The sequence below is a fragment of the Nelumbo nucifera genome, chromosome 8, assembly GCF_055504915.1.
Source record: "Nelumbo nucifera cultivar China Antique chromosome 8, China Antique-T2T, whole genome shotgun sequence".
In the NCBI taxonomy this organism is placed as follows: Eukaryota; Viridiplantae; Streptophyta; class Magnoliopsida; order Proteales; family Nelumbonaceae; genus Nelumbo; species Nelumbo nucifera.
Window position 1 is genome coordinate 8,682,931 of NC_142656.1, and position 288,358 is coordinate 8,971,288.

At 38.6% G+C, this 288,358-nt stretch overlaps 11 protein-coding genes, 1 non-coding gene and 2 pseudogenes across 25 annotated transcripts; 10 read left to right on the top strand and 4 right to left on the bottom strand.

The window, feature by feature from the left end:
• The first annotated feature begins 2,277 nt into the window (after positions 1-2,277).
• On the top strand, positions 2,278-13,433 carry LOC104592085 (uncharacterized). 3 transcript variants are annotated; one of them, XM_088892606.1, is made up of 4 exons: positions 2,278-2,868; positions 3,075-3,137; positions 3,216-3,415; positions 10,372-13,433. In XM_088892606.1, exons 1-3 carry the CDS (start codon positions 2,584-2,586, stop codon positions 3,396-3,398), a joined length of 531 nt encoding a protein of 176 aa, XP_088748732.1. In that variant the 5' UTR covers positions 2,278-2,583; the 3' UTR covers positions 3,399-3,415; positions 10,372-13,433. The 3 variants fall into 3 exon arrangements, with proteins under 3 accessions (XP_088748732.1, XP_010249557.1, XP_088748733.1); XM_088892607.1 differs by lacking the exon at positions 10,372-13,433 and having other exon boundaries at positions 2,288-2,609; positions 2,712-2,868; positions 3,216-3,778; XM_010251255.3 differs by lacking the exon at positions 10,372-13,433 and having other exon boundaries at positions 2,283-2,868; positions 3,216-3,778.
• LOC104592084 (SWIM zinc finger family protein / mitogen-activated protein kinase kinase kinase (MAPKKK)-like protein) lies at positions 6,565-9,512 on the top strand. The gene has a single exon (XM_010251254.3). The coding sequence runs from the start codon at positions 8,716-8,718 to the stop codon at positions 9,430-9,432; it is 717 nt and encodes a 238-aa protein (XP_010249556.1). The 5' UTR covers positions 6,565-8,715; the 3' UTR covers positions 9,433-9,512.
• A 1,499-nt stretch (positions 13,434-14,932) lies between the features above and the next one.
• On the top strand, positions 14,933-24,195 carry LOC104592086 (nuclear pore complex protein NUP35-like). 2 transcript variants are annotated; one of them, XM_088894034.1, is made up of 4 exons: positions 14,933-15,073; positions 15,554-16,131; positions 21,801-21,912; positions 23,593-24,195. In XM_088894034.1, exons 1-4 carry the CDS (start codon positions 14,993-14,995, stop codon positions 23,896-23,898), a joined length of 1,077 nt encoding a protein of 358 aa, XP_088750160.1. In that variant the 5' UTR covers positions 14,933-14,992; the 3' UTR covers positions 23,899-24,195. The 2 variants fall into 2 exon arrangements, with proteins under 2 accessions (XP_088750160.1, XP_010249561.1); XM_010251259.3 differs by lacking the exon at positions 14,933-15,073 and adding an exon at positions 15,154-15,304.
• Positions 24,196-29,393: 5,198 nt separating this feature from the next.
• On the top strand, positions 29,394-34,502 carry LOC104592087 (protein phosphatase 1 regulatory inhibitor subunit PPP1R7 homolog). Of its 2 annotated transcripts, XM_088892942.1 has the most exons (8): positions 29,394-29,909; positions 30,155-30,385; positions 30,517-30,663; positions 30,767-30,909; positions 30,984-31,098; positions 33,332-33,383; positions 33,770-33,943; positions 34,061-34,502. In XM_088892942.1, exons 1-7 carry the CDS (start codon positions 29,613-29,615, stop codon positions 33,829-33,831), a joined length of 1,047 nt encoding a protein of 348 aa, XP_088749068.1. In that variant the 5' UTR covers positions 29,394-29,612; the 3' UTR covers positions 33,832-33,943; positions 34,061-34,502. The 2 variants fall into 2 exon arrangements, with proteins under 2 accessions (XP_088749068.1, XP_010249563.1); XM_010251261.2 differs by lacking the exon at positions 33,332-33,383.
• Positions 34,503-36,038: 1,536 nt separating this feature from the next.
• LOC104592088 (Regulator of chromosome condensation (RCC1) family protein) lies at positions 36,039-62,048 on the top strand. 9 transcript variants are annotated; one of them, XM_088892936.1, is made up of 7 exons: positions 36,039-36,574; positions 36,675-36,872; positions 42,181-42,216; positions 42,361-42,485; positions 42,602-43,885; positions 61,257-61,496; positions 61,716-62,048. In XM_088892936.1, the coding sequence occupies exons 1-7, from the start codon at positions 36,481-36,483 to the stop codon at positions 61,863-61,865; spliced, it is 2,127 nt and encodes a 708-aa protein (XP_088749062.1). In that variant the 5' UTR covers positions 36,039-36,480; the 3' UTR covers positions 61,866-62,048. The 9 variants fall into 9 exon arrangements, 8 of the variants coding, with proteins under 8 accessions (XP_088749062.1, XP_088749063.1, XP_088749064.1 ...); XM_088892937.1 differs by having other exon boundaries at positions 36,042-36,574; positions 61,257-61,576; positions 61,609-61,854; XM_088892938.1 differs by having other exon boundaries at positions 36,046-36,574; positions 61,257-61,485.
• Positions 62,049-69,681: 7,633 nt separating this feature from the next.
• Positions 69,682-116,508, top strand: LOC104592089 (dolichyl-diphosphooligosaccharide--protein glycosyltransferase subunit STT3A). The gene is made up of 23 exons (XM_010251270.3): positions 69,682-69,884; positions 70,047-70,109; positions 81,414-81,469; positions 81,554-81,625; positions 82,278-82,383; positions 82,473-82,523; positions 84,024-84,119; positions 84,326-84,385; positions 84,469-84,582; positions 90,223-90,309; positions 93,072-93,175; positions 93,691-93,786; positions 94,192-94,312; positions 94,423-94,503; positions 94,828-94,959; positions 95,067-95,315; positions 96,443-96,586; positions 97,544-97,730; positions 97,808-97,905; positions 114,381-114,460; positions 114,545-114,632; positions 115,944-116,033; positions 116,118-116,508. Exons 1-23 carry the CDS (start codon positions 69,768-69,770, stop codon positions 116,181-116,183), a joined length of 2,358 nt encoding a protein of 785 aa, XP_010249572.1. The 5' UTR covers positions 69,682-69,767; the 3' UTR covers positions 116,184-116,508.
• A 768-nt stretch (positions 116,509-117,276) lies between these two features.
• Positions 117,277-125,340, bottom strand: LOC104592090 (elongation factor Ts (DUF810)). The gene is made up of 5 exons (XM_010251271.3): positions 124,556-125,340; positions 122,943-123,812; positions 121,818-122,273; positions 119,049-119,238; positions 117,277-118,963 (listed from the first exon to the last, which is right to left on the bottom strand). The coding sequence occupies exons 1-5, from the start codon at positions 125,054-125,056 to the stop codon at positions 118,032-118,034; spliced, it is 2,949 nt and encodes a 982-aa protein (XP_010249573.1). The 5' UTR covers positions 125,057-125,340; the 3' UTR covers positions 117,277-118,031.
• A 6,266-nt stretch (positions 125,341-131,606) lies between these two features.
• On the bottom strand, positions 131,607-136,860 carry LOC104592091 (ruBisCO large subunit-binding protein subunit beta, chloroplastic). Its single transcript, XM_010251273.3, has 15 exons — positions 136,722-136,860; positions 135,335-135,591; positions 135,116-135,241; positions 134,886-135,023; positions 134,701-134,796; positions 134,226-134,468; positions 133,878-134,112; positions 133,580-133,749; positions 133,416-133,493; positions 133,252-133,323; positions 133,022-133,126; positions 132,845-132,937; positions 132,547-132,639; positions 132,003-132,126; positions 131,607-131,867 (listed from the first exon to the last, which is right to left on the bottom strand). The coding sequence occupies exons 2-15, from the start codon at positions 135,575-135,577 to the stop codon at positions 131,854-131,856; spliced, it is 1,830 nt and encodes a 609-aa protein (XP_010249575.1). The 5' UTR covers positions 135,578-135,591; positions 136,722-136,860; the 3' UTR covers positions 131,607-131,853.
• Positions 136,861-151,020: 14,160 nt separating this feature from the next.
• Positions 151,021-188,453, top strand: LOC104592093 (YebC-like protein). 2 transcript variants are annotated; one of them, XM_010251275.2, is made up of 7 exons: positions 151,021-151,354; positions 151,445-151,581; positions 153,009-153,070; positions 169,216-169,372; positions 169,560-169,837; positions 185,700-185,820; positions 187,919-188,453. In XM_010251275.2, the coding sequence occupies exons 1-7, from the start codon at positions 151,264-151,266 to the stop codon at positions 188,009-188,011; spliced, it is 939 nt and encodes a 312-aa protein (XP_010249577.1). In that variant the 5' UTR covers positions 151,021-151,263; the 3' UTR covers positions 188,012-188,453. The 2 variants fall into 2 exon arrangements, 1 of the variants encoding a protein (XP_010249577.1); XR_016079631.1 differs by having other exon boundaries at positions 151,052-151,354; positions 185,668-185,820.
• Positions 188,405-192,263, bottom strand: CCD8 (carotenoid cleavage dioxygenase 8). Its single transcript, XM_010251274.3, has 6 exons — positions 191,829-192,263; positions 190,694-191,437; positions 189,843-190,036; positions 189,161-189,350; positions 188,943-189,045; positions 188,405-188,846 (listed from the first exon to the last, which is right to left on the bottom strand). The coding sequence occupies exons 1-6, from the start codon at positions 192,159-192,161 to the stop codon at positions 188,677-188,679; spliced, it is 1,734 nt and encodes a 577-aa protein (XP_010249576.1). The 5' UTR covers positions 192,162-192,263; the 3' UTR covers positions 188,405-188,676.
• Positions 192,264-216,157: 23,894 nt separating this feature from the next.
• LOC148789603 (cytidine deaminase 1 pseudogene) lies at positions 216,158-217,140 on the top strand (annotated as a pseudogene).
• A 6,038-nt stretch (positions 217,141-223,178) lies between these two features.
• LOC104592590 (pectinesterase 1 pseudogene) lies at positions 223,179-224,492 on the top strand (annotated as a pseudogene).
• A 2,694-nt stretch (positions 224,493-227,186) lies between these two features.
• Positions 227,187-227,270, top strand: TRNAL-CAA (transfer RNA leucine (anticodon CAA)). The gene has a single exon. It is a non-coding gene; the product is annotated as a tRNA-Leu (tRNA).
• Positions 227,271-285,222: 57,952 nt separating this feature from the next.
• Positions 285,223-287,035, bottom strand: LOC104592095 (dehydration-responsive element-binding protein 3-like). The gene is made up of 2 exons (XM_088893871.1): positions 285,592-287,035; positions 285,223-285,450 (listed from the first exon to the last, which is right to left on the bottom strand). Exon 1 carries the CDS (start codon positions 286,311-286,313, stop codon positions 285,600-285,602), a length of 714 nt encoding a protein of 237 aa, XP_088749997.1. The 5' UTR covers positions 286,314-287,035; the 3' UTR covers positions 285,223-285,450; positions 285,592-285,599.
• Positions 287,036-288,358: the final 1,323 nt, after the last annotated feature.

The window sequence follows — 288,358 nt, forward strand, 5'->3', positions numbered from 1 at the left end:
CACACGAATTAATGATGCTGCCTCCATGGTTCCCCGGTTTGTCATGCAATCTTTCAAGATTCCTAATAATATCATCAATGAGTTAGAGAAATCCCAAAGGGATTTTATTTGATGGAATTCAAGGAGCTAAAACCCCCACCCACCTTGTTAACTGGAAGAGAGACTGTATGGCTGAAGCCTGGGATGGGTTTGGGGTAAGAAACCTGAAATGGATTAACAAGGCTCTATTAGCTAAACTGGGTTGGAAAGTCATTACTTGCAATTAACGTATAGGTGAAGGTGGTTAGTCGTAAATATTTAAGTAACCATAATTTTGGGATATTGATCCAAAGAGTGGAATTTCTTAGGTGTGGAGAGGTGTCCTGGCTTATAGGGACCTCATTAAGATGTGCTCTAATTGGAGAATTGGTGATGAAAAGATGCTTGAGCTGGAAACTCTTCAATTTTGGATGATGTGAATCCAGATTCTATATATAATATTGATATGAAGGTGTAATTGACCAAGACAGGAGAGTATGGAAGGAGGATTTCATTAAGGCTATTACTCCCTCACTAATTTTGATTGCATTTATGGATATGGAGGACGGAATTGCTTGGAAATTCACATTAGACGGTAGGTATTTTTTTGGTTAAAACTGCATATAGTGAGAAATGCATATCTAATGGGGTGATTTAATATCTAATGGTGTCGGGTGCCCCAAAAAATTTATGGAATTGTAAGGTCCCCCCAAAAATTAAAGTTTTTCTCTTTCTCATGTTTAATGATAAGCTGCCCACAAAAAATAAACTAATCGCAAGAGAACCTAACATAAACCCGGCTTGTGCTCTTTGTGGTGAGGATGAGAACGTTGATCACATATTCATTAAGTATGAATTTTATAACTAAATTTATAGACTTATGAATTTGAGTATCCTAGTGCCTTCCATCAATGATTCTTCTATTGGTGGTTCAGAATTACTAATCGTCGTTTCTCCTTGAATGATCATTTTTTTAGAGAGATACTTGCTTGTATCCTATGGTTCATTTGGAAGAACAGAAATGATAAATGTTTTAATGATAAATTGAGTAATCCTCAGTCCATTATTGAAAGAGCTAGTGGTTAATGGAAGGAGAGAAAGGATAATATTCTAAGTGAAAACCTTTCAAATAACAAGGTCTGGAATCTTATTGGGTGGTGCCCTAAGCCTAGTAGCATCAAAATAAAATTTGATGCTTCCTGTAGGAATGAATGCATCTATTCTATTGGTTGTATCAAACAAGCAGGAATCATAAGGGGGATGTCCTTGTGACCAAAGCTTATAACATTGGGTATACAACCATAAATCTTGCAGAAGCGTGGACGGTATGGGAAGCTATCAACATTGCTATTAACTCCAAGGACCAGCCAATCATCATCAAAGGATATTTGAAGCTTGTCATCGATTGTCTTAGAGGAAGAGTGAAACCCTCATGGAGATTGGATTGCATCATAAGAGGAATGCCTCAACCTCTCAGCCATGTTCAACTTGAAGATTTGCTTTAGACATGCGTTTCATGAGGCGAATCAAGCTGCTAATTGGTTGGCTTGTAATGTACTTATTGATTTAATGGTTATCTCTAGATGGTGTTTGGTACCGATGTAGCTTTTTGAAGAAACAGTGTCAGCTCAGTATTGTAGATGCATTTAACAAAAAAAACCTAAAAAGTTATTTGTGTCGTTTATCTATTGAAAGTTGTGTGAACCATTTATAAAAAACACTAATTTTGATGTTTTTCATTTTTAAAACCGATTTTTTTTTTTACTGTTTGGCTTATATGGCACCTAATGGCGCCGATGTGTTAAAAAAACTGTACAAAACGTTTAAAGCATATTTTGTCTTGTTTTTCAAGACAAAATCGTAAAAAAGCTTATTTTATAAAGGCCATCAATACCAAACAACTCCCCACTTATTCTCATTTTGATTTAGTTCTCATTTGTCTTGCTGATTCGTGGGGAAGAGCTACCCCCTCCCCGGTCTTGTGTAGCTCTTCAATGTTTCTATAAAAAAAAGCCCATTATCTATAATGATTTTGGGCTTCCTAAATTCTAGAATATTCTTGAATTTTGTCATTGTCTATTTTACCCTTTAATTGTTATTTTAGAAAGTTATAACACTTAAATTGATGCGAGTAGCTATATTTAAATGAACAGTTGGCTTAGATTGACCCGGGTTTATGCCTAATTAACTAAGTTAATGTATTTATATAAAAACAGCTCAATCAAAGCCGAAGCCCTCCCAGCTCTTTGGTTATTATATATTTAAAAGCAACTGTACCAGATGCTCAAAACAAGCTTTATCAGTTTTGTGTATGGTACGGTGGGGTTGCAACGACCGTAACGAGCAGGAGCAGTAAAGCAGTAAACTAAACGGTCTCAACAATTCGGCCAAAATCTAGGCAGTCGCCGGCTTAAAGAACAATTAATACAAGTTAAGCGGAGAATTGAGATCACCGGATTGAGAACGGCTTTGGGTTGTTGACGTGCCCGCACATACATCCACAAAAAAAATCGGGTAGAGAAAGCTCGTGGAGTGCACAATAGCAGCAATAAGCACGGGATCTCAATGAGTATCACTACTTCTTTCTCTCAGTTAAGTCAAGCTGTCAAACAGATAAGTGAAGCCGTGAATCAAAATAAGAAAGTTGAAAAGTTAAAAAGGTTTTATTCTCCTGACTATAAATTAGTTTACAGGAGAGGATATTACAATGTTATTATAGTTGGCGACGATCCATTCTGCAATATCTACATTGGTAGTCTCAAACATACTGGTTTATTCATGGCTCACCCTTCTTTCTTCATTGAAATGGAGCCCAGGACCTTGAGTGAAGGAGAACTGAAAGATGTCAGGGTAATATCTCTAACGCTTGCTCTCTTTTCTTTGAGATGTTTCTTGGATCAAGTTATCGACAGGCCTGAAGTTGGAACATATTTTACTAGCACAGACAGATTTTGGTAGCAGTGTTGGGAACAAGCAACCACCCTGTTAAGTTTCTGGGTTATTCTCCATTGTATTTAGATTAAGTTGTAACAACTCATTTACGTTTTCTTTTGAAGGTAGCAGCAGTGGATATAATTAAAAAATTGGAAGCTAAGAAAGCTACAGATGTATTCATTGAGGTCTGCTCTGTTCTAGATGCAATACTGTGATTTCTAAACGTCTCTACCATTTTCTAAGAGCTGCTTATGCTTGTGTAGGGACTGAGTCCAGTGGTTTCAATAAAAGATATGGAAAAGTTGGTCAAGAGGAGAGATGAACTTCATAAGCTTGAAAAGTGCGAGGAAGTTGCTCAGGTCACTGATTGCTCATGCACTTCTGTCAATGTAGATGAATCCCCTGATAAAGCTAAACTTAGGGAGCCCCTTTCAGCTCCTTTTTGAAGCTTTCTGATATAGAGGTAACTTGGTTACAAACATCTGACAACTTCCTCCACTCTCCCCCCCCCCCTTTGAAGTATGATGGATCCTCTCTACAGCACATTGCATCTTTAGGCTTCAGTGCCAAACTGCCAATTCCCTGTGTCATTTTCTGGTAGGTAGTAGCAGCAACCAATGTTTAGGATGTAAAACTATATTTACTTCATCTATTTGCCACATGTATTTAACTGTTAAAAATAAGTGCAAGCATTGCTAACATGTAAGTTTCATTCAATGTATCCAAATTGTACCTGTTGGAGCATGGTGGGAGAAAGAAAACAAAAACTCTGCCATGAGAAACACAAATAACTTATGACTTACCAAACTAGAGAATGTTATTGTTCCTCTTTGTTTTCTTATCCATTACTCATCTTTACATCCATAACCTGAATGTTATTTTTGTAATTTCTACTGATAACATTACCTGAATACTCGTATGCCGTATCACCATCCATTCTCACTCCATCCAATTCAATTTAATTGGATCAAAATAAGACAAAAAGGACAGTTTTTAAAGCAAAACTTTTCAGAAACAAGATAAAGGCTAGTTATTCAGACATTTACATTCTTAATATCAAGGCAAGGAGTAAAAACAGTATATCATGCCAGAGGGTTACATTGACAGATATTGTGAAAACAAATAGTAAGTAGCATACCTGGTCTAATAGCAAGAGCTGTCCTTGACCCAGTCAAAAACCCGCTGCTATAAAAAACATCTCTCAACTTGTCGAGTGCAAGTACTTTTTCCAAGAAAAGTGCACTATTAATTCATTCAGTTTCAGTATATTATTATCTTCATTAAAAAATGGGTAGTCCAATCACTTCGGATTAATCCATTTCAATACACAGGTGTCAATAATGCTAGAGAGCTTATTACATTACCTTGTTGAGACTACCAAGGTTATCAAATTTGGGAGTCATGGTCAAAGACTCAAGGTAGAACATGGTATATACTGGTTAGTTTAATTTCTGTAACAGTTGACTAAGAAGAGCTTTTAGCTTTTAGAAATTTAGGCTAATTTAGGACGTGTGGAACCCATTTTGAGTAGGATAGATTTGTTGATTTCCCAGCAAGTAGTTTCTTTTTTCTATTGTTAAATTTCAACTTTACTTTGGTAAGTCATTGTCAAAGTAGAGCATAGTATATAGTGGTTTAGTTTAATTTCTGTAACAGTTGACTAAAAAAGTAAGAAGAGGGTTTAGCTTTTAGAAATTTAGGCTAGTTTATTTCAAGCTAAAGAATGAGTAGATGTTTTGTAAGCATCTGATTTTAGAATGCATTTCATTCTAGCAAGTCATAATCACTAGAAGCAGTGACTACTTGGAATGTAGAACAAGTGCCAAGCATTGAGATGTCCCAAGTGTTTGGCACATCAACCTCCAAAAATCACAGCATTTAGATAAGGATTTAAACGATGTTGGCATAATAATTATAAGAATAAGATTTTGATGATATAAATTGGAAAATCGAAGTGTTGAAACCTTATTCAATGGTGCTGTTTCCAGCTTCTCATGAGGCCTCACCTAATAGTTCTAAGCTATATTGCATGGACAGTTCAAAATATCAGTGTTGTGCCTCTGTCAGGCATTCCAATATTTAGTGTAAATTCCCTTTTCAATACCTGTCCATGCTGTTTTTTCTGTAAATAACTTTTATTGTAAATTCAATGCGCCAGATATGGCTGCAAATAAGAACAAGAATTTAAAGATAGAAATTGAAAATTTGAAGTGTTGGAGCCTTATAGGATGGCATCACTTCAAAATTGGTGTTGCGCCTATGCAATATACTCCAACTTCTAGAATAAATCCATGTCAAATAGATGTCCATGATGTTAACATTTTATATCAATTGCAGCTTGGAGAATCATAAGAACACCGTAAATGTTGTGTTCATTCCAGATACAAAGTCTCAATGACAGTTAAGTACACTAATTTTCAGGTGGCTGTGGTAAATCTGATTAGAAGTATGTAATGGCCACTTTTCAATAGAATAAATTGGATTTCAAAGCTTCTGCATATTTTGAAAAATTGTGACATCTGTTATGGTGCTATGGCTCTTTAATATTGTCACTCTGGGTGTGGCGTCTCTTCTTAGCAGTGCAATTACTTCCTTTCTAGATATTGTCTCTGACTCCCACTTTCTCTGCACTTTCTGGTGCATGATATTTGGTGTGTATGCATGTTTGTATATAAGGGGGTAAGGCACACTAAGAGGTGTGCCAACCTACTAGGGAAAAAGATGCTGAGGGGATTCAATCCTAATCTCTCTGACTTTTTGAGTAATTTTCTGTTTTAGAGGTATTTTGGTAATTCTACTTAAGGTCAGTAGGGCATACCCTGATATTTAGGCTATTTGGGTCTTATCTAAGGTTTTTAAAAACTTCAAAATCATAGGATCAATAGAATATGAGGAATTATGTTTTTTGGGGTGAAGTTTCCAGTGGCATTTCTATAATTTGGGTGGACAATAGCCCCAACCCCATTCTTTTATTAGTGATAACAGATTAGTTTATTAATTATATGTAAAAAAAATGTGTATGTACATTATACCAAGGCACCCCAATTTATAAACTAGATTTCGCTACTTATTCCTTTGAGATCAAAGATCTTTTAATAACTGACCCAGTCCCAGGACATATTAACTCTTTCAGCCCTCTGTTTCACCATTACATCACCCATGAGAAAGTGATTATAATATCCTTATCCAGATGTCTTATTACCTGATCCCTATTAAATATGTCTTGAATGCTATATTTTAAATAATGGATAGAAAGTTTTTCTTTTGAATAATGTAATTCTTCCTCGTGTGTTTCTTCTCAATGTAAACCTCCATTTACTCTTTTTTCCTCTTTTTCCATATTCTCCATTCCTTCCTAGTTCTCTATTGCATGTTTGTTCAAGATCTTCTGATCAATAGATCTTACAGCTCTCTCTCAGGCTTCAAGTCATTCCTTAAGACCTTTTGAATATCCCAAATAAGCTCTCCCCCCCCCCCCCCCCCAATTATCTTTTCTCAATGTTCATATTTTAATCCATTCCTGATCCCTTTTCTTAAGAAAATTTTATATTTTTGTGCAACTCCAACTCATTAACAAAGGCAATAGTTAATTCCAATGATGTGGAGGTGGTAACGTCTTCATACTTGGTCTACTGTTTTTTTTTTTTATTTCTTTCATTTTGTTTTTCTGTTGTTTGTCCAAAACCATTGCCTTTTTTTCACTCCACATATATAACACCTTGATATCCTTAAAACCTTTTTGTGGCACACAAAAAAAAGCTAAAACCAAACCAATCCAACCCTAAACTCTGCACAAAAGAAAGGTGACCTCCTTACTATAAGATCTGGTTGAGCAACCCCATTAACAATCAGTGTTTCTAGCCTCTTCATAGCCACATTCTAAACCCTTATCCTGTTATCCATTTATAAAAATTTAGCCTGTTAGGTAGTAGATTAACAAACAAACTCCTGTTTTGAGCTGCCAATCCCTAGTAATAAACCCCAGCATTCTATAACCAAACCCTTCAACCATTCTATTTCTTTCCCAAAGTATGTGAGGTTTCACTGGTCCAACATCATTCATGCTCTGCAATGTTGTTTTGACTTCTTTTTCTCTTGCATTACCAAGTAAATGCCTTTTTAATCCAATCCATGAAGCACAACCAACTAGGCAACATTTGAGCTGCCTACATTTTTTTCCATACCAGTGAAATCCCATATAGTTCAGCTTTCAATTGATTACAATGACAGAGTATATCTCATGTTTTTTCTAATTTATTAACAATGTTCCCCCAATCCGGAATATATTGTCTACAAGGATATCAGTCTTCTGGTCTACAGGATGCATCAATTTTGGCGGCTCCTTTCTTGGATCTCAAGTGTTATATAAATCATCCTACTTATGAATGACGTTTATCATACTAGTTTTGAATTCAAAATCATTGAAGTTATGGTAATTTCATATATATAAACATTACATAAAAGGGCACCTGTGCTTCCAGCAGAAGTTGAAAGCCCAATGCTCTCTACTGCTTCCTTCAGCCTATTCCTTGAATGCACAAAAGACTGCCAACCATCAAACAAAAATAGTAGTGCCAAATGTAGAAGGAAAATCTTGCTTTACAACCATTTGCATTCAACACAGAGATGGGTATTTTCAATAAGATCATCTGTGTACATTGCTTCTTGATTTTTGCATGAAAGAACACTTTTTGGTTGGTCACAGTGCTCCCATTGTAACAAGAGGGACCACTGACTGCAAGACATACATTTTTAAGAAAAGCTAAAAGTATTAGATAGTATATGAAGTTTAACTGAAAGATGTACAACTTTATACAAAAAACAGAATGCCCTCCAAAAAAGAAAACAATACTCAGGCAAGAAACTATCACTGTGCAAAAGAGCTCACTGCACCCTTGAATTGGAAAGGCATTCAGAAGCTAAACTGAACTCTCTTGGGAACCATCTGATGTTAGAAGAAATAAGTAGTATAATATCTCTTATCCCATTAATGTATTGAGCCAGTCTCGAAGACCCTCTTTCAAGATTCTGATTCCAACTGACTGCAGTTATAGAATTGCCCTCAATGATCAAGGAGGTAAAACCAAGGCACCTCAGCTTTGTTAGCATCAGCATCCTTGATAGGTCCAATGTTGGGTTACAAAATTCACCATCCACTCCAAAGAAGATCTTACCGCTGCCAGCAGATCCCTTGAGTTTAAAGCTAGCTCCCCTGAGCGATACCATCTCGCTCACCTCCCTACTCATGGGAGCAAGCAAGAGGAAAGAGAAAGACCTGTGAAGGACTACCTCCATAAAGTTGTCTTTGGATTGCAGGATAGATGCGGAAAAGTGGCAAAGAACTTTTTTCATTCCATTTCAATGGAAATGGGGCACGGGACCCACCATCAAGTAAAGCTTACTCAAGAACTTTTGATGATCATCGACAAAACATAAATCAGACGGTTTAGGTCAACTAATTAGGTCTGAATCTGATTAAGATTAACTGTGGTTTACTTAAATATTAACTTACACCCGACCGGTGAAGATTGGAGACGTGCCGTCGTCCGGTCAACCGATTCTATTCAACACTTGGTTTTGAGGCAACGTTGGCAACGCAACCCAGTTCGCTAAGTATCCTCGGTTATGACTTATCCCTCGCTTGTCCCTGAAATCCACTCAACGAATCCCCCAAAAACATTCCCCTACAAAAAGCACCGATAAGTTATTCATGATTCCCAAATCCTCTCCCCAACTGCCGTAACGATCATTTGATTTGACACAATGGAATCAGTGGCCTCCAATTCACCTTCGGCTTCACCGCAGCAGCTGCGGTCGCAGTCGCACCCCCGATTCAAGCCAGCCCAACCAATTGCAGATCGGATAGCCCGAGCCTTCCGCCACCCTCTCCAGCTCCTCCACCGATCAGACGACAAGTTCTTCATCCTTGGTGCGACGTGCAATGTGTACACTGTTACATTGTCCACCACCCCATCTTGCACATGCCCCGACCGCACAATTCCCTGTAAGCACATTCTGTTCGTCTTCCTCCGCGTCCTTGGCATGTCTGTTGACGACTCATGCCTAAGAAGGAGAACGCTCAGGCCATGCCAACTGAGTCGCCTACTCGGGACGCCCACCTCCCCTGAATCCTTGGCTGGTGCCCATCTGCGAGAGAGATTCCATCAGCTCTTCTCACAAGCAAGACGGGATCCTCCACGGCGGGTGACAGGTTTGGAGGACGGAGCCACATGTCCAATCTGTCTGGAAGAGATGGGGATTGAAGATCGGTTGGTAGCTTGTGGAACCTGCCGGAATCCCTTGCATGAGGAGTGTTTTCATACATGGAAGAGGAGCAGGGGGAGGAGGGCAGCTAACTGCGTCATTTGTAGGGCAAGATGGAGGGAGAGAGCCGATCAGGAGAGGTATCTGAACCTCGGTGCGTATGTTACCGGGGATGAGAATGTTGGGGGTAGTAGTAGAACTCCATGTGGTGGTTAATGGTTAATGGATGTAAATACAGAGTACTGTAAGGTGACATGCAAGTGTTTTAGTCGGTGATTGTAGAATAACAATGTACATACAGTACTGTAATGTATTCAAGATTAGCTTAAACTTGAACTTTTTGTCAAATCAAACGGGTCAATGAGATTGCTTTCATATAATTTATCAATTGGGTGGTTGTTGGGTGGAGACCTGATATGCCCAGTCTCTCCCTCCTCCAAGGTGTTGTGCTTAATGCCTGCACAAGCCAACACCAAAAAGAGAAGAAAGAGATGAAGGTCAGGCCATGGAGTCGAAACTGAGTTACAGCCTCAGACTTCCATTTCTCAAGGAAACTGCAAATTTCTGTATAAACCATTGTTATCTATGATACTAGAGACATGGTTTACTGTTGCCATCATATCTCATAGGCCTTAAACACAGATAACAAGCCGCATATGTTCATTGGCAGAAGGGCAGGCCCATATCTGATATGTGGGGATTGTAGAGCCGAAAATTCCACCGCTGTGCGTGTCATATACTTGGAAAGGCTTGTAACCTTTAAGGATTTCATCAATTGCTGAAAGAGTCAGCATCTCATGCAATGAGACAGTAAAATAAACCCAATATCCAGTCCAATCCTCCCAAAACACTGATAAGTGATGGCTGGGACCAACATTGGGTAATGGCTTTTGTTTGATTGATGAAGCAAAAAGCATTGAGGCCTTTTATCACTGAAATGCTCCAGAGATTTCCTGAAGGCCCAGGGATCAAATAAAGAAAACATATCTCCGGAATCCAAATATCATGAAGCATTAAGTTGTAGCCTTAATCATAATCATTAACTTTGGCATGTAACAGCCAACAGCATTATCTTTCATCTGCAACAAATATTTGCATCTCATTCCAGCTGCACTCATGCTCCTTGTTAACGCCCAGGTCCTTCATCTGTTTTAGATGTACGAGTGTTGGATGAAATGGCAAATCTATATGAATCATGGGGAATCAACGACAGGCAATGCTGTGCATCTCTAGTGCCAAAATAGGAGCTTCTATGAACTGCACAAAAAGCAAGGACCTCTATATCCCAAATTCTGATGGAAATGGATACTTGAGGACAAAGGTTTCTGCTCATCAAGATATCCTGCGTGTCCAAGGAGTTCAACATGGTTGTTAATCATTTGATTGTGATAGTTTTCTCCTTCTTCAATGAAACCTGTATGGCTACAAGCAAATTGAACCATAACAAAGGTAGTGCATATTTGTATTTTACTAGAGCTCACCAAATCCTGAAATAGGAATGGCCTTTTCATTGAACCCATTTTATGCATCACTGTTGCGAAAAACCCAAGAAAACAGATTCGAATGGCACCCAACCTGAAAGTAAAAGTAGAGAGAAAGAGAAACAAGCGCAGAGAACACACATGGATTTATGTGATTCGGCTTATAGCCTACGTCCATGGGCGAAGGAGGAACAGAAAATCCACTATGAAGTTGGTAATGGAGAAGAAATACAGAGTTGTGCCCTCACAGCAAAAAACCCTAAGCCCCAAATACACCCAATGTCTCACTCGTCTCTCACAAGACTAAGACACTGTATACAAGAGAGAAAACCCCCAAAAATATATAACTCTTCGTATTCGGTTCGGACCTATGAAATGAATATGGATCAGGTCCATACCGCCACAGCCCAAGCCCTACGCATCCACCACAAACCATTATGAAAATTTGCCTTCGGGTTTTTTTCAAATTAATTCAGAGCGGATTCATGAAGCAGGTCGCCACAAAGAATTCAAGGCACAAACATAGCAATCACCCACGACCATTGAATTCCAAGATACTGCATTCTCCCCAGGCATCTTCCTGAATACCTTCAATAAATCTTCTACTATTCCAAATTTTGACTTTTGAATTCATGTCAATTGGCTCATGCAACCACGCTTATCTTTTTCACATTTCCTTGCAATTGTTTTCTCTATCCTAATGCAGCCAAGTTAGCTAATGCTTTAAGAACACTAAAGAAGGATAACTAATCATTTTTCCCCTTGAAAGAGTGTAAATTTTGTAGAAATACTCGAAGGAATTGTTCCCCTTTCTCTGTTTTGTTCAAAACAATAATTCCAGCCAAGGGTATGGTTTTGGCCTGTTGGGTGAGGTTAACTGGTTATGGGCTCAAAAAGCCTCCACTGCATTGTCCATAAGACTACACTTAGCATACAAGGTTAGCAGATCTGTTCCTAACAGAGATTTGATTCCAATGCAAATTTGATTGACTGAGCATGAACTTGAGCACCCTCAGCCAGCCAATTTGTCCAAATAAATGGCAGGAGGAAAAAAGATCTGCAAATGTAAACATGTCTGTTTCATGTTTTAAACGTGCAACTTGGCATAAAGTTCTTGTTGGCATCATCTGTCCCAACCAGACTGCAGCATGTTACAAGTGCATTCAAGGATATAGTGTTCCTTGTATCCCCCCCCCAAATCTCTCTCTGCCTCTTTTTGTTTTCTTTTTTGATATCTTCTGAAGGGCTACAAAACAGGGGGTAGTCCATCCCCCAACCCAGGTGCAGGTGGGGTTTAATCCCAAGTCTCCACTTCAACCATCAGGAGACCTTACCAACCAGCTGGTTGGCACCATGCCTCTCTGCCTCTTCAATGTCAAGTAATTTCTGAATATTTATCTACAAGTGCAGTCTCTGCAACTATATATTTTGGAATTCTAGACTTCAAGGTTTTAACTTGGAAGTGCCTATCTGCACTCTGTGGCATTTCATCTGAAGCTTTCAGAACACAATCAAACACAATACCGAAGAAGGCCTTCCAATTTAATTTGATAGAATAACTCAATAGCCTCCTTCCTATGATAATTTTGAACATACCCATTAATTATGTTGTTCCAACTTCCAAGTGACAACATCTCTTCTTTTCATCTGATCATCAAAATCGTGGCAAACTATTTCTAAACTACCACATTTGGAATACATAACAATTGTTGATCAACCAACTGAAACATCTGAATCACAACCTGGCTTAATAAGGATCTGTATGCATATATTTTCCAATCCTAATGTAATCAATAAGCCTTGAAACTACTAGCAAATTTGCAAGTGCAAAAGTGTTCGCCATTGATATCCAATATAACAAATTAATCGCTTCGGAGTGCAAAACATTCTGTTAGTTTGCTGCAATCATGGAGTTCATGAGACAGCACCTCTGTACCGGCCTAGGGCTGGCTTGTTGGTGTGTTAGTTGGTTCCAGCGTGGAATCAAATCCCACAACCAGCACTTTGGGGAAAAAGGGGTCATAGGGAAGTTATTAATGGTGCATAGCACTGAATACCAAAAAAAAAAGAGAGACAGCATCTCTGCTGAGCAAATGATCAAATACCTGACAAGCATTCCTCTGGACCACCTGGAATACATTGTGATCAAGCCAGATTTGCAGAAATTAAGATAGTGCTCCATCACTCAATTACTGTACAGTCATCGATATCATTGAGACCACTCTGGATCAGGTAGACAAAATGTTGTAAGCACGTTCAATGAGCACTTACAAAATTTTTTGACCCATGTCCCTTAAAATATCCTAGCCTACCCTTGAAAAAAGATTAAAAACCACTTTTGACGGTTGATAGAATATTTATCAAGTGCTCATTGAATGTACTTACTATGTTGTGCCTACTAGATCCGGTCCTATTGAGGTATGGGGAAACAAATTGTTCTCAAGAATTTTTCTAAATGTGTGATGGGGTTTGATAAAAACTGTTGCATTGGGTAGCGATGTAAATACATATTTGCACGGTGGAAATGATGACTCTGGTTCAGTTGAATGCAACATGGGATCGGGTGTAAAAATTGTTTCTCATTTTGTTTTGGCATGGAATGGCAGAAACACTGAAGCTTTGCACAGAAAAGCTAATGCTCTCTTTTACTGTTTTACATTGATTGATGAAATTTATTCACATCCCTACCAAACGTCTACAAAACAAGACCGAAGTGCAATGTAGCACCAATCTGAGATTTACATTGCTACCAAACAAGTACTGACTTATTTGCAGATGAACTCTTGAGATAAATTGTATTGGATAGGAGATCACATCTCCGCCCCACAGCACATCCCCACTGTGTATTGGGAACATCATCGGTTCTGGTATTATCATCGGGAGATATTCCCAATACACGGCAAGGATGTGAGTGTTGTAGGGCAGAGATGTGAGCTCATTGGATAGCGTAGTTGATTGGATTTTTTATTTTTTTTTTCAATTTAGGGGCATTCTACAACATGATTTATTTTTTCATTTGTTTTTGGAATCACCACACTAGCAAAAAATGTTATTTAACTATGATTTTCTTTTCAAAGGGGAAAACAAGTTCATTTTGTTTCAAAAAACAATACATGTTTTTGGAATTAACAAAATATTAGTTTTTAAAACAAAAAATAAATTTTCTAGTATAGAAATTATATGATTTATAAACATGTTTTTGAAACTAGGTTCAAGAACATGTTTATAGTTTCCGTTTCGAAAATAAGAAACACATATAGTCGTATACAACCAAGAATGTGTTTTTTGTGTTTTATTTAAAAGAACAACCTGTTTTCAAACAAGTTGATTTGTAAAATGCCCTTTATTCCCTTAATCGATTGGATGATTTAAGGATAATTGAAAATTGCTTGAGAAATGGAGCCGGTGTTTAAAACCAAAGCCATTTCCTTAAAAATGTGCCACATCAGCACCACACATGAAATTCTTTTTTTCATAAGTGTGGTATGAAAAAAAACTGTGTGACAGAACCAGCAAGGTATAAAAAAAAGGGAAAACGTTTTTTTATTTGAGAAAACGACATGTAAAAAACACCTCTCAAGAGAATTGGGATATGCTCCTCACATAGCCTCACACCCACCTCACAGGCACATACCACCGTGTATTGAGAGGGACGAGATCTACTCCTCACACGGGGGCGCCTCACTTGTACATCCACCGTGCATTGGAAACATTTCCCATGAATAATAACTTATAAATAGGGGTGGCAACGAGCCAAGCTTTTTACGAGCTGCTCAAGCTCGACTCGTGAAAGCTCGACTCGACTCGGTTTCAGCCGAGCTCAAGCTCAACTAAGTGGCTCGATTATTAAGCGAGTCGAGCTCGAATATATATAATAAAATTATAGAAAATAATATATATATATATATATATAATAAAAATGTTATAATTATTAATGATTATAATTCTTAATTTTTAAATATAAAATAAATTTTTTATATATAATTTTTATTTTTATAAAATATATAATAAATATTTTTATAAAATATAAAACGAGCTGAGCCAAGCTCAAGCTCAAGGTTTTGGCTCGAACCAAACTCGAGCCTTATAGAATAGTCTCCAGCCTGGTACTATTCGACTCAACTTGGCTTGAATCCACCCTTACTTATAAATAAGAGAGATGTTCTCAATGCTTAGTACGATGTGCATGTGAGGCGCGAGGAGCAGATCCGGTCATATTTCTCGAGTACGGAATATATGGTGAGATGATGTGCCTGTGAGGCGCACTGTGTAAGTAGCAGATCCGCTATCAAGAAATGGTTCCACTTCCAAGCTTGATAAGCGGGATCTTGGATATTCCCATTTCCCAACATGCTTCACGCTCTACGCTCCGTAAGGTCCGTAACGGTCCCTAATGAAATTTAAACAGAAGTAAGCTCCCGCTTAGCAGAAAGGGCATTTAAGTAAATTAATTTGAATAGCACGATTTCAAAAAGTGCTATACTGTTGGAATGTTGTTAGGGTTTTGATATCTGTAAAAGCCGTCCGCTTCGTTTCTCCACTTCAGGGAAAAAACATATAAAAGAACCATCTCTGAAACAGTCGTTTGTGGTTCAAGAAGAAGAGAGGTTTCGCTCTTCATCCTTATCTATATTTGGTTCTAATCAGGCCGACATTATCACACCCTTCAACATTCTTTATTTATTTTTTCCTTTAAGTTTTCAACCTCATAAACTATTACAAAGATATATTATTTTCTCAGTAGTTCTTTCTTTTAATTTTAAGTTGTTAACAAGCTTGGGTTCCACCGGCTTCTTCGTCCTGTTTTGAATAATTACAACTTTCTGGTTTTGCGTTTTATCTGCTTAATACATTAGAAAAAAATGAGCGCCACTGTCCAGAGAACGTCCAGATCGGGAACGCGATCGCTCCTTTTTCATGATTTAGCGTCTCCAATTTCTGCTCACGGAGGAAAATTCACGAGCCCGGGTCAGGCAGCTGCCGTCTCTGCTCTATGGCGGGAGAATTTTGGGGGCGCAGATCCTCCTCCACCTCCCATATTCACCTTGGAAGACCGTGCAGAGTTCTCTCCAGAAGCTGGGATGGCAGATTACTCGATATCTCCAGCAACCAAGTCAGAGATGAGAACTCCTGTCTGGGACTCTTGCCGTGACTCACTTTCTCCTTTGAAAAGCAAGCCCGAGGCGACCGCTTCTTATGCCCTCATGGGAGGGCAGCAAATACAACAAACTCCTACAAGTTCAAGCTGGTGGTCTCCAATAAAGAGCGGCAGTGAACACGATGAGAAGGGGAAAGGCTCACCTGTTGAGGGAGTGGTCCAGCCGGGTGCTTTAATTACGCTTCCTCCACCAAGGGAAGTCGCAAAGCCGGAGTTGCAGAATAATAGCTTAGCTGCGGGTAACCTCGACGAGGAGGAATGGGTGACTGTTTATGGGTATGAGTCATTCACTTTATTTTGTTTTGTTTTTACCGTTTCCTTGCACTCTCTACCCGGGACGATGATTCTAATTCTTCTATACGTTCTCTTCTACTTTGAGCATAGCTTCGATTGAGAATTTGACTGCATACAGATTATTTTGCGTATACTTTGGTATATATATTCCTTATTTCTGTTCAAACAATGCTTTGTTTGAAACTGTAAGATGAGTTATAGATATTTGGCATTCATTTATGATCACATAATCAATTTGATATGATTAGAATTAAGTAAAGGGAGAGAGAGAGCCGAGGGAGAGGAAGGAGAGGAGAAGAATTCTATGGTAGAAAAGCTGATGCCCTTTATTCACTCTCTTCAGGCTATATTTATAGCCTTATTGTGCTACAAACTAGGAAATAAAATAGGAACTAAAATAGGAACTGCTCACCCCTGGAGCTTATCGACTAAACTGCTCACCCCTGGAGCTTATCGACTAAAACAGACTAAGCTTATCTACTACTGGCTAAGGATAATGATGCTAAGAAACAACTTGACCGAGTCTCACACTGCCACTGCCACATAGTTCGTGCACGTATCATTCCCCCCCACTGAAGGATCCTTGTCCACAAGGAAGTCGAGATACGATTTGGTGAAGCGCCACTCATTTTCGCAGGTTGCGTCCTCAACTGGTGCTCCTACCCATTTCACCAAAATTTCAGATTTTGGACAGTATTTACCCATGTAGATAACACGACGATCTAAAATAGCTTCCGGTTGTGGAAGAATGGTCGAAGTATCCGAGATTGGGGGAAGTTGGGGTGATTGGTCCCAATTACTTCCGTAACAAACTGACATGGAACACATTATGGATTTGAGAGCCAAGAGGCAAGGCCAATCGGTAGACCACCAGACCCACTTTTTCAATGATTGGGTATGGCCCAAAGTAACGTGGGGCGAGCTTCATAGAGCGCCGAAAAGCCACAGAAGTTTGTCGGTAAGGCTGCAGTTTCACATACACATAATCACCCACGACGAATGAAGCCTCACGTCGGTGTTGGTTGGCTTGACATTTCATCCGATCCCGAGCTATCCAAAGGTTGTGTTGCAACTCACGTAGAATGATATCTCGATCACGCAGGTACTCATCTACTGCCCTGACGCGAGCAGTACCTGGTACATAAGCCAGTAGACTTGGGGGTGGGATACCGTAAACTGCTTCGAAGGGTGTCATCTTGGTGGAAGAGTGAGTGGATGTGTTGTAGCTATACTCCGCCCAAGGAATCCATTCGAGCCATTTCTGCGGCTGGTCATCGACAAAACATCGTAAACATTGTTCCAACGTTCGGTTAACGACTTCGGTCTGTCCGTCGGTTTGGGGGTGGTAACTTGAGCTCATACACAACTTCGTCCCATGCATTTGGAAAAGTGTTTGCCAAAATGAGCTGATAAACACCTTGTCGCAATCGCTAACAATTGACGTTGGAATTCCGTGTAGGCGGACAATGTTGGCGACAAATGCCTTAGCCGACAGTCCCGACGGTGAATGGGTGTTTTAAGGGTATGAAGTGGGCATATTTTGTCAACTGATCAACAATTACCATGATAACAGTATACCCATTGGAAGATGGTAACCCCTCGATAAAGTCCATCGAGACATCTGTCCACATTTGAGTGGGAGCTGGTAGCGGCTGAAGCAACCCCGCTGGCCTCATGCAATCTGTCTTGAAGCGCTGACATACATCACATTGTTGCAAGAATTCCTTCACCGCCCGACGCATGTTAGGCCAAAGGAAACTACGCTTGATACGAGAGAGGGTTTTATGGAATCCAAAGTGCCCACCTACGGGAGATGAATGGCAGTCGGCAATCACCTTTGAAATCAAGGTTGAGGCGGGGCTCAAATAAATTTTGTCCCCCTTGAACCACACTCCATCTCGTTGGAGCATTTTGTGGTTTGAACGGGAGGGCCATTTCTTCATCAATTCTTCATAAAATGCATCCTGTTTGACTTTTTTTTGCAGCATCGGCCACCAATCCGCATGTGGTATAGAGATTGACAGAATTTGGGATTCAACTATTTGAGACAAGGAATCCGCACCTTGATTTTCAACCCCTTTTTTATACTCAATCTCGTAGTCATAACCAAGTATCTTTGGCAGGCACCGTGTTTGTGCTGGTGTAGTTATCCGTTGCTCAAGTAGATACTTAAGGCTTTTTTGGTCGGTGCGGACTGTAAAGGATTTCCCAAGCAGATATGGGCGCCATTTCTTAATGGCCTTGACGATAGCTAACATCTCCTTCTCATAGGTGGATAGTGCCAAGGCCAAACCTTTCAGTGCTTCACTAAAATATGCCATCGGTCGATTTTGCTGGGTAAGGATTGCACCAATTCCAGTTCCACTCGCATCGCACTCAATCACGAATCGTTGAGAAAAATCCGAAAGACACAAAATTGGTGGTGAAGTTAGTGCTTTCTTCAACTGTTGAAAGGCCATCTTTGCTGTCTCGTTCCATTGAAACCCTCCCTTGGTCAAGAGTTGGGTCAAAGGAGCCGCCATGCTTCCAAAGTTACGGATAAACTTCCGGTAGTAACTTGCTAAACCGAGAAAACCACGGACCCCCTTTGTTGTGGTCGGTGTAGGCCACTCGATAATAGCTTGTATTTTGGTTGGATCGACTGACACACCTTGCTCTGAAATTATATGGCCCAAGTACTCGACCTGCGAAACACCAAATCGACATTTCGACATTTTTGCAAACAAATTGTTAGAGGACAATTTTTAGAACAATTCGCAAATGAGATATATGGTCTTCCCATGATTTCAAATACACCAGAATGTCATCGAAGAAGACCAAAATAAATTTCTGGAGGTATGGACGGAAGAGATCGTTCATGAGGCTTTGGAAGGTTGCAGGTGCATTCGTTAGGCTAAGTGGCATCACTATGAACTTTTAATGTCCTTCATGCGTCCGAAAGGCTGTTTTAGGAATGTCTTCTTCTCGCACTCGAATATGATGGTACCTAGACCGTAGATCCAGTTTGGAGTAAAATTTGGATCTGTGGAGCTCATCTAATAGTTCATCAATCACAGGATTTGGATACCTATCTTTGACTGTGATGTCGTTCAGTGCTTGATAGTCCACACAAAATCGCCAAGCACCATCAACCTTCTTCACTAACAGAACCGGTGACGAAAATGGGTTGTTGCTTGGTCTTATCAATCCTGATTGCAGAAGCTCCTTCACCATTTTCTCTATCTCCGTTTTCTGATAATATGGATATCGATACGGCCTCACACTAACTGGTCCCTTGTCGGGGAGGAGCGAAATTTGATGGTCATGTGGTCGTTTAGGAGGCAAGTTGGTGGGTGGCTCAAATACATGGGAAAACTCGGTTAGGAGGTGGTCCATCTCAGGTGGGTAGCAACTTGGTTGGTTGCTGCTATTGGAAGCGACTATTTGAAAAAAGAACCCAGTACCTTGTAATCCATTGCACTTCTTGTCAGTTAAGGCTTCGATGCTGGCTCGTCCCAATCCCTGGAGGGTGCAAGAGATTCCACCCTTCTTAAACGTCAAGGTCAGTTGTTTGTAATCCATCTCGATGGGTCCGAGAGTTTCTAGCCATTGCACTCCTAATACCAACTGGCATGCCATGACTGGAAGAACGTAGTAGTCGGCAGTAATGGAATGTCCTTGAATGACGAGGGTGAGAGCCCGACATTGCCCAACGCATTCTATCTTTTCTCGGTTGATGACCATGACTTGGAATTTCTTGTCTCGGCTCACTGGTAACCCAAACTTAGAGACTATGGCCTGATCAATGAAGTTGTGGGTGCTGCCGCCATCAATAGCACTGTCACACTCTTGTTTTTCAGCTTGCCTAGAACACGTATGGTTTGTGGGTATTTTGCTCCTGCAATTGCATGGAAGGAGATCTCAGGAATAGCTTCTTGGGTTTCTGCCTCTGGTTCGACATCCTCCATATCCACCTATACGGGATCCTCGATCATAAATACTTGTGGTCGTACACAACGGTGGCCTGGAGTGAACTTCTCATCACAATAATAACATAACCCCTTCTTGCGACGTTTCCGCGCCTCCTGGTTGGTGATTCGCCGGAATGTTACTGGTGGAGCACTGGGAACCTGGTTCGTGCGCTGGGTTGGTGGAGGCCCTAGCACACAAACTGTTGGATTAGGTGACACCCTCTATGTTATTATGGCTGGTTGGGAATGAACTTGCTGGTTTGATTTCCTTTGTAGTTGATTTCGTTCCTCAATTAGTCGAGCCACTCCGATCATATCTATCAAGGTTCTAGGCTGCTTAATCTTCACGTCTATGTGAATGTCATCACGAAGTCCTGCAATAAAATAGCCAATTAGAAAACTCTCGGGTAGGCCGTCAACTCGGTGGGAGAGTCTTTCAAAAGCTTCTTGATAAGCTGCCACAGTTGTGGTTTGCTTAAGGCGAGTTAAGGCTTCCGATGGGTCCTCGTAGTCGGTTGGACCAAATCGATGTAGCACAGCCTTGGAGAATTCTTCCCATGTGAGCGGTCCGCGATGTTTTGTCAACCACCTGTGCCATTGCAAGGCGATGCCTTCTAAATGGAAGGAAGCTAGTTGCACTCGTTGGTCCGATACAATATTTTGGAAATCAAAATATTGCTCTGCCTTGTAAATCCAGCTGCTTGGGTCATCCCCATTAAACTTTGGGAAAGACAATTTGATGTGTTGATGAGGGAGATCATGGGTGGAGCTGGAACGAGAAGGATGTTGGTGTGAAGACTCTTCATGTGTGAAGGGGTTGGTCTTGGGAGTGGTTCGTGTGGCTCGAAAGGCTTGGAGCTCGGTTAACACTGCTTGTAAGACAACGTTCACCTGATCGAAGCTTGACTCATGTCGTGCTAAGGTCTCGTTGACTTCATTGCGGAATTCTCGTTGGTTTTGCCGCGAGTGTCCATGGTCGGAACCGGCTCTGATACCAATGATATGATTAGAATTAAGTAAAGGGAGAGAGAGAGCCGAGGGAGAGGAAGGAGAGGAGAAGAATTATATGGTAGAAAAGCTTATGCCCTTTATTCACTCTCTTCGGGCTATATTTATAGCCTTATTGTGCTACAAACTAGGAAATAACATAGGAACTGCTCACCCCTGGAGCTTATCGACTAAAACAGACTAAGCTTATCTACTACTGGCTAACAGACTAAGCTTATCTACTACTGGCTAAGGATAAAGATGCTAAGAAACAACTTGACCGAGTCTCATGCTGCCACTGTCACATAGTTCATGCACGTATCACAATTATTCACCAAGATGCTACGGTACATTCATTTTTTTTCAACGCAAAATTTACTTATTTTCCTGTATTAAAACGAATGTTCTTTCATTTGGATTTGTCTTGTACCCTCTTCGGAGTTCTTTGCAACTCACAAGGTACAATTTTGTTCTTATTGGTGATTTTTCACTCATATCTATGGTTTGAGCATAAGTAGTAGTATTTTTTTTTTCGCCCAAATCCTCATGCGAGAAAATTCACAGCTTCATGAAAGTGAGAACAAGCCTTTGTTTTCAGTATGATATGATAATGTATAGCAGCATTTGAAACATCTGCATGTATGTGTTGCTTCTTCTACAGAAACATCTGCATTTTCTTCTAGTAATATCATATTTCGTACTGCCCTTTTCCAGATTCTCTCCTGGGGACACTAACTTGGTATTGCGTGAATTTGAGAAGTGTGGTGTAATATTGAAACATGTCCCTGGTCCAGGAGATGCTAATTGGATCCATATTCTATATCAGGTTCTTTTTCTCGTTCTTGATTTGATATTTTAATGTTCTTTTTTATGAGTATATTTTAATGCTATTCTTTAGTTCTTCGTATGTCTTACCCTTGATTTTATCTTATATTGTTGTCCATTTATAGTTATTGTAATTTTTTTCAATGACATTATGAAAACATGTAAATGAGATAAAAGGTCAAGAAAAATGATGGCTCTACCTATTGTCATGCACATAAAATTGTTTCAGTTGGAACCATGTTGGGTCATGAACTCATGATACGGGGTTTCTATGAGCACTACAGGCAGAATTCCAGGTATCTATGGGCGCCTCTAAATTATTATGGGCCCGAGTTAGTATACCTCCTAAGAGAGGTTTCAGCATAATCAGGTTATATGTTGCATGCTTTTAGGTAACAAAAGGCACTTTATCAAGCAAAAGAAGACAAAGGCAGTTAATTAAGCGAAGGAAGACAAAGGTACTTAAGTTTTGTTTGGTATCATTACTGTTTCTACCTGAAACATTTTGTGTTGATCAATACAAATTGGCATACCACTGTTATTTGAGGCTATTTATAGTTGAAACAGACATACCTTAAAAATGCATGTGTGGGAGGCTGTTTGTAGAAATGTCAAATTGACATTTCAGGTAGAAACAACAACTATTACTAATCATTCTGGCTGAAGTGACTCCCAAATATAATGTGACAATGGTACATTACACATCTCTCACTAATTTGTATTGATCGACCGAAAACGTTTTAGGTAGAAACAGCAATGGAACCAAACACAACTTTAATCAAGCAAAAGAATGACTCTTTGTTGGGTTTTAAAAATCTTTTTTTAGGCTATTTTTTATGAAATGGGGTTTATCCATGGACGGGGTGTATCATATATGATCATCAAATGATATTTATGTATCTATTTCTATTACTTTGCTTATTTTCTGTCCAAGTTGTGGCTTTTATATTAGTAAACCGTCTGCAAATTTTACAGTGTAAATGAGGTAAACTCTACACATTTACTTGGGCTCAGTTTGGAAAGAGTACAAATACAAATTTGTAGAGTGCAAAAACCTTATATTTTGCATTATTTTGTATGTTTTTGCATTGTACATTTTTGTATTTGTACTCTTACCAAATGGAGCCTTATGCTCAATTTCTTTGCAGTGCAAATGTTATTTGCACTAGTGTAAAGGCATGGTAGTGCAAATAGGTTGAGCGTATGCTGCTTTATTTTTGCTTCATATTTGACTTTATTTGTTTGTGAAAAGTAAAATAGGAAGTAAAATGTAGTCCTTGCCTTGTATGAAAGAGAGTGAAGGTAGGAGGAGGGTTATTTGTTTGAGTGAGACAATAAGCAAGATGATGTGGCTCCCATTTATATGAGAAAGGATCTAGGAAGAAAGTGGTGCAAATTTTTGCATCAGTTTGCAAAATTTACACTGCTAGTCATGCAAATGAGATAAAAAGTACACATTTTGTGTGAGGTAAGAGTCACAGTTACAAACAAACAAATGCAAAACCGAACCAGATGCAAATTTTGTGTCCAATTTAGAGTTGCACTTCAAACAAGCAGCCTTAATGGTTGTTAGTACTTGATTTATTCCTGGAGTTGCTGCTGTACTATGTGGATTACGACTACTTGGCGGATGATTTTGACATTATAAGACTTATTTTCTTGCCTTTGTGCTTTATTGTAGAACCGCTCTGATGCTCAGAAAGCCCTCAACAAAAATGGATTGCAGATAAATGGAGTGCTCATCATTGGAGTGAAACCTTTGGACCCAATCCAACGGCAAGCCCTGAATGAAAGGCTTAACAACCAAGGCTTCATGACTTTGCCCCCTCCATCTAGTAGGAGCTCCGAGCTGATCTTGTCTAGAGTCTCCTCTGGTCCCTATTATGTTCAGAACCATGATAGCAATACTCAGCGTTCAGTTAGTGCCATTGCTTCTCCTGCAAAATCTGTTGTCTCCAAAGTCATGGATTTGATGTTTGGCATTTGAATTGAGTTGTTTCACTGGCCGGATGTCCCAGTGTTGGATATGTATCATTGCCCATCTCTGAAATGACTCAAATTCAACTTCTGTTGATTATTTCTATTAGCGGCCAATTTGTTACTTCTCCATATGTTTTGGTCTCACATAGTAAAAGCACAGCAGCAGTAATGTGCTTGTATTTCTTGTCTCTGTGTGTATGTTTTCTGTGGGGACTGGGGTTATAGAAATTGGAAAGTAATGTTGCATAGTTGTTGGTGCTTACTGCTTAGGGTTTTTGGAATTGCAAAATAAATATATATCAAAGAGTGTTCAATGTGGTGTTACAATTTAATGCAAAACCAATTGATGAGTTGCCTCCTCTATTAGAACTTAGAAGTTGGCCCATTTTACTCTTAGGCCATGTTTGATTTGAAGGAAAAGGTAGGGAAAGGAAGGGAAAGACAGGGAAACCAATACAAGGTTTGTAAAGGTTTCCCTACCTTTCCTTTCCTTTCCCTACATTTTTCTTCAAACCAAACATAACATTAAGGCTATGTTCAGTTTGATAGAAAATAAAAGAAACAGAAAGTTGAGACTTGAGTTAAGGAATTTAAATATAAAACAATTCCTTTAAGTATAAAACAATTTACGATTACCCAATAAATAAAAGTATAAAACAATTCAAATAGGAATTTAAGAATTTTATTTCATTTAAATTTGAATGAATAATGATACAAGTTACAAAGCATACAAATATTGAAATTATGAAATATACAATGGTTGGATACTTCATACTTTATACTTGGATGAATGAAATAAATTAATAAAATATAAAAAATACAATATAGTTACAAACTGAAATACAAAATTACATTAATAGCAAATAAATTAAATAAAATTAAAACAAAATTTACAATAATTTGAAAAAAAAATAAAAATTTGTGGGTTATTTGTTAAAATTTACAATTTAAACAAAATTTACATATACATTATGATGAAAGCATTCACACACACTTTCATCATCTACTTCAGGTGAAAAATGAAATATCCGGTGTATGTAGTAGTATCATGCCCTCCTTTGTCTTGTAATTGTAGAGTTGTAATCTATATTTTGCATCATGATTCATGATTGCATCTAGCCAACCTTGGTACAATGGTACCTACAGATTTTGCACTAAAACAACTAAACAAGACTTCGATGGAATTATAGCCTGTAGACACCGGAGGGGTTAGTAAATCACGGATCACGTGCCATGGTGGGATTAGCGACGAGAAATGTTCTCCGAATTCTCCCAATATTTTTAAAATTTATTTTCAATTATTTCAAAAATTCATTTAAATTTTCTTCCTTCTCATGTGTGAGAAAATGTTTGGTCAAATGGCCAGTACCACCATTGCTACAATAGCTAAAGTCTTTTCTACATTTTTGGCAAATTGCTCTTTTCCCCTTCCCCTCAGCATCCTCTATTTTAAATATTCTCCAAATTGGGCTACTAAACTTAGGGTTTTGGGAAGAGTTAGCCATTTTTTTTTAAATTCTAAAAGAATAAAATTAATTTAGTTGGACTTACCCCGGATTGCCGGTTTAGAATCCCAACTTGATTTCAACGGTTAAAGCCTTTCAGCGTGACAACGTCTAAGGCTCCAAGCCTCCCAAATTGCAAACTCGGAGAATCAGACAATCAACCAATCAAATTATGAGACTATCAAAATTCACTAAGATTGTAGAGAATGTATGAGAGACAGAGACTCTGAGAGAGTGAGAGACTAAGAGAGGGAATGAAGACCGAAGAGTGAAGAGATTAAGAGAACAACTTAATAAGAGAATTGTTGAATGTTGATTGTTGAATTGGTGTGATGAGAAGAATGGTGGAGGAGAGGGCTATTTATAGGAATTGAAAATAATTCAATTGCCCAAAATACCCTAAAAACTAAATGTTTTTAGTTGTTGGGAGGGGTATTTTGGTCATTGTAAAGTTATTTATAACTTTATCCAAAAAGCCCCATAAACTAGTTGTTATATAATAGCTATTGGGGGGCATTTGTGTCATTTTCTCCCCTCCATAAGCAAAATACATAAATACCCCCTATATAACTGTAAGGGGGTATTTATGTAAAAAAACCCCCAAAAAGCTGAAACTAGCATTTGGGGGGTGGCCAACGGCTAGTTTTCGGATGAGCCTTGCGCAACCCGCTATGGGCCCTGCATGTCGGGCCATGTTGCGGGCCGTGTCGAGCAGCGGCCTGGCCCGATTTACACCTCTAGTTACATCAACCTAAATGGAGGTTACTCTGTTTTTTGGTTTGTTGCAATGGGAGATTTACTAGAAAGGTACAGAGAGAGAGAGAGAGAGAGAGAGAAGGAGATTGATCAAAGATTTCTTTTCTCTCAAAATTTGAGACAACTATCGTTGGCGACGGTTGCTCGTGTTCTCACCTTTTTTAGTTTTCTCCATTTAGAATTTGAGAGACGACCATTGATGACAATAGTTGTTTGTGTTCTTGCCGGTTTGGTTTTTTTTGATTAGAATCAGAGATTTCTTTTCAAACCCAATAGAGAGGGCATTGACCAGTGAACGCTTATGTTCTTGCCGATTTTAGTTTTTAGGTTATTGATTCTCTTGACTGTTTTTTCATGACGTCGGAACCCTTGCCCTATATTTGGAAGGATTTCTTCAAGGAGAAAAGTATGATAGGACAGAAGCCTAGAGAAAGAAGTTTCATCGATTTTAAAAGAGATGGAGTTTTATATCAATTTTATCAATGTGAACTTTTCACCAATTTTTGAGGAAAATACTTACAAGGATGGATTTTTACACCGATTTACTAGGTGTATTAACACCTCTACCAAACGCTTACAAAATTAGACCAGAGTGTGTAGTTTACCCTAGTTCTCATTTACACCTCAAACAAACGTGTCCTAAACGGTTTTATTTGTACTGATTAACATTGCTTAGGCTCCATTTGGAAACAATGCAAATACAAAATTGTTCAATGCAAATACAAACACGTATGGTTTATAAAAATGCAAGTTCAAAAGTTGGTTTAGTTTTTCACTGATAAATTTGTATTCTTGTCAAATGATTTTTAATTGTGACGGATACAAATACATTTTTGGAATATACAAATACATTTTTATCAAATGCTTACAAAACTGAACCAGTGTACATAAGCATTGAATTAGTGTTTGCATTTTTTTACATTGAGCTTTAGTGATTTTTGATTCTCAATGGTGCATGGTTTCCAAATGCTTTGTTAGTCTTTCACCGTGTCATGGATGGGCATTCTTCAGCCGAAAAGAAATTATTGTCACATCAGCAAGATTAAGGACAGGCAACAAATGCCTATTGATTGAACCTTTGGTTTTCTTTCAACTTTGAACTTTGATGTGGTAAAAAAGTGATTTAAAAACTTACAATTTGACAGTAATAGTGATAAAAATATGAGTTAAGAGTTATGGATTATTCGTTTGCTTTGACATATTTGAAAGTGCAATAATTACGTTAAAAGGTATATTGGTATTGATGAACTTTTCTTTCTTATTAACTCTGAATGTTGTTCTGAATTTTAAATTTTGGAAACTTTTATATATCCATTTTAGCTCCATATATGGGAATTTTTGTTTGTTTTTTGGAGTACCATTGGAAAATAAAAAGTAAACAAACATCCATTTTCCTCTTAAAATTTCAAGATTCCTCTTAAGAGATAAGAGTTAAGAGGAATTGAACATAAATTAAAGAAATAAGAGTTAGAGTTTTTCACTTTTTAAGTCAACAAGTGATAGTGATAAAAGTAACGGAAATTAAAGAAAAAAGATTAAAAAAATGCAATAACTACATATTATTAAACCAACAAAATCTCCAACATGGGAATGGCATAAAATGTATTAAAACATATTAGTCTAGTAATTAAACACTCTGCAAACATGTTAATCTAGTAATCAGTAAATACTAATTATGGGGTTTTAAGAATCATAATTAAGAAACTTTGTTCTTTACTCTTATAATCTCTTGAAAGAAAAAGAAAATCCACTAGAAAAGCATTTAAATAGTAAATGCAGCATTTGGCATGGGCTTTGGTGATCTATCTTCACTTCAAACGCACTATAAGAGCCAGAAGTCCATGGGCTTTTGAGGAGAAATCGTGAAGTGTACATAGATTGAACAGTTAGGTTGTGTTTAGAATGGTGTAAAAGTACATCGATGACGTAAAAGTGTAAACTTTTATATCAATTTTATTAAGCGTGACGAGGAAGTGACTGTTAACAATTCTCCACATCAATAAACATAAATTAATTTGGTACAAAGTTAATCATGAGTTAATTACCTCATAAGGAAATCCTTGTCCAGCTTACTACACATTCTTATGGACGAGAAGACAATGGAGGCAACGAGAGTGGAAATATGAACGCAAAGATGAGAATGCCCGTGCTTGACTGAGTAGACCTGTTCATGGGCCGGGTGGCCCGATGGGCCGGCCCGCCTCCCGAATGGGCTTGAACAGGTTTTTTGGCCCACGGGCTTAACCTCGAGCCAAAAAGCCTGACCCGCATAAAATTCGAGCCAGGTTCGGGCTTTGCCAAAATAGCCCAGCCTGACCTATAGTTAAACCTAAGTAAAAATCCTATGTGATGTTCATTTGAATAATTTTTTTGATTTAAGAAGGTTGTTGATTCACTTGTAGGCCCATTGTTCATTTAAATAGGGGAAAAAACGTCTAAATTAAAATAGATAATGTACATTTGAATAGGGAAACATTCGAATTTCTTTTATTAGGTCAGGCTTTGGGCTTTCTATCAAGGTCGGGCTCGGGCCCAAGTTGTAGGCCCATTGGTCGGGCCGGGCTCGGGCCTAACATTTTTCTGTTAATAAAAAGTAAAAGCCCGGCCCAGCCCAGCCCATGAACAAGTCTACTAATGAGAGAGAGAGAGAAACGGAGCAGACAGAAAATGGAGGAGAGAGACGTTAGGGTGAGAGGAGTTTTACTTTAATGATAGAAGCCTATGAATTCTACATCGATAATTTTGATGTATATTTTACATCGATTATCATTGTAAAGAGATTCAAAATAAAGTTTTATACTGATTTATGGTGTAAAATTACACTTTTTCCAAACAAAGAACCGGGGTATAAAGTTTACTTTGGTTTGATTTTTTAGCTCAAACAAATCAGCCATATATTTGACGAGGTTTTATATCAATTCACGATGTAAAACTCTACTCTATCCAAACAAACACCGATAAAATCAATCCGGCATAAAACTTTTCACCGTACTTAATTTACAAAGTTTCCAAACGCAGCCTTGATGCATGTAATGATGTAACAGTCTAAGGCACATTGGTTGGGTTGGGTTCGAATTAGGTCAAATCCATCCCGAAATAGCAGATTCGTTGAAAATGCATGTATTACGGGATGTTAAAAAATTGGATCGACGGCCCAGGCCCGAGTCATGTCCAGGCATCTACGTGTCTTGGGCCTCTTGGCTACTAATTGAACCGCCTATGAGGCTATGACAGTCACCGTCACGTTAGAACTTTCGACACGTTGAAACAGAATCATTTCGCTCGCGCTTTTTCCTCGTTCCAACTCCAGTCGTTGCTTCCGCGGTTCCACCCCTCCACGAGCGTGCGCTCCGAGCAAAATAGCCGACCACACTGTCCCTCCTTTTCAAGGCTTCAACTGTTAGGGATCCGTAGTTCCATAGTTTCTGAGATATTCTTTTTAGGGTTTAGTTCTGTTTCAATGGAAGATCAATCCTCACGAATTCCAGGAGAGAACAACGGAGCTTCCGAAGGAGGGAATGTCGAAGAAAATTCTCTTTCTTATCTCGATCTCACCAGCTACCAGCTCCACGACCTCGATGGAATCGAGCTTCCTCCGAGCTTAATCGAGTTGGATTTAACGACCAATCGTTTATCCACGCTGGATCCTCGAATTGCCCTCCTCGCGCAGCTAAAGAAGCTCTCTCTGCGGCAAAATCTATTTGACGATGCTGGAATCGAGCCCATTTCTCGGTGGGATTCCATATCGGGACTTCAAGTACTTACTCTCACCTTTGTCTCTCATTGTTTTCCTTTTCTTAATGACATTAACAGTTTTTCGAAGCTTAATCCTTTAATTTAACTCATTTATATGAAGGGAAAATAAATTGATTTTGCATTTTGAATGATTTGCTTCTTTTTAAACATGGAGTTTATAGAAGAGCCTCCTCCGCTCCCCTCCACTTTATGTTATTTGTAGCGTCGCATATAGTTATATTATTCCGAAACGGCCTGGTTTTGCAGGAATTGGTCCTCAGGGACAACAGACTTACGAAGATACCTGATGCCAGTATTTTCAAGAGCCTTTTGGTATTCGATATTTCTTTCAATGAGATACCTTCCTTAAATGGTTTGTCAAAGGTCTCGAACACACTCAAGGAACTCTATGTTTCTAAGAATGAAGTGACTAAGATAGAGGAGCTCGACCACTTCCATGAACTACAAATTCTTGAGCTGGGTTCTAACAGATTAAGGGTTAGCATTCTGCTCTCTCCAAAAATTACACTGTTACAAAACTGATAACTTTATTGATTCCCAAATTGATTTTAGTTGTGTAGAATTTGAGATGTTTAAGCCAAATGATTAAATATTCACTTTGGTCGCAGGTAATGGAGAATTTGCAGAACCTAACACATTTGCAAGAGCTGTGGCTGGGGCGCAATCGTATCCGAACAGTAAACCTATGTGGTCTAAGATGTATCAAGAAGCTTAGCTTGCAGAGCAACCGCTTGACATCTATGCTTGGATTTCAGGTATTAGGTTGTTCAACGTTGTGTTGTTTTTTTGGAAATGCTAAAGAAAGGCATAAGTTTGTGTTAACAACTATAAATGCATTCTTTTCTTCACCGTTTCCAGGATTGTGTTGCTTTAGAAGAGCTGTACTTGAGTCATAATGGTATTTCAAAGATGGAGGGGTTATCCACCTTGGCGAATCTGCATGTTCTGGATGTTTCATCAAATAAGTTAACGACCATAAATGACATTGAAAACCTAACAAGGTAGACATAGATATCTTCCTTAGATTTGGTTGGCCTCTCTTTATTTTTACTAATATCAGAGGTTTATTTTGCAGATTGGAGGATCTTTGGCTCAATGACAACCAAATAGCTTCACTGGAAGGCATTGACAGTGCTGTTGCAGGTTCAAGGGAAAAGCTTACGACCATTTATCTGGAGAACAACCCATGTGTATGGTTCTTGTGATCTCTAAGACTGTTATTGTCCCTTAATTTCAAAATGCTAATTGCTTCTACATGCTGACTAATTCCAATCTGCCATGCCACATTCTAGGTTGGAAGGTCATACTTATTTCTTTCAAAATCTACTTGAATGTACAAGTGTAACTCAGGCAATGTGGGTCAGGTTGTGGTCCAATAGGGGGTGAAACCTGGGAACTGGACCCAAGAATTAGCCTGAGTAGCTCAACCTGACTTCTTCCAGAATCTGACTCACTTGGTAGCTCAACCTAACCTAACCTGGGTTGGGTTGCACTAAATAAAGCACCGGGTATTGAGCTTTGTTTGCTCCAACTGCCTGACTGTAATTAGGTTGTAATCTATTTTAGATCCATATCCTGATCCATTCAATCCAATATCTTCAAGTCCAATTTCACTGTGTTGTCCAAGTCTTTTTTCTGATCTCCTAGCTATGTTACATGAATACTGGTACCAACATTTGGAATCTGACATGGGTATGGGGTTTCAGACTTGGTAAAAGGCCATTACTGATCTGACAACAAGAAGAGACCTCTCAAGTGTTGTGTCAATACCAATGTCAAAGAAATGTCTGACATGTATGCTACCAATTTTGATGTGCCCATGTACCATAACCTTCTAGCTATTTGGAATTTCAACCTACACTAGATCACTTCTTGTGCTAATATTTTCATTTACCATCATTGTATATGCCCAAACCATCAGAATCATCTATTTCTTATTTGATTACCTATGGTTGCTCCATCCCGTTAAGAATTTGTTTTCTAACGTTTAACTCATCCATTCATTCTGTGAGCATGTTCTTGATTGTCATCCATTCATACCATCGTTTGCCATCGTTCTCCTTAGGTATTGCATGATTACAGATTTACATAGCTTGCCTATAATATGGCTTACAGAAAGCCTATGATGTAGTACAATCCTTCAAAAATGAATCGCAACTAAGGTCAACTTCAACCCTGGGGACTTGTATTCTTGAATAGAAATTAAGTCAAAGAGTTTCGAGGAAATAGGATAAAAGAATGCAATAGAGTTCAGGGCCCTTTGGGATTGGAGGAGTCTTCAGGAATGAGGAAGGGATTGTTATTGCTTTATTCTCTGGCCCTATTGGAGAATGTGACACTCTTAGGGCTAAGATCTTTGCAGTGCTTGAAGGAATTCGAAGAGCAAAGGAATTCAATATCAGCCGTTTGATCCTGGAAGGTGATTTGAAGGTGGTGGTTAGTTGGTTGAAGACAGAGGACAGTGGTTTGTGGAACTTTAACAATGAAAAAAAACAGTTCTTATGGCTGGGTAGGGACATTGAGATTCAGTACAGCTGGGTGAAGAGGAGCGCCAACTCATTTGCGGATGGGTTGGCCAAGCAAGGAGTGAATAGGGAGTCTGTTTTTTGGGCTAGTTTTTAATCTTTTCTCTTTGCACTCCCTTTGTTTTCTGTTTTTGGGGAGCTAAGATATTTTATCTCCCCTCTTGTATCCATATTCCCTCTTTTCTTTTAATTTAATGAAGCTGGTGTTATTGATCAAAAAAAAAAAAAAAAGAATGCAATAGAGTTCTAATCTTCTATAGAGTAGCTTTTAGGTACTGCATATTATCTTAAGGAACTTGTAGCAAGCACTAAGAAAATGACAAGGAACAAAAGAAATTGCTATTAAGGTTGTACAGAGGGGGATCCACATCATTCCAGGATCCTATGTGCCAAAGGAAAAGCTAATGAGGTAAGGGATATATAGGTATAACCATGAAGTGATGTTTGTTGGAATGGTTGGTTTTACTGGTATCCTTATTCAAATTGGCCATTATCATGGTTATATTGGTATGACATCAATCCTTGTTATCTTTTTATAATCAAGTCTTGTTGATATAGTTCAGTTTTACTTGGTTTTAGTGTCTTATTAGGGAATTGTTAGATTTATGGATGTTGAAATTCTAAGTTGGTTATTTTTTCTTGTGACTTGATTTTAGGAGGTCAAAATTTGTTCAGTTTGTAGAACTGATGTGATTTGTCCAATTTGTAGAACCCAACAAGATCAAGATTTTGCAGACTGCAGAACTGATGTGATTTAGGAAAATTAGTGCTATCTTACTAATAGAGTCAGAAGTCATACGGTCTTGTTTCCCCTTTTAACTTTGCATTTCTTTTTTATTACTTTGTTCAAATAGCACAATCATATTTCAGTAAATTGCTTCTGCATTCGGTTACACAGAACAAAGGAAAACAAACTATTTGGAGAATAATGACTTGTGGAAAATTAGAAGGTACACCATTTTTCTTACAATTAGTACTCACTTTTTGGAATATGTTTGTTTTCCACAGCCATTTTTATGTGCAGTCAAGCACAATACAAAACAATTTTCAAGAAATCATTCATTTTGCTTCAATTTTTTTTTGGTAATTCATGTTCCTTCATTGAACGTGCAACCAAAAGAAACCTAAAACATGGGGCTGTCACTCTGAAAACAAGGGGCTGTAAGGTGTGAATTTGTGTATCAACATTTCAGAATTGACATTGTAGATCATGCACCGGCAGCAATGAGATGCAAGTGCCACGTGCCAATTTAATCATTGACCATCCATACATATCAAGGGTCTTTCAATGAATTCATTCTACACTCTTAACGGTATAGTTACCTCTGTTTTGCAGGCAACTACTTCAAATTACTCTGCTACCCTTCGGCACATCTTCCCAAATCTTCAGCAGATTGATTCAGACATATTCTCCTAGGAGTCTTAGTGGCTCCCTTATTAATATTCAGAGGAAAGGATGCCATATGCTTTAAAAACCTTGAAGAAAAATTGGTCAACATGATGCAAGATGGTAACAGCTCCTCTATCATTCCCTGTGCATTCCTTCAGTGATTTCTGCCCTTAAGGTTCTATTCATTTTATCCCATGTTTTTCTGTGTGACGTCGTGCTTTTTGATCTGCCTTGCAGTGCAAATGATGAAGTTAATTTATGTGATGGCTTTATAAAGGTCAGTTCAGTTGGTTCCTCGAAGATCTGTTCCTCAAAAGAGATCAGATCAGGGCCAACCATAGGACAATGACTATGATCGTATGCAAGTTTACCAATTACATCTGTCACAATAAATTAAAATACTAGACTTTTAAACTCTCACGTCCTTTCTTGCTCCCCCTTTTACCCTTCGATCCTGCTTTTCTTTCTTTGCATGAGTATTGGGTGTGGGGTTTTAATTGTTTTCTGCAACTGGATCAGGAGTGGGAATATTTGGCAAAGTCTGACAAATTGTGATTTGTTATATTTATCCCTTTTAAGCATTTTCTTTTGCACATGGTATATAAATAATTCTCGATCCATTTTACTCTACTCTATATTAGAAGAATTGTAATATTGTTGGTAACATCCCTTTTTCAACAAACCTGGACTCTTAATTAACAGTGGAAATTAGAAAGTATCTTTTGTAGAAAACTAACGGGTAGTTGATCTTTTATAGACAGGCTTTATCTTTGGTTTGTGATGGTCCTTCACCGGCCATGGGGATTCGTTATTTACCCGGAAGAGCCGTTGTGACGTTTTAGCCTTTTAGACCGATTTGTATTTTCTGTGTATTTTGAGGAGTGAGGACTGCGGGTCCTGGATGGCCTGGTTCTGTCTCTCTCTCTCTCTCTCTCTGCATGCCACTCAACTATCTCGCAGGAAAAATTGAGAAGCAAAATCTGAATCATTTTTTTTCTTTTTTAATCAATTTATATTGCGGGTTTGAGAGTCGAGAACATTAAAGGCCAAGCAGAGAATGGCCGTTGATCTTAATTCTCCAGTATGATATAGTTGCAATCATGAATTCAAGTCATCAATCAAAGGTGTTAGGGTTACTGTTTTGAAACATGGATTGTAACCAACCATGAATCTGTAAGTAAGCTACCAACTTAATGAGGTTGCATCTTCGTTGGGAGACTGGATTCAGTCTTTCACAAAATTTGACCTCACAACACTTAATTTATCTCTGCATTTATATTTTTTTTCATGGGTTCAACTATGGGAAAGATATCATATCTGAAAAACTTCTAACCAGTTAACTGGAATCATAAACTTAGCCAACCAGGTGTTATTTATCAAAATTCATTGGTGGGTTTTGATTGGTCAAAACTCTTTTCATATCATATCTTTTCTATATCATAGATTTTCTATTTTTTTATTCATGAGGAAAATGCTTTAAAATCCAAATGCACGGGTGTAAGTGTTGTGAGGACAAATTTTGTGAGGGCCGAATCCGGATTCCTTTCACTAGATAGCTCATCTTTGGGCTACCTTTTAAGTGGGAACTATGAGAGCTTTGTGGTCCCACGAAGTTGGTGGTGAGCCACCTAAGGAAAACCAATTGATTGGCCTGAATTGAGAGAATTCTTACAGGTGTTTACATTTTGGGACTACAGTGATTAGGGTGTCGTGTAGCTCCTTCAAAAGCTTTTCAAGAGTCGAAAACTCCTTAACCGTAAGAATCACACCAGGGACCATCTCTTGTCAATAATTTTGAAAGACGAAATTGGGCAATCCATATGTGTTGGCAGAAAGCTTGGTGATCTCATTTTCACTAACCTGAGTAACATTTTTCAAGTCTTGATGCTTGTGCTTGGGACAACTTGGGTTTGATGCTATCTACAAATTCATGACCATTTATAGGGATGCCACTGCTCAAAAGAGAAATATTGCTATCTGTGTTTATTCTTTATTTGGAGTAAGCAGCTGATTTCTCAGCTTGCTCCCTTTGGAATAGCCTCGAGCTAAAACCATGAATCAAAGTCTTGATGTATTGATGTGGCCTACCTTGAATTGGATAAAATGATATAAGATGGGGTCATAGAAGGCTGCTTATGAGCTTATAACACATAGAAGCTCAAAACTCTCCTTCTCCACTTGCCACGTGGCTGAAAAGGGCTTCTCACCAAACAAACGTCTAAAACATTTGGTCCCGCCAGATAGAAAACCTGATAAGCCAAACTCCTTTCATGATAGATCATAGATCCAAACACGAATGAAGGTAGCACAGCTGCACAGACACAGAATATTGTTTTTCCTCTCCAACCATTAGCGAGAGATGGCAAGAGAGGCTTTGACACGGATCTTGAGATTGATTAATGGGCCCAGCCCATTTAATTTCTGGTTCAACGGTCGGTGGTAGACATCGGCGCTGATGCTTCAACCTCGACTCGTTAAGTCGTTAGTACTTTAGTCGTTATAAAGACACTGCTGCGCGATGCTGTCTTATCCTCCCGGCTCCCGCCACTCCTACCATTCTCACGTCGATCCCTACCAATCCACCGTGGTAAGGTTGCTACTTGGTACTAGTTACTTACCGCCAATAGACAACGCATTTGTTCTTTTTCGCCGGAAAAATGGAGGCTGCTGCGACATCCACTGATTCCGGCAATCTATCCCAAAAGATCGTGGCGGTAGCCGCCGGAGAAGCTCATACTCTCGCTCTCACCGGTATTCTGTTTTCTATGAAATCGATTTTTTCTGTTATAAATTCCAAATTCCAAATTTTGTTTGATAACGATTTTGGGTGTCTGGGATTTTGGCATTACAGGAGATGGTAGTGTATATTCATGCGGAAGAGGAACTTTCGGTCGGCTAGGGACTGGGAAAGAAACCGACGAGCTACTCCCAGTTCGAGTCGACTTTGATTTGTCCAATAAAAAGAGAGCTTTTCACGAGAAACCTGAACAAGAAAAGCCCAAGTTTGTAGATATCGCAGCGGGTGCTTATCACAGTCTCGCATTAGAAGGTTTAGTGCTCTGCCTTCTTCCCCTCTCCAACTTTCGCTTGTATTTAGTATCCTTAGTAAACAATTGTTATTGTGCATTCATTGCTATGTTCTTAAAAATGACCCGGTGATTTGGTATACCGTTCAAATTGACCATCACGTTTGTATGGGAGATTGCGCAGGTTGTACCTGTTGATCAAGGATCAAATTGTATCATTCAAGCATGGATGTCATCTGATTATTGACACATATTTGACAAAATGCTAGCTATAGAATGCTTTGATCGAATTATTATGATTGTGGGATTGATCCAAGTTGATGGATGTGCGGAGCCAAGTAGTGGCCTGTTGACTAGATCCCATTAGACAAAGTCAATGATGGGCTTTACTCAGTGCTCATCTAGTCTTCTCTACCATCACATGTTCATTAATTCGATTGTGATCTTGAATCCTTTTTTTTTTTTGGTAGCATGTGCATTTTGTTTCTTTGAATCTCACTTATTAGATAAAATTATTTTGTTACAGTTTTCACTTTTTTTTCACTTGTAGTTGTTAGGTGGTATTTTTTTGTTGGGAATGATTTACAAATTGTGGTTCAGTTTCATATTCTTCTTCAATAGATTTCTTGTATCATTACTTAATTCCTGTATTAATGTACTCTGTTGATTTTATTATCCCCTTCTGTTGTGATTAAAGAGGCTCACCATAAATGTGAGTTCCTATTTTTTTGGTCCATGGGGTTACACAACTGGGAGTAGTACATCCACCCCAACCCTGGTGAACGTGGGATTCAATCCCAAATCTCTGCTACAACCAGCCAGAGACCTTACCAACTGAGCCAGTCAGCAGCACCATGATCTGTGAACTAAGGGATTCATGCTAATACAGTTGGAATGTAGATTGTCATTTGATTCAAATTAGAGAGTACTATAAGGGTTCTTTATGTGGATGGCTTCAGTTAATAACTCTCCTTTCTTTTTCATCACATATCCTTTTCATGGTCATTTTTATTTCAATGGTTCTACTTTTTTACTCTACTGTTTTTCTTTTTCTTGAGTAATAAGTTGATACCATGGCATAAAGTGGGATGGCTTGTTCCCTAGATCAGGCATGTTTCTTAATTCTTATGAATATAAATAAAAGGAAGTTATAAACATCTTAAGGATAAATAACATGGAGCGGAGATAAATCTATATCCTTATGTGCTTGATGGAAATCTCATCATGGAGCTTCCAAATTCTATTTCCTTTTAGACTTCAGTTGGGATGAAGTTCAAAAAATAAAGCAGAGCAAGTCAACTGCACTTTAAAGAGTTATATATATTTTCTTCACTTCTTTTTAATCAATTAATTAACCAATTAAGTTAAGACAAAAAAACACTATTAGAAGTAGAATGGAGAAAAATAGCATAGATGGAATGAATCCTACACCAATTATCACTTAAAAATATTTACTTTAATTTAATTCAGTTTTCTATTTAGTGAATTGGAAAACTGCTTGCAAGCCCAAAAAAGAAGGTGGGCTAGGCTTGGGGCACATCTCAGAAAGAAATCAAGCTCTTCTTGGGAAGTGGCTTTGGAGGTTCAAGATGGAATGAAACTCTCTATGGGCCTCAATCATCTGCCGAAAATATGGTAGAATCAATTGGGGATGGGGCAAATCTCTTCCTTTACTAGATCATTCCTTTCGAAATCCTTGGAAAGGTAAGGTATTCTATAATCCTTTGCTTCTTTTTCTCCCCTTCTTAGTCTGAAAGTTGGAAATGGGAATACCATTAAATTTTGGACAGATCTTTGGTGGGGAAATAAACCTCTCTGTGATCCCATCTCTTTTTAGGTTAGTGTGTAATAAACAAGCTTTCATTTCTGCAACCTTGATAAGAGGATCAGAGGGTCTCTCCTTCAATTTCAACTTCTGTAGAGAGTTGCGAGACTCAGAAATACCTGCAATTTTCCTTACTCTCAATGCTCTCAGAAGTCAGAAGTTTTCATCTCTCTCTCCACTCAGGACAAGCTCATCTGGTCATTAACCCCACATGGTTCCTTTACTACCTTTTCTTTCTTTCAACATCTAACTGCCAACCCAACCCCCTCTCCTTTTCTGGGCAAAAAGGTTTGGCTACCCACAGTCCCCCCTAGAATGTCCTTCCTGGTTTGGGAGGCTTCTTGTGCAAAGATGAATACCTGTAACAACCTCCAAATGAAGTTTCAAGGAAAACTCTACATCTCTCCATCTATTTGTCTGATGTGCTATGATGACGGGGAATCTATTGGTCATCTTTTTATCAATTGCAAATTTGCATTGTGGCAAGAAGTCTTTGGCAGTTTTTTCTTGACTCTTTAGCAAGGGTCAGTCTCAGCTGGACTCCCCCAAATTCTGTTATAGAGTTTATCAACTCTTGGCAAGGGCTAAAGATTAATTTGGGCAAGAGAGGAAGTTGCTTCTGGAAAGTAATTATCCATGCTGTCTTGTAGAACATCTGGGAGGAAAGAAATAGGAGATTATTCGATGAGAACTACTCCTCCTTGGAGACTCTTAGAGAATAGTAAAGTTTTTGAGGGTATCAATTGGAGTAAACTGCAAAGGAATTGGACAGTTCTGTTGTCAACCACTCCCTTTCACCCTCGGCCTTTATTTAAAATCACCCCGAGACAAGATTGTGAGTGTTAGTGTCGACTAAATAAGGGTAGAATGGTAATTTGAGTTTTATTAGTATGGTGAGGTGTCTTTAAGTTAGTGCTGATGTGTCCCAACTTAAATAGGGGCATAAAAGTCATTTGTTATTATTTTAGTAAACTATATGTATATATTCTGGCCGACCTAAGAGAGGATTTAATACTCTATTCTCTTGGGTTTGAAGATGTCTCTTCTTCTATTTCTGCTTTTCTTCGGGCCTGTTCGTTTCCTCTTAATTCTTAACTCTTATCTCTTAATAGGAATCTTTTAACTGTAAGAAAAAAATGGTTGTTCGTTTCCTCTTATCTCTTATCTCTTAAAGTGCAATCATACAATTTTTTGTTTTCCAATGATACCCCCAAAAAGACACAAAAACTCTCATATATGGGGTCAAAATGGATATTTGATAATTTTCAGAATTCACAGTTCAGAACAACATTCTTTGCATTCAAAGTTCAGAGGAAAGAAAAGTTCACCAATACCAATATACCTCTTACTGTAATTATTGCACTTTCAGATGTCATACTTCAGAGCAAACGAACAGGCCCTTCTTCTCTCCCTCTCTCTCTTACTTCTTCTCTTTTACATTCAGTTCATATCTGAAACTGACGAATATAAATTATTACATGGTATCAGAGCGAGGATAAGTCAGTTCAGGTCTGTTCGACTTTCAGCGCACCCCAGCTTGTAATCTCTCAGTTTTATTCTGTTTTTTTTTTGGAGTTTCGTAAAAGGGCTGAAAAGGAGTTGTCATATTTTTCTTCTGGAGGTTTTAATGTATTCGATTGTGTGTGAAGTTGTGGTTTCAGGTGATTGGTAGAGAACCCTCTAATCGATGGAACGAAGAAGGCTGCAGCAATAGGTTTCGTGGTAGGTCCAGATGTGTGGTTCAGATCAGTGGACCGAAGGCTTAGTATCAGTCGTATGGAATGCTGAAGTGGTACTCTGGTGTGTGATGTGTGATGTGTTTGTGAGGTGCCAAAAGTGATAATATTGGGGATTAACATTGCTGAAACCTGTGATAGTGTATGTTTCAGCAATGGTCAGTCGTATGGTGGTGAGTGATTAACTATAGGAGTGAAGTACAGTGTTGTTGGAGTGCAGTGTAGTGATTACTGGGTAAGGCAGGTTGAAACAGAAGGGAAAAGTTTTTTTTTTACAGCCATGGGAGACTATGAACATAAGTCGGTTATGATCCCTCGAGACTACTTGAATGTACAGAGGACCTCAATTAAATTGAATGGAGAAAATTACGTACCTTGAGCCAAATCTGTTGAAGTGTTTCTCAGAGCCAAGAAGAAAGTAAAGCATATACGAGAAGAAAAACCCCCAGTTGATTCCCAGGAGTATGGTGATTGGGAGCAAGAAGATGCATAGGTTATGACTTGGCTGTGGAACAGTATGAAACCTAAGATTAGTGTAAATTTCATGTCCTTAGACACAGCCAAGGAAATTTGGTATCATGCAAGGAAGCTTTATTCAGGACAGGATAACACCACTAGAGTATATCAGCTCTATCAAGAGTATTTTAGTCTGCAGCAGGGTAACCAGAGTCTTGAAGAGTATTATGCTAGTCTGAGAAATTTGAGGAATGAGTTGAGTGTAATCAGGTATGGAACCTAAGATTAGTGTAAATTTCTCTTCTTCTCTCCCTCTCTTTTACTTCTTCTCTTTTACATTCAGTTAAACTGACGAATATAAATTATAACAGTGAGTAAATTCTGAACTTTGATCGTAGCTTTAGGAGAGCTATGGAGGGAAGCTCAGACACAGGAATAGGTTTGGTTTGTAGATCAAATGGAGAATTGACATGGGCCTATTAGTGGTCCTTCCAAGTTTGCTGATGTATCAGAAGCAGAGAAGAGGACCCTCCTTGAAGGCCTCAGAATTGCCAAGTCGCAACAGCTTAGTTTCATTGCAGTGGAAGGAGATTCGAGAAATGTTTTTTGCTGACAAGGCCTTGTACATACCCTCATGTACACCCCTCCCATGTTTAATGAAATCGGATATCTTTTCTCAAGAAAAGTAAAATCTGTGTAAATTTCTAGATAAATGAGACACTAGCAAACAAAGGTATTCATCTATTACCTGCAACGTCTCCTTCAATGTCCTTAAGCAACTATAGAATGTTTTTGAAATAAAGTAAAACTCACTAATGAAATGATTGAAATGCTTTACTGATTTGACTTTTTGTAGAAGGGATGTGTTTAGAAGTGAAATATTGCATTTTTTTTCATATTTTATGATTAAGTTGTTTGAATGTGACATAGAGAATTTTCAGCTACTTTAGGTTTCAAGTTGCAATGAAGGCTGATATCTTCTTGTTTAATTGAAGTTTTATAATGTAGGAGCTGGTTATAAGAAGTGAAGTCTATGTGAATTTTAACATAATGAGGTTTAGCAAACTAAGGCATTTACTTGATACTTGCACCAACATGTGGATATAGAAATTTCAAGGGTTTGTAAACAATTTTTGTGAGGATATCTCTAGGATTACTTGAAAGCTCCAAATGGAATGAAAAACCATATTGTTTATATGTTGTCTGCTGTCAGAGAGCATTAACAATGGTCTTCAGCTCCATGGTAGTTCTTTTTGTATTTCATTTTATTTATAAGATTATCAGTTTTTAAAAATTAACCACTTGTCAATGCAGATGATGGATCAGTTTGGTGCTGGGGCTATAATGTCTGTATCCTAAATACTGCATATCTTTTTTTTTTCCTTTTTGGTAATTTGGTTTGTGCACTCACTACTATAACCATTCAGTTAAAAGCTATATTAGACATCTTCTTTATATTTGCTTCTCCTATATTGTACCTTGACTGTTGAATAGATGGTCAACTTGGTCTAACTGCAGAGAATTCTTTAGTTCCTTGTTTCTTAGACCAATTTCTTGAGTTGGGTTCTCCTGATTCATCGGTAGATGAATCAAAACCAAACAGTAAAACACCTTTGAAGGTAGAAATCAAATTTTATTGAATTTAAGGATGAGTGAAGGCAGGAAAGAACAACACTTTTCTTATTAATTTCTCACTGTTCTGACTTTTGATGGGCGATTCAAATGGTAATTTCAGGTTAAGTCTATTAAAGCAGGAGGAATGATGTCCATGGCAATTGATAGTCTTGGTGCCCTCTGGATGTGGGGGAACTGCCCTCAGCAATCCAAGACAACCGATGGAGAGTCCCCTCTTTTCAGAAGTCCCACTCCATCACCCGTTTGGGATTTCCATGGTAGAACTGTTGTTAAGGTGGCATGTGGAAATGAGCATGTTGTAGTCCTAGTAACTGTAGGGGAAACATTTACAGGAGACAATCTTTTATGTTACTCTTGGGGTAATAACAACCATGGCCAATTGGGCTTAGGAGACAAGGAGAGAAGATTCCATCCTGAAATTGTGGAGACTTTTAATCAAGGATGCCCTTGGGTAGTATATGACGTAGCATGTGGAGCTTTTCATACAGCCGTACTCACCTTTAAAAAGACAGAACATTACACAGTGAACTCTTCTTATCCCAATCTTGCGTGGCAAGGAAAACAAAGTATGTGCTGGACATTTGGCCTAGGAGATAGTGGCCAACTTGGCCATGGAACCAATAATAATGCATTAGTCCCAGAACTTGTGAAAGAATTGCCACAAGATGTATTCCTGATTTCCCTTGACTGTGGATTATTTCACACCTGTGTTGTTTCATCAGCTGGAGATGTATGGTCATGGGGAATGGAAAAAGGTCTTGGTCTTTGTCCAGATGCAAGTTTTACTGGTACTGATGCAGGGGATGCAGTCTCTCCACTTAGAGTTCCATTTGATGGACCATATGGACCTCAGTTTGAAGGGCCTGTGCAAGTTACTTGTGGGGCTGCACATACTGTTCTTGTTGCCCATAATGGATATAAGCTTTGGTCATGGGGTAGGGGATGGAGCGGAGTTCTTGGAAGAGGTAACACAATTGACAGCTTTTCCCCTAGTATTGTGATGTGGCCACCACTAAATGAGGATTTCAAGGAGGGCTTGGACAAGGTTGATGGGGAAGGAAAAGTTGAAGATGGAGAATTAGGAAGAACAAGGGAGATGGAGAAAAGGTTGTCCTTGGCAACGGAAGAGGCGCAGCGCCTTCAATCAAAACTGACTGTTATGGAACGATATGCTAACTTGTTACATGGTTCTATTTTTGGAAAGCCTTTGGAGGAGAGAGATGTTCCACCATCACTCCGGGACTCTGGTACATTTGATATTGCAAAGGAGTGGGATAATATGTTGGAATCTGCTGACAGTGGGAAGCTTGTGCGCTTGGAAATGTTCTATCGAAACATGCTATCTGGTGTAAAGGATAAACTATTGAGGAGAAAGATTCAGGAGGTATTCAAGGAGTGTCTTCATTCTTCAACAAATTAGAATTGGGTACCTATGCACAATGCCTTGCATTTCTGATAAGATTGTACACGTTGGTCATGCATGTTTACTTTCTCTTAGCATTATGAGATTGAAAAGATTTCTTCTACTGGTGCTTGCTAAATAAATATTTTTTTTTACTTAGTTAAGAGATTGTAAAGCATTTCCCCATAGTCAAGAGATTGTACATGTACGAATGAAATGCTTTACAATCCAATCTTAGTTAAGAGATTGTACACGTTGTACATGTATTTTGTACTTTGTATTTTTTTTTTATCGTTTGCAATACTATCCAATCTTAAAGGCATTGGAGGCTTTAACCCAGAGACGTGCCTCCAAGTGAGGCATATGAAAAAAACATGGTGTATGGTGGAGGCATGCACACGTGAGGCATACACTTCTAGTATAAAGACATGCACAAAATCAGATCAGTAAGTTCAATTTTGTATTATAGGTTTGATATAATTAGATTGGAGTTAGATAGTTTGTATCAAAGGTTCAAAGTATTGAAAATGCAGAGTATCAAAAAGGAAATTTTTAGAGACACATTGGGATACATTTTGGATATGCATGGATACAGTAGAAAAATTAGGAATTTAGGATATACACAGATAGATTTGGAAAAATCACATATATCCCAAGAATACATCAATAACACTAAATATAGGTCTTAGATGGCTATAAATAAGGTATGTAAACATAAAAAAAGGCTTACTCTTTAATAGTTTATGTTAGATATGAGTTACCAGGATACACAATTTGAAAAAAAAATGATAGAATATCTAAGATGTGCATGCATATCTTAATTCTTAGAAAATCAATATAAATCATTATCAATATATAATATATAAATTTTAATAATCAATTGTTTTTCCTAAAATTTGTAAATAATCATGAACTTAGAACATAAAATGTGAGTTAAAATACCAAACTCATATATTTATGAAGTATGGTCTGGTGGTAGATTTGTCCCCTCCGAACCTAGATACTAGGCTCTATTTGGAAGGAGTGCATATGGTTCAAGGTAAATATGTACTGTTATGGGCCCGAGAATAGGATCTCGTCACGGGTCGGTCCACGGGGAAAACCTTCTGTTTTCTCTTGTTCCTCCCTTTTCTTGAGGAACCTATTTTGGCGCCTTAATGGTGATTTGTTCAAGAGATCACCAACTCTCCTCACTCTTTTCTTGACTGAAGTTTTTGATGCCTTCATTGAATAATATCAGCTCCTTAAATAGGAAATTACAAGAGATAAGAGTCCTACTTTTAGGAAGACTCCTTGCTAATTAGGAAGAGTCCCTACTAATCTATCCTAATGAACTGATAAGATAAGATAAGACTCCCTTAATCTATCCTACTGAACTGATAAGATAAGATAAGATTGAACTGATAAGATAAGAACACTGAATAGATAAGACTCCTACTAATCCCTGCTACTGAAAGCAGATAAGGTAAGAATATTGAATAGATAAGATAGGATGAGAACACTAAATTGTTGCTGCTGAGAACACTAAATTACTGCTGCTGCTGCACTAAATTACTGTTGTTGCTGTTGGCGCCCACATCATTACTCCCCTCCTGAACTACGAGCTTGTCCTCAAGCTCGAATTCAGGATGGGTGTCTTGAAACATAGTCAAAGGAATCCCGGATAGGTGGAATGATTTTGCCCTCCTAGATCGGGTTCCAATGAAGAGGGTGTTATGGACGCATTCCTTGGGAAGACGTACCGTCGCCACCGGCAGCAGCAGGCACCTGACCCACCGCCAGCAGCAGCAGTGATTCAATGATTCTCATCCTACCCAGTTCGGCAACAGCAACCTTATCTAGATTAGATTAGATCATCTTGTTTGTTCTTATCTTATTCTATTGCTCTTATCTTATCTTGTTAGTAGCTTATCAGATTAGGATTAGCTTATCTTATCCTTAGCAAGATAGAACTGGAAGTTTCCCTATTCAGCAAGGAGACTCCCTTTGATTAGGACTCTTGTAATCTCCTATTTAAGGAGATCCCATTATTGGATGAGGATATCAAATTTCCAGTCAAGAAAGAGAGTAAAAGGAGAGTTCGGTGATCTCTTGGACAAATCACCCTCTAGGACGCCAAGATAGGTTCAGCTAGGAAGGGGAGGAACAAGGGAAAACAGGAGCTTTTCCCTGTGGACCGACCCGTGACGCGATCCTATTCCCGGGCCCATAACAGAGGGTTCATCCTCAGACAGCTGTAGTGAGATACCAAGATTTGACCATGCGTAGCTGCATTCTTTTCCGCGGCCAACTGCAGCCTTAAGGTACTTCTGAGATGTCTTGAGCTGTAGAGTACAAAGATTGTGAAGGCCAAGCTGGTGCCACTGAACCGCATCATCTGGATCCTCTTCTATTGCCTGCTTTAGTGTGTACAGAGCCCGCTCTTCCACTTCCGTCAAATCATTATGTCCAGTTCCAAACGTTGTTGCAATTTCATGCTAAGCCTTGTGAACCATGGCGAGTCCTGCCCATGCTATCTGAAGCTCAATTGTTGCAGAGTCCCCTTCTCTGAGTATTGAAGCCATTTCATTCGTAGACCTTTCTGCATCCTTGATACGATGAAGCGCAACATCATATCGAGTTGACATGCAATTAGGCTCCAGTTTCGCTGCCTTCTCCAAGCACTTTCCAGCACTTCTATGATCACCAGCCAAATAGTATGCATTAGCAAGATTCACCTAGATAGGTGCAGCCCTAGGATCTGATCTGACTGCAGCTAACAAACACTCTTTTGCAACATTTGCAGCCGCAACATGAGGCATACAAGTTCCTTCACTAGCACTTGCCCCAACACCTGCAACAACTTGAAGATATGCAATCCCAAGATTCTGCAACACCTCGACGACACCGGATTCCTGCTTAATCAGGACATTCTAGGTGTTGCTAACCTGCGCTAGGGCAACGACCTGCTGCTCGCCCGACGATTTTGCCACGTCTGGCCGGCGGCCAGATGTGGTTGCAGCCCCTTCCGGGTTCCCTTCCTTGCTGGAAAAGTACAACTCCATCAAGCGCCTTAATTCTCGGACGTCGTTCTTGATCTCGCGCACCTCCATGCTGTTTTCCACGATCTTGAGCTCCAGATCCTGAACCCTAGTCTTCAACTGCTCAAGGTCACCCATGACGCCTTGCTCTGATACCAAATTGTTATGGGCCCGAGAATAGGATCTCGTCACGGGTTGGTCCACGGGGAAAACCTCCTGTTTTCCCTTGTTCCTCCCTTTTCTTGAGGAACCTATTTTGGCGCCTTAATGGTGATTTGTTCAAGAGATCACCAACTCTCCTCACTCTTTTCTTGACTGAAATTTCCGATGCCTTTACTGAATAATATCAGCTCCTTAAATAGGAGATTACAAGAGATAAGAGTCCTACTTTTAGGAAGACTCCTTGCTAATTAGGAAGAGTCCCTACTAATCTATCCTACTGAACTGATAAGATAAGATAAGACTCCCTTAATCTATCCTACCTAACTGATAAGATAAGATAAGCCTGAACTAATAAGATAAGAACACTGAATAGATAAGACTCCTACTAATCCCTACTACTGAGAACACTAAATTACTGCTGCTGCTGCACTAAATTATTGTTGCTGCTGCTGGTACCCACATCATTAAGGCGCTTGATGGAGTTGTACTTTTCCAGCAAGGAAAGGAACCTGGAAGGGGCTGCAACCACAACCAGCCACCGGCCAGACATGGCAGAATCGCCCGGTGAGCAGCAGGTCGTTGCCCTAGCGCAGGTTAGCAACACCCAGAATGTTCCGATTAAGCAGGAATCCGGTGTTGTCGAGGATTCCATCGACGAGAGTTCAAAGAAGAATAAGAGCAACTACTCCAAGGTCGTCATCGCTGGTGAAGGAGCTTGTATGCCTCATGTTGCGGCTGCAAATGTTGCAAAAGTGTTTGTTAGCTGCAGTCAGATCAGATCCTAGGGCAGCACATATCTGGGTGAATCTTGCTAATGCATACTATTTGGCTGGTGATCATAGAAGTGCTAGAAAGTGTCTGGAGAAGGCAGCAAAGCTGGAGCCTAATTGCATGTCAACTCGATATGCTGTTGCGCTTCATCGTATCAAGGATGCAGAAAGGTCTCAAGATCCCACTGAACAACTTTCATGGGTTGCGAATGAAATGGTTTCAATACTCAGAGAAGGGGACTCTGCAACAATTGAGCTTCAAATAGCATGGGCAGGACTTGCCATGGTTCACAAGGCTCAGCATGAAATTGCAGCAACGTTTGAAACTGGACATAATGATTTGATGGAAGTGGAAGAGCAAGCTTTGTACACACTAAAACAGGCAATAGAAGAGGATCCAGATGATGCAGTTCAGTGGCACCAGCTTGGCATTTACAATCTTTGTACTCTACAGTTCAAGACATCTTAGAAGTACCTTAAGGCTGCAGTTGCCCGCGGCAAAGAATGCAGCTACGCATGGTCAAATCTTGGTATCTCACTGCAGCTGTCTGAGGATGAACCCTCTTCATTGGAACCCGATCCAGGAGGACAAAATCATTCCACCTATCCGGGATTCCTTTGACTATGTTTCAAGATACCCATCCTGAATTCAAGCTTGAGGACAAGCTCGTAGTCCAGGAGGGGAGTAATGATGTGGATGCCAGCAATAGCAACAGTAATTTAGTGTTCTCAGCAGCAGCAATTTAGTGTTCTCATCCTATCTTATCTATTCAGTAGTCTTGCCTTATCTGCTTTCAGTAGTAGGGATTAGTAGGAGTCTTATCTATTCAGTGTTCTTATCTTATCAGTTCAATAGTATGGATTAGTAGGGAGTCTTATCTTATCTTATCAGTTCAATAGGATAGATTAAGGGAGTCTTATCTTATCTTATCAGTTCAGTAGGATAGATTAAGGGAGTCTTATCTTATCTTATCAGTTCCTAATTAGAAAGGAGTCTTCCTAAAAGTATGACTCTTATCTCTTGTAATCTCCTATTTAAGGAGCTGAGAATATTGAATAAGATCATCGAAAATTTCAGTCAAGAAAGAGAGCAAAGGAGAGTTGGTGATCTTTTGAACAAATCACCTTTTAGGGTGGCAAGATAGGTTCTTCAAGGAAAGGGAGGAACAAGGGAAAACAGGAGGTTTTCCCCGTGGACCGACCCGTGACGAGAGCCTATTCGCGGGCCCATAACATGTGCTCTGGTCCAGTTTTGTTGTCGTTTGCTTTTCATGTAAATTTCCTACGGAAATCGATGAAAATATGTTAAGGTGTTAGAGTTTACCCTAGTAATGAGCGTAAATTTTACATCCAAAAAATCAATGCAGAACTTTATGCTTACCTTTTTCGAGGTAAACATGCTTTCGCTTTGTACTCTTTGAACTCGATTGGTCTCAGAGACTAAGACTAAGAAACTAGCAGATCTCACGATTTTAGACACGATCAAGGACATCGGTAGCTTCTTCCTTCATCGATAGAGCTCTGTTACAGCAACAGTAACAATCGAAGCTCAAATCTCTAGCTACTTGTGTTTCTAATCTTTTTTTTGTGTGTGGTTCTAGTTCTTTTAGTTGTTCTCAGGGCACCTATTTCCATCGAAAGCAAGATTCAAAGGGCCTAAGCTCGATTTACAACTTCGACAGTAAGAATACCTACCTCTGCAACTAACTCTTTCTATAAATCTCGATACATTGCGTCTTTGGTGACTTGTTTTGTGTATAGCCTTTGTTACAACTCTCAGATCTTCATTTTATTGTCTACTCTTCGATCTATTGGTTAATGGATCACTGTACGTGCTTGTCTTTACATACATAGTCTTTTTCTAAAATTTTCTGAAGAGATTTGTATGTGGTTTTTATCTGCCACTGTTGCAGTGAAGTACGCTTTCTCCATTGATCAGATTGAGGTAGCTGTAGGTACAATAAAGAAATGCTGGTTGCCCTTTGTGTACAGTTTCTTAAAACACATTGTTGTTGTTGTCACCATTGAGTTCTTGAAAGAAGGCCTTTGATGCTTCATTGGTGGACCAGCAGATTGCGGCAGCAGGAGCATGAAACAGCATCCTGGGCTTCCATCCCCTCATAAGACCAGCATATCTATCTTTTCTCACTATGGTTTGTATCACATCCACTGGAGAGGTGTAGAAAATCTGTCACATCCAGACACCCTGTGTAGTCAAACAACAAAGAAAAAATTGTAATTAGACAACTAAAAGTCAGATAAAGAAAATATTCAACAGGTGATATGGACGTGTTTATTGGGAAGTACAGCATGTTGTCACCCCGGTAGCCACGGACGTCCCCAAGTACAGCAGGCTGGAGTTCCCTTCTTACAACGGCACCGGAGATCCTTTGGGGTGGCTGTACCGATGTGAGCAGTTCTTTCGCAACCAGCAGACGGAGGACAGAGACAAGGTAAGCCTAGCCGCATTCCACCTGACAGAGGAGGCGCAACTCTGGTTTTATCGATTGGAACAGGAGGAACCCGGGCTCAGTTGGACCCAATTCAAGTCCTATTGCCTCCTCAGGTTTGGGCCCCCATTGACGAGCAACCCGTTAGGTGAACTGATCAACCTCAAACAGATGAGGACGGTGGCTGAATACCAGCGGCAATTCCAGACCCTCCTTGCCAGAGCAGCTTTGGTATGACTAGACCTGCAGGTAGACATGTTCACCGCAGGGTTAGCAGAACCCTTGAGGGTGGATGTGGAGATGCAACACCCCCCCAACCTGGTTACAGCCATGAATCTAGCTCGCACCTTCGAACGCAAGCTGCAGCTCAGTCAAACCTTCAGCATGGGGCGGTCGCAGACATCATGGGCACCCCCGAAAACAACCGGAATGGCCCCTTCTACTGCAACCAGCCGAGAACAGAAGACTCATACGAGTAACGCTCCCAGGTCGGCATCCAGTACGAGAAGCAGCATGGTAGCACCCCCCATTAAACGCTTGTCCAGAGCCGAGATGGCAGATCGCCGGGCAAGGGAGCAGTGCTTCAACTGCGATGATCTTTATTCGACAGGACACAGATGCAAGAGGCTTTTCTGCCTCCTGGTGGACGAACAAGAGGAGGACGAGGATGAACCCGCAGCGTTCAAACCCGAGATCTCCCTCCACGTAATCACCGGAATAAAGACCTCTCAGACTATGCAGTTGCGAGCACGGGTGGCAGGAAAACCAGTACGGATCCTCGTTGATTCAGGAAGCACACACAACTTTGTAAGTGGGCAAGCTGCCCTCCAGTTGGAATTACCAATGGAAATCAGACCAAGACTGCAGGTAGCCGTAGCAAACGGTGAAAAGGTTCACAGTCTCGGAATCTGTAAGGACATCCAAATACAGGTCAAATCTGAATCCTTCTCTACTGATTTATTTGTGCTATCCTTGGATGAATTTGATATAGTCCTTGGGGTAAAATGGTTGATCACCCTAGGCCCAATCCTATGGGATTTCAGCGCCCTAACGATGACATTCCGCTTGAATGGGAAACAAGTTACTTGGCAGGGAACCAGGGTAAAGGCAAAAAAACCCACAGGTTCATGTGTTTCAGGGCGAACCGACGCAAGCAGCGAATATGGAAAGACTCCTCACCGATTTTTCCGATGTGTTCCAAGAACCCAAGGCCCCTTCCCGAGCATGCGATCATCGGATCCCTCTGGTGACGGGTTCAGAACCAGTCGTCGTTCGGCCTTATCGCTACCCACATCTACAGAAAGATGAGATAGAGAAGCAGTGTGCTGAAATGATGAAAGAAGGGATCATCCGCCTTATCCGTTCTCCCTTCTCCTCGCCGGTTCTATTGGTGGCAAAGCGAGATGGGACTTGGAGGTTTTGTGTGGACTACAGGGAGCTCAATAACCGGATTGTCAAGGATAAATTCCCTATTCTCGTTGTGGACGAGCTGTTGGATGAGCTTCATGGTGCCCAGTACTTCTCCAAATTAGACCTCAGGTCGGGATACTTTTAGGTCCGAATGGCTTCCGAGGACGTAGAGAAAATTGCCTTCAGAACTCATCATGGCCACTTCGAATTTTTAGTTATGCCGTTCGGTCTCACCAACGCCCCATCCATATTCCAGTCTCTAATGAACGAGGTATTTTAGTCCCACTTTTGCAGATTTGTTTTAGTGTTCTTTGACGACATTTTAGTTTACAGCAAATCATGGATAGAACACGTGCATCATCTACGGACTGTTTTTGAACTCCTGCGCCAACACAAGCTCTTCCTTAAATGGTCCAAGTGCTCTTTTGGGGAACGCCAGGTTCTTTACTTAGGGCATGTCATCAATGGGCAAGGTGTCACGGTGGACAGTTCCAAAATCCAAGCAATCAAGGAATGGCCCAAACCCCAATCCGCCAAGGCTCTCCGCGGGTTCCTGGGTCTGACAGGATACTACCGCAAATTTGTACAAAATTATGGCCTGTTGGCTGCCCCATTAACCAATCTGCTAAAGAAGAATGCCTTTCATTGGGACGACGCAGCCGATGCAGCTTTTGCAAGTTTAAGGGATGCCCTCTCCTCCACCCCAGTTCTGCAATTGCCAAACTTTGACCCCGAGTTTACAGTCGAGTGTGATGCATCCGGAATAGGTATTGGAGCCGTATTACAGCAACAAGGGCACCCGATTGCCTTCTTTAGCCGCAAACTTGCTGACCGACATTTAAAATTACCCGCCTACGAACGCGAACTGATTGGGTTGGCTAGAGCAGTCCAACACTGGAGACCATATTTGTGGGGAAGGTCATTCGTCATCAAAACCGATCATTATAGCCTCAAGTACTTGTTGGAGCAGCGATTTACCACTTCACCTCAACAACATTGGGTTAGCAAGCTGCTTGGTTTTGATTTCCGGGTAGACTACAAGGCGGGATCCTTAAATCGCATTGCGGATGCTTTGTTTAGGCGTGACGAAGACACTATGCTCCTCTGTGGGATTTCCCAACCTCGAATCACCTTGTTAGACGACATCAAGAAGGAGCTGCCACAATCACCAGAGTGGGCGGCCCTTGTTCAGAAAATTCGGTCCAGAGCCGCCGACTCCACTTGGTCCCTTCAGGACGGGTTGGTGCTATACAAAGGACGGGTACATCTTCCAGCAGATTCCTCTTTAATTCCTTCCATTATCTCCAATATCCATAACTCCACCCATGAAGGCGTTCAGAAGACACTACATCGCGTCCAAGCGGATTTCCACTGGCAAGGTATGAGAACTTCCATTCGGGACTTTATCCATAATTGCTCCACGTGTCAACATCACAAATGGGAGAATCTACACCCGGCTGGCCTTCTTCAGCCCCTCGCGATTCCAACACAATTCTGGGTTGATATCTCCATGGATTTCATTGAGGGCCTACCCAAGGTTGGCGGAAAATCAGTTCTTTACGTGGTTGTGGATCGCTTCTCTAAGTATGCCCATTTCATCCCTCTGTCACATCCGTCATCCGTACAGTGCTACATCGGTCGCCCACGTTTTCTTTACGCATGTTTTCCGTTTACATGGACTGTCGGAATCTATTGTCAGCGACAGGGACCCAGTTTTTACTAGTGTCTTCTGGAAGGAATTGTTTCGGTTACATGGTACCGCCTTAGCTTTTTCCTCCACGTATCATCCTCAGACAGACGGCCAAACGGAGGTGGTGAACCGTACAATCGAAATGTACCTCCGTTGTTTTTTTGGAGATCAACCGAGACAGTGGATTGATTGGCTCCCTTGGGCCGAGTATTGTTATAACACTGCCTATCATTCTTCCCTTGGAATGACACCTTTCCGGGTCGTCTATGGCCGTGACCCTCCTCGTTTGTTATCCTATGAACCCGGTTCTACTCCTACTTGTTTGGAGGAGATTGATCGTTCCCTACAAGAGCGTGATGCCCTTCTCGCTGAAGTTTCTCTTCGCCTGCAATAAGCACAATTGCGCATGAAGCACGCCTATGACCAGCATCATCGGGAATTGTCATTTGAACCGGGACAATTTGTGTGGTTGAAGCTTCAGCCCTATCGGCAACGCTCCTTGAGATACAGGGCTGCTCCTAAATTCTATGGACCCTTCAAGGTCTTGCGGTGGATCGGTAAGGTTGCATACCATCTGGAACTGCCAGAGCACAGCAGAATCCATGATGTATTCCACATTTCCTTGCTCAAGCCGTTTATGGGTATTCCTCCTGACTGAGTTCCCCCCTTACCACCCTTGATGGACGGCCGACTCATCCCCCAACCTCGGGCTCTTGTTCGCTCTAGAATCAATTGGGGTGTTCTCGAAGTCTTGGTGGAATGGGACGGCTTGCCAGCAGTCGAGGCCACCTGGATCCCCTTGACGGAGTTCCAAGACATGTATCCGAGTTTCGAGCTTGAGGACAAGCTCTTAGTCCAGGAGGGGAGTAATGATATGGACGCGTTTATTAGGAAGACTATCGCCGCCGGCAGCAGTAGTGACTCATCGGATTCTAGCTAGTTACAGTCCATCTTATCTTATTCTTATCTTGTTTGTTCTTATCTTATTATCCTTATCTTATCTTATCTGTTTCAATAAGGATTAGTAGGAAGTCTGATCTATCTTAGGGAGTCTTATCTATCTTATCTGTAAGTAGTATAGATTAGCAGGAAGTCTTCCTACAATGAGGACTCTTATCTCTTGTAATCTCCTATTTAAGGAGCTGAGAATATTGAATAGGACCATCGAAAATTTCAGTCAAGAAAGAGAGCAAGGAGAGTTAGGTGATCTCTTGGACAAATCACCATTAAGGCGCCAAGATAGGTTCATCAAGAGCAGGGAGCAACAAGGGAAAATAGGAGGTTTTCCCCGTGGACCGACCCGTGACGAGATCCTATTCCCGGGCCCATAACAACAGGACAAGTGGACATTGGAAATTTGTGTTTTCAAGCCAACATTGTGCCAGTTATAAGTTTCAAAATCAGATAAATCAATTGAAAGCAAGGGTGCTTTCCATGGTTTCTCTGCATAAGCCAAGTATGTTGACTCCATTGGTTGCAAGATTTTTTTTTCAATTGGTGCAAGAACATCATGACTAAAAACTATAAATCAATGGAAAAGTTATATAGAAGAGATCACAATACCACAGACCCAGACGTGTACATGAACAAAAGGGGGAAAAGATGTGTCAACCCTCAAGCTATTAGGATTTGATCCAAGAATTCCATTGGCAAGACTCAGTAGGCCTTTGCCTCTCCTTTTTTTTACATACAAGCTTAATTTATTGGGTTGTATAGCATGTTGCCTCTGTTGTGAGGATCATTTAATTGTTATTTTATAGTTGCTGTTAGTGGGTTGTCAGCTTAAGATGTTGTCAGTCAGTTAGTTTCTTTCTTTCTTATTAATTTGTTTCTAGGGAGTGCCACCAGGGGCATACTTGTAATCTCCCATTCCTTTTATATTAAGTTAATATAAATAACTAAGCTGGCGGCAGCCAGAAGTAGATAATTTTTTTGTCTCTTAATCATATCTTCCTCTTCTTCTCTTTCTCTCTCTCGTCTCTCTCTCTCCATGAATGATTACATGGTATCGGAGCTAGGTTCTAGGCTATAAAAAAATCGGTTTCTCCCATTTGAACCTGCTTCGTCCTCTTTTCTTCTTTGATTTCTTGGACGTGGAAGACAGAGAAACCCTAGCAGACTACTTGCGGCTCTTCCTTTGGGTTCTTCCTTGGTCGTAATATCAAGGAGACCTTAGTAGAAGAAGGGCGATGCAGAAAAAGACTCCCTTTCTTATTTGTTCGATGCTGTGAAGTTAGTTTCTGGTTGGCACCTTCGTACAGGTGCTGGACAGGAAGTAAATTCCTTGAGGGTTGGTATTCTGATTGTGGTTGTTGTGTAGTTGTGAGGGATTTGGTCTGATTCAGCAGTACTCTATGGCAAACTATGATTCAACTTCATCGGGGGTTACACTGACCCGCAACACATTTGGTATGGGAAGTGAAAACATGATGTTTCCCATGCCCATTACCCCTTTAAATGGTCTAAACTACCTGGAGTGGGCTAAAAGTGCAAAACTTTATGTAACGGCAAGGGGAAAAGTTGGTTACATAAATGGAAGGGTGAAAGAACCCAAGAGTGAGACAGCTGAACATGATAGGTGGGACCAAGAAAACAGTATGGTTATGTCTTGGCTCCTTGCAGCCATGGAACCTGATGTGAAGAAGAACTTTATGTGGGCAAACACCGCTAGTGAGATTTGGGAACAGGCCAAAACTACCTATTCTGAGCGAAGGCATTATACCAAGGTTTACCAGTTGCAAGCTGAATCCTCAACCTGTAAACAGGGAAATCGTAGTTTGTCTTCCTATTATTCAGCCCTTACTTCCGTATGGAAAGAATTGGATCATTATCAGGCTATAGAGTGGAAACATGATGACGATGCTAAGGCCTACAGGAAGTTGGTTTCTCAATAGCGTGTGTTTGCCTTCTTGTTGGGACTGAACCCTTGAGAGTTCAGATCTTAGGAAGCAAAGAGTTGTCGTCGGTTCACGAGGTATATGCCCTTGTTCAATCGGAAAAATGTAGGTGGAGTGTGATGGTTACAACCGAGGGGGAGCAATAAGTTGCTTTGGCTGCAATGAGTAATAATAACATGGGGAAGAAAAGTGACACCAAAAAGGCTGATGATAAAGACAAGTTGTTTTGTACCCACTGTCGGCGCTCACAGCATACACGTGACACATGTTGGGACATTCACGGGAAACCCAAATGGGCATTGAAGAGCCAAAAACAGGGTAATGGGCAAGGTCAGAAGAAGATGAACACAACACATAATGCAGCACATGTGGCAACCCAAGATACTCAAGTTACCGGTACTACCCGGGGCCACCTTACTAATTTTGACCCCAAGGAAGATATAATGAATTCCTTCAGAGACCACTTGGAGTCATATGGTAGGGCTTTGCGACAAATGGATAGTTCAGTCACTGGTACTCCTTCTACTTCATTTGCATCTACATCAGGTAATGCGTTTTTTCCTGGTTCATGTGTTTTTCAAGATCTAACTTCTGGGAGGACGATTGATAGAGGGAGCCTAGTGGATGGTCTCTACATTTTATCGACAACAAAGTTGGTCTCTCGGTGTCATCCTCAGAGTCACATAGTCAATCAAATAAGAGTCAAATTTTTTTGTGGCATAGTCAGTTAGGTCATGTTTCTTTTGAAATAGTAAAGTCTTTGTTTCCAGTTTTATTTAAGTCATGTTCAATGTTAGAGTTCCAGTGTCAAACGTGTCAGTTGAGCAAACAATGTAGAACAACTTTCACTCAAATAATAAAAGATCAAGTGTTCCTTTTCATGTTGTGTATTCTGATGTATGGGGGCCTACTACTATAATCTCTGAGGGCGGGTATAAGTACTTTATCACATTGATCGATGACTACTCTCGCTATACATGGGTATTTCCTATGCGTAGTAGAGACGAAGTTCCAAAGATTGTGAAAGACTTCCAAAGGATGGTATTTACGCAATCCCATGTTGAAGTACAGATCTTCCAATCCGACAATGCAAAGAAATATTTCCATGGTGAGCTCAATGAGTTCTTTGCCTCCCACGGATCTATTCATAGGAGCTCATGCGCAAGAACACCACAACAAAATGGTGTTGCAGAAAGAAAAAACAGACACCTCCTTGAGGTAGCTCGCGGGATGATGTTACACATGAATGTTCCAAAAAGGTTTTGGATGGATGCTATACTTGCAGCTGCTTATGTCATCAATCGCATGCCCTCCAGAGTGCTGAACTACATGGCCCCTCATCAGTTGTTGTTCCCTTAGTCCCCTTTATTTTCCATTCTCATGAGAGTTTTTGGTTGTTGTGCCTTTGTCCATGATTTGTCTTTGTCTCGAGGTAAGTTAGACCCTCAGTCCATTCCTTGTATCTTTCTGGGGTATCCCTCCTCTCAAAAAGGGCATCGGTGCTTTGATCCCGTTAGTCATAAGTTTTTTGTGTCTATGGATGTGCCCTTCTTTGAGTCTGAACCATTCTTCCCTGCTTCTCCTCAAGGGGAGAGTAGTAGTGTGGAAGAGGAGAAGCAGGTTCAGGTCCGCCAAGTCTCTCTTCCTTATATTCCGGACCTTGCTCCCTTTCGTGTCTTCCAACGTACATGCCGTAGAGATCAGCAATGTGATAGAGATGTGGAGCAGCCAAACATTGAGCAACCGACACTGTTAGACTCCCAGGAGGTAAGTCCAATCCCTGTTGCACCTACTGATACCCCTACTCCTACTATGGATGACCTTGACATTCCTATTGCTCAAAGAAAGGGAGTCAGGTCATGCACTACCAAACACCCCATTACCCAGTATGTCTCCTATGATCACATTTCCCCCTCATACCGAGCATTTCTATCCACAGTTGATTGCATCCCTGTTCCTAGAAATGTTGCAGAAGCCTTAAAATGCCCCGAATGGACAGATGCCATGAAGGAGGAGATTAATGCTCTTCATAAAAATCAAACTTGTGAATTGGTGGATCTTCCAAGGGGGAAAGACCCCGTGGGGTGTAAGTGGGTGTTTACAGTTAAACACAAGGCAGACGGGACAGTTGAAAGGTACAAAGCAAGATTAGTAGCCAAAGGGTACACTCAAGCGTACAGGGTTGACTATGATGAGACTTTTGCTCCAATAGCTAAGATGAACTCAATTAGGGTTCTCCTATCATTAGCTTCTAACCTTAAGTGGGAATTGCATCAACTGGACATAAAGAATGCTTTTTTAAATGGTGACCTAGAGGAGGAAGTATACATGGTTCAACCCCCTGGATTCTATGCCAAGGGAAGTGAAAATAAGGTGTGCAAACTAAGAAAGTCTCTTTATGGTTTAAAACAATCTTCCAGAGCTTGGTTCAATAAGTTTCACATGGCAGTTCAGAAGGTAGGCTTCAAACAATGTTAGTCTGATCATACACTCTTTATGAAGAGATGTCAGGAACAGGTTGTTGTATTGATAGTGTATGTGGATGATATCATCATTACAGGAAATTGGAGTTCAGAAATACAAAAATTGAAACAATTCCTTGCATCTAAATTTGAAGTGAAAGATTTAGGTCCCCTGAAGTATTTCCTTAGAATTGTAGTCACCCGCTCAGAAAGGGGTATCTTCATTTCTCAAAGGAAATACACCCTTGATCTATTACAAGACACAGGCAAATTAGGTGCAAGGCCAGCAGATACTCCCATTGATGTTGATCACAAGTTGGGTGACTGTGATGGTGAACCTCTGAAAGATGTGAAACAGTTCCAAAGGTTAGTGGGAAAGCTGATTTATTTGTTCATGACCCGTCCAGACATTGCCTATTCAGTTGGGGTTCTAAGCCAATTCATGCACTCTCCTAAGAAAGCACACATGGAGGCAGCAGAGAGAGTTCTTAGATACTTAAAAAAGTATCCCGGAACAGATCTACTATTCAGTAAACATAATCACCTAAAGGTGGAAGTCTTTACAGATGCCGATTGGGCAGGTGTTGTGGATGATAGAAAGTCCACGAGTGGGTATTGCACATTTGTGAGAGGAAACCTAGTGACCTGAAAAAGCAAGAAACAAAGCGTGGTAGCAAGGTCAAGTGCTGAAGCTAAATATAGAGCTATGGCACATGGGGTGGCTGAAGTCCTTTGGCTAAAAAATCTTCTAGGGGAGCTTGGAGTTGTTGTTCATAATCCTATGTCTCTTTACTTTACTGTGACAACAAGGCAGCCATAAACATCGCCAACAACCCTGTCCTACGTGAGAGGACCAAGCACATTGAGGTGGACAAACACTTCATAAGGGAAAAATTGGAAAAAAGGGAAATTTGCATCCCTTATGTCAACTCCAAGGAACAACTTGCTAATGTCCTCACAAAAGGGCTTCCATACTCACGGCACAATGAGTTATGTGACAAGCTGGGCATGATAGACATATTCAGTCCAACTTGAGGGAGAGTGTTGTGAGGATTATTTAATTGTTATTTTATAGTTGCTGTTAGTGGGTTGTCAGCTTAAGATACTGTCAGTCAATTAGTTTCTTTCTTTCTTATTAGTTTGTTTCTAGGGAGTGCCACCAGGGGCATACTTGTAATCTCCCATTTCTTTTATATTAAGTTAATATAAATAACTAAACTGGCGGCAGCCAGAAGTAGATGGTTTTTTTGTCTCCCAATCATATCTTCCTCTTCCTCTCTTTGTCTCTCTCGTCTCTCTCTCTCCATGAATGATTACAGCCTCATTAACTTTTGAGTTAGACCTAACAAATCTTCTAAGATTGGGGTTGCAACAAATTGGAATTTACAAATAGATACAAAAATCAAGAAACCTCCTTGCAATTTTACTTGCATTAGAACCAACAAGGTCCCTTTACATTGCCGAAATCATCTGGACTGTGTTTTTCCTTGCTTCTTCTTTATAATTTCATCAATGTATATTAGGCCCTTTGTTTTGTAAACTTTAGGAGGCTGGCAGTATTCAATGTTAGGTTCATTGTTTTGTAAAATTTTGAATGGCAAAAGAAATTGCCTCATTTAGGATTAGAATTTTGAATCTATATTTATATATTGGATAGAAGATTGTAGATTGTTTGTCCAATAAACAATAAAACAAAAATGAAAATAAAAAATAAAATAAAACAATCATGATAAGAAAGAATTATTTCTCTCTAGGTCAAATTGTTGAGATTGCATGGATCTTATCAGCTTGATCAGCTAGGAAATCGTGAGGTTTGTAATATATCTGTAGAGACCTGCACTTTTTCCTTCAAATCTCTTTTAATATTTTATTTTACCCAAAAAAAGGTTTTTGGTCTGAAGAATATTGCATAATAGCAGAGAGGTTTTTTGGTGTAAACACATCATGAAACATACAATTAAGTATTAGTAGTAGTAGGTTTCCTGATCAGGTCTAGGGGGGAGCTTCCCTACACGATCCCACCTATTTCTGCTACATGGAAAGACCCTGTGGTCAATCCAGACTGTCCATGAGATGGAGGACCCAGTGGATTGACCATGTGTTACAGTCTCATAGCTCATATCAACTGCAAAGGGGATATCTATTGTGTTTTGTTCTCCACGTTTGGTTTGGTGTGACATTTACAATTCATCACCAGTTCTTTCGTTAAACCAGCCAGTCGGCCACTTTTCATCGGCTTTTAGGAATCCCAATTCTTAAGGTATGACCGAACCAGGCAGGGCCTGGATCACGGTTCAACCAGTCTGGTCCGGTTTCCTAAACACTGTTATTATTCCAACTTTCAAATTAATTTTATTTTTGATGCCATTTGACATCAATGGCCAACCCAGCTTCACCTGGCTAATCTTGCTGATGTAGTTGACCTGGTTATCTCTACTTGTTGGACCTAGGGGTTGGCTATTCATACATATTTTCTTCATGTACCTTTGCAGCTGAAGTTGCTTAATTGGCCAGAACATCCTCTCTTGAACATTTCACAGACAAACCTTTTATTGAGCAAACTACAAGAGCTGTCCATGGCAAAGCTACGCCCACACTTTATTGAAGCTGACTTGCCACCTCATTCCCCGAACTCTGAGACTAGCCCTGGCTACAAATCTTGGGCGTGCTATTCTGGAAGATTGATGAATTTGAAGCTTTGTAACATAAAGCTGCAAACAGGTCTGGTAGTGGTATGTAATGCAGATGCTTCTATTTTTTCCCCCATTTCTTTACCTATTACACTTAGAGCCTCACAAGTAGCTAACCATGGTTATTATTTTAGGGAAAAGGTTGGAGTCATGATATCACATCAGTGTTCTAACTTGCAAATAACTCTTATTGATCTCCAGTTCTCCATAGAAGGGGCTCACTTGACTAAACGGTGTTAGAAAGCGTGTTTTTTTGCTTAGGTATCATCAACCTGGAGTTTCATGCCGGTACTACTTTCTACTGACCAGATGACAAATGGTTTTGCTGGTGGTTGTTCACATATCTTTTCTAAATTTAGAGCTTGCTCCGGCAAGTTATTTCCGGAAGTTAGATCACGATCATGTAACTAATTAATATGATCTTAGACTAATTATTTAGGCGGGGGAGGGATTTCCTTGTTTAGTTTATCATGTATAATTGTTATGATGTGGGTTATCCCTGGTAATTTTTGTTGGAACGCTAGATTACAGGGAAGTGGGATTTAAGTACCGTATACCGTAGGTGTTTAACTATTCATGTGATACCACTGTAAATCTGTGGCTGTTCATTTGAGTGTTTTCATCAAGGTTTTTAAAACCGGTCAGGACAGGGAACTGTTCTAGGTCCGGTTCCCAGGTCAAACGGTTTGACCGTCCAATCTGAATGGATGGCTTGCTCTGATAAAATATTAAAAATTTGAAAACAAAAAATGGCCAAAAGCCGTTGTTTGAATTGATGGTTCAATAGTTTGACCACCTGGGTCAATGGTTTGCTGACCAAATTAACGGTTTTTTGTCAAAAGCAGTTTGGTGAAAAACAGAACCAATCAGATGACCGGTTTCTGATTTTTCTGGTCCAACCATCCAGTCTAACCCGGTTTTGAAAACACTGGTTTTCATGGCATTTGAATTGCAAAATTCATCTTCTAAAATGGATAAATGACAGCGAGTCTATGAGAAGTGAGAATTACCATTCCTGTTTTCAGCAAAATTCTCCTCTCCCCCCTTTCCAACTTTTCCATTCCAGTTTCCCCTTTAAAATACAGCGTTCGTTTGGGCGGTAACTTACCTAGATACCATGCAAGGCAGGAGTGTTATTTTTGACAGCTGGATAAATAAATTATCTATCCTCCAAGAGAGTATTGGTTAAGAAATTTTATTTTATTTTCCACAGACCCCATTTATAGCAGTGAACCAACATGGTTTTTTTCCCGTGGGTTCCATTTAGACGGTGTTTGGAACCATGGGCTTTATTGAATAAATGCTGTGCATAGAGACTTGCAAAAGCAAGTTTTGATTTATTTGTGTGCTTATCGTTGGGGGAAACTTGATTTTAATGCTTCTCCCAACGAGTAGGCATTTATTCACTATTTTGCTGATGTGATGCATAATAGCGCCTAAGTATCAATAAACGGATTCATTATTACTTTTCTATGTTTTGCAATCAAATCAAGTACCCTATGGGGGCCACAAATAAAAATAGAAAAAATGAGTTGAGAAATGCTAAATTGGATTTCATGGCCTCAACTCTCTATCCACATCCTACCTGCCTTGAATTGTAACCACATCCATGTGCGACTGCAATGTACTATGGATAGGGTGCCATAAAAATCTGGGTTCGATAAAAGCATCTAATTTTGAGTTGAAAGGGAAAAACTATAGGGTGGGCTTGACTTCAGGCTCTTATTAGATCCAAGCATTCCTCAAAATGGATCAAATATTAGGGGGGATGGACCTTGAACACTTTGGCTTAGTTTGGAATGAGTACAAATACAAATATATACAGTGCAAATACATACAAAATACAAGATTTTGCACTCTACATATTTTCATTTGTACTCTTCCAAACTGAGCCTATGAATCGTGTCTAATGTCCCTATGATACCAATATGACTTCTGACGGGCTTTAAAAAAAAAAAAAAAAACTGACTTCTGACCAAGGTTCTAAGTATCGGAAACATAAGGTGTATCAGAAAGATAATTTTAAGAGACGTTTTGGGATATGCTTTGGATACACATGGACATATACGAAAAATCAAGATATGCATGAATACATTAGGAAACTTATACGAATCTTAATAAAATACATTAATAACAATAAATACAAATTTTATATGATCTTAAATAAGCTATTTAAACAATTATAAAGAAAACAAGTTATTTAAACATACAAACCCATAACTCAACAGTTTATATAAAATATGAGATACAGAGACAAATTGGTAATCTTTGAAGATAATTGGAGTAAAATGTGTATTAATTTTCAAAAAATCAATATAATTTATATTAATATTTATTAATATATAAATTTTAATAATCAATTTTAACATTATTTAATGAACATCCATTAAGAAGAAAAATATTTGTTTAAGAATAATAATACATACAATTATAATCAACAATTGAATATGGTGTAGTGGTTTCTTTATGTTTATTATAATCAAATTACCAAGGTTCAATCCTCATTACCTTTCTCATTTGAAGTTTTAAATATGTTGGTTTAATGATATGTCAACTTCGAATTTATTGCTTTAATGGAGGGTCAAATTAAAATTTGAATTTGAATCTTGTCATAAATGTAGTAACTAATTATTAATTAAGAGAGAAAAAGAGTTATTAAGAGAGAGGTAATAATTATAGTGGATTAGGAGTTATTTAGGGCAAGTTTCCTTAAATGTAGGAGTTATTAAAGAGACAAAGAATTATTAAATAGGCTTATTTATGAGAGAGAGAGAGAGGGATAATCTAATATTACAATATGTGTCGGCCATACGTTCAAAATATCAGTATTGGTCCTGTATATGTCGATACGGACCTGAAACGACCCAATACGGAACGAAACTACTGGATTTGTAGCGTTCCATGTACAAGGATGATGCTGGAATGATACGTGTGGATACATTGCGGTTTTTTAATTGCATATGACAGTAAAAAGTCGACCTTTTCTTGGATGATCATGAACCTAAAAGAGACTTTGATAGATTGGGCCAGATATGATCATACAGTACTTTCATTGATCATTCTGACAATAAAATTTTGCCTAGATAAGACCCAACGTGTTATCACCGTCACCAACTAGCGATAAAACTTTAGCTGTGTAGGGTTGGCAATTTTAACCCCAACCCATATGATCCACCCACTCCAAAATCCATCCAACCCACCCATTCCAATGATCGCTCTCGCTGCCACCATTCTCACTATTTAGGGCTTGCTCAAGTTGTTGTTTCTTTCTCAATGTGTTATTTCTGATTTAAATCACTGGCACCATTCTCGCCTCCACCAGCAATGACGTCAATTTGTTGAATCATTGCACCATGATCTCAGATCAGTGGCAAAATAGAGGTTTCAAAACACCGTTCCAAACTTAATGTTGGCATTCCTTCTCCCCGAGCTTTGGATCAATAACATTGATATTTCCTTGTTCAAATATATTGATGTCGACGAAGGAACAGAAGAGAAGATTGACGCCGGTTATTCAACGAAGGAAGGAGCAACAGGGGGCGGGGCAAGATGATGCCAACTATTGAACGAAAGAAGGAGGAGAAACATTGGCGATTGAATGGAGGAAGGAGGAGAACATGGGTGAGCAAGATAATGCTGGCGAGTGCGACAGGACCGTCTAATCTATGAGGCACCGCTTCAACCTTTTTTTTGAGATTTTTTATCATTTTTGTATATTTTATGTATTTTTAGTTTTTTTATCAATCATTTTAGTTGAAATATATAATGAGGATCGAATGATTATTATTTTATCATTTTTTGTGATTATTTTCTGTATTTTTTCTTTTCATCATTTTTCTGTATTTTTCTATTTTTACCTTAAATGTATAACTTATGGAGATTTTTATTATCATTTTTTTGTGTTTTTGTTATTATTGTTTTTATTTGAAATATACCATATTTTGGATTTTATATTTAATCTATTATTCTGCAATTTCTGATTTTTTGGATGAAAATATATTTTTTGAAAAATTTTATTATTTGTAAGTTTTCAGTAGTTTCTATCAATTTTGTGCATTTCTATAATTTTTAGCATTTTCCTACAATTTTTTTTTCGTATTCTATTCAATTTTCTATGATTTTACAATTTATATTATATTATATTTTATTTTTTATTATTTTTCTATTTTTTCTGCAATATCTGATGTTTTACAAGGAATATATATTTTTGCCATTTATTGTATTTTATGCATTTTCATTTTTATTTTAAAATTTTGATATTTTATATTTTGTAGTTGAAATATATAATTATATGTATAGAAAAAAATGTATAATTTGAAAATTTGAATTATAGGGTCAATTTGAGAAAAGTGGGTTTTGACCCACTCTAACCCACATGGGTGGCAAATGGGTTAGTGGGTCAAGTACTCAACCCACACCCAACCCAATCCAACCCACCCATTTGCCACCCTACTCTTTGGCAGCATGGAAAGATATTCTGTTGGATCATATGACTTACTCTAAGGTCTTGTAGGACGAGCTTTCATCATCCAATGCACAAATAGAGGAGCAGTCTTTGCTGAAGGAGAATCGTGGTGGGCCATCAACAGCTATGATGCGGAACTCTGGGCTCTAATCCAAGGGCTCAAAATAGTTAGCCAACATCAGATATCCAAGATAATGATATACAGTGACTCATCCCAGCTGATAGATTTTTTGCAAGATAGAAGTCAACCAAAGAGATGGATAGACCGGTTACACTAAGCACAACTATCAAGACTTTTATATACTTTTGATCAACTACAGTTTGTACATATAAACTAGGGTTGTTCATAAGAAGGCCCAACCCGACCAACTCGGACCGACCCAACCCGAGTTGGCTGGGTTTTCATCAGTACGGGTCGGTTTCGGGTTGTGCAAATTCCTAAACCGATGATTCGGGCCGGTTTCGGTTTTCACGACCCGACTCGAACCGATTTAGTTCCTAGTTCAAACATGAAGTTCCAAAGCCCATTAGGCCACCTAGTTTTTGAATGGTTGCAAGAAACTTTGGATTAGTGAATAGTGATTAATGAACAACTTTTGTGATTAACTTTTCATTTAAATTTTATCATAGGAGATGGCTGAAATGATGTTCAATTTATGACTGTTTTTAAAATTAGCAAGATTTTATCACAGGGATGAACTTAGAATCGAAACCGACCCAACCCAACTCAAACCGACCAAATCGGTTTTGCTTAACACTAGGTCGGTTTCAGTTTCTTTGTTAGGTAACCTGACCAGGTTGGGTCGGTTGGAAAAACCGCAATAAACCGACCCAACCCAACCCGTGGACAACCCTAATATAAAAAAAAACTATAACAAGGCCGCTCATACATTAGCCTACCTAGCATGTAAAGGTCACATGAAAATATCTTATAACCCATGTTTCTATCTGTATAGTTCGGTTTACCTTAATGAAAGGCTGACTAGTTTTCTTTTGCAAAAAAAAAAAAAAATGTTGACAGCCCATGGAGGTTGCAGGCTGCCAAAATTAGATCAATGTTGTAAGGCTCGAATTTGACTGAAAATTGGAATGTTCTATGGATCTTGGTTTTTTTGGTTAACTGTGGTTAAGTGGGTAATTGGTTCTTTGTAGCTAGAAAGAAAAAAAGAAAGTGGATAATTGGTTCATTCAACTCAAAAACAAACCAGAACCCATAACCCAGAAGGATTACCTATTCTCGATTTTTATGGTCCAATTGTCTAATCCAATTCAAGTCTTACAACACTTATTTAGGTTGCCAAACGTTTACCAATGATGCATGCTCTTTTGAAGATAGTAGATCATTATAGGAATACACTATATCATAAATGTATCTCAGATCGGGAGACCAACATGGCCATTATAGTGGGTTTAGAGATGTCACTACGGTAAGAATAATGATGATGATGATGATCAGGAGACCAACCCAATCCACTAATATAGCTCAGCTTGTGAGGCTTGCAAGCCAAGCTCAAATAGCTACATATCATAATAATAATAATGATGATGATGATGATGATGATATAAAATTGTAGAAAATAGTATATATATATATATAATAATAATTAATTATTATAATTCTTAATTTTTTAAATATCTAATAAAAAACATTATATATATATATTTTTTATTTTTATAAAACATTTTTCTCAAGTTGAGTTTGAGGTTACGAATTTTTGACTAAAACCGAGCTCGAACTCAAAGTTCTAGCTCGAACCAAGCTCGAGCCTTGTACTACTTTGGTGAATTGAGCTCAAACCTTATACCATTCGGCTCGGCTCGAATCCTCTCCTACCTAAAGTTCATTTAGGTTCTATTTGATATCATTGCCATTTCAGACTATAGCTCTTAGAGAGGTAATGACATTTCTTGTCAAAAGATGTGCATCTTGACATAAAATTTAGGCAGTTTTAGAGCTCAGTAATTCTTATATTTGTTTTATTGATCTCTCAAGTGTATTTATGCACACCCCCTATACACACCATCCCTTGTGAATTGTAAATTTTTCCCACCGAACTGTACGAATACATTACGAATTTAGAGGAAACTGAAATCAAATTACCCCTAAAACTTATTTGATTTATATGTATATGCTAATGGTTCAAATTTTAAAAATCCATACTCTCAATACAGTATTGATCTAAATACTATATTTGCAGAAATGCAAATATATACAGTCATAAATACATAAAATAATACAAAATATAAGATTTTGCACTCTATATATTCCTTCCAAACTCAGCCTTTGTTTTCTTTTTTTTTTTGACCTGACATTTGACACGAGATAAGTTACATAAACTTTTAAATTGAAGAATATGAAATCAGGTACAACACATGCACATTATTTAGCATATTGGTGACCCTAAAACCGATACATATCGATCGACACGCATGCACATATTTTGATATCTTGGACCTTGCTTATGCTGTAAAGGCATTGAACAATTGTTTTGACTTTTGAGTAGTAGTGTATTTAATATTGTCATTAATTACCATATTGTATTAAATATGACACCATCCTATTATATTCATCCAATAGTCAAATTAAAAAAAAAAATGGTTTGGATTATTTGCTCATTATTACATCTAAATTAATATCGTCTAGAGAAAAAAAATACCACTGGTTGGACCGGTGTCATTTTTTCTCATAAAATGGGTGTTTAATACAGTTGATGCCACATAGGCATTTTTAAATGCTATATCAGCATATTCTTACTAACATATGATAATGAGAAAACGTTTATCGGAAAAAGTGCCCAACTTAACAATAACAATTATTTATTAAAAAGAAGCAGATTTCAGACGTATTAGGTATCAATGATGTTTTCTAATAAAACAATGCCACGTCAGAAATCAGTTTTACGGGAAAATGTTGGGTATTTGGCTAATCATTTTTTCGGAAAATATTTTCTCATATCACATCTTGAAAATCGGGAAAGGTGTAATCTGAGAAAACGTCATTTTTTTAGTATTTTTCTATTTTTTTACTCATATGCTAATATGGCGTTGAAAAATGTCTATGTAACAATAACAATAATGAACCAAATATAAAATCTGAGAAAACATTTTATAAGAAAGCAACATGTTTATGCAGTATTGTTTTTTAAGAAAACGCTTCTCATGAAACAATATTTGCTTGTAGGGGTGGATTTAAGCTGATTCAACTTGAATATCCAATTTATTCGAGCTTAGCTCGCCAATACACTATGTAGCTCGAACTCGTGCTCAATTTGAGTTAGAGACTTGAATTTGGATTCGGCTTGAGTCAAAAACTTGTAAGCTCAAATTCGATTTGACTCAAACTCGATTATAAGCTAAATATTTTATAAAGTAATATATATATATATATATATATATATATATATATATACACGTATGTAAAAATTTGATTAGACTCATGAAATTCACCAGCTAAACTTTATTAGACTCAAACTCAGCTCGCGACCATCTCCCTAGGCATTGGTGACAAATACTGCCCAAAGTTTTTTTTTTACTAAAAACGTTTTATCACCATCAAGTCATAACGGTATCAATCAAAGAGAAAATTAATGTGTAAATGCAAAATGCTTACGTGGCATTTATGTGGCAGCGTTAAAAGTAGAAATGGCCACGTACCAAACATAACCGAAGTTCATGGGCCATGCAGTCCGATATTTGATCTTACATTAAATGGGGGTATTTTCGTAAATTCACCTGTCAACATATAAAGTGCAAAGTCTTCTCTTAGTCTCCTCAAGGACGTAGAGAAACCCTGGCTCTCTCCTACAGGGTCGTTCCTCTTGGAACTCGATTCCCAAGTTTCACTATCAATGGCGGCCTTGGAGTATGGTGGAGCGACGACTCTCAGACACGCCTTTGGGAGCGTTCTCTGTTTCTTCATCCTCCTTTTAATCGGAGTTCTCGCCTTCTCGATCCGCCTTTTCTCTGTAAGACATGCTTATGATCATCCAATGTCCTATCAGATTCGTTGAACTAATCATGAAATTATCGTGAAGTTGGAATTCTGGATCTTTATCTTGTGAATAAGTGGTGATTTTTATGAGCTTTTTCGTACATTGAAGTCTTACAGTTGGTGGAATGATTTACAGGTTATAAAATATGAAAGTGTTATCCACGAATTTGATCCATATTTTAATTACAGAGTTACTCAGGTAAGGATTTCTATTAATTTTTAGAACAATAGAAGATTTATTTTCTTGCAAAATGGACATGCCATAAGTGAATCTCGGTTCGATAATTTTGCACTTCGGATTTGCTAATATGATGGTGGCTCATTGTAACATGTCAGATTAGTTAATTATTTAATGTCACATCCACTACTATGAAACTATGTGAGTTATCAGAAAGTAAATCTGACTGCTAGGAGTTTTGAAGAATTCTCCTTTGATAATTGTGGCCACCAATGGGGTGTTCAATTCTTCTTTTGATGTATAAACAGGTAGGAGTATACTTGTATATGCTGTACATGGTTCGTACTCATTAACCATGTAAAGATCTTTTATCTTTGGGTTGTCAAACTCATTTTCTTCCTTCCTTTTTAATATAATACAAGTATACAACATCATTGGTGAAAAACGAAAGAGTTGACAGCTAAGGAAGCCAATTATCAAAGCTACACATTCCTGCATATATGCATATACATAATACAGAGAAGCAAGGAACAAGGGGGCTTAGGGTTAGGGAACCTAGTAAATAAGAATGAAGCTCTTTTGGGCAAGTGATTATGGAGGTAGCCTCTAGAAAGAGAGAGATTGTGGCACGAGGTGGTGGCTAATATCCATGGCTGTTTTGAATCTGGTTGGGATGTCGGGGTATCTCAACGGGCCACACTCACTACACCTTGGAAGGCGATTTTTGGCATCTTCCCAAAATTTCTCAAGTTCGTAAGGTATGTTGTCTGCAATGGTAATTCTGTGCTTTTTTGGGAAGATGTTTGGGTGGGCAACCAACCATTAAAAGACCTCTATCCCTCCCTTTTTTCTATTTCCCTCTATAAAAAGGAGCCTGTTTCGAGGTTTCTTTCTCCCCCCCCATTCTCCCATTGTCTCTTAATTAGGATTTTGGGTTCCATAGAGGGTTGAGGGATGAGGAATCGGTTTCTGCCTCTGAGCTCTTACTTTTACTTGATTCTATTTGTTTGGACCCTCCTAAACCAGATAGAAGAATTTGGTCTTTGACCTCTAGTGGCTCCTTCTCTTGTTCTTCCTTCTTTAAGTCCCTATGCTCTACTCCTTCCCCTTTGTTGTTCCCAATTAAAGAAGTATGGTCAAGGCCAATTCCACCTAAAATTGCTGGTTTTTGTTGAATGTACAAAAAAAGAGACCTTATTCATGCTTGTCCCCCAATTGGTGCATTTTATGTAATGTGCAGAATGAGGACTGTTATCACCTATTGATTTCTTGCTCTTCTATAGTAAATATTTGGAATTGGGTTTTTATGCTGTTTGGGCACAGGTGGAACCTGCCTCCTGAAGTAAATATGCTTTTGATCCGTCTTTTTTTGGTTGACCAACAAAGAGAGTGAAAGTAATGTGGAAATGTATTAGGGCAGCCCTCTTATGGACCATTTGGGAGGAAAGAAATGCTAGAATTTTCCAGGAGAAGGAGAGAAGCATTGCTGAAATAAAGGATTGTATGCTGACAAGGGAAACCCTTTGGCTAAAAACTACTGATCTCTTTGCGGATTACTCTAGTGGTGACCTTCGAAGGAGTTGGGCAGTAGTGGCCTCCACCTCATCTAAGAAAAATAGAACACAAGCAAGTTGGTTACCCCCTCTAGAAGGAGTTGTAAAGTTGAACTTTGATGGGAGCAATCAAGGCAATCTAGGACCTTCGAGTATAGGAGGGATCTTGAGGAATAAGGATGGCAACATTCTGTCCTTATTCTTAGGTCCAGTGGGTTATGGAGACTCTACATGGGCTGAGATATTAGCTGTGGTACAAGGACTACAGATTTCCAACCAACTTGGAGTGACTAATTTGATAGTTGAAGGAGACTCTAAGGTGATAGTGGGATGGATGTCGGACCCAGAAACTGTTGTTTGGGGATATAGGGACATCATCAAAAAAGTCAAATGGCTTACGTGAACCATGTCAGTAAGCTTTCAGTGGGTTAGTAGATCGGTAAATGCTTTGGCAGATTCTTTAGCTAAACAAGGGGCTTCAAGGGATTCTTTGTTTTTGTCTATTTTGTAACTGTAATATGAAAAGAGTTGGGTTTGGAACCACCTTTAAGGGGAGATAACACCTCGTGCCTTCTCTTAGGGTGCTTCATGCTTGTACTATTTCTATCTCTATTTAATAAAATACCATTCATTCATCAAAAAAAAGGTGAGAAAACATGAAGTTGTGGAAGTGTAGTAGCTGTTCATTATGTCAAATAATGTAGAGGATAAGAAGTAAATGTTACATAAAAGTGTCCTCAAGAATTTGTGGTGTCAATGGGTGGGTAGATCAAAAAATGCTATGGCTGATTCATTTGCTAAACAAGGGGCTTCTTGGGAATATTTATATTGGGCAACCTTGTAATTTGTATTTTGTCTAGTTTGAGAAGCTGTGGTCGATCTTAAAGGGGAGGTCGCATCCCATGCCTCTCCTTGGGATGTTTGTAATTATTCAATCTTTTGATTAATGGAAAATTCCACTCATCTATCAAAAAAGAAAAAAAAAAAAGAATGTGGAGTGTCAGAATTTGGTACATGTCTGACATGAAACATCTTCCATTTTAGTCTACTTTCCCTCACTTTTTATTACCTATGGTAGCTACTCCTAGGTTTATTTGAATAAGTTCATTTCTGATCCTATCCTTTCTAGTTTTCCCATTCATCTATCTCAACCTTTTGTAGTATTAGTACAAGTCAACTAAATAATGTAATTTAATAATGCTTGTTTTAATCTTATAATCTCAAAAAGTTAAGAATATAAAAGAATGCAAGAGCACCCTATAAAAATATCTTAGCGATTAGGCAAGGCAAGCCTCCATGAGCGCCTTATTGCCTAGGCATTGGCTTGACAACTATGACTAGAGGTAGTTTCTTCTTTCATATGATAGCGGGTTTTTCTTGTATCATTACAACGGTAGGCATGCGTTCAATGGGTGGTTTGGTTTTTCATTGATTGGTAGCATGTTTGTGTTTGATTAGTGAGTCACAAGGAAGTGTTGTGACAATGTGAAATCATCCCTCTACATGTTAAGTTACCTTGGTATTACCTGATTGCCATAGCTACATAGTATATCCTTGAGGTAGTCTCTATTTTTTGGTGTAACCAAAGTTCAAAATATCGATCCCTAATGTGTCAAAAGGGGTGTATAGATACTTTGAACCTACACTTTATATCTTTTTTTTTTTTTTGAAAAGGTAAGGTAACTTTATTAACATTCGAAAGAAGATACATACAACAGAGGACTGTCCAGAGAGGGACAGTTCAGACTTCAGAATATTACACACACCAAATAGACTGGGCCCTGAGCAGCTGGGGAACATTCAAGTGCTTGAATTCTGGGTTGACAGACACCCAAGAGAACAGCTTACTGACTGCAAATTGCACTATCTCATCTGGACTTTTCATTTTGTTACAGAAGATTCTGTTATTTCTTTCAGACCAAATAGACCATAGGACAGCAGCAGGGATAGTTCTCCACACCAGCTTTCCTTTTTTCTTCAAGCCTCCGATCTTCCAACAACACAACAATTCTTTAACAGAGTTTGGCATGGCCCAGAAAATCCCCACAGCACTTAAAAAGTGATCCCACACCTGGGAAGCAACTGGGCAGTGAAGGCAAAGGTGATCTGTAGACTCAGGTTGGAGCCCACAGAGGCCACAAGAAACATCTGGCAACAGCAATCCTCTTCTTTTGAAATTGACTCTAGAGAGGCACTTATTTAGAGCCATCGTCCAGAGTAGGAAATTAGCTTTGGAGGGGCTGATTGGGTTCCAGAATTTCAGAGGGTGGCCTTTTATGTTATTTAATTATTAAAAAAAGATTTTCTTAAAATGCCTTAAAAAAGGTGTATTGGTCACCAGAAGATACAATACGGCATGCCTGATATGGGGTGTATCATATCCCATGGATGTAACAATAGCATACATGCCTTCACTAGGTTATTTGGTTTTTCATTTGCTTGATAGCAGCATATTTGTGTTTTATTGGATGGTTGCAAGAAGTTGTTGTGACTATGTGAACCCATCAATCAAAACAAAATCACCCAAGCATGCATTTATTGGGTGATTTGGTTATTTTTTGATTTATAGCATGCCCACTTTTTTTTTGGGTGGGGAGGCCGGAGGCCATAAGAAAGTGTTATGATTATGTGAACTAATCACTCCGCATTTTCTTTTATTGGAAAAGCTCATCACTCCACATGTTAGGCTACCTTCATATTTCTTGATATTCCTAGTATGGTAGTGGACCCTAAAAATAGGCTATTGTTTCACTTGGGGTAGCAACAATAGGCATGTACTCATTGAGTGATTTGGTATTTCATTTGATTTTTAGAATATCCATGCTTATTTAAGTGTCACATTTGGTTTTAAATTTGATTATTAGCATGGTTACGTCTTATTGGAGGGTCACAAGAAAGTGTTGTGACCATGTGAACTCATCGAAATCAAATCACCTAAGCTTGCATTCATTGGGTGATTTGGTTTTTCTTTTGATTAATGTGAACGCATCACAACACATGTTATGCTACCTTGAGGTTTCTTGATTGTCATAGTAAGGTGGTAGACCCTAGAGGGAGTCTCTTTTTTTCATATGTTAGTGGGTTATTTTTGTATCATTTAGGGTAGGAAAAAGGCATGCACTCATTGGGTTATTTGATCTTTCATTTGATTGTTAGCATGTTTGTGCTTTATTGTAGGGTTGCAAGGTGTTGTGACAATGTGAACTCATCAAAACTAAATCACCCAGGCATGCATTCATTTAGTGATTTGGTTTTTCATTTGATTAATAGCATGCTTGTGTTTCATTGGAGGGTCACATGAAAGTGTTGTGGTCGTTTGAATTCATCATTCAACATGTTAGTCTGCTCTGGTATTTCTAAATTACCAAAGTAGTAAACCCTAGAGGCAATTTCTATTTCTTCATATTTTAGAAGGTTGTTAATGTGTCATTTGGGGTTAGCAACAACAAGATGCACTCACCGGACAATTTGTTTTTTCATTTGATTAATGGCATGTTTATATTTTATAAGAAGAGGGTAGCAAGTAAGTTGTTGTGAGTTGTGACCATGTGAACACATCAAAACAAAATCACCCAAACAAGCACTCATTGGGTGATTTGGTTGGTAACATGTTGTGTTTTAATGGAGGGTTAAAAGAAAGTGTCGTGGCCATGCAAACTCATTGCTCTACATGTTAAGATATCTTTGTATTTCTTGATTGTCAAAATAAGGCAGTGAACCCCAAGGTTTAAAATATCGATACACCCCAATACACCGGAAGGGGTGTATTGGTACTTTGAACCTCACACTTCATATTTTTTTAGTTTTTTTTCAAATTTTCAGAGGGGGCCTTTTTATGTTATTTAATTATTAGAAAAAATTCTTAAAATGCCTTAAAAAAGGTGTATTGGTCACCGAAAGATAATTTTGAACCGTGGTGGACTGAGGCAAGACTAGGTGATTTTATTTTTTTTAGTGAAATCCATCTTTCACCATTAATTGTCGCCTAGTCACCTAGGTGGTGTTTTGTTTTGATAAATGAAGATGATTTTATTATTGAACGGATAAAGAGGTTAAAAAATTACAGGCTACCCATGGAGAGGCACAAGTTGTTACCTTTCCTAACAAAGTATTGCATCAAACTAAAACAAAAAATTACAAGGCTGCCCAAAATAATTGTTCCCTTGAGGCCCCTTTCTTAGCTAACCCATCCTTTAAAGTATTTGCTGTTATGCCCACCCAAAGTGAGTTAATAGTCATACTCCTTGAAAACCAATTAACTTTCCTCAAAAGGTCCCTGTATCACCATATAACTAAGCCTGGATTTGTCAACCATCCCATAACAACTTTGAAGTCTCCTTCAATGACCAGATTTTGAACTCCTAGTTGGTCTACAATCTGAATACCTTGTACAGATCATATCTCCTTAGTTGGAAAACTCAATTGTCCCAGGGAAGAGCAAAGGGTCTTAAAAAAGGAGGCACATGTGAAGTAACCTTTTGGATGAGGGGACCATAATCTCATATCCGATCTAAGAAGGTCCAAAAAAATACTGCCAAGAAGCAACAAAAGGTTTGAAACACAAATAATCTCTCCAACTTCTTAGCCTCCCTAACAAGAATCCTAAAAATAGAGAAGTAATAAACCGACAGGTTTGCTAGGGTCGCTCTTAGTAAGGTTACTCTACCCCTAATGAGATATAGTTCTTTTTCCAAGAAGCTAATCTTTTCTCAAACTTTTCCAAAACAGGGGCCCAAAAATTACTCTCCTTTGGGTTGGCGCCTAGAAGGAGACCTAGGTACTGCAAGGGCCACAAAGAAATGGGACAACCTAGACATTCCGCCACAAACTCAATAGCCCTCTCATCCATATTAACACACCCACCACACAACTCTTGTCCAAGTTTATTTTCAAATTGGAAACACTCTCAAAGTGCTTTAGCAGAGTTTTGAGATTCCTCACTTTTCACCTATCACCCCCTTCACAGAAAGTTATAATGTCATCAGCAAATTGCAGGTGGGTCACTTGGACATTGTTCCTTCCTACAACTAAGGTAAGAGGGGGTCACCTTGCCTAAGGCCTCTACATGCTGGGGAAAAAAATCCTTGACCACCCCATTAATCAAGACTGAGTAGTGGCAGGAACTAATACACCCTTTACCCAATTGCACCATCTATCTCCAAACCCATAACACCCAAGGACCTCTAGTAGAAAACTCTATAGGTCTTTTCTAAATCTAGCTTACAAGCAAAACCTTGATTGCCCGACTTTCTCATGTCCTCCACACACTTATTTGCTATTAGGATTTGATCTGTTATTTGCCTTCCTTGCATGAAGGTTCCTTGAGCTTGACTAATGATGGAGGGCAACACTACTCTAATCTTCAAAGATAACACTTCAGCCAGATTTTGTAGATGCTAGTCACCAAGCTAATCGGCCTGAAATCCTAGGTGATGGGTTATTTTGGCAGATGTATTAATTATTAAAACTTTTAGGTACATGCATGAGTTTAGATTGGTTCCCAAACTGTAAAGGAAGTGAGGTCTTCCAAAGTTTGGCAGGATTACATTGTTTCTACTTTCTACTTCATACCTTAACCTCCTAGCAAATGAATCTTATTGCTTTTGTAAACAAAAAAGATCACCATATCTAGGAATTCTATCATATGATTGTTTTAGATCAATGAGTACTATATGAAGATCTCTCGTCTTCTCCTTGAACTTTTCTATAAATCATCTCAATAAAATTGTATACCATATACAATTTTAAAATTTACAATATATTTTAATACTTTATTGATTCCAATGGCATTTAGGGCAAATAATCCAATGCCCTTATGCAAATCTAAATATTTTAAAATTACATCAATAGCTGCTTCAACTGGATACCTATATCAGTTAATGCCTTGATTTTTTTACCTAGAGGAGGGGTTAACAGATCTCAACTCTTATGTGGCACTTCAGGTCCAGGGTCAGAGTTTCAAAACTAGAAACCATGTAGTTTTGCTTTTTCTGCATTGTCAGTTGATGTTCTTTGTATTTTCTGCTCCCTGCTATATTTGGTAGGGATTTAATTGTTGTCTTAATCTTTTTTTTTTGGATCAATAACAACATTTCATTACTTAATCACAAAAGTAATTACAGAGAGGAAGATAAACTTTCTTATCTTCCAATTGGAGCTTAACACTCCCAAGAACAAAAAGGAAAAAATTACACTTGTGCCCAAAACATTGACTACCTCTTGACTCCTTGCATAGATAACCTATCCGCAAAAGAGTTAGCTAATCTTTTCACCCAGTTAATCTTAACTTCCATCTTTTGTACCACCACCTCTGAATCTCCTTCAATGATGAGTTTTCTTATATTCATTTCCTTGGCTCTTTGAACTCCTTCCATAACTGCAAAGATTTCAGCCCTGAGAAAGTCACCCACTCCAATTGGGCTGGAGAACATGGCTGAGACAAGCCCATTCTCATCCCTTAGCACACCTCCAATCCCCATTTGTCCAGGATTCCCTCAACTACTCCCATCAAAGTTTAGTTTTAAGAAGCCAGCTGGTGGGGGAGTCCAGGACACACACAAGATTGCTTTGGTCTGGGTGCAATTAGCAATCTCACCCCACTTCCTCAACAAATCAACCATTGTGAAATCTGTAAACAGTTCTGAAGATTTCAGCCACTGTACTACCCTTATATGGATCAATTCTCTCAGTTCTTCATTATTTTTTTCTACTTCAGAAAAGATTCTGGAATTCCTTTCCTCCCATAGGGCCCAACAAACTGCAGCCCTCAAACATCTCCACATGGTCCTTCCCCTTTTCCTTTGGCACCTGAAGAAAGAAGGGGAAAAAAGGCTTTGCAAATTTGATGGAGGATTCCAACTACACCCAAAAAGGGATAGTGCCCACCCCCAAATAGACTTAGCAAACTGGCAAGTCACCAATAGGTGAAAATCAGTCTCCCCCTCCGCTTTACAAAGAACACACCAATAAGGGGATAAACATGTCTTGGGTCTTTTCTTTTGGAGCAGATCACCAGTGTTGATTCTTTCTAGAAAAGCTTCCCAACAAAAACTACCAACTCTAGGGGGAATTGGTCTGCACCAAACCTCCTTAACCAGGAAGGGAGGGCCAACAGGACTAGGGGGCTGACTTAAGACTTTGAAAAAAGAGGCACAAGAAAATGAGCCAGTGGGGGTGGGGGTCCAAATTCTAGAATCCAACTTAGTAAGGTCCAAGAAAACATTATCAAGGATACCTAGGAGGTTCGAGATACAGTCAAAGTCTGTATCTCTCACAGCCCTTCTCAAACCCAAATTCCAGCCAAACCCAGAAGATGAAGGTGAAGGGGTAATAAAGGAAGAAACTGGCTCATTTTTTAATTCGGAGAGGGCATACACAGAAGGAAACAAATCCTTAAGAGGGGCATTCCCCACCCAAGTTTGTTCCCAGAATTTTATGGAATTACCTGAGTTCAGATCATACCTGATGAGAGGGGTGAAAGATGGAAGCAATTCGTGAATGGCTTTCCACGGTGACGTATGTGGTCCTAGCTCGGATCCCAACATCCCATCCATTTTGCTCCATCCCGTGTATGCTTACCACTATTCTAGCCCATAGTCTCTTCTTTTTTATTGGGAGCCTCCATAACCATTTCCCCAAAAGAGCCATATTCCTATTCCTGATGTTGCCAAGCCCCAAGCCACCAAGGTTTTTACTTCTGGTCACCACCTCCCAACTCACCCTATGGTCCCTTTATCCTCTCCTGGCTCCCATAGGAAATCTCTCATCATCTTCTCCAATCTGTTAGATACCTTTGCAGGAATTTTGAACACTGAGAGGAAGTAAATGGGCAAATTAGTTAGAGTAGCCTTAATTAGTGTAATCCTCTCGCCAAGGGAAAGATAATTCTTCTTCCAAGAGGCAAGTCTCTTTTCGAATCTTTCCACCATCGGATTCCAAAAACTCTCCTTCTTTGGGTTATCACCCAAAGGCATCCCTAGGCAATTCAATGGGCAGCCTGAGACTTCACAACCCAATATTTTTGTACTTTCCCTGATCTCACCCTCCTCCAAATTCACACCCACAACACAACTTTTCTCAAAATTCACCTTTAGGTTGGACATTTGTTCAAAAAGTTGTATTGCCAACTTCAAATTCCTAATATAACTCAAGTCCCCACCTTCACAAAATAGAATTGTATCATCTGCAAACTGTAAGTGGGTAAGGGGACTATCCTCCCTCCCTAGTCTCCATCCTCTAACAAGACCCCTAGAATCTGCTCTATGAATCAACCTCCCCAGAACATCAACAACCATAGTGAATAGGAAAGGAGAAAGGGGGTCACCCTGTCTTATTCCCCTAACAGCTGGAAAAAACCCACCACTATCCCATTCACTAGCACAGAATAATGACAGTTCCGAACACACCCCAAGATCCATTTACACCATCTAGTCCCAAAGCCAAAATTGGACATAACTTTCATTAAGAATGACCACTCCACCAAGTCATAAGCCTTTTCCAAATCCAGCTTACAGACCACTCCCTTCTTCCTGTTCTTCCTGAAGTTCTCCACGCTTTCATTGGCAATCAAGATTTGATCAGTAATCTGTCTCCCACTCACAAAAGCTTCTTGATTTGGAGATATTATTGTTGGCAATACTTCCTTCAACCTCAGAGACAAAACCTTTGCAATGATCTTATACAAGCTGTTTATCAGACTGATTGGCCTAAGGTCCTTAGGGTGGGAAGCATCTTTTTTCTTAGGGACCAATGCTAGAAAAGTGGAATTCATACCCGAGTTGACCACACATCAAACACTAGCAGAAGGTCACCTTTCACGATATCCCAACAATCTTCATAGAAGGCCATTGCAAAACCATCTGGGCCTAGAGCTTTTGTTCTGTCCATAGAAAACACAGCCTCCTTAATCTCCTCCAGCTCAAACCTTCTTTCCAACCTCTGCCTATTATCCTCCCCTACATTTGGCCAATCCAAATCTTCAAGCCACATACCCTTCTTGAGTGGCCTTCTTAATATGGACTTAAAGTGTTCAACAAATGCCCCTGCTATTTCATCCTTTTGTGTTAGGGCAACATTATCTGCTTCCAGTCTCGAGATTTTTGCCTCCAATTTATTTCCTCATGGGTGAAGTTGAGGAGTTGGTGTAGTGGTTTGGGGTGCTGGAAGCATCTTCTCTCGGGTGACTTCTGATTATCTTTCTTTTATCTTCTTTTTCTCTGTTAATAATTTATTTTTGAGAAAAAATGGTAATAAATTGTATTTTATTACCAAAAAAATGGTAGTGATTTATTCTTTCCCTTCAATAAAATCTCTTTCGTCATCTTGATGATAAGAAAACAGTAAAAGTCCTAAAACATACATGTTGATAGTGGCTGCTTATCCTAAATGGAACTTTCTTGTTTACTTTTCCACTTATTTTAAAGCTTCCTTATGATGATAACTAGGTCAACCATGTAACTTTTACTGCAAGGATGAAGTAATACAATGTGGTTTTTGAACTTAACAGCTTTAAGTAGTTTAAGGTGTTATAGGAGGATACCCTTCCCTCCAAGCTGTAAACTATGAAAAGCGAACTCATCCAACACCCCACCCCAACCATGTAACTTTTTTCTTTCTTGTCCTTTTGTCCCTGTTTTCTACATGTTTACTTAGTATGTGTTTACTGAGCTTATCAATGTTCATTTAGGAAATATAATGTGTGTCTTGATTGGTTCTGTCATTTTATTTATTTCTTGACTAGATAGCAACTGATTCTCATGCTTATTGATTTCAGTTTCTTACAAAAAATGGAATATATGACTTCTGGAACTGGTTTGATGATCGGACCTGGTAATTACTGTTTATGATGATGGAAGTTTTTACTTGTTCATTTTATCATTGTAGCTAAAATGTTGAAAATGACTTCATGTTAAGGTACCCTCTTGGTCGTGTGATTGGTGGAACTGTTTACCCTGGACTGACATTGACAGCAGGTTCCCTATGGTGGTAGGTATTCATGGTTTATTGCCATATTGTTTCTTTTCTTTTCTTTTTTGTTTTTAAGTGAAAGTGTATCCTTGTAGTGAAAGAGGGAGAGGAATCCTCAAAATAAGACTTTACAAAAAGATGGGCTACATTTCTTTTTCTTTTTAAGTGAAAGTGTATCCTTGTATTGAAAGAGGGAGAGGAACCCACAAAATAAGACTTTACAAAAAGATGGGCTACAAACACTGCCCATGGATTTTTTCTATTATGTACGTCATGCATTTTTGAAGGCTCAGAATCATTATCGGCCATAATTCTATGCTTTTGGCTATAAAAGTGAATCTAAAATTTCAGAAGTCCTCATGGGCCCTTGACCAGAATATTAATTGTCTCTCCATATGATGAATCATCATTTCCTTGGTAGGGCTTTTCCTTCTGATTGTTGTTTCTTCATTGCCATGGTTCCCAGCAAATGGCAGAAGGAAGCATCTTCCATAGAATTACCATATTGTTTCATAGGAAATAACCTTGTTTTGGCCTTTGGTACCAGATATATTGTGATCTTGTTCTCACATGGATTGCTAGATTATAAAATTGTTACAGTTAGTATTCATGAATACCAATATTCAGGATAGCTAATGTGGAGTTTTGGATGGTTACTTTCTGACAACAGGTTATTGAATTCATTGAACATTCCTCTATCAGTAGAAACAGTTTGTGTTTTTACTGCTCCTATTTTCTCAGCTAATGCTGCTTGGGCAACTTACCTTCTAACAAAGGTTTAGTTTTTGTTAAATTCTATTCTTTTCTTCTTCCTTGATTATGTAAGATATTAAACACCAATACTTTCTGTCTACATATTTAACAGGAAGTGAGAGGTACTGGTGCTGGATTGACAGCAGCAGCTCTTTTGGCTATGGTAATTTCTACTATCTCGTTTGAATTTATTATTATAATATTTTTGGGGAAGGATAAGATTCATTGATTTTTTTGGGGTGTAAAATGGTGAAATGAAAAACAAGCTGGCATTAGATGTATTATCCCATAGGCAACCAGAAATTTTTGGGCTGGACCTGGGCCTAGTACCTTAGGCCGGGTTCACAAACACATATTCAATATACATATGTACATATAATATTTGTACTACATAATATTTTAAATCTGATCATGAGTTAAGACATTTAAAGAAGTACAGTTTGAAAAATGTCTTTTCATCTTTAGAAAATGGTGATTGTTCAAATATTTGAATTTTTAAATCTAATATTTTAATTTGAGTTGAGACATTTAAAAAAAGTATAATAAAAAATCTAATTGTCTTTTCATATTTTTATTTTTACAATATATTTAAAATCATAGGCTCGAGACCAGGCTCAGCCCAACCCGGGCCTAGGGTCTCCATGATCACCCCTAGTCCGTGTCATATCTGTAACTCATCATAGGTTAAAATACACTAATTTATATATTTGAAAATTTTAATGTTATGATTCATACTCTAAGCTTTCATGCAGTGTCATATCCATTATCCAGTACATAATACATATCATATCTGACACTTGTACACAAGGCATGTACACATCCAGGCATCATGGATCACTGTCACCCTACATTCCTGAGAAAGTCCCTTTGGGTTCAAATCTTTTTGCAACCATGTGGATGCTGTTCAAAGCACTTCTCATTATAGAGTATAGTGGTCGAAAGATGAGAAGCATTTGTTCCAACCTGCCAATTTGTTGTTTATTCATCAGCTCAGTCACTCAGAGGCTTAGACTTAACCACCTGCACACTACAGGTGAGAAGTAACAGGAACCCTTTTCTTCACCCCAAGGCCTAATAGAAGGCCCATTTTCTCCACTAATGGATCATACAACCAAGAGCCTACACTGATAAATAAAGAGAAAAGCAGGAAAGGATCTTGGTATCTACTTACCAGAACCATCCAACTGGGGCAGTGCTTCTGCCTCAATTTGTGGTGCAAGTGCCTTAGAGCAGAACCACTACCCAACCATGCCCAGAAAACATGGTTTATAACTACATTTTACACTGTGAGAGAATAGGTGCTCCTGTGGGTACCTCTTGTTATTTTCTAGGATATTGTAGATGATAAAAAAAGGATATTAATGATAAATGTGAGAGATGCATGGCATACTTATTGTAAATATATATTCTATAATTCATTATCAATAGATTTTCCAAGCTCTCATGATATGATGATTTCATTATTAATTGAAGTTATTTTTACCAATGATAAAAGGATATTATAAGCTGTTTCCTTATGCATTGTGAGGTTTTGTTCTTCAAATAAAAGCATGCAGTTTAAGTTATAGTGGGTACAAAGATTGGCAGATAGCCTCCATGGCTGACCTCCTCTCATTAGATTTTAACCTAAATCTTGATCTTCATAATGCATTTTGTTTTGTAGGTGCCGTCCTATATATCTAGATCGGTGGCTGGCAGTTATGACAATGAAGCTGTGGCTATATTTGCTTTGATCTTCACATTCTATCTTTATGTCAAGGTAGGAATTGATACTTAATTGTAAGTCTTACATATGTTATTCTTCTTTATTAAAAACAAGTCATAGAAACATTGTTACCAAAATACTGGATAATATTTTTTTATCCTTTTCAATTCATTACTTGCAAGTTTGTGTGAGATAACTCAGACATGAAATGTGGTAACTTTATCCTCAACTGTTACAGTAATGATTGAAATTGTGTGCAGACATTGAACACAGGATCCCTCTTCTATGCAACTTTAAATGCCTTGGCATACTTTTACATGGTAAGATGCTTTCAGCTGAGATTGGCAATTTTCTTTTTTTTTCCTCCTTTTACCTTATTTATGTTTTTTGCTGAGTTATTCAGGTTTGCTCTTGGGGCGGCTATACCTTTATTATTAACCTTATTCCAATGCATGTGCTTCTGTGTATTGTGACTGGTCGCTATTCTTCAAGGCTGTACATTGCCTATGCTCCTCTAGTAAGTATTCACGGTATTCTAGTAGATTGTTTTAGCCTTTATTTTCTTGAAGTTTAAAGTTAAAGTTTAAACAATGCATTTTACACGGTTTGGCTTTGAAATATGTGGTAGTTTAATTGATAAAAAAAGGATGAAGTAGATTTATTTTCAATTAATTACATTGTGTTTGGGGTTAGTAGTTATTGAGCTGTTTTCCAAAAGTTGGGGTTTACTTGCTCATTCATGTTGGGCTTGTTTCCTACCTTTTTTCCTGAACCTTCCCTTGCACTATTTATCACTTGGGATTGTTTCTTGTTAGTGATTAAAAAATGTGTATTTTTAACTTAGCTTTTCTTACACTGCCAGTCCCAAGCCCGGATAAAGGAGGGGGGTTGCATCAGGTTGGCATCCGGGACTAAAACGTTTACCAAACTCTCATGATCGTGGATCCTGATTTGTCTTTTCATGTTAAACAGAACGGAAAAGTGAAACAAGATTCTTGTAGCTGACCCCATATAGTTGGTATAAGGCTTGGATGATGATAATGATGATGATGAAAGGAATTGTTGAAAGGTAATGAAGATAATAAGCTGGAATGTAAGGGGTTTGGGTAGTGCCAGAAAAAGGAGATTGATTAAGGAGTTACTTAGAAGAGAAAGACCTGATATTGTGATGTTGCAGGAGACAAAATTAGCTGAATTGGATAGAAGGTGGGTCAGGGAGATCTGGAAAATAAGAGGGGTAAGATGGTGCTCAGCTCCGTCATGGGGGGCATCTGGGGGAGTAGTAACTTTGTGGAGGGAGGACTTCGGAGAACTAGTAGAGGAGCTAATAGGAAACTTCACTGTATCCCTAAAATTCAGAATGGTGGAAGATGGATTTACTTGGGTGCTAACAAATGTGTATGGTCCAAATAATCACAGAGAGAGGAATGAGATTTGGGAGGAGCTTCATGGGATTCAAGGTTTGTGGGAAGGTCCTTGGTGTTTGGGGGGTGATTTTAATACAATAAGATTCACAAATGAGTCAAATAATCCTAGGCAGGCCATTACAACTAGTATGAGGAAGTTCAATGACTTCATAAATTCCTGTGAATTACGGGAGCTTCCTCTACTACAGGCTACCTACACTTGGTCCAACTTCCAAGAAAACCCAATCTGCTCAAAACTTGACAGGTTCCTATTTAATGAGGGTTGGGAGAGCCACTGGAGAGGTTTGGTGGCTAAGGCTCTACCTAGGATAACCTATGATCATTACCCTATAGAAGTAGGACAAGAACCTCTTGGCAATGGACCTAGACCTTTCAGGTTTGAAAATATGTGGCTGACACACCCGGACTTCTTACCTACGGTTAAGGAATGGTGGAGTGAAGAATTGAGAGAAGTGAAATGGGAAGGGGTTAGATTCCACAAAACACTAAAAAGGTTGAGAGGCAAATTAAAAGAATGGAATAAGGTTCATTTTGGAAGAGTGGAGGAGGTAAAAGCTAGATTATTGGTTCAGATTGAGGAGTTAGATGCAAAAGAATCCCAAGGGATGATGGATGAGCAAGACAGAGAAATGAGGAGGAAACTGAAAAAGGAGCTAGAGGAGACTTTGTTGAGGGAGGAGATTTCTTGGAGACAAAAATCCAGACATAAGTGGATCAAGGAAGGGGATGGGAATACCAAATTTTTTCATGATTTGGCTAATGGGAGAGGAAGGAAAAATTTGATACTAAAGCTTGAGGTTGAGGGTGTGGAGATAACCTCTCAAGAGGAGATTGCCAGTAGGATTGTGGATCTCACTTCCAATCCATCTATCAAAGACCATTAGAGAATCGGTTAATAGTAGGGGAGGAGAATTGGCCAACTTTGAACCAAACAGATAAGGGATGGTTGGAAAGAACGATCGAGGAAGAGGAAATTAAACAAGCTGTTTTTTCTATGGATAGGGCTAAATCACCGGGTCCTGATGGATTTACAATGGCATTTTATGGGGACTGTTGGGACATAGTCAAAGAAAACTTAATTGGAGTATTTAGAGAATTTGAGGATAAAAGTTTTGTGAGTCCTGGAATCAATGCCACCTTTATAGCCTTAACTCCCAAAAAGAATGATGCCAGACACCCCAAAGATTTTCGGCCAATTAGCCTGGTGACAAGCATTTACAAGATTCTGGCAAAAGTGCTCTCTAGGAGGATCAAAGTTGTCCTCCCCTCTCTCGTTAGCCAAGCACAAGGAGCCTTTATTCAGGAGTGACAAATTACATATCAGATCCTTATTGCAAACGAGAGTGTGGAAGAGATAAGGAGATCGGGCAGGAAAGGATTTGTTTGCAAACTGGACTTGGAGAAAGCCTATGACTTAGTGGATTGGAATTTTCTGCTGGAGATGTTGAGAAGACGTGGTTTTGGGGATAAATAGTGTAAGTGGTTAAGAGGATGCTTACACTCTTGTCATTATTCAGTGCTGGTGAATGGGATGGTTAAGGACTTTTTTCCAGCCAATAGAGGCTTAAGACAAGGGGATCCACTCTCCCCTTTCCTCTTTACACTTGTTGCTGATGTTTTTAGTAGGATGATTTCCAGAGCAGATGAGGAGGGCCAAATAAAGGGATGGAGAATAGGGAGCAGAGGCATTCCAGTAACTCACCTTCAGTTTGCTGATGATATTGTTATTTTCTGTGAAGGGAATGAGTTAAGCAAAGTGGAGAACCTTAAGATCTTAATAAGTACCTTTGAGAGGGTCTCCAACTTAAAGGTAAATCTTGATAAAAGTTGTGTGGCTGGAGTAAACTTGGAGAATAGGGAGATTGAATCCATTGCAGAATGCTTAGGTTGCAATATTTCTTCTTGGCCTTTGACATACTTAGGACTACCCTTAGGAGCCAACCCTAAAGAAAGTTGTTTCTGGGCCCCTATTGTGGAGAAATTTGATAAGTGCTTGGCGGCTTGGAAAAAGAATTACATTTCAATAGGGGGTAGGCCGACTTTAATTAAGGCTACACTTGCCAACCTTCCAACCTACTTCCTTTCTGTGTTCAGGATCCCTCTAAGGGAGGCTAAGAAACTGGAGAAGAGAATGAGGGACTTTCTATGGGAACCGGGAGAGGTGAAAAATGATCACTTGATCAGATGGGAGATAGTTAACAAACCAAAGGAAGAAGGAGGTTTAGGGATAGGGAACATAGTGTTGAAGAATGTAGCCCTTCTAGGGAAGTGGCTATGGAGATGGCCCCGAGAGAGAGAGAGAGATTATGGCATGAGGTGGTGGCAAGCATCCATGGTTGTGCAGGAAATGGTTGGGATTCCGGGATATCTCGTCGAGCTACCCTTACTACACCTTGGAAGGCTATACATGGTATTCTCCCTCGCTTCCTCAATTTCATTAGGTATGATGCTTGTTCTGGTAATGCTATTCTTTTCTAGGAGGATATTTGGGTGGGTACTCAACCCCTCAAAGATTGTTTCCCTTCGCTCTATTCCTTTTCCCTTTACAAACTTGAGCCAATTGCAACTTTTCTCCCAAGCCCGTTAAACCCCTTATCTTTAAACTGGGACTTTGGATTTCGTAGAGAGTTAAGGGATGGTGACTCGATTTGTGTTATTGAGCTAATTCATTTACTAGAATCCGTTTGCTTGGACCCCACTTCTTCTGATCAACGGATTTGGACTCCTCTTCCAAAAGGTATTTTTACTTGCTCTTCTTTCCTAAAATCCCTCAGTTCTAACCCCTCTTCCCAAGGATTCTCTGTCAAAGAAGTCTAGGCGCGACCTATTCCCCCCAAAATTGCTGTATTCTGCTGGAAAGTCTTCTATGGGAAGATCAATACTTTGGAAAACTTACAGAAAAAGAGACCCTCGCTTTGTCTTTCCCCAAATTGGTGTTCCTTGTGTAAGGCCGAGAATGAGGACTGTGTCCATTTGCTGATCTTCTGTTCCTTTGCTACAGCTATATGGAGGTAGAGCCTTTGTCTATTTGGAGGTAGGTGGTCTCTGCCTTCTGATTTAAGCTTGTTATTCAACCCATCTGTCTTTGTTTGGCACACTAGAAGAGGTAAGGTCATGTGGAGATGTGTCAGGGCAGCCACTCTGTGGACTCTTTGGGAGGAAAGGAATGCAAAAATTTTTTTAGAGAAGGAAAGAGGGTGAGATGAAATGAAGGATTGTATCCTAACAAGAGCAATCCTTTGGCTGAAAACTGTGGATATCTTTGATGGCTTCTCCTTTGATGATTTGTGGAGAAATTGGCTAGTAATAGCCAACACTTCAACAAAGAAGGAGAGAATTCTGTCAGAATGGGTTCCGCCTTTGGAAGGTGTCATTAAGCTGAACTTTGATGGAAGCAGCCAAGGCAATCCCGGGCCTTCAGGTATAGGGGGTATCCTGAGAAATAAGGGCAGCAACATAATTTCCCTATTCTCAGGACCGGTGGGAGTGGGGGATTCCACAAGGGCAGAAATACTTGCTGCAGTACAAGGAATTCAGATCGCCAACCAGCTTGGCGTGGAGCATCTCCTAGTTGAAGGGGACTCTCAGGTGGTAACCAGGTGGCTCCTAAACTTGGATACCACCATTTGGGGCTACAAAGATCTCATAAAAAAAGTAAAGTGATTAACCAACAATATGAGAGTTGAGGTAAAATGGGTTAGTAGGTCTGCTAATTCTTTGGCTGATGCTCTAGCCAAACAGGGGGTTTCTAGGGAAGATCTTTTTTGTGCTTCTATGCAAGTTGTTATTAATTCGGAAATCTGTACTTAACCAGCCCGGAGAGGTTGCAACTCATACCTTTCCAGGAGGACTTTGTAGTTTTTTCTTGCTGATTTATAAAATCATTTCAATTATAAAAAAAAGGATATTAGAAAGAATAATGAAATGAAATGAAGGAAACAAAAGAAAAAAATCCAGCGGTTAGCAAGAAAAGTGCTTTCTATGTAAAGCAAGTCCATTCAAGGAAATATTTCTGAAGAAATCATGAATCTGTCTCCATAGGTTTTATGTGATATTAATGTAAACCAAAAAGTTAATAAGATGATCACTGAAAGTAGATGATGGCAAATTTCTTTTCCCATATATCAAGATATTATTAAATATATAGGCAAATAAATATTTAATAATAAAAAGGGAGGAAGAATCCTAGCTATGTATTCTGGTCCAATAGGTGTGGGGGACTCGCTTAGAGCAGAAGTGATGGCCCTCCTCCAGGGGTTCAGATTGGCTAAAGCAATTGGGTATGCAACAGCTAGAAGTTGAGGGAGACTCAAAACTAGTAGTAGGGTGGTTGCAAACAAATAGTCTGGGATCGTGGCTCCTTAGACAAGCTGTAAGGGAATTATTTAGCTTCACAAGGGAGTTTGGTGTAGTTGTTAATTGGACTAGGAGGTCAGCAAATGCTTTAGCTGACTTTCTAGCAAAGCAAGGAGTGAACAGAGTCTTTGTTTTGGGCTGTATTGTAATTTGATTTTTGATCAGGGGTCATCTTATCCTTCTGTAGGTGACGGTTGTAATTCTGTTTTTCAAGTTAATGAAAGTTACCATTTCCTATAAAAAAGGGCATTTTCCTTTTAATTTTATGCAAGTATTCATAGAAATATGTGTTACATTTTGAATGCATTTTTTATGTTTCCTATGTTTTCCAGTTAGGATAACTTAATTTGCTTTGTAAACCTTCACTACTGCAGGTTGTCTTGGGCACATTGTTGGCCTCCCTGGTTCCTGTCGTTGGTTTTAATGCAGTGATGACATCAGAACATTTTGCATCATTTTTGGTAAGTTTTACATTGACAAGTTATTGTGATATTGAACTGATTCCGGCTTCTGTTCTAACAGATGTAGTTTTCTCTAAGTACTGTTTTGGAGAATTATTCTCAAAAATGCTTTTTATCAAAAAAATATTTTAGGGAACTGAACACTGTAGCAGATGGTTTAGCTAAATCTGGTGCTCATAGAGATTGCTTATTTAGTGATAGTTCTCTTCCTTTGTAATCCTTTCTTTTTTTCCCTCTGGAGTACATCTTCTCATGTACCTCCTTTTTCTTTAATATAATCTTAGTCACTTTTTGCTCAAAAAAAATCTAAAAAATGTTAACCTTGCTTGAACCCCAACTTATGGCTACAAAAATAGCCATTTGAGAACAAGAAGGAAACAGCAAGTATGGTTCAATATCTGTACTGTTTCATGTTCTGTAATCTGTTGTCATGGATACTGATAATGGATCTCTAGGGGCCTCTAATACCCAATAACCCAAAGTTGACAAGAGACACTGCACAGTAGAGTAGGGTTTTCGGAAGTTTTTTCACCAAATTTAGGGCTACTCACAATATGGTAATCTGTCTTATCCATGGTACTGTGTCTAACCTGTTGCCAAGAAATAATATGAAAGCTCAAGAGTGATGTTTTAGGCACAGAATTATTAGGGAAAAATAAATGTTTATACCCTGAATAAAGTTTGTTTGGATCCCTCTATCTCTGACAAGCTCAGTTGTAAATTGTAATCTGTATTTTTTTTGTATGTGGGGTGCACCTTGCACCTCCTCTTGGGCTGCTTGTACTGATTCATGATTATTGGTAACCTCCAAAGTCCCCCTAGGCCACCTTCCTCTTTTGTTCTACTTACCATTTCCCAATTAACCAGTTGCTCAATTTTATTTTGAATTGGCTTCTATAAGAAATCTCTGATTATTTTTTCTATTCTGTTCACCACCTTTTCTGGAGCTTTAAAGCTGATAGAAAGTATATTGTAAGGTCGGAAAGTGTTGACTTAATGAGTCTGGGTCTACCCCCTTCCTTCTTCCATGCCACTGTTTGATGTCTCCTGCTCTTCAAGACATATCCCCACATATTGGCATTTTGCCAAATTCACCATCAACCCCAACACTGTTTCCATCACTCCTAATGTCATTCTAAGCCATCTCACCTCCTGTTGTTGGCTTTTGAATTCTCCTATAATGATTGTTTGCAAATGGGTAATCACTATCCCCTCCCTACCTACCCTGAATCCTTTAAAGACATTTGTTCATCAGCACTCTTCATTAATTTACCCATCACTTCCACTACCACAATGAACAACAATGGTATAATGGGTTCTCTTGTATTTAACCTCTAATAAGATCTTTATGTGATGAGTAATAAAATTATTGTTGGGAAACACATAGACACAAACAACATCAAACAATGACATTAATATATAATTTATTATTTTGAATTGTAAAGTATAACAAGTAAGAATTCATGCCCAAATTTTATCCCAAGAACTTGAGGTTCTTTCATCAAATATTATGGATTCAACAAGGAGAAGAGGTCGTCCCTTCAAGTGTCATGTCATTGGTGTCCACATGTGTCCAGAATGAGCAGAACACCCATTTTGAAGTATCCATGTAACACTAGTTGAAAACCTGTTCTCATGATTTAATGGCTTAAAGTGAAATTGAAATTTTTATCAAAGCTATGAGCCTGCCTAGGAGTTGGTCAGCTTCAAAGCTTAGTTAGGCCTCTCTTACTGGGTACATGGGATTGTGGGCGCAGAGAAGACCATAAAACCCACAAACCAAGTCTTACCAAACATTTCTCCTTCTCCACATTTCTTGTTTCCATTTTTTGTGTTTGCATTAGATATTTAGGGTGACTTAGAAGATTACAGGTGAAATGGTATATAAGAACATATACTGCATGCACCTGGATGGTTTTAAAATCAATGGTTTACATGGTTCTTAGCATGTATGCATTGAGTTCACATACTAAGTAGCAGAAGATCCACTCTGACTTTTAGGAGTAACTCCAATTGGTGACAAGATGAGGGAAAGTCAATTGAGATGGCTTGTTCATGTGCATGAACAGCCATTGACTGTATCAATGAGGAGTTACTTGGTGCAAGTAGAAGGCTCTAAACGAACAATCACATACATAAGAAAATGTGAGCTGAAGTGGCAAGGAATGACCCATAAATTAGCAATTTTACAGAAAACATGATTCTTGATGGAGCATAATGGCAGGACAGGTTTTGTGTAGCCAGCCTCAGATAGCTGAGCTGAATCAAGTTGAGTTGAATTATTATTGTTGTTGTAATTCAAAAGCTGGACCAGACTTCAACCTTGTGTCGTTATAGAATATGTATGCGTATTAGGATTGAGGAACTGACCAGCATTAGTTGATCAACTATGAGAATTGTTTTGGGAGAAAACTCCATTTATGGGGAATGACATCTGCAAAGGTCAGTATGTCGCATTGAACTTCAGATCAGAAAACCTTTATAGTGGGATTCCTTTCTGTACCAATAAGAAACTTGAAATATTAAAATTTACATCTCCATTCACTTTATTTATTGGAATTACTGCCCATCAAAACAAAATTGACTTGTATTGGTGAATAGGCCACAATACAAGTTAATCTTATGGAACTATTGCTGTCCTGTGAGATAGGCCACAATAAGGAGTTATTGTGAACCAGAAGCTGAATGTTGTTTGGTTTGTACCATGTTCTTTGTTATCCTTGTATACAATATTTTCATTTTGCTAATACTCTGATATGCAGGTTTTCATTATAATCCATGTGGTGGCTCTTGTGTATTACATCAAAGGGATTCTCTCACCAAAAATGTTTAAAGTGGCTGTTACACTTGTTGTCTCCATTGGCCTGTAAGCTTTTCTGCCTTTCATTATTTTTTAATAATCTAGAAAGCTTAACAGATACTGATTAAGAGAGAGGAAAATAATGTGGATTATTTAGCAGCACATGGTTATTATTAATAGATAAAAACTATTAACAACAAAAAAGGACTCATCAAAAACTTTGGAAGTGTTTTTTAATATTTTGTGACTTTATTTTATTTAATTAATGCTTTGTGAAAAGGAGAAAGGGAAAGGGAACAAAAGAAACTAACAAAAAAAAAAAAGAAAAGAGAAGAAAAGAAAAATAACTGCTTAAAATACTTGATGCATTAGCATCTCATTTAGTTCTGTTTTTATTATTTAAAATAGTAGTTTTCAGTTGTTCAGGAGTTGTTTGGTGAGTTATGAAAGAACCAATTCATTGATGATAAAGTGAAGGATTGATTTCTCACATTTAAGTTGGTTTATCTGGATCTTTAAGATATAATTAATTCTTTTTTCTCATATGAAATGTTGATGTTCTGGATGTGCTTCATTTTCAGGATAGTCTGTCTTGCAGTGATAGCAGTTCTTGTGGCACTGGTAGCTTCTAGCCCTACAAAGGGATGGAGTGGGCGTAGTTTGAGTCTTCTTGATCCGTAAGCATCTATTTGACTGAATAAGATAGAACAGAACCTTAGCTAAACATGGGCTTGTTGTGGAAACCAGAGTATTTGCTCCAAGGAAGAAGCTGAAATATATATAGATTGTCGCTGAATTGTTTCCTATTTTTCTTCTGTAGAAAAGGATTAGACTTGTCATGTCTTAGCTCTTAGGAAACATAAGGTCAAATACAATAAGCATCCTAGATTGCAAATAATGACACTGTGCTTGTTTATGTATTTGGAAATTGTTTTTTCCTTGGCACATAGTTAGGTTTACCTTACTGCTTTCAGGCAATTGTTATAAGTATTAATTGTGATTTTTGGATTTGTTAACCATGTTATTGGTGCCTCTTCATCCTTGGTTAGTTTACTGATGCTCCTTTCATTGTACTGAAACAGAACTTATGCAAGCAAGTACATACCCATTATTGCAAGTGTTAGTGAACATCAACCACCAACTTGGCCATCGTACTTCATGGATATTAATGTTTTGGCATTTTTGGTTCCAGCTGGTATCATTGTAAGTATTAAATTCAGCTTGCGATGTTTCTGCTGGATGTTGATTTTGGTGAAGCATTTTTTTTTTCTTGTGTCCAACTTGTTGCTTAATTCATTTTGCTTTGTTTGCAGGCATGCTTTTTACCCCTTTCTGATGCCAGCTCCTTTGTGGTCCTTTATATTGTAACATCAGTATATTTTTCAGGAGTCATGGTACATAAATCCAAGACACCTAACTTCTATATGTGATATTTCTACAGCTTTCTAAACTCTTATCTGAGGTTTAAAGTATCAATACGATATGCCTAATATGGGGCGACCACCAACATGCAAAATATTGAGAGTTAGGGGATATTAACAGTCTGAGTTGTTAATGTCCATCCTAAAAAATCTATTTTCAAATAACAATTGAAATAAAAATAAAAAAAGGAGTATCAAGCAATTGGCACACACAATACTCAATTTTTTGGTGTTGTGTGTTTCAATATTTTGAACCTTGTTCATATCATCTCATTCTTTATCTGGTTGGTTCTTCAGGTGCGCCTCATGCTTGTACTAGCTCCAGCGGCATGTATTATGTCTGGAATTGCTCTTTCTGAGGCCTTTAATGTCTTTACACGATCAATCAAATTTCAATTGCCTGGAATTCCAGAGAATTCCCATTCTGGTGTAAGACTTTGCTTAGTTTTCTCCCTATTGCCTATTCACATTCTTCAAATATTTAAGTTTGAAATTGAATTTCAGACTAAAAGTCATTTTGTCTGTTGACCTTTAAGGCAGGAGATACCACTTCTGGAAGTGCCACAATAAAAAATGATGCTGTGAAGTCTGAAAAGCACTCAAGCACTGATAAAAAAGAAGACAGTTTAAAAGAAAGACCCTCAAAAAAGAACAGAAAGAAAGAAAAGGAACCTGTGGAAAAAGCAACTATTAAGTCACAAGTTGAGAAGAAGCTTCTAGCTTTGCCTTTGGAGATGTCTGTTGTTGCTATTTTCTTGCTTGTCCTATTGGGTGCCTTATATGTGGTATGCATATCTCTATACTTGCAAAATCTCAACAATATATATATATATATATATATATATATTTTTTTTATGAATACCTCAACAATATATTTTCTTGAATATGATACTTTCAGTTTCATATATTATGTCTTAATACCAATTATATCAATACTTTCTAAAGTTTATTCACATCCTAGGCATAAAATCAATCGTCACAAGTCTCATTTTTTAATGTTCTTGTTCTTGTACATTCAATCTATCTTTGTATTGAAATATTTCTGATATGATTAAGCCGGTGGTTTTTTAATGTGTTCCAAGTTTACCTTGAATTTAGATGCTACTTAGTATCTAAAAGATGCTTCTCATCTCTAGCATAATGCATGTAGAGCTGTTAATGGATTATTTTAGAGAAGAGAAGCATTTATATTCAAGGTAAAATTGGGACTCATTAAAAAACCACCTGCTTGGTCATATTGGAAATATTTCAATACAAAGATTGATTGAACTTACAAAAACAAAAATGAGACTTAGATACTAAGTTCTGAGCCAGACCCTATAGGGTCAATAATTGGGACTATAGGGTTTGACCCAATAATACCCGATTATAGTTGACAGCTATACTTTTACCTGTAATTTGACAATAAACCTACTTATTTGTTATATTGACACATTTGGACATCTCAAATATGATACTATTACAAGTGTATCATGAGAAAAATAGGTATTCTTTTATGATGAAAGAGAAAATTTGGTTTTAGACTTTTTATTTTAATAAAACTTTCTTTTTTATTTATCTTCCAAAAACTATGCCATTATACATACACACCCAATTATCAGGTCTTAATTTGTTATGGAACAAGCAAAACCAATGCTGTTCCAATTAAATAATGCAGGTCAGACCCTATATAATTGGATTTGTTCAGTTTGGGTCTATCAGGTCTGGCCACCCATTGACAGCCCTAAATGAATGCGATGTTTGTGGAATATGATAACTTAAAATAGTATTCTTTCTTCTTTTCTTTTCTTTTCTTTTCTTTTCTTTTCTTTTCTTTTCTTTTTGGGTAATGAATGGGATTCTCATTAGTTTGCATCTTTTATCATTGCATTCTTTGTCATTTCATTCTTTTATCATTGTGTTCTCCTTGTAGGTTCATTGTGTCTGGGCAGCAGCAGAGGCTTATTCAGCCCCTTCAATAGTTCTAACATCATATTCACATGATGGTCTGCATGTATTTGATGATTTTCGAGAAGCTTATGCATGGCTGCGCCACAACACTGAAGTAGATGATAAGGTGAGTCTCCCCCTGTCTTCTTGCATGTTTTATTACATGCATGAATTATGTAGCCTTTATCCCTTTTATTTAATTTAGTGCCAATTCTGACGCTGGTTTTGGAAATTGCTCGGGCTCTTATTATTATTGTTAAGGCCTAGGGGCCATTTGATAATAGCTTATGTGGTTGAATTGAATGACTTGTTGCTATGTCTTTTAGTGAATAAGTTATTCAGGGAATTGGTCTCTCCTTAATGGCTGAATCTGAAGTTGGGTTGATAGCTATACTCTCAACTATTTTATTGTTTAATTATTTTGTCCGCTAAAAGACAACACTATGTCATTCCGTTCTTCCATTTCAGCTGTTATCAAATAGCCTCCTAGACTGTATTTCAAAGGAAAGCAGATATTTTTTTTCTAATATTTACTGTAGTTCTAGGAATTCTTTTTGTGGTATTTGGATTTGTTGTGCCAGCCTATGCTATGACCCTTTTGGTTTATGTTCTTGTGGAGTTCAATTGCCTGGACTCTGGAGTAGATGTCATATGGCTTCTGATTGATTTCTGGTTGATTTAGAATAGTCAGAGGAACCAGGTTACCTTTGAAGGGCTTTTCAGCTCCTAACATGGTTTTAGTCTAGCATCCAATTAGTGAAGTTTTGCTAGTATAGCTAGCATTGTATCTTTTGCAAACCAGGAATAGATATAAAAGACTGGCCATTAATTTTAGTGTGACTTAACAAATCTATCCACATGTCGCCAATGCTTGCTTAATCATTTTAGGGGTTTTCATATGATCAAGATCTTTTGCATAAAATTGCTCGTAAATTATAACTTCTTATCCATCCCTACTAAAGCAGAATTGACCATTTAGGGTCTTTGTACTAGTTGAATCAGTTGACATTTTGGACTCTAGAAGTTCATGATTAACCAAAAGAACAAATAAATTGAATGAATCCTTACCAAAAACTTCTTGCAGGTTGCATCTTGGTGGGACTATGGTTATCAAACAACAGCAATGGCTAACCGCACTGTCATTGTTGACAACAATACTTGGAATAATACACATATTGCAACTGTTGGAACTGCCATGTCTTCTCCAGAGAAAGCAGCTTGGGAGATTTTCAACTCCTTGGATGTGAAATATGTTCTTGTAGTATTTGGAGGTTGGCTTCCTTAATGTTCTATAGCATTATCTTATAACAGAGAAGTTAATCTTCTTAAGAGTTGCTTTTGTGATCAGGTCTCGTTGGCTACCCTAGTGACGATATCAACAAATTCTTGTGGATGGTTCGCATTGGAGGAGGTGTTTTCCCTCATATCAGAGAACCTGATTATCTTGTAAGTTAGTTGGAGCAACAGTGGAATTGAATTACTAAGTTGTTTCTCTAGTTATGTATATTGATGGTGAAATTATGTCAGTGTAACTATTCTTTTTGTTGATTGTTTTAAATCTTGTATGGTCAATTTTGAAAAAACAGCATATATCTTTCATTACATTCCCTAATGGAGGTGGGTCAATGATGTATGTATTTGATTTTCCAAGCATTATGTGTGTGCGTGTTTACTAATAACGCATCATATACATCTCATGTACATTTACATTGGTATGTTTGTCTGCTAGTCAAGGTGGCTTGGTATTTTGGTTTCCACATGTAAGGCATGGCTATACAAGTTCATTCATACAATAACATAGAATTCAGTGCCCATGCCTCGCAAAGAGTTCACATCCACCAGCCCTAAAGTTTGATAAATAAATGAATAAATAATCATGAAAAAGAAAAACCATGCTCATCCACAAAACAAGAGCAAGGGAGAAGAGAGACCATTGAATAGTAGAAAGCCAAGGTTTGTAATGCTGTTTTCAGGTTTTGTTGCTAGAGCTTAATGAGGATGTTGAAGGAGTTTTTGATGCAGAAAATCCAAACATGGGTTTCTTTCTGTTGAGAATGCAGCAGTTTTGTTCATGAGGACAGAAAATGGGTTTTACTTGGAAGGAATAGTATCAACAATCCTGCATTACTGAGTCACGCATGCTTGCAAAGGAAGGATATAGAGAATAGGAAGGAGATGGGAAGTTTCATGCAGGCGGGGAAGTGGCGAGTGGAGCTGGTTATTGAATCAAAGAAATTCCTATTCGAGCAGGGACGGACAAAGGGCAAATCGCACTAGATCAGGGAAGGTAGTAGGGCAATGATTTTTCTACCAGAGGAAGCTTGCCTTTGGTTGAAAGGACTTGTCAATGGAATAGTCAATACCATCAGGAAAGAAGGTTGGAAAAACTCGTTGAAGTGTGGTGGAAGAAGATTCAATGCAGTGTTTAGGAAAAATGAGAGGGGCTGGTTCTTCACAGTAACAGAGCACTTTGGCCCTAACAAGAAGCAAATGATTTGTGTGCCGGAGGGGTAGAGGGAGCAAGGTTGGAGCTCCTTTGCTAGTAACATTTAGGCTTTCCTCGTGAAGGTTGATAGGAAGGTCGAAGAGCCTATTAGAAGCTGTAGAGAAGATGGGCCGAATGGCCCATAGGTTGTTTATCCTTTCTTACTGTTTATGTTCCTTTCTGTAATGGGCCTTATTCTGGGCCCATCCTTTCTATGTTGTGTTCTTTGTAATTTCTTGCCCAACTAAGGGCTTCCTTGTAATTATTCAAATTTAACTTAATAAAATAGTGTTAGGGTGTTAGAGAGAGAGTAAGGTTCGAAACTCTCATACTCTAAAACCTTATTGCCACCATCTCCTTCTTCACCTTCTACTCCATAGAAGAAGTATTTTCTGCTGTTTTTTTCGATTTCTTTTGATTTCCGCATCTATTCTAAACAGTCCCACACTCTCAAAGACTGTTTTTCTTCTTGGTATCAGAGCAGGCCTGAACTTGGCTTGGGCTCTCATGTGGGTGTAGTCCAGCCGACTACATGAGAGTGTTCTAGGGCTGGAAGCTTCAGCTTGTGTCGCCTGATTCTTGGAGGTCATTGGAGGGTGCCCAAGACTCAAATATCATGGAGAGTGGTTCGGTGACCAGGAAGAATCAGAGAAAAAGAACAGTTTGGTTTCTGATTTGGAGCTTAAGTCAGAGATTGTAAGTTGTGCTCAGTTATTTCTGGGTTATTTTTCTGTTTTTGGACTGTTGAAGTGTCCGAAGTTTCTTTGAAAACTGTACAGCTATTCGACTGTTTTTAATCTGGTTTAACCCAGAGATTTCTGGGTTGTTTTCATTCCTTTTCTGGACTGTCAAACTGGCGAAACATCTTTGGATTCAGTGCTGCGAGTTGTTGCTTCTATTTGGTTGTTTTTGGGCCCTGTACGGACTGTTCCTAAGGTGTTTCTCACCTTTGACAGTGGGTTCTTCTCTGCTGCCCACACTGTGTTTGTAAAAAGGTCTCTTCATCAATACGGACTGGTCTTTGCTCTTTTTAGGGTACTTTTTGGTGAGTACCTAGAATTTCTGATTAGAAAAGGAGCTTCGACTGGGTGCGCAGTGCTTGGAGGTTTTCTGATTACTTCTTGAAGGCCGAACCAAGCTGTTTAGTGTCTCGTGTAGACAACAAGGTGTTGCTTCAGACTTGGTTCTCACAGCTTCCGGGTGTGGTTTGGCTTTGTGTATTGCTGTTTTGAGGCTGGTTTAACACAGTCCTTGCTCCATCCTCATTCAATACACTTGTAGAAGTCGGTTGAAATCCTATTTGAAGTGTTTACATGATGGACTCCTTAGAGATTGAAAACAAGAATGTTGCTGAATTTGGACAAGTTCAGGGGACTCCAGTTGATTCTTTATTGACTATGACCACAGTCAAGCTGGATGGAACTAATTATCTGGCATGGTCACAATCGGTAAAGATTTATATATGTAGTAGAGGAAAGTGGGCATTTATCTCCGGGAGCAAGAAGGCTCCCCCAGAGGATGATCCATCCTATGAGAAGTGGATGCAAGAGAATTACGCTGTTATTGGGTGGCTTGTGAACTCAATGCAGCCACAGATTAGCCAGCACTATCTATGGATGAATTCAGCAAAGGAAATCTGGGACAGTGTTGCAAAAACCTATTCCCAAAAACTAAATGTGGCTAGAGCCTATAAATTGAGAAGTGATGTGAAGAATTTAAGGCAGGGGGAGAAACCTTTAGCTGTATACTTCTCAACCCTGAAGTCTCTGTGGCAAGAAATAGACCTAATAGAAGTTGTAACTTGGGACACCACCAATGATGCAAAGACCTATAGGAAACTGGTTGAAAGAAACAAGGTATTTGAGTTCTTAACCGGACTAAACCTAGAATATGATATCACAAAACATAATATTTTATCCAAGGAGAGTGTCTCATTGTCACAAGCATATGCGTTGGTGAGCAGTGAAGAGAGCAGAAAGATTGTCCAGGTTCAAGGGGCTGGTATTAGTGATCACTTTGCGAATATGGGGGTTAAACCCAAAGGAGTTGCAGGGACTTCTAGTGGCTCTGGGAAGAAAGAGGTTGTATGTGAGTACTGCAAGAAGCCAAAGCACACCAAAGACAAGTGCTGGAAATTACATCCTAATCTTGTTCCCATTCGGTTTCAGAAAAAGCATGATAGTAAAAGGACAGGGAGTGCAAATGCGGCTACTGGTCCAGATAGTGACAAGTACTATATTGAAGAGATGTCTGCTTGTGCACAGTTGGCAGCCATGAAAGCAGAATATGAAAAGTTTGGGAAGATGATCAGTCATCTAGAGGGTGTGACTTCTTCTTCCAACCCTTCAGGAAATTCAGCTTCTTCTGCATCATTCAGGTATAAGGGCTTCTGCCAATCATGCAACCACTTCAGGTAATCTTAAGATCCCTTGGATTATTGATTCAGGTGCTTTTGATCATATGACCAACCTTTCTACCTTGTTTGTTTCATATGATTTGCTTCCTGGACGTGATAAAATCACCTTAGCCGATGGTTCTCTTGCCCCCATTTCTGGCAAGGGAACCATCAAGGCTACAGATTCCTTGTTCCTACCTTCTGCCCTTCATGTACCTAGACTAAATACAAATTTGTTATCTGTAAGTAGTCTAACCAAGTCATTAAACTGTTGTGTAACCTTATTTCCTTCCTACTGTGTTTTTTAGGATCTGGAGTCTCAGAAGGTGATTGGGAGTGGCCATGAGGCGAACGGAATATACCTGCTTGATACTCCGGGACAATGCCCTGATCATCTTGGGAATGTTGCTTTTGGGTCTGTTTCTTCAGAGTTTATTAGTCGAATTATGTTGTGTCATCTTCGTTTGGGTCATCTTTCTTTTTCTGCTTTGAGTCATTTATTCCCTGAACTGTTCAAGGGAATTAGTTTGTCAAGTCTTCATTGTGAATCTTGTGAGTTGTCAAAGCATTGTAGAAACAATTATCCTTTGAGTAATAAAAGATCTTCTTTTCCTTTTAATATTGTGCACTCTTATGTGTGGGGGCCTTACCACTTACCCTCTATGGGTGGCTACAAATATTTTATCTTGTTTATTGATGACTTTTCTCGGTTCACATGGATATTCCTGATGAAATCCCGTGATGAAGTTCCAAGACTTGTAAGACAATTTCATGAATTTGTTCTAACCCAGTTTGATACCAGGATTAAAATTTTCAGATCTGACAATGCAAAAGAATATTTTGAGAAGAACGTATCCTGCTATCTCTCTGACATGGGGGTTATTCATCAAAGTTCCTGTGTTAGGACCCCAGAACAGAATGGAGTTGCTGAAAGAAAAAATAGGCATATTGTTGAAGTTGCAAAAAGTATTTTGTTTGCCTCACATGTTCCTTACAAGGTTTTGGGGTGATGTTGTTCTCACTGCTACCTACCTTATAAACCGTATGCCATCCAGGGTTTTAGGGTTTAAGTCTCCCTTCAATCTCCTTCATCCGGACAAGGAATTCCTCTTCGTGTCTTTGGCTGCACCTGTTATGTACATGTTCCAAGTGTCCAAAGGCATAAATTTGAACCAAAAGCCCACAAGTGTATCTTCCTTGGTTATTCCCCCACACAGAAGGGTTACTGTTGTTTTGATCCAAAGATTGGCACTCGGTATGTCTCAATGGATGTCACATTTGATGAGCTTTCTCCCTTTAATGGTTCCTCTATGGAAGGACATTGTCCACAGGGGGAGGATTTGTCACAGGTGTTTGCTCTTCCTCTTCCTGTCCCAGTTGAGTCTTTTGATGAGTCTGCTTCTCCTTCAAATGAATCAAGGAAGGATCAGTCGTTCCATTCTCCCTGTCCCAGTGTTCTTCCTCCTCGTCCTATCCTCAATCCCAAGGTGTATCAAAGGCAAAGATCCAGAAATGAGCAGGTTGTTTCCCTTACAACACATGAGCCTCATGCACTTCCAGTCACAAATGAGACAACATGTACTGTTTCAGCCCCCTTGGAGCCATCTTTCCCTGACCTTGATATTCCCATTGCTGTTAGGAAAGGAAAACGGAAGTGTACTGCACATTGCATTTCCAAACACCTTTCTTACAGTCTGCTTTCCCCTTCATACTTTGCCTATCTCTCTTCTGTTGCCTCTAACCCTATTCCCAGGTCTGTGTCAGAAGCTCTTAATATTCCAGAGTGGAGGGATGCTATGAGATCTGAAATTGATGCCCTACACAAGAATGACACTTGGGAAGTGGTTGATTTGCCTGAAAGGAAGGATCCAGTTGGTTGCAAGTGGGTCTTTACCATCAAATATCAGGTTGATGGCACCATTGAGAGGTACAAGGCCAGGCTGGTTGCAAAAGGCTATACACAGACATATGGGATTGATTATCTAGAGACCTTTGCACCTGTTGCCAAGATGACATCTGCGAGGGTTCTTCTATTTCTAGCTGCTCACTCTGACTGGCCCCTTTATCAATTGGATGTAAAGAATGCATTTCTGAATGGTGCATTACATGAGGAGGTTTATATGTCTCTTCCTCCAGAGATGTATGGAACAGATATGAAAGGAAAGGTATGTAGGCTTAAGAAATCTCTTTATGGACTAAAACAGTCCCCTAGAGCATGGTTTGAGAGATTTAGAACAACACTTGTTAACTTTGGCTATGTACAGACACAATCTGATCATACTCTTTTTGTGAAGAGGAGTGGACCTCTGGCAGTATACCTCATTGTGTATGTAGATGATATTGTTGTGACTGGTAATGATGTTTTAGGAATTCATGATCTCAAATCTTTCCTTCATACAGAGTTTGAGATTAAAGATTTGGGGGAATTGAGATACTTCCTCGGCATAGAAGTTGCTAGATCCAAGGATGGGATTCTTATCTCCCAAAGGAAGTATGTTCTTGACTTGCTCTCTAAAACTGGGAAGATGGGTGCTAGACCAGTTGCTACTCCTATTGATATGAGTCATAAACTCTCTGCTTCAAATGGAACATTGTTAGAAGACAAAGGAGTCTTCCAAAGACTTCTTGGGAAACTTTTGTACCTATGCATGACTCGGCCAGATATTGCATATGTTGTCAGTTGCATTAACCAATTCATGCATGCTCCCCGAGACACTCATAAGGCAGTAGCAGAGCGAATCCTATGTTATTTGAAGGGCTCCCCAGGAAAGGGAATTCTGTTTGCCAAGCATGGTCATATGAAACTTGAAGCCTATACTGATGCTGACTGGGCTGGAAACATTGATGACAAAAGATCTACTTCTGGGTATTGCAGCTTGGTGGCTGGTAATGTTGTTTCTAGGAGAAGCAAGAAACAATCGGTTGTTGCTCGATCTTCAGCAGAAGCAGAATACAGGGCCATGGCACATGGAGTTTCTGAACTATTGTGGCTAAAATCATTGATGGAGGAACTAGGGGTTGAGCATGACAAGCCAATGATGTTGTACTGTGATAATCAGGCCGCAATCAACATTGCTCACAACCCAGTGCAACATGATAGAACTAAGCATATTAAAGTCGATAGACACTTTATTCGAGAAAGGGTCTCTTCGGGTGAAGTATGTCTTCCTTTCATCACATTTGAAGGACAGTTAGCAGATCTTCGGGTGAAGTATCTCTTCGGATGAAGTATTTTCTACTGTTTTTTTCGATTTCTTTTGATTTCTGCATCTATTCTAAACAGTCCCACACTCTCAAAGACTTTTTCTTTTGAAGCCCACTGGTTTGTAACTCTACTTCCCACTATTTACCAGAGTCAAGTAAGGAGCAGACCCCGCTCTGTCAAGAGGTCATGGTAAATTGTGCAACTGTACTTCGGAAGATAACGCTCGAAGAAGAGAGAAGCAACTGGGAGCACAAAATGGTATTAAAGGCAGATAGGGTGGTAAGGGATTGGACAAAAGTTCTTGATGCAATGGCAAAGAGATTGGGTGTGGATGGTGACGCTGTTCTACTACCATTCTCTAAGAAGAAAGCAATCCTTGACATGGGCGATGAGAAGTTGCACTTCAACACGGTTAGAACTGATGGTGGGCTGATATAGATTCAAAACTGGGTCCCAATCTGCAATGAAGTTGATCCGGAAGAAGGCAGCTTTTCTATTAAACTATTAGGGCTTCCCTTTAACCTTTGGAATGAAACGATTCTGGGAAAAATCACAAAAGCATTAGGTGGAGTTTTGTTGGAGCAAAACCAGAGGAACCTGCGAGCTATGGAGATCAAGGTCGCAGGCATAAAGCCGGAGAATGTGCCTCGTTCAATTGAAATCCTCTCTGGTGGCGCCTGGTACAAGGTTTGGCTAGCTTCAGAAGTTGAAGTGTCGCTATGGGGAACACGAATGGAGGTAGGGGATGATGGTGAAGTGGCAGGTTGGAGGACACGTTGCCTACAAGGGATGGAGAAGGAGAAGTTCGGCAGAGTGAAAAAGAAGAGCAGTCATAAGGGGTTAACCAGTCCTGAAGTGCCCCATTTAAGGCAATAAATTCAAAATTTTTTGAATTAAAGTTTTTTAATAAAGGTGGCCCTTCCTTTGCTGATGTGGCTAGAAGGGGAATTGGTCTGGTCGGTCTCAATCGAGTGGCTCTATCTGAACCGGCTGGAAGTAGAGGCGAACCAGCCGTTAGACCATAGAAGGTTTTTAGTGAGCCACGTGACTTTTTAAGTTGTCACATGGGTCGAGTTAGGGAGAGGGAGACGGTAGATGATAATTCCCATCTATCATCTTTCAAGAGAGGCGCGGCTGAAACGAACCTGGTACAGGGGTGGCGAACAGAAACTGGAACTAGATCTCTAAGCTGGGTCTCTCGGCGAGATGTTGACAAACAAGTTTCTCATGCAGCAGATTGCCCTAATCTGTGATGCCTGAGGGACAGAACAGAAGAAAGGGAAGAGGAAGATAAGGGTTGGTTAAGTTGCAGTTCAGAAAGTGAAGCCGAGGAGGACAGTTCAGGAGAGATTTCAAGCATAGGGAGTTTGGAAGACGAAGAACTCCAAGATCAAAACAGGGAGACACTAAATCTGGAGGGTCTTTCTTGGAGATTGGGAGTGCGTACAAAAGGAGATTGCGGAGGTTCGGAAGAATAAGACAGTGATAACCAACAGAACAGTTCAAACAGATGGGGGGCAAATCCAATGCCCACAAGGGGATAAGCCTTCACCAAGTCTTAGTGCCAGGCAAGAAACTGAGATGGTGTTAGGTCATGTTAACCCAAAACTGGACAGGGATACACCACAAAGAGATAAACAGTCGAGTAAGAGAAGCGGTTTTTGTGTGAACCAAATGACGGGGAATATTTCCCTCCAAAACGAGGTGATAGAAAACTCCAAATTTTCCTTATGGGTTTGACAACCACCTATCCTCCTATGCACTTCGCTCTAAATTCTCAGTCGAGTTCAGGTAACCTGTCAACTCTGTAAATTTAGTTTTTTCTACTGATGAGGTTTCTTTGTCCTTTGTTCCAGATTCCCTTCCCAGATCAGAGTCAAAAGGCCACGAGGAGATTTCGGGGGGAGTTGGAAGGGAAGATGAGGGTGGGGGGAACTTGCAGGGATAAAAGAATTTGGAGAATCATTGATAGTATAATGGGTGCAGTTGAAATAAATGAACTAAAGACGAAGGCTACAACTGAGACAGAAATGGTTTATAGTGGGGAGGTTGAGGGCAGAGTCGAGGAGATGGCTAGGAGTGGAGAGCACAAAGATATTAAAAGAGGGGAGGCTAGTAAGGAGGACTCAATAGCAGAATTTGTTGGAAAGTTAGGGTGTAAACTTAAGATCCCAAATGATCTAAAAGCCTTTCTACAAAATAAAGGAGAGTAAGATTAAAAAAACAAAACTGAGTGAAGTTGAGAGGTTAGAGAGAGATATTGAAGGGGATAAGAAGTTTGGGGTGAGAGGGGAGAGAAGGAAAGGGATTAAGTAAATCTATGGTGGGGTTGGGGTTGACTCCTAAATTTGAAATGAGAATCCTAAGCTGGAATGTGAGGGGGCTGGGTAGTGCGAGGAAGAGAGCAACTATCAAAGAGGTGATTAAAAAGTTTGACCCGGATGTGGTGTTAATTCAGGAATCCAAGAGATCTGATTTCGACAGTAGATGGGCAAGAGCTGCTTGGAGGTCAAGGGGGATAAGATTGGCGATCGCTCCATCATGGGGAGCTTCAGGTGGGATTGTAACTTTGTGGAAAGAAGATGTGATTGTAGGGCTCGAGGAATTAATAGGAGATCACTCGGTCTCTATGAAGTTCAAGCAGGTGGAAGATGGATTTGACTGGGTCTTAACAAATGTATATGGTCCCAATGACTATAGGCAGAGGAAGAAATTGTGGGAAGAGTTGAGTGACATTAGGGGCCTTTGGGAAGGACCCTGGTGTGTGGGAGGGGACTTTAATGTAGTGAGGTTCAAAGAGGAAACCAACAACCCGAGTCAGAGAGGGTGACTACAAGTATGAGGAATTTCAATCAGTTTGTGGACACCTTTGAGCTTAAAGAAATCCCACTCCAAAGTCACAATTTCACTTGGTCCAGCCTACAGTCTAGGCCGATATGCTCTAAGCTAGATAGATTCTTATTCTCAATAGATTGGGAAGAGCATTGGGGCAATCTGACTTCTAGGGCACTCCCTAGACTCACCTCAGACCACTGGCCCATAATGTTGTGTAAGGAGGAAATAAGAGGACCTACCCCCTTTAGGTTTGAGAACATGTGGCTGGCCCATCCGGGCTTCATTGAGAAAATCAGAGAATGGCGGGAGCAATGTAATCCGTTAGTAAAGTGGGAGGGTATGAAATTCCACAAGAAGCTTCAATTTCTAAAATCCCAGATAAAGGAGTGGAACCGGTTGGAGTTTGGAAGATTGAAGGAGAGAAAGCAGACTTTGATGGAGTAGTTAGAGGATTTGGATTTGAAGGAAGTAAGGGGTTCCTTTGGAGAGGACAGGGAACTGAGATGGAGTGTGAGGAGGCAGATGGAAGACCTTTTGTTTCAGGAGGAAATAAGTTGGAGACAGAAATCTAGATGCATGTGGTTAAAGGAGGGAGAGAGAAACACGAGGTTTTTCCATTCTATGGCAAATAGTAGGAGAATGAAGAATTTCATTTCAAAATTGGAAGTTGAAGGTGCAGTCATTTCCCACCAAGCAGAAATAGCAGAGGCCTTTGTAAGTCATTTTAAAGCTATTTTTAGAAGGCCGGTAAATGTGAGGGTCTAGTTGGAGGGGCTGGATTGGCCTACTCTAAGCGGAGCGGACAGGGAGGGGTTAGAAAAGAATTTTGATATAGAGGAGATAAAGGAAGTAGTGTTTTTGATGGATAGGACAAAAGCTCCAGGCCCAGATGGCTTCACAATGGCTTTTTATCAGGATTGTTGGGATATTGTGAAGCAGGATATTGTGCAGGTCTGAGGAGTTTCACAGGAGGGGGATAATTAATTGGGGCCTAAACTCCACTTTTATTGCTTTGATCCCAAAGAAGAAAGAGGCTTCACAACTAGACCTGTTCATGGGCCGGGTAGCCCGACGGCCCGGCCCGGCCCGACTCAGTATTATATATTTTATAAAATATATAATATGTATTTTATATATTATATAAAATATATAAATAATATAATATTTATTAAAATATATATTTATAATTTAATATATATATATATATATATATTTTATTCTTTTCTTTATAATTTCAATCTATCTCTCTCTCTATTCAGCTACTTCAACATTAATAATAATAATAGTATAGGCTAAATTTCGGGCCCGGGCCTGAGCCTCGGGCTTTTTATGAGGGCCGAGCTCGGGCCCAAGTGTAGGCCCGATGGTCGGGCTGGGCTCTGGCTTGGGCCTTAAAAAAATTTGTTAATTCACAGTAAAAGCCCGGCCCGGCCCATGAACAGGTCTATTCACAACCAAAGGATTTTAGACCTATTAGTTTGGTGAATAGTCTGTATAAGATAATTGCAAAAAGTGTTGTCTCTAAGGATAAAGAAAGTTCTTCCCACCATTATTGCACCCAATCAATGAGCTTTTGTGAAGGGGAGGCAGATCATTGATCAAATCTTGATTGCAAATGAGAGTCTGGAAAGTTTCAGGAAATCCAAGAAGAAGGGTGTGGTTTGCAAACTAGATTTAGAGAAGGATTATGACCTAGTTGATTGGTCTTTCCTGGTGGAGGTGATGAGAAGCTTTGGTTTTGGAAACAGATGGTGTAAATGGATTTGGGGTTGTGTTAGGAGCTGCCACTATTCAATCTTGGTGAATGGAACTGTGAGGGATTTCTTTCCTGCCTTGAGGGGAACAAGACAAGGAGACCCACTTTCTCCCTTCCTATTCACTCTTATTGCAAATGTTTTGGGGAAACTGATTCATAGAGCTGATTTGAGGAACTTAGTAAAAGGGTGGAGAATAGGAAGGGAGCAGGTATCACTCACACACTTACAGTTCGCAGATAACACAATTCTGTTCTGTGTTAGACAATGTATGCCCTTAGCTCCAATCAGATTGATGTACATTATGACATTTATTGTAAATGAATAAAGTACATATTTGATTCATGTTATTGTGGTGTGTTTCTGTGTAATACCCTTAAACTGGACACATAATGAGACTCGTGTTAGTTTAGAATGTTCACAGCCGTTGGATAAGTCTGGGGAGATTTATCCTGCTAAGGCTGACACTGGTGTGCCGCCAAGTGTTGGGGTGGCTTGTCTCGGCTGCCAGGGTGAGACCCGAGGTACATGCAGTGTAGGTTTACTTGAAACTTTGAACTGGACCAGATTTCCAGTATTGCCCTGGACCTTGGTGATTAGTGGGCAAAACTAGAAAGTTACACCTGACCCCTAGACTCGATTATGGTATTGCACTAGGTGTCAGATTGGGTTGTCTTTGATATGCCAATCAATGAGATTCTTAGCGGGGGTCAAAACCTGGGTATGTTGGGACAGTCTGAGAATTCATCTGAGTGGGTGATCATAGTGACAGGATCAGCCCCTTTGTCGGACAAAGGTAATGATTGGGGATGCACTCTCTCTGATGGAAACCAAGACTGCCGGCAGCCGATTTCAATCGTTGAAATTTGTTTTGCAAAATATATTTTATATATGGATATAAATATATATTATGGTTTCAAATTGTTTGCAAAAGGTTTTAATTCCCGGGATCCATGTGAGCAGAGAGTGCAGCACTGTTCCTTGCAGCCGAGGGAGAGGTCCTCTTTTGTTGGGCAGTGTATGATCATTATGGGCTGAGAGGTTAAGTGTAAGACCATTGAGGGTAATACCTGATGGGCTAATCTTGTATCTGCCCACAGTCCCTGGGTTTTTATAAGGTGGCTTGGCCCAGGGACCACTTAGTGTAAGTGTTGGGCCCATTAGGAGTCCATGTGATGGGCTTCAGGGGGTTCACTGTCTTTTCAATGAATTCGGCCAGGCCTTGTAACAAAGGTTGGGCTGAACCCATGTGGCTGATGTGTAGGTCAATGTTTGGGTCCCACGCCATACAAAGAAGCCCAACTGGGCCAACAGGTTGGAAGCATTTTGAGCACTTAGACTTATTGGGCCTAAAGCCTATTTCAAACTGGCCTAGTTTGACTAGTTAAATAAGGGGTAGATCTGGGATTAAATCAGCAGATAGGATAGGGTCTTACCCTATCCACTCAGAGAGTCCAGATCTGAATTCAGATCTGGAAACCTTCTAATGAGATTAGGAGAGAGCTGATCTAATCTGCAGATAAGATAAGGGTTTATCCTTATCTCTTAAAGAGGACTCCTTATCCAAATACAGATTTGGATTAGGAAACTCCTAATGAGATTAAGAGCTCTCTTTAAGGCTATAAAAGGAGGAGGGGGCGAACCATTCAGATCATCCTCAGCATCCCAAGCATCCTATAAATCTCAAAGATCAGATCTCAAAGCACCCAGAGAGAAGACAACAACAGTGTGACTATGCCATCTTCTCCCTGCGATTTCCTCCAGTTGCCGCCACAACCAGTTCGATCTCCATCCTTTGTAGGGAGCGATCAAGAAGTGTCTTGATATCAGTCTTTGGAGAAAGACTGATCAAAAGTCGTGCTCACTGCCTCCATCGAATTCTTGCTGAAGAATTCGGTTCGTTGGACGGACCCTACTGATTCTGCTCCACCATTCATTGTGTCATCTTTAGTGGGAGCAGTCTTTCGAGTCTCTCTTTGGGCGTGAACACCTTCGTTGGGAGATATTGCATCTTCGTATCAGGTATATCCCTCTCCTACTGTTTTGGTTCAGATCTGGTTCGATTCTTGGTTCAATATTGACTTGAAAAATGCAATTTTTCTAAAACAGGGAATGCGATTCCCACATGGGGGAGAGAGAAATTTTTGAAATTTCGCACTACCTTCCTACAGGGTTCGGCCATCCATTTGATGGATCTCTCATCCCTTCAGGTGGGGACATAAATTGGATAGGGAATTTGAAATTGGCCATACAGTTATTTGAGCAGATGTCCAATCTCAAAGTGAACTTTGATAAGAGCTGTATGGTGGGAGTGAATTTGGAGGAGAGGGAAGTAAGTGAATATGCAGGGTTGTTAGGGTGTGCAATTTCAGATTGGCCTTTGACTTATTCGGGCCTCTCCTTAGGAGATAATCCCATGAATGACAGCTTTTGGAACCCAGTTATGGAAAGATTTGAGAAAATGCTTGCTTCATGGAGGAAAAGTTATCTCTCACTAAGGGGGAGAATCACTTTGATTAGGTCTACCCTAACTAACCTTCCTGTTTACTTTCTGTCGGTGTTTAAGATTCCCACAAAGGTCTCAATTAGAGTGGAAAAGTTAATGAGGGATTTCTTGTGGGAACCAGGAGAGGAGAAGAAAGATCATAGGGTGAGTTGGGAGGTGGTAACTAGAAGTAAGAAGTATGAGGGCTTGGGATTGGGAATATCAAGAAAAGAAATATGGCATTGTTGGGGAAATGGTTATGGACATTTCCAATGGAAAGAGACAAATTATGGACGAAGATTGTGGCTAGCATACATGGGCTGGAAGACTAACTAGGATCCAGGAATCTTGGCAAGGACTACAGCTGCTTCCCCTTGGAAAGCCATTCATGATTTGCTTCCGGTTTTCTCCACTTGGATAAGGTATGATTTGAACTCTGGTAATCTCATAAAATTCTAGGAGCAACCTTGGGTTGGGGACTCATCCCTGATGGACCAATTTCCCTCCCTATATGCCTTGTCAAATTTGAATAATGAACCCATTTCTTCTTTCTTAGTCCCTTCTGATTCTATTCTAAGGATGAGGAGAACAATAAGGGATACAGACTTGGGTTGCCTATCATCCTTACTAGCCATTCTTGAAAATGTTTTTTTGGACCCGAGTAAGGATGACTCCAGAATTTGGACCCCCTCCTCAAATGATTCCTTTTCTTGTGCGTCATTTTTCGAGACTTTGGTCCAACCTCCTACTCCCTTTGGGTTGTTCTTTCCTGTTAATGAGATTTGGAGCAAACCCATTCCTCCCCGGGTTGGTAATTTTTGTTGGGAGACTTTTCTGAAAAGAATAAACACAATTGACTTGCTTCAAAGAAAGAGACTTAATTCCTGCTTACTTCCCAATAGGTTTGTTCTTTGCAAAGCTGATGGGGAAACGGTTTACCACCTTATGGTTACTTGTCTGGTTACTAAAACTGTTTGGGAGTGAGCTTTTTCCCTTTTTGGATGTACTTGGAATCCCCCCGTAAGTATGTAAAGCTTGTTCTCTCCTTCATTCTCAAGATGGCCTAAGAAAAGAGGGAAGATCATGTGGAGAAGCATTAGGGCGGCAGTGTGTTGGTCCATATGGGAAGAGAGGAACTCGACTTTTTTCAGACAAGGAAAGAACTATGGAGAACTTAACTGAATTGATACACCTAAGGGTTGGTCACTGGCTGAAATCTTTGGAGCTATTTTCAGATTATTCCATGGCTGACATTTTGAGAAAGTGGAAAGAAATAGCTACCTTGGCCCAATGCAAGAGGACCTCTAGACTTTCTTGGTCCCCCCCCCTAAACTGAATTTTGATGGTAGTAGCTTAAGGAATCCTGGGCCTTCTGGGATTGGGGGAGTTTTCAGGAATGAGGCTGGGATTATTAATGCCATGTTCTCTGGCCCTATTGGAGAGGGTGACTCTCTTAGGGCTGAGATTTTAGCAGTTCTGGAAGGAATCAAAAGAGCAAGATAATTAAACATTCGGTGCTTGGTCATTGAAGGGGACTCGGAGGTGGTAATTAGGTGGCTGAAGGAAGACAGCAATGGCTTGTGGAGCTACAGAAATGAAAAAAAAAAAAAAAAAAAAAAAAATCAAATGGCTGAGTAGGGATATTGAGGTGAAGTACAGTTGGGTGATGAGAAGTGCTAACTCAATGGCTGATGGGTTAGCCAAGCAAGGGGCGCTTAAGGATTCTATGTTTTGGGCTAATTTTTATCTTTCTTTTTTGTTCTCTGTTGTGGGGGAGTTAAGATATTTTACCTCCCCTTTCTTGTACTTAAAGCTTCACAATTTTTATTATCTAATAAAGCATCTTGTTATTGATCAAAAAAATAAATAAATAATCATGAAAAAATTCGTTCATACAATTGTACTTTATATATAAAACTTGTAATGTAGAAAAAAACCAAGGTTGTGTTGTTTGGATAAGCTTCAGGATTTGTGCTTTTAGAGCTTAAAAGCACAAGGCCTGAATTTATGTTTTGTTCTTTTTTTTGGGGGGGGGATAACTTTGGGACTTAAAAAGTGTTTTGGTTTTAAATTATTATGTTTTTAAAAGCAACTTATGGTCTTACCTACTCGAAACACTTTTTGGCTCATTTTTGTTTCCCACATCCCAAAATGCTCAAAAGCAGAAGCTTATCCAAACAGAGCCCAAGTCAGTTGAATAATGAATGCATACTAATAATTTACTGACATTACATAAGAGGTTAAATGTAAAAACCATTATAGAGAAACCTAACACTCCGAACCTAAACTGTATTAGGCATTCAATCTTTAGCCTCTTTTATCTTCCACACATGCTTATAATGAACAACCTAATTAGTATGTGTTTTATAGTCCTCATCAGTATGTATAAAGCTAAATTTGTTTTGCTGTTAAGTTATTAAATTAATAACATGAGATATGGGCATAATAGTAGTCTGAAACTGCACATGTTTACTTACCAAAAAAATGGTGCTCTCTCTCTCTCGGGGGGGAGACCTGTAAGAATGTAGATGTATAACTGATATGTATGTTTTTACATCGTTCATACCAAAAATTGTATTTGTATGTTTATGTATGCTTTATTTGTTAGTATGTTTATTTATGCTTCATTTGGTTGCACAAAGAATCTTCTCTGGAATTCTTTCTTTGGATTATCTGTAAGGGGGGTAAACTGATAAAAGTAACTACTTTCTTTTTTTTTCTTTTTTTCTTTTTTTTTTTTTTTTTGCTTTTTGTTATAAAAGAGAGATGGTCAGTACCGGATTGATTCTCAGGCCACTTCAACCATGCTAAATTGTCTCATGTACAAGCTCTCGTATTACAGGTTAGCCTGACATCATGGCACAGTTTTCTCCTTGCAATGTATTTATTGAATTTACATATATTCTTGTTGTCTTTGTTTGTCTAGATTTGTGGAGACAGATGGTAAAGGCTTTGACAGAGTGAGAAGGACTGAAATTGGGAAGAAATATTTCAAGCTTACCCATTTTGAGGAGGTCAGAGCATCTAACATTTGACAAATATGTCACATTCTAGTTACTAGCTGATCCACAATTTATTGTAGTTGTTTTTTATAATTTCTGTACCATGTATTTTGTTTTTGCTCTCTCTTGATGACTTGTCTAGGTATTGGATTTTTCTTTCCACAAAAGACCCCAACTACTTAATTACCTTCTCTCAGTGATGTTGCTATTAGTTAGATTTCATCTTGAACATGGATGACTTTAAATGATCATGTGGCATAGACCTGTCAGTAATTCTAAAATGCATCGACAATTTTGGATGCCTGTTTGGTTTTTTTTTTTTCTGGGTCGAAGTTTGGTAAATTTAAGGATGGGTTGTTCCACCTTTTTTGTGTCATTAACAGATCCCTAGAACTTTTATTAAGGCTCCATTTGGAAGGCAAATACAAATATGTAGAGCACAAAACATTGTATTTTGTATGTATTTGTATTCCTTCCAAATTGAGCCTAAACAGAAAAGGGAAGGCAAATACAAATATGTAGAGCACAAAACAAATTTAGTCCCCCTGTTCCCATCTTACAAAATCCCCAACAAACCCTGCTTGGGCAGGCCCTGAATACAATTCAGCCCAATCTACACCCACTTGTGAGTGAGTTGGCAAGTACATTATTAATTTCCTGATCCAATTGAATGAGGTATTCGAGTTTGTATGCAAAAAGCATCCCTACAGTTAAATTTCACATGCATTTTGTTATCTCAACTGTTTGATTTCCCAAATGTCTTCAATCTGGCTACATCAAGATAACCGAGATTTTCCAGGTTTACTTCAGCATAAAGAAGGGAAAGGGAAATACATTGCTGAGTTACCTGATCCATGCCATTTGTCAGTACTTGGTACCTGTAGTTGTGCTAAAACTAATATGGAAACTAGATTGTAACACCTTTTTCATGCAGATGTCCATATTTATAGGGTGCAGTACTATCACCAAAGATTGAACTGAACAGCATAATAATAGCATCCCAACTATATGGAGTCAGCTACATGAATCCTGTTTTGCCATTCTGTTATATTTGATGCTATATCCATTGTTAAATTATGGGTGATTAAATCATTTCTTACTACCACCCTGCCCTTTTTGGTCTACCCCTAGCCCTTCTACCCCCTTCAACCTGCAACAAATCACTTCTTACAGGTGCATAGCATAATGATAGTAATAGTAAATATGGACCCATACTAATTACATGCATGATCTGAGCATGTTTCTAGAATTTACTTCTGCTGGGACTTGCTAGGATTTACATTTCTTTAGTGCTTGACTTACCTGCTGATATGATTGTTTCAGGTATTCACAACTCACCATTGGATGGTACGGATATACAAACTAAAACCTCCAAAGAATAGGATCCGAGGAAAGACCAAGAAATCAAAAGCGGTATTTCCTATAAATATTTATTTTGATGTGAAGTTGTATATTTCACCTGCGTTGATGCCTTCATTTTTTCCCCCTCTGTGGCAGGGTTCCAAAACAAGTTCTACAACTAGCTCAAAAAGAGCAGGAAGGAGAAAGAACCCCTGGCATTAAGAAACACTATTGCAGTGAATCCTCTCTCAGTTCTAGTCATTCCATATACATCTGTGTGCATGACCCTCTAGAGGGATTGAGCAAAGGATTTTTTGGCCTCTTTGTACCATGTCTTGTATCATTTGTTTTCTGCATTTTAATGCTTCACAACATTGTGCAAGGAAGACCAATTTTGTGACCCTTGAACCAATTGCAGCGAAGGAATCATGAGGCAGATTAACGACAATTTTGGCTTTCTGGGAGGTGTAACATGCAACTTGTAGAGCTAACCTGTTCACAGGATTTTTATAATCTAGCTATCGGATGATTGTTTATTTACAGAAAAGTTTGTAGTGTTTTTCAGAACCGTTATTCCATTTCACGTCTGTATTCCTATTTGAAGTTTTGAACAGTGAACTCATTAGTATGGTGGGACTGTGGGACCCCTACAATAAGAATGAGAAAGGAGCGTCTGAGGTTTAGTTCAATTATCCCTATGCCCCTTTAGTCCTTACACCAATAGAAGTACTAGTATCAATGTACTACTCGGATCAGATGGACTGGTCGAACCAGTGAAGCGATAATCCACTCGACTCGGATCATCTGAGGTTCAGTTCAATTATGAGTTCTTGGCTTTGATAATCCACTCGACTACGTCTTCAATGACATCAAGGCAATGCAGTTGTTTAGGATTCAATAACTCGCCACGGTTCACATATTTAACGGATTAAATCTAAGACTGATCCTGACGCACAAAATTGATTTGGCAAAATAGAAAATTGAAAGGACCAAAGATGGCTGTTGGGAGTCAAGAAAGGATACCAGTCTATGGCAAAGACCGTGATGCTAAAATACATCCGGCCACGATGGTTTTATCTGAAGCTATTCTTCTAGGCTGGATTAGACCAACTCTGACTAATCCTGATCCTCTAAATATGTCATAACAATTTAACAAAGTAGCAAGTTGGCTCTTTCTCCACCGCGACCAAACTCTAAAAATGCTATTGAACTATTCGTTTAATGATTGTTACCAACTTGCACATCACCTTCGACACGGATGGAGGGGATGAATAACTAATTACTTTAAAAATGCACCAAACATTTGCTAGTAGAGTGAGGCTTCTAAAGGTTCGATACAAAAATATATATTGCGGATTAAAACTTAATTAATGAAACACCTCTCCTCTATATTACACAACAACAAAGTCCAACCTTCAGGTGAGTATCCAACAACTGACATCCAAACACAATACTACTATTTAAATCAACAGAATAATAATAATAACAAACCTTTCCGGCTCTCTTTAGTTTTTCCTGGCAATCTAGCTTATCATTTTCCTTTTGAGGGACAGTAGCCTTCTGCGTTCAAGACAACGGGGAAGTGGAACAAAAACAAATACAATAAGAAAACTCACCAAGTTAAATTAATGCTTCTATGCTTCTAAGTTTCAGGCTAAGACAGCAGTAAACCTTGTAGATTCTAGCTTTAGATGATCCAAAAGAATGATAATGAATATCTACCCTCCTCGAGCCCCCAACCTCAAAAACTACCAAGCCTTCATCTTGGAACCTCTTATGTCATCTGACGAATCCACTAATCCCATTAACTCAATCACAAGCAGACTGTAGGCTAGAGTGGATAAAAAGTAGGGGCTCCAAACAATACAAGTCCACAATAAATATACTATACAAGAGTAGTATGTGCTTCCTGAATAGAGCAACCCCTCCCAGCTCCCAGACAAAGTAAAGTATAATGAACTTCTCCTCTTGTCTGAGTAACATAGTAAATACAGACAAAACCATAGAGACGTTCTGCCAAAGCAATTCACACAGAACTGCATAGCACAGCTGCACCACACCTCAAAGTCCTCAAAGTTTTTTGGGTAAGCTATAGGTCTTCTTAAGGAACTTTGTTGCTGCTTCATCATTTCGATAGCACAAGACACGCAAGAGAGTATTTGGCTCAGTTGGACTCCATTGACCTGAAGTTGGGGGTAGCGGGAGCCTGGATTTGGCAGAAGAGCCATATGTTTCCAGTGTCACACGTTTGAAGCGCTCAATGAGTCTCTCTGTTTCAGTACGGAAAAGTGGAAGGATACCTACTGCTGTTTTTGAAAATTTAGCTATCAAATCATCTGGTAGCCCATCCCCATTGGACCAGAACAAATCTTTAAGAGCTTTGAAATCATCATCAATTATTTGAAAATCTCTCAAGGCAAATGCACGAGAAGGGCCTCCTGCAAGAAGCACCAACAAGAAACCCTCAAATGAAGCTTTCATTATTTCAGTAATCACACGGGTGCGGACCCTGTTATGAACTGTTTCTGCTATGATCTCTAAGTTCTGTTCAAGTTCCTGAAGCAGAGTTCCAATCCTTGAGGATGCTGGTTCCCCAACATATAGACCATCCCACAGAACATGACTTAGATCATGGAAGACAATCTTACAAGCTGTTCCTTCACATAGTTGGTGAATCCCTTCCTGACAAGCGGCTTCTGAGAGCTCAAACTTTTTCCCTAACCCATTTGAGAAGTCATCTGCATGTGCAGATTCACAATTTCTCAGATAAGTAACTATCCTTTTCTCCAAGACCTCCAATTCTGTCCTGATGTGCTGCAGAGTATTCATACGGACACATAACTGTGGTACTCCAAAGCTGTCTCCGTTCATTGTGCCAACCTGAGACTTCCGCTTCTGAGTTCCTTGGGACTTCTCTTTCTTCTTCCACACACCTTGGAACTTTGATCCTGTAGTACATCTGGTTAATGCCGGCATGGTGGGAATGAAAGTGTTTCGCGTCCCTATACATCACAGAAAGGGATAAAGTTAGTAATAAGATTAAGAATCAGAAAGCCATTTATAAATTTCAGTTTTGCAAGAATTTACCACAGCCAGATTTTGTTTTGGATACATAATGCTGAAGACATCTATCAAGGCCAGCCATTAAATCAGGAAGCAATGCAGGATGCATTGGTATTGGTAGCTGAAAGAATGCATCTAAAATCTCATCTATAATCCGTAGGATTTCAATGGAAGATGGAGCAAATCTCTCTTTATTTGCCCTTGGGTTCCAGACCTACAATAACAAGATTGACAAGGATATATTGATGAGAGAAAGAAAATATGAGCAACTATTTAATAGGGTAAATGTAATGAATGATTAACAGATATATTATGGGAGTTTGTAGATGCATCCATGCAGAGATGCACATGCATGTATGGTGCATGAGCACTGATGGTGGAAATGCATTTGTTGCATTTGTAGTAATAAGGCAGCCATGAATTGATATTAGGCTCTTTTAAACTGGGAGATTGCTGGTACAGTAGATCTTAAGGATCAGGTTCAATAAAGAAAAATATACATAAATTAATAAATACACTTCTAAAAAGGAATCTCTGAAACCAAGTAGCAAATTTCAAATAAATCCGAAGACTCCATAGCAAGACCTATGGAAAAGGACCAAAACAGAAGAAAAAAATTTATTTTTGATAATTGAAATAATGTTGTTAATCAACAATAGACAATAGTACAAAGTCCCCAAGGAAAGGCACGATTTGCAACCTCTCCGGGCTAGTTAAATACAGATTTCCAAATTAATAACAACTTACAGAGAAGCACAAAAAAAGATCTTCCCTAGAAACCTCCCGTTTGGCTAAAGCATCAGCCAAAGAATTAGCAGACCTACTAACCCATTTTACCTCAACTCTCGTATTGTGGTTAACCACTTTACTTTTTTTATGAGATCTTTGTAGCCCCAAATGGTGGTATCCAAGTTTAGGAGCCACCTTGTTACCACCTAAGGGTCCCCTTCAACTAGGAGATGCTCCACCCCAAGCTAGTTGGCGATCTGAATTCCATGTACTACAGCAAGGATTTCTGCCCTTGTGGAGTCCCCCACTCCCACCGGTCCTGAGAATAGGGAAATTATGTTGCTGTCCTTATTTATCAGGATACCCCCTATACCTGAAGGCCTGGGGTTGCCTTGGCTGCTTCCATCAAAGTTCAGCTTGATGACACCTTCCAAAGGTGGAACCCATTCTGACAGAATTCTTTCCTTCTTTGTTGAAGTGTTAGCTATTACTAGCTAATTCCTCCACAAGTCATCAAAGGAGAAGTCATAAAGAATATCCACAGTTTTTAACCAATGGATTGCTCTTTTTAGGATACAATCCTTCATTTCATCTAACCCTCTTTCCTTCTCTAAGAAAATTCTTGCATTACTTTCCTCCCAAAGAGTCCACAGAGTAGCTGCCCTGACACATTTCCACATGACAATACCTCTTCTAGTGTGCCAAACAAAGACAGATGGGTTGAATAACGAGCTTAAATCAGAAGGCATAGACTACCTACCTCCAAATAAACAAAGGCTCCACCTCCATATGGCTGTAGCAAAGGAACAGGAGATCAACAAATGGAAACAGTCCTGATTCTCGGCCTTACACAAGGAACACCAATTTGGGTAAAGACAAAGAGGGGGTTTCTTTTTCTGTAAGTTTTCCAAAGTATTGATTTTCCCATAGAAGACTTCCCAACAGAATACAGCAATTTTAGGGGGAATAGGTCGCGCCCAGACTTCTTTGACAGGGAATCCTTGGGATATGGGATTAGAACTGAAGGATTTTAGAAAAGAAGAGCAAATAAAAATACCTTTTGGAAGAGGAGTCCAAACCCTTTGATCAGAAGAAGTGGGGTCCAAGCAAATGGATTCTAGTAAATGATTAGCTCAATAACACAACTCGATTCACCATCCCTTAACCCTCTACGAAACCCAAAGTCCCAGTTTAAAGATAAGGGGTTTAACGGGCTCGGGAGAAAAGTTGCAATTGGCTCATGTTTGTGAAGGGAAAGGGAATAGAGCGAGGGGAAACAATCTTTGAGGGGTTGAGTACCCACCCTAATATCCTCCCAGAACAGAATAGCATTACCAGAACAAGCATCATACATGATGAATCTAAGGAAGCAAGGGAGAATACCATGTATTTCTCATCCTTCTTAATACAAGATATTTTTCATCAAATAATATTTGTTTCCTAATTCTAAAATCATAAAACATCATTTTTATACAAGGGTAAAAAATTTGATTCCCTTTTTATTGATAAAAAAATCAATTCCTTTTTGCTAGTGTTTCCTCAATAAAACTCCTCAAAAGATATGCTGCAATTCCCCTAATGTTTCTTTTTCCTTATTCTAAAACAACTTACAAGAAAGATAGAAAAAGGGACTTTCTGAGAAGGATGTAATAACTTATTCCTGGTTATTTGCTGCCTAAGTTCTGTTCTTATTGTGCATAATTCACAATCTTTACTGTTGACCATACTTGATGGTACTTCCATCATTCTCAAAACTTATAACAATTGTCCGTTTCTATGAATTCACTGAAAATTTTACCAATAAATGCCCCAAAGTATCATTTAAGGTGAGAAAATCATTTATTATGGACCCAAGATATCAACCAAGTCTTATGATTTCAAATGACCACAACAGAAAGGAAAATATCAATCATGCCAATAGTAGGATGATTAAATAATTTGAAAAAATTGAACACAAGGTAAATTGTGGAATCATAATTTTGAATTAGAGACTAATCTCAACTATAAGATCCACCAGTATGAGGAAGTTGGATGAAGCAGAGAAAGAAGCCAGACTTCACGTACCTCTTGCTGTAAATTCCTGTCAACCCATTCCTTCAGGCTGTCTACTCTTGTCCTTATCCATACCTTCACCAGATTGGCAATTGCAGTTTCAGCCTCATAAGGAGGCATCTCACGGATTATTGCCTTGCCACCATCGTCACTGTCCACGGAATCTTCAACAGCAATCTGCACAAGATCTTTCTCCAATTTGTCTGCTGCTCTCAACACTTGAACAGCATCAGGTGTCAGCTCTGAAATACCTGAAATGAATTGCTTCAGCTCATTTCCATAGCAAGCATGTAGGGTGGCAACTGCAACGCCTGCTGCAAGAGGATGCCATCTCTTCAGGATCGGACTGAATACTGCCTTCTCATTAGATGCCAGCTCACCAATATCTTTTGCAAGGATAGACAGGAGAGGAAGTGCATTTGGCATGTTTTTTGATGACCGCCTACATGAGTCTGCCTTCTCCATTCTCTGTCTTAAGACAGACCAAACAGATCAACAAATCATAAAACAGACAAGTCCAATTTCAACATATCTAACAAAAGGATGATGTAGCCAATCTAGACTATCCATCAGATAGGAAACTTAAACCCTCTGTTGTTTCACTCAACCAGTCCATTCATCCCTATGCATCACCTCATATTGGAGCTTTCAAAAAGGTATATCACCTATCCAAATTTCAAAGTTTCCACTCATTTAATTTTAACATTTCTAACAAAAGAGTCTTACTCTGGAAATGTAGCAAGGCCTTTTGTGTGTGTGTGTGTATGCGTGTGTGAGGGGGAGAGAGAGAGAGACCTGACATCCCATTCATTAAACGGGACACCAAATTAGTAATGGTTGCCTTCTAGATGGAAATACCCAAATACAGGAGGCTCTCGCCTGATCATTAACATTATTTAATTTAGACAGTAGCATTTCAGTTAGCAATCAGATGGTTAAAATCATCTGTTTTCAGTTACTGACTAAATTGGTGAAATCCTCCAGTCAGCAAAGTCTTTGGACCTTTTCTTATACTAAATAAATAGCTTAATTAATAGATTGATGTGTCAGCGTTGCATATATAGTACAACCAATAGGAATGTTTTGGTTAGCCAATATTTGCTAAGTAAAAAGATGCACCAGAAAACATGAACTTGCCTGGGCAAAAGCAGTGCGCAGTGATGATCTTATGTAAGTATCAATTCTGTTGCGAGCCACATCAACTTCTTCTTTCCTTTTCCTTCGATACTCATGTGAGATATCTTCAACTAATATCTTGGCTGCTGATACACCCAGAGAAACAATGCTCTGCATGGAATCAATATTTGAATGATTAAATGTGTCATGGTAAGCAAGAAGTCTTTTTTCAGCCCAACCCAATATCGAACTCAAAATTGAACTCAAGATCTTGGAGTACACAGGATCCTTTGTTGCCTTTGCATCTTTTGCAACTTCTGCCAACTGATTATCAGCAGCGAACAGAAGGTCATTTTCTATTTGACCAGTTGAAACATAGCGGTGAAATAAGACCCATGAAAAGCAAAGATTATGGAGCATCTGGTTCATCCCCAGGATCACCCAAGTCTTCTTTATAAGTTCTATAACCTCATCAATCTCTTCAATAACAGCTGTCTCTTCATTTGTGTCAAAACAAGCCTCTAGAAGCATCTGGTAGAGTCGGAAATTCAATGGAGAACCGTCTGCCCAGTGGCATGTTTCAGAAACAGAACCATCAAATGATCTGCAAGCAAGAGACATTACAGCAGTCCGGAGGATTTGCATTGACTCATTGTTCTTCCCAGTTTCCATGGGTCTCTGTAAAGCCCCATGAATCATCTGCCGAAGTCGTTGTGCCGATGCATCTGACTTGTCTAGTGGCAGATGAGGATGCAACAGTAGTCCAGCCTCAAGAACTTTCAAGTTTCTGGTCTGCCAAGCTTCATACTCTTGTGGATCTGGAAAATCTGAAGACTTGAACTGCTGTAATAGCTCCAGTGGCAGAACCATCGACTCAATGCGCCTTCCAAGCTGTTACATGAGCATAAACAAAAACTAATGATTAAAAACAGTGAAGCTCTAACCCATGGTTGGCTACACACTCCCCCCTCCCCAAGAGATGATATTGGGAAATTCAAAGATTGGTGTGACACAAAGGGATGTTTACTGTACTACTATATTGAAGAATCAACCAGATTGGCAATGGATCAGCAACTACTCTACCATGAGCTAACAAAATGGTTTTTCATTTAACAATATTCATTGAAAGCCACCTATGCACAAGACAAATACCATGCTTAGACAATGTGGTTTTAAGAGAAATGAGGATCATCGATCTTAAAAAGATCAACCATATAAATAACACAGGAGTTTAAAAAGAACGACAGCCAGATTAATTCGTAAACCAATAATCATACAGTAACCCACAGCCTAATCCTACAAAACCCCTCAAAAGACCCCAAAGGAAACTTACACTTCGCGAACGGGAGCAAAAATGCAGCAAAGAAATCTTTTTACCTTCAAAGAAGCAACGGGAAAAAAGAAAACTGAAAAAATAAGGTCTGAAATTAATTAGGAAGATGAAAAACTAAGCAATATCTTTGCCTTGAAAATTAAAAAACATAATAAAAGAGATAATTAGCTTATTATCAACATACATCTGAAAACGGAGTATTAATAGAAGGAGAAAAAAAATTAAATCCCGAATCGGATAGCAAGTCCCATCTCTAGAAAAGAAAAAGGATAAAACCCAGAAACAGGAAAGTGGAGCTTACTTGCCCAGCAGCAATTCTCAACAAAGCCCTCCTAATTCTGGTGTCCATCTGCTCCGAAACCCTCATCTGGACCCTCATAAGCTCCCCAACAGTGACGGGTTTCTTCGACTTAGATGGACTCTCCTTCCCCGGACTCTTCTTCGAAGATCTCAACCCTAGAGCCTTCTTAACCTTACTAGCAGCAGTCGAAGTCAATGATCTCTGCAGAGAAGGCGAGGTCGAAGACGACGATAGACTAGAAGGAGAATGAGAAAGAGAGGAAACGGAAGACGGAGACCTCTCACTCCTCTCCGACTGAGGGATAAAAGTCAATGGCTTGCCACCGGAAGATCGACAAGCGCCGACGAAGATCTCGAAAGCAGTCTCTCGGAGCTCGGAATCAGTCAAACTGCAGCCCAATTCGCCAAAGGGGGAGGGCAGATCGGGGGCGGGAAGCTTGTTGTTGCTTCCCATCTCTCTCTTTGATTCTCCAAGAATTTTGTCTCTGAACAAATGCGCCATTGTGGGAGGTGAAGGTCTCCAATGGGAGGAAAAAAAACTAAACTAAATTAGAACAAAAAAAATAATAAAGGAAGCTTTTTCTTTAATCTCGCTTGTGTCTCTCCACTGTCTCTTTTGCTTTTTCCTGTTTCTCTAAACGAGAAGAGACTGTGATGATGGGTTTTGTTCTCCCTTGACTTTCAAGGGATTCATATTATGGTTTTTAGATTATAGGTGAGAAGAGTTGGGAAAAAAAAAAGAGCTGGAATTTGAAGGAGAAAGGTTGGATGAGAGAGAGAGAGAATAAATATCAATTAGGATTAAATATCGAGTTATACCAACAAATCTCAGTTTTACTTTTCCTTTCTGAGTTTTTTTCTTTTCTAACTGTGCTTGCGTGTTTGTGGAAACGGTTTTGTTTGAGAGATGGACCTGTGTACCCTTATCTTTTTCTTGTGAGTCTTGAGTGGACCTCTATTATACCCTTGAGGAGTTGGGCCGTGGATGGGCCTCTCTAACATCACTGGAATGAGAATTCAGATCTCTTTTACCATGGGTTGATGATCTAATCAGCAATAGATATCCTCCTGTGATGTCAAGGTCCAAATTCATCTTTACCTAGAGTAACTTGACTTTTTTGATGAACCCATGATAATAAATTCTAGGCTTAAAGGCAAATTAGTCTTCTAATTGTAAATTGAAGCAAAAGTAAAATGATACTGTTTGGATGAGATAGAATTGCAAAAGGTAGAAGTAGAATCCGTGTAAAGTGTCTAACAATCTAGATGAAGAAAGAGGAGGATAAGAAGAAAAAATAAGAGCAGAAGATGGAGTCTTACGCGTTAATACTAGAAGCAGCCTAGAAGTAAATGCATAAATAATAAATAATTAAATAAAATGTGGGTGGGGTTTCCTTCTCGGACTTGATTGGGATATTTGTCCAAAGCACATGTGGGTTTGCTAGTCCATATCATTCCATTATCAATTCAATTGTTTAAAACTACCGAGTCCTCTCTCTTTGAGCTGGCAGAAAGTTGTTCTTCTTCTGCTTGTTTTTAAGAATGAATACTTAATAATTGATTATTTCATGTATTACAAGCTACAGCAATGGCTTCAAGGTTAATGCACCCCTCCTCTGGAATCTGGATTGCAGGTTGAAGTTAGAATTTTTGTGTAGAGGAACTTGATCAATAGATGGATTTAGAAGGGTGCAGCTCCATCAGCCATTTTCAGATTTCTCTCCAAAGGAACTAGTCTGAGGAATGGGTATTGCCGCTTTTAAGTTTTAACTTCTAATAATGGTTTTGTAAAGCTCTGTGTAGTGTAGGAATGTGGTAAGCATACATGGCTTTGGTCATTAGAGTTGGACCTGTTGAATTGAATATTTGAATCCAGAAGACAGATGCAGACAGAGAAAGACAAGTCGTATAATTTGGATTTTGGACCGACACTAGACCTCCCCTCTTTATCTTTATTGATAGATTGGTGGTATATAATATGGCAATCTCTTTGCCAGAAAAAAATAAATAAACAACTCATTATAGGGAATCCTTTAGCCCATTTTATATAGAAGAATTACATGTAATAATACAACATGAAAAAATAATTTTTGTCATGTTCAACCAACCACACTTGCTAATCATAATAGCTTATTATTCTCTTGTTGAGAGAGAGATGAGAGAGATCTCTCTCTCATGGATGTAATTCAATGTTTCTTAAGATTAACAAAGGAAAAAAAAAAAAAAAAAAAAAAGAAATCAAAGAAAGACCTACAGCACATCAGATGAGTCCAAGTTATTTTTCCCTGGTTTTTGACATTGTTTGCAGGTCTAAATTGATCATCAAATGTTGAAACCAGAGGAGTAAGAAAGAACAGTAACAGAATATAAATTGGCATTAATTAAGGGTGTAAATCACAGGTTTGTTTTTATTTAATTATTTGATAATAATTGGGTTCCCCCTGTAACTCTGTAAGTGTAACCTCCTCTAGTAATTCGGCTCAAGTCAAGGTGGGCTCGCCACCTAACCTTGCCTTCAGATGATGATGATGCCCGCAAATCACGCTCGACGGACATGTTCGCAATATTGTTAAAAGGATAAATGTCATCACCACTAGACGAGTTGGTAATCAAATTAAAACAAGCTCCATCTCTCTTCTCTCTCTCTCTCTGACTCTTTTGTCAATCTCACTTGCAGCGAATGAGGAGTTTGCATTTGCTCATTTGTTGTTATTGGAATGACCAAAGCCCTAGATTCTCGACCCGTCTTTCCGCCTTATCGATCCAATCAAGACCCAGTTCTTACTTCTTAGTCGGTTTGCTATTTTTGGACTTGTATTTATCGACGTACCAGGGATCGATCTCCATCCTTCACTGATGTTGGTTCTTAACTGGGGTTTTCGATCGGAAAATTTGTAAGCAGCTGTTGACGCTGGAGGATCTGACTAGTTCGTCTCTATGAGTCTTGAAGCCCGAGCTTCTACGGGAGCATGCCATAATCATCTTCGGTTGCTTAACCTGAATCTTCAGCAGACGCAGAGGGTTCTTGATAAATTAGACGAAGTGGGTTTGGAATTGGACGAAATCGAGATTCGGGAACGATGCGAACTCTGAGGTTGGAAATTGGATATCGGAACTTAACCAAAGTTTGTAACCTTGTCTACGACGGAGGTGGAAAAAATGGAAATTGTTGGGATTATTCCATTCCAAAATGTAACACCTTTGGATTCCACGAGGTGTGATAAGGTGACGGATCAAAGCTTTTGGATCTGCGATTTAGTTGCAGGTTTTGGATTACCAATTGGCGCTTGGCTTCATTGGCCACATGGGCTTGATCGAGAACCTGAAAGAAATCATGGATTGTGGAGTGTCACTGTTGCAGCAAATGTACTTCCTAGAAGAATTCAACTTGGTTCCAGAGTCATTGATGCAGGATCAGGAAGCGTAGCCATTGCCGCTATCCGCACTTCCAGAGCGACTGGTTGTGACAGGTTATGAAAATGCAGACAATACAGCCTTTTGTGGTGTTTTAAGTCGGTCAGCTCTCAGATTTACATTTCTCAGCCAATTGATCCAAGACAATTTGCTTTGAGTTACTACTGACTTGTTCTTCAGTCACAATGTAGACATGAGAATTGAGAGATGCTTCAAATCCTGCGGGTGGCTCAGACTTCAGGAATCAGGACCCACTGGAATGCAAGAGCCAAGAAATTATTTTTGAGAAGGAAGCATTGGGTTTAATAGACTTATGAACTCCTATAATATGTTCTCTGTTGTTTGGCAGAGAAGGGGACAATGATAGAAGGACAACAGAAGAGATTCAGAGACTTATTTGAAATAAAATCTATAATGTGACAGACTGACAGCCAAATATGACCTAGTTGAGAAAACCCACTACAGCACTCAAGATCAAGGCCAAGGAGAGTGTGTATCACTGGCTCCTATGCCGGGCTGCTATTGCTTTTTGGCCAATTCTAGTCGAGCTGGCCCTCCTGTGAATAGAAAAGCCAAGAAGGAGAAGAGCAGAGTCCACTGCCAAAACAAGTTTGTTCTGTGAGGATCGATAAGCTTAAGCTGACTTTCTCAGTTTAACCAACAAATGTAGCTTCACATTCAGAGCCACCATATCTTATAAGGTACAATCAGAAGATGTCAAAACCATAGAGAGCTAGAGACCACAATCCATCCCATAGCCTGATAAGTTCCTATTGACTGGTGAGTGGTGAGCCCCAAGTGAAAATCAAACAAAGTTTGAGTTCATTTTGAGCCATCTGATGACCTGAATCTTGGAACATGCTTAAAAGTTTAAAGCAAAGGAGAGAAAGTAAACAACTAGACTTTTAACGTGTTTTACAATAGGAATTAGATCCTAACCTCGTAACAGATTGGATCATGTATCCCATGTATTCCCTCAAAAGGAAAACTGATCTGCCACAGCCAGGAAAAAACTAAAAAGCAATTGTACAGCTCAGATGTATTTCTTGTTACTTTCTCTCGCTTTCTTAGCACTGGTTTTACGTAGTATTATTGTAGCACCTTGTTTTTTAGAACCAATAAACGGAATATCTATCTTTTAAGTCTTGAGACTATAGACTCTACAGACACCATACATGCTGGAAAGTGGAAACCTTGGCAATTTACAGAAAGCTGGGTTTTCTCGACATAGAATTGATTCTTCATAAGATGGGTTAGGGGAAAAAAGTTGGGTTTGTCTGTTAATGGTTGATAGATTCTTGCTCCTGCATTTGGGTTGATCAGCAGCCTCATGGAGGGCCATCTTTTTTTTTTCGGTAAAAAAGAGGACAATCTATATATAGAATCATATGAACACTGAGATAACAATAACATACGCATCTGTGGCGACTGGGATTCCTGTATAAATAGATTTGACTATTGATTATTCTCACTCTGTAATGGGAAAAATGCTAACCCAGTTAGAATGACAGTCGATCATGAAAACGAGGCTTAAAGGTATGATAATATGGTACATGTGACAAGTGCTTGGGGTTATCTCTGGGAGGTTGTTGGAATAGGAAGGCTGATTATTAGTATACAGCGAAAGCTGAAAGTACTCAGGGTCCGTTTGGTTTATAGTTGGAATCGGAATCAAAATTCTCCAGAATCAGAATCGGAATGATCCATTCCCATAGTCTATTTGGTTCAGACAAGAATGGGAATGGGAATTAAAATCAGCATGAATGGAATTTCATTCTCAAGGGAGGGTCTGGGAATGGCCATTCCCTCAAATGGGAGAATGTCATTTCAGAAGGAATGGGAATAGATTTCCGATTCCGCCCAACCAAACAGTTGGAATTAAAATAAACCCATTCCGATTCCGATTCCAGACCCCTATTCCTGCAAACCAAACGAACCCTCAAATGTTAATAGAAAACAAATCAGGGGAATGGTCAATCAAACAACAACATTACTGTTTTAACTTTCACCCACTCTATAATTCATATAAAATGTGTTTTCTTGAGGTTTTGAGGATGCAAATCAGCTCAAATTTTCTTTCTTGCAACCATTGCCCTGATTGCAGGTAAGGGATAATGTCATTCCGGAGAAGGAAAGAGGTTAAGAGGGGCAAGGCAGAGGCCATGTCCATGTGTAGATGTACGATTAAGTGCATAAAACAAAATGTGCATATTTTGTAGGGTCGAGCATGTCATCACTGAGTACAGGGGAACATACACGGTCTGAAACATCCAACCATTGATCAACAAGTTGAAATCTGCAACCGAAATTGAAAGGCTAATGAGGCAAAGTTTAAGACCTTATTGTTAGTTCTTTCACAAATATCCACACCCCTTCTCACGCAAACAACAGGCGAACATGGCATTGTAACACATGTGACATGGCTCTTCAATGGCCATTTTGAGTGGGGCATAGAATGCATATCATTATCATCACCATTTATGCTTGCAATAAAAACTAGGGCACATAAAAACCCTGGTTGTTGGAGTCTGCAACGCGCCACAACATGCTTAAATCTCTGTGTATGCTGCACCAAATTCTGCAATTTAGCATAGACTCGTCAGACAGGCTGAGTTGAATGACCTATTGCTTTGCATTTTAGTGGGTGTTTGGCATAGAGAACAGTGCCACGTAGGCACTACATCAGATAAAGCAGTGCTTCAAGCAATGTTTTATATCATTTTTCTAAAAAAAAACAAAAAAAAAACATTGTTCCAAAATACACCTTGAAAATCGAAAAAATATGATCAAGAGAAACGCCAAAGCATTACTACCAACAGAATGTTGAATAATATAGACCATTGAAAATGTTGCCACCAGCAATGATACCAAACAAAACCAGCACTGTTTTCTCAGCCAAAATAGCAGCCCGATTCCAAACAAAAATATAGGCACCATTTTCTTATAACTCCATATGCCCAGCGATGTTCTCAGAACCGATGCTAAATATCTACTATCCAATAGATATTTGAAGAAGCTCAGCTCCTTAATAACCGAAGTTGAGTTACATCTTATTATTTAACCACTTTATTGATCCATTTTACCTAAAAAAGAAAGAAAACACCCACTTCAGCCTACATCAAACGAACCTGAATCCTTCATCATCATGATCCCACCTGGAAAGCCTTTGGCTATTTGGGGGAAAAAAGTCGGGGGCCCCCTGCAAGATTTATTATTCAGTCTTAACGGTATAAACGAGCATTCGAAAGATTTCAGCCCAAGAATGAAGACCCTCGAGTCCTTGCAAGGATCTCTGCAGCCAACAATGTAAATTATCTACTATCCGATAGCTGGTGAAGATAAGTCCGAACTTAGTTTTCTACCCTCGTCAGACTAGCACAAATCATGCAGCACTCTGGCTGGTATTAAGATTTAGGGCTTCTAAAGATTTAACTTCGAAAGGGTTCCTTAATATGCACTCTGGATGGTATTAGGATTTAGGGCTTCTAAAAATTTAACTTCGAAAGGGTTCCTTAATATGCCCACCAAAAACTAGAAAAATGTTTAAAACAGGTAACCAACAATTGATGGCTGCTTCTAAATAAGCCTAGCCGCCAAAACCCATCTAAGGGATGCAAATGAAATGTTAAACACAAAGGGAAGACAATGAACACAATTTCTCTCATAATACTCAAAAATAATAGTATCATTGCAGTTTACTGCAGTCGATACATGCCGAACTCCAGCAATCTAAACTGGCCGGAATTTCTCCTACTCTCTCCACAATGAATTTACAAACAGAACCAAGCCCATGCTTTCAGTGGTGGATTTGAAGAAGATATCCATCCTGCCACCCATTGAGATGGCGGATCTTATTCAACCTTCTGTAATTCATCATGCCCCAGCTCAGTAACCATATCCTGATACACACAACAGAAGTGGCATAATGTTAAGCGACCTAGGCCAGAAGAGAGAAAATCTAATGCACTTGAAATTCAAACTATGGAGAAACAAGAAGTCTAAGGACAGGTAAATTAGGTCGTCAAATCCAAAACCTGAATTGTCCATAGGGTTTCCAGCAGGCACCGGTTCAGGCTCCTTGATGTCAACAACCACAACATCGGACGTGAGGAAGGTCCTTGCCACAGAGGCTGCATGCTCCAAGCAACATCTCACCACCTGAATTGGGAAAAATAAAAGCTCATTACATGAGCTACCATCTCAGAACATATGAACACTCGATTTGATTATGCTGACTCTACAAACATTAACACTTAAACAGCATGGTCCCAACCCCCAACCTGCACAAAGATGCTGCAGATCTATGGGAAGTTACTACAACTTCACAAATCTGTTATGTCTTAAATTGTTTGGCTCAGGCAAGAACCACTATACAAACCTCCTGGCAAAATTTTACTTCCTGCCTAGCTCTCACCTTATTATTGTCACAGTACAAATAACATTGAGATCACATTACTTTGGGAGTGTAGGTAAGTGTCATGTCTACACTCGTATAAATTGTGTCCAAAACATGAAATGAGGATGAATAGCCCATCCACGTGTCCTGGAAATAGAGCTCAACACAGGAAAGCAACTTACCTTGGTGGGGTCAATTATTCCAGCTGCCATCAAGTCCTCGTATTTTCCAGTTGCAGCATTATAACCATATTTTGGATTGTCACTGGATAACACCTGAAGAAAATGGTGCATCATAGTTAGATGATTATGATTGCTACTAAAAAAGGGCAGCCCAGTGCACAAGGTTCCTGCCAATGTGGGGTCTGGGGAACCCAACCGTTGTGCCAAGACCCACACCCTCGTTATGATTGCTAATAAAACAAGAAAGTTAAAATGCATACACTATGCCAGCCCAAATGGGCTATGTATGAGCAAATACCTTCTCAACGACAACACTTCCATTAACACCAGCATTCTTGGCAATTAACTTCAGAGGGTAGCTCAAAGCCCTTTTAACAATGTCTGCACCTACCTGCCAACAATCCGTGGTAACCTAGTCAGAGTCTTTCCAAGACACCCATTAACATTAGTTCCTTAAAGAGTTAATATGAATCACCTTTTGCTCATCATTTTCGAGGCTGTCCTTTATGGCATCAACCTTTGCCGCAAGTCTCAACAGGGTGCACCCACCACCAACTACAATGCCCTCCTCAACAGCTGCCTAAGAAACATAACAAGTATTTCTAGACTTAGTTCCGGTAGCAGCAGGCAAAAGAAGAAAATGCCCTTTTGTAGAAAAAAATAAATAAAATCTGGTTTGCTCAAGAGTCACAGTCCAAAAGATACCTTTGTTGCATTAAGAGCATCTTCCACTCTCAATTTTTTCTCCTTAAGTTCTGTTTCTGTTTGTGCTCCAACCTATCCATGTTCATCACAAACATTAATAAACACAAATATCTAAAATTTTCACATGACCAACTGAAAGCCCCATGCATGTTTGAGAAATCTACCTGAATGACAGCAACACCACCAGAGAGTTTTGCGATTCTTTCATTGAGCTTCTCTTTCTCATAATCTTGTTCTGCAGCCTGCATTGACCATCACAATGTAAAAGATATTGGACAACTACAAGCAGCAAATACCAGAAAAGAAGATTGAAATTCTATAAATTCACCTCAATGAGGTTACGGATCTGAGCAACTCGCTTATTTACTGCTTCCTGTGTACTTCCATCACCAACAATTGTAGTGGCATCCTTGGTGAGAACCACCTTGGCAGCATGACCCAAGACTTCCTTCTCAGCTTTGTCGAGGGATAATCCAACCTCATCTCTAATTACAGTTGCTGAATCAAAGAAAAAATGTTAGAACCCAGAACAAATATATAAAGGGACAAATATATCTTCCATTCTCCTACAATGACTAAAAGTGCAAAAAAAAACAAATCTATAATTTCCAAATATAAGAACTAACCTCCAGTCAGAATGGCAATGTCATCAAGGTACTGGCTCTTTCGCTCTCCAAATCCAGGAGCTTTTAGTGCAGCAATCTTCAATGCCCCTCTGAGTTTGTTCACAACAAGAGTAGCAAGTGCTTCCTGTTCAATATCTTCAGCAATGATCAGAATTGGGTATCCCCCCCTTATGGCATCTTCCAGAACATTGATGAGATCCCTTGCATTTGTGATCTTCTTGTCAACAAGAAGCAACTGCATGAACAATGCACCACCATAAGTCAGGTGCCTATACACAAGTAGGTCTACAAAGTAAAAATCTCCACCAAAAGAGTAAACATTATGAGGACTGTGACACGACAACATACCTTGCAGTTTTCATATTCAACTGCCATTTTCTCACTGTCCGTGACAAAGTAGGGGGAGATGTAGCCTCGGTCAAATTGCATTCCTTCAACAACATAGAGGCTATTCTCAGCACTTTTTCCTTCTTCAAGAGTGACAACACCCTTTCTGCCCACTTTACTCATGGCTTCTGCTATCATATTTCCTACTTCATAGTTATTTCCTGCACTAACTGCAGCTACATCTGCTAGTTCACTATCTTCAACCTGCAAAACAATATCATATGCAATCAACCTTATATTTAAAAATCCAGGAAATTTTTCAAAAGCCTACTAAACAGCCTTCAGGAAACCCATTTAGAAAATAATGATCATAATCATAAATACTAATAAAATTTGAACATAATCTACTATTTTGTTCACTGAGACAACAAAAGAAAAAAGAGGTCTCTATGCACAATGCCAACTACATTGACTGAAAGTGACCATCTCAGTCTACCTCCTTTGACATTAACTTGAGCTCAGCAACAAGAGCTTTGGTAGTCTTCTCAATTCCTCGAGTGATTTGAACAGGGTTAGCACCAGCTGCCACAACCTGGTTGAAACAACCCATTGTTAATTATTTAGAAAGAAATACTTTCAAAGCTCCCAAAGCAAGCAAAGCAAAAGGAACGTCTGCCAAACCTTGACACCTTCAGCAATCAGACCTTGCGCAAGAACAACAGATGTAGTTGTACCATCCCCAGCCAGATCATTGGTCTTTGCAGCAGCTTGTCTCACCAACTTGGCTCCAATGTTCTCAACAGGATCCTCTAACTCAACCTATAAGACCAACATGAAGGAACAATGGCATTCAGCAAGCATTAAAAGAAGGATTCATTAGACATTAAAAAGAATGTGACAATAAATCAGACCTCCTTGGCCACGGTAACACCATCATTAACAATTTTGGGGGAGCCATACTTGCTCTCCAGAACAACATTCCTGCCCTTGGGGCCAAGAGTGACCCCAACCAGGTCTGCAAGCTTGTTAACACCAGTCTGCAACGAACAAAAAGAGGAACTTACAAATTTGTAAAGCACAACATAATTTTTTCTCTGAGAGCCAAACTGAACTCGCATTCAAAATCTCACTTGGAGTTTCTTAATGGCTGATCCATCCTTGTTGAAATACAACTCCTTAGCCATTGCCCTTATCTTGGGGAAACATCTTCTTGAAAGGATCACATTGTGTCTCCTGCCACTAAAGGAACTGGAAGAAATGGAAGCAAAAGAAGATAGATTCTCGGAAGAGCTAGAAAACTTCTTGTCCATTGCACGGCTGCCAGCAACCGCCAGGGAACCAACAGAAGACATGGTGGCAATAGTCGACGCCATTTACTTTAACAAACCTGAAAGTCAGCAACATTATTTATCTTAGAAAGCCCACCCAGAGGAATATTTACACAACATGCACGATGCTAGTGCTACAACAAATGAATACAGTAAGAATTATCAAAAAAAAAACAAATGAATACAGCAAGGCAGTAATCATGAAAATGAAAGAAACATTGATTCCAATCTAAAAATGGCAATATAACTTTTGATTTCGCTGGTTGCTTATACCCAAATCAAGTTTCTCATCAATTACCCACAGCACCGGTAAGTCATTCATTATTTGGGTTTTTCTCCTTTTTGGGGGGATGGTTAACTATGCTTTTAATTATCACTAGTGCACTCTACCAGTCTACCGCAATTAATAGTTCTCAAAAAAACAAGAGCAAGTTCCAATGCATGCTGGGCAATTCTTTCAAGTCTAGACTCTAGAAAGCAGAAGGCATTTTCTTCCCTCCACCCTGTGTGGTCTTCGCGTCTGCCCAAAAGGATTTTCTTCTCTCCACCCCCAGCCCCCACCATGCTATCGATTGAAGATTCCAGTAACATCAATGCAGGAAACTCACTTTTCCGAACTTACGTTGGCACTTCTTAGTTAATAGAGAACTCTTTAGAAACTCAAAGTTAATTAGTTTGCATAATTATCGATCCATAATAAAAGACGGTGTCAAATTGCAAAGTTATCCATTATAATGGACGTAACCGCTTTCAAAGTAAACATAGAGACAATGAAAGAAGACAGGTAGATGAAATATCTCCTATGGACCTCAACTGAAATACCCTCCTTTTCTCCTTTCTTTTTCTGAAGGCTCCTTTTCTCCATTTAAACTAAATTCTAATTCACACGAAACATCAGATTCGATAATGAGAAAGAAGAAAATTGAAACTTTAGCGCAAAGAATGCTATAACAATAACCGTTGAAACCAATCCTCAGCCGGAAATTAAACCAAGTAACCAACAATATTCCGTAACTTTGTCCTTGTATATGGTAAAAGCATTCAAGAACTCCCCAATCTAATTAGAACTTAGCTCTAGAGAACAAAACAATAATACTCAAGTAGAACAGGCTCGCGAAAACCCTAAGTCCGCTTGATAATTTGTACAGTTGACGAAAAACACACAGAAACAGAAAACCAGGAAGCTCACCTGATAATCGCTTTTGAGGAGCTAGGGTTTTGCAGCGGCGGGTGGATAAGTAGGGTAGGAGTTTAGCCTTGCGGAACTCCGGCAATTCAGAAATGTAAGGAGATAAGATGGATTTAATAAAATGGTAAGCAGCTCTGGACAGATGTGCTTACATGAGAACGATTTTTTAACCGTCGGATTGGAGTTCCTTTGTTCACCGTTTGTGAAACTTGTATACACGTCTGTTCCATGGATTCCAATCTGAAGGCCAAACACTCGTTCTTTTGTAAGCACGTGCTTTGTAAATCAGTTTGTTTTCTCTTGAAGCTTCGGAATAATCTGGGCCGTTGGACTGAAAAATAGATATCCTTCTGTTTGGCATGCATATATGGAACAATCTAGAACATTTATTTTCTCCTCTATAAGAGACGGATATTCTAGAGTTGCAAGAGGGACTATAGAACCGTACTTTGAGTCGGACCGCCTGTGGGCTGGCAGGGAACGTGTTATATACACAGCCCGCCGGTTACAGTGAATAAGGCCTTGTTTGGCATATCTTTTTGTGTGGATTATCGGCTTTTTAGAAGCATGGCAACTTGCATTTTGATATTTTTTTATTTGGTTGGGAAAAGATTCATTTCAAACATTAACTAAATGGTCTTTAAATTGTTAAGATCTTGATATAAAAGCTCACATCGTCTTTAAAATATTAGACCATAAGATCTTTCAAAAGATACTTAGTTACAACATAATCAAAATATACTCCTCACAGAGCGCACCCTACTGACCTCACAACCCCATCCCACCTTGTATTGGAAATATCTTCTTATGTGAGGTGCACTCTGTGAGGAGTATAGGCTATGTTGGGCCTATAGGTCCAGCGTGGCATATACAAGAAAATGGCTTGGGCGGACAAGTTTGGATTCGCTCATTGCTAAGTGTGATTCATGTGGACCTCACAATACATTTCAGCCGTGCATTGAAAACACCTCCCCATCAATAAAAATTTATAATTACAAAGATATTCCATATATGAATAATTGTGTACATTAAAATTCATATTAAATGAATTTTTAACATTTTTTTGAACTTATTGTCTATCTTGTTAAGTTTTTTTGTTGAAATTCTTGTATTTTTTTATTTAGAACATAAAAAAGCAAATAAGTGAATAAAAAAAGTTAAAAAATTACAGGTCCATGGGTATGACCAACCAATCATGACATGAGCCCACTTAGGACTCGGGCCTTGGTTGTGTCTCTTAAGTCTTAACAAATTCATGCCAAGCAAGCACAACCTTAAGTCGTGATCATTTTATATTACATAAAATGCAACACATTTTATGCATATATTATATGTTTTAATATATGTATATATATAGTTGGTGTCACATCACATGGCTTCTACTTTCTGTTATGGGCACACCATCCGGCAGCGCACTGCGGAGCAGTCATAGGCAGCAGCACGCACGGCAGCAGGTACCGCCTGGCAGCGCCGCACAGTAGCACGCACCGATAGCGTGCAACGCGCACCGCCAGGCAGCAGCGCGCACCCACCCGGCACAGCACGGCAACGGCACCATGGCGCGCAGCACGCACTGCCAGGCAGCAGCGTGCACCGTGCACACGCCCGGCACCGCACAGCGGCGGCACCGTGAGGCGCGTGCACGCACCGTGCGGCAGTGGCACCATGAGCCGTGCGCACGCACCCTGCTAGTAAGAGTGAGTTACCATTAGGAGTAGGTAATTAGGAGTTTGCGTTCAAGTTGGAGTTTGAGTTTAATTAGGAATTCCCTTCTGTAATCTCCTATTTAAGGACCTACGAATTGAAATAAAGGCATTCAGTTTTTCAACAAAGAAAAGAGTGAAGGGAGTTTGGGTGGTCTCTTGGACAAATCACCCATTCAGTTTCCGCAATAGGGTCTGCATGCAAGGGAAGGCAGGGCATTCGCACCGTGGATCGGCCCGTGACGGGATCCTACGTGCGGGACCATAACAAATTGGTATCAGAGCCAAACGTCACGGGCGATATGGAGCAGTTGTCTTCCAAAGTCCACGAACTGGAACACCAACTTGCAGAAACCAGCATGGAGGTTCGTGAAGTCAGGGAAGACATCCGGGAGATGCGATGCCTGCTAGAAGCATTCCTCTCCAACAAAGAAATGAGTTCGGAGGGAATCACCAACACCAACAAACGCCGTCCAGACTGGCAGAGGCATGCAGCGAACAACAGATCGCTGCCCCTACAGCCACAGTTATTTCCAAGGATCAACGCACGAAGGATGAAACTGTAAAGTCTCCTCCTTTGGCCGAGGACGATGTCACGAACATTATAGTAGAACCCGCAGAATGCGCTCATTTGACGGAGACAGGTGGGCTTGGCGATGTTGCTGGGGCTTTACCGAAGGCCTTGGCTCGGCGTGGACATAAAGCTATGGTTGCGGCACCACAGTATGGTAACTATACAGAAATCCAAGAAACAGGAGTGTGCAAGAGATGTAAGGTGGAGGGGCAGGATATAGAGGTAATTTTCTTCCAAGCTTATACTGATGGCATAGATTTTGTGTTCATGGACAGCCCTATGTTTCGTAATATTGAGGAAAATATATATGGGGAAGGCCGAGAGGATATTTTAAAACGCATGGTCCTCTTCAGTAAGGCCGCCCTTGAGGTCCTCGACTGTAAGCATACCCGGTGCATTCTTATGATCCACGACATAGCACACCGGGGTCGTGGTCCAGTACGTGATTTCTGTTATGTGGATCTTCCACAAAACTACTTCAAACTATATGACCCAGGAGGTAGGGAACACTTCAATGGCCTTGTGGCTGGCCTGAGTGCAGCAGAGCAGGTAGTCACTGTAAGCCATGGTTACGCCTAGGAGCTGGAAACTAAAGAAGGTGGCGGGGGTCTGCACCAAATAGTCCAGCGTTATGCACTGAGAGACGAGGCAGTCCCTGTTGTTCATACTGTTGGTGGACTAAGAAATAGCGTGCAGCCGTTTGATCCATTCGCAGAGTCCCAAGCCATGTATCCTGAACACGAGCTTGAAGACAAGCTCGTAGTCCGGGAGGGGTGTAATGTTATGGGCACACCATCCGGCAGCGCACTGCGGAGCAGTCATAGGCAGCAGCACGCACGGTAGGCCGCACAGCAGCAGGCACCACCAGGCAGCAGCGCGCACCGCACGCACCGCGCACCCACCCGGCACCGCATGGTAGCGACACCATGGCGTGCAGCACGCACCGCGCACACGCTCGGCACCACACGGCGGCGGCACCATGAGGCGTGCGCACGCACCGCGCGGCAGCAGCACTGCACACACGCACCACGCGACAGCGGCACCATGAGTCGCGCGCACGCACCCGGCAGCAACAGCAGAGCGGGACCCACACGACAGCTCATAGGGGTGGGCCCATCCTTATCAGGACACATCAAGCCAACTCGCCGCCAGCTTACCTTATCCTTATCTTTATCTAATCTTATCTTTATCTTAAGTAAGAGTGAATTACCATTAGGAGTAGGTAATTAGGAGTTTGAGTTCAAGTTGGAGTTTGAGTTTAATTAGGAATTCCCTTCTGTAATCTCCTATTTAAGGAGCTACGAATTGAAATAAAGGCATTCAGTTTTTCAGCCAAGAAAAGAGTGAGGAGAGTTCGGGTGGTTTCTTGGACAAATCACCCATTCAGTTTCCGCAATAGGGTCTACACGCAAGGGAAGACGCAAGGGAAGGCAGGGCATTCGCACCGTGGACCGGCCCATGACGGGATCCTACGCGCGGGACCATAACACTTTCTCCCTTACCCTAATTGAGAACTCTCAGCCCCTCTTTCATATAGCCTTTTTTGCTCTTTCGTGAAACCACCCCATCAATGTCTTCTCCCTCTCTAATTTCAACATCTTAGCATGCCCAGCCCAACCCAGCCTTCTTTCCTCTGTGTTTATCCCATCCTAAAACTATTTATGATGAAGGGTGATTTGGCCCGACCTAGAAAAAAGGGGACACGTGGATATGACCTAACCAAGAGATGATAGCTCAGCCTAACATGCCTAGTTCGCAACAGTTGAGATCGAGTATTTAGTCACCTCGGTGCAAGGCCACCTCGGTATAAAGTTCACTTCGGCATCAAGGCACCTCGGTATCCAATCCAATTCGGAACTAAAAGACCAAAGTACCAGCTCGGGACCAACAACTCGAATCGCCACGTAACTGATTCCCACATAACCGACTCCAGAGGGTTCTCCAGCGAATCCCGTCTCTCTCGAGATCACGATGAGCTAACAGATCCCAACTTTTTTGAGATCACGATGAGGACTTATCCCGACTTCCCCAGAATCGGAAGTGGAACGATAAGCCTTACTTGTATACTGCTCCTCCGGAAGCAAAACGAACTCTATCTCCACACCCGAATATTCCGGAGCTCTTTCTTGAGCTCCACGACTACGCCAGTATATAAAGGCACCAACCCCAAGGGTGCAAGGTACGCGTGAATTTCTACTTTCTAGCTCTCTAAGCTCTCCATTCAGCTCGCATCAGATTACTGACTTAAGCATCAGAGCGACCTCGCTGGGTTAGCCACCCTGGGTTCTCTAATCCTGTCTTGTAGATTTACTTAGCTCATCGTCCGACTGGAAGCCAGATCATCCTCCAGCAGGGAGTAGTCAGATCGCGCAACATCAATTGGCGCCGTCTGTGGAAAGACGATCAAAAAGCCTTCTTCACAATCAACAACTTTCCATTGAAATCAATGGCATCTTCCAGTCACGTCGGACAAAGCAGTGAGATGAATGTCTCTAGGGGGCAACCTCAGCTTCCTTCTGTGTGCATTGGCCAGTTCACTATACCGCTTCCTGCGGCTGGGTTCCCAACATTGACCATGCCACAAAACACCACGCAAGTGAACGCCCCATTTCCAATGGTAGGCACAACTTTTGCTGAGCCGTTTGTGGTTCCCCTAGGAGTTCGACAATCTCAGTTCAACGACCTGGTGCATTGTGTGCGAGCCATCCAGGTCCAGCAGTTCCAGCAGTACATGTTCTACCAACAGCAGTTCCCTTCACTGCCACCGAGCCAGCAGTCGGTTCCACCAAGGCACCCAGGGACCCAGCAGAACCAGAACCGACCTTGCGTGAATCAGGACATCACTCGATCTCCCCACCGAGGCAAGGAGACTTCCCAGGTCCTAGTTCCTCCCAGGAGTCAAGTCTCACCTCGCGGAAGGAAAGACAGTTAGATCACTCCACTTGCTTCACAGGGCAACCTCGGAAACAGGTCCGGGGACACTCAGCCCAACAGAGCCATTCTTCCTCAACGTTCGCATCAAGAAGGTGGATCGCTTGCAGGTAACCGGTTCGGGGTTCTGGGTGCGAACTCAAGGCAAGGCTCCTCCGTCCACGACAGTTAGCCCCAGAATCCCACAAGGAACCAGGAGCTACTTCGTGGCTAAACAGTACCAAAGCATACCGAGGTTAGCAACACCAATGCAGAGCCGATCAATAAGCAGCAATGGAGGCATCGCAAGGCACGCCGAACTTTAGTACATAACAGCCAGCTCACAAGACCAAACCAACAAGAACAGGTGAAAGGTAAAGAGGAGGCGAGCTCGGTAGGTACAAAGACTGCTCATCTACTCTCCAGGTCGTCCCCTTTGTCTTCCGAGCTCTTGGCAACCCCGATGCCCAAGGACTTCAAGATGCCTCCCCTGGATAAGTATGACAGATCTTTTGATCCTAATGATCACGTGGATTTCTTTTAGTCCCAGATGCACCTAGTTGGGGCTGACGAGTCCTGCATGTGCGTAGCTTTCTCCACCACCTTCAAGGGAGTAGCTCAGACTTGGTACCAGAACCTTGCTCTAGGATCAATCAAGAGTTGGGCGCAGTTCGTGGAATTATTTACCTCGCACTTCATCACCAGCAAGAAGTGCCCGAGGTCGCAGGAGAGTCTGCTTAACATAGTTCAGAGAGAGGGGAGTCCATCAGAAGCTACATCAAGCACTTCAACGACACCTTCCTACAGATCCCCGACCTAGAGTTCAAATGGCATGTGGTGGCCAACAAACCTAAAGACATCACAGAATTCCTCAAACTAGCCGACCAGTTCATCGGAACCGAGGAAGAGATGAATCAGAAGACATACAACCCCGTGGAAAAAAGAAAAAGAGACAGTGACAACATAGGTGATGATGGGCACAAAAGAAGAAAGAGTATGTCCCCGAGCAGGGGAGGAAACAAGTCTGGGAGCCGATCTCCTTCGCGATCTCGCAAGTCAGGTCGATGCTCCAGGACCCCACCTGTTGAAAGCATGAACTACACACCTCTCAACATTAAGCGAGGAGAAATATTGATGGCCATCAAGGACTCTTCATTCGTGAAGTGGCCTCCTAGGTTGAGGGGAGATCCCGCAACAAGAAATAGGAACGTCTACTGTCACTTTCACAGAGACCACAGGCACAGTACGGAGAACTGTAGAAACCTCCGCGACGAAATAAAGGAGTTCATTCGCCGCGGGTACCTAAAGAACTTTGTACATAGAGAAGAAAAAAACCAGGAAAATCAGCCAATAGATTGGCAGGGGGACCAGAGAAGGAATGATCTCGAGTCCAGTAACAAGCAGAACGAGCAGCCGCCACGGTAGTTGCCCGAAGAGAGACCGATCCGCGGGGTAATCAATATGATTAGTAGCGAGTTCATCATCGCGGGATGTACTACGGCAGCAGGGCGAACCTCAGCCCACGAACTAGAAAGCGAGGTACCGAGTAAGACAGGTATATGGGGAAGGTATGTACGAGCTCGAGATTCTAGAAGGGAAGCAAGTACCTCGAGCGTGGAACATCGGCAACCTAAGAAGATACTACTTGTGATCACCGAATTGGAGAGAGGACTACGAGTCACTCCCGGAAGGCTAAGGGCCAGGATGCCGAGCTGATATCAAACCTCGGCACTATGATAAGTCCTAGTCGCCTCTTCGGCACGGGCGGATAAGTTATAGGCAGACAAGTCCTAATCGCCTCTTCGGCATTGGCAAATTAGTTCTCATGCCTAAGGCATAGACAGTTCGGGTACAAACCCTACGACGTCTGGCCCATATCGGCACATAAATACAGGTTGATTCCATTTGAGGTCGGACCCAACGGTTCAACACTAAGGGATAACTGACACCTAGGCGAGTAGCCCGTGCAGACAGGTCGGGTATATACCCTACAATGTTTGCCCACCTCGGTGTACAATATGCGAAGTTACCCCTATTCGTAGTCCAGCTTGCTAGCTCGACAGCTCGGGGTTATCTACACTTGGAAAAATTTTACTTCAGTTATCCCTATTCGTAGTCCAGCTCGTTAGCTTGACAATTCGAGGTAACCTACACATTTTTACTCCTATTTGGTTTAGTTCGTGCAGTTCGGGAGTTGTTTACACTTGGGAAATTTTGCACAGAGATAGTCAAAATGCTTATATTTCATTGATGTAAAGTTTGAGTACAAAAAAAAGGAGGGAGAAACTTCCACTATGAACCGAGCTCAGAGGCTCGGGATATACAGTATAAAGGATCAAGAGGCTTCTAGTCATCTCGGGGCTCCTCGCCCTTGTCTGAGGCTTCGGTAGGAGGGTCCATCTTCATGCAGCTCTCACCAGCACCGGTCTCCTCGACGTCATCGAGCAGGTCGCTATTGCTTCCTGCTTCGGAGTCCGGATCTTCAGCAGCTTCGGCGGTCATTTCCTTTGTGATCCTCGAGGTAGTTATGGATCTAAGATCAAGCTAGGGGAACTCACGTCGGGTCAGCCACCTACTAAGCTTGAAGCCTTTGCGGTAGCTCGTTGTCCCCACCTCGACCATCTCCCTTCGGTACTCTGCCGAAGTCTTGTATTCCTCGATGGCCTTAACCTTGGCCTCCTCCACTGCTTGAAGGAGTATCTCAGTCTGCTCCTTTACATGAGCCTCGAGGTTCTCCACCTCCCTCTTCAATGCTGCCTCCCGCTCCGCGAGCTCCTTCTTCTCGGACATCAGCAGCGTGATCAACTATATCTTAGCCTGTGCATCCTTATTCAGTTGGTTGTTTTCGCTACTGGCTAAGTTAAGCTCGGTGTGAGCCTCGCGGGAAGACTCCTCGGCCACGAGGGCCCGTTTCAAATTCACCTCGAACTGATAAGTCAAGGCATGGATAGCGGAGTTCACCTACCAAGAGAAGAGAACAAGCATCAGTACATGAGAAGCTAAGTACAAGATAAAAGAAGATAAGTCATAAAACTTACCACCATGCAGTGGGTAGCCGCTCGGGCTCCGAGCTGAGCAATCGGCAGTTCGGCCCATCCAGCAACCTCCTCAGCATACACCATGCTTTTGCTCTTGAGGAGGCCGTATTTTAGAGTCAGAATGCTCCGAGCTGCGTCATCGCTGCTTGAAGAAGTGGCAGTTGTAGGGGCGGGCTCCGAAGACATTGCCTCCTCGGGTACGCGGGGCGGGGATAGCTTCCCAGATTCATCCTCGACCAAGTCAATCACAGGAGGTTGCTCGGCGGATGATGGCAACTCGGGCTCTAGAACGGCAGCCAGTGGAGACTCAACGCTTGCTCTTTTCGAAGCTCGCTTCTTCTTCCCCTTCTTCATACTCCCAAAGAGTTCAGTCGCGGAGATGTCCATGATAGCTGCAACAAAAATGAACTGTTAGAAACAGTACTGAAATAAAACAAAGGGCGACCTACCAGGACTCAAACCGGCCTGCACGAGCTTCTCCTCGGTCACATAATCCACGAACTTCAAGCCGAGCTCCGCCCAAGACCGGAGTGCCTCCCTTGTCTTCAGGTCCAACCTGACATCAGGGTCTTGGATGGCCGCCCTCCAATGGGTCGGGAAAGGCCACTCCTCAGTGTTATGGACCACAAAGTAACGCCTTTTCCAGTCCGGGACCTTGTTCGGGAGCTCGTGCAAGAGTTTGTAGCCCGGATGTGGTGACAGGTAGTAAGTTCGCCTGTGTTCGGGCAGAACACAGGATGAGTTCTTTTTAATATAAATAATGGAGGAGAAAATGTCGAGGTCGAGAGGAAGGTTGTAGTCGTAGAAAAGGGAGATTGTTCCTATTACATTACGGATGGAGTTCGGGTGCAACTGGTTTATGGTAATGTTAAAAAGCTTTATGACTTCGACTATCAAGGGGTGAAGTGGAAGACGAAGACTAGCTACGAGTTGTTCCTCAAAGATCACGATCTCGTCGTGACCGTGCTCCCAAGGGAAGTTGCCTAGGGGGATACTGTAGACTAAGTTGTTTGGAAGCTTATACCAGGCTAATAGGGACAGGAGCCTGTCCACCATCATCTTTGACGGGCCAAAGTTATCTGGCACCCGACCTCAATGCGAGGTGGAAGCCAGGTCACCAAAGGCCTCTCGCTCCCCCCGGGGTGAGTCCACCTCGGAAGGACCGCGGACCGCATCTTGACCCGAAGTAACATCCTCGGCAGGACGAAGACCGGCCTGAGCCGAGGTACCTACCTCGTCTCTAGCGGATTCACTTCTCCCATCTATAAGACTATTGAAACTAAAGCTAGACATGGAAAGACACGAAATCGAAAAGGAAAGCTAGGGAAGACTCACCAAAGAGAGACCAAACTGGAGAAAGGAAGATGACCTCGAGAAGACACCGAACTGAAGGGCTCGAGCGCGACCTCAGAATGCGAATTATCAGACTTGTGGCAAAGAAAATGAGTCCCTAACCCCCAATTTATAGCCGTTGTGTCCGAGAATCAACGGTTGAGATCGTAGTGATCCAACGACTCCTAGGAAAATCGGTTGCGTGACCCCCGAGGTTGAAATCGGTTTAGCGCATGTTTTGACGTCCGCGGAGTTTATAGATGGCGTGACGTCCGTGCATAGACTAGACGCGACCTGGGTTATTCCTGGTTGAGTCGGGCGGCCGAACAGGTCCGACCAACGATTCGCCCAACAAGCCGCCTGGACCTCGTGCCAAATCCACCTGGACTCGTCATGAACTCCCCGCACCGAGTCAAGACCCCTAGCTTGGGGAGTGGGGGGCAATTGATGAAGGGTGATTTGGCCCGACCTAACGAAAAGGGGACACGTGGACACGACCTGACCAAGAGATGACAGCTCAACCTAACATGCCTAGTTCGCAACATTTGAGATCAAGTATTCAGTCACCTCGGCATAAGGCTCACCTCGGTATAAGGTTCACTTCGACATCAAGGCACCTCGATATCCAATCCAGTTCAGAACTAAAAGACCGAAGTACCAGCTCGGGACCAACAACTCGAATCGCCATGTAATTGATTCCTCCGTAACCAACCCCAGAGGTCTTTCCAACGGATCCCGTCTCTCTCGAGATCACGATGAGCTAACATATCCCAACTTTTCCGAGATCACGATGAGGACTCATCCCGACTCCCCCGGAATCGGAAGTGGAACGATAAGCCTTACCTGTATACTGCTCCTTCGGAAGCGAAATGAATTCTATCTCCACACCCCGGATATTCTGGAGCTCTTTCGTGAGCTCCACGACTACGCCAGTATATAAAGGCACCAACCCCAAGGGTACAAGGTATGCGTGAATTTCTACTCTCTAGCTCTCTAAGCTCTCCATTCAGCTCGCATCAGATTACTGACTTAAGAATCGGAGTGACCTCGCCGGGTTAGCCACCCCGGGTTCTCTGATCCTGTATTGTAGATTCACTTAGCTCGCCGTCCGACTGGAAGCCAGATCATCCTCTAGCAGGGAATAGTCAGATTGCGCAACATCAATTGGTCTCTCTACCAAAATCCAATTTTATTTAGCCAAGTGGCACCACTATCCCCCAATTTCACTTAAATTATCTATAATTCCTATTTATCTCTTGAGTTATCTTTAATTTAGTAATTTAATTCCTATTTATCCTCCCCCACTTTTCATTTATATCTATCTAATGAAACATTGAATTAAAAATTTAAGGATTATTTAAATATTATAACAAAATTATGTAATAACTTTAAAATATTTACTAAAAATACAAAAAAATAATTATAACATAATTAATAATATTATTAATTTTATATTTAAAATAGATAAATAATTATATGACAAAATATTTAATATTATGTAATAATTTTAAATAACAAATTTTTTTAACTAGTTACATATTATTTAAATATTTAAATAATGAAATATTTAACATAACTAGATTTTAAATAGTTAAAATAAGAAGTTATGTAATAATAGTATAACTTTTAATTTTATGTATTACGAAATTCAATAAATTAGTATAGTTTAAATAACTACATAATGATATTATTTAAATAATTAAATAATATTATAAATAACTATTTTTTAAAATAGTTTAAAAAACAAATAAAATATATTAAATAACGAAATTATGCAATAACCTTGAAAAATGCATATAAAAGACAAAAATAATTATAATAGATTTTATAATATTTGATAATAAGAATATAAAATATTAATAATTTTAAATTTTAAAACATTATTGAAATAATGGAAGTAGATTAAATAATTTAGAGGTATTGAAGCTTTCAAATAACAAAAACAGGTAATAACTTTCTTAAAAAAATAAATAGATATTAAAAAATAGAATAATAATTGCAATTATTGATGTGCTAATAACAAAAATAGTATTTCAATTACATCAATTAATAGTTCTAAAAAATAACTTTCAAAAAATATATATTTATTAATAATAATTTTAAATTCTTAATTTATATTTATTATATATTTATAAATACTAAATTTTATATTTGTTGTATACTTAGTAAATTTTTATTGTATTTTTGTGATAAATATGTTTTCAATAATTATGTATAAGTCTACTTTTGTTTTGTTATTTAATATAAATTTTCTAATAATTATTGGAGATTAAACTATTTTTATTTGTTAGATATTAGACTATTAGTTTAAATGAACTTATGAGTGTTCATGGATTGATTCATTTTAGTTGTAGGTTGTTTGACCAACCAAATTGACCTAGTTAGGGAGTTAGTCATCCAAAACCAACCGACCATTAGTGAAAACCAGCCAATTCGAGTTATATCAATTTGGTTGGTTGGTTCAAAAGATTTAAACTTAAAAATTAAATTGAAAAAATATAGTGGTGTTATTAAAAAATAAATTAAAAAAATTAAACTTACAATATAAAAATATTTTAGACTATGAAATATGGGAATTTCCCATATTCATATATTAAAAAAATAATAATATATATATATATATATATATATGGTCGAGTTGGTTTGGTTTTGGTCGAAATGACCAAAATGAATTTGAGCCGACATGGTCAGATTGGAAAATTGTTGAACCGAAACCTACCAAAAATACTAAAAAATCGACCAACTCGGGTCAAGTTGGGTTAGGTTGGTTAGTTTGGTCGGTTTCATCGATTTGATAAACAACTCTACTTGAAATTAATTATTGTTATTTTTTGTATTGTAAAAAATATTAAAAGTATTAGATAAAATATAACTAATTATTAATTATTTAAAATATTAAAATATAAAATAATTATCTACTCTTATGTGCTTCTGTTATTTAGCTTTTGCTTAACAAAGCATAGGTCTCCGCTAGTAATATAATTAAAATTATTGGAAAAGAAGCATGCCCCCAATTTGTATAGAGCCAATCCTAGCTTACACACATAAAACCTTTTTTCCATTGCTTCTTATCAAATTTATATTAAATCCCATACATTACATGAGTCGAATTCACTATTTCATATGTCACCCAAAAAGTTAGAAAAATTAGTAGCACCCCCACGAACTTTGATTATGGATGGCCAATTTTCTCTTCCATTCAATACTTAACTTCCTTGACCCCATCGAGTTGGGGATGAAGATTGCCTTGGCAATGACAGGATCGATAATGATACTCAACCAAGGACGAGGGATGGGGAGTGAATTCCCCCTACACTGTCTCAATTATAGGTACACACATATAATATTATTTATATAAAAGCATATTTAAAATATTTTGTATTTAAAAAACCCCCTTATTCAAGAAAATATATATTAAAAAATACTTTTTTATTGTAAAATTTTGGACATTCAGGTCCCTGATGAGAGTCCGTCTCCATTGAGGATTAGGGATGGAGGGTCATTTTTATCCCAAACAGGGATCAATATCAAAGATAGGGATTTGTTTCAAAGTTAGGGGGTCTAAGATGGGGAATATGGTGTCTCCCCCAATGCCATTCCTAAATTCGATGAATACAATCCATTTGGTTACCACTTTTATGATACTGGTTAATACATGAATTAGGGGTAATCGAACTGTGGGGCTCATTTTGTAGCCAAACCAGTAGTATTGATAACCAAAACCGAACCGAAACCTATCGATTAATCGCCGGTTCAGTTCGTCGATTTTTCGGTTTTTTAATTTTTACAATATTTATTATAAATATATATAAAAGATTATATTTTAAATAATAATTAATATATCATATATTATAAATATATATTTATATATGTTATGCATATTTATTAAATTATAATATATAAAAAATATAAAAATATAAAATATATAGAAATAAATGTATACTAGTCAGTTCGGTTAACCGCCGATTTTTGTATTGGTTATTTGAAACTGAACCGATACCTTTGATTTTTTTAAAATACCGAACCAAAACCGAATTGATTGGTTCGATTAACTGATTTTTTGACTATTTTACTCACCCCTAACATGAATCATATTTCACCAATCCGTTATATTCAATGCCATACCCATTGTTGGGTGCTTAAATCATTTCTTATAGCCCATCCCCACGTCCATCTCCCTACCTCTTCTCGCACCTCAACCTATAAGGTCTCTTTTCTTAATATGTATTGTATATGGTCTTCTATGCATATTATTCATCTCTTCCATTTATTACCTTTTTGGAGCTATTCCTATACATTTTTTTTATTGTATGATTTCATTTCTAACATTTCTTTTTTAATTTTATCACTCCTCCAATTTTTAACTGCTCTCATATTTTTTCTGATATGCTCATTCTTCATTCTTTGGACGTGTTTTATCCAACACTTTTGTTGGCCTTATATATATCATAAATATAGATTCTACATGATACCAAGGGCCAATGGGCATAGCATAGCTTCTTTCTTCACAATCTCTAAGTGAAAATATAATGGTGCCAAGTGCCAATATCAGTAATTTTCCGGTTTAGATCATAGACCGGAATGGGTTTGTAGCAGTTCAATCGCCCTTGTAATTGTACTTGTACTTATCCGGTTTTCCCGGTCGTCCAATGAATTGCCGGGCTTACTCATTACTCGAACCCGATTTTAAGCTTTACGCTGGGTTAATGTTTTTCTCGACCAAACCGGCTTTTGGTGTCTCCCAAAGCATATGGCCGCGGTAAGCCTGTAAGTCTGGAGTAGATCTCCTTCCGGTGATTCAGCGAACGGATGTGGACGACCCACCAAGGAACGCTTTCTTCCTTTGAGCTGCGACAGATAAAAAGAAAGTTAAACCACAGCAAGGCCGTAAGATTGTGGTTGATTGGGGTGTTTGTGGTTAGCTTTGCTTAACTATTGCATTCGCATTTCACCGTGACAAGTTTGAAGAGCAGTGAGACGAGACAATGATCTCCTCAGCTAGAGTTTTGGGTGCATTTATTCATAAGTTCTCAAATGGGTTTTCCTTCAAATGCTCCACCTCCTTCCCTCTCCAAAGTAAGTTCTCCCATTCTCTCTTTACAGAACTTCTGGGGGCTTTGTCTAATTTGATGGAGGAATAACTTGGATTGATTTTCTGTGTTCCAGGAACTGGGTTGCTGGAGACCAACGTGTGTTGGTCATGGATTTCATATGAAGTGAAGCCTAACTATCCAGTGAGAAGGATATGGACATTTTCTCCCGTCTGTATGGGCAGGCGTTCTAGCAAGATTGCTGGAAGAAAGGTATGCCACCAGTTTAAACATATCACTTTCCATGCATGAACTCTTCTAGCTAACTGAAGGATGAAGAGCATAAAACTGGGTGTCTTTCTTAATATTATTCTTAATTGATTAAACCCATTAATGGCTGGTATACTCACATCAGGAACGGTTGGTGTGCGCGCATGAACGACCCTGCTTTTCTCCTAGGGGTTTTCCTATTATATATGCGTTTTGTACCACCCGGCATTGTTTTACTTATTAGACGCAGTAGTTGGATAGCGTGTTTTCATTTACCAGCAAGAAGAGGGTCTTCTATACCAGAGGATGCTTTGTGAAAAATTTGGAGAGCTACTGTTAACCTCTTCTTGCATAAAGGGAAGTATATTAAAGGAATTGAATGCTTGTTCTTGTTTATGCCTCTAAGAATGACCTAACTTTGTGCAGTGATCGATTGACCGAAGGAAAGACAATACAAATAAAAAGTTTTTTAGCTTGTCTTAATTGGCTATTCAATTTATCATACAGTTTAAAGAAATCTCACAACTCTGATGGGCACCCTCCCTGGTCCATCCTCCAACCCAAACATTATTACTTTCAAATGGATTTATTAATCTTCAATGGTGTTATCATTTTAATTTCATTTGTCAAAATTCTATGGTTCTGGAACCTATTCACAACTCACATAATTAAGACTTCATTATGAAGTTCATGGTTCCCTAAAACTGGAACTGACTGTTATTTTGTATTCTTTCAAATTACTCTTTCCATGAAGTGGAATTGCAAGTGGTCATAGTGTGCTGTGCATCATTAAGGTTGTTTTTTTTTTCTATAAATTTTCAGAAAATTAGTCACCCTAATTCTTTAAATTAGCTAAAATTAATTGGATACTAGAGTATAATTGATGTAGCTATATATTTGCAGTTTTCACTAGTTTTAAAAGAATAGGAGTTGAACCTATGAGTCTTTAAATTTAAAATACAGTTCAATTTGATTTTCATACTCAGTAATGTATGAAGCAAAATGCATTTTCCCTTTGTATTTAAAACAAAGAAAAGTTCTAGCAGAGAAAAAGGATGATGAGAAACAAAAGCAGCTTTCGGAGGAGGAAAGACCAAAAAGGATAGAGGCAAAGGAATAAAGAAGAAGAAGAGGAAGGAAGAGGGAAGGAGAGAGATGAGAAAAAAGGCTCCAAAAATCTGTAGCTGGCGGCGTCTAAGTTGCTATTTATACTTAGGGCGACTGCTTATAATAAAAAAAGAAAAGAAAATGACTGAAATACCTCTGCAGCAATATACTAACATATTACAACAACTTTCTTCCCAAACAAATATGTATTGTTGGCTCATCTTCATCAAAATGTGTTGCTTCCTAGATGTTTCTTTCTGTTACTTTTTTGGCAGGTGCTTGTAAATTTGTAAATCTGTATTGCTTTCTCATGTCTAATGCAGGAGGCTCAAGATGCAAAGAAGGCAAAACGTTATGGAAAAATTGGGAAGGAAATTGTATCTGCGTAAGTTGCTTTAACCACTAATGAAGTGAAAGCCTGAAACCACGGGGCAATGGCTCAGTCCATGTTAAATCAAGTTCTGACTTGTTGTGTTAATTTATTTTGGATAAACATCTACTATGTGTAGTGACTTTAACATAGTTATCGAGGCTATATGATGTAGGACCAGCTCAGTTATAGTCCTTGGAGAATGTTGAATGGTCTTTTTGGTCAGAGTTTTATTGATGTTGATGGTTGTAATGGCTTCTTGAAGGAATAAGAGAGAAAATAAGGAGAGAAAGAAGAGAGAAAATACCTGGAATCACTCACAGGGTGCCTAGAATCACTCTAGGGCATGGGAATCACTCACCATAGCTAGCATAAGCTGGAGAAAACTCAATATAATTCATTGCCTTTGTGTAAAACGTCCACACATATTTATAGACTCTAAACTCATAATAATCCTAGGAGTCAAACCGTTAGACTCACAGTAGTCTTAGGAGTCAAACTGTTAGACTCAATAATCCTAGTAGGACTCAAACTAAGCTGTCATGTCCTACTTCAATTCAAAGAAGACTTAATAACTCTAATCTTACTTATGCAATGACTCTAAAATTTTAAACATAAACAAACTATAACTAGACAAATTAAACCCTATCATTGGACCCTACAGAAAAATTATAAAATGGCAAAAATACCCTTGGTGTTTAATTCAGCCCAAATCCCAAGTACCACCACTATGCCATATCAGGACCTGTTGTAAGGCCTTATTCTTTCTAGAATAAGTTTTCAAGGGTGCTGATTGATTCTTATCATCCCTTCCTGGGTTGAAGGATCTGGGTTAAGACGATGAAAGTCTTTAGCAGTGATCCAAGAACTCTCAGACATAGGCTTGCCTTTCCACTTGACAAGGAATTTCTGATATCCTCTTTTAGTAGTAGGTATTATTTGCTCCTCTAAAGCATCCTTTGGAATGTCATTTGGAGTTGCAATAGTTGGTAATTTAGGTATAGGAGCCTTAAAGAATCCACATGTCCATGGTAAGGAGTCAAGTCCTCAACATTGAAGATAGGACTAATTCCCATGTCATTTGGCAACTCTAGAACATAGGTGTTAGAACTTATCTTCTTGATGATTTTGTAAGGACCGACACTCTTTGAGTAGAGCTTTTTGTACACACCTTTAGGAAGACGTTTTGGTCGTATACGTACCATAACCATGTCTCCCTCTTGATAATTTGCCAACCGTCGATGAATATCAGCTCTAGCCTTGTATAAATCATTGCTGAATGCAATTTTTCTCTTAACACCATAATGTATCTCTCTTATGTGCCTAACAAATGCTTCTACTTCAATGCTAGTACGTGTATCTAGTGGTAAGGTAACTAAGTCAATTGGTCACTTAGGCTGAATACATATACCAGTCATCACTTCAAATGGACTTCTTCTTGTGGATCTATTTACTGAGCTATTATAAGTAAATTCAACTATTGGAAGCACTAGATCCCATCTAGAAGTATGATCACTAACTAGACATCGTAAAAGATCTCCCAAGCTTCTATTTACTACTTCAATCTAACTACCTGTTTGGGGATGAAACTATGTAGAGAATTTCAGCTGAGTATTGAGTAGTTTCCAAAGTGTCTTCCAAAAATAGCTCATAAACTTGATGTCTCGATCTGATACAATAGTAGAAGGTACTCCATGAAGTCGAACAACTTCTTTGAAAAATATAGTAGCAATAGTGAAGTATCATATGTTTTGTTGCAAGGTAAGAAATGAGCCATCTTGGAGAAACAATCCACCACAACATAGATTGTATCATGACCCCTAGCAGTCTTGGGCAATCCAAGGACAAAATCCATGGATAGATCTTGCCATGGTTCATGAGGAATAGGTAGGGGTGTATATAACCCAGTGTTCTTCTTTCGTCCTTTGGCAAGTTGGCATGTCCTGCATTGCTTTATTATACGAGCAACATCATTCTTCAAACTAGGCCAATAAAACCTATCTTCCACCATAGCAACGATCTTATCTCTACCAAAATGACTTGCTACACCTCCAATATGTAACTCCCAAATAACAAAGTCCCATAAAGAGACATTTGATACACATAAGGGGGTATCATAAAACAAATAACCATTATGTAGTGAAAAGGAAGGATGCTCATCTTGCTTCCCAACTTGTAAGTCAGTATTGATGATGCTGAAATCCTTACAACCAGCATAGTCTTGCTTTAGTTGATCAAAAGCAATGACTTGGACATTCATGGAATGAAGTATGTAAGCCATTTGACTTAGCGCATCTGCCACTTTATTCTCATTTCCAGCTTGGTGCTTAAGAACAATGGTGTATTCTTATAGGAATAAAACCTACTTCCCATGCCTATAGTTTAATTTCTTTTGGGAATTCAAGTACTTTAAAGCTTCATGATCTGAATAGAGCACAAACTCCTTGAATATTAAGTAGTGTCACCAATGTCGTAGAACTTGCACTACTGCATATAACTCCTTGTTGTAAGTTGAATATTTCTGCTTGGCTTCATTTAGCTTCTCACTATGAAATGCAATGGGATGGCCTTCTTGCATGAGAACTCCTCCAATTCCTACACCGGATGCATCACTTGCCACTTCAAAGACTTTAGAGAAGTCTGGAAGTTGTAAAATAGGTGCCTCTGTCATTTTCTTCTTCATAGTCTCAAGTGCCTTTGTTGCTGCCTTGGCCCAATTAAATTCACCTATTTTCATTGCATCAGTAATTAGAGCCATGATAGTGCTGAACCCCTTAATAAATCTTCTATAAAAAGTTGCTAGGCCGTTGAAGCTTCTAACCTCTTGAAGATTGGTAGGGAGGGGCCATTCTAAGATAGACTTTACTTTCTTGGGATTAACGCTTATGCCTTCAGCAGAAACAACAAACCCCAAAAATATAACTTTGGGTGACATGAAAGAGCATTTCTTTAAGTTGATGTAGAGTTTCTCTTGGCGTAAAACTCTCATCACTTGACGTAGATGATCAATATGCTCTTCTAGACTATGGCTATATATAAGGATATCATCAAAATAAACAACTAGGAAATGACCAATCAAGGATCAAAGTACCTGGGTCATCATCCTTGTTTGCTGGAATACAGCAGCCGAAGAAGAAGAAGAAGAAGAAGAAGAGAAGAAGATTTGAGAAAGGCGGCCTACTCTCTTCAACCAGCCCTACAATCTTATATAGATGATTATAAAATAATATTACATGAATGGACTAGAATGCCCTTGATTAGTGATGGGACACCTAGACAAATAAAACAAATAAAACATTAAACAAGTTTAGGCCCAATAACTAAGAACTTAAGACACAAATATGACTAACATAAACACTAAAATAGCCGAACCAACACTCCCCCTCAAGCTAAGCATGGATGTCAGTCATGTTTAGCTTGCCAAGTAAGTCTGAGAACTTTGTTGAAGCTAGTCCTTTAGTTAACACATCTGCAATCTGCATCTCGGAAGGGGTATAAGGAATGCAGAGTTCTCCTGAGACAATTCTTTCTCTAACGAAGTGTCGGTCAATCTCAATGTGCTTCGTCCTATCATGTTGCACTGGGTTATTTGCAATGTTGATGGCAGCCTTGTTGTCACAATACAGCCTGAGAGGACACTCGACCTTTATCCCGAGCTCACCAAGAAGGGTCCTAAGCCACAACAGTTCAGCAACACCATGAGCCATAGCTCGATATTCAGCCTTTGCACTTGATCTAGCAACCACATTCTTCTTTTTACTTCGCCATGTATCCAGATTTCCTCCAACAAACGTGCAATACCCAGAAGTAGACTTCCTGTCTCCAACAGAGCCAGCCCAATCTGCATCAGTATATGCTTTAATTTCAATTTTATTGTGTTTTTTGAACAAAATTCCTTTTCCTGGGCAAGTCTTCAAGTACCTAAGAATTCTTTCCATTGCTCACATATGAGGAATCTTTGGAGAGTGCATGAACTGGCTGACAACATGTACAACATAAGCAATATCTGGTCGAGCGAGAGACATATATCAACTTCCCTACCAGTTTTTGGTATCTTTCTTTATCAAGGTAGTCCTCTCCAACTGATTCCTATAGACCATGGTTCTGTTCTATTGGAGTATCTGCTGGTCTACACCCCATCATACCTGTCTCCCCTAGAAGGTCAAGGACATACTTCCGCTGACATATATAGATGCCCTCTTGTGACCTAGCAACTTCAATTCCAAGGAAGTATCTCAGATGACCCAAGTCTTTGATCTCAAACTCAGAAGTCAAGAACTCCTTTAATCTTTTTATCTCTTTTAGATCATCCCCTATAATCACCATATCATCCACATAGACGATTAGTACTGTAAGTCGGCTATTTTGTTTCTTTATGAACAAAGTATGATCTGCACCACTTTGAGTGTATCCCACTCTCTTCATGGCTCCACAAAGTCTCTCAAACCAAGCCCGAGGAGACTGTTTAAGGCCATATAATGCTTTCCTCAGTTTACATACTTTCCCATCAAAGCCATAACCTGGTGGAGGATCCATGAATATCTCTTCACGTAGATCACCATTTAGAAAAGCGTTTTTCACATCCAACTGATGTAGCTCCCATGAGAAATTTGCAGCTAATGACAATAAGACCCGGATTGTGTTGAGCTTCGCGACTGGAGCAAAGGTCTCTTTGTAGTCAATCCCTTCCTTTTGAGTAAACCCCTTTGCCACAAATCTGGCCTTGTATCTTTCAATGGACCCATCCTCCCTATGCTTTATAGTGAACACCCACTTGCATCCTACAATGCTCTTCCCTTCTGGTAGATCCACTAATTCCCAAGTCCTTGCTTTCATTAAGGCTTTTATTTCTTCATTCATAGCCTCTTTCCATCTTGGATCAGACACTGCCTTTGAGTACCTAGTAGGAACATGCACAAAGGAGAGAGCGGACACAAAGGAATAATAACAAGGAGATAAACATGAGTAAGAAACAAATTCAGCAATGGGGTGTCGGATAGTACAAGAACGAGTAGACTTACGAAGAGTAATGGGGAGATCCAAATAAGAAGTATGAGTAATAGGATTACCTGGAGTTGTTGAGGCAGATTGATCCGAGTCCGATTGATTGCTGCCATGAGTTAGAGGGTCTTTTTTCCTTCTGTTGTAGGTGATTCTTATATCTTTCTGTTGCTTACTGGTGTCCTCAGTAACATCTGCAGCATCAAGAGTGGTAAAAGGTGCAATGGGAGCCTCACTAGGTTCACCCGGGATGCTACAACTAGGAGGATCAGGAGGAGAGGATGGAAGGCCCGATGCAGAAAGAGGCACAAAAAAGGAGGGGGAAGAAGAATCCTCTTCCATCCCACTAGTCTCCCCCTGAAGAGGATTCTTGGAAGAATGAAAATAGGAGTGAGACTCAAAAAATATCACATCTTTTGTCACGTATTTCTTCTTGGTGACGGGATCATAACACTTGTAACCTTTCTGTGTAGGAGAGTACCCTAGAAAGATTCCTTTCGTAGCCCTAGGATCCAACTTGGTCTTCTTTGGATCCTTTACATGTATAAAACACACACAACCAAAGACTCTAGGTGGAAGAGGAAAATCTGGAAGATTAGGGCAGAGGACAGAGAAAGGAGTTTTCATACCCAACACCTTGGATGGCATCCGATTTATCAGATATGATGCGGTAAGGACTGCTTGAGACCAGTAGTGCTTGGGAACCTTGTGCTGAAATAATAAAGCTCGAGCGGTCTCCAATAAGTGTCTATTTTTGCACTCAGCAACCCCATTCTGTTGAGGGGTACTAGCACAAGATGACTGATGTATCATGCCAACATCCTCCATGAATAGGTTCAAGGATCTTTCAAAATATTCCGCAACATTGTCTGAACGGAATTGCTTAATCTTCTTGTCAAATTAAGTTTCAATCATTTTACAAAATGCCATGGTTATCCGTGGCACTTCATCACGTCCTTTTAACAAGTAGATCCATGTGCATCGTGAGTAGTGATCAATAAAACTGATAAAATAACGAAAACCATCCACAGAAACAAGGGGTGAAGGGTCCCAAACATCAGAATGGACCAAATAAAAAGGAACTTGAATTTCATTACTAGAAAGTGGATAAAGAGTTCTACATTGTTTTGACAACTGACACACTTCTCAAACTAAACTTTGACTTGAAATACCCTTGAATAATTCAGGAAACAACCCTTGCAATGATGAGAAAGGTAAATGACCTAGTCTAGCATGCCACAAGTGTAACCTAGCTATTGACTCCTCATTATTCTGACTACTGGTAGCAGATGATTGTAAGGCTGAACTTATGTCTGCATCAAAATAGTAGAGACCTCCACACTCATGACCGCTCCCAATCGTTCTCTTCGTCAATCTGTCTTGAAAGACACAATGAGTAGGAAAGAAAGTTATGCTACAATTTAAATTCTTGGTAAGCTTCGAAACAGATAAGAGATTGGAAGTAAGATTGGGAACATGTAGAACTGATTTAAGAGAGGGGTTTTTGCTTAGGTCAACTCCTCCTTTCCCAAAGATGGTGGAGAGGGAACTGTCAACAACTCTCATCTTATCTTGGCCAGGCATCAATTGGTAAGAAGAAAATAAAGAGGACATGTGTGTCATGTGGTCAGTTGCACCGGAATCAATAATCCAAGAAGTAGAGTCTATAGAACTTGTTGTGCTATAAGCAGAGACAATACCTGATCTGGCAAGAGAGGTGGAAGCAAGGGAATTAGTCCTTAGACGGGTTAAGGCCCGGCTAAGGACCTCTACTTCATCAGTAGTGAAGCCCAAGGATCCGGATGTGGAGGAATTAGTAGTTTGTCCCATGGGAGAAGATGCAACTGTGGATGTGTTCTTCGAGCCATCACCACTGTGACTAGTGACATGATTCCCACTTGCTGTTTGATTCTTCTGGGGCTTCTTGTCTTTCCTTAATGCAGCTGGTTTTAGATGAGGATAAAGAACCCAACAAGTCTCTTTTACATGCCTTTCACCACCACAATGAGAGCACTTAAGATGCCTCTTGTCTGAATGTTTGCTCCCCTTTTGGTTTGAAGAAATCATGGCTGAATGTTCAACAGGCTGTTCGACTGGCTGTGTTTGAGTGTCAACTTGCATCTCTTTCCTCCTAACCTCTTCATTCCTTACTAGATAATAGACATGATGTAAATCTGGCATTTCATCCATTCCCAAAATTTGAGACCTTATGCTCTCAAACATTGGGTCTAAGCCAGCCAAGAACTTAAAGGCTCTACCCTCTTCAATTTGTTTATCATGCCTCTCCTTGTCTTTTGCATTCTCCCAATCAAGAATAAGATGATGATCAAGTTCTTCCCATAGTCCTTCTAGGGTTGCAAAATACGTGACAACTGTCATATCTCATTGTCTCAATGCAGCAATGTCTTGGTTCAGCCTATAAATTCTGGCATTGTTCATTCTCTGTCCATAAGTTTTAGAGACTTTCTCCCAAATCTTAGCAGCAGTAGGAAAGTGTTGAACAGTCCTGACCACTCTTGAAGTCATCGAAGCAAGCAGCCAGGACATAACAGTAGCATTTTCCTTACGCCATACTGCATACTCTGCACTACCCACTACAGGTTCCTTCTTCTGTCCATCTAGATAACCCGTAAGTTCCCGAGAAGTAATGAAGAGCATGGCTGAAACAGACCATTCTCTGAAATTATATTCATCCAAAAATACACTGGTGATCTGCAAGCTGTGCAGATTTGGATTTTCCAGATTAGGAGACCTCCCACCAGTTCTATGATCCGTAGAAGACACTTCTCCCGATATTGAAGACATCTCCTTCCTCTTACAGTGATCACAATTGAAAACTCAGTACAAAGAACACTATTTCAGACTTACCGAAGCTGTTGCAGGTCTGAGAACCCCTTATAACAGGTCTGAAACCAAGGACAATCCACCTCTGTACTGTGCTGAACTCTTCTGGACTAGACTGGGCTTTGACTTCTGCTGTAGTAGACTGTGATCACCCGTACAATCTGTACCAGGACTGTCGAAGTCAGTCCTTCCACCTAGATCTGTTCCACACAGATCTCTCTTAGCAGCCGAATGGCTACTACCTGCTGCAAGGTGTCTAGTAGGGCATCGATTTCTGGAACAAACTCCCCTTGGGCCCTACAACCAAGGGAAACCCTAGAGACAGACCTTGCTGTGTTCTATGGTCAGCCCTAGGGTTTCTTCACAGCGACCAAGATAGGAGAGAGAGAGAGGAAAAAGAAAGGAATAGGGAAGAGCAGAAAAAGTGGCGGCTGTAATCAGATAGACGGATTAGTGCTCTAATACCATGTTTGCTGGAATACAGCAGCCGAAGAAGAAGAAGAAGAAGAGAAGAAGATTTGAGAAAGGCGGCCTACTCTCTTCAGCCAGCCCTACAATCTTATATAGATGATTATAAAATAATATTACATGAATGGACTAGAATGCCCCTGATTAGTGATGGGACACCTAGACAAATAAAACATTAAACAAGTTTAGGCCCAATAACTAAGGCCCAATAACTAAGAACTTAAGACACAAATATGACTAATATAAACACTAAAAACAGCCGAACCAACAATCCTCATGAAAGTACTAGGGGCATTGGCTAGTCCAAATGGCATAACTAACCACTCTTATAAGCCATCTTTTGTCTTAAATGCTGTCTTCCACTCATCACCATGCCTAATCTGTATTTGATGATAGGCACTCCTTAGATTGATCTTAGAAAAAATGGTTGCTCCAGTCATCATATCAAACATGTCATCAAGCCTAGGAATTGGGAACCTATACTTGATAGTAATCTTGTTGATTGCTCTACTATCAATGCACATACGCCAAGAACCATCTTTCTTTGGAGTGAGAAGAGCTGGAACAACACATGGACTAAGGCTTTCCCTAATAAAACCTTTCTTTAGGAGGTCATCAACTTGTCGTTTAAGTTCAACTTGCTCTATAGGATTCATACGGTAAGCTGGTAAGTTGCGCAATTGTGACCCTAGCTACAAGTCAATAGCACGTTGAATGTCTCTCATGGGAGGTAACTCATTAGGTAGCTCTTCTGGTGCTAAATTTGAAAACTCATCCAACACTTGGACCACTTCTTTAGGCATTTCAGTAGGTGGAACAACATCTGGTTGCTTTACCTCCTTGGATATTCAACATATACAACTCCTATCTCCTTGCTTTCTACTTCAAACTCTTTTTGGAGAGCAAATGCAATGGTTTTTTCTTAGATTCAGCAACGGGCCCTTGGGCTGTAGTCTCCTTTTGAGGTGGTTTGGCATGCCTTTTAATAACTTCCGGTGACATTGGCTTCATGATAATTCACTTCCTATTAAATAGGAAGTGATAGGTGTTCTCCCTTCCACAATGGTAGATATCCCTATCATACAATCAAGGCCTTCTAAGCAATATGTGTGCAACATTCATAGGAACAATGACACCACATAGAATCAGAATAACTACCTTAAGAAATAGTAACAAGGGCTCATTTAGTTATTGGAATTGTTGTCTTATCAATCCAAGCAATCTTGTATGGTTGTGGTGTCAACTTTAGCCGATCCACAGTGACTTCAGAAATCACATTCATACTACTGCCATCATCTACGATAAGCTTATAGTACTTGTCTCCACTCTTTACTATAGTTTGAAATATTGCTGTATGAAGCCAATCTTCCTTGGTTTCTTCCTTTGGGGATGCAAGAATACGGCGAACTACATCAACATAGTTGCTGTCTTAATCTAAAGCATCATCAGCAGTGAAGGAATAATCCTCTTCTTCAGCTAAGTCATCACTTGGGTCACCTACCACTTCAATGCCTTCTTCATAAATGATATTAAGGCTTTTGGTAGGACATTGGTAAGCCATATGACCCTTTCCTCGACATCTAAAGCAACTAGTATCGGGTTTTTTTTTTTGATAGGAAATGATAACTTTCATTAGGTAAAACCATAAGAAACAACTGTCACCTTCCAAAGTAAAAGGTGACCCACAACACTGCACAAAACAAAAACTCCTGATTCACCCCTTGTTTTGCTAGGTAGTCAGCTAAAGCATTTGCTGACCTCCTAGACCAATACACTTTTGCATCCAGCTCCCTTGTGAGGCTTAATAATTCCCTTACCTGTTGTCTAAGGGATCACGTTCCCAAATTGTTTGATTGCAGCCAACCTACTACTAATTTTGAATCCCCCTCTACTTCCAACTGTTGGAAACCCAATTGCTTGGCCTATCTGAGCCCTTGGAGAACGCCAAAACTTCAGCTCTAAGCGAGTCCCCCAAACCTACTGGGCCAGAATACAGAGCTAGGATTTTTCCTTCCGCATCTCTAAATACACCCCCTATTCCAGAAGCTCCGGGGTTCCCGATAGAGCTGCCATCAAAGTTCAGTTTGACATGACACTGCAAAGGAGGGGACCAAACTGCTTGTATGGTAGGTGATGAAGTAGAAGATCTTGCTAAAATATTCCAGCCTCTAATCAAATCATCTGTAGAGACATCCTTGAACAAGTTAAGAGTTTTCAGCCAATGTACTGCCTTGATGGTGATCCCTTCAATAACTTCAGGAGCTGATTTTTCTTTTCCTTGGAAAATCCTATTGTTTCTCTCTTTCCATACTGCCCACAAGATAGCTGCCCTCGTTCTCCACATCACCCTTCCTTTCTTCTTTGGTTGTTGGAAAAAGCTAGGGTCAAATAAATCCGCTACACTTTTGGGAGGATTCCATCTACAATCAAAGAGAGAGGAGAACCAATCCCAAATTAGAGCACTAGAAGGACAAGAAATTAATAGGTGATTCACCGTCTCACCATTCCTCAAACAAAGGCTACAGATATGAGGTGACAAGCACCAATTTGGTCTCTTTCTTTGAAGCACCTCCAAGGTATTGATTTTTTGGAGAATCACTTCCCAACAAAAAGCCCTTACTTTTGGGGGGACCGGAGCTCCAAGCTTCTTTAACAGGAAAAGAGGAAACTGGGTTAGAAGGAAGGACCAAAGCATTGAAAAACGAAGAACAAGAAAAACTACCTGTAGAAGTTTCTGCCCAAAATCTACTGTCCGGAGAGGAGTGGTCTAGAAAAACTGAACTTAGAAGAGAAAAAATATCAATTGCTGACTCCACTTCTGAGTCCCTCAAACCTCTCCTTAGTTCCAGATCCCAAGAATCCCCAAAAGTACAAAAAGAAGAGATAAATTCAGATTTTTTCAAAGAAAGGGAATAAAGGTTCGGGAATCTATCCTTAAGAGGAGATTCCTCAATCCACAAGTCCTCCCAAAAAAGAATTTTATTATCCACACAAGCATCATACCTGATGAAAGGATAGAAGAATGGCAAGATGCCAACAATATCTTTCCACGGGGAAAAACGCGAAGTCCTTGGGTCGAGTCCAGTGTCCCATCCATTTGCTGCCATTCCATGAATACTTCTTATCACCTTATGCCATAGACTCTCTTGCTCCTTAGGAAACCTCCATAACCATTTGCCTAACAAAGCTGCATTTCTTATTCTAATATTTCCAATCCCTAAACCCCCTTTGTCTTTCTTTCTAGACACCACTTCCCATTTTACCCTATGATCATTTTTGGTATCTCCAGGCTCCTACAGAAGATCTCTCATTATTTTTTCAATCTGGTTTGCAATCTTAATAGGCAATTTGAAGGTAGACAAAAAGTACACTGGCAAATTTTCTAGTGTTGACTTAATTAGAGTGATTCTACCCCCCAAAGAGATGTAGTTCTTTTTCCAACCTGCTAGTCTTTTTGAGAATCTTTCCAAGACTGGGTACCAAATGCTAACAGACCTCGGATTTCCTCCCAAAGGTAAGCCTAAATACTTAAGGGGCCATTCACTTACCTCACAACCTAGAGATCTAGCCAACGATGCCACCTGAACTTCTTGCCTATTAATTCTAGCTACACAACTTTTATTCCAATTTACTCTCAAGTTGGAGACCTTTTCAAAATTCTCTACCAAGACCTTTAAATTTTCCAACTCCTCCGGATCTCCTTCACAAAAGAGAATCAAGTCATCGGCAAATTGAAGGTGGGTTACAACTATTTCCTCCCTCCCTACTCTCCACCCTCTAATCAAATTTCTAGCATTGGCTCTAGTAATCTGGACACTCAACACATCAACTATCAGGGTGAAAAGGAAAGGAGAAAGAGGGTCCCCTTGTCCTCTCTTTGCCTGGAAGAAATCCTTGGCTACCCCATTTACTAGAATGGAGTAGTGACATGAAGAGATATAGCCCTTAACCCATGTTGAAGATTAATTAGTTTTATGATGTTTTTCTGAGTAGATGTTTTATGTTAGTTGTTAGATAGGAGGTGGGGACCACAATAGTTATGTGAGTCCAAATTTTATTATGTTTTTGAGTGTTATATATGCTGTTTTATGTTTTGCCGCCCTATAAAGGCATAGTTGTCCTTGTACTGTTCTATTATTTTAGTATAAATAATAAGTGAAGGGGGCAACCAGATTATTGCTCTCTTTTATTTTTAACTTCTCTTCCTCTCCTCTCTTCCTTCTCTCTTCAAGAAACTACTTTTCTTTTATATATATATATATATATTTTTTTTTTTTTTAATTCAGCAGATTTTTACTTGGTATCAGAGCATCAGCTAGGGTTTCTTGAAGCATTCTCATGCAGCCCTAGATCAGCCGACTGCATGAAATAGTAAAGGGCTGATCGATCTGCTATAAATTGCCCAGTTCTTGGAGTTTTTGGTGGGATCTAGTCATCAAGAAGGTGATTTACCGTTCGACATGAAAGTCAGGAAGAACTGGAGTACGAGGAAGAGTCCTAGAAAAGTCGGACTCTTTGTTTTTGATTTGATCTTGGGCGCCCAGGTATTGTTAGTTTTCTTTTGATTTTCTGAAGAGGGCGGTTTGGTTTCTGGAATTTTCTGGGCCTCCCGGAGTGGTCGATTCACTTTTCTCTCTGTTGGGAGGCATGGGGAGGAGAGAGATTTCCCTCCAGCTAGGGTTTTCTTCTTCCGGAAGGGTTGGTTTCTATGTGTGTGATATTAAATTATTTTTTGAAGGTCTCCAATCTATTTTTTTTCTTACTGTTGAACTGTTTGAAGTAAGATGGAGAGTTGGAATACCGAGATGAAATCTACTGGTACTGTGGGACTGGGTGTTGGAGGTAGTAGTGATATTTTTGGATTTGGGATCATTACTAACGTAAAACTTGATGGTACAAATTATTTGGAGTGGGCACAATCAACTAAGATGGCTATTGGTGCCCGTGGAAAATTAGGGTATCTCATTGGGGAGGAGAAGAAACCTGATACAAACTCGTCCTGATGGGTGCATGAGAATTACATGGTAATGTCCTGGCTGTGTAATTCTATGTTACCTCAAATTGCAAAAAATTTCCTATGGGCTAATACTGCTAAGGAGATTTGGGATGGAGTGACTGAAACCTATTCTCATAAGCAAAATGAAGCCAGGGCCTATTAGTTAAGAAATCAGGTGGTAAGTATGAAACAAGGAGAAAAACCTCTTGCTGTCTATTTTTCCATGCTGAAAACCCTATGGCAGGAAATAGATCACTTAGAAACTGTGGTATGGGAAAGTGTAAATGATGCAACAACTTATCACAGACTGGTAGAGAGGAATAGGGTTTTTGAGTTCTTGGCAGGGCTGAACCCTGAATTTGACATTGCTAGGCAGCATATTCTTTCTAGGGAGGGTGTGACACTCTCTCAGGCCTATGCCATTGTCTCTAGAAAGGAGAGTAGGAGGAATGTAATGCTGAGACAGCCTGGGATTGACCAGTCGGCTATGGTTGGTACAATAAAACCTAAGCCGAATGGAGACAGGGGGAGTAGTGAGACTAAAAGGGAAGATAAGAAGGACTTGGTGTGTGATTATTACAAGAAGCCTAAGCATACCAGAGACACTTGTTGGAAGCTTCATCCAAATCTTATGCCTGCTCGGATAAGAAATAAGAAGGGAAATGCAAATGTAGCCACTATAGGAGACTCTTCAGCCCCTCTTTCCCAAACTGATTGGGAATCCATTGCAGTAGCAGCAGTGAGAACTGAATTGGAGAGGTTTGGACAGCTCATGAGTAAGAAAGATTCACCTAGCTCTAGCCTTCTAGATGGATAACAGAATGCAGGAGCCAACTACACCACTTTGTTTGCACATATAGGTAGTTCATATGCAACTGCAAATCTTGCATCCACTTCAGGTAAGGAGGGACCTCTTTGGATTATAGACTTAGGAGCATCTGGGCATATGACTAATGCCCCTACCATTTTCAGTTCCTATCAGTTGTGCTTTGGTAAAGACAGAGTCTCTATAGCAGATGGTTCATATATGCCCATTGCTGGGAAGGGGACAGTTAGAGTAACCGATGATATAACTCTGTCTTCTGTTTCACATGTCCCTAGACTTTATACCAACCTACTGTCTGTTAGTTTTTTGACAAAAAATTTGAATTGTTCTGTGACCTTTCTTCCTGGTAATTGTGTTTTGCAGGATCTGGAGTCAAAGAAGATGATTGGGAGTGGCCGTGAGGTGAATGGAGTCTACTTTCTGGATGAGATTCCGAGACATCAGGGCCATCATGTTAGCAGCAATAGTAGTAGTGGGTCAGAGTCAGTGAACCAGATTATGCTTTGGCACAATCGCTTGGGACATCTTTCTTTTTGTTCTTTGAAATGTGTTTTCCCAAAGTTGTTTGAGTCTGTTCAGTTATCTACTTTGGAGTGTGAGAGTTGTCAATTAGGAAAGCATTGTAGACAATCTTTTAAACCAAGTAATAAAAGAAGTACTTCTGCTTTTAATATTGTTCACACTAATGTATGGGGGCCATATCATATCCTTTCCATGGGAGGATTCCATTACTTTCTCTTGTTTGTGGATGATTATACACGATATTCTTGGATATATTTAATGAGATCACGTGATGAGGTTCCTAACTTGGTACGACAGTTCCAAGATGGTTCTCACACAATTTGGAGTGAGAACTAAGGCTTTTAGATCAGATAATGCCAAAGAGTACTTTGAAAAGGACCTGACCACGTATCTCTTAGAACATGGTGTAGTTCATCAGAGCAGTTGTGCATATACACCGCAACAGAATGGAGTTGCTGAGAGGAAAAACAGATACATTGTAGAGGTGGCAAGGAGTCTTATGATATGTGCTTCAATTCCTGTGCAGTTCTGGGGAGATGCAGTTCTTACAGCCATGCATTTGATTAACCGTGTTCCTTCATGGACTTTGGGGTTTAAGGTTCCATTTAGCCTTCTTTTTCCAGATGGAGAGATATTTCATATACCTGTGAGGGTTTTTGGTTGTGTTTCTTTTGTTCACATTCTTGGCCCTCATTGCAAGAATGAATCCTAAGGCCAAGAAATGTGTTTTTCTTGGGTATGCTCAGAACCAAAAGGGGTATTGCTGTTATGACCCAGTGTCGAGGAGCAGATTTGTCACTATGGATGTTACCTTCTTTGAATCCACATTCTTCTTCTTGAGTGGTTATCCTCAGGGGAGAGTTTTGGGGAGGAGAACTCACAATCTGTTCCTCTTCCTGTTTTTGTGGTGCGCTTCAAGGGTTTCAACTCTTTTGCAAAGGGTGGAAATCAATGAATCTCTTTGTGTATTAGTCAACCGACCCCTGTATTGCTTGCTACTATGTGTAGCCATGATGATAACAGCCTATAACCTTGGCTCTGATACCAAACTGATGTAGGACCAGCTTAGTTCTAGTCCTTGGAGAATGTTGAATGGTCTTCTTGATCAAAGTTTTATGGCTGTTGATGGTTGTAATGGTTTCTTGAAGGAATAAGAGAGAAAATAAGGAGAGGAAGAAGAGAGAAAATACCTGGAATCACCCACAGGGTGCCTAGAATCACTCTAGGGCATGGGAATCACTCACCATAGTGAGTTAGCGCTTTGACAATTATGGACTTAGACTAATATGGAACATATTAATCTATAACAGATGATTTCTTCTTCCTAATGGAAAGAGTTCAGCCATTGTTATCTATTTTCTCTAGTTTCTTTATTTCTATTACTAAATCTCCATTTGTCGATGTAGAAACGTTTTATACAAGGTGTTCTAGAACCATGTGTCTGGGTTATCACCCAAGAATAACATTACATGTTCATAATTGTCAGTGGCTTCAATAATGCAGCGTCAAGAAGGGTGGTCCAAATCCAGTATCAAACACTGTTTTGGCTGCTGTACTAGAGAAAGCTAAGGAGCTTGATGTGCCCAAGGAAATTCTGGAGCGCAACATTAAGAGAGCTTCTGAAAAGGGACAAGAAGCTTACATTGAGAAATTCTATGAAGTATGCATTAAATTCGTGTTGCAAATTATTGAATTCCATTTCTGGTGCTGTTTTGAAGTTACTACATTGTATCATGGGAATTTTGTTGTTGTTATTAAGCATTTTAATCCTTTTTTTTTATTTTGTAATTAACATACTGACTTGAAGATTGTATTGGATGCTTTGAAATCGGATCTTCAAAATACAGGTATATGGTTTTGGTGGAGTAGGTATAGTAGTTGAGGTTTTAACAGATAAAATAACCAGATCAGTGGCAGCTGTTAGAGAGGTAGCAAAGGACTATGGTGGAAAGATGGCAGACCCAGGATCAATTATGTTCAAGTTTAGACGTGCTCGGGTTGTAAATATAAAGGTCACAGATGCTGACAAAGACCAACTTCTTGCAATAGCCTTAGATGCTGGTGCTGAGGATGTTATTGAACCTCCAACATATGAAGATGACCCAGAAGAAGATAGAACAGAAAGGTAAAAGTATAGTTCCTTTTATAGAGATTATGACTTAGTTCTTTCTCTCTCTCTCTCTGGTCAGTACCTTAGTTCTTTTTCTTATCATATTTCTAAATGCTATATACATACGTACATATGTACATACATACATACATACATACATATATATATATATATATATATATATATATATATATTAAATTCTAGTTGTTGGCTAAATATGCTACTTATTTCATGTTTAATGTTTAAACATTTGCACTGCAACAAAGTAACTGTGTATCCTGTATATATCTGAAATTTTCTTTTCATGGACATACAATGGAGTATCCAACTTGCAATTGAGTTTATGAGGAGTTCTCTGAAATCCAGGTAGATTGCTTCATTGCCATCTGCAAGTCTTCCTGGACTTGATTGTGTGACTGTAGGTCATAGTCATCTCCTTCATGACATACCCTTCCTTACATAAGATATGTATTTTTTTATCAGCTTCATAGCATAATGATGTTGCTGCTATTTTGGGAGAAACTGGTAAAATGTTAGGCATGCATGGTAGGGCAGTAGGCATATGTATACCTAAAACTCTTCAAGTATTTGATGAATAAGATTTCTTAATAGAATAATTATAACTCGTATCTTCATTAAAAAAAAAAACTATTATAACTCAAATGGGCTTAACTAGAAACAAATGTAATTACCAAAGGACTTTGTACAGTGGCATTGACTGCATTGACAAGAAATAAAATATCCTTTTCTGTTTCTATTGAGGGATGCACAATGTCTATGGCCCCATTTGTTTGCTGGAAGAAGCACAGTGGTGGAAGGTTTTGGAGCAGGAAGGATGTCATTGTGTAAAGAAATGCTTAATGAGCCACAACTGGTGGGTATGAAAAGAATGTAAAACGTGAGTGGCACTATAAACATGAGCTGTGTTACTTGGATATGGAAAGGGCACAACTGGATATGAAATTTAACTAAAATTTAAAATATCTGACACAATATATATGACACCCTTGTATTAGGTATCCAGGTATGATAGAATATGAGATATCACAGCCTGGTCATTAATACCTTTATATACTTTGGTTAACTAGTTAATTCCAAGAGGTGGTAATAGCTGAATACAGTGGATTTTGTCTATGAGAGTTTTCCACTTTGGCTGCAAGAATATTGTCTACATGGCCTTTTAAAGAATAGAAGCCCTCTTACCATGGAAAAAATGCCTGTGAGGTCTAAAAATAGTGCACAGAAAGGAGGTAAAATTCCTAGGTTTAACTATGGGATTTTGGAAAGCTTGGTGGTATTTTCGGAGTATGTGATTAGCCATATGGATGGATTTTGGAAAGCTTTGTATAACCTGCCCTATTTAACAGAGAAAACGAATCTAAACCATAGGGTATCTCTTACACAGGTTTAGGGTGGTTTAACACTGCTTTACAGTCCAGGAATCTAGGTGATCTATCTTGGAGATGAAAGAGAGAACTCTTTTTTTTTTTTTTTTTCTTAACAAGTCTTATTTATGGGTGAAAAGGAGGCAAGAATCAATGAACATTGTGACAAAATTGGTTTCAGCTAGGAAGCAAAGATCTTCAAGAAATCAATAATCTTTTAAAGAATGCAAGAGAACTAAGATAGAGTAAGGACAAATAGAAGAGGATCATTAACTAATCAGGATCAGTCAAGACTCAAGAACAGTTTAAGATCCTAGAAAAAATGCAGGGAAATTAGATCTGAATTTGTAACTGGTGTACTCTTTGCAGATCACATGGTGAGGATTGTTACCACTTATTTTCATCTTGTAGGGTCACTGCAGAGCTTTGGGTTTGGCTTTTCTCCTTGTTTGGGTGCAGGTGGGAGATGCCAGCAGAAGTAAGCATGTTGTTTAACCCATTTGCTCTCTCTTGGCCCCATAAAAGACGAAGAAGAATGTGGAGGTGTGCAAGAGCTGCTTTGATATGGACAGTTTGGGAAGAAAGGAATGCTAGAATCTTCCAAGAGAAGGGGAGGAGAAGCCAGGCCCTAAAAGACTGCATTTTGAATAGGGCAATACAGTGGTTAAAGACTATGGAACTGTTTCACCAATTTTCCTTTAATGATTTATGGAGGAACTGGTTAGCAGTAGCAAGCTGTTCATCCTCAAGATTTTGATGGGAGTAGCCGGGGCAACCCAGGGCCCTCTGGGATGGGAGGTGTCTTGAGAAATGAGGCTTGAGACGTTATCCTTCTCTACTCTGGCCCTTTGAGCGTTGGGAATTCTGTTAGTGCAGAATTGCTAGCTGCTATGCAAGGGGTCTTCCTTGCAAAAGAATTGGGTGTGGAGCAGTGGCTGATTGAAGGGGACTCTAAGGTAGTGGTTGAGTGGTTAAATAATCGGGAGAGTGTTGTGTGGGGTTACAAGAATGAGCTAAAGAAATACAAATGGTTGATAAGGAATATAACTGTTACTGTACAGTGGGTGAGGAGATCAGCTAATGCCTTCACTGATAGCTTGGCAAAATAGGGCACAACTCGGGAAACACTATTTTGGGCTGAGCTGTAATTTTGTATTAGTACACATGTACATTTTGCTTTAGATTCTGTGTTTTAAGATTTTGTGTGCTTCATGTTTGGAGAAGCGGCATCTCACGCCTTCCCAAGGGACTGATTATGTAGTTTCTTTCTGATTTAATGGAAATATGATATTTTATCTATAAAAAAGGTTAGATAAAGAACATAAATTCTTAAATTTAACACTCTCCTACTTATATTACAATTTCAGAAAAATGAAAAAGATTGAGTTCTTTTCACCAACTGACACCCTATCAATAAAATGGCCACAACTCTTTCAAAACACATCTCATTTGCAAGGTCTTGGTTTGAATAGCTTATCCAATAATACCCAAATCAAGAAAACAGATAAGCTTTGAAACCTGAAAAATAGGCTGAAAGAAAAGTGACAAACCTGAAACTACAGCAAAAGTTGTCTTAAGTGAACCCTGTAACTAAATCTGACCAAGACAGTAAAAGAGGCTTTAATAGCTAAGGAAAACTAATCAATCATCACTTAGTAGAAATAAAGAACTTGCTTAAGCTATAGTAAATTGACCTAAAAGGTTAAACATAAACTATGAAACTGTCACTGAAAAACCAAAGAGAGAAGAAGAAATTGGATTTCTCTCACAGGTGTTAAAGATCTTCTGATCTCATTGCACCAACACCCCATTTCTAGGCATGGTCCCACCAGAGGCTGTGTGCCCCACTTCCATTTTACACCCGCTATTCTCCTGAAGTGTCTCATAAACTGGGAATGCAGCCATATTGTCAGATCTGATGACCTTGTTTTGGGCTTCCAAAGTGGATCATATAGATCAAGCCATGTAGTTCCTAAATCTAATTTTCAATTTGGATTGTATATAGAGTTTCCTGGTTGGACTTTATACCAAGAAACTGCATCTTTGATAACTCTTTTCTTGATTTTGTTTTCTTCCTTATGTACTTAGGTTTTCTGAAAGGTAATGATTTACGGGTTTTGTCTTCCATGATTAAATGTAATATTTATCATATTAATAAACTAGCGGAGGGGGCCCTGCATTGTAGGGGCTCGTTCATAAACTATTAGGCTCGAGCTCGATTCGAATTAGAGACTTGAGCTTGAGCTCGAGTCAAAAGCTTGGAAGTTCGAGCTCGACTATCTTTCATTGTAGGTCTCTCAAGTAGTCGAGGTGCTGAGCCGAGGTCTCCCCCAATTGCCGAGGTGCCAAACTGAGGTCTCCCTCAACTGCTAAAGTGTTGATCTGAGGTTTCCCTAGCAGGCGAGGTGTCAAGCTAAGGTCTCCCTTAGTTGACAAGGTGTTGAGCTTAGCTCGACACCTCACCTGCTAGGGAAACCTCCCCTTAGTTGACAAGGTGCCGAGCTGAGGTCTCCCTCAGTTGTTGAAGTGCTGAGCCGAGATCTCCCTCAGTGACCGAGGTGCCGAGCCGAGGTCTCCCTCAGTGGTTGAGGTGTCGTCTAGCTCGAGCTTGATTCGAATTAGAGACTTGAGCTTGAGCTCATAAGTTTGAGCTCGGCTCGACTCAACTCAAACTCGACTACCTCTGATTGTAGGTCCCCTAGCATCCGAGATGCCGAGCTGAGGTCTCCCTCTGTTGGAGAGAGAGAGAGAGAGTGGCATTCTTGTAATTTATAAGGAGAGAGATGGCATTCTTGTAATTTGCAAGAAAAAGAGAGAGAGAGAGTTGGTTGGAGAGAGTGACATTCTTGTAATTTGAAAGAAAAAAAGCAAGAGAGAGAGAGAGGTGGTAGGAGAGAGTGGCATTCTTGTAATTTGAAAGAAAAAAAAAGCAAAAGAGAGAGAGTTGGTAGTGTGACATTCTTGTAATTTCTATGAAAAAAAGGCAAAAAATACTTTAGATTCCATTTCCATCATCCTCAGGCCCTCTTACGTACACATTTCAGCTTAATAGATTTATTTACTAATGGAGGGGGCCCTGCGTTGCAGGGGCTCGATCATAAACTATCAGGCTCAAGCTCGATTCGAATTAGAGACTTGAGTTCGAGTTGGAGCTCGGCTCGAGTCAAAAGCTCGGAAGTTTGAGCTCGACTACCTTTGATTGTAGGTCTCTCAAGCAGCCGAGGACTCCCTCAATTGCCGAGGTGCCAAACCGAGGTCTCCCTCAGCTGCTGAAGTGTCGAGCTGAGGTTTCCCTAGCAGGTGAAGTGTCGAGCTAAGGTCTCCCTTAGTTGACAAGGTGCTGAGTTGAGGTCTCCCTCAGTTGTCGAGGTGCTGAGTTGAGATCTACCTCAATGACCGAGGTGCCGAGCCGAGGTCTCCCTCAGTGATCAAGGTGTTGTCTAGCTCAAGCTCGATTCAAATTAGAGACTTGAGCTTGAGCTTAGAAATTCGAGCTTGGCTCGGCTCGAACTCGGCTACCTTTGATTGCAGGTCCCCTAGCAGCCAAGATGCTGAGCCGCTCACTTAGTTGGAGAGAGAGTGGCATTTCTTGTAATTGATAAGGAGAGAGAGAGAGAAATGACATTCTTGTAATTTGTAAGAAAAAGAGAGAGAGAGAGTTGGTAGGAAAGAGAGTGGCATTCTTGTAATTTGAAAGAAAAAAAAGCAAAAGAGAGAGAGTGGCATTCTTGTAATTTCTATGAAAAAAAGGCAAAAAATACTGTTAGGTTCCATTTCCCTCATCCTCAAGCCTTCTTACGTACACATTTCAGCTTAATATATTTATATTGATTTTTTTATCAGAAAAAGGAGACTTTAATAAATTAGATTAGGAAGGGTACAACGAAATGTTGGAAGAGCTTTCAACAACCCATGTGTTTTACAATAGTATGTCAATTACAACTTAGCCCAAAATAATTGCTGCCTATAGGCTTCCTGCTAAGCTAAGGAGTCCACTATAGCACCATCCCATTAGCAATCCTCCCAACACATTTAAAGGTGACACCCATCTCCTTGCTAAGCAACTGATTTCCCTTAAGGTATGCCTGTACAGCCAAGCATCTGGGTCTGGGGCATCACAGATTGTCCAAGATACAACTAACATTGAGTCCCCTTCCACCTCCACCTTTTGTAGCCTGAGTTGCTTTGCTATCCTTGGTCCTTGCAGCAGTGCCAATAACTCAGCTCTCAAAGAATCCCTAACACCAATAGGGCCTGGATTACACAAGGAGCTTCCATGAAAATTTAGCTTAATCTTGTTATTTGCTGGAGGTTTTCATTCCATTACCATTTTGTTTTTTTTTTTTTGATAAATGAATGGTATTTTATTAGGCATGGGAGGAGTGTACAATCAGCCTAAAAGGAGGCATGAGATGTTACCTCCCCTTAGTGATGAACACTGATAAAAAGCACACTCTAACTGGAAATTAATTACAAGGTAGCCCAAAACAAATCACCCCTTGTTTAGCCAAAGAATCAGCCATAGCATTTGTCGTTCTGCTGACCCACTGAAAGCTAACTGCCATATTCCTTGTCAGTCAATTAACTTTCTTCAAAAGGTCCCTGTAACCCCAAAAGACTATTTCTGGATTCGACAGCCAGCCCACTACCACCTTGGAGTCCCCTTCAACTATCAAGTTCTCGATTCCCAATTGGTTAGCAACTTGTATACCTTGTACCGCTGCTAATATCTTAGCCCTTGTAGAGTCTCCAACTCCCGCTGGTCCTGAGAACAAGGATAGAATGTTGCTGTCCTTGTCTCTCAGGATCCGTCCTATACCTGAGGGCCCTGGATTACCTTGACTGCTTCCATCAAAATTTAGTTTGATCACTCTTTCTGGAGGAGGCTTCCATTCAGCTTGTAGTCTGTTCTTTGTGGCAGTTGTGGATGTCACTGCTGTCCAATTCCTCCTTTAATCATTGTAAGAGAAATTCACGAACAGGTCTGAAGTTTTCAACCAGAAAATTGTCCTTGTCAGTATACATTCTCTTGAAAAATTCTAGCATTTCTCTCCTCCCAAATTGCCCACAAACTAGCTGCTCTTATACACTTCGACATTAAGTTCCCTATCTTTGTCAGTTGCCCAAAGGAAAATGGTTCAAATAGCAGATTTACTTCGGAGGGCAAGTTCCACCTGCACCCAAATAGCGTTAAAACCCAATTCCAAATACTAGCAGCAAAAAAATGTTACTTTATACTGTAAATACATTATAAATGTCCTGAGCCTGCTAGGTAAATGGACAGTGGTGAGAGCTATCAGTTAATAGTGGCTTCCAAGCTACTTTAACTCAACAAATGAATCAGAGCATCAAATGAGCCATCACTGAAACCATGCCTTCTTAAATTTAACCATTGTTATCCCCACTAGGGGGGGGGGGTGCCGATATTACTGATTTTGTTTGTCAAAAGATCCAAAGATGGAGATGGAGATGGAAAGATCCGAAGATGGAGAAAGAATCAGTAACAAAGGAAGGTGAAAGTGGTGCTCTGGGTAGTACTTAGGGGGGTTGAAGATGGAGAAAAGATCCGAAGAAGGTTTCCAGATGGTGAATAGTTGGAAATCGATTTTAAACATTGCAGCAAAGAAACTATTACTGGAGAGTGGAAGACCCAAAGGCAAGAATATGCTAAAAATTAGGGAAGACAGGAAGGCGATGATATTATTATTCGAAGAGGCAGTTTTATGGTTGAAGGGTTTTATTGATGGTGTACTACAATCGGTTAGAACAGCTGGTTGGAGGAATGTGTTAGAAATGGAAAGAAAGAGGTTTGAAGTGGAGCTGAGGCGCAATGGAAAAGGATGGTTTATTACGATCTCAGAATACTTTGGTGCCAGGAAACAGATGGTCTGCTTACCAGAAGGGAAAAAGACACAAGGTTGGAAGGCTTTCATAAGGGAGCTGCAGCATTTTCTCGTCTTTGTAGGCAGGCATGTGAAGCAGGGGAGAGAACAAAGTTCCGCAACTCTGAAATATTTGGAGCAGCACTTGAAGCAGAAACCTTACAATGTCGGAGAGGTTATATCGAGTTCCAATACTGGTTTGAAGTTGTGGCTTGAAGGTGAACAAGGTGATTGGGAACGTAGCTTGGTGATATCAGTTAACAAGGAGATAAAAGACTGGAGGAAGGTTTTAGATTCAGTTGTGATTAATCTGAACTTGGAGGCTGAGATTGCGTTGAAACCTTTTTTTAGCAAGGAAGGCAATTTTAAGAATCAATGATGAGGTAAACAGGGGTTTTATTGCTTTCGAATGTGAAGAAGGCATGGTCCAAGTTCGAAAGTGGAAGCCATTATGTAATGAGATGGAACAGCCTGGCGGAAACTTCCTGTTCAAACTGGTGGGTCTTCTGTTTCATCTCTAGAACGAAGTAAATGTGGGAAATATCGTGAGGCTCTTGGGAGGGGAAATGGAGGATTGTCAGCTGCAAAACTTTCGAGCTGTTGAGGTGAGGATGGTTGGGGTGAAACCTGATTCAATTCCAAGAACAATAGAGGTGCTTGCGGATGGAAGCTGGTATAAAATATGGCTGGTTTCGGAGCTCGAGGCAGAGCTTTGGGGATGAAGCTCCAAGGTTGAAGATGATGCTGACGTGGAAGGCTGGGTTACTAGGGGCTTACAGGTGGAGACAGAGTTCGAAACTAGTGGTCAACTTAAAGTGGAAACTGAAAAGTTGATGGGGGAAGCCCAAAAGTCACGCAAGTTAATTAAGGAAAAAATTTAAATTATTTTTGAATTAGGTGTAACCTCAAAAGGCCACCCTTCCTTTGCTGATGTGGTTAAAGAAAGATCTGGGTTGCGAGTTGGAGCATCTGAACCAGTAGGAGCCCCGACCGGTTCAACCTTTGGGTGGAAACCTAATCCACGTGCTTGTCTAAGTGCGCACATGACTCGGGGTTTGCAACGGGAGACAATAGACGATAGTAATCGTCTATTTTCTTCCTCCTCGAAGAAGGCTAGCAGAGAAGGTGCTACTTCCTCCAGAAGGTCTATACGGAACTCGAGCTCCTTACAGTGGGTTTCTCGCACAGCGTCGAATGATCCTAGGGTAGGGAGATCTTCACTAGATCGACCAAATCCTAGGTACGCCAGAGATTGCAACGTGGAGAAGGAGGATTTTGATGAAGGCTGGGTAGACTGTACTGAAGATGCAGACACGAAGGAAGATCTAGAAAGTCAGTCGAGTATAGGCAATGCTGAGTTCGGTAAGGTTGCAGAAGAAGAGATCGCCGCAACTCTTAACTTGGAATCTCTGTTAAGTGCAAGCTGGGGAACCTCTTTCTCGTGCCAGTAAAGAGCTAAACACTCAAAACATAGTGGAAAATCTTCCTAATGCTGTTAGTGATAAGCCTGTCTCATTCTTAGAAGCCGCTTATCCCAATCTTTTGGCCGCTCAGGAATTGGGTAATGAAGTATCCGAGATTTTCCATAAGCAAAACAGAGGTACAAAAGATAGGAACAAACAGGAGGGTGAGAGAAGTAATCTCTGTTTAACAGAGGAGACGGAGAGGCCCTCTTACCAGAACCGAACCAAGGAGTTAGAAGAACCTCATTTTCAACCTTAGGGTCTAACAGGCTCTGCTTCTAATTCCGGCAATCCCATTCTTCCCCAATCCAACCTAGGTAATTGTGTCTTTTCGGTTTGTAATACTAATGTTTACTCTTTATCCTATGTGCCAAATACAGATCCAGGTCCAGAGGCTGCTACCCGTGAAGGTGGGGAAGGGGCAAGAGATAGCAGTGGAGATAGGGAGGGGCAGGAGGGTGAGATAGGAAATGAGGAAGAAGCAAGAGGAAATAAAAGAATTATGGAAATTCTTGAGTGCCTCTTAAAGTAGTTGAGAGCAATAAATAGAAGGAAGGGCCAGAGGGAATTAGAATAGAAGAAATTAAGGAGAATGGGGATAAAGGTAAGGAAACAGAACAAGGAGGGAGGAATAAAAAGTCAAAAGAGAGAGTTGACTAGTGAGGATTCAGTGGCAGCTTTTGTGCAGAAGTTGGGATGTAAAGTGAAAGATCCAAATGATTTAAAAATGTTTCTACAAAAAAAGGGAGAAGAAACTAAGTCTAAAAGGAAAAAATTAAGTGAAGTGGAAAGACTGATGAAGGATGTGGAAGGAGCTAGTAGTCTTGGTTTTAAAAGGGACAGGAGGAAAGGGAATAAGTGAGGGTAAGAGGAACAAGGGGTCAAGAATACAATGGAATGAAGATCTTAAGTTGGAATGTCAAAGGGCTAGGAAATGCTAGGAAGAGGGTAGTAATAAAAGAGGCCATTAAGAAAATAGACCCGGATGTAGTTCTCTTGTAGGAGACTAAAAGAGCAGATTTTGACATTAAGTGGGTAAGAAGTGTTTGGTGAGGTAGGGGGATCAATTGGGCATTTCTGCCCTCATGGGGGTCTATAGGGGGTGTAGTGACAATGTGGAAAAAAGTACTGGAGGGTAAGGAGGAGCTAATAGGCCAATTTTCAGTTTCCCTGAAGTTTAGACAGGTGGAGGATGGGTGTTAACCAATGTCTATGGACCGAATGACTATAGAGAGAGGAGGCAACTTTGGGAAGAACTGGCTGATATAAGGGGTTTGTGGGAAGGACCTTGGTGTTTAGGAGGTGACTTCAATGTAATCAGATTCTTGGAAGAAACAAATAGTACTAGGCAGAGGTCAACCATGAGCATGAGAAAATTTAATCAATTTGTGGATGCCTATGGACTTGAGGAAATCCCATTGTCACATAGCTGTTTTACCTGGTCCAATCTCCAAGTGAACCCAATATGTTCCAAGCTGGACATGTTCTTATTTTCAAATGACTGGGAAGAACATTGGGGAAGTTTGAATTCTAGAACACTCCCAAGGGTGACATCAGATCACTGGCCTATAGTAATTTGTAAGGAGGAGGTGAGAAATGCAGACCCCACCCCTTTTAGATTTGAAAACATGTGGCTTGGACACCCAGGTTTTATTAAGAAGGTCAAAGATTGGTGGCTTGAGAGTAACCCAACAGTGAAATGGAGTGGAATGAGGTTTCATAAAAAACTCCAACATCTGAAGGGTAGAATCAAGGAGTGGATTCTATTAGAGTTTGGGAGACTAGAGGAGAGGAAACAAATGGTGACTGCTCAAATTGAGCCATTGGATAGTAAGGAAGGGAGGGGATGTTTTACAGAAGAGGATAAAGAGCAAAGATGGAGTTTGCGTAAACAATTAGAGGGTTGTCTTCTACAGGAGGAAATAAGTTGGAGACAAAAGTCAAGGTGTAAGTGGTTGAAAGAGGGAGATAGGAATACCAAGTTTTTTCATGCAATGGAAAATGAGAGGAGGAGAAAGAATTATATCTCAAGTTTGGAGATTGAAGGGACAACAATTGCCAATCTAAATGAATTTGCAAGGGCTTTTGCAAATCACTTTAGGTCTATCTTTAGAAGGCCCCTAAACAATAGGGTTTGGATTGAAGGATTGGAACGACCTACATTGAAGTTGGAGGAAAAGGAATGGCTGGAAAGGAAATTTGATTTGGAAGAAATAAAGGAAGCAGTGTTTTCTATGGGCAGATCAAAGGCACTAGGCCCTGATGGTTTTACGATGGCTTTTTATCAGGATTCTTTGGAGGTTTTAAAAGAGGACCTAAGGATAGTGTTTGATGAATTTCATTATCGAGGAGTGATAAACTCGGGGCTAAATTCCACATTCATTGCCTTGGTTCTCAAGAAAAGGAATGCAAATCACCCAAGGGACTATAGGCCGATCAGCTTGGTAAACAACCTTTACAAGATCATCACTAAGCTGCTGTCCATTAGAATTAGAAAAGTGCTCCCAATAATCATAGCGGACAACATGGAGCTTTTGTGAAAGGGAGGCAGATAACAGATCAAATACTTATTGCAAATGAGAGTTTGGAGGAGTTCAAGAGATCCAAGAAAAAAGGGGTGGTTTGCAAACTAGACTTGGAAAAAGCTTATGACATGGTGGATTGGTCGTTTTTGTTGGAGGTGATGGTCAATTTTGGGTTTGGAGACAGGTGGTGTAAGTGGGTGATGAGACGCATCAGGAAATGCCATTATTCCATTTTGATAAATGGGACAGTGGTGGATTTCTTTCCAACTTTGAGAGGAATAAGACAAGGAGGTCCTCTTTCCCCATTCTTATTCATGATTATTGCAGAGGTTTTGGGGAGATTAATTTCTCAAGCAGACTCCAGGGACTTAATAAGAGGATGGAGAGTTGGAAGGGAGAATGTGCCACTCACTCATTTGCAGTTTGCAGATGACACAATACTTTTTTGTGAAGGAGGGGACCTAAATAGGATAATAAACCTGAAGCTCACTATACAACTCTTTGAGCAAATGTCAAACCTCAAGGTGAATTTTGAGAAGAGCTGTCTAGTGGGAATAAATATGGGGGAGAGGGAGATGTTGGAGTGTGCAGTCTCTAATTGGCCCCTAAATTACCTTGGTTGCCATTGGGAGATAACCCTCGGAAAGATGAGTTTTGGAGTCCGTTTGTAGAGAGGTTTGAAAAGAGACTTGCAACTTGGAAGAAGAACTATTTGTCTCTTGGTGGGAGGATCACTTTAATTAGGTCCACTCTAGCTAACATTCCTGTCTACTTTTTATCAGTCTTTAAGATTCCAGCTAAGGTGGCTAGTAGGTTAGAAAAACAAATGAGAGATTTCCTTTGGGAGCCGGGGGAGGAGAGAAAGGACCATAGGGTTAGGTGGGAGATGGCTTGTAGGAGCAAGAGGGAGGGAGGTTTGGGTATTGGGAATATAAGGAGTAGGAATTTGGCACTACTAGGGAAGTGGTTGTGGAGATTTTCTTTGGAGAAGGATCAGTTGTGGGTGAAGATAGTGGGCAGCATTCATGGGGTAGCAGACAATGGATGGGACTCTGGGATTGTGGCAAGGACTACAAGAGCAGCACCTTGGAAAGCTATTCAAGCTATTTTGCCTTTGTTCTCTCCATGGATCAGGTATGACCTGCACTCAGGTAATCTCATCAATTTTTAGGAACATATTTGGATTGGGGATTCTTCTTTAAAAGATCAATTTCTGAATCTTTTCACTCTTTCCACTCTTAAAAACCAGCCAGTCTCCACCTTCCTTGTTTCTTCTAACTCAACTTCTGGGTTCAGCTGGAACTTGGGCTTTAGAAGGGAAATCAGGGACACAGAACTTGGGCTTTCTGGAAAGAGTTGATACATGTGATCTACTTCAAAGAAAAAGACCCAACAGCTGTTTGTGTCCTCATTGGTGTACTCTCTGCAAAGCCGATGGTGAGTCTAAATACCATTTACTGATATCCTGTCGATTTACTAAAAGTATTTGGGAATGGTGTACTTTGTTTGGGTGCAGGTGCCCCCCCCCCCTTTGAATGTGCAGAGTTTATTCAGGTTCATGCCGAGTTGGCCAACAAAAAGGGCCAAGGCTATGTGGAGATGTATGAGGGCTGCAGTATGCTGGACTGTTTGGGAGGAGAGGAACTCAAGGATATTTTCAAAAAAGGAGAGAACCTTGGAAGTAATATTGGAGGTAATCCATATTAGGGTGATATATTGGCTGAAAACTTTGGCCTTGTTTGCAGATTTCTTAGTAGATGAGATGGTAAAAAACTGGAAGGAAATTGCAGAATTAGCCTCAGCTAAGAAGACATCACTCTCTTGCCGGAGTCCCCCATCTAATGGCTTTCTTAAACTAAATTTTGATGGCAGCAGTATGGGTAATCTGGATCCATCTGGAATAGGGGGAGCAATAAGAGATGAACATGGAAATTTGTTAGTTATGTTTTCAGGACCAACTGGGGAAGGGGACTCCTTGAGGGCTGAGATTCTTGCAGCCATTGAAGGGGTTCGAAGAGCCAAGGAGATGCAAATTAGAAAGCTGATTATTGAAGGAGATTCTGAAGTGGTGGTGAACTGGTTAAAAGAAGATAACTCAAGGATATGGAAGTACAGCAATGACAAACGAAAATTTAAGTGGCTGGCTAAGGATGTTGAAATTCAGTACAAATGGGTTAAGAGAAGTGCAAACTCACTGGCAGATGGTTTAGCCAGGCAAGGGGTTAATAGAAACTCTTTGTTTTGGGCTTTATTGTAATTGTATTTGCTGCTCATAGACTGTTTTAGGGAGCTAAGATTGTTTAGCCCCCTTGCTTTGTAATTCTTCTTAAATTTAATGAATACATTTCACAGTTATTGATCAAAAAAAAAAAAAAATACTAGCAGCAAAAAAGCAAGATATCAACAAATGGTGACAGTCCTCACTCTTCACTTTACATAAAAAGCACCAGTTTGGGGACAAACACATGTAAGGTTTCTTCTTTTGCAAGTTTTCCAAAGTATTGATCTTACCATAATAGGCTTTCCAATAGAACACAACTAGTTTAGGAGGAATTGGCCTTGACTATATCTCTTTAACAGGGAAAACCTGAGAGGAGGGAGAGGAACAAAAGGATTTAAAGAAAGAGGCACAAGTGAAAGAGCCACTCGGGGTCGATGTTCAAATCCTTTTATTAGGTTTAGGAGGGTCCAAACACAAAGACTCTAGAAGAAGCAAGAGCTTAGAAACACAAACAAACTCATCATCCCTTAGGCCTCTACGAAACCCAAAGCCCCAGTTTAAGACCAAAGGGAGAACAGGGGGGAAAGGAATCTTGAGATGGGTTTCTTTTTAAAGAGGGAGATGGAATAAAGAGACAGGAAACGATCTTTTAGAGGCTGAGTGCCCACCCAAACGTCTTCCCAAAAGAGGACAGAATTTCCAGAGTAGACGTCATACCTTACAAACCTGAGGAACTTGGGAAGAGTGCTAGAGATTGCCTTCCAAGGCAATGTGAGTAAATCCCAACATCCCAACCAGGAACAGAACAGCCATGGATACTCTTTACCACTTCATGCCATGACTTCTCTTTCCAATGGCCACCTCTAGAGCCATTTACCTAGAAGAGCTTCATTCTTGCACACTACATTCTCTAACCCTAGTCCTCCTTTTTTGCTTTGGCTCACCACTTCCCACCTAATCAAGTGATATTTTTTTCTCTTCCTCAAGCTCCCATAAGAAGTCTCTCATCAATTTTTCTAGCCTCTTAGCGTCCCTATTGGGTATCCTAAGGACTGATAGGAAGTAGATTAGCAAATTGGCTAGTGTTGTTGCTTTAATCAAAGTTGCTTTGCCCCCCAGAGAAATATAGTTTCTCTTCCAAGCTGTCAATTTCTTTTCGAATTTTTCCACCACAGGGTTCCAAAATCTACTTTCCTTTGGGTTAGCACCTAGGGGAAGTCCTAAATAGGATAAAGGCCACTGTGACCAAAGGCACTCTAAGCAGGCTGCAATGGATTCTAACTCCCCTCTATTTAGTAGTAAAAGCTTTCAACATATTTGCTTACATCAAATCTGTTTAGAGAGATTTGTAGACATTCAATAACATGCTTTGTAAAGTCAAACAAAAAAGCCTTTACTCCTGTTGAAAGCTTTTCTTAGTTTGAATTCTATTCTAGCTTAATTATCCATTTTTAATCTAATGAGATGTTCCATTTGGTTAGAAGTCCCTTTCTTGCTTGAGTTATCTTTTATATAAATATACACACACACACATGTATACATACATACATACATATTTACATTTATATACAGCTTCAAATCATTTCAAAGAAGCACCTCATGAACTGTCTCTCAGTTCTTGAAAACTACACACCTATTTTGGTGCCACTTTCTGTGACTTGAGCTGATTTTATCTATCAAAATGCTGCTTTTTGTTCTTCATAGTTATCAATCCTGAAAGATGGCAAAAATGTTTAGAAAGCTATACCAAATTACTATTAACAAAGTGACCTCACTTTTCTTTTCTTTAAGGTCTCCTAAGTCCTAAATATTGCTGTTGACGATCAAGTCACTGCTTGAACTTGTAAAAATTATGTTTTTTTCTTAAAAATTGTAAAAATATGTTCAAGAGCTGGTTGGGTATCTTGTAAAACTAGGGCCAAAGGAACACTGTGCTCATGGTTGTTAATAAACAAGATTTGCAGGGGAATTCCATCTAGTTTGTTTTTTGAATAGAATACATTGTTTATGTCACACTAACATATTTATTTATTTATTTATTTTTGGTTAGAAGTCATACTACCATACTGAACTATACCTTTTGTGTGGCTCCTTAGTGCATATGGGTGCTGATATATTTTCTTTTATTTCAGTACAACAGATTATCATTTCAAAAAATAAAAACCTTAGAACTACTCTACACTTAAGTTGGTAGAAGATGAAATTTCCAGGGGCAAAAAATGAAGAAGGCAACAAGTTAGTCCATCATAAATTTAGATGGGGTTTGATAACACTAACATTTTCACATTCATTCTTTCTTGCCCACATCCTTTTTTCCTCTTCTGTAGTTTTCTTCACTTTGGGATCCCTTTGATGATTTGACTATACAGGGTTCTCACCATTGGTTGGTTTGTTTCTCTAGCTACTACAAAGTTGTAAGTTCATCAGAGAATTACTCTATGATACTGTCTAAACTCCGCGAAGAAGGAATAGCTTTTGAACCTGATAATGGATTTGAGCTACTTCCAATAACCACCATCGAGGTATCTTTCTTAAGCAGCTACTTACCTTGCTATTGTTTTATTTGTGTGTGCATCTTTATTATAACCTTGCCCCACAAAGAAATCATTTGATTTCCATTTTGTTTGTCATTCAGTTTATCTTTTGCATTATCATGCTTCTTTGGTCTATACCAATGGTTTTCACCTTGTAAATAGATGGGATATACCTTTGATGAAGGCATTAAAGATCTTTTATGGAAGTTGACATTGCTAGCCATAGCCAGCAGGATAGATGGCATACCTGATTCTTTAGATGTTGATTTTGTCTTTTGTCTTATCTGCACAATGTGAATCAGAGGGCCACTTTCTTGTCATGAAATTGTTTATATAGAAATGCTCTATAAGTTGGATTTTTTTTGGTAAAACTATAAGTTGGAATTCTCTTCTTTCACTCTGTAGTTTTTTCCTCCATTTGATACATGTGGTAATTTGTTATTTTATATTCTCTGTATGTTGTCACTCTCTTCTCTTCTCCTTTTCTTTCCATAATAAATTTGTCATTATTTATCAAGCATAATATAACATAGGAGCCATTGCCTGGTACAATGATAAAATCTCAGGCAGACAAGTGTGAGAACATGGGTTCGAGTCTGTGAGCAGCCACTTTGTGCAAAAAATGCCAAGGGTTAGGTCCATATGCAGTCCACCCCTCACCCTGGGCAGCTGGGAACAGCATTAACTAGTAGCCTTTATCAAGAATAACAGAACATTGGGAGGGGGTATAGTTAGTGAATATGTGGCATGAATATGATATGGGGAAATAGAAATATTTGTGCACAATTTGGAATAGGGAACATGGAATGCAACACAAAATTCAGTTCAATAAATCTAATACTGTAAAAGGTTGGCTAGATGCATTTGTGTTTAATATCTTTTCATTTAAAGAGTTCAAAATAAAATGTTTGGCATGTTTTATAGGTAAATGTGTATAATATATTAACTACATGCATATGTATAAATATTAATTTTTTAATTTATAATATATAGTCAAAAGTTCCTGAATTTTTGGTCCTGCATTTTTGAAAATTCAAATTATTTGCATATAATATACTTTTCCCAACTTATACACATTTTCAGTATTTTTTGAAAAATATGTAATCTGGGCATTTTCTTTAAAAGAATATTAATGTGTATTCTATTTGTATTATATGCAAAATTTTTAACTATTGGAGGGGGTGATGAGAAGAACCCAAGATGGAATTTTTGATATTCTGGCATAACAATGTGGAGGTTTTGATGTATTTGGATTCAAAATCAGTGCGTGATAAGATGACAATGTATGTGTCTGTAATTGTATTCAATTTATGTGCTTTCCAACTTATTTGATGACTCGTACATGTCTTAATCTAGGACTTGTGGGACTTCATCTTCCTTTTTTTTCCCGAATCTTTTTTTTATTATCTATCTGAAATGAAATGTTACTCTAGCGCTGAACAGAGTGGAATGGTGAAATAGGATTCATGTAGTTGACCCTAGATTGTTGAGACAAGGCTTAATGATGATTAAATGAAATGTTACTCCGTAGTGTGAGGAGGTTTCTGAAAGGATTTATTGTATGGGTATCTACCGTAAGCTGCACTGCTGTCATTAAAATTCAGAATTTTTTAATGCATTCTACTGTAGTGGCTGACCCCAAATAGTTGGTAAAAGTCTTGGATGATGATGATGATGATCTACCGTAGGCTACACTGTTGTCATTAGAAATACTCCCTTGCTAGATCAACCATCTGCATTTTGTCATAGAAGAGGTTGATGGTAATTTCTAAATGCTGGGTTTTCTCCTTCTATGAGTTCTTGCAATAAATAGCTTTAGCTTCATTCCATAAAGAAACATAATAGAAAAATTCAGAATCTTTCAGTTTACTGGATCATAGTATTGGATGCACTTTAGCTTCTTAAGGGGCATTGCCTTCCATTTTCTTTCTTGTGATGCACAAAGATTGCTGACACCCCATTAAAAGAACTATTCAGTTAATGTTTTGAAACTTTCTAACCTTGTTTACATAATTCAAGATTTGCCAGCACATTCTGGCATTCAACGTTCAAGTTTTACCAGAGTTATTGTATTGGTGGGTTTCAGGTTGATGATGAAGCTATGGAATTGAACAAAGAACTTATGTCCAAATTACTTGAACTTGATGATGTCGATGCTGTTTATACAGACCAAAAGTGATCAAACTAGCTGATGTAATCATCATGTCTGTAAGATAATATCAAGGTTCCACCGCTGCAGGATCCATCTGCAAATCTTTGCTTTGCCAGAAAATTATATATCCTTGCATCATCTGCTGCCAACACGAGGGAATTTTCCATCGTTGTTCAGATGAAGATTAATTTGAAGTAAATTTGTCTGCTTCTTATATCCCAAATCATAGAAGAGAATTATGGAGCAGCAAGATTTTGACAATAAAATTTTGGTTTGAGGTCAAATCACCATAATTATAGTAATAATATCAGGTTTGCTTATACTGTAGGCATGCAATGTTCATTGTTGTATGGTTCATTTACAATGGATGTTCCCTGTTTTATTTGAATTAGCCCATAAATAAGTGGATCGGTACAGTTTAACCTGAATAACCATTAATAATTCATTTACATACTATGTACAATAGCCACATCCTGCTGATAGTCATTACATACATATAGTACATTGATGAAATTCCATATTTTTCACACCTTAATTTGGAAGCTCAAACAGCTAAGTAGGCTGAGATTGTCTGAAAGATGTCAAAGATGCAGAAACTATACAAAATAGATACATTTGCTAAGCATTCACAATTCCAGAGTAGAAATTCTTGATACACTAGTATTGCCACTTCACCATCTTATATCAATCAATCATTTACCCAGTAGTGGATTTTCCGCATTCTTTGGAACCCAGCATCCATGTAGCCCGTATGGAAGACCATAAGGAAACTTTGCTCTGGCAATCTCTTCAAAGGTGGAACCGTCTAACAACAGTGCGTAACCTTCACCGTTCTTAGCACTGACCATGGAGATAACCACACCTGCAATCGCAATTAGAAGTGGCTAGTTAGTGACTCCTCAAGTCAAGTAAACGTCTCAACATTAGACTGGTGCAAGGTTCAATCTTGTTGGCTCACCATCGTCTTCTTCTGTTGCGCCAGGACGGGCTACAAAAAATGGCTCTGATGGCACAGCACCCTCTTCATGCCAATTCTTCGCCGTTTTCTTGAGCAAGTCGATCTGTGATACATTTGAGAAATTGGGTTGATGAATTCACAGGAAACCATGTGGGATTAAGCAAGAACTATGCATTAACAAACATCATCTTTTATCCAGGCTTTATGACCAATGTTACCTTAGTGATAGTATTGGGGAAGTTACAAGGGCGTCGGGCTCCACAAGCATAAGCATATCTGTATTTCTTGCCCAGGAAAGCAGGGTTGATGCTGCACATGTCCAGCCCTCTTCCATGATGGTCTGGGTCCAACGCTGCCTCTAGCTTCCCAGTTGCGCTCCCATCCAGAGGAATTGTGAAACGGCCAACCCTGTAATTATTTTTCATGAGAGCAAAACCCAAAACCATGGTTTTTAAAAACGAACCGGTCAGGGGTCCGGTTACCGATTCGAATGGTCTGACCGTTCAACCCGAACAGCCGGCCCATTCTGACAAAAAAATAAAAAATTGAAAAACGGTTAAAACTGTTCGAATGATTAATCGACCGGTTCAGCGGTTTGCTGACCAAAATCAATGGTTTTGAGGGAAAAAGCGGTTTCAGAGGAAAACGGAATCGGTCAGGTGATCGGTTTCCGGTTTTTCCGATCCGACTGTCCGGTCCGGTCCGGTTTTGAAAACAGTGCCCGAAACCTAATTAACAAAGTGTTAATTAAACAGGACAGCGTCCATCCAACATGTTGGGGGTGCATGATGAGGCTCTTACTGGTCCAGGGTGAACTAGTAGCCCCATGAAACGAAAGGCAAGCACATGCAGGAAAAGGTAGAACTGGAAAAAAAATTATATTCGGTTACAGAAATTTACCTAGCATCAGGCAATACATCTTCGCCGGAGAGTGATCGGAGATTCTGTAGCTTGAGCTTCTCAAGAATTGTGGTGTCGGCATTGTGCTCGCAACAGTCGGCGATGATGGCTGTTGCTCGACCATCCTCATCTTTCTCTTCGTATGCATTTATAAAGTGGAAAGTCACGTACAGAGGCACCTCCACGGTGGTCACCTTCAATTTCAAGAAACCATATTCATTATATGAAAAACAATATATGGCCAAATTGAAATTTCAGAAATTAGTGAGACTTTCTTCTCTAAATTTTTGTCCAATTAAATGGAAAATACGGCCATTGACGAAGTAGAATAAAGAAATAAACTTCGTGTTGTCAACCCACTTGGGTAGGTAGCTAGGATGAGGCAGGTGATGATGGAGATGGATGATTTTTACACCCAAATTCAACTCAACTCAAACAAAACCTTATCCCAACTCAACTAAGTCTATATGTTGTCACGTTGCAGGGATGCTGTTTCACCATTCTAGACCGTCTATAAGGCGATGCTTATTTTAGTTTGGCCATAAAACGGAGCCAATCAAATCCAATTTCCTACCTTGCTCCATACCCGTGCTTAGTGGGGTTGAAATTGACTCACCAAGTAGTTAAGTACCCAAGTCCGAAGAGATCGGATATGAATATAATTGGGTAATGGGTATGGATTCCACCATACACATATTTTCTTTGAAAACCCCACTAGAAAGTAGAAACCAAACCCATTTACCTTGGATTTCAGGACTCAAGGATTTTGGTTAATAGATTACTCTTTTTTTTGGTAAACATTTATATATATGTAGAGTATGTAGAGAGAGAGAGAGAGAGAGAGAGCTTACTATTTTGCCTGTGGCTCTACACATAACGTGAATGAAGGCCTTGGATTCAGGGTGCCACTCAAACTTGTACAGTGGTGTAGGCTCAGCCCTCAATAGATTCTGAACGCAATACCTCAACGGCATCTCTGGCACAATTATATAATTCTCCGTCACAGGGAACGAGTGGACCCAACCCGGAGACGGTCCACCCCGACAATTCACTCTTCCTAACACCTTCCTCTCGTTCGTCCCTGCTTCCATCCTAACTACCACGTACCCTGGGTTCACCAAATCAGGTAATAGCGTCAAGAACTCCGACTCGGTCACCACCGGGTGCGCCGAGTGGATCAACCCACCCAACTTGTCGCTATACTCGAACTTCCCTATTGTCTCCAGTGTATCCGGGTTGATCTGAATCGATCCTTTCACTGTCTCTGTCAGGCACACGACTCGACCGTCTCCAAGCATAACCACGCCGGTGTTGGCGTTATCTGTCAACGATACACCGGAGAACAGGTTAACTAGTTCGCCTACATATGAGAAGAAATTGGCCGGCTTTGGGACCTCGGAGAATTCACGGTAGCATAGCCTCTTGTTCTTCATAGCTGCCTTATAGGCCTCCGACTCTATCTGACGGTGGCCGGCTGTCAAGCGGCCGTTGTTGAAGTGAAGTCCGACCAGGGTGGCGTAGCCATCGAACAGGTGCCGGAAGCTGTAGTCTCCGATGTTCCACAGCCCTGGTCCATTCCTCAGGTAGGTCCCTCTCTGCATGCAAGCAGCAATATACTCTAGTAGTTAAAACTAATAAATCTCTCCTGAATTCGATCCCTCTAATTTAACGTTATAAAATTAATAAACAAAATGGGATTAAGAGATTAAGTTTGTTTTTAATTTCCCCCATCACCTCCGAGACTGTAACCTGCTGTGAAATGGATGACACATCAACACGTGCTCATCACGTGAGATTTAACTCTAAGGGTAGAATGATGATAATATAAAATTAATGCAGTACTGAGTAGTGTGCACCATGCAACAAGGCAAAGTTGTTTGATTTATCTTTCGCATCGATCTTGTGAATTAATTCTTATCAAATAAATTCTCGATGATCAGTAATTAATATCTGGGTGCAAAGAAACCAACAGTAAAAGGTAGGTACCAGCCATAATGGAATCTCGCCCTCAACGAGCAGCTCTCCTTCCCATCTCTCCTGTCGTATGCTTGTCCAAGCTGATAGCTTTCGTTCATGGCTGCTTTCCCTCGGTGGAGGTGATGATGGAACAGAAAAAAGTGGTCGGGTGGCAACGCTGCAGGTGACGCTTAAAGCCCGCCTGTTGCGACCCTTAGTCGAGAGATGTAGTAGTGATCCCTTGTTCATCAAGGAAAATCCATTTCTACTAATAATATTACGTCCAGAGTCATCGGAATCCGTCCAAATGGACGGAAAAACGTTGCCTCCTGCAACAGTAGTACTAGACACTGTGAAAGCCATATATGGCACTGAATTGAAACTGAAAGACACAGCTTGCCAAGAATACAAATTAAAGGGAGTATATTGTATATGGCAATGGCTGGCTTGTCAAAATGAGGGGGGCTTACATGTGGTATTTATAGCCTAGGTTTTTCACGTGGGAATCTGGGCTGACGGAGTAGAGTTGATAAAAGGGATCCAACATTATTATTTACTTACATTTCCCTTTCCATATGTTTCTGTTTGACTATCATCAATCTTGGCTTCCTACCCTTAGGCTCTGTTAGTGCTCTCCCTTTGTATACCCAAATAAATAAATAATGATGTTAAACAATGTTATTAATTTAATTTTTATAATGTTTCATTTTGATAGGAGGCTGGGGGTTGTGGGAAATAAAGGAAAAGATTCTAATTATTATTTTTTATTACTGCATGCTCCTTAATAAATCAATCAATAATTCTATGAGGGGACTTCCAACAAACAATCTTAGTGAGGTCAATAGGGGACTTTATAGGATGTAACGTCATTTCATTTTATTTGTGATGTCGGAAAGCTTAGGAAAATAAAATTAACAGAAAAAGAAGAGATCTCAAGTCAATCACCCCATTACTCTTTTTCAATGTCAAGCAGATTTAAAAAATATATATTTAATTAAGGACATAGGATAGGGTTGATCAAGGTGTTTGAGTTGTGGCATATATAGCTAGGGATTCACTATTTGATTGCTTAAATCACCAGGTTTCAAGCACAGTTAACTGCATTTTTAATGAAATCCGATGAGTTCACAATGACACCATATTAATAATAATAAAATTAAGGTTCTTAGATAGTTTCAAAGCAGCGATCGAAACTGAAGCAGCACTATTACATTGGCAGTGGACTCGTATTACCTCACTATTGACAAGCCCTCTTGATTCTTAAGTAGGGTTGGATTTGAGTCGACTCGAGCCAAATATTTGGTTATTCAAGTTTGATTTGTTGAAATTGTGTTAGGTTTGAATTCAAGCTTGATTTGAGGTAGAGACTTGAGCTCGAGCTTGGCTTTGTTCAAGGCTTGTAAGTTCAAGCTCGGTTTAGATCGAGTTCGACTATAAGCCAAGTTTTTTTTTCTAAAAAATAAAAATTATACATATATATATATATATATATATATTTTATTTTACATACAAAAATCAAGAATTTTTATATATATAAAAATAAAAATATGCATATAAAAATGTTTTTATTTTACATACAAAAAATAAGAATTATAAAAATTATTTACTATTATACATAAAAAATAAAAATATTATATATAAAATATTATTATATATAATAGAAATGATTTATTATATATATTTATATATTTATATGTATATGTATATGTATATATATGTAAGTATGTATATAATAAAAAGTATTTATTTATTATACTAGGCTTGCGAGCCTCAAGAGTCAAGTTTTATTGAGCTTGAGCTCGACTCGATTAGGAAATGAGCCTATATATCAAGCTTGAGCTTAGTTTAAACTAAACCGAGCCAAGCTTTTCACGAGTCGGGCTCGAATAGCTCGTCAGAAGCTCGGCTTGTGGCCACCCCTACTCTTGAGGGTCATTCAAGGCAAACACGTCGATAATCTAATTAAAAGAAAGTAGAAATCAATAAAACAATCCTGATTACTTGGGGTCTACAACTTGAATTGTTTTTCTTATTGACAGTTTCTAAAACAAATCAAAATCATCTGATTTGAAAATAGATTGTTTCTTAGAACAAATAGAAATATATTCTTGATAGCGTATGATTTTTTTGAAAGGTGTGAAACGTAAAACTGGGAGAATGACCGATAACCCCAGGGTCAGAATTCGTAGGCTCAAAGTACATTTGGGGTAGGTGCCAAGTCGGAATTGATGGCAATTCACGGGCGGATATAGGTGTATAGAGTGTGGTTTTTGGACCTTTTGAATGTTTATAGCTTTGCAGTGGGAATAAAAAATCTACATTAGGCCTGTCTATACTTTTCCATAAAACTTTACTTTTTTTTGTTTTAAAAAAACAATTTTGATGGTTTCGAAACCATGATTTTTTTGATAATACAAGCCATGATTTTTTTTGAAACTCTTATTTTCACCTCTCGAAACAAAAAACAAACTGATGGACATAATGATCTTATAATATATTAGACAAAAAAGCCATGATTTAAATAATATATTATATATATAATTCTTTATTTCCATTTCTTATGATTTGTAGTTTCGTCTGAATGGAGTTAGGGCACATGAATATTTTCTTCCCATTGGTAACCAATGGGTTCTCTTGATGTATAATCATCTAAAACTATAAATAGGGTGGTAGGACAAAAAAATTTCACAAGCACGGTGAAAATGAAAAGTATACGTACTTTATGAAAGGAGTAAAGCTCTTCCATTCCATGGGTATGAGTTTGTCCTAGACTCCCGGTACTTAACCCTATTTGGTGAATTAACTACACATCGGTGAAAATGAAAAGTATACGTACTTTATGAAAGGAGTAAAGCTCTTCCATTCCATGGGTATGAGTTTGTCCTAGACTCCCGGTACTTAACCCTATTTGGTGAATTAACTATACATCCTTACATTTGATCACCCACCGGCGGGTACGGCTGCAAATAAACAGGATCATATCTGATTCAAACACGAATTAGATCTGGTAAGAACTATATTGGATGCCTCCTAACAAATCGGATTGAATTGGAAAAATAATCAGTTTAATTAATGGATCAAATTTGAATATTCCCCGATCTGATCTGCCATGACCTGATCCGATCCATTAATTATAAAATATTGTGTATTATATATATTATTCATATTATAATGTATTATTATATAATATAAATAATATATCATCAAGTTTTTTAACTACAATCCAAATCAAATTAGATTCAAATTGAATATTGAATAAAGTATTCGAACCCCTCCCTTGTTTCCATGCTCTTTTGCTTTTAGGCATTTCTTCTTAGGCCTTGTTTTTTTTTGTTGCTTTTTGTTTTTTTCTGTCCTTGTTTTGTCATGTTTTACCAAAACAAAAAAAAAAAATCGAATTTAAAACATAATTTTGAAAATCTGATAGATTATTATTGAAATGAGATTGGTCGAATTTGAACCATAATTTTGAATTATAATCAGAATAATCTGATAGATTATTATGGGCAGGTGTATTGGGTGGCCTGTTAATGACTCGGAAAGGGCATTTTTATCAATCACACCACATGCGACGAATTAATATAGTGAGCCACTAAAACAGTCGGATTGGATGGAACTAGGTAACTAGATGGAAACTTGAAAATTTGAATGTAACCGAAATACAAGAATTTCAACCTCTCGATTAATTAATAGTAGTAGTTAGTAGTTAGTACTTGGTACTTAGTACGGAGGGAGCTCTAAATTAAGGAGGGGCACCACGCCTCCACCGCAGTGATAGTTTTAGCGTCGTCATTCAAAAGGAAGACTGTGCTGAGTCTTGTTCACTACATCAGCCTCCATTTTAGTTGGGGCTACAACCTACAATGAAGTTGCAGAGGAGGACCCACACAGGAAGCTATTCAGTTGGCCATTGACAACGGTTGAAAAGATTTTGGAGACAGTCGGTCATATCGTTATCAATTTGAAGAGAAGAGGAAGAAGAAGAAGCACTGGTGGTCCAGCCTCCAGCCCCATAGACGAAACGATGGCCTAATTAATTAGTATCATTGAGCTCGACCGAAAACGAAATGTATGTATGGTGGGTGATGTAAGAGTTCTGGAGCAAGTAGTGGAGTTCAAATGGAAAATGAGGTAGCTGCTATATGTCTAGCGTATGCGTATCGTGTGTGTGGCAACTGGCAAGGTAAGGTTGGTTGGGTTTGGAATTAAGTATACATGTAGCAAATTAAAGGAAAAACCGCCTCATTGTATTTTCAGTATTATTTATTTATTTTTGGGTGGGGGTGGGGGCCTGGTAAATTATTAATATCATATTTCAGAAACCCAAATAATGTTCTTCGTGCCGTCTGTGCGTGGTGACTGGGATATTGGTAATAAAACTAGCTACCATTGACTCCTATTAACACAGCAAAATTATTATTATTATTGTTGTTGTTTTTTTTATTTGTGATAGTGATAAAGGAAGCATTCTATGGTGTCAAACACGACTTCGTGAGCACCATCCATCATCAGTTTTTTTTTTTTCGTTTCTTTTCTATACATGCAACTTGCATTTGCATATGTTATTATTGGAATCAAAAGTTTCTCGGATCTTTTGTCCACGAGAACCTTGTTCATATTTATCACAACTATATATTGAGAATATCTCATCTTCTGTATAGTATTATATAGGGGGAGATGTTCGCAATTCAGGGAAGGTGGTGTATTATGGGTAGGCGTGGATGGAATTCTCCTAGACAGGAGATCCAAGAGTCTTGTTATTTTGGCTAGAATTCCGAATGTAACATGAATGTAACAGTACTGGCTGCGGAAAAAGCGAGCATGAATGTAACAATAAGCAGCAAAATATCCTTTGATGGGCTTTAGATGATGCAATAAAAGCAGTTGAAGGTGCTTTAATTTGGAGCTAGGCATCAGCATTTTTGTCTTTTGCCCATTGTCTTCCCTCCTCTTTTTCTTAAAATTTCAACTCTAGAATAGGAGGCGCCAAGATGGGGCCGAATGAATTGCCTATATATCTACCTCTATCAATAATCTGATTGGCATTGGTAGTCTACGCTAGCTCTGGTCATGCCAACGGTAGTAGTAGTAGTAAACTAGTAATTGTTGTTGAGTTGTGGTTGAAATATAATACAAAGGAAGGATGCATTTGCGTGCGGAAAAGAAGCTAGGCAAATTGGGTTGAGAGACAGCCGGCCGGCCTCTCAATATTTGCAGCCCAAGTGTCGGGATGTGAATGGCAGACACACCGTACAATCTCTCTGACCTTCTTGCAAACAAACATTTGGGGGACAAGCAATCATAGTTTTCTTTGAAGAATTGGAATCAAGTTGAAACCAAAAGCCCTAAAGCCTAAAAATGATTAAAATCTAAAGATGGTTTGATCAATGAATCTCTTCTGATGTTAGGCATAGAGGCAAAAGGGGCCCAGTTCATGGTGGGCAACAACAACTCCACTCCATGCATGTTGGGAAGGTTGGCTGGCTCTCCATGTGCCTAGCTACCACCTAATTAAACTAATTTTATTATTATAAGAAAAAAAAAAGATTTAAAATAAAGAATAATTAAAGAGGCGAAGGAGGAAGGGAATCTTGAAAATTGGGATCCCATACCACCCAAAGTGGGTGAGAGGGAGGGAGAAGCCAAACATTCAACTCCATTTGTTGGTCCTTTTCGATCCTAAGTAATGATAATGTTGAACATCAAGAATACAACCCTTTGAATGATTAAACAATTCATTGTAATTTGTAATTTGCACCGTCCTAAGAAAATTTCAGTGGGTATCCCACGTTTCGACCTTGTCAATTAATTGGTATGGAATTTAGTAGAATATCATATCATTGCATGTGGTTTCTTTTCCACACCCACCATTAATATAATTAATCTCCTCCACAAGGCTCCAATAATTACTAATTATTATTTCTCTCATTCCCATTTCCACCTTCTCTCTCTTTTCTATTTTATAGTTATTTTAGTTTAGTTCTGTTTGGTTGTATGTATGAAACAAAAGAAAATGAACGATTTTTTCCACAAAAAAAAATGTTGTTTTTTAGCTAGTGTTTGGTTGCATGGAAAGATAGTTGTGGAAAACAAATGGTTTTTGAAAGTAATTGTAGGAAAATGGTTAAACGAAGTTCATTTCCTGCTATAATTTTTCATAACTTATTTTCCAAATAGAGGATTGGTTAATATTCTTGATTCAGATACTACTTCTTGAAAAGAGATGGCTAGCTTATAGAAAAATAACTTTACTTCTAGTGTTAACATTAACTTGAATTTGAAGTGAATCAGGAATTAAACTAATGTTTTGAATTCAATATCTGATGGATTCTTAAAAAGGCCAACCAAATTCGATTCCAATCAATTAATTTGAATGCTTGAATCTGAATCAGATCTAATCGAATTGTTTTACCATTATACCCTTTATGCAATAACAAATAATCTGTAATATAATTTTATTACAGAGAAATAAAGGGTATTTAAGTAATATTATATGTATGTTAATGGTGTAATCGGTTTGGATATTTGTTGAATTTGAATCAGGTCATATCCATGTTCAATCCAATCAACAAAATGGTATAAGTTTCATAAATTTGACAATTGGTTACTTTGTTCCGATTATCTGAATTTGATTTGATTATTAGAATAGAAAATACCAGTCCTTTATTAAGAAAAATAGAGGGAATGCAACACTCCAACTACTGTTATCTTTTAATTTTGGAAAACTTTTAATTTTATAGAGATCGAGCCATATTACGTGCAACCAATTGAGTGTTTAGGCTGCGCTTAGTTGAAATATAAAATGAATATTGAAAGCAAATGATTTTCATGATCACGTTTCATGGGAAAATGGATTATTTTTCTTGTTTTCTTGGTGTTTTACTTAACTTGGAATATATATAAAAGAGTATTACTCACTTTCACTTTATATATGCAAAACATTCATTTTCCACTGCTACCTTACATGCAACCAAACATTGTAAAATGACATTTTCTGCAAATAATCTGTTTTTTCTTTGTTTTGTTATGCAAACCAAATAAAACCTTAATGCGTGTCTCTCTCAAGAAAACAAAGTGGATTATTAACTTCCTCTATAGCATTCAAAGATCATTAACCCATTTGTTAAAATTCTATTAAAGGGTAAAATGAATATGGTGATTTTCTATTGCAATGAAAAAGAAAAACGAAGATGGCAGGATGGTTTGACTTGATGAAATGAAATTAACCAAGGCTAAAATGGAAATTAATAATAATAAATAGAAAAAAATCAATATAATAGACCCACTTTGCACTTTGACTTTTTTTTTCAAGTGTTTTCATTGAAGGTCATGTCTAATTTCTTACTGGGCGGAAGATCTATTTGCGTTTATATAGAGCAAACTCGACCCTTGTAATTGCTTGGCTCTTTTCATGCGCCTATGCTTGGTCTGGTCTGGTCGATCGATTCCAAAACAAGCAAAGTATATCATTCAACGGTTATGAAGCTGTTTTCTTTGTGGCAGACAAGACAAGGTTCCCCACAAGCCAACACTTCTTTTCTTTTCTTTTCTTAATTAATTACTGAATTAATGGGATGAATGATCATTGGTGGAGCCTAGCTGGGAAAGTCCAATTCCATTCCATGTGTCATGTTTCCATGTTGATCAATTTATGCGTTGTCATTCTTTTTGATGACGTGTTTATGCATCACCATAAACATGATTAAGACTTAATGCTATGTTTGGTTTCAAGAAAAAAGTAGGGAGAGGAAAGAAAAGTTAGAAAATCTTTACAAACCTTGTATAGGTTTTTCTATCTTTATCCTTCCTTTTCCTTCAAACCAAACTTAGCCTAAGAGTAAGATTTTGTGGGTTTTGAATCTAGAGACCTAATGGTTTCTCTTCCTCCTTAGTCCTTAATTACTCCATTGTACAGGAGCCAAGCAAACACAGAGTTTTTCATTGGTTGCACATTAGTTTCAGCTAAACAATTGTACGATTTTGTTGGAAAATGATAATACGATAGAAAAATTAAAAATATGTTGCAGTTGATCGAAATATATGAGTATATTGCATGATATGAATTCAGAGGAAAAAAGTGTTGTTTCCTATAACTATTAAACTAGCACGTATTCGTGCGATGTATGGGATTTATTAAGTTAAAGATAAATAATAGAAATATGAGTATACATTTGTTTTATATAATAATTGATAATCATTTATATTTTGTATATTATTTTTAATATTTTTTTATACTACAAAAATAATAATAATTAATTTTAGATAAAATTGTTTATCAAACTTAGAGAAGGCAATTTTCTCAATTCCCCGATCCCCGTGGGAATCTATTCTAAATGGGGCAGGGATGGGGATGATTTTTCCCCCGGGGGGAAAGAGATGGAGAAATTTTCATCCCCGTTGGTGGGACAGGGAGAGCACTCCCTACCTCGTGTGGACCTCGATCCCTACATATGTTTATATATGTATATATGTACACATACATCTACATGTTAATATTTTTAAAAATATGGTTGAATATTTTTTAATAGGATTGTAAATTTTAATTATTTTATTTTTATTTTTTTAATAAAATAAAAAACAAAAACATAATGGTTGACATTATAAAGAATCACGGGGAGTGGGGATCCCTGTGGAGATAGGGATGGGGATAACTTTGTTCCTGTTAGCGAGGACAGGGATTTTCACGGGGATGGGGATGGGGAGAGGCTCCTCGACACTGCCCCGCCTCGTTGCCATTCCAAATCAAACTAATGAAATTGACCAACCCGATTTCTAGTATTTTCAATCGACTTTGGTTCAACAATTTCCCAACCTGATTGGGTTGGATCAGTTTCGCTTTGGCCATTTGTAAACTAACTAAAATCAAACGACCTGACCATATATATATATATATATTACTATTTTATATTTTAAATATATTTCTTTAATACGGGATCATGGGAAGATTCCAATATTTCTTAGGTTAAAATAGTTTATATCATAAATTTAATTTTAAAATTTATTTTTTAATAATGCCATTGCATTTTTCTTAAAATTTAAACTTGATTTGAACTGACTAACCAAACCAAAAATTTTTGGAAATAACCAATTTACTATACATTTTTGCTAATCAACAACAATTTCAATAATTTTTGGAAATTATCATAAAATATTGTAATTTATTGTTATTTAATTTACTGTTAGTTAATTATTTATAGAAAATTATTAGAATTGTAGGGACGGAAATTTTCCCTATAAAACTAGGGCCCTACCCTGCCCACCCCAAACGAGACAAGTTTTCTCAAATTTTAAATAGGGATGAGAAAGAGATAGGGTGGGGACGGGGAAATATTTTTGCTCCAAATCAGGGATGGGGTTTGCATATAATTCCCCAAACCCGATGGTAAATTAGAAAAATATCAGTAGATTTAATATTGATTTTTAAAATATCTCTGAGTTGACTTTAGATCTCTTGCCCATAAGAACTCTGCCCACGTCTACCCACAACACACTACTCCCATGCATTAAGAATATCTCCCCATGCATAATACTACTTAGGAGGATGAGATGTTCTCCATGTGTGGCTGCAATTTTATGTGGGTAGACGTGGGTAGAGTCCTTGAGGGCAAGAGATCTGGACTCTTGTAAGTTTTCCTCATATTCTTATAATCCTAGGATCCCACAATTCTATTTATAAAATACCCCAAATTGTCATAATCCAATTCCTAAAATACCCCCAAATTTCCATAATCCTATTTGTAAAATATCCACAAATTAGATTACTTTTATGTGGTTGTCTCGGGCTGTAGAAAATTTGGAGATTCCCCATCCCCGACAAGGAATGGGTGCCTTGCCTTGAACCAGCCCCACAATTGGGGACGAGGCGGGAATGGGGTAGAGTGTTTTGACTATGGGGGCGAGGGATAGGGAGGAATGCCCCTTCTCGTGCATCACACAGGGCCATATATATATATATATATATATAGCAAGATGGTCCACGTCAGCATGCCTCTCCTTGCTCCATTATCCCCACCCTGCATTGAGTTCACATCTGCACCCCACAACGTCTCACAACACATCTCTACCGTGTATTGAAAACATCTCTTTATGATGTACCAAAAATGATGATGTCATCATCCGGAGATGTTCCCAATACACGGTAGGGATGTGCTATGGGACGTTGTGGGGCGCAGATCTGAACTCCCCTACATTCTCCTTGGCTCTCTCTCCTCTCCCCTTCCCACCACTCCCATTAAGACATGTTGCTATTCCCAACTCAGCTATCTAAAAATTTTTCTAAAATATCTCTCTTAAGATATCTCCTCTAAGGCTATAAGCCATTACGAACTTATCATGTTACCCCATTCGCCAATCAATTCCTAAAATCTCTCCCCCAATCTATATCCACTCTCTCTCATTTAAAATATTCATATTAATTAATAAATAGTTAAACATGATTACTATTTAATCCAACCCATATTCAATGAGTATTAAATAGTCTTATTGCCAAAATTTATTAAATATGGTTAGTAAATTACCAAAAATTAATAAATATAGTTATTAATTAACTCATTTTGACTATTTAAAGTATTTTGGGTAAATATTATTATATTCAAGTTAATTAACAACATTTTATAGAAATTGAAAACTCTTTAACTAATTTCTATAAAATTGAGAATTATATTTTACAATTATCAAAAAGTATAAAATTTTAGTTATTGCTATTATTATATTATTATAGTTAATAACCAAATGCAGATGGGGGAATAAAATATTATAAAGTTGGAAAATGAAATTATTAATTAATTTATATTAGAAAATATAAGATAAATTAGTGTAATTCTCCAAGTAAACCATTTAAAAAGAAATTAAATTATTTAATAACAATTTAAAAATAAAATTGATTAAATTTTCAAAATTACACATGCAATAAATTTTCTAAAATTTTCATAAAATTACATTTTTAAAATTAAAGACAATTTAGTGTACTTTTAGAAATTTACTATGTGGTTGATATTCAGTGACGGGGAGTGGGTGCCTTGCCTTGACCCCTCTCGACACTGGGGATGGGGTGAGGAAAATTTAAGGATTCCCCATCCTTGATGAGGAGTGGGTGCCTTGCATGAATTCACCTAACACTAAGGACGAGGTGAGAAAATTCGAGGATTCCTCGCCCCTAACGGGAAGTGGGTGCCTTGCATCGGATCCGGTTAACAATGGGGACAGGGCACAGATGGGGTAAAGTGTCTTGACTCTGGGACGGGGATAGGGATGGGGTGCTCCACCCCGAACCCGCCCTATTGCCATTCTTATATAATTGTTAATTATTAGTGAAATTAATAAAAATGCTAGCTTTTGTAATTGTTTTTATTTATTTAAAGTCAATCAAAAGTTCATTTAAAGATAATAAAAATGATAACATTTATTAAAAGTACTACAAATGATTAATAAAATTAAATTTATTAAAAATATTTGCTCATATTAAATTAACAATAATTATTTTTTTGTAAATCAACATTAAATGAATAATACAATTATTAAAATTTTAAATATTAATAGTAACTTTGAATATTTTTAGTTAACTAACAAAAAAAATTGATTTTTAATTTATCAATTAATTAATAATAAATAAAATTATTCAATCTTTCAGATTTTCCCATGCATTGCACGAGTCCCCACTAGCATGAATTTATTGCTTGATATGAATTGAGAGGATGAACCTTTGTTCAGGAAAAAAAGTGTTCTTTCCTACAACTATTTTACATGTAAATTAAATGAACAAATATAGGTATCAAAATCGGGCTGAGTTAGGTTCGGTTGAGGTCAATTCTAACCCAACTAGGTTGGCTGATGTAATGAACCCCCAGCCTAACCCTAACCCAACCTAACCCTATCCCTTATCCAATCAACTTGACCTTTCTCTCATTCAATTCTCTTAAAATCTCATAGAATCTCTCAAGTTCTTTAATTTTTGAATCAAATATCTAAACTGAATTTTTATGACCATATAATGACCAGAGCTTATTATGAATTATAATAAATCTCCTATTGAAAATCTAAAATAAAAAGTCAACAATGATAAAACATAAAATTATGGAATGAAAATCACCAACACCTTGACATTCGGGTTAAGGCTGAAGAGTTAAAGACAATTGGATATGATGGTATGCGCGTAACAGGACTATGAATATGTTGGGCAAGTTAAACTATAGTAGCAGAAATGAATGTAAAACAAATCCCAGGACAGCAAGAACCTTTCCCCCAAATTTGTGTGTCAAAATGGGTTACCAACAATAATAATAACAAGTAAACAATTAAGCCAAGTAACAAAAAAACAGATAACAATCCCCATACAATAGCACACCAGAATTTTCACGTGAAAAACCCCAAAATTGGGGAAAAACCACGGGACCTATGGTCCGTAAAAGTCTTCCACTAATTCAGAAATTAATGGGTACAATAGTTTTCTCTAGTTGCAACTAGAGGCTTACAAACATCAAGGAAATAATCCTTGGCTCACAAGAACAACATTAACATCACCAAATGCAAGGTGGATACAACACAAACATAAGTTTAGATCTCACCAAGTTGCTGTAAATTTGAACTGAGAAGTAGAGAAAAAGAAGAAGAATCACCAAATTGGATATGGAGTGGGATTCTTAACTCCAACACTTAATATCATCAAGAACGGGCTTGAAAGGCACCTCCGAACTTGATCTTGAATGGAACAAGAGCTAGCTTTTTCCTCTTTTTCACAAAACTCAAAGAACTAGAAAAACCTTTTGGTTCTATGTTTTTTTTTTTCTTCGTTCTTCTCTGTTCGGTGGTTACGAATTTGAAACTGAAAGGTGGAAGCCTTTCTTCCACTATCCGGCTCCTTTTTGGGAGCAAATAAAGGTGGGGTGGGCCCCTCCATATGGGCTGGACCCACACCCAACAATTCTCCCCTTCCAGCTCATATGGGGGGCTTCACCAAGCCCACAACTTCTTTGTAGAATTCAAATTTGTCTCTAGGCAAGGATTTTGTTAACATGTCTGCACCATTCTCATCAGCATGAATCTTCTCAATGTTCAACAACTTCATATCTAACATATCCCGAATCCAGTGGTACTTTACATCAATGTGTTTGGATCTTGAGTGGAAAGTTGGATTTTTAGAGAGATGGATAGCATTTTGACTGTCACAATAGATAGCATATCTTTCTTGCTTCATGCCCAATTCTTGTAAGAACTTCTTCAACCATAGGATCTTCTTACAGGCATCTGTAGCTGCAATGTATTCAACCTCTGTAATAGACAATGCAACACACTTTTGAAGTTTGGATTGCCATGAAATTGCTCCCCTTGCAAAAGTCATTAAATATCCCGAAATGGATTTTCGGGATTCAACATCACCAGTTATGTCTGCATCAGTGTACCTATCCAACATGACTTTACCATTCCCAAAGCATAAGCATATCTGAGAAGTACCTTTGAGATACCTAAATATCCATTTTACTGCTGTCCAATGTTCTTTGTCGATGTTAGAGTGAAATCGAATAACTATACCAACAACATGAGCAATATCTGGCCTCGTGCGCACCATATCATACATTAAATTGCCAACTGCCGAAGCATAAGACACTTTCTTCATTTCAAATTTGTCTTTCTCACTTGTAGGACATTGTTTAGTGTTGAGCTTGAAATGACCTGCAAGTGGAGTAGTCACTGGTTTTGCATTGTTCATGTTGAACCTCTCAAGAACCTTCTTAATATATTTTTCTTGAGATAACCATAACTTCCCATTTTGTCTATCTCAAGAGATCTTCATACCAAGAATCTGTTTAGCTGGTCCCAATTCCTTCATTGCAAAAGACTTGCTAAGCTAATTTTTTAACCTGTCAATCTTATTAGAATCATGTCCAATTATCAACATAAAGCAAGAGAATAATGAAATCACCACCAGAAAATTTCTTTACAAACACACAATGATCTGAAGTGGTCCTAGTGTACCCATGGTCAACCATGAACGAGTCAAATTTGTTGTACCAATATCTTGGTGCTTGTTTCAACCCATACAAGCTTTTGTTTATTTTGCACACCAAATGTTCTTTTCCTTTTTCTTTGAGTCCCTCTGGTTGCTCCATATAGATTTCTTCTTCCAAATCACCATGAAAAAAGGTAGTCTTCACATCAAATTGTTCAACTTCCGAATTTAGACTTGCAACTAGTCCAAGCACAACTCGAATAGAAGACATTTTCATCACAGGAGAGATTATTTCTTCAAAGTCGACACCCTTTTTTTGATTGAAACCCTTCACAACCAGCCTTGCCTTGTATTTTAGTTGTGAGCCACTCTCATCAGATTTCAATTTATAAACCCATTTGTTTTTGAGTGCCCTTTTCCCCTTTGGTAGTTTCACCAAATCATATGTGTGATTCTCATGCAAGGATTTTAATTCCTCTTGCATTGCTTTTAGCCACTCATCTTTTTTGTCATGTGACATAGCCTCTTGATAAGTCTTTGGCTCTCCCCCATCTATCAGCATCACATACTCATGTGGATGATACCTAGTGGAAGGTCTTCTCTCTCTAGTTGATCTTCTAAGTTGAACTTGTGGTGAAGGAAATGGAGATACAAGTTCATTCTGTATTTCCTCTGTATTTTCATTTATAGGAGTTTCATCACTAACTGTTTCATCCTGTTCATTTGGTACAGCTCCCCTGTGATCACCATCAACTGTAGGTGGGAAAACCGGATCCAAGTTAATTGGAACATCAACAGAGAATTTTGGCTTCTCAATTTTCTCTATATCTTTAATTGTTTGATCCTAAAAAATACAACATCTCTACTTCTGATCACTTTCTTGTCCACTAGATCCCATAACCTGTACCAAACTCTTCGTGCCCATAGCCTAAGAAGATGCACTGTTTAGCCTTGTCATCAAGCTTGGATATTTCATCTCTAGGAATATGAACAAATACTTTGTAGCCAAACACTTTCAAATGACTGTATGATATGGCTTTTACTGTCCAAACTCTTTCAGGAGTATCTCCATTCAAAGGAACTGAAGGAGAAAGGTTGATGAGGTCAACTGTAGTTCTCATAGCCTCACCCCAAAAGGATTTAGGTAACTTAGCATGAGAGAGCATGCATCTGATTCTGTCAGTAATTGTTCAGTTCATTCTCTCTGCTACTCCATTGTGTTGATGAGTCTTATGAACACTTTTCTCAAGCCTGATACCATGGATCCTACAATATTCTTCAAAAGGACTCCTATATTCACCACCATTATCAGCTCGGATGCACTTCAACTTATTCCCTGTTTCTCTCTTAACCTCGGCATAAAAATACTTGAAAACATCCAACACCTGATCCTTAGATTTCAAGGCAAATGTCCACACTTTTTTGGAGTGGTCATCAATAAATGTCACAAAATATAATGCACCACCAAGATATCTATCTTTCATGTATCAAACATCAGTGTGAACTAAATCTAAAACATGAGGCTTTCTAGATGGAGGAAATTTATGAAATGCAACTCTACTCTATTTGCCAGCTAAGCAATGTACACATGTTTCAAGAGGCATACCTTTCACATCAAGAAGAAGATTTTCTCTAGAAAGTATCTGAAGTCCTTTTCACTTAAATGTCCAAGCCTCCGGTGCCAAAGCTCAATGGATGAATCATGAACTGCATTCACCTCTCCTTTGCTCAACCTTGCTTGCATCACATAAAGGGTATTGTGCTTCTTTCCCTTTGCCACAATGAGTGAGCCCCGACTGAGCTTCCATTTTCCATCACTGAAGGTATTTGCATAACCTTCATCATCTAACCTACTTGTGGAAATCAGATTTAGGCGGATATCAGGAACATGTCTAACATTCTTCAAAATTAATTTGCAACAAGTATTGCAATCTAGACAAATGTCTCCCATGCCAACAATCTTGTATGTACCATTATTCTCCATACGAACATGTCCAAAATCACCTGTAGTGTAAGTTGTGAAAAATTCACCATGGGGAGTAACATGAAAGGAAGCACCCGAATCTATGACCCAATCACTGTCTGGGCATGCAAAGTTGACATAATTATCATCACAAACAATAACAACATCACCCTCGGCTGCAACAGCTGTAGTATATTTTTCTTCTTTCTTGCCTTCACCTTTTCCTTTGGCTTGTTCTCTTTTCCAGACTCTGCATTAATTTTTGTAATGTCCCGATTTATTACAGTGATGACAAATGATATTTTTCTTGGACCTGGACCTTCCTCTGATTTTATCATATTTGTTATGGGGACCTCTGCTCTTACTTCTTCCAAGTCTTTCTTTCTTTTTTGTTACAAGAGCTTGAGATTCTGAGTAAGTCCCTTGTTTTTTCCTCCTGGACTCTTCATTTAACAAAGCATCTTTGACTGTGTCAATGGTTACTATACCATTAGGGACTGAATTAATGACTGAAACCACCAAGGTTTCCCAACTGTCAGGCAAGGAACTAAGTAACAACAAGGCCTACACTTCATCATCCAGATTCAATTTCATAGTAGTCAATTAATTTATCAAAGCTTGAAAATCACTCAAATGTTCGGACATATTAGTCCCATCTTTATATCTCAAGTGTGCTAGTTTTCTAATCAAGGCAGCATTGTTTAAACCTGTTTTCCTTTCATACATAGATTCTAATTTTTTCCATAAAACATCAGTCCTAGTTTCTTGTGCAACATGGTGAAAAATACTGTGGTCGATCCACTGTCGGATTTGGCCTACAATTTTTCTATGCATGATTCCCCATTCATCACTTGACTTGTCACTTGGCTTTACTTCATCTCCTCTTATGGGTAGGTACAAATCTTTGCAATAAAGAATGTCCTCCATTTTGGGTTTCCAAATGACATAATTCGATGAAGTCAATTTTATCATAACACCCGAGGATTCCTCTATTTGAATCAACACAAACAATTAATTTCAGCCAACCTGACTCTGATACCACTGTTGGGCAAGTTACACTATAGTAGTAGAAATGAATGTAAAACCAATCCTAGGACAACAAGAACCTTTCCCCCAAATTTGTGTGTCAAAATGGGTTTACCAACAACAATAATAACAAGTAAACAATTCAGCCAAGTAACAAAAAAAAAAAAAAACAGATAACAATTACCACACAATAGCACACCAGAATTTTTACATGAAAAACCCCAAAATCAGGGAAAGACCACGGGACCTATGGTCCGTAAAAGTCTTCCACTATTTCAGAAATTAATGGGTACAATAGTTTTTTCTAGTTGTAACTAGAGGCTTACAAACATCAAGGAAATAATCCTTGGCTCACAAGAACAGCATTAACATCACCAAATGCAAGGTGGATACAACACAAACATAAGTTTAGATCTTATCAAGTTGTTGTAAATCTGAACTGAGAAGTAGAGAAAAAGAAGAAGAATCACCAAATCTGAACTGAAGTGGGATTCTTAATTCCAGCACTTAATATCATCAAGAACGAGCTTGAAAGTCACCTCCGAACTTGATCTTGAATGGAACAAGAGCCAGTTTTTTCCTCTTCTTCACAAAACTCAAAGAACCAGAAAAACCTTTTGGTTCTGTGTTTTTTTTTTCTTTGTTCTTCTCTGTTTGGTGGTTACGAATTTGAAACCGAAAGGTGGAAGCCTTTCTTCCACTATCCGGCTCTTTTTTGGGAACAAATAAAGGTGAGGTGGGCCCCTCCATATGAGCTGGACCCACACCCAACAGAATAATAATAGAATTGGGTTCGGGTTGGATTAGGTTTCCCAATGGGTCAACCCTAAACCAATCCAAGTAGAAACTGGTTTCAACACTAACCTGATCCTGCCCCAAACCTAACCTTTTCGGGTAGGGGTAGGGTATGGTTTGGCTAGCCCAGCCCAAGTTGCAGACTTGCAGCCCTAACTATAAAATATCATTATTTTCGGGAAAATAATTGTTTATTTTTTCATTTTCATTTTACGGAAGTAAAACCAAACAGAACCAAAAGGCCATTGTTTGGAAAAATCTATGAAGAGGCTTCGAGAGGAAGAGCATCAATAACGAAGATTGAAGAAAGATAGCGTTTTATAATTTTGTCCTTCAACCCTTAATTATGATGAAGATTTTCCTGCCCGGGGCCCGGGAGTGTCGGGTGCGGGTGCGCCATGATGGGATTGAACATTGAAACATCAAATTCTGGACACACATATGGGTTTAGTTGTTGTTGAGATCCACTGCTAATCCCACTTTGCAGTTCTATTCTTCTAGTAGTCATTTCAACAACACGTACGCGTTCAACTTAGGTGGCAATAATCTATTTTCCAGATTCGGGTCCGGATACAGTATGTAACCGAATTGCGGTTCCAGTTTGTCAATTAACAACCTGATATTTGGAACTCAGAAAAATCTAGTATTTAACCAACTGTAACTAACTAAGTAACTAATTAATTAGTTCCAATCAAGAATTTCAACCCGCTTAATTTCCAACGTCAGCACTAGTCTTCTCCACCTCCGGCCCGACTAGATTCATCCCCACTCCAGTCAATAGTCACTAAAGATACAAATCACTCAACGGCTGCCAATGGTGTTTACTTGTTTAGTGCACAAAACCTCTCTTTCTAGGCATTATCGGTCTCAGCCTTAATAATGATCTCTTTTTTATTCTTCTTTGTACGGCGGCCTCAGGCCTGGCGGATGGGGACATGGCTGAAGAGAGTTGGGATCTCCTTCCAAGTTCCAACAGAACCGTTCCCACGTTTCAACATGATTTATATCCGCACATCTCATATACGGTGGTTCCCAATCGGTGAGATGTGTGGACGCAGAGATCTTGTTGGAGATAAGACTTTTGTCTGTTGGAGCTTGGAGGGAATGTTCTCGGGCATGACACGTCAACTTAACCCACCCAATCCTTGAGACCAGATCTGCTCTTCACAGAGTGCTTCACATCTATTTTATGCGCACATCCTACTATACATTGGAAACATCTTCCGTACTTATAAGTTATTATTTACGGGAGATATTTTCAATGCACGGTGGATGAGACTGTAAGGCGCCCTGTATGTAGAGCAGATCCCGTTCCCCAATCTTTTGGTTATCTTTTTGATTAAAAGAATATTGAGAACAATTGGGATGTAATTTTGGCTGTCGGGGCCGATAGCATATGAGAGTTTTTGGGCTGGGCACACGATTCACCTGTTTCACCCCATGTTTTTGCTTTTGATCAAAGGGGCAATTACTAATTTACCTACTCTCATAATAAGTGGCATTCCCAAAAACTCTCCTACAACATAAGCTGTTGGCCCCTTTCTCCCTTCTTAGAATGATTTTTTTATTAGAAGGAAATCCGAAATCAGTATAAAAAGGGGATGACGAATGGTCATATTCATATCTGATGAGGGCATATTTGGCCCTCCAGTGAAATTGTGACACGTGGCACCTTGTGACAACTAGACAAACACCCAGGCAGCAACTTACCAAATTGGTGTTCCACCCGGGCACCGGTCTGACCGACCTGGTGCGACCTGCACGCGGCCTACGGGCGGCCTGGCGCGGCCTGCGCACGGCCTGCGTAGCCTGGCCGGATCAGCCTGGCACATGATCCGACCTGGCCGACCTGACAACCCATAAGACGCCCACCGATGAACCATAACGGCATACCCCGCGAGCTCAGTAGCTCACCAAGGAGCTCGGCAAGGAGCTCGGTAGCTCACCAAGGAGCTAGGCAGCTCTCCAAGGACCTCGCCACCAAGGAGCCAGACAGCTCGGCAAAGCTCACCACAAGCAGCTCGGCATAGCTCCCCCGGGCAGCTCGCCACTTGTAGGGTAGTTCGGTACATAAGAGTAGTTTGGCGTATCGTAGGAAGATCTGCCTGACAACCTGGCCCAGACACCAACCTGCCGACTGACACGGGCGCCGACCTGACAACCTGGCCCAGACACTGACCTGCCGACTGACACAGGCGCCGACCTGACAACCTGGCCCAGACACCGACCCGTCGACTAACATAGGAGCCGACCTGACAACCTGGCCCAGGCACCGACTTGGCCGCCAGACACCGACCTGGCCGCCAAACACAAGCGCCAGCTTGACAACCTTGAGGAGTTCACCACCGTACCCCGGTTCTGACGAGTCTTACCGTTTGAAGGCTTTTCACCCACCTAACCCGCGAGGACGCCACTATATAAGGACTCCGACCCCCAAAGCCAAAGGGAGGGGGAAAAAAGGATGGTAACCCCTGCTCTCTAGCTCTCTCATTTCTCCCCAAGCTCTCTGTAACTAGAATGCTAACTTAGGCATCGGGGAGTCCCCGTCGGGAAAATACCCCTGGGTCCTCTAATTCAGTTCTCACAGGTCCCTCAACTCCCGCCGCCTACAAAGGAGAGGAAATCACCTCACGCAGAGAGTAGTAGGGTTGCGCTGCACCAGGGAGCTCCACCATCCTCTGAGTTGCAGGCCGCCTAGGAGCAAGTCAAATGATGAGTCCACCAGGGAGTTCACCACCAGGGAGCTCACCACCGGGCAGTTCGCCACCAGGGAGCTCGCCACCAGGCAGTTTGCCACCAGGCAGTTCGGCACCGGGCAGTTCACCACCGGGCAGTTCCCCACCAGGCATTTCACCACCAGGGAGCTCGCTACCGGGCAGTTCTCCACCAGGGAGTTTGCCACCAAGTAGCTCTCCACGAGGGAGCTCGCCACCGGGCAATTCTCCACCAGGGAGTTCGCCACCAAGCAGTTCGTCACCAAGTAGCTCTCCACCAGGGAGCTCGCCACCAGGCAGTTCTCCACCAGGGAGTTCACCACCAAGTAGCTCATCACCAAGGCACGTCACCACCGGGTCAAATAACGAGGTACTTAGCCAAAAAAAAATTATACATCACAAAAAAATGGTACGTGACCAGAAACGGTTACATCAATTGGCGCCATTTGTGGGAACACGCTACAAAAAGCTAAGTTCTCATCTTACCAGCTAAGTCCTCACTTTTTAGAAATTGAAGCTATCGCTTTATAGTTTACATTTTTTATGAACTCAAAGACTATGCAGGGAGCTAACAGACTAAGTAGCTCTACTAACCTTACTTTCAATTCAGATAATGCCTCATCAGTCCTTTCTGCAAGGTCCCCCCTACAAAGATGAGCTCTTTGTGGCTTCCGCGGGAGTTGGCGGCCAACAGACTACATAGGCGCCCTTACCGGTCGAGCCTTCCAAGGCTCCCGTGTGAGCTGGCGACCTAAAGTTAGTAGTGCTGCCCCCGAAGGTCGAGCTCCTAGTAGCTTCTTGTAGGAGTGGGCGACCGGCATTACGAAGCTGATGCTGCACAATCATAGCTTGACACCTCACAGGCAAAGCCTACGGGCCACATTATTGCTTAAGACCTGGTCACCTCTCCGGCATGGGCAAAATAAAAAAAGAGTAGACTACGAGTCACTTCCAAAGCCTACGGGCCACATTACTGCTTGAGACCCGGTTGCCTCTCCGGCACGGGCAAAAGTCAAAGAAGAGTAGACTACAAGTCACTCCCAAAGCCTATGGGCCATGTTACTGCTTAAGACCCGGTTGCCTCTCCGGCACGGGCAAAAGTCAAAGAAGAGTAGACTACAAATCACTCCCAAAGCCTACGGGCCACACTATTGCTAAATATCCAGTCGCTTCCTCAGCAGGAGCAAAATCAGCAAAAGTGAACTATAATTGCCCCAGAGCCTAAGGGCTACACTACTGAACTGGCGGAGACCCCTTCGCCTTACTGGCAGCTCGCCACATACAGGCAGCTCCCAAAGCCTAAGGAATTGGATCAGCACTTACTAGCTCGTCGACTTACGGGCCAAAAGAAATCTACTCCCTTTGCTGAGTTACTCTCAGCTCGGGAGTGGGGGGCCAGAAGAGTAGTTTGGCGTATTGCAGGAAGATCTGCCTGACAACCTGGCCCAGACACCGACCCGCCGATTGAAACGGGCGCCGACCTGACAACCTGGCCCAGACACCGACCCGCTGACTGACACAGGCGCCGACCTGACAATCTAGCCCAGGTGCCGACCTGGCCGCCTGACACAAGCGCCAGCTTGACATCCTCGAGGAGTTCACCACCGTACCCCGGTTCTGACGAGTCTTACCGTTTGAAGGCTTTTCACCCACCTAACCCGCGAGGACGCCACTTTATAAGGACTCCGACCCCCAAAGCCAAAGGGAGGGGGAAAAAAGGATGGTAACCCATGCTCTCTAGCTCTCTCATTTCTCCCCAAGCTCTTTGTAATCAGAATGCTAACTTAGGCATCGGAGAGTTCCCGCTGGGAAAATACCCTCGGGTCCTCTGATTCAGTTCTCGCAGGTCCCTCAGCTCCTGCCGCCTACGAAGGAGAGGAAATCACCTCACGTAGAGAATAGTCGGGTTGCGCTGCACTGGGGAGCTCCACCATCCTCTGAGTTGCAGGCCGCCTAGGAGCAGGTCAAATGACGAGTCCACCAGGGAGCTCGCCACCGGGTAGTTTGCCACCAGGCAGTTCGCCACCAAGGAGTTCGCCACCAGGCAGTTCGCCACCGGGCAGTTCACCACCGGGCAGTTCGCCACCAGGCAATTCGCCACTAGGGAGCTCGCCACCAGGGAGCTCTCCACCGGGCAGTTCTCCACCAGGGAGTTTGCCACCAAGTAGCTCTCCACCAGGGAGCTCGCCACCGGGCAGTTTTCCACCAAGGAGTTCGCCACCAAGCAGTTCGTCACCAAGTAACTCTCCACCAGGGAGCTCACCACCAGGCAGTTCTCCACCAGGGAGTTCGCCACCAAGTAGCTCATCACCAAGGCACGTCACCACCGGGTCAAATAACGAGGTACTTAGTCAAAAAAATTTATACATCACAAAAAAATGGTATGTGACCAGAAACGGTTACATCAATGTCTATTTCTAGAATTCTCAACAAACAGTTTATGAAGGTGGATGGCCCCATTACGTGGAAGAGGAGGAATATTCCATATTGTGAAGGTGGATAGTGGATGTATATTCCTCCGGCCACTGGCTGGAACAGTAGAACAGAATTCATCACTCGCAACTCTTCTATCCTTGATTTCATGATTCATCACTCACAAGTCACTAGAGATTAGGTTACGATGGATTGGAGGAGTTAGAGCTGGATTTCTCAATTCTGCACTTCTCCAAATGCAGAAACCTACCCTGTATTTTGGGGTAATGACTTTTATGCTCCTTATTCCAATGCTTTACTCCTCCCATTAGCATTTCATCAGTTTTGAACATTCATGGGGTCAATTTGTCCTTTTTTTTATTGCTCCGTGTTTGAGTGATTCATTGCAGGGGAAGTATTTAGAGTGGTGTTATGAGTTCTCTAACCTATAATACACACAAATGGAAAGAAAAACGAAAGAGGATAGGAAAAGTTTAAAACTTGGGTTTTGTAGATACAATAAAGAAGAGGGCAAAGTGGTTTCATAAAAAATTAAGTTTGATGGTATGCTAATGGTGGGAATAGAGTATTGGAATCAAAGTGTCACTACCCCAAAGTATATGGTAGCTCTCTATATTTTACCCTTTATTTGATTTAATTTGGTTGTGTTTTTCCATTTTATGGAATTTGTATATATTAGATTAGGGTTAATCAATTCATTTCTCTAGAATGTAGGGAGAATTAGGTCCCATTTGTCATTACTCCGAAGGATCAATTTTGGAGATTCTCTTGATTCTTCGGATGTGAATTCTGTTTAGGAGTGATATTTCCACTGTTACGATTCATTTTTGGATAGAAAATCTCATCCGAGTGCCATTTCTCAAAAGTGAGAAAATCTCAAAATTTTTGAGAATGGATTCTCGCTACATCCCTCTTTTAGTTACAAACACACGTGGCATAGTTACACTTGAAAGCAAGGGCATGAAGGTAATTTCGGGTAAAAACATTACATGACTGGTACAAAAACCCTAGGCTCTTTCAATTTCTATCTTTTTCTAATCTACCCTCAACGACTCTCTCTCTCTACTCAGTACTCTCAATGGTGCAACAGAGTTCTCTTTGTTGATCGATCTCTTACGTAAGATTTGTCATTACTTTCTCATTATTGGAAGCTAGAGACAATGCCATGATTTTTGTTTTTCTCCTCCATTGTTTCTCAGAAAAACGAAGGACATGGAGGAAAACAACGCCATGGGACCATGTCATCTATTTCAGATTTTAACTGAGTTTCTTTAAAATGTTTTTCTTTTGGTGAATATGGATGTAGGATATTGGTTCATCGGTGGATGTGATGCGAATTTCACACTTGACTACAATTGGTGGTCTAGTCTCTTGATCTAAATTTTAAATATTTCTGGGAGCTTGTCATCAAGTACTTGTGGTTTGTTCCGCGTTCTCTGCACCCATGTGAATACGTCATCTCATTTGTCTTAATTGCGAGTTAATGGAAATTTTCTCTGTAACCAGTGGTTCGGCTGGTTTAACCGGTCATTTTTTATACCGATGCTGTGAATGCATAACCAACCGGCAACGGGAAAAAAATCCACTGTCCCCCCGCTCTCCCTCCCCTCCATTATCCCGTCTGATAGGAGACGTTGCCCCAGAGACTCGGTTCCATTTCCTGCCCCAAAGATTCGATTCCAACGATCTGCTGGACAAGAATGTGCCATTACTTCTGGAGCCCCATCACAACGGCCTGACCTTTGGCGATGACGACCATGACGACGGTGTCGTTAAGATTAACGGCGAGGCTAATCGATGCTATAGCAATGGCAGAGTTGTATCAATTATAATAAGAAATTGAAGTATGCAGTACTTGAAGCGGCGAATAAATCCTACACGCCGTACAGTGGATGCCCATCTGGGGTAGCTCTAATGGACACTGAACAGAAGGTCTACAAAGGGTCATATGTGGAATCGGCTGCGTATAATCCAAGCTTGGAGCCAGTTCAGGCGGTGCTGGTGGCGTATGTGGTGGCTGGTGGTGATGGCGGTGGTGGGTACGAGAAGATCGTGGCAGGGGCACTGGTGGACAAGAACAAAGCAATGGTGGGATAGGAAGGCATAGCACGACTGTTGCTGCAATCAGTATTGCCACAATGTGATTTTGTAGTATTCCACTGCAATTTGGTCCCCTCCCTCAAAATATAAAAAAAAGCCTGGTTAATCTGTTATTGATCGATCTGAAGATGTCGTTAGCATTATTGATATGGAGGGGTGAAATCATTTCAGATCAATTATCTTCAAATGCTTCTTCAATTCGTTGTACCAAAGAAACGTATCTCTCCACTCAGGCAACGTCTCATAGATCTGATTGCTTAGGCTCTTCTCGAACGTTATTTCTCTCTCCAACTTCTCCTTCTGTGTTATTTCCAGTAAATACAGAGAATGTGCTGAGTTGGAACAGCTCCCGATGAAAACCTGACGGAGTCTTTCAATCGGACGTGATAATGGAGGGGAGGGAGAGCGGGGGGACAATGAATTTTTTCCCATTGTCGGTGGCTTATGTGTTCACAATGCCGGTGTGCAGTGAGTTGCCGATGGATGCTTGGATCCGCTGGAGGATAGTCAAACTCAAAAATGGGAAGGAGAATAAAAAATGGCCGGTTTAACCAACCAAACAATTGATAAAGAAGAAAGTTTATATTAATTCACAGTTAAGATGGATGAGATGACGTATTCACCTTTCATTCGAGGGTACATTTGTCTAGTGTACTCATGGGTGCACATAACGCGGTCTCCTTGTGGTTTAGTCCATCTAAATTTTAGTGGAAGAAAATCATGGGAATTATTTTGTAGTTTAGGCCCAATGAACTATAAAAAAATTAGGGAAGGCAATAACCAACATAGCAGGAGATGGATGTCAATAAAAAAATGGCAAATCTCACATTTACTAATTTACGAGGGCAGACCCAAGGGAGGGGTAAACCATGCTGGAAACTATTAAATGCTATGAAAGAGCTTTAGTGTCAAAAGGTAAATCTTGATAAATCTAAGGTCTTTTTTTAATAGAAACTTAAACCAAAAATAATAGCTTCTTCATTAGGCATGAGGAGGGTGGAACATCCATCCATCTACCTTTGGACTTCCAAATGAAATAGGGAAAACAAGAAAAGCCCTATTCTATCATCTAATAGAAAGAGCTCAGAGAAGAACTAAAAGCTGGCAAGAACTTCTATCTCAAGCAAACAAGGGGGTGCTATTAAAATCAGTAGTGTTAGCCATCCATGCATATACAATGTCTTGCTTTCTTTTACTAAAAGGAGTGTGTGAAGCACTCCAAAAGCTGCAAAGGAAATTTTGGTGGGATGAAGGGGAAAATAAGAGAAAAACCCATTGGATCAGTTGGAAGAGCGCTAGTAGGGATAAACAAGATGGTGGGTTGGGGTTTTAAGATCCCTGTTGCTTTAACGGTTTAACTTAAGTTTGCTAGCAAAGCAAGCTTGGAGATTTTGTCCAGGAGAGCTTATGGGTGGTAATAATCAAAGCTAAATATCTTAAAAATAATATTTTTTTTCATGGCTTTCAAAACCGGACCAGATCAGGCAGTCCCTTGGGTCCGATTATACTATAAATAAAAAATTCCTTAAAAACATTGAAAAAGTCAGAAAACCGCTGACTCGGGCAGTCGAACCACTAAACCGTTCGACCCAGGCAGCGGTTTGTGGATTATATTTTTTATTTTTACTGATTTAAATAAAATAGAAAAAACAAAAAGTAAAATGACTTTCATATCCCCACCCAAATCTTACTAATGGATAGGGTTAGAACAACTCCCATTTTCGTTCTAACCCTTCCCTCCTCTCAGCCTTCACATCCAACCGACCACCTGTGGCGGTTACGACAACGGGCGATGGCGGTGATCTTCATCTACGACGGCCAACATTGATTTTGCAGCAGGTCCAGGCGTCCAACAGTAATAGGTCCGACGACCGACTTGCAGCGGCGACCAATGATTTTGCAACGGCGGGTGATTTTGCAATGGCGACGGGGGTTTCTAGCGACAATAACAGTTGTAGGCTTGCAACAGCACTTGCAGCGGAAATCACTTGAGACCTGATGGGTCCATCGTCACACCATCATCAGGTCAGTCCACCGGTGGCCGTTCGACCCGGATGGGTCGTTCAAAAGATGGGGCAGGCGAGGCGATCTTGGGGCTCTCCCGAGACTTGAGCTCAGCCGCATCCTTCCTTCTTTTGAACCGACGCCATGCTGCTTGAATGAAGCATGCAACCCATGTGCGCCATTGGTGCGAGTACAACCGAAACTTGTGTCTAAGTTGCTTGTTATTGATGAGGGCGGATTTGGCCCTCCAATGATATTGTGACACATGACACCTCGGAACAACTAGGTGACACCCGAAACCACTTTGGCAAAAACTTGCCTTAGCCAAGTTGATGGTGTCCCACCTGGCGGCCTAGCCCTGGCGCGACCTAGCCTTGGCGCGACCTGGCCCTGTCGCGACCTGGCCCTGGCACAGGCGCGACTTGGCGGCCTGGCCTTGGCACGAATTGGTAGCCAGGCACAGGTGCAACTTGGCAGCCTGGCACTGGTGCGACCTGTTGGCCTGGCCTTGGTGCAACCTGGCGGTCTGGCCTTGGCGCGACCTGGTGGCCTGGCACAGGTGCCGACCTGGCGACCTGGCACAGGCGCCGACCTGGCGACCTACGAGATGTGCTCGGCAAAAAATTCGGCATGCATATCCAAACACTCCCACAATCCTTGAAAGTTGGCCCATGTGTCGAACGATCCGGCGGGTGGTCAACGTGCATGGCGGTTACCTCAGGGAATCTCAGACCACTTAGACGATTTCTCGAAAATCTCGGATGCGATGCGTGAAGCCCATGCCAAACTATGCCTATATAAAGGCACTAACCCCAATGGCATAGGGGGGCAAGTAAGCATATTCTAGCTCTCATATTTTGTGATTTTTAGCTCGCAGTCTACTATGAGAGTACTGACTTAAGCATCGGAGCGACCTCGCCGGTTTAGCCACTCGGGTCCTCTGACATTGATTCCTTGCAGGTCTCTAAAGAATTATGAAGCTTAACAATCAATCCAGCTCGCCACCAGGCAGTTCGGCCCTCTGGTCAGCTCGGCCCTCTGATAAGCTCGTCACCTAATAGGCAGCTCGACCCTCTGGTCAGCTTGTCACCTAATAGGCAGCTCGACACTCTGGTAAGCTTGGCACCTAATAGGCAGCTCGACACTCTGGTCAGCTCGTCACCTAACCTGCCTAGCTCGGCCCAGTCAGTTCGGCACCTAACCTACCCAGCTCAGCCCAGATAACTCGGTACCCAATCTGCCTCCAGTTCGGCCCAGGTCTTCATCTAGCAACAGTTCTCCACTTCGGCCTCTGAGTCATCGGCCACTTGGAAGCAGACCAAATGACGAGGTACTTAGCACAAAAAAATGATATATCACCAAAAAATTGATCCATCAATTGGCACTGTCTGTGGGAAACGCTACAAAAAGCTAAGTTCTCATCCTCCGAAAGGCTAAGTCCTCTTCTTCCAAAAAGCTAAGTTCTCACCTTTTAGAAACTAAAAGCTCTCACTTTCTAGTTTCCATTTTTTATGAACTCAAAGACTATGCAGGAAGTTGATGGCCAATAGACTAAGCAGCTCTACCAACTTTATTTCAACTCGTATAAAGCATCATTAGTCCTCTTCGCGAGGTACCCTCTGCAAAGATGAGCTCTTCATGGCTTCCGTGGGAGTAGGTGACCAACAAACTGCATGGACGCCCCTGCCGGTCGAGCCTTCCAAGGCTCCCGTGCGAGCTGGTGACCTAAAGTTAGTAGTGCTGCCCCTGTAGGTTGAGCTCCTAGTAGCTTCTTGTAGGAGTGGGTAACCGACATCACTAACGAGGCTGATGCAGTGCAGCCGTAGCTCTAAGGTGCGACTTGACGACCTAAACCAGGCGTGACCTGGTGGCCTGGCCCAGGCGCGACTTGGCAACCTGGCACGGGCGCCGACCTGGCGACCTGGCCCAGGCGCGAACTGGTGACCTGATAAAAGACTTCGGCTCCACATAAGATCCAGTCGCCTCTTCGGCATGGACAAAATCAAAGATCGAGAGTGAACTATGAGTCACTCCTAGAGCCTAAGGGCTAAAGTGCCGAACAGATAAAAGACCTTAGCACCACATAAGTCCCAGTTGCCTCATCGGCATGGGCACATAAGACCCAGCCGCCTCTTCGGCATGGGCAAAATCAAGGGTAAGGAGAGTGGATTGCGAGTCGCTCCCAGAGCCTAAGGAATTGAATCGACGCTTACGAGCTCATCGAATTAGTCATTTCAGGCCAACAGGAGCAATCTACTCCCTTCACCGAGTTACTTTCAACTCGGGAGTGGAGGGCAAATGATGAGGGCGGATTTCGCCCTCTAATGATATTGTGACACATGGCACCTCGAAACAACTAGGTGACACCCAGAACCACTTTGGCCACAACTTGCCTTAGCCAAGTTGATGGTGTCCCACCTGGCGGCCTGACACAGGCGCGACCTAGCCCTGGCACAGGCGCGACTTGGCCCTGGCTTAGGCGCGAGCTAGCAGCCTGGCATAGGTGCGACCTGGCGGCCTGACCCTAGCGCGACCTGGCCCTGGCGCGAGCTAGCAGCCTAGCACTGGCGCGACATGGCGGCCTGGCCTTGGCGCGACCTGGCGGCTTGGCCCTGGCGCGACTTAGCGGCCTGGCCCAAACGCGAACTGGCGGCCTGGCCCAGGCGCTGACTTGGCGACCTGCGAGACGTGGTCGGTGACAAATTCGACATGCATATCCAAACACTCCCACGATCCTTGGAAGTTGGCCCACGTGCCGAACGATCCGGAGGGTGGTCAACGTGCATGGCGGTTACCTCAGGGAATCTCAGGCCATTTAGATGACTTCTCGAAAATCTCGAATGCGGTGCGTGAAGCCTACGCCAAACTATGCCTATATAAAGGCACCAACCCCAATGGCATTGGGGGGCAAGTAAGCATATTCTAGCCCTCATACTTTGTGATTTTTAGTTCGCAGTCTAATATGAGAGTACTGACTTAAGCATCGGAGCGACCTCGCCGGGTTAGCCACCCGGGTCCTCTGACATTGATTCCTTCCAGGTCTCTAAAGAACTACGAAACTCAACAATCAATCTAGCTCGCCACCAGGCAGCTCGTCCCTCTGGTCAGCTCGACACCTAATAGGCAGCTCGACCCTCTGGTCAGCTCGGCCCTCTATTCAGCTCGTCACCTAATAGGCAGCTCGACACTCTGGTCAGCTCGACACCTAATAGGCAGCTCGACACTCTGGTCAGCTTGTCACCTAACCTGCCTAGCTCGGCCCAGTCAGCTCGTCACCTAACTTGCCTATCTCGGCCTATCCAGCTCGGCACCTAACTTGCCCAGCTCGGCCCAGATAACTCGGCACCCAATCTGCCCTCAGTTCGGCCTGGTCAGCTCGGCATCTAGGTCCTCATCCAGCAACAGTTCTCCACTTCGACCTCTGAGTTATCGACCACTTGGAAGCAGACCAAATGACGAGGCACTTAGCACAAAAAATTGATACATCACCAAAACATTGATCCATCAGTTATGAAGCCTACGGAATTGCGATGCCACAAACTTCAAGTAGTTGGCAATGAGTGCGAACGCCTTGATTTCGGAAATGGCCTTGCTGGTGCGTGTCAATGACCAAAGGATGACACTTGGGCGTGGATCAAGCGCCCATGTCAGCAGTTCCTCGCCACAGAAGTCACCGGGGCCAATGCGACGTGAATTGAAGAACCCTGGTAGTGATGACGAAGAGCATCTCACCCTCCCGCCTTAGGCACGTCCCTTTGATGCACAGGGTAGGCTTCAGCCTCTCACATATCGCTTCTAGCATCCACTCGTCCATCTGGTCAATTAGTGGCACCTGTTTTTTTTTTTTTTTGTTTTTTTGTTTTTTTCAAGCCAGACAGATTAAAATTCAATAACATAAAATATAAAACCATATATAAGACATATACAATTGATACTGACTCGTCGAACAAGGTCCAAGCAGACGTGGCGCTTTGATGTCTCTGCGGAGATCCATGGGTAGGCATTTGAGAAGAACTTCTTCGTCAACTCCTCGGTTCGCTCAAAACTACAAAACAGATTTTTCTATTTAGATAATTTTATTTTTTGTATTTTTTGTATTTTAGTTAATTTTATGTTATTTTTTATTATTTATAAATATATTTTTATTTTTAAGGTAAATTACAAAACCCCCTTATATTGTACTATAACTTTGAGACAAAGACTCCCTTCCCGTTAAAATCCACCGTTATAATATTTTTTAATCCCATACTATCTTTATAAATTACTATTCCGACAATTGAAAGAAAAACACTGTTGATCTTCCTGATCTACCTCAAATTCCTTTATGAACAGAAGCTCCTCTTAGCTTCTCAGAAAATGCTTCGGACCTTGGGGACGTCTCTATTTTGCACTTCCTTTTACTCATCATCTCACATTTCATCCTCTCTCTCATGGCTTCTTCATCTGGGAGCTTAGAGACATCTGAGAATTCTCATCCGACACCCTTTTCATTCTCTAACCAATTCACGACTTCTTCTTTCTCCGATCTTCTCGCCGGTGACGCCGATAAAGGGCTTAACGATAAGCATACGACCAGTCCCAGCTGTTAAGATTTACTAAGAACCCATAGAGCCAACCTTTGCATCTTCACTTCACTGGGCCAGTCTTTCACTCCTCTCCTCTCCTAGTCCCAAAATGGCCGGCATTAATGAATCACTTCCCGGAACTTCAGATTCCGGCAGCCGTATTTCCATATCAAACAAGAACAAGAAACTCTTCCTCTTTCTCCTCGTTGCCTCTGTTATCGGCATCGTCCTTGTGTCGCATCACGAAAAAAGTCAAGCAAAATACCCTCCTCAGCCCATGCCATCCTCAAATCCTCGTGTAGCAGTACCTTATACCAGGACCTTTGCTACTCAGCCTTCGCCACTGTCCCCGGTGCAGCTGACAACCTATTAACCCAAAAAGACGTAATTGAGCACAACCTATATCAACCTATCCCCGGTGCAGCTGACAAACCTAACAACATTACCATCACAGCTGTTGAGCACAACTACTTCACCATAAAAAAGCGCCTCACTCACTGACCGAACATGAAAAGATAGCCCTCCATGACTGTCTCGAGATGGTTGACGAGCTGCACGAGACAGCCGAGAACCTCAAACAGTATCCCAACAAGAACTCCTTAGCCCAGCAAAGGACCTCAAGATACTCCTCAGTGCCGCCATGATCAATCAAGAGACCTGCATTGATGGCTTCTCACATGACCAGGCTGACAAGGAAGTAAGGAACGCTTTGTTAAAGGGTCAAGAACATGTGTACCACATGTGTAGCAACGCCTTGGCCATGACCAAGAACATGACGGATACTGACATGGCCAAGGAAAGGCTTAAGATGGGGAGAAAACTCGGGGAGAGTGGAGATATAGATGGGTTCCCGGGGTGGTTTTCGGCAGGAGACTGGAGGCTGTTGCAGGCGTCGACGGTGACGCCGGATGTTATGGTGGCTTCTGATGGGAGTGGGAATTATAAGACGGTGTCGGTGGCAGTAGCTGCGGCGCCGAATAATAGTAATAAGAGGTATATAATAAGGATAAAGGCAGGAGTTTATAGGGAGAACGTGGATGTGTTGAAGAAGAAGAAGAATATAATGTTTGTGGGAGATGGGAGGAAGAACACTATCATTACAGGGAGCCGGAAGAACACTTACCTTTTCTGCTTTTTTATATAATTAAATTAACTTCTGCCCTTTATTCTGGACCGGACATACTGACAAGTATTGTCGCCTGCGTAGGTCGATAAGCAGGTTAGTCGAACTTCTGTTTTTCTCTCTGCTTTTTTTTTCTCTCTCTAGATCTTTAGTTCAAACTTTTGTTTGCTGGGTTGAAGTTCAAGCTGTTTCACCAGTAAGGTGCTCGACGTTTACTAGTCTCACGATCCCATTCCGATACGGGGTTTATCGCCGCTGCTATGTGTATCGTGAGGTAGGGGAAAATGAACAGTATTTTTTCATCCAGTAGTTATAAGGGTAGTATGGGAATTAAAAAATATTGCAACAGTCTTTTTTTGGATTGAAGACTAACGGAAGGGGCTCTTTGTCTTACTAAACGGGGTCTTTGTCTCAAAACAAAGGGGGTCTTTGTGAGGGGTCTTTGTAATTTATCCTTAGTTTTAATTTATTTATGACTTATGGATTAAACCATTCAATTCGGATGGTTGAACCGCTTAACCGAAAACCGATCCCCTGATTGGTTCTATTTCTGGTTCGTTTAAAAACTTTGGTTGTTCACGAGCTTCCTAGGACTAGGGGTGGCAACGAGTCGAGCTTTTCATGAGTTGCTCGAGCTCGGCTCGGCTCGGTTTCGTCTGAGCTCGAGCCCAATTCAGTGGCTCAATGGTTAAACGAGTCGAACTCAAGCCTAGTAGAACTTAGTTCGTGAGGCTTGCAAGTCGACTCGTATATATATATATATATAATAAAATTATAGAAAATAATAGATATAATAAAAATATTATAATTATTAATTATTATAATTCTTAAAATTTTAAATATAAAATGAAAAAATTATATATAATTTTTATTTTTATAAAATATTTTTTCTAAATATTTATAAAATATAAAACGAGCCGAACCGAACCGAGCTCAAACTTATGAACTCTTGACTCGAGCCAACTCGGCTCGAATCCACCCCTACCTAAGACGGTCTCATTGATTCTAGCTGTTTTATTTGGAATTGCTTGACGATGGCTATTGGATTTAGTGAGGCAAGGCTAGTTAGACCCTCTTAATCTTTCTTTGTATTGTCTGCTATTTGTTTTAATGTAATTGTTGTTTTTACTAAACAAAGGCCAAATCTAAGTAAATCCAATTTTAATTTGTATATATTTGAAACCAAATTAGATCTTATCTATCAAATTTGCATCAGATTCGATTCGAATTCAAATTGCAATCAGATATTTAATAGAATAATAAATTAAACAAAAAGTGATCACAATATTATATATTATTGATAAAAATAACTAAAAATGATTTTAATGTTGTATTTCATGAACATAAAGAATTGATTTTTTATTTGCAAAAGAATTGAAATTTACCTATATGAAACTTGAACCTACGAAAATTTAGTAAAAACACTAACATTCAAATAAAATTTTCTATATATAAATTGAATCGAATATAAGTTTTATATAATTATATTTAAAATTATAAAATATATATGTATATTTTATATACTATATATATATATATGAATTTATATATAATAAATTCAGTATGTTATATTTACATTAATTTATTACATATAAAAGTTGAAAAGTAATTAACTTTTATCCTTTTGTATTTTAAAAGATTAAAGCGAAGTTGGATTAAATCTGAAGCTGATTAAGATTAGACTTCAAATATGAGGTCTTCAATTCTGATTGGATTCGGGTGTAAGTTTTCAATAATTGGATCAGATCTAGATTTTGTTGAATCTGATCCGAATCCGATCCAATTACATCGCCAATAAGGATCATTTGCCAACAGTTGAACCGATTGACTTGATGTATTACTTTGTCTTTTAGTGGATAAAATAATTAGACAAAAATTTCAAGTGTATCATAATCAACCTAACTTCAGTATCAGCTATTAAAGATCTCACGACTTCTTTAGACTCAGTTTGGAAAGAGTACAAATGCAAATATGTACAGTTTAAATACATACAAAATATAAGATTGTGCACTTTATATATTTGCATTTGTACTCCTTCCAAACTCAGCCTTAAAGTCAATTTGGATGAAGTACAAATACAAATATATACAGTACAAATACATAAAATATAAGGTTTTTGCACTCTATATATTGTATTTATACTCCTTCCAAACTGAACGAAAAGTACAAATACAAATATATATAATACAAATACATACAAAATATAAGATTTTGTATTCAACCACTTCAACTGTTATCCAACGGGCCCCGGGCCTCATCTTGAGCTCATTTAACATTAAGAGCCTTAACAGATTTGGTGGGCTCAAATCGTTTATGTATTGTAATATATCATAACAAGAGTCTATATGATTTATTGTTATTTCTTTTCTTTTAATAAATTTGTTATACCCGTCAGACATTAAGCCATGTATTTGGACTATACTATAATATAAAATATTTTTGGATTATACTTTAATGGTTTTTTACAAAAAAAATTGGACTATGCCATAATATCAAAAACCCGAGTTAAACGGGCCAAGACTGAACTTGGTCAACTCCTTCTAATTAAGCCAGATTAAGTTTGCCACAAGGCGCTGAATGAACTAGTCTGAGTCAAGTTAGGCAAATCCTGGATTATGCCATATTGTTTTTAGTTATGTTGTTTAGTTAAAAATCAGAACGGCACGATGTTTCTCCTTTAAGTTAAATATTTATTTATTAGATATCAAAGCTGTCTCCCTGTCAGGATGGCCGAGTGGTCTAAGGCGCCAGACTCAAGTTCTGGTCCTCGAGAGAGGGCGTGGGTTCAAATCCCACTTCTGACAAGCGTTTTGGAAGCGTAGGCTACCCAGGTCACTGTTTTCAAAACCGGACCGGACCGGCAATCGGTCATCTGACCGGTTCCGTTTTCCTCAAAACCGTTGATTTTGGGTAGTAAATCGCTGAACCGGCTGGTTAATCGTTCAAACGGTTTTGATCGTCTTCCAAATTTTTAAATTTTTTATTTTTTTGTCAGAATGGGCCAGCCATTAGGGTCAAACAGTTGGACCATTTGAACCGATTTGTTTTTAAAAACCATGACCCAGATTGCGTAGTCTTTTTTTTTTAAATAAAAAAAGTGATTTATCTTCTGAGTTCACACGTGTATTTTCAATTTTTAACACATTAGTAAACATGTATATGCTTTTGCACGTGGCATTACAGGCCAAACTAAACTATACAAATACATGGTATCAAAATATTTAATACAGTTAACTCACCACAGAGAAATTGAAGATTTCTGGCAAAGCTCTTCTTTCCACATAAGTTTCTACGTCAACATTTAAATACTCAAATTGGACTTCGATTTTGGGAATATCAAGTCCAACTCTAAGCATAACCCAGATCCAGAGAAAGTAACTCGGTAAGTATAATCATGGGAAAAAAAAATCAGTTCAGCAAAAAAGGGAAAGGAAATGAAGAAAAAAAGAAGGTCCCTAATACCTATCAATCTGGTTTTTGAGCTTCAATAAAAACTTCTCATTATCCTCCTCTGCAACTCTCAACAATCTATCTAATAGAATCTTCTTCTTCCGTAAACAAAGACTCTCAATATCAACTTCTTTGGTCTCACCCCCTATTCTAGGTAGTAGACCTTTCCTTATGCAGTTATAAGTGGACAATTTTTGAACAATTATAAGTGGGCTGTTTCTGAAATAAGAGTAAATGACATATGTGCTCGCTGTATGCTTACACAAAAGGGGGTAGAAAACATCCAGCAAAAGTCCAGAAAGTATAGATTATGATATCTTTATGATTCCGCTTCATGAATTTGGCCCATGAAAACTCAGCCTTTTTTTGGGTATTTGGTGATACATCCGAATCCCCCATACTAAGGGTTGTTTGAGTAGTGCAGCACCACACTTAAAAGAGTTCGGATCTGCTGCTGACAGGGTGCTCTTCAAACCAACCTCACAATACGTCTTAGCAGCACATTGGGAACATCTCCCATTCTTGTATGTTTTTATTCATGGTATGGAATGAGTTGTAAGGTCAGTGATATGTGTTAAGAATTCCTCTAACCAAGGTCTCATGGAATCAATCTATTTTTCTATGTTAATTGTTTTTGGTAATTTTATGTTAAAATTAGAAAATTTAAAACAAAGTTCTTAGTAATCAAGCGAAGAAAAATGTATATACGCATAAAATATTTAAGAACACAAAGGCACTCTTGCTGTACTAAGCTCTTATTCCCCTTTTTTATGAGTTCGGATCTGCTCTCAGCGCCTCTCAGCCGCACATCTGAAACATTTCTTGTACTTTGTATTGTTATTCATGGGGAGATGTTCCCAATACACGGTTGAATAGGGCTGTGAGGTTGGTGTGAGGTGCGCTCTGTGAGGAGCAAATCTCAATTCATTTTTTTATAGCTAATATAAAAGAATTCTATTTTTTCTGCATTCTATAACTTTGATGTCTTTGATTTCTTTTTTTAAGCCTAAAAGGCAAAATTCATTCATTCTAAAATGTGTGTGTGTGTGTGAGAGAGAGAGAGGGAGAGAGATTTTATCGATAAATAATGAATAATTGTTTTATGTATTTTTTATATTTTTAATTCAGTTTTTATTTTTTATTTATAAAAAAACTGTTAAAAATGCAATTTGAGGCCAGAAAAAGGATTTTTTTTTGGTGAAAATAACAGGGTAAGATGCCTTTAGTACCTAAGAACACATAGATCTCAAAAATCTATCCCAAAAAAAAAATCATCTCAATCGGACATTTGAGCACAAAGTTAGGATCTCCAAAAATTTGCATATACACTGAATGTACAACCCGTGACCCAATGACCAAGTTGATTGGATTAACGGTTCAACCAATCGGATTGGATGGTTTTTGACCAAATCCTAAAGTTTAGCCAAACCAAACCCAAAATCATAACCGGGTGATGGTTCTAACAATTTGACTGTGTAAAACACTGCTTTTACATAATCTCCATCCTCAAAGCAGTTTTGATAGTGTAAAGTGAAACTTGGTTCTGCCTCAAACCAGCAAACCGAGTCTGCATCGCCTAAAGGTGCAACTTTTTCGGGTTAGGATTGGGAATTTGTCAAATTTTCAATAGACCCAACCCGAAGCCCGAGCCTGAAATAGTATAAACTGTTAACTCAGGCCAACCCGACTTGCAGCCCTAGTAGCCATAAGGCCCATAACGAGGAATCACCCCAATCCTTGCATAACCATCCTTCTCCTATATATATACACCATGTAGAAGTTGTTTTAAATTTACTTTGAACTATTAAATGCCACTACTACAAATTAAGGCTCTCTTTGCGGTGCAAATAGGGCTGTCAATGCACTCTGGAAGTCCGAAAACCTATCTGACACCAAATCCAATTATTTTGGATTCAGACATTTAAACCCAACCCAATTATTTTGGATTCAGATGTTATGATCTGCATCCATTTAACAATTGGATCAGATGCAAATTTAACCCCTTCTGATGTGATTAAGATTCAAGTCTGATTAAAAATAATTATATGTATCTATATGCAATATAAATTATGTATATATAAATATTTTTCATTTACATAAATTTATTTATATGTATAAGTTAAATAGTAATAAAATTTTTAAATAATTTAAAATTTCTGTATTTTAAAAACAATAAAACGGATGCAGATTAAATCCGAATGTGATTCAAGTCCAAAAATTCGGATTTGGGATTGGATTTGGATACGGAATTTCAGCAATTGCATTGAATTCAGATGTGGCTAAATCTAATTTGGATCCAATCCAATGATAGTCTAAGTGCAAATTTATATTACATGCATGTGTATCGGGAGGCAACCCAAACGGCGGCCTGGCTGGCGAAGAAGGCTCATTCTTGTCTAGTGGTGTCGTTTCTCTCAATCTTTGTACTCTTCTTAGTGATTTAGCTTCTATTTGTACTCGTTTTGTGTAGAACCTTTTGTTTCTATAAAAAACAAGTATTAAATTTAAAAAATTTATAACTAATCCGAACTTGCATGAATTTATTTTTAATGGCGACATGGCGTGGTGCTCCCATTTGCTTCCTTAAATGGTTTAGCCTCAAAGGCAGAGGAACGGGTCCTGCCTCCGCCAGTAGTCCTTTAAAGCCCATTAAAACCCAAGTGAACAAGCCCAAATCCGGTGCAAAAGGAGTTGGTGCCTTGCCTTAAAGGAGTCCAAGTCCATAAAAAAAAGGGTACCTTAAACGGGCCCAAACAAGGCGTTTGCGTAAACCATTCAATGGGGAGCTAATTTTACCTGTGTGAGCAGGACCATGAAATTACATGGAAGAATTTTATTCAAATCCATATGATCATTTTCTGAAATGAAGGTATCAATTATTACAATTGTAATATGAAATTTAGTCTGATATTTTGATTAATTAATGTTGTCAAACTTTATGAAAAATAAGATGATTCTCATATAGAGATATCACATAGAAAAATAGTATATAAATTGATATTGAAAGGTCTAAAGAGGATAATTTACAGTTCAGTTTTTATTTGTTTTCCCACCATTTGTTTTGTGGTTGTAAATGTCGTCTCTTTTATGGATAAGAATTAGTTATGATGTTATAAAATTTACCACAAAATGGAGTTTGGCACTTTATGGGATTTGAGTTATCTAAAATCAGATACATTCTCATCCATAAAGCATTCAGCGTACTTCTACCAAGGTTGATGAACTGAATGATTTTGTGAATAAAAAAAAAATAAATAATAAAATAATCAGGGTGAAAGTATAAGTCAAGTAGCAACCCAACTCCGGTCCAGATCCAGCCATTAAGGCGATTACAATTTCATTAATGACTTCTTCACTAAAAGACAAAGCAATAAATCTTTCAATTCAATCACTTTCAGTTAATGAAAACCCTCCAATTATTAACAACAGCCGAAGTGGCTTTGTCTTTCAGTTGATAAATAGTTGAGAAATATTTTTTTTTGATTGAAGTAATAAAATATTTGACGGGTATAATAATCAGTACAATATGCTATTCATCCATGTTCCTAAAGTATGTCATGGGTGTTTTTGTGTGTGTTTTCCCTATGGTTACCTATCAGAGTTCCAACTTTGATCTCAATAATAATGATGCATTCGTACCAGGGGGTAAGGGTGCCTATGGATCGGTTTTGGATTGGACCCTATTTAGTCTAAAATCAATTTGAACGGATTGAACAGACCAATAAGATATTAAATTAAATTAATCTAGTCCAAAATATTTATTAGATTGAATTGGGTTTGGTCCATCCATAACAAATTTATATTGGATTAAGCCAATATCTGATTCATTGATATAAGATAAGAATATATATGTCAATGGACCAGGTTTGGGTTGAAACCAATCTAAATCAAAATAAATTTAAACAGATTGGATAGTCCAGACATTGAATTGGACCAGTCCAAATTGATTCAAAACATTCATTGAATTGGACATGATCCATTTATAATGGATTCACATGGACCTGAGTCCAAATATAGTGCAACCCTACTTGCATCCCTAATTCATACTGATACCGTTTCCAGTTTCCAGTTTCTACAGTTGCACTGATATTGATGCTATTCCAAGAATGAAGAATGGACGCAATGTTCTTGAAACTTGAAGGTTATAGGATTATTATAACAGAGCTCAAACTTACGGCCTTGGTTTCATTTTCCATGGTGGTAGAGTGTAGAGTCTTGGAGGCATCAACTCAGATTGTCGATTAGCCAGCACAGACATGTTTCCTCTGAATATGTTCGATACAATGCAATAACATGTGCAGACTTACTAGGACTCAAATCTCTCTAATGCAGTTGTAGTTGTCACATATATATCGTCTCTTTGCACAAGATTATTTGTAGCTTGATTGCACTAAATTGTTTGAGTAATGCAAAATACAATCAAAATGATGTCATACTAATCCTAAATTTAGCTTTCAATCGTTTATGTAAAGGTGGCTGGAGATTGTATTATCGTAAGCTGCATTGATTGCACCAAAGAAAATGAATTTTGATTATCAATAAATAAATTGAAAGTAAGATTACTAATAGAGTAAAGGAGAAAACAACCAACATCAAAGTATTATTATATAATCCGATTAGTATGAGTTATCTAGAATTGGAAATATAGACTATTACCTGTAAAGAATAAATCAAACCCAAAACCCATTTGAAAACTGACATGTTTATTATTAAGGACTGACTGACCTCCTTAACATGAGCATTTTTCTTGCAACGGAGGAGTTCAACTTAATTTTGTCTTTGCTAGGTTTGTTGTACTGTTTAACTGAAACAAAAGAGGCTATAAAACAAAGCTGAGGTGGGGCTCCAAAAAGGTGTAGGAGCCTAGATACCTACAAACTCATAAATTTCCCCCATTATTGTATCACCTAATCCTCCTATTTTATATAGATATGGTCCAGACAAATTTCTTAATTTAACCAATTAATACTTTAAACTAAGAGAAGCAAACAGCCCACCACCCCATTTCTCAACCATCAAGTCTGCGTTTAGTTTACCCAACATATATTCAAGTTTCATGTGTAAGATTGAAAATATGGATTCATAATCACTAAAGACAATCTTAGAAGCTACCCCACTTCTGGGCCTCAACCTCTATTATCCTTTCCACACTCAATTTATTGCCCTAATCAAAACTCGATTCCGATGTGAATCCGGCAGAGACTAGTCAAACAAATCCAAAAACGATTCTGAGATATCTTCTATCTTCTACAAAGTTGCGTGGTGTGGGTTATAGTCCAATCAGACTTGTAATTCAAAAGCAGAGATAAAAGGATGTCTCTGGCAGGGTTGGCGGGTTGGGTCAAACACCGCCTACGCCGAGTCCGATCACAGGTCATCATCTACGTGTACGTATGATATCGACAGAAGACAGGGTAGAAGTAGAACATGGTCTGCACGGCCTTTCATCCACGTCACGTGCGAGTGTCGTTGAAAAAAAGAGGTCGGAAAATTGTAAACAAAAGAAAAAAAAAATCTCTTCGATACGGTAGACGACACGTTATCGCCACCAAAAAGGGAAACAGCAGATGTGGAACTAGCATGCTGCATGACTGCATGTAATTGCGAGTGAGTGAGAGAGAGTAGTCCTAAGTCCTAACACCTAAGTCTGGAGATAACAAGAGTCAGAGTCGACATGCAACGTCAAGATTATGATATATGAGTGAGAAGGTGTCCCACCCACCAGACGGACCCACACAAGTCGGCAGCTTTGCATGACTTATGGCTTCTACTTCCCACAAATAAAATTTGCCTTTAATTTTCTTTGTATTTATTTCCTCGGATCTTCCTGTTTTAATTCTCTGGTGATGATAAAATTTGGTATTTTTTGTTTGAAAAATTTTGGGCTGATTAGATATAAATTGACATATAATTATATTATTTGAGATTATTTATGGTTGAAATTGGCAAACTTTGAAAACGAATGTATGAGAGGCTGTTCCACTTATATATATATATATATATACGATGAAAATAGTTGAAAAGATATTTATAGTTTTTATTTTTCTTTATTTAAATTGTTATATTTTAATTTTCTTTTAATAATTTATTAATTTTGTAAAAAATCGGATCGAATCAGGTCAGATCCAAAAGTTTGACTTCCTCATCGAATTCAAATTCAGATCCATATTTATTAGACCCGATTGAATTTTTGGACTAAATTTAATATTAATAATATTAAATTGGATTCAGATATACCCCGATTCAAATTCGACCCGTTCCGATCCAATCCAATCCTATGTGGCTTTGACTCCCATAAGGGCAACCGGGCAGGGTGTGCGCTAGACTCGATTAGTAGGTTATAGTGGGTTAATTGTGAAAGGGTACACATGCGAATTCATTGACATTCACTATCCTACCATGGATTTGAATCTATGCCTTATGGAAAGGAGTTGAGGAGGGGTGCCTAATGATCAACTGAACACTACTTGGTACTTGTTTGGGAGGGCTTATACAGTGGCTTTTGGTGTTGCATGAACCAGGAAACCAAAAAAGCCAACAAGCTTTGTTTGGTGAAAATCTAAAAAGTCGAAAAAAAACTGGCAACAGCCGTAAAATCCACTTTCCGGTGAAGGTATGATAGATGGCATCTCGAAAGTGGTTTTATCATCGTAGCTCAATCACCACATGTCCAAATTGTCTCTTGGTCACCAGCAGCAGAAAATACACAAGTATAGGATCACTAGGTGGATATGGATAATATAAAAGATACATGATATCAAATATACATAAAAGACATGTTGTATATAAAATATCTGAACTGGAGTAGCTGAACATGATCGATGACGTGGGGCGTCAACATTATTGGTTAAACAGCCCCTAAGGCAGGCAGCCATGAAGTGCAGTCAATTCGGACTCAGAATTTCCATGTGGTTTGGGCCAGGACGATATTGAGTGGAAAAAATGGGCCCAAGCCCATAGTTTCCTGGGCTGGGTAGGCCGGGCTGGTTTTGATCTCCCTTACTCCCTAACCACAGGGCAGATACTGAGTGTAAAGCTTGATGATCTACTTATGCTCTTCATATGTGGAAAGTTCCGGCCTGATATCATTTGCTTTCTTAATATTTTTCTCACTTTTGTACATGAACCAAGCAAAACTAGAAAAGTTAATTATTGTCATTTGCAGTCAGGAATGCAATATATGATGATGATGATGATGATGGTGATGATGATGATGATGACAATGATGATGGAACTGGCATGCATGGACAAGGGTGGAAATATAAAGTTTATTTGAAGTTTAGGCTCAGTTTGGAAGGAGTGCAAATACAAATATGTACAATACAAATACATACAAAATGTAAGGTTTTACACTCTACATACTTGTATTTGTACTCCTTCCAAACTGAGTCATAAGGGGTGTTCGCCAATGTATTTGATTTTGTTTTTGAAAATAAAATTGATTGCCACATTAACAAAAAAAAAAAGAAAACTATACATTCGGTGGCAATTGTTTTTGTTTTAAAAAATAAGAGAAAAAACACTCCCTAAGATTTCTAGTGTTGGAAACACCTCGAAAGGTAAGCTATCACACTGACATTTGCTCACTAACAAAAATGATAGCATAATCCCTTTTATGGCTGCAATGTAGATAGTAAGTGAGATCATCCTACAAAGTTCCTCTGATTGTCTACACTTCTTTGATTGACGGTTAATTCAATACATAAAACTCATCTGCTAAATATGTACATGTTAATAGATGTACAGGAGATAATACTAGAAAGGCTATTGGTCTAGGACTATAGTACCGCATAAAAAATTCAAAAGTTTGTGGGGAGCAAGATCCCCCAAAGCAGATGGTGACATAAAGCTTTTGTCATCTTTTCTCCTAGACATTGCGATCTTGTTACTAGAGCTGATCTCCCATGCCAAAACTAAGTCAAAAAATTGGAGCCCAGTAATCTATTTGGTCTGAACAAATCCCGTATGTTTTTACTTTCTTTGGTCTACAAATTTCTATGAAGCAGATAAAGAACTCCATTTAACTAGGTTTAGGGTCCTGATTCGGGTAAATAGGCTCTAAAGATCAATATTGCACTTGGGTTTAATTTCTAAAGAGATTCATTCCCTCCTCAGGATTTGATACAAATATATTAGTTAAACTAAACAAGGGTTCCTGTCTGTTGATTATTCAAGCAAAAAAAAAAAAAAAAACTGCAGGCACGAGAGTAGAGATCTAGGCCTTATTAGTAGGTAGGAAATTAAGGTGGATTTAATAGATCTACAACTTATGTCATTAATGGAGGAGAATAAAACGTTTTATTCTCGAAATGTAATATTATTTTTATATGTTTTCCATAACATACACAGTATTGACAAGTCTCCCATCTTGTTTAACATCATAAATAAACAAGAAATGACTTTGATATACTGACATTTGGTCAAATATTTGACAACGATATTTCGAAAATTGATCACTCAAGTACTTCCTGAATGGAATGGCCGTGCCTTTTCCTAATATATATTAGTGTCTCCCCAACTTTGTTTATTAGACAAAAGTTGGTTCTTATGTTCTTGGCCAGTCAATTCTGTTTGGTCCTACCCGCAAAAGCAAACAAATAATAATAATAATAATGCTAAGTTGTACAAATCCCAGCTGGGGTCACTTCATCATCTTTTTGTTTTTTCTTTGTAAGCTATATATATATATTCATTCATTTATATTTTATGGCTTATTAAAACATTGATGAAAGGAGGAACCACCACACTAAGCCTACAAATAAAAGAATATATAGAATAGCTATTATTATATATAAATAGAAAGAAATAAAATACGAACAATCTTTTCATAGAAAGCCTCATCCCTTACTTCACACTTGCCAAAAAAACAAAAGAGTGACTTAACGTGTTGTCATTATTCATGTTAGCATTAGTTTGGAGAGAATAAAATTTGAATAATGCACAAATGTATTTTGTACTTAATTATTGTTATTATTTCTTTCCTCATGCACGTCTTCTCACTTCTTATACGGTAGTTCACAATTCAATCCATACATATTCCCAGTCTTCTTTGCCCTAACTGTGTCATTTTCTACTATTACTTGAAGAAATTTCTATACACACTATCTTCTACGTGAATGTTGTGACAGAATTTGGCTGACAACAGCCCATATGAACTTCATGCACAAGGTATGATTATATAGACTAACGTGTCATGTTGAGAGAGAGCCTGTGGTTAAGGGTGTCAATGGACCGGTTTTGGATTGGATCCTGTTCAGTCCAAAATCAATTTGGACGGGTTGGATGAACTAACAAGACATATTGGATTGGATCAATTTGGTCCAAAATATTTATTAGATTGGATTGGACTTGGCCCATCTGTAATAAATTTATATTGGATTAGGTTGGATTAAGCCAATATCTAATCTATTTAAATCAAAATGAATTTGAACAGATTGGACGGTCCAAACATTAAATTGGACTGATCAAAATTAATCCAAAACATTCATTAGATTAGATTGAACCTAATCCATTTATAATAGATTCACATTTGACTGGAGCGGATTGGACCAAATCCAGTCCAATTGACACCCCTACCTGTGGTCAGCATGAAAAGCTCAGGTTTTGATGTTGTTGTTGCTGTTGCTTTGTGTTGAGAGAGGCAGATTTATTGTTCATTTGTTCATCAATCTTACAAGAAAAGTAGGACAAATGGATATCTGTAGTATGGATTAAACTTGCTCTATGTCGTAAAAGAAACAAAGCCCACGACTCAACCAGGCCGGCCGACAAAAAACTGCCCCAATTGGTGTTCGTTTTTAAGCATTAATTATATTTTATATAGGCGCATGGAATTTAATTTTAAATTGACCCTCTTTTTACTTTTCTATTTTCTTTAGTTTTTTCTAAATCGCATTTTTGACAGCCGCAAATCTTGAAGAGGCTAATAAATGGCAAGTGGGATCCACGAGGATTCGTAAGTGGGTTGGGCCCCGCGAAGCTTTTCGTGCTGAAGACCGATGACGATGACTAATCTATAAGAGACCACGTGTCAAGATCCAGATATGCCGACAATCGCTATTAAAAGTCCTTCTGCGGTCCTGCCAGCTTGCTGGATACGGAGACAGGGACACTGACCCGAGTCGGAAAGGTCGACCGTGCAACTGCAACGGTGCAACTCTCAAACTCAAAGAACCAAGAAAGTGGGATCAGTGGTGGGTGGGTCTCGAATCTCCATGCCCCAACACAGTTGCTTTTCACTTTTTCAGCTTTGGTAGGTGGACTGGACGCCGTTCCTGAATCCTATCCAAATCGGTAGGCCCGTACCCATAGTGTTTAAGGAGTCTCATCTCTCAGTCTCTTCTCTCATGTGGTCCAGACTCCAGTGTACGAGCGAGCAAAGTATATCGCTTTCGTACGGGGATGGATCACCCGACCCGATCAGTTTGAATATAAAAGGACAGACATTGGTAATTAATTTGATGGCATTCCTCATCCATAAAACATTGGGAAAAGTACGGAGACACACGATGCAGAATTCGGAATTCCAGCCCCCTCTACAAGTAGCCTTGTCCCCCCTATAAACCACATCCTGCTCGTGAATTTAACATCAATTCACGGTCAGGATGCATTCCCCTGTACTTTGGGCCTAGTAAATTTTGAGCTGGGCTGATTCGTACCTCTCCCTAAAACATTCTTATGGATGTTTTACACACAATGACATATCAAACCGTGAAAATATAGAATAAAACTTTTTGAATTTTACTCTCAATAAAATTAAGGTAAGATGTTTTAACTTTTAATTAGGTCCCCGTCTCTCTCTCTGTATAATCAGACTATAATTATTGGCATTGGGTTCCATTCATGTCAATGGAAAAATTAAAATAATTGAGTCTATCAAATAAGTCTATAATAAATTAATTATTGGTCCTTGTTATTGCATTTTAAGCAGTGAAGTTTTGGGCAATACTTATAGGAGCAGGTTTAATTAATTTTTGTAAAAGGATTCAGATATGGCTGAAATAAGGATTCAATTTACATAAATTCTGAGTTATGGTTCATATACGATATATGCATAAGCGGTCATGGGAAACCATGCGGCAATAAACGGGTCCTACCATGAAGAATTCTAAGACCAAAAAGTTGACTATGTTTTTGGACTCATTCCTACATATAATTTTCTGATATTTCTTTTGCTCCCTCAATACACTAGACCCTTATATTTTTATTAGATGGGACCTTAGCAATGGGAAATTTAATCCCCCCCCCACCCACTCCATACGAGATGAAGAATGAAGAATTAATTCTATTGATTGGTAATTGGTTGAATAAATTCCCTGTTGCAATTAGCAAGGCAATTTCTATAGAGTTAAGAGTAGCAGTGGTACACTAAGAACCATTTTGTACGTTAATTTTGCAAGAATAATAGAAATTGGAAAAAGGAAACCTAGCTATATTATCAATTATTGAAACCATTCTCTGAGGCTTTGATGTTGTGAAAAGTAGAAGAAAACAAGACTACTGCATCAATGTATTCAATGGTTACATAGAGTACAGGCAATCCAGCAACTTCTGATCTCACTATGTATGGATGGAGTTGTGGAGTTATCTTGTCAAGTATAACCCCTTCCATTTATGCTTAATTCTGCTTTCATTTTTGTCGTTTTCAGTACAAAAGAACAAGTTGAATATATCTGAAATAAGTATCTGATGAATTGTATAGAACCACCTGGATGTTACGTTCGCAAACCGCGTTCGGTGGGTTCTCCAGATACTAGCATGGATTCTTTGCCCTACAATACTTGTGACAGTCAAATGAAGTTAAATTCATCACTGAAGAGTTTCTATTGGGCTTCTGTAATTTGCAATGCTTGTGACGAGTAAAAGAGAAGGCCTCATTATGTCCTTTTTCCATCCTTCCTTTCTTCACTTTAGTAAGAGCAAATTAAGGAAATGCTAATAAGCAAGGAAAGGGTCTATGTTGTTATACTCTGTCCTACACTTGCAATCATTCGAGCTACTTTTAAGAAAATCTATATATCTAATGAAGTAGTGGCTTGCTCTTGCTCAGCTTTTGATAGGATTGAACTTAGAAACAGTCCCCCCCCCTACTAGATTTTACCTGAGAGAGAGAGAGAGAGAGAGAGAACAAATCTTGAGAAGAATCTTAAACACCCAGGTTAACCATCTGGAAGATTTATTCTGTTGGATGGAGAATAAAAGAATTAAGTACAAGAGTAAATGCTAAATGGCCCTTTAGAAGGTCAATTGACAATTGATGCAGAGTAAAAATAAACAGGAGATTTGTGGTTGTAAGTTTACTGGTGGCACTTTATATGCAACAGCCATCATCACTGGGGAAATAAAAGGTGTTAGTGCTTGGCAGAATTGTGTTACATCATTGGAAAAGAATGCGGGGTTGTGAGGGTGGCATTCATCCACCTATCACAATCGAATTTGGTCTGGGGTAGTTCATTATCTTAGAGAGCTAAGGTGTTAGGTATAAGATTTGATGCTCAAAATTCTCTCAGCAAAAGTGGGGAGCTTTATTGGTTACTACTTGCGACAAATAGTTATGATAGTATTCTGAAGCCCGATTCTGTCATAGTTAATTTAATTTTCCATTTTCCTCTTTTCCTTTTTCTACAAGTGGAAAAGTGAATGATGAAAGTAAAGGAGCTTTCCAATGAGTGGAAGAAGAAGAAGCTAAGATATTTGAGGTATCACCCCAACTCCCAAACGAGCAGCCCAACGGAATTAAACTCGAGAGTGGCAATCAGGCAAAACATAAACAACCCAATTCAGCTATCCCCATTGCAAAATCAAGGGAACTTTTTGAACTTTCCATTCTGAGTAACTTACACTTACAGGTACCTCCCCTGTACCTTTGGGGTGTGACACTTAACCCCCTTGCCTTGTACTATTTCTTGTGATACTTGGCCCCTTTGTACTCTCATGCATGTTACGACAAATGAGTTCATATTATGTGTATTGTCAGACAAGCCCTTGACTTGCTTTTATTCGTTACCCTTTATACCCTCATTTAATATTGCAGATACATACTTCTGACCATAAAAGTGGTAGAGTCAATGATTTACCAAACTACCCAAATTTGCTAAAAGAAAAATAAATTCAGGACGTGGGTTTTGCACCCAAAAAAAAAAAAACCTATACCTGAGCTATCAAAATAGTCTCTTTAAGATCAATACAATAATCTCAACCATACACAGATGTACCGATTTTCAACTAATCCAGGTTATACAAAAATGCACCAAATCTATCACCCCCCCCCCAAAAAAAAAAAAAAAAAAAAATCTAGAACATCAAAGTTCTCTCTTAGATCAAACAATTAATTTTGGGCATATAAGCCATCTACCATGATTACAACTAACCTTGGCCATTCAAGTAAAGCACCACATTTTCTAATACATGGTGATGCACAAAACAAGTCAAAGATCTATACTATGAAAATGGCCTCCCAAGATTAATTGATTAGTCTCAGTCATTCAAGTTATGTACTGAAATTACAACTACTTAAGCACAATCAAATAATGTATCGAATCATGTTAAAAAATTAAGCCACAAAAATAGTCTCGTAAGATCAGTGGATTAATCTCAACCATTAGCGTGATACCAAGATTATAACCAATTTAGGCTATCAAAATAATGTACCGAATTGACCCAAAATAAAAGCCCATCAAAGTGGGATTAATCTTACCCAAAGAAATGATGTACAAAATCAAAGTAATGATTTGGTTTGTCAAAGTGGTATTCATAAATGAATTAGATCCAAGCCATCTAAGTGATGATCTAGAATTTTCACATGATTTCTTTCCTAGCCAAATTAAGACATCACCACAACTTCTAACTTTTCTTTACAAGCATTGAAGTTATATATGTAGGCAATTTGATAATTTCCCACTCACCATCAATACACCATCAAGGGTTTGAACATTATATGAATGAACAGGAGTTAAATGTCATTAAAAGTAGTACAAGGGAGCTAAGTGTCACATCCCATATATATGAGACGCCCATGTAATTTACCCTTTTTATATTTAATAAATTCAAGTTATTGAGAAAATAAAAATGAAAAAAAAGTAAAAAACCCCAATGGGTCCTGATAACTACTAGCCTAGCCTAGCCTAGCTTAGCTTAGCAATGTCCCCTTCAGTTGGGTGTCAACAGCCCAGGCTGGAAATTTATTTCCAGTTGGAACCAACCACTATGAAGGTGAAAAACCATAGAAACACTCCTGCTTCACCTATCAGGATATGAAGATATGAAGACCATCTTCATGGACTCCAGTCTTATCCGAGCACAAGAATGCTGTTTGGTTCAGTCGATCGAAAAGGACAAAAACCTGAATCTTGAGCCACAGGACAAGATGCATAAATGAGTCTGGCCCCGTAAGCTTGGCTTCTTGCCTCTTGCCCTCTCTATTCAGAAGGGGATAGGGAAATGGGGATCCACAATTAAAGGCCTGAAAACTGAATGTGGATGTATTATAGAAGGTGGGCCGCACAGAAAGGTCTAATGCCTTCTGGTACAAAATTGACCCATTGCTTTCATCATGGGTTGGCCTCTGATGAAGATGCTGTGTCATAATTCATAAATGGGATATCAAGAGGGTCTCCATTCTTTGATCCGGGTTTTCAGCCTGGAGCCCTATAGACAAAAGTTGCCGGAGGGGATCAGTCCAGTCCAGTCAAATGGTAGGTACGAGGTACTACGTCTGCAGAGTCCATACTCTATAATGGGTCTTTAGGCCCAACCCAACCTACCAGCTACGTGAGCTGAAGGGAAATGAGTAAGTACAGGAACAGAGATTCCTTGACTTCAGGAAAGGCGCATTGTGGCTAGCGAGTAGCGATATATAAATGTTGCTTTCTACCCTTGAAGAAAATCGCTATTATTGATTTGATTTATTTGTACAAAACCCAGATGGACGTGGAATTCACGTCGGAATCCGATGACAGGGATTTCAATTCTCTGCCATTAAGTAATGGATGAGGTTGGACTGTAAAATATAAACAATAGAATGGCGACTTCTGAAATTAACTTATGATGCTTGTTCCAATTTATTTTAGGTCTATCCCTTGATTATTTAAATATCATATGATACCTCGGCAGTTGGCAATATAAAGGCCACATATTAGCCAAGACTGTTTAGAAATCCTTTTTGTTTGTTTTTTTCTTAAATTCGATTTTTAATAAATGATCGATACTTGATACTATAAGTATGTACTCCTTCTGATGAATAATTAAATCCTTTTATAATTTCATCTTTGAATTCAACATCACTCTTACTACTACTCGTACTACTAATGATACTAATAATAATAATTTTGTATTCATATGGGGTTGATGTCAGCAATGGACAAAAAAAGAAAAAAACAACTCAGATGCTCATAACACTAAAGGTCTCCGATAACACTGCCTAAATTTTGAGGCCCAACAACCATCGCCATCAAGTTATTATTTTCCATTCTGTGGTTGATAGATCGGATCAAACAATTGATGCAATAAAAGACGAGACATGTCAGAGTGGCATCGGAGAGGAGGAGGAGCTTTCCAAGAAAATGCCCTTAAAGCAAAAATCCTTTTTTTTTTTCAACCAGCTTGTTAGGGAGTAGGGACATAAGAAACCCAAAACTATACAAGAAATTATTTGGATTTTTACTGTTTAGTTTCAAGTAAAATTTATGGTACATTCATTGCGTTTTGCATAAAAGATGTAATTGGTTGAATGCGATAATAAGTATATATATTTATATAAAAGTACATTTTGTAAAATATGAAAAGCGAACCAAATTTAACGTGATTGATTGAGATCTAAATTTAACGTACACCCAATATTAATGAATGGATTGCAATTGAACTCTTCATCTTATTTCATCAGTCAAATGGTAAATTCTTTGTCCTTGGTCCAAGTCATACCATACCTTAGAAGGAAACTAATTAACAGGGTTCTTGGGTTGTGGCTTGTGGGGGGTACATTCATTTTTTGCCATTTCTGTTAAGCAAACTGATTGTGCTGAAAACCTACTATTTATTTGTGAATCCCCATCTCTTGGTTCCACATGTTTGTGACTAATCTCTTGTCCATACATGGCTCCTTTATTTGGCAACTCTATATTTTCAAATTGGCTTGCCAGCCGCTAGCCTAAGTAGATTGGAGTTAAACATGTGCCACGGCACACAACAAAATAGCATCTTTTATTAGTTTGGAATTGTAGATAATGTAATTAAAGATGATAATAATTAATGAAAGGTAATGTTTTTTAATCTTTCTTGTGCACTTTAATTACTTAAAAAATAAAGCATAACGCATGGGAATAAATAATTAGTTGATTGATTTGACTTATAGTGGACTTACGTGACAAATTCAAACAAACTTTCAATAAATAGTCAATCTAATCTAGAATCTTATGCAGTTAAAATGGGATTATCTTGTCAATAGTCACATGATTAACGCCCTAATTATATAAAGCTAGAAAGTGGAAACCCTTTTGCATTACTAATAAAAGTAGTTTATGAGGTAGAGCTGAAGTGGTAGTGGTTGATGAGTGATAAAAGAGTGAATTATTTCAATTGTCCATATGTGTAATTAATTAATTAATAGGTGGCCCACATTACGGATACATGCATGGAATCGTCTTTTATGTATCTGGAATTGCCCTTATTTTAAGATATATCACCACCCCATGTGACTCCACTTTAAAGCGTAGCAGCCATGAAGTTGGTATCGTGACAATTCATTTTTTGAAGAAATAGGGTACGAATGTTAAGTTAGAAGGAAAACGTGTTATGCTATGTGATGAGTGTGATCTGGATGCTTTTAGTTGAAAGGTAGTTTGGACGTCAATTGCTTAATTAATTGGTCGAATTGCAAGAGGATAATGTTTAGAGAGCCCTGGGTGGTTTATCCGGTGTGGGTGTTTCGATGCTTAAGTTAGTATTGGTGAATTGAAAACTTAATAGTAAGTAGATTAGTGAGGAATAAATCGTGCATACCATACGTCATTGGGGTTGATACCCTTATATAGGTGAATTGTCGTAGGTTTTACAAAACACCTTCGAGATCTTCGACCCGTATTGTTAGGAGTCAGTTTCGCACCAGGAAGTGGATTTTGTGCTAACCAATAAGGCTTATCGAATCCGTCCGATCTAGGCAGGATACGGATAAGTCCTGCAGACGTACGACGTGATCCCAAAGAGGAAGGAGACAGTTGGCTACGTGTTACTTCGGCAGGTCGGGCTATTACGAGCTGCTCGGACCTCGGTTCTGGTTGAGATGCTCAAAGTACCCGAGATGAACTGACTTGCTAGGGTGGTAGAAAATGCTGAATCATCATCCAATCAACGGATCGCTTCCACGTATCCGTGCATGAATAAGTCGGGCCAAATTACCCATCACTATGTGACACAAAATTGTACAATTTCAAATGCAATGAAATATGAAGGGGCCTTGGGAACATTTTATTACCGGTAGAGAAATTGTGCTCAATAAGAAGGGAACAGGGAAAGGGTGGGAAATAGATGTGTCAGATTTTGTATTCATTTTAGAAGGAAACGACCCATGAAGCGTTACCCTGAATTAGATCAAAATCCAATGGACCCAAAAAAATATGGTCACAGCCCAAGGTGGCCTATAATATTGAAAGTGAAGGAGGATGATGTCTAAAACTATTTATGATTGGTGATGGCTCCGTTGGTGGGATCTTTGGATGGTTGTAGAGGAGACTTGGGAATCAAATTCTGCTGTCAATGCCAACGGGTATGGGGTCATCAATACCCATCTCAAGTCTCAACTATTGGGCCATCAGCTCATTGAATTAATTTACTCTAAATCCAATTTTATGCATTTGTAGCCTTATCAATTAGGTCAAAACTCTGTAATTTCCTATCAAAAAAAATAATAAAAGAACTATGTAATCCCATAGAATTGGAAATCCACATTTGCTTGGTAGTAAGAATTCTAGTTTTTTCTTACACTTGATGTCTATGTATTCTACATTGAATTCCTTTTCAAAATCTTTAATTTTATAATTCTTTAAATTTGGAAAGGTATGATATTTGATTTTATTGCTGATTATTTGAAAAATGACATTAATTCAGTGTCGCATAAGCATTTCCCTAATGAAATTTAAAATATTGTTTGGTTAAACCATTTATTAGGGAAATGTTTTACTCCAGTTGTATGAAATTTAAAACATCAAAAACTGATTTTTGATGTTTCTCATGATGCTAAGAAATTTTTTCATTGTCTAATGGTGTCTAGTTGTTAAAAATAAATTAAAAAAAATGTTTGTCAATAACTTTTCTTATTTATCAAAATGAATGTAATACAAATATATATATATATATATATATATATATATATATATATAAAATGGCAATTGAACTAAGGCTAAATTTGGGAATACTTAATTGGGACCACACCAATATATATTCAAATAAAAATAAGTGCTTTTTATTAAAAAAACACTTATTTAATTAGCCCAAGTTTTGGGCTTATTTTTAAGTTCTTACTCAATTATTTAGTTCCTTTTTGACCTATGTTCACCCACCACATCATTAGAATACCAATATATGATTTTCCACCAAAGATTCATAAATACTTATAAAAATAAGCACTTCTTTTTAATCACTTATTTTTCAAATAAACATTCTCAAAGATAAATAACTCGATTTTTAGAAGCGAAATACCAAATAGAAAAAAATGATAGAAGCAAATTCATGAATCTAACAATGCTGTCAAGTTCCGTTTGTACTGTAAGCCTGATTCAACGTACGGGTTGGTCAAACCTGTGGTTGAATTTGTAGCCCTATAGAGTCCCACTTGATGTACAAGATGGTCGGTGTCGGATGTACAATCTCCTAATACGGATTTCAGATTACCAGAGCTATTATCTAAAACTCTTCACTTCTACACATTCCTCAAATATAGCACAGTAGATCCGGATTGACTTTGTACAATTATAAGATCTGTCTCACCTGCGAACAAAATATGGTCAGGATTCATCGCCTATACGGTGGGGTTACAAAATTCAGCTGGACTGATTAGTCAATCTCCCAATATTTTTCAAGTAAGGATACAAAATAGTTTTAATTATAGGTTTCTCGGTCAAATAATTGATCGCTTAATTTGAATAAACAACTCTTAATTTAAAAAATAAAAAACAGCCAAAAATCATTATTCAGGTTAACGGTTCGATCACTGAGTCATTAATTTGACCCAGAACAATAAAGCAAAACAAAATTGATTGTCCGATAGATTCTCGGATCGACTGGTCTGACCGTCCAATCTAGTCCAATTTTCAAAATCATGTTGAAAACACCATACCAAAACAATTTTATACCGCACATCGTGAAATATGCAGGTCCCGTTCACTTTTCAGTAAGTTATTTATCCGGGTAAATGCAATTATCTGTAGGGGTGAGCATAGTTCGGTTGAAATTGAATAACCGAACCGAAATTTTGATTTCGGTTTGATCGGTTCGGTTAATTCGAGTTAAACGGTTCGGTTCATTTTTAAATACGGTTTTAGTATTATCGGTTTTCGGTTTTGGTTCTGATATTTAGAGGTTCAGTTAACTGAAAGAACCGAACTTGTAAGGGCAAATTTGTAATTATATAGGCCATTAGGCCAAAACACAAAACCCTTGAGGGCTCGAGCTTGATATGTCTCCACTCTCCAGTCTCCCTTCGCCCATCCCAGTTCCCTCTGCGACTTTGTGCCTCTCTTTGCACACTACGTCTTCTACTCTTCACTTCTTTAGAGTTCACTCGTTCAGGCTTCTCTCTTCTCTTCGTTTCTGACTTAGTAACTTCTGAATTTTTCTTCGTCTTCTCATCTCTTCAGTCTGGCACCAACGGCAACCGCACCACTCAGTCACTCACTCACCAGTGGCAACGGCGAGTGATATTCTAGCAACTGGCAAGGCGGCGACGATGCCTCCTGGAGTTTGAAAACCAAAGTATTTGAAAACAAATAAAAGTTTTTAGACTGCACCTAATCGGCATAATGTGTCTCGTACTTGGGCTAGAATGAACTGGAAGCAATGCAAATTCATCTTCATTTCAGTGTGACAGTATGTGTTGGGAGATACCTCTTGGAATTTGTTTTGGAAAATCAATCACTTGACCCCTATGACTAAGATGTATTGTTGGTGCTCTGCCTATGGCAAAGTATATCTCCCAAGGACCCTAACATGTCAGACCCTTATGCAAACTGTAATCAAGAAGATGAGACTTCTCACTTATTTTTTTCAATGTTTGATCGTTAGAAGAGTATGGCTTGCCTCAAACCTTTCTATTTGAGTTGACCATTTTCCAGATTTGACTGTTTGTGAATTGTGATTCAAGATAGTACAATCCACTGATTTAGGAAGAAATAATCAAGTAATAGCAAAATTCGGTTCTAACTGAATAAATCGAAATAACCAAAAAAAGTTCGGTTCGGTTTGATCGGTTTAGGTGAAGTTCGGTTTCGGTTTGGTTTTGGAATATAGCATATCGGTTTTTAACCGAACAAACCGAATGCACAACCCTAATTACTTGGGTAAGTTTTTCCTGGGAAACACTTATCCAGGTAAGTGCATTTACCCATGTTCTTTTATTTCTCAGGTAAATAAGGTAATGACCATTTTAATCATAAAAATCGATTATTAAAAGGGGCATTTTTGTCCTATTCAAGTATTAACAACTTTACCCACCTAGGAGATGTGTATCATTTACCCAGATAAGTGATAGCCAAGAAAATAAACTTTTCCCAATCTCCACATTAATCTGAAAAATGAACATGAGATTCTTGGTCAATGGGAATCAAAATCCCGTTAACCAACCTTCCCCTCTCTCAAAATCCAAAAAACGAATGCCCCCGCAGTGTCAGATCATATTAATAGGGATTGGAACTTGTTTTGTTTGCAAGAGATCCCAGCTCCATCTCTAATGGCAAATCTCATGCTCCAATGAACGAACTATACAGGAATGCCACTGGAGTTGGACGAAAATCCAATGATTTGAATTAACATCTCGGTTCATCCTTCATCCATACTACTTTCTTCTTTATGCTCCGGTTTCAGCCAAGTGGGGAGTGGCTAACTCTTAGCCACCTGCACAGAGCGCTATGAGGTGAAGGACTTTCACATGAAAAAGTAAATTTTAAGTTTACACTTTGCAAGTGATAGGTTAAAACTAGGACATTGCAATCCCAATTTCAGTTGTTTCAAGGTCTAATTTCAGATTTGAAGCAAATAAAAAACTTGAAATTATTAATGAGGAATGTTTGTGGGTTGTGATAGTGTGAGAAATTACAAGTTTTAGCTAGGTTTAATCAATGGATTTCCATGTTATGGCCCATTTCATTCTGTTTTTGTCAAAACGCTTGAAAAAGACCTCATTACGGTTGGTTGTTTCCAGAGTCATTCTCTCTATTGGAGTCATGGTTTTAAAAAATGATCGGGAAATAGAATTGTTTTGGATATTGGTTTTTGGGTTGATGGTTCGACTGTTCGGTTTGAATGGATGATTCGTTCTAACAACAAAAAATAAAAAATAATTAAAAATAAAAAAACGGTCACAAACTGTTGAACAGATTGACCAACCGGGTCAATGGATCATTGACTGATTCAACAGTTTTTGACTAGGAACTGGTTTTGAGGTAAAATAAAATTGATTGCCTGAACAATTCCCGAGCCGAATGGTCTAATTGTTTGGATCAACGGCGGTTCGTAAACCATGATTAGAGTAATTCAAATCATGCTTTATTTAATCCAGATTTTAAGATTCAAGCCATATATAGTTTCCTTTTTCCCTTTTTTGTTTCTCACCGACGAACGGGAACTGTCATTACCATCAATACACCTAGACAACCCAAATTGGTTGTCCATTCTAGGGACTACCGGATTTTCCAAAGGCATTATGTTGACCCATATATATATATATAAGAGATTGATTTCAAGCGTCGCGCAACAAGAACAGGAACCGGTGCGATCACTAGTTGAGTGTTATCTCTCACATCAAATAGAACAAAGAAAAGAGTAACCCGATCAATGCATGGGCAAATCCCTTAAAGGCTATGTTTGCTTTGAAGGAAAAGGTAGAGAAAGGTAGAGAAAGGTAGAGAAAGGTAAGGAAATATATATAAGGTTTGTAAAGGTTTTCCTACATTTCCCTTCCTTTCCCTACTTTTTCCTTCAAACCAAACATAGCCTAAACTATTCATAAACTTAGGAAATTGACTAACTCTATCCCTATTGTTTAGACATTTCTTAAAATACCCACAAGTTTTATAACATGACTAAATCCTTCCATGCCAATAGCATCTGTTAGTGTTCCATTACAATCCATTCACATGTGACACCATGTGACATATATAATTTTTTTAGATCCCAATGTTACCCTTATGTGGTCAATTTTACCCTCCATTATTCTTCAAAATTTCAACATAAAACTCAACGTATGTCTTTCTATGTGTCGGCAAGTCTTTTTAGAGAGATCTTCCAACAACCTAACTGGCCACAAGATATATTGAACTTTCGGGGTCTTGTCTTTAAAGACCAAGACCGTTTGGTAAGTGGCTCAATATACTGGGCCTTTAAAAACACGTTTAGAGGCTATATGTCGCATAGAAAGACCAAAAAGCATCACTTGAAGTTTCCTAAAATTTGGCATTTTCGGTCTTTTTGGATCTTTCCAGCTTTTGGTTTCCAAATGGAAAAGATCAATTTTCAATAATTTAAGCTTGTTGAAGCCCAAAGGACCGCACAACAAGACTTGGCAAACAACACCCTAGTTTTTGAGTGGGAAATGACCCCTCCTATTCATATGTTCAAGGGTGTTTGCAACAACAAAGAAGGGAGATGATCCCATCTAGTGTTTGGGTTACAAATGGTTTCAATGGATAGAAGGGTTTCATTGGATACACTTCTATCCATTGAAAAGCTTTGCCATGAGGAGAAGACAAGCAATGTGTTATTAAAATATTGCAAGTGTATTCAAAGTTTTCATTTATAAAATTTAAAGAAGAATGATGGGTAAAATAGTCTTTTCCATCTTTCCATTAATGGATGCTAACAACAAAGGAGGATTTAGTCAATTGCTAGAAAATTTTGGGATACTTTAAGTGATTTGCGCAAGAGTTAAAATTTCTTTTCCATCCAAGCACCAATAATGGTGCTCAACTCTTGTTAAGTTTGAAATAAAAGTTTTGATGATATGTTCAGTATTATTGGAGGGTCCTTGTAAAAAGCCTCATTCACTTTTTGGCGAGTTACTTACCTTGGTAAATGAATTTACTGGGGTAAGTATTTCCCAAGAAACACTTTTTTGGGTAAGTGAAAAAAAACGTTTTTAAAAGGAGCAATTTTGTTTTTACCATGTATTGACAACTTTTTTCCGAGTGAAAAAATTACTTACCTACCTGTGGGATGGTACGGAGGGAAAAATTTTCTATGAACCCCACATAAATATAAAAAAGTAATATGAGTATCTTGATGAATAAAAACTAAAATCCCATTGACCAACCCCCCTCCCTTCTGAAACTCCAAGAAACAAACGTACCCAAAAGGTTAAATGAAGGGACTCAAAAAAAACAAACGTACTAAAAAGGTTAAATGAAGGGTCGATAAGATGTGAATTCCCACTGAACAACTATTGCGTTCAGCTATTTAATCTTTACTCATCATACATCTGCCATTAGGACATGGATAATTTCTTTTTTTTTTATAAATTGATTATATTACCCCTACATTTAAGTATGCAAAATATATACAGTCAAGATGATAGTTCAGAAATTCAAGGGATAACATTTCTCTTAAACATGACACTGCCACCATGCATGCACATTGTACTGGAACATTCACATGAAATACTTGCTTGGAGGCACACGGTGGTTGACTTGGCCACACAGTTTGGTGTCAAGGAACGCAATGTAGGGTGAGCTCAAATAGTATTAAGTTCGGCTTATAAGCTTGCGAGTCTAACCAAGCATATATAAATTTTTGTATTATAGGAAGTATTTTTTTATTTGTATAATTTTTATTTTTTTATGAAGTTTAATTTATTCATTGTTGAGTTCAAACATATAAACTTTTGATTTGAATGGAATTATGACCCAAACTTGATCTTCGAATTGAGCTTGAATAGTCTAATATTCGACTTGGCTCAGCATGTACCTACCCTTTACTGAGCATCTTGTGCACGGTGTGGTTACAAGCAATATGGAGAGAGGCAAGCCAAAAAACATGGGGATAAAAATGAAAAAAAAAATGAAAAAAAAGAAAAGAAAGAAAATGAATGAATACCCATATAGTATAATCTACTATATATGTTGGCCAAAATTAAAATATAATGTTAGCTGGAGAACAATCCCTAGCTTGTTAGATTTGATGTCATTGAATAGTTCAGTTCATGTTGATATTTGTATATTACAAATGATTCTTCTTCGACTTCAATAATGTGGACCTACCTCTCTTGCCGACCTCCTCATAGTTTTAGAGTTATAGGTATTTCAGACCAACATTCGACCTTGTTCTAGCACTAGAAATTAATATACCTTTGCTAAAAGCATCTAACATAATTAGAAGTCACAGTTTAAGTAGCAAGGCTACCTAGCTTCATTTCATGAAGGTTGTACTTGCAGAAGTTAAGTTGATTCCGAATTCTGAAAAGACATAAAGAAGACCTAGCTACTTGGTAGCAGTTTGTTTGTTGGGCTGGCCTGATTCTCTCACTCCGTCACTCGCACAGAACGGAATGACCATACAGCACTCATCATGCTTTCACTACGTAACTGTCAATCACTTTGGTAAGTCTCTGGCTCTCTCAAATGTCAGAGTGAGAGCAGTAATGGGAATATTGCTTGTTCATTCTGGTCATATTCTCTCTTAATTAAGAAGTAGGTTGGAATTAAAGCTAAGGAAATTTGAGCTGAGCTGAGCTGACCTTACCTGACTATCATTAATTGTTCATCCTATCCTACAACTAAGTTCCACCTTTTGTCTTTCTGGCCTAAACCTAATTCTGTTGATTATTCTCAAACAAACAGCCGGGAGACAAGTTTGAGATGGACTTCTACGGTCTACATAGGAGTATCGGTTTTTCTCCATTATTGTTGTCTCATGTATTGAATGAACGGTTCATAACTTTCATCCGCACATGTCTCCTTTATAATTTAATTTCTCTGTGTACTTTATAATTCTTTTTAGACAGAAGACAAACTAGACTTCAGTTTAGCTAGAAACTAACCCCCCCACCCCCAAAAAAAAAAAGAAAAAAAAAACTCGGGGGGGGGGTTGTTGACCCAGGCTTCCAAAATCCAAGGCACACTCTGGGTGGGGTCTGGGTCGGCCGGCCGGCTGGCCATCTTTCGGCAGCGGAATCAAAGAAGAAGAAGAATCGTATTTCATGGAAGAAGGAAGAAGGGGGGGGGGAGGGGGTCAAAGTCAAACATTGCGGAAGGGGAATGCCGACCAAGACCAAGAGTTGCCGTGCGTCCCATTATCCATTCTTGTTTAAAGCCTATAACTACTCCAGCTGTTATCCCAACCGGAAACAGCTATCCCAATTACACGAGCATTTCACGATCCTCACGTGCGAATGTCCTAAAGATCCCTAACAAAAAAAAGAACAAAAAAAAAAAGAAGGAAAAACATGACGACACGAGGGTTCTAGATTTGTCTGTCGGACGAGCCGACTCTTCCGTACGGAAAACCATGAGAATGGAGTGAAGTGAGTGAAGTCGTCACTCGTATTCCCGATGTCGACGATGGCATTTCCCCGTTCTGATGACTGAAGTGAAACTGTGAAAGTACTTTCTTATGAGAGAGAGAGAGAAAGGACGAGAGAAACAAAGACAGTTGAATGGTTGATGCTGTTGATGCCTGGGGTGCTTCTCTTACGATCTATCAAACCAATGTTTTAAAAATGACCCGGAAGCAAAACCCTTTTTGTCTCCGCATCGCGGGTCACCGATTCGACCGGTTGTTGTATCAGCTTATACATATAATATAATGAATATAAATAATGTAATTTAAAGTTAAAAAAAAAGTTTATTTTCACGAAAATAACAGGATTACGGTGCCTTGCAATGCATAGATCTCAAAAAATTATCCAATACCAAAGAAAAAAATTCATCTCAATTAAACATCGGAATATAAAGTTATGATTTCTAAAAGTGTTGTATTTATTGAGTTGAACAGGTCAACAGATGAACTGGTCAAATCTAAGACCAAATCAACAACTTTTAACTGAACTTAATCTAAAATCCTAAGCAGTTGATGGTTCAAACGGTTTGACCGATCAAATCAACAATGAATTACAAACACTGTATCAAACTAATTCAGGCGCCTATTCATTACCGGGCCATATTACATCCAAACCTTGTTTACTTTTATATTGGAATTCCATTTGTATTTTATTCATCGGATTTATGTCGTATATTAATATTTTTAATAAAATAACTAAAATTATTTTAATATTATATTCATGAATAAAATGAACGTGAATATGATGTACGGACATATTGTGTTAGCTTTTAGTCTTTTTTTTTTTTAGTTTGATAACGTGCCAACAACACTCTTATCAAAATATAAAACTAAAAAAATTAAGAAATAAATTAGAACCTATTATAATTTAGTAAAAACACAGCATCCAAATCAATTTTTATGAACATTGAAATAAATCTATATCCTTTTGCCAAACATAAGGCTTTTGTTTTTCCCACTTTTTTTTTTTTTTTTACATCAGACGAAACGAGGAAATTGGAAGGAATTCCATCCTTGTCATATATAGGCCCAAGTGTCCCAAACATTGGGTTGGCTAAAATGGCAACCAAAACAAGTAAATATTCATCTACATCACCCCCTTTCCATGTGGCAAGTTTCAACGCATAATTTCTTATGGCACCGCATTTGTTTAGACATTTCTCTTTTTATGTTGAAATTTGGGATTTTCATTCTGCAGTGTATATAATATTTTAATTGCCCTCTTTTTCTGGCTTTTGTAGTGTCAAAATAAATAAATAAATACGATTTTTGACAACGAGATTTTAAAAATTGATCATTGATGTACAAATAATACTAAACCTCTTGAATGATATGGCTGTTATGTCTTTTCCACGATATAGTGTACAGAACACTAAAACTATATTTTGTTTGGAGGAAAAGACAGGGAAATCAATACAAGATTGGTAAAGGTCTCCCTACCTTTCCTTTCTTTTTCCTTCATTTTCCTTCAAACCAAATATAGCCTAATTGATTGAGTGAGAGGTTGAAAAAATCAATTCTTTCCTTTAATTCAAATTTGTGGTTTAGACAAATCATATGATACTTGACACGTGTTGGTTTTAATCAATGAAGAAGTCTGTCAGGTAGGTGTTTTGATAGAAGATCAGATAAGGCGAGGAATAGGTTCCACGACAGTCTTATTATTATTTTATTTGCTTTATCCAGTTATAAGTGTTAACCATTAATTAAATAAAATTGGGAAAATAAAAAACATACTAAAAGATAAAAATGGAAAGTGAAAATCAAGTTTTAAAATAAAAAAAAAACATGATAAAGGGTAAAAATGGAAAGTGAAAAATCAGGCTTTTCGACGAAACATTGTCACCATCCTCATTTTTATAAATGGTACAGATACAAATATATGTATGTATATAATTTCTCAATCTTGTTTGATTAGGTTTTTAAGTAGTTTATAGTTATTGAGTTTAGTGGAGGCAGCACAAGGTGAAGATGAGACCCACTGACCACACCACGGAAGAGAAAGCCTATGATTACACGAGTTAATTTGATCCTTATATATACTAGAAGAGTGCCCCAGCAACAATACAACAACACATTTAAAAATTTTATTCATATAGGCAGATTTAATGTTAACTATTTGAATAAATGCAGCAAATTAATTTAGTGTTATTTAATTAGTTAATTTAACTTAATTAATTAACTATGGTAAATCAATTAATTATTAATTTAGTTAATATAATTAAATATATAAATTATATTAATTACTCAAATTTTAAAACAAATAATTTTACAATTATAAATAATAACTTTAAAATAATTAATATAATCTTAAAAAATACATTTAACTAAGACATTTTAACAAGTGTATACTAATAAAGGGGTTGGGGGAATTGGGGGAGAGATGGGAGGAAGTCATTGAATTCTTGGAGAGAAAGATTGAGAGAAGAGGAAATGTTTTAAAATATTAGTTTGCTTTGGTTCCATGAATTTCAATTGAGATGTTAAAGAGGTTTAGATGAAAAGGCCTAGCTTAGCCCAAAAATTCTAGGCTTGGTCTTAAGTTTTGTTTTTACACTTGGTTTGGGCCTGGCCCTACAAATTTTTAGCCCAAGCTTTGGCTCAGCAGTGTAGCTCAGCCCGAGCTCACATTAGACTCACAAATTTCCAATTCAATGTATATAATTTTAGACCTGACTCCAAATTAATTCGTGACTAAGTGGAACTGGCTCCGGCCCGATAAGAATTGGGACAATATATCATGAACCAAAAATTGAATTGACCCAATTGGTTTGGACCCATCAGGTTCAACCTGACCCATTGACTAGGGATGCAGATGGGTCAGATTGGATTAGAATAAGGGATATATCTGAATCTGATCGAACATTATTAATTGTAGATCCAATCCGAAGATCCAACCAGATATGATAAAACATGGGTCTGAATTCAAAAATGATGAGGAAGTCGGATTTTCGAACCAGATCCATTCCAATTTGATTTTTAAAATTAATAGATTATTAAAGTAAAATTAAAATATAACAATTTAAATAAAGAAAAACAAAAACTACATTTATCTTTTCAACTAGTTTCATCATATATACATGTTTTGTATAAAAAATAATATAACAAATTTATAAAAGTGCAATATAAATAAAATATTTATAATTCGTGATTGAGTGGAATAGGCTCTGACCCAATAAGAATTGGGACAATATATCAGGAACCGTATCCAAATTGACCCAATTGGTTTGGGTCCATCAAGTCCATTGACAGCCTGAGAGAGAGAAAGAGAGAAAAAGAGAGATAATATATAAAAAGTATAAAGAGAGTAATAACAATTTTGTAGCAATAATGTAATTATATGATGATGGCACTCTTGTAATTACATAAAAATTTAATGTCATATGCATAACTAAAAATAGGCAATGATTGCTTTCAATGGCACTTTTGTAATTAATAGAAAATTCAATGAAATAAATAATGACACTTTGGTTTTTATATAAGAGTTACAGAAAAATGGTGATTCAATAAAGTGAGATTGGGTTTTACACTTTGATTTTTACACATGCATATTCCTTTGGATTTTACATGGTTTTTACATTTAACATTGGATTTTACACTTTGGCTTTTACACATGCATCGCCATTGGGTTTTACATATTGGTTTTTACATTTAACATTGGGTTTTACGTGTTAACTTTACATTTAAATTTTCACACGCATTGGGCATGTGGAGACAAACCGAGAAGAGCCCATAGATTCCATCTTGTGAATTCTAAGGGCTCTTTCCATACACCATTTCCTTGTTAGTATATACTACCGAAGGGGCGCATGGGGGTTGCAAAAGCTAAATTATTGTATAGAAAAAATAAATTTGCAAAACGTAAATTTTTTAATTAATAGTTTCTTGGAAAAAAAGGATTTACTTAAAATAAGTAGAAATTAAAGAATGCAAATCCTTTTTTTTTCAATTTCCTAGCTAGGCTTTGGGCTTTATATGGGGATCGAGCTTGGGCTCAAGATTATGGCCCGATGGTCCGGTCATGGTCAGGCTTGGGCCTAAATATGTTTCATTGATATAAAGGCAAAGCCTAGTGTGACTTATGAATGGGTTTAATCCCAACCCGGGGTGGAGATAGGGGGACCCTAAGGAGCCATGGCCCCCCTATGGCCCAACAAATCCCCACTTTTCATGTATATTTTCCCACTCCCCCACTCTCCGCCTCAATGGTTGCCACCTTAATGGCCATCCATATTTATTCCCCCTACCCCCCAATCCACTTAGATTTTGGCACCCCTCATAAAAAATTCCTAGCTATGCTCCTGCCGAACCCATACCTAACCTATTAATAGCCCTAAATTACCCCCCCCCCCCCCCAATCCACTTAGATTTTAGCCATCTTCATAAAAAATTCCTAGCTCCTTCCTTGCCCAATGTAGACCTAACCTATTGATAACCCTAAATTATTAGGCTCAAGAAGAAAGATAAATAAATTGTTAGTAAAATAAATTATTAACTAATTGAATAATTTAGTAAAATAAATAAATAGAAATCTATGGATAATAATTTACTTAATTTTGTAAAATAAATAAATAAATTATTTAATATAATAAAATAAATAAGTAACTATTCATTTATTATTGGGACATGACTGGTCCAAGATATCTAGAACCAAACCCGACCCATTGACAACCCTAAATATTGGGGGCATGTTGAATTAAATATATAAAAATGATGGATAATAATATATTTAATTTAATAAAATAAAACAATAAATAAATAATTAAAACTTTCACTTTTGAAGTCAATTTAATATAAATAAATCAATTTTGTTGTTAAATAAAGAATACAATTTTTTTCTCAATTTCTTCATCGACCTTTGGGCTTTATATGGGGGTCGAGCTTGGACTCAAGATTTAGGCCCGATGGTCCGGTCATGCTCAAACTTGGACTTTAATATGTTCGATTTATATAAAGGTAAAGGTCACATCCTAACGTAACCTATGGATAGGTTTAATCCCATCCCCATGGGTGGAGCTAGGGGGACCTAAGGAAGCCATGGCCCCCCATTCCACTTACATTTTGGCCCCCCTCATAAATATTGGGCTCAAACCTAGCTATTGATAGCTCTAGATATAGGGTTGTCAATGGGTTGGGTTTGGATTGGAACCAGTTGGAACTGGAACTGACTCAGCATGAAATGTTCCCAGATTTAGACCCTGACCCAATAGGTTTTGTAATTTTTGGATCGGAGATGAATCGATCGGTTCTCAAGACAATCGGGTTTGACCCAACAGATCCGATTATAATAAATATTTATGTATAATATATATATTAAATATTCTATATATAGTATGCATTATATATAATTTATTATTTTAATATATTGTACATTATATATATATATATATATATTCTAAACCGATAGTAATTGGGACCTTATATAGGACCCAAAATCAACCCGTTGCTTCCAGTTCCTGGAACTAGAACCGACCCAATCGATTTGAGTCCATTGGGTCCATCAAGTTGGACCCAACCCATTGACAACCCTACCTTAATATTGGGCTCAAGGGACTGAATAATTTGTTAGTAAATAAATAAATAATATATATATATATATATATATATTCTAATCCGATAGTAATTGGGACCTTATATCAGGACCCAAAATCAATCAGTTGCTTCCAGTTCCTGGAACTAGAACCGACTCAATCGATTTGAGTCCATTGGGTCTGTCAAGTTGGACCCAACCCATTGACAACCCTACCTAAATATTGGGCTCAAGGGGAGAGAATAATTTGTTAGTAAATAAATAAATAAATGTATATTATATATATATATATAATTTATTATTTTAATATATTGTACAATATATATATTATAAATTTATTTAGTTAATATATATATAAGTAATAATTTATTTACTTTTATTAACTAAATAAATGCTTAGATAATAATAATAAAATAAATAAATAAATAAATAAATGTCTATTAAAATATTTCTCTTGATGTCAAATCTATTTTATTTTATTGATTTATAAATAATTTATTTAATTTTATTAAATAAATAAACGCTATTAGAGGTCACAATGTCAAATCTATGTTATTTATTAAAATTAAATAAACAATTTAATTTAAATTAAAACTTTTTTTTTGACCTTTGTATCATTTGTGGTTGGAGAGAACACAAAGCCTATGAATGCCCAAAAGCCAAGCAAAATTACAATAACCAGGATGGGTGGATTACTATCAACCGCAGGGAAAAGATTAACTTTCATAAAAAAAGGATCAGGTAATATGAGAGTTGTTAGCACAATGGGGCTATGACCGCAACAGGGAAAATCCTTGGATCAACAAGCACGGTTTTCAAACTCAATTGAAAATCCCCTGGTCAGAATTGCGTTTGGACTATACTAATGGAGTTGCTAAGACCAGATTTATAAATTCTGGTCATGCCACCATTGAACCTGCTACAAATGTTTAGAAAAAACAATGGGTTAAAAGAAAAGTACAAAACAATATTAAAGGGACAAACTTTGTTGAGACAAATAATTTTCTCTGTAAAATGAAAATTATAATGAAGGACAAACCAAATGTTAATGTTTATGATGTTAATTTTCAGGAAATGAAAGAAGGTGACCAGAATGAAAATTGGATGGATGACAAGGAGGAAGGCTTAGGGAATGAAGAAATTGGTGAAGGAGATGATGAAGAGGAAGACGATATGGAGGAAGATTGGACGAAGCCACTCTAGAGTGAGATTGTGGAACCAAATGAAGACATGAAGGTAAAGAAAATCCAACATGGGGAAGATTATGGGAATGATCATGGTCTTCTTGGATGGGACAATATGGGTCCAAACAATACTGAGGTGAACAATGAAACTACTTAGTTGGAACCTCAGGGGTGCAGGCAGACTGGGGCTCCAAAGACAAGTTTTGGATTTGAACTACATTCATAAGTTTGGTGTTATTTTTTTGATGGAAACTAGAGTCAATCAAGTTCGTGCAAGAAAGAAAGTTAAATCTTTGTAGTTTGAAATTTTTTTTCTTGTTGATTCTGTCAGTTTTGTTGGGGATTTTTGGACCTTATGGGAAAAAAAATTATGTAACCTGCATATTATATTTTCTAACGATAGACTTGTTCATATTAGCATAACTGAATTAGCTTCAAACAAATCTTGGATGTGTACTTTTGTTTATGCCCCCTAATAAAATTGAACAAAGATTAGTCTAGGAGTGGATTAAAGACATTTCATAAACAATAAATGATCCATGGTGCCTTGTTGGTGATTTCAATTCCTTCAGGGCAAGTGATAATAAGAAAGGAGGGAGAGAGGTTATGGCGAGCCAAACAAGGGAATTCAACCAGCTCCTTACTGATTGTAATCTAATGGATTTGGAAATGAAAGGGTCTCCAATTCACATGGAAAAATAAATTCACTTGGGAGTGTTTGGATTGGACATTTGTTATAGATGAATGGAGGAGATTGTTCCCCTATAGCATTCTTCAAAATTTACTGTTCCTATCCTCGAATTACACCCCTCTCATCCTTCAAACGAATTCTCCTCAATCTAAAGGTCTAAGACCTTTTAGATTTGAACAAAGGTGGTGCTTAGATCTTAGTTTGCAAGAGGTTATCATTCAAGCTTGGAATTTAGAATGCTCTGGATCCAAAGCAATCCAATTCGTAAAGAAGAGAAATAACATTGTGACAAAGCTAAAAATTTGGAATGAAAAGCACTTTGGAAATAATTTTAAGAAAAAACAAAAGATTCTTAATTCGCTTGAGGATGTCCAAAAATGTTTATTGGAAGAAAATCATTATAGATCGTGGCAGTATTTGGAAGGTGCTTTGCAAAAACAACTAAACAATATTCTTACTAAAGAGGAAAAATATTGGGGCCAAAAATCAAGAATCGAGTGGGCTAAGCTTGGGGATAAAAATAACAAGTTTTTCCACACTTCATCTACTATAAAAAAATCTAGAAATAGAATTACTGCTATTAAAAATGATGAGGGTAAAAAAATAGAAGATAAGGAGGGAATATCATGTTTCTTTAATGATAAATTTAAGTAGAGATTTCAAAGAAAAGGAACAAGAGGAATAAAGGAGTTTTTTTGAGGAGATCAATATATGTATAACTGGCGATCAAAACAAATCAATTATTTGGGAGGTCACTGAAGAGGAAATAGTTGAGGCTCTTAAATCAATCAAAGGCCTTAAAGTTCCTGGGCTGGATGGTCTTAATGTCCTATTTTTCAAAAAATTATGGGACATCACAAAAGATTCCGTTGGTAAAGCTGTAAGGGCTTTCTTCCATTTCTGAGAAATCATGTCGAATATTGAAAAAAAACATTTATAACCCTCATCCTAAAAAATGGGAACCCAGAAAATGTAAATAATTATAGGCCCATAAGTTTGTGCAATGTCATCTACAAAATTATTTAAAAAATCCTTGTTAATAGAATTAAATCTTTTTTGGATAATATTATATTTCTCTATCAATGTGCCTTTGTGCCAAATAGGTAGACTAATGACAATATTCTCGTTGTTCATGAAATGTTACATACAATGAGAAAGAAGAAAGGAGAAACTGGTATACTTGCCTGCAAAATTGACATGGAAAAAGTATATGATAGACTAGAATGTGAATTCATTGAGAAAGTCTCGAGGAAATGTGGATTTCATGAGATATGGATAAGTTGGGCCATGGAATGTATAAAAAATGTATCATATCAAATTTTAATAAGTGAAAGTCCCTCTAGGGAATTTACCCCTTCTAGAGGGATCAAATAGGGAGATCCTCTATCTCCCTATATTTTTGTTATTTGCCCTGAAGTGTTAGAAAGAAGCTTGAAAAAAGAAAAAAAAAAAAAAACTCAATTGGTTGTAAGGTTGCCAAAGGAAGTCCAAAATTACCAATTTTACAGTTTGCATATGGCTGCTTGATATTTACTGAGACCTTAATTATAGAATATTTGAAAATAAAAGACATTCTTATTAAATTTGTTGCGGCTTCTGGCCAGTGCCCAAACTTTTTAAAATCTATGCTCCAGTTTTTGAAAGATACACCAATTAGATTCCAAAAAATTTTAGCAAAAATTTTGAGGATTCCAATCCAAGCAAAGTTTGATATTTATTTGGGAAGAACAATTCTTTCCATAATAAATGGTAAAGTTTCAAAGAAAACATTCTTGAATCTTAAGGAAAGGGTAAATAACAAAATGGCAAGAACAATGGAAAATCTATTAGATTTTGGAAAGATATATGGGTAGGTGATGCCTCCTTAGACCAAGTTATTTCACCTAATAGGATTGAAAATGATAATCTCCCTGTTAGTGAGGTTATTGATCAAAATAGGAGTGTGTGGATAGAAAATAGAATTTGTAGCTTGATTCCTTTGAATACTTGGGAGAAAGTAAAATCAATCTTTATCCCCTCAAACCCAAAAGAAGATAAATTAGTTTGGAGACTTAACTGTAATGGAAAATTCTCAATTAAGTTTGTATATAAATTAAAATGTAGCATGCCTCTTCATGAAGAATTGAACTCAAAGTGGAATTTTCAATCTTTATCCCCTCAAACCCAAAAGAAGATAAATTAGTTTGGAGACTTAACTGTAATGGAGTTGTCCCCCAAAATTAAAAACTTTTCTCTATTTTTTAATAATGTGTCAACCCCTATTCAAGTGGTGATTGATAGAACTCGCTCGTCCTTTTTAGAATACTATATGAAACCAGTATGAAGCCTAATGGAGTTGATTCCCATAAGTTTTGGAAGTATGTTGTTTGGCAACCTCTAAAAGTTGGTACTATCAAAATAAATTTCGACATGTCCCAATTAAATAATGGGATGTGCTCAGTTGCAGCCATAGCTAGAAATTTTATTGGTGAGGTGGTAGATTACAAGGCTTACCACTTACCACTTAGGTTCTTTGACTATTAACTTGGCAGAAGCATGGGTCAGATGGGAGGACCACAACCTGACAGCTAATTTCCCAAACCATTCCATCGTCATTGAAGGTGACCCTTTGCTCGTGATATCCTGTCTTAAACGGTTCATCGACCCCGCATGGAATTTGCAGAACATGATTGAGAAGTGTTTGGAATTGAAGAATCGAGCAAATGAAGAATTTGTCTACAATCACATGTTTTGGGAATCTAATCAAGCGGAAGACTGGCTTACCAATCAAGCCTTTTCTTCCCAACAAGGTTTAGTAAGTCTCAATCTCAATGACCTTCCATGGAATTTAGCTTTTATTTATATACCTGATTTGTTGGGATGTGCTACCCCCGCCTTATATAGTACGTTTTGGTTTCTAAAAAAAAGAAAATACTACAAGCTCATTGGTCTTTTCCTTGCTTAATAGACAAGTTGGCCTTTCTTTTCTTTGCCGGTCAATTCCTTATGGCCTTGAAAAGCAACATTGCAGTTCATTTCGATGCCATCGTTTTCACCTTCCATTTTTTTTTTCTTTTCTACTTTGATTCTCATCTCAATGATAAGTTTTTGATCGGAAAGAAATCATTATTCCTGTGATGTTTATGTGAATAGTTCCATATCGAGGATATAGTGTATCAATGAATTACAGCACTGATTATAGAAAAAAAGAACATTATCCAATGTTGGTCCTAACAATCTGGGGTTCTGACCTCTGAGTGAGGGCGGTCGTAGGACGTTTTTAACAACTGTGAATAAGGGTTATAGCCTGGGCCTATGACTTTTATTATGAGAAAAAATATTGGATATAACCTAAAATAACATATATGAATATGTATAAATAACATAAATATAAATTTGTGTGCTGGGCTTCAACATAGAACCTGGGCCCAAGACTAAAATATCTGGTTGGGTGAGGCCAAAAATGATCACACCTGCTCTCAAGGGGAGGGGGTGATTGATTGGATACAGTCCTAACTTTTGGCATTTTTCACACAAAGTAGTCACTCACAGACTCAATCCGTGCTCTCACACTTTCCGGCTTGAGAGTTTTACCATTACCCCAAATGGCCCCTAATTAAATATACTAATAGGTTCTAATTAATTCATGATTTTGTTTTTTAATTTTTTGGTTTCGGATAGACAAGAATTCCATTCAATCAATGCCGTTAATAATATATGAGCAAATTAGTATTCCATGATATCACTCTGTAATTGAAATCACATGGGAGATGAAGATACATAGATTCTCTCCCTGAGTGGCCTTTCTCTAACATGTTCCATGACTATACTCAATTCCCCCTAATCCTCCATTATCATATAGTTTTGCAACTGCATGCGAAGATATTTAGAAAGATTCATTTGTTCTTTATTTATTCTTTTGGATTAAGAAATAAAAACCTTAATGCTCAAAGGTTTATAGGTCATTATGTTGAAGATGGGATTTTTTTTTGAAAGGAAAGTTGACAAGGAATTTAGGGTGCATTATCCTTTTTGAGTTGATGAATCCATTAGTGGAATGCATAATAGTTGGGTACCTACTTATACTTTGTGATTTTATATTATAAACAGCATCCATCAAAGCCTTAGGAAGGATATATGTTCTGTGGCCCTTCTAAGAACACCTCACTGTATATAGATAAGGTTGGCAACATTTTTCTAATGTTTGTCTCCTATTGAAATGACAATAACAGGTTTTAAAATACAAAAACATGGTTTTTAATAAACTATTCCAACCTTTGTCTTCTTTCTACAGACAATCTTATAAAGGGAGCACCAAGAGTGTTGGGATTGGGCAACCAAAGGGTGTATTCGCCAATATATGTGATTTTGTTTTTTTTTTCTCAAAAAAACAATTGTCACATCAGCAAGAATAATATGATTTTGCTGATGTAGCAGCTTTTTTTTTTTTTGAATTTTTAACAGTTATTATTTTGAAAGACAAAATCATACATGTTGTCTAATTACTTATGCATGATTTCTTTCTTTGTACAGAGAGTCTCTCTATAGAACAGGTGGCAAATTGTGGGAGACAAGACCCATGCATCTATGAATCTTGTAATTTGTAATAAAAAAAGAAAGACATTTTGGTAATAATCAATATATGGCACAGTCATGAGATGAAAAACGACTATCTAGCCCCACAATTAAAAGGGAAGAAAAAAAAATATAGTAGATTGTCAATAGAAAGATTTGAAAACACAAGCAAACCCTAGTTAGAAAGCCACTATTAATGTGACCTCACCTCTCGCTATAAACAAACAGAGTGATTTAACATGTTGCTATATATATATATATATATTACTGTTAATTGAGGTCTATTCATGCGATTCTACACATCAGCAACAGTTCAAAAAAAAAAAAAAAAAAGAATTCCTATAATGGTTTGTTGTTTCTACAATTAGTATGGATGACTAAATAAAATAATCCAGGGGCTTGCCTCTTTTAAATTATGAAGAAAGCAAATACTAATTCCTTATTTAATTTATTAAACAGTAGGTACGTCCCAAATTAATCAAATGAGTAACATTTTCTTCTAATTTAATTAGGCACTGAAACATGCATGCCTCATGTAAATTAATGCAGAAACAATATTATAGTGGGATCGACGATCGAGCAAAAGAGCCGTAGATGTTGCTCTTATCAATCTCTACTAATGGGTCTGATTTGAGCCGTCCTAAAGCTCTTACCATGTGTTCAAAATAAGCCATACTTTCCAGATTAATTAATTTTATACTTAAAATATTATAACTTCTGATATTTTTTTTGATGCCATATTAATAAAGGGTATTACTATAAACTATTAATAGAGTGTATAGCCTACTAGTATAATAAGGTAAAGGTGTCCATTCTCATTCTATCAAACATAACATGAACAAAATGTACTTCTTTCCAATATAAAAGAACAACTACAAGCATCACAACTTGCACTTAATTCCCACTAAAAAGAGAGAAATATGCCCCACGGATTAGACTTCAAAGTAGACTTTAGAGTAGAATCTTGATAAAGAAAGATTCCATATATACCTACAGACTACAGTGCTTTCTTTGACATTTCAAAGGACCTTTAATTTGCTTCTGCCGAAAGAATACTACTTGAGAATCCCTATGTTACTTGTAGGCTGATGGCTTTTTGGTTTTCTTTTCTTTGTATTGGTTTATTGGTTTCGTAGTCTTGTGTTGGGCTGGCTGTCTGCATTCTTATTAGATTTTGGAGCAAGGCGGGGCTATAATTATTTTTCAACATTACATTTTTCTTCCTAATAATAATATTTATTATTATAAATATTAAATTTTTGAGGAAAATGTAGTATGAAAAAGCATCAAATATGGTTGTTAGTTGTTAAATGGGCGTCAATGTCTTATGGGGCGGACTGCTGAGTGGGGATGAGTTGATAAAAGGCACTTTGTCTGACTAGTAACTGTGCATGTGCTTGTTTGTAACAATTTTAGATGATGACGATAATAGTAATAATATGTTTTTAAATTTTTAACAATTGTTTTTTATATTTTTGTTTATAAAAATAATTTTATTTATCACACTTATTTTTGTTTAATATGATGAATATAGGATATTAGAGATATGTCAAATAATTTTTATAAAATTTATTTATTTTTGTAAACTTTTTGTATTTTTATATATTTTTAATTTTTATTATTTCATTATTACATTAAGGGTTAACATATATGAGTTAAAAGGATGAACTATTGACCTACCACCAAACATTAGAACAAGTTCACTTTTGGGCTAGTTTTAAATTTTGTATTTCAGTACCGTCATCAATAAAACAAATATTTTTTATCGCAATTTTTGTTTCTTTAATATGATTAATGTAATATTAGATATGCACCCAAAATTTTCTACAACTTTTTATTTATTTTTTATTTGATGTGATGAATATATAATATATGAGATGTACCCAAATGTTATATACAAAAATTTTGCTTTTTTCATATTTTTCTGTGCTTTTTCATTTTTCCTCATTTTTTTCTTATTTGATTATGACATTAAGGGTTCATTTGCCCGAAAAGGTTAAATTGTTGACCCTCTACCAAATAGGAAAACAATTTAGTGTTTGGGTTGGATTTAGATTTTGCATTTCACTTCCATTATTAGTAAAAACAACTCTTGTTTAAATTTTTATTTAATATGATTATAATATAATATAGTATTTAATTTCTGTAATTTTTAATTTTTTTGTATTTTTATTACTTAATTTTGACACCAAGTGATGATAGTTGACACATTTGACTCAAAAGGTTGAATTGTTGATCCACTGCCAAATAAGAAAACAATATTATTTTTGGGTTGGTTTTAAATTTCGTAGTACATTTCTAACATCAATAAAATCAATTATTGTTTACCACACATACTTTTCTTTAACATTATTAATATAAATTATTAGAGATGTTCCCAATTTTCTACCATTTTTTTGTAATTTGTTGTATTTATTTCCATTTTAAAAGTTTTATTTTTTAACTAATATGATCATGTGTTGACCCATTTGACTTGGATGATTGAATTACTTACCCACCACCTAGATGGAAAAGATGGTGTCATGGGTTTTATATTGCTAAAAGTATGCATGGTTATAGATTTAATTGATAGAAATTATTTGAAAAAAAAAGATAGGATTAATTAATTAAAAAACAACTTAAATAATGAGAGAGAATGGGAATAATACTTTAAACATAAGATTTAATTAGTGGGAATTGAATGACGTAAAAAAGTAGTTCAAATTACATTTTTTTTCTTGACAATTAGAGAGGGGCAAATTAAAATATAACACTTTCTTAATTTTTCTATAATTTTTATCATGTTTTATGTTTGAAATGGTAAATCTGATAAATTAATGTTTAATCTATCAGCATACAAATATTTTAGTAAATTTTATCCTTTTTATTAAAGTTATATTATCAAAACTTAAGTTTTAAGTAATCTATCTGTCTATCTATATATATGTAACAATACAGTCCACATCACCATGCCTCTCCTTGCTCCAAACCCCCTTCCTAATTTCCTGTTTTTTTTTTATTTTTTAATTCCACATAATTACCCATTATGCCAATATGGAAATCGCATAGGCTTAACAATTTTTAACAACCTTAAAGAAAGAGGGATTTGCTTTTCTAATGTTTAGCCAAGTGGCACCAATTTCTCCTAAATTGACTCTAATTCCTATTTATCTCCTAAATTATCTCTAACTCCTATTTCTCTCCTGAACTATCTCTAATTCCACTTTATCCTCTCCCCCATTTTTTACCTATATCTATCTAAAGAAAGTTTCAATTAAAAAATTTCAGAATAAATTTAAATATTATAACAAAAATATATACTAAATTTAAAATATTTATTCAAAACACAAAAGTTAATTATAATAGATTTAATAATATTCATATTATTGATAATTCTATATTTTTACAAAATTCATCTTGAAATTATGTAGTAACAATATAAAATATAATTTTGTGAATTATTCAATTTAAATGTTATTCAAATAATATAAATTTAACATTATAAAATAAAACATTATTTTCAATAACTAAATATCTTAAATAAAAAACATTAAAAATAGCTAAATAATTATATAACAATATTTAATATTATGTAATAACATTAAAATAATGAAAAATTTTAAATATTTTACATATTATTTAAATATTTAACATGGCTAAATTTTAAATAGTTAAAAAATAATGAAATTATGTAATAAATTTAAGAAATTTCTTACAAGTAGAAAAATAATTATAATAGATTTCATAAATATTCATATTAAGAATAATTTAATATTTTACAACATTAATAACAAATTATGTAATAATAGTACTAATTATAATTTTATGGATTATTAAGTTCAATAAATAATTAAAATATTAAAAATTAAATAATATTATTATTTAAATAACTAAATAATATTCTAAATAACTAATTTCACTTATATCAGTTAATAATTATAGAAAATAACTTTCAAAAAAGTTAATACTTATTAGTAATAATTTTACAATAGTAGTGGATATTCATTATATATTTATATACTAAAATTATTTTATTATTATTATATTTTTTCTGGTAAATATGTTTTTAATAATTATTTATAAATCTATTTTTGTTATGTTATTTAACAGAAAATTGTCAATAATTATTTGAGATTAAACAACTATTATTTAACTCTTGAAATTTAGTTTATCTTATTTATTGTGTTTTTGTTATAAATTTATTTTTAGTAGTTATATATTAAAACATTATTTGAGATTACACTATTTATTGACTAATTTAATATATTTTCAGTATTTATTGTATTTTTATTAGATATCTATTATATTTTTATTATAACTTTATTTTCAATGATTGTGTACTGTTGCTATAAATTTTCAATAATTATTAGAGATTAAACTATTGTTATTTATTAGAGATTGGACTATTAATTTAGTTGAAATTAGGAGCGTTCGATGATTGGTTCAGTTCAGTTGTAGGCTATTTCGCTAACCAAATCGACCTAGTCAAGTCAGGAGTTTGTCACTCGAATTCAAATCGACCTGTTCAAGAATTCGTGAAAACCTGTCAATTCTGGTTGTATTAGTTGGGGTCTATTTTTGGTTTGGTTTGTTTGTTCAAAAGATTTAAACTTAAAAATTAAATTTAAATTTAACGAATTAATTGTGATATTATTAAAAAATTAAATTTAAAATATAAAATATTTTAGATTAAGAAATATGAAAAAATTCCCACTTTCCCATATTAAAAAATTAAATTAAAAATATAAAATATTAATATATACTTATGATTGAATCGATTTACAAATGGCCAAATCGAAATTATTAACCTAACTTAATTCAGTTAGAAAATTGTTAAACCAAAACCAATAAAAAATAATAAAAAACCAACAAACACGAATTGAATTCAATGAAATTTATTATTAAATAATTAGAATATAAAACAATTATATTCTTTTATATATACCGATTGAGTGCCCTAAGGTATAGATGTATATGCCGTTAAATAAGTAGAAAATGAGTCAAAATCCGAGAAACGCCCAAGTCTCCCCACTTCTTCAGACATTCAGCCCTTGGGCCTTTGGTAGGTGAACCGAAGTTGCTTTGTTTGTATCAATAATGAAGTATCGGTTGTACGTGTACGTGTCATAATGAAGCAGCTGCTGTGAGCTGGTACGGGATACTGGAACCGAATCGTAAGATTCGATTCTAATAAAAATAGCTATCAGCATAATTCAACGGGCCATATTAATGGGTGTGTTTGTTTCCTAGGGTCGGTCATTGACTAGTACACCCACTATAGTTTCACCGGTTTATTTTAAACTTACAGTTCTGATTTTATTAAAATATCCCTACAATTTTCAACCTATTTATTTAATATATCTTACGGTAAGAATTATTTGTTTTACACTTTTATCATCTGCAAATACTGACATAATGGCTTCAATTGAGTGGAAAAGAACCCCTAACATTTCTTCCTATATAAAACAAAATTGATAAGATGGAATCAAATAAAATGGTTGTTACTGTTTTATTAAGGGTAAAAATTGTATTTTTATTTTTATTTATTTTTTATTAAATTTATTCAAATAGATATTAAGATTAAAATTGTCAATTTTTGTTATCAATTAAATAAATTGATTGCAAATTATAAAAAAAAATGTTTTAGTAAAACACAAATTAACAATAGAATAGGTTTTAGTAAATCCATGGTTTTGTAGATGTAGTCACTAGTCACTTTGGCTTGCATTGTTGCCTTGGTTTTGTAGTTTCTTGTCTGTGTTGTGCTCCTCTCCTCTGGTTCTTGTTGCATTTTTTCTCCCTTGGTTTTAATGAATTTCCTTTTTAACCAAAAGAAAATTAATCTTATCTCTCTGTATCTCATTTTAACTCTCTGCATTTATATGTATATAACTGCAACAGAGGTAACTTGAGTACTTCCCACAAAATGTCCTTTCTCACTAATTTCTTCAGTGATTGTAAATAGTTGCCGGAAAAGTTCAACCACATAATTGCTATAAAGACTATATCCAATTCCAGCCAACTTTGTATAATTCAGGCTGTGTTTGGATGACCTGGATTGAAATCAAATTCCACTTTAAATGCAATCCATACATCTCCAAACCACAAGTATTAGCTCGTAGAATCCGGTAGTTTCCAAGGTCCTCAACCCCTGTTGAACTGGACCCAAATGCCAGAATCCAAAGTTGCACAATAGGAAAACCAACCACCCCAGATCCACGTTAGTTACCCACCACCCACAAATCTTCATTTCCATTTTTTGTCCCTTATCCAAACACACTACCATGTGGTTGGTATAGAAATAATGATTCAATTCGGACTGACTATGTGCTCAGGGTAATTTCTTCATATAATTGTTCAAGCTGTGTTTGGAAATGATGCAAATAAGCATTGTTTTCAAAATCCGATCGGACCGGAAAAACCATTGATTTTGGATAGTAAATCGCTGAACCGACTGATTAACTGTTCGAACAGTTTTAACCGTTTTCTAATTTTTTAATTTTTATTATCTCATTATCAATGTAATTATGTATTAGTCTGTCATTTATCAATGTATAAATATAATATTGTCAAACATAGACAAAAATAAACCAAAGTGCAAAAACACAAGCAAGGAAAAAATGCTCAACCTTTTACCCTAAGTTCTGCTTTTTTTTTAAATAATTTCTTTTTCAGAGTAAGAACAATGGTGGAGTCCTTTGTTTTATTATTTTATTATATTTTTCCTACGTTTCCAATCATTTGAGAGAATTGTAGCTTGTCATAGGGTTGACCCTTTAAATAACCCCTTTCTAATGATCTTTTAAATATTGCGAGACAGCTATTGGCACAAGTTTTGATAGTTTTTATTCAACTGTTCATCCCTAGAGATATCAGTAAAGCAAACAAATCAGTAAAAGATTTACTTTGTTTGATTGGTTAGATATTAAATCCAAAGTGGAAAAAGAAAAAAAAGAGAGAAAAAGGAGAAATTAAGAAACACAGGATTGTGGTAATTGTGGATAGTGCTTGGTGCAACTACTTTACAATAGCACAATAAAGGTAAAATTAAAGTCGTGAAGGTGACTGACATTCATCCACTCAAGCAGCCAATAAAAATTAATGTTTGGTATAAGATATGATAATATGATTCATAAAAATTATCTCCAAAAAAAGGGTATTATTATTATTGTTATTATTATTATTATTATTATTATTATTATTATGTAATTTTGAAACTCAACAAAATTACTGAAATAATCTCATTTTAACTCGACAAAAAAATATATTTCAGTAATTTTGTATGTAAAATTATTGAAATGATTGTGAAAAGAGGTTTTGTTGAGCTAAAATGGGATTGTTTCAGTAATTTTGTATGCAAAATAATTTATAAGAGGGTAGAATGAGTATTTAGAAAAAACTAGTGCATCAATCTAATATTTTCCATATGGAAGAATGACGGAAGGGAGGTTTTTGTTGAGTTCCTCAAAAGTTCAGGGGAGGTATTTGTTAAAACAAAACTATAGGGGATGTTTTTATAATTGTCAGAACAGAATGGAGAAACAGGATTCATGTAGCTTAATGAAAATAGTTAAGATAATGCTTATATGATGAAAACAATAGCTTAGATTGTTTAGAGATGTATGTATACATGTATAAAAACATATACATTTAGATAATACAATTGGAGAAGTTAGGTAAGACTGTGTTTGGAAACGATGCAAATAAAGTGTGAATGCAAATATGAAGAGTGTAAAACGGTTCATGTCAATACAAAATTGGGTTAGTTTTGTGTTGACAAATTTACCTTATTAACAAACAGGCTTTTAGCTATAATGGATGCAAACAAAATTTCCAATAAAATATATGTTTTTTTCATCAAAAATCTACTTGAATGCAAATATACTTCTTTTTATTGATATACTTTTACATCTCATTATCAATATAAACATGTATTGAAAAATATATTTTTTATCATTTATCAACAGAGCTGGACCTGAGTATAAATTTACCCTGAACCAAGATTTATACTTCATTTACATTGTTTCCGAACACAGCCATTGGGAAAAATATTTGATAACAGCTGAAGTAGTGACTGATGAAATGAATTGTTTGTTGGTATATTGTTTTCTAATGAATAAGCCAGGAAGTAGGTAGGTTGTGATGAGCTCCGAGTGAATGTTTGGAGTTTGGATTGATCTGGTTATGCCTTAGATTATTAATTTTCATGATCAGACTATTTGATTGATAAGATTTTTGCGCTTTGCGCCAAGGGACATGAGGAACTGAAGTCTGTGATAACAGTTAAGTTATCATCAATTCTCATAATGCTTAAATTACCAGCTGTGATAGTTGGCATCTTCGCTGTAAGAGTTCCTGTAAATTAAGTTGGCTCATTTCATCATTTATGACCAGTGTTCCCATAAAGATATGTATTGATGAAACATTTGAAAACAAAACTAACAGTGAGAGATAGATGCTCCAAGTACTATTATTTCGGGGGCTTTGTTCGGTATGAATCTACTCACTTAACTTCGTTTCTCTTGATGTGACTGGGATGAGGCCTGATCAAAAGCACACCTACAATTCAGCCCTTGTACTAACATTAGCCACCACTGGGACAACATTGATAACCAAACAGACCCTAATTGATGCTTTTTGAGTGGTTTACATTGGGCCACGCTATCCAGTCAACCACCCCACTTTTGTATTTCTATCATTTTGCCTTTTGTCTGGATGGAAGAACAAAACGAGAATCATCAATGGCTGCCTTGCTGATTGATCTATAATTCAACAGTCAATGGTGACAAGCATCAAATCAACTAAGGTTGAAGCATGTCAGGGTCTGGTTTTGATGAGACAAATCACCAACTGCATCTGGATGAAATTTAAGTCATAGGCCAGCCATGATTTAAGATTTTAAGGGGCATCGCATGCCCAGATGCCCTCCACCACATATTGAAACCATTCACTCCTAACAAAAAAGAAGATTAAAAGGTGAGGTCCATCCAATTCATGGCATGATGATAAGATCCTCCAATTTTTATTTTCTTCCCTTGTTTCTCAGTTCTCTTGAACAAAAGAATTGATGTAATGTTGCTGTTATTTCATGGCCAAAGATGTTTGTGTGAAGATTTAACTGAAAGTGAAGAGAAGTAATGTGAATTTGTATGGAAGAAGTGTCTTCAAACGAACAAGAATGTAGTTTTAATTGCTCAGATTGGATTTGAAATTAAGAGATAATGATCTCTTAGATATCAACAAAATTACTGATCAAATAATACCCAAAAAAAACTAATGAAATTTTGTAAAACCGACTGTCATTTCACAACTTTTTATAGGTTGTTGAGTTCTTCCAGACCTATAGGCTCAAAAGATGTACTCCAAAAAGTAAAAATGGCATGGAATTTGAAAAAAAAAGTATAGGGATGAAATATTTATATGGAAACTTGTCATTTTGCATACATTTCAACTTGCAATTTTCCTTGGTGGGACATAAAATATTGATTGCAACTGTACAGAAAACAAGTCCAAAAGTAGCTAAGTAGTTAAGGTCATACCAAAATCTTCATAAAGCATTTTTGTAGCTTGATTTAAATTTAACCATCCATGTCAAAGAAGATATATATTTTTTCCTACATAGCTAAAACTAGGTGTAGGAAATGAAGATGGATGCTTTGTAAGTCTTGTACCAGATGCGCTTGCCAGTAAAAATAAGAACAGAATCAAGTTTTCCTTTGGCATACCAATAAGAACTAGAAATGGAAATTTTCTGTATAGTAGCCATAAAACTTACCCACTACTGGAATGATGAAAATCAAGAAGGTATACAATCAGAAAGCGAATGTTACAAAGATGAAAGTATATATTAAGGTCATATAGAAATGGCCCAACGACAGAGAATAAGTCGTAGAGGTAGAAGATTATACATGAGGAATTTAGTGTAGCATCAAAAGAGAAAAAGAGAAGGAACATGTATGTGCTGCAAGTTGTTATTTCAAAACTTTAATACTTATAATTGAATAATAATAATAATAATTTATCAAAATATAAGGCCTTAGAAAAAGCATAATAGAGAGAAACAATGTATACACCCAACACTAAATCTAAATTTGATGTCGAGCTTTTCCTTGCATTGCTATTGCTCAGTTTGAAAAAGAATACAAATATAAATATATAGAATGCAAAATCTTATATTTTGCATTATTTTGTATGTATTTATATTTGTACGTTTTTCAAAGCGATCCTCTTGTCAAACCAGAAATTTGAGTTCGAATTTGCAGGGTTCATGGGAATACAAGGAAATAAGGTTTACGACTTAGTTGTACATCTCCATCAACCCAACCAGATTCTTAAAGTTTCAGCATTCGATTTAAATGCACCAAAAGTAAATGTTCTTAACTAAAATAGTTCGTGTGAAACCAACAATTAATATCAGCTGTGTATCTCGCAACCCTAATAAATGGGAGTTTTTTCTTTCTTTCACCAAAACTGAAAACTTAACATTGAATTGTTGTGATGACTCTTGACGTTAAAGCACTTAGAGAAGGGCGAAGTGGCAAACCCTAACGAGGCCCCTTGCGCTAACAACAACGACAATGCAAGCCGATTTTACGGATCATTATTCTTGACAACACTGGGTTATGGAAAGCCGCTCACGAAATATATTGATCCAACAATTAAATATGGTTGGACCCAATGAGATTTGAAAGATATGTGAGAGTCTTGTTTTGATAAGAAACGTAGGTAGGACTTATCTAGGAGATAAATCCTTAAAATAAGGAATGTCAAATGCATTATTAACCTATTCAGTCTTGTATTTAATTTTTGTTATGGGATTTATGATATGTGTGGATGTAATTGGCACGTTAGGTAAGCACAATGAGTGAGCACGTAATAGCTGTGTGGCACATGTCCTAATTAATGCGCCTTTTGTCCAAATGTTTTTTTTTTCTGTTAGACAGAAATTATCTATTATTTTATTATCTTTGTCAAAAAAATTAAAAATAAAAACAATGAAAAAGAAAAACCTAAATGTGTTGAGAGTTGGGACTCATTTACGTTTTCCTTTTTCATTGTTTTTCCTTTTTTATTATTTTAACAAAGATAATAAAATGTCTAACGGAGGAAAAGCGTTTGGATGAAAAGGCATATTAACTAGCGCATGTGTCACACAGCTATTACGTGGTCACTCATTGTACTTACCTAACGTACCTATTACATCCGAAGCCAAATGATATCTGATTCCTATCATCTATTGACAGCTTATCGAAATCAAATACACGCATACACACAAACAGCAAAATTAATGTGCAATTTGCAAAATCTGATCAGTAGATTAAACATGAGCATTAATAAAGGCACATCCTTTTCTGTATGTAAATATAAGATGGATCTCTGTATTCATATCCCTGAGCAGAGAATTCTTGTAAATAATTTTTTATCTTTAATGAAAAGTTGATGTTTTTTTGTTTAAAAAAAAAAGAACATTAATAAATGGATTCCACTATGATGTTAGAAAGACATAAAACTGGAAAAACTTACACCCAATCAATTGGCATTATAGAAGTACTAACCAAGGTGAGTTTTCATCAAAATTTATGAGAGGATTGTGATTGATCAAAACTATTTCGAATGTTATGTCTTTCTGATATCATAGATTTTCCCTTAATAAATGTATAGTACACAGTTAGGTGTTTCCACAAGTTAAAATAAGAGAAGGTGGTAGATGAATGGATATATTGCTCAAACATACTGCCTCAACATTGCTCGGTTCTGCCACTTGCCTAGCTACTTCAATGGGCACATGTAAAGCAGCTGTGTGAGAGAGTATTTAAGGGTATTTCAAGGTTTTTAAAACCAAATTGAACAATAAACCAGTTAGGAACCGATCACCTGAACGGTTCGACTGCTCAGATCAGTGATTTTCTGACCAAATTAATATTTTTGGCAAAATAACGATTTTTGGATAAAATGGAACCAATCACCTATCCAATTCCCAATTTTTCCAATCCGATGTTGAAAACCATGAAGTATTTAACCAAACTTGCCATCATATTTTTTGTTCTTGAAACTGAACAGTCTGAACTATATGTTTACATATTTTTTCTGCCATATTTATATAGACCAAGGTTTTAAACCGTAATTGACCTGTACAGTCAGATGTTTCGGCCCAGAAACTGGCCAGGTATCGGTTCCATTTCAGCCTCGAATCATTGTTTTTCCAGACCTATAGAATTCATCCATGACCCACTGTCAAATTATCAACATATTCGACCGGGATAATGGTTATCAGGTCAGTTTTTATTTTAATTTTTAAGTTTTTAAAATATTACGGACTAACTCAGAAACTGATGGCCAAATGGTTCCCATTCTCACATTCTGGATCATTTTTTAAAACATTGATATATGCTATGCATAGTCGCATTACCTATGTTCCTGAATAATAAGTCAACGATACAGAAAAAGAAATAAACCCAAGGTTTTCAGATCTAGTGGACTACCCTAGTTATGGGCTTATGGCCTTATGGGGTTAGGGTTAGGGCTCATCACTATCAACTGGGGTCCATATACCACATAGTACGACATCCATGTGAACAGCTTTGGTAAACGACATGTCACAAGGGGATTGAAGGAAAGGGTGATCCTTCCTTGGTATATAACTCGGCCATACTCATACTTTGTCCTTTAATTTGTGTCTACCATGAAATGCATCATCAAAATACCCCAACCATCACCACGCAAGCAAAGTCATTTCATAGTCCAGAACCAAACAAACACCAAATATATATAAGGTATTATATATTTTGTGTATGGGAAGCTACCTTTCATTTTAACATTTTAATTAATTAGTCAATAGTCAACGTGAGGAGAGCGAGACCTGTTCCTTGGTTGTTTATTTATTATTCTCCCTCCGGCGGTCCGGCCCTCCCTTTCGTATTACGGTAAATTGTTAAAATATATATACCAGCTGTTTGGCGGTCTTATCAGTAATTTAATTTATTACCATTTGCTGCAGTACCTCAATCACCCTCTGAAGGGTTGTTTATGACTGGGCGATGGTCTTTTGAAAATGGGAATTTTGGTTCTTTCTATATAATTTGATTTTTGAAATATTCCAAAATAATCATTAAAAATTATAGAAGGAATTTGGTGAAGCTCATCACCGTCATTATCTTCGTCTTATCCCAATTATATGGGCTTGGCGGCACGAATCGTGTGTGGCCAATCTGTTCTCGTCCAGTGTCATATCCATGTCAATTAAGATTTAAGAATTAAGTAATTTCTCACTACTTAGGTCTATCAATGATTCTTTTAGGTCATGTTAAAAAATAAGTATTTAAAAATAATTGTTTATTCCAATAAGTATTTATTTGTATTTGCCTATTTGGTATTCAATTTTTTCAAGTGTTTATTTAAAAAAAAAAATAAGCACTTATTTTATATTAGGTGTTTGATGGTGTTTTTTTTCAATTAGCACTTAAATAAGCATTTTTAACTATTTTGTCTTTCATTTTTTTTTTCAAATTTTATAAAAGCACCTTTATGAAAGTATTTTTATGAAAATACTTTTATAAAAAAAGCACTTTTATAATACTTTTATGAAAACACTTTTACGAAAATACTTTTATAAAATTCAAGTATGGATAATTTTTTGTAGTATTTTAAAATTCAACTAGGGATAATTTTGAAAGAAAAAAAATGAATAAGTGCTTATCGTATAAACACATAAAAAAACTGAAAATTTAAACTTAAAAAATAAGCACTTATTTTGGGCTTATTTCACAAACACCAATATATGCTGAATGGTGTGATCTCGACCCAAATAATCACTTATTTTTAAAACACTCCTAAACATGGCCTTAGTCCCTTGTCCCTTCAATTTATAATACATCACTTCTTCTAACATGTCAACGAGAGACACATCCTAACCTTGTTTAGCTTGGATTTGGAAATTGAAATATTTCTAGTCATATGTCAACCTGAGGGAACAAGAAAAGAGAAGTCCTAATTGGAAGGAAACGCACTCCTCCTTTGTTTAGGACCCTTCTCTTTATAAAGGCACTCGACTTTAGGTAACATGACATTTTACAATCATTCTCCATTGAGCCCTATCTTTCCCCTTCTCCCTCTCTAAGCTGAGTATCAGGAGAATTCCTTTAGGTTGTATTTGGTTTGAAAGAAAAAGGTAGAAAGACCCTTATAAATTTTGTATAGTTTTTTTTTTTTTTTTTAAATCTTTCTCTTTTTTTTCTACCTTTTTCCGTCAAACCAAACGTAGCGTTAGGATATTTGTCATTTTCTTTGGTTACAACTTCCAAATTGTTGGAACCGTAAAGTTTTTATAGTCCACAGAAGAATATTAGGGAAAAGAATAGTTGATTGATTTGACTTGGTGAATTTGATAGGCAGACTGAGATGAAGAGAGTTTATGATGTATCTAATAAGCTAATCTTTTAATTATTCTATATGTGATCCGCACTTAAAATGAGAGTGGATTTTTCAAGTTTCAATAAACACGTGAGTATTAATTTCCTAAATATACAAAATGAGCCAGGATTTTGGCTCAGTAGCTAGCTCCTAGAAACGAGCTATTTTAATATGGTTTCATTAAATCGAGTTGGTGAGGAAATCAAGATGGACGATGAGTTTAATGAAATAGGGTAATATTAATTGTTTATTATTTTAACAAAGTAAATATACAACGCAGTTGTCAACTTTACACAATGAAAACGAGGCTGTTTAATACTGTGGTCCTTTATTTAATAAACGTTTTGTGAAAGATTTATTTTGAAAATTAAGAAAAGTGGTTAATAATCGATTTTTTATGTTGTTTTTGACAGGTAGGCATTAGTCATTAGATGCCATATAAGTGGAATAATAAAAAAGAAAAATTGCTGCGGCATTACGGGAAACATAAAAATTAAACTTTTCCTAAAACTTGACTCTCACATAAATTGAAATAAACGTTTATTTAATAAACGATTAATCAAACATCATTTCAAATAAATGGCAACTATTATATGTGAGTGTGCGAAAAAGATTAAAAAGAAGCAGGGATTTGCATTACCAAAAAACCTAAAAAGTAAACTGGGGTTTCAACTTCCATCTTCCACGAAGGCTGGTATTAGTGTAAGAAACAGTAAACCCTAGAACGAATATATAAAAAAGCTAGGTCAACCCTCATCCAGGCCTCCCAAATTCCAATTAAAGAGGGCTCTTGGATCAAAAAAATATTTGAAAATTACAGCATGAGAAGTTTCATTCACAATTAATCGATACTTAATTTGGTAAACACAAGGAGGTTGAAACGGATCGCCCCTAATTAATTCTTGGTAAATGGAGCCTTACTTCTGGAAAGAGTAGTAAAAAAAAAATCCGTTTTATATTAATCTGAAAACCTAGCCAAACATTGAGTATCGATTTGTTCTGAAAAATACCAGTTAAAATGATTTAAAATAGTAAAATGCTGTTGTTTCAGAAGTAAAGAAGTAAGCAATCTTTATATTAATAAGTCCCACTATAATACCGAAAAGGCATGATACCTCAAAAACTGATTACCAATCAGGCGGGCAAACACCATATCATGCAAAATCCAACATTTGAATGAGCTAGGGTATTGATCTGATCAGCACTTGGCATTAATTTTTCATAAAGTGGGCACACACCTTATCATGAAGCAAGAATTCCATGGTTGAAAAGACAAAAACAAACCCATATTTTGGCTTTTTATTTCACTGGGGAACCTGATTCATCAAAACCGCGATGTGTTATGTGTACAAATCGATCCCCTTAAGTAATGAGCTAGCTTGAATTCTATCATCAGGCACATGCTTGGGTCATGAGGACCTCTAGAGATGTAGCCAACTAATGCAATTTTGTAGTTTCTGCGGAAAGTAGCTCACCTTCCATATGCTTTAATTGTAGATAAAAGAAAAACTAGATGCTAGCATAGCATCTTACCTAATGTCTCCCCAAACCCTAAGAATTTTCTTACTCAATTTTGTCATGCTTCATGACAAAATATTAATCATTCCATGTAATATGTTGAGACCTAGTTTTCTCTAGCATGTTTATATTATCAAAGATGACGTTCACTTGCCTTATTCACCAAAGACATAAGACTTGGTAAGTAATAATATAAAGGGGAATTGTTTAGTAGTACTTAAAAAGTCTACATTTTTTGCTGATTAAACAACTGAACAGTATAGAAAAGAGAATTGGCCAGATTGGGTTTTCCTCTGCTTTCAGAGAAGGAGAGAGAAGGAGAGGGAAGGATATTTCACAGCTGTGAAAATGGGGCCAGCCGGCAGCAGGATTTGATTTCTCCTACGATGCATCTCAACAAGTGGAGAATCCGTGTTCAATAATAGAGAGAGAGAGAGATTGTATTCATTTGTAGACAGAGGAGTCGACCAATGAAAAGTTTCAATTTGTACTTCAATCAGCCCCCACTTAATTATTTATTTGGACGGAATAGGGCCAAATCCAATGGGCCTGAAAGCATGAAGAAAACACTAGAAAATGCAGGGTAGTGGGTACATGAAAGTGAAGGGGGTGGACAATTCTCACTAATTGGTAACGATGAAGTCCAATATAGAGGGACGTGGCTAGTCCGGAGACAAATGAAACTGAGCAGACTTGATCAATTTCTGTATGTATTTGTATTGTATAATTTATATTTGCACTCTAATTCCAAATTCAGTTTAGAAAGAATATAAATATAAAATACAAATTTGTTCATTGCAAAACCTTATATTAGTTATTTCTTCACTTTCTTACACTGTGCATATTTGTATTTATAGATTAACACCCGAGATTTATACATATACGACACAAGAGATAAACACTACATGCAACCCAAACGCTAAAGAGTTATTGGAATGTGGGTCACTGACTCACTGTTATAAATAAGTCATTTCACCTTTTGTTCTTTTTCAACATAGAATTCTCTTCATTTACTATTCACATATGACATGGATGATGGATCTCAATACATCTATATGACTCACATAACCATTGTATCGAACCAACCGGAAATCAATGGAAAAAGAATACAAGTCTAGACCGGAATGTTGAAAACAGGTAACAGACGTCCTCCTCGTAACGGTCATTATAACGATAACTTTTCGTCCATATTCTCCTTAGCTGAATCTTTCAACAGACGTCCATATTCTCCTTATATAGCTGATTCACATAATTATTTTTTTTAAGAAAAAAAAAAAAAAAAAGATAAAAGACCATGATGTGGTGTGGTGTGGTGTTATGAAATAATATAAGAGGGGAGGGAGGGGGTTAGGTGGAGGACCCCGTACATGTCTCGGCAATTTAGAAAACTTTTGATAAATGATCATTTGCTTTCGGGGTTTGTCGTTTGCTGTATTATTTGAAGTAGCAAATAATGGGTGGATATGCTGTTCTATCTCAGCGTCTATATTTTATATATCACGATTCACGATTCACGAATCACAATTCACAAACAAACATAATTATAAGAGAGCTTTAATAAACGCCCTGGCTGCTTGGCTCATATTTCGCCACGTGTGTCTTTCTTACAGGATCTGGACCTGACTTTTGGTTTCTACTACCAGAAATATCCGCATGATCAGACGACTTCTAAGCCATCCTATGGCCCCACTTATATTTATGGGCCACGAGGTCCAAACGGAGTTTAAACTTCAGAGTTTAGAACAAGCTTTGCCGTATGGATCCCAATATCCCATCCATATCCATCAAAATTCAAAAGAATCCCATCCGTATTTGCTACTCGGAGCTTTTCTCCGTCCGTTCTAGAACGTTCGTCATATGTGGGGCCCCTATTAGAGAGGTGTTAACCAATAATAATGACCAACGTAAGCTAATGCAAGGAATGAGAGATTGGAGTAGTTGTGGCCTGTGGGGCATATAAAACAGCCAACAACACAGCCATCAAATGCAGCTAATAATTGAGAGTCCATTCTTGTAGTTATAGCCCCAGCTTAGTACTACAAATAAACTCTTTCTCTCGCTCTCTATTGGTATTTTTGTAATTTAGCACATTGATAAATTGCCAGGTAAAGTCGAGCTGTCGTGCAGAGGAAGAGTGGAGAGAGGGAGATAACCTCCACCTAATCCACCATAACCATTTTTTTAATGTAAAGAAGTGAAGTGATACATAATATATCCAGTGGAACCATGTTGTATTTAGTAACGTTAGCATCATATGATATGATGTATGAAATGAAGTGATCACAATGATCCATGAAGAGAGAGAGAGGGATTTTGGGCACTGAAGCAGAACAACCTTGAAGAACACCTAGAATGGAACCCAAGACCCATAGGGTAGAAGGGGTCCATCTCGGCCCAAAAAGGTTCCTTGTTCGAACCAACTTTTGACCAATGAGGAAGAGTACACGATATTTGTGATTTGCGATTTGTGTCACAAGAATTTACTGTGGGCTGGCTTATGGTCAAAATTTACAGCGAATTAAAGAGGATAAGGTTTGTAAATCAGATGGTATATGTGTGTACTCTTGACCAAAACCAAAGTGTAGAGATGTAAGACAGGTGGAAAGGACATCTTTCTAATCATCTTCCATTTGTGTACGAGACAGAAAGAGATGGAGATACAAATTTAGGAAGATAAAAAGGTAGCAGGGAGGGTGTGCTAAAACCTAAAAGAGTACTATTATTTTTCTATTCGGTGGGGTTTGGGGGTGCATCCCTGTTGTAATTTGTCCGATTCCATGTATCTATTCATTCATTCAACTTCAACATGGCCTCCTCTCCTCTGTCCACTTTTTTATCCTCTCTGCAATTTCAATAAAAACACAAAGAGAGTTCAGTCTGACTTGATGCTACTCTTTAGCAACTAGCAAGCATGTTCATGGCGACATGTGTAAAACCCAATTAATAGATTCTATTACCATAATGACTTATCTGTCTCTTTCACCTTCTCACCATCCTAGCTCTTTTTCCTTCTTTGTCATTGTTGTTGAAGCATTGTTTCTCCCCTTTCTCTCTTGTTTCTCCATTCATACTCTTTTTCTAGTTTAATCCCATCTCTTAATTCTTCAGTTTTGGTTATGGATCGACTTCCTTCCCTTTACCTCCCAAGTCCCATCCATCAAGATCGAGAATGAATTACTGAAAGAGCAGGGTCAGACTGTTTCTGCATCATCACTCAGACACTCACCACCACAAGATTGATGATGCTATATTTCTCCAATATCTCCACCTTGTATTTAACTACAAACTAAACACCTTTATCGAAAAGAGCCAGCATTGAAGAATACTCTTGCTGACTTGCAGTTGTATTCTTTGCTCACAGGGTCCAGAGATGTAGCTCTCAAGCTGTTCACAAGCAAACATAAAATTGAAGAAACTCCTTCACAGCTGAAACGAGAAAGTTCTAATTTTGCTCTAATTCATCATAGAGCATAATCAATTATCTCCAAAACCGGAACCCATTTACTGAATTCATCATTAAAATCTGAATTGAAGACAAGCACGCAGACAGAGGAGATGATTTAACGTCCCTACTTGTTTGTTACAGACAATTACTGAAATCTTACTTCACACTTCACAGTTCACACTTAAAAGGAAAATGGAAGTGTGAAATGATAGAAGGTTTAATTAATGTATGCTGTTCTTGTAAATTGAAATCTAAAATCATGCACCTTTCAGTGGTTTTATTGCTGAAGACAGAAAAAGTGAAAGCTAAATAAGCTCGAAGCCAATTAGCCAAACAAACATCTAGAGAGAGAGAGAGAGAGAGGCCTGAAAGTGAGTACACCATCCAAGGAGTTTATAGCATCTTTCCTCTTGCCTTCCTACCACTGTACAGTTAGATTCATTGAAGATGGGGTACACAAGCGTTACAGACTCTGGAAAATAAGAAAGAACAGAGAGAGAGAGAGAGACTCTTTCAGCCCTTGAAAGAAAAATTAAAAGGGCTAAGCAAAAGACTAAGCAGGAGAAAAAATAAAAAGGAAGAAAGAGAGGACATAGCACACTTTCACACTCACACTCCAATTCAGCACTGATAATCCCAAAGTAAAGCTTCAAAGCTGCTTGGAATCAAGCTCTCCGGGGCCGATATCTGATCAGGAAAATATCCACAATCTTCTCCACTCTGCAACCACGTCGGAGGATAGACCCAACCATCAACCGAGTCAACAAAGATAAAATCGTTCTGCGACTCGGGAGAGTCAAAACTCTCCCCTAGTCTCGGTAACTCCACGATCTCGCTCAATTCATCGGGCGTCGTCTCTAACGACGACAGTGACGATGATGACGATGATGACGAAGACCTTAAATTGAATTCCTCCATGGCTGCGGCTTTTGCTGCTGCGGCTTGAACGTCGCGTGGCGAGAGTGATGCAGGCCGGGGCAACGATCCAGCGAGTTCGGGGAAATTGAGAATCGCGGAGTTTCCTTTGATGCTCAACGCGGCGACATCGTGGGCTCTCGCAGCCATTTCGGGGGTTGGGAATGTACCTAACCAAATCCTGGATTTTTTGCGAGGCTCGCGAATTTCGGAGACCCATTTTCCCCAATTGCGCATTCGGACTCCTCTGTAGACTGGGTGTTTGCTGCAATCTCTCATCCTTTTGATCTTTTTCTGGTCTGGGTCCTGTAATTTAGCCTGTTTTGATGGGTCTGAAACAGAGGATGAAATGGAGGACGGAGAGGATGGAAAAGAGTTACTACTGCTCTCTGTCTCTGAATTATTTGGCAGTTCTGTCATTGTTAATGGTGACCCAGGTTATGATTCCTGGGGAAAACGAAACCAATAACAGATTTTCTATTATATGAAATCTCTCTTTTCCCCCACTATTTATCTTCTACTTGAACAGGCTCAGGGCGCCAACCGTTCAAGTTCGCAATAGTTGTACGCACAGAATAGCAGCTCAGAGTCAGGACTATATGACATCATGCGTACAAAACACACACAGGAGAAGGAAAAAGAGACGTCAATGCAAATTCAGAAGTCACGGATCACCGGAGAGACGGGCAGACTTGAGGGAGTGAATGAAAGAAATAAATGAGCGTCCTTGTTTCTCTTTGTGCTAATGACTCAAGAATGAATCCTATTTCGAAGCAAGTCTTGCAGAACAAACATACACACACAGAGGGAGAGCAGGCGAGCGAGAGAGAGAGAGAGAGAGAGAGCGCGAGAGACACAGAGAACTAGTAAAGAGGCTAACGAGTATCACACATTTTCCAGTAGAGGTAGAGAGAAATTATTAAGACGCAGAGAAGGATTAGGAGGAGAGGAGAAGGAGGGAGAGAGTATGGGAGAGAGAAGGGTGAGAGGGTTTTAGTAGAGAGCGGAGGACTACGTGTGCTTTTCACAGCGACCTCCAACCGACCTCATCTTTCTCCATCATATTGCAAAGACACACACAATACTAGGGTGTTGAGAGAGAAAGAAAGCGAGACCGAGGGAGAGGGAGAGCGAGCGTAAGCCTAGTTTTAGGCCAGATGAGGTAGAGAGAGGGGTTAGAGAAAGACAGAAGAAGGGTGGGGTTCGTGGGACCCAGCACAGAAATGGGACTCTTATGGTACAATGAGGTCCCTCTCCTCTTGTTCCGCGCAACCCTTCATTAAATTTCGCTTTTTCAGTTTCACCCCTACTTTCCTGTTCATTCACCTCCTTTTCATCTTGTTTTTAGGGCCCCTCCCCTAAATCCCACATTGACCATTCTGTCCCTATTTCTTCCGTTCTCAGCTTCAACTTGCAAATTACAAATGGATCGACGAATCGTATCGGATATAGCTAGATTCAAATCTGATTCGTTTATATTCGAATTGGAATCGCAACTTCCCCTTTACATTCAATTCGAATTCGGATTGCAATCTAATAGTAAAAAGCATAAATAATAAAATTATATATATTTATATTATACATTAAATGAACTAAAATTATATATATATATTATATAATTTGAATCTAAACGAATCAAATTATATTAGATAAGATTTCTTGATCTGATCAAATTCGAATAATTAGATTCCCTCTATAGCCATATTCTCCTTGGTCATAAATCACTAAGGATTTGTTTGGATCCGATAAGAAGCGACAGCTGAAATTGGATTCACAGAGTAGTGTACAAGTTGCTGGGATTCTGTTGTTTGGCTCCATTTCCTTAGTGGAAGCAAATTTGGAACTAGCGATTTTTTAGATTTGAGTGGCAAGTGTTAAGGATTTTAAAATTGTTAGAAGGGGTTTAGGCATTTTAGTTTTGCAGAATTTAGATGGCATTCATTCTGCTAGACTCTAATTCTTCAACGATCCAAACACAATCTATGACCTTTCACAACATATGACTTGGTGGTTGCAAGTTCTAATTGGTTTATTTTTAAGTCTCTATTATTTTTTAGTAATATATGCATATCAATTTATACAAGATACAACAGGGGTAAATACATGAAACCAATCCTGTTGAGTTGAATTAAGTATGACCACATGGTCCTAAGGCTCAGTTTGGAAAGAGCACAAATGTAAATTTATAAAGTGTAAAACCTTATAATTTTTATGTATTTACATTGTATATATTTATATTTGTACTCTTTCCAAACTGAACCTAAACTGATTAAACTAGAGGACTAATATACTAACATCTGCACAAAACTTCATAGATTGAGGCTTGCATTTGATTTTTGTCCCACTCCCACCCGACCACCCCTAACCTCCAATCCATAAAAATGAAAAGAATTAAGGTTGTGTTTGGTTTGATGAAAAAATATGAAAAGCATAAAGTTAATGGAAAATTATGAGCATTTTTATAG

What these genes read in the sequence shown, in the direction of transcription:
- LOC104592089 (XM_010251270.3), top strand. Translation starts at nt 69,768, where the DNA reads ATGGCGGCCTTGGAGTATGGTGGAGCGACGACTCTCAGACACGCCTTT. An exon ending in TGGTTTGATGATCGGACCTG is followed by an intron (nt 81,470 to 81,553) that starts GTAATTACTGTT and finishes CTTCATGTTAAG; the next exon opens with GTACCCTCTTGGTCGTGTGA. An exon ending in TATATTTTTCAGGAGTCATG is followed by an intron (nt 94,504 to 94,827) that starts GTACATAAATCC and finishes TTGGTTCTTCAG; the next exon opens with GTGCGCCTCATGCTTGTACT.
- LOC104592095 (XM_088893871.1), bottom strand. Translation starts at nt 286,313, where the DNA reads ATGACAGAACTGCCAAATAATTCAGAGACAGAGAGCAGTAGTAACTCT.
- LOC104592085 (XM_088892606.1), top strand. Translation starts at nt 2,584, where the DNA reads ATGAGTATCACTACTTCTTTCTCTCAGTTAAGTCAAGCTGTCAAACAG. An exon ending in GAGAACTGAAAGATGTCAGG is followed by an intron (nt 2,869 to 3,074) that starts GTAATATCTCTA and finishes TTTCTTTTGAAG; the next exon opens with GTAGCAGCAGTGGATATAAT. An exon ending in CTACAGATGTATTCATTGAG is followed by an intron (nt 3,138 to 3,215) that starts GTCTGCTCTGTT and finishes ATGCTTGTGTAG; the next exon opens with GGACTGAGTCCAGTGGTTTC.
- LOC104592091 (XM_010251273.3), bottom strand. Translation starts at nt 135,577, where the DNA reads ATGGCGTCGACTATTGCCACCATGTCTTCTGTTGGTTCCCTGGCGGTT. An exon ending in GTGGTGTTGCTGTCATTCAG is followed by an intron (nt 133,324 to 133,415) that starts GTAGATTTCTCA and finishes GAACATGGATAG; the next exon opens with GTTGGAGCACAAACAGAAAC. An exon ending in GAATAATTGACCCCACCAAG is followed by an intron (nt 132,127 to 132,546) that starts GTAAGTTGCTTT and finishes TTCCCAATTCAG; the next exon opens with GTGGTGAGATGTTGCTTGGA.
- LOC104592084 (XM_010251254.3), top strand. Translation starts at nt 8,716, where the DNA reads ATGGAATCAGTGGCCTCCAATTCACCTTCGGCTTCACCGCAGCAGCTG.
- LOC104592093 (XM_010251275.2), top strand. Translation starts at nt 151,264, where the DNA reads ATGATCTCCTCAGCTAGAGTTTTGGGTGCATTTATTCATAAGTTCTCA. An exon ending in CACCTCCTTCCCTCTCCAAA is followed by an intron (nt 151,355 to 151,444) that starts GTAAGTTCTCCC and finishes TCTGTGTTCCAG; the next exon opens with GAACTGGGTTGCTGGAGACC. An exon ending in GGGAAGGAAATTGTATCTGC is followed by an intron (nt 153,071 to 169,215) that starts GTAAGTTGCTTT and finishes TCAATAATGCAG; the next exon opens with CGTCAAGAAGGGTGGTCCAA.
- LOC104592087 (XM_088892942.1), top strand. Translation starts at nt 29,613, where the DNA reads ATGGAAGATCAATCCTCACGAATTCCAGGAGAGAACAACGGAGCTTCC. An exon ending in CATCTATGCTTGGATTTCAG is followed by an intron (nt 30,664 to 30,766) that starts GTATTAGGTTGT and finishes CACCGTTTCCAG; the next exon opens with GATTGTGTTGCTTTAGAAGA. An exon ending in ATCTGGAGAACAACCCATGT is followed by an intron (nt 31,099 to 33,331) that starts GTATGGTTCTTG and finishes TCGGTTACACAG; the next exon opens with AACAAAGGAAAACAAACTAT.
- LOC104592086 (XM_088894034.1), top strand. Translation starts at nt 14,993, where the DNA reads ATGGTTCCACTTCCAAGCTTGATAAGCGGGATCTTGGATATTCCCATT. An exon ending in CACGCTCTACGCTCCGTAAG is followed by an intron (nt 15,074 to 15,553) that starts GTCCGTAACGGT and finishes TTAATACATTAG; the next exon opens with AAAAAAATGAGCGCCACTGT. An exon ending in GGATCCATATTCTATATCAG is followed by an intron (nt 21,913 to 23,592) that starts GTTCTTTTTCTC and finishes GCTTTATTGTAG; the next exon opens with AACCGCTCTGATGCTCAGAA.
- LOC104592088 (XM_088892936.1), top strand. Translation starts at nt 36,481, where the DNA reads ATGGAGGCTGCTGCGACATCCACTGATTCCGGCAATCTATCCCAAAAG. An exon ending in TCACAGTCTCGCATTAGAAG is followed by an intron (nt 36,873 to 42,180) that starts GTTTAGTGCTCT and finishes TTGTCAATGCAG; the next exon opens with ATGATGGATCAGTTTGGTGC. An exon ending in GTGCTGGGGCTATAATGTCT is followed by an intron (nt 42,217 to 42,360) that starts GTATCCTAAATA and finishes ACTGTTGAATAG; the next exon opens with ATGGTCAACTTGGTCTAACT.
- LOC104592090 (XM_010251271.3), bottom strand. Translation starts at nt 125,056, where the DNA reads ATGGCGCATTTGTTCAGAGACAAAATTCTTGGAGAATCAAAGAGAGAG. An exon ending in TGCGCACTGCTTTTGCCCAG is followed by an intron (nt 122,274 to 122,942) that starts GCAAGTTCATGT and finishes GTCTTAAGACAG; the next exon opens with AGAATGGAGAAGGCAGACTC. An exon ending in ACAGGAATTTACAGCAAGAG is followed by an intron (nt 119,239 to 121,817) that starts GTACGTGAAGTC and finishes TTGTTATTGTAG; the next exon opens with GTCTGGAACCCAAGGGCAAA.
- CCD8 (XM_010251274.3), bottom strand. Translation starts at nt 192,161, where the DNA reads ATGGCTTTCACAGTGTCTAGTACTACTGTTGCAGGAGGCAACGTTTTT. An exon ending in GCGAGATTCCATTATGGCTG is followed by an intron (nt 191,438 to 191,828) that starts GTACCTACCTTT and finishes GCTTGCATGCAG; the next exon opens with AGAGGGACCTACCTGAGGAA. An exon ending in CGCAACAGAAGAAGACGATG is followed by an intron (nt 188,847 to 188,942) that starts GTGAGCCAACAA and finishes TTGCGATTGCAG; the next exon opens with GTGTGGTTATCTCCATGGTC.